Source organism: Mobula birostris, chromosome 14 (assembly GCF_030028105.1).
Source record: "Mobula birostris isolate sMobBir1 chromosome 14, sMobBir1.hap1, whole genome shotgun sequence".
Taxonomy (NCBI): domain Eukaryota; kingdom Metazoa; phylum Chordata; class Chondrichthyes; order Myliobatiformes; family Myliobatidae; genus Mobula; species Mobula birostris.
The window spans coordinates 46,419,840-46,649,522 of NC_092383.1; the positions used below are offsets into that span (position 1 = coordinate 46,419,840).

General features: G+C 42.0%; 2 protein-coding genes across 14 annotated transcripts; one reads left to right on the forward strand and one right to left on the reverse strand.

The window, feature by feature from the left end:
- The first annotated feature begins 2,047 nt into the window (after positions 1 to 2,047).
- Positions 2,048 to 197,680, forward strand: secisbp2l (SECIS binding protein 2-like). Of its 7 annotated transcripts, none has more exons than XR_011889084.1 (19): positions 2,048 to 2,274; positions 95,170 to 95,345; positions 109,385 to 109,700; positions 137,523 to 137,667; positions 144,274 to 144,503; positions 148,670 to 148,694; positions 149,554 to 149,666; positions 157,592 to 157,750; positions 158,255 to 158,377; positions 161,116 to 161,283; positions 161,661 to 161,802; positions 162,631 to 162,797; positions 164,356 to 164,494; positions 172,605 to 172,767; positions 179,070 to 179,290; positions 180,031 to 180,185; positions 193,044 to 193,260; positions 193,945 to 194,626; positions 196,379 to 197,680. XR_011889084.1 is itself a non-coding variant. In XM_072278485.1 (19 exons), exons 3-19 carry the CDS (start codon positions 95,239 to 95,241, stop codon positions 194,574 to 194,576), a joined length of 3,222 nt encoding a protein of 1,073 aa, XP_072134586.1. In that variant the 5' UTR covers positions 2,049 to 2,274; positions 73,730 to 73,821; positions 95,170 to 95,238; the 3' UTR covers positions 194,577 to 195,577. The 7 variants fall into 7 exon arrangements, 6 of the variants coding, with proteins under 6 accessions (XP_072134583.1, XP_072134584.1, XP_072134588.1 ...); XM_072278485.1 differs by lacking the exon at positions 196,379 to 197,680 and adding an exon at positions 73,730 to 73,821 and having other exon boundaries at positions 2,049 to 2,274; positions 193,945 to 195,577; XM_072278486.1 differs by lacking the exons at positions 2,048 to 2,274; positions 196,379 to 197,680 and adding exons at positions 72,499 to 72,606; positions 73,730 to 73,821 and having other exon boundaries at positions 193,945 to 195,577.
- On the reverse strand, positions 191,551 to 207,444 carry LOC140209878 (uncharacterized). 7 transcript variants are annotated; one of them, XR_011889086.1, is made up of 4 exons: positions 206,967 to 207,444; positions 206,503 to 206,649; positions 193,095 to 193,236; positions 191,551 to 192,251 (listed from the first exon to the last, which is right to left on the reverse strand). XR_011889086.1 is itself a non-coding variant. In XM_072278501.1 (3 exons), exons 1-3 carry the CDS (start codon positions 207,074 to 207,076, stop codon positions 204,436 to 204,438), a joined length of 396 nt encoding a protein of 131 aa, XP_072134602.1. In that variant the 5' UTR covers positions 207,077 to 207,444; the 3' UTR covers positions 203,644 to 204,435. The 7 variants fall into 7 exon arrangements, 4 of the variants coding, with proteins under 4 accessions (XP_072134602.1, XP_072134601.1, XP_072134604.1 ...); XR_011889085.1 differs by having other exon boundaries at positions 206,891 to 207,444; XM_072278501.1 differs by lacking the exons at positions 191,551 to 192,251; positions 193,095 to 193,236 and adding an exon at positions 203,644 to 204,498 and having other exon boundaries at positions 206,891 to 207,444.
- Between the last annotated feature and the right edge of the window lie 22,239 nt (positions 207,445 to 229,683).

Genomic DNA, 229,683 nt, shown 5'->3' on the forward strand with positions numbered 1-229,683 from the left:
GTCTTGTTCATAGTGAAGCAGGTTACAGTGAAATGCAAAAAAAATCTTGATCTCTTTTGGAGATGGGCAAATGGATTTCAACTTAGATAAGTAAGAGTTGATGCATTTTGGACAGACACAGTGAGTGGCAGGGCACTGCTGAGTGTTGTGGCATCGCACAAGTGCACAATTCACTGAAAACAGTTGCACAAGGAGACAGCACGCAAACACAAGGAATTCTGCAGATGCTGGAAATTCAAGCAACACACATCAGAGTTGCTGGTGAACGCAGCAGGCCAGGCAGCATCTCTAGGAAGAGCTACAGTCGACGTTTCAGGCTGAGACCCTTCATCAGGACTCCTGAGTTCTGAGTCCTGACGAAGGGTCTCGGCCTGAAACGTCGACTGTACCTCTTCCTAGAGATGCTGCCTGGCCTGCTGCATTCACCAGCAACTTTGATGTATGTTGCACAAGGAGACAGGATGGGAAGCAGGTGGGTAGCACGTTGCCCTTCACCAGTCAGGGCATCAGATCAGATCAGGGCTATGATGTTGAAGTTATACAAGTCATTGGTGAGGCTGCATTATTGAGTGACTTTGCTTACAGTTTTGGTCACCCTGTCACTGTCAAGCTGGAGAGATGCAGAAAAGGATGTTACCTGGATTTGAATGCCTGATTTAACTGGGAAGAAGTCAGCCACATTAGATCATTATTTCCTGGAGCACAGCAGAATGAGGGGCTACTTAATAAAAGTTCATAAAATCACAAACGGTATGGATAAGGTGGATGGTCAGAGTCTTTTCAACAGGTTTGGGAGTCCAAAACTTGAGGGCACAGATAAAAGAAGGAAGAGATTCAACAGAGTCCTGAAAGGTAACATAGAAGGTATTGAATGGACACTACCTCACATTTTATGTGTATTATTTCAGTTTTGCACAAGTTATCAGAGGAAGTGGTCAAAGCTTGTTCAAATGCAATATTAAAGTGGCAGTTGGTACATGGAGAATCAGAATTAGAATTGGTTTGGTACTGTACACGGAGAATCACAATTAGAATCAGGTTTATTATCACCTGCATGTATGTGTCGTAAAATTTGTTAAACTCAGCAGCAGCAGATCAATGCAATGCATGATAATCTAGAAAGAAAAAAAAAAGCCAATTTTAGTAAGTATATACAGTATGTATATTAGATAGCTAGATTAAAATAATGCAAAACTGAAATAATACACATAAAAAAGTGAGGTAGTGTCCATTTAGGAATCATATGGCAGAAGAGAATCACTGAGTGTGTGCACTCAGAGTTCAGTATCTTCTTCCTTACTGTAACAATGAGAAGAGGGCATGTTCTGGGTGATGGAGTGCGGGCGTCCTGAATAATGGACGCAGCCTTTCTGAGGCACCGCACCTTGAAGATGTCTTGGAAACTACGTTGGTTAGTATCGTTATAGACTAACTTTACAGCTTTCTGTAGCTTCTTTCAGTCCCGTGCAGTAGCACCCACCCCATACAGTGATGCAGCCTGAAATAATGCTCTCCACTGTACATCTATAGAAGTTTTCGAGTGCTTTAGGTGACAAACCAAATCTCTTCAAACTTGTAATAAAATATAGGAGAGGAGGAGTTTTCAGGGTTATGGGCTGAATGTAGGCAACTGCGATCGGTAAGGACTAGTTGGGCCAAAGGGCCCGTTTCCGTGACGTATTACTCTGTGACTCTGTTAACAACATTTAAAAGGTGTTTGGACAGTACATACAGTAGTTAGGATTGGTCTCGAGGGATTTAGGCTAAATAGGAGCAAACAGGACTAGATTTGGGAATCTTGCTCGACATCGACCAATGGGGCTGAAGGGACTTCCGTTTTCTGTGACTGTGCAAGAATCCAATTGATTAAATAATCTTCACACTGTTCAAACTGGGCCTCTCGCCATTTTAGCTGCTCAGGACTGTTTAATAATCATGGGTTTCGAATGACAAATGCAGGTTTCCTGCTCCCAGAAAGGTCCCCTGGAGGAATGTTTCCGGGTATTCGGGTGGGCTGTGGTTAGAAAGTTCCCAGGCCCCGGAGAAGTTCTCGGCTGCTGAGCGGCAGTGCTTGTTTCGAGGGAAGGAGTGAGCGGTCGCGTTTGGTGCGCGCAGCCGCCGTCCCAGGCGGGAGGGGTGGGGCGGACGCGACGTGTTTATGCGCCGTACATCGACTGAAGGCCCAGCGACGACATGGAGCGGGCGCTGGCGGTTGCTTGCAGCCCCTCGGTCTGAAGGTGCCTGGCAGTGGGCATGGAAAAGTGCGAGGCCAAGGTACTATTATTGCACAGTGGGGCGGTCCACTGCCCGCCGGGCTGGAGATCCGCTTGGAGAGTGGGGAGTGGCCGGTATTTGGGCACGGAGGTGGGGTGGATAGGTGGGTGGCGAGCCTCAAAGGTCTGTGTCTGCGAAGAAAAAGGCCTGGCCTCTTTGGCATAATTTCCCCCGGATTCTGCTTCCTCCAGATGCCCTACCGGCCTCCCTCTTCCGGACTGGCTGGCTGATGTGTCCTGTTCCTGCGCCGTCCCCACCCGTCTTGTCACTATTTACAAACGTTTGTACATCCGGATAGTACTTGGTCAATTTTTGCGCAGTAAGGTCTACTGAAAGCTCTTCCAGTTTTCCTTAATCGCTTAGCAGTAGCTTAGGATCAGGTTTATTATCACCGACTAATGTGAAATTTGTTGTTTTGCGGCAGCACTACAGTGCAAAGATATAAACTGATTTCCTATATATATTTGTACACGTTGAAGTGATTTTTCTTTTGAAAAGCTTTTCAAAAATACTACTCCACCACTTTAGGGCATCATTTTGGTTTGGTACATGTAAATAGTAATTTGTGTTACAATAACTCAATAATAGCACAAAAAAGAACGAGGCAGATAGTGTTCATGTGGTGTTCAGAAATCTGTTGGAGAGTAAGAAGCTGTCTATAAATCGTTGGATCTAAAAGATCAGGCGTTTCTTGCTTGATGGTAGTGACGCGATGAGTTACGGTTCTTGAGCCAGGGCTGGTTCCATTTGGATGGTAAATTAAAGAATGCTGTCAGCACTATTCGTCGTCAGGCATATTTTCATTTCCAATGCTAACGCAAGATTTGTAAGTTTCATTATCTCTCTGACTTGTTCAGTTGAGTTTTAATACTATTTTTGTACTTTTAATTATCTTAATGAGATTGTAGTTTTTGCCTTCGGAACTTTTGTTCATAGCACTCTTAAAGAATGTAGCATAACCTGTGCTACAAGAACTAGATCATGAGGAAATTGACCAAAGAATGAAAACTATGGAATGCTGTGGAACTAATTCAAAGTTAGGGGTGTAATGGAGCTAGTGTGTAATGAACCGGAGTGTTGGAGATGTTTTTAATTTCTAAATCATGGCTGCAAATACCAGAGTGATTTTCATTTCGTCAACCTGACAGCATTTCAAAAATACTCCTGAGATGCATTTGGAAAAACAATTTGCCCTGGTTCTGCTACTTAATCTTTGTTTGAATTGTTCTTATTGCATATTCATATCCTTACACAATTTGCTGTTCAATTTAATATTGCAACCCATTGTGCTGAATTTAAGTTAATTTATCAGGCATTATTAATTCCACTGAATATTGTAGTTTGAAACGCATTTCCTGATGTATTAGTTAGGCACTTTGATCTAAAACTGAATGTAGCTATTCATTTATTAACTCTATTAATTTTACAATGCTTTTCAATTTTTGTTATTTTTTTGCAGATTTAATCAAACTGTAATATATGGTGACCATAAACAGAAAATACTCTGCAGATGCTGGGGTCAAAGCAACACTCACAATACGCTGGAGGAACTCAGCAGGTCGGGCAGCATTCGTGGAAACGATCAGTCAATGTTTCGGGCCGGAACTCTTTGTCAGGACTAAAGAGGGAAAGGGTCAGAGGCCCTATAAAGAAGGTGGGGGAAGGGTGGGAAGAAGGCTGATAAGTTCCAGGTGAAAAAAACTTCTCCTTCCCACCCTCCCCCCCACCTTCTTTATAGGGCCTCTGACCCTTTCCTCTTCAGTCCTGACGAAGGGTTCCGGCCGAAACATTGACTGATCGTTTCCATGGATGCTGCCCGACCTACTGAGTTCTTCCAGCGTGTTGTGAATATATGGTGACCAGATGTATGTTTAGTAGAATATTAAAGTGTCTTTTCTTTTGAAAAGCTTTTTAAAGATATCTTAATTTTAATACACTTTGGTACATCCAAGCAATAGTTTGAGGAATATAATTGAAAGAAATCCATAATTGTAAATGTACAGTACGTTTCAAAATAAAGGGAGTGTGCATTGCAACTTGGTTAATTGTAATTGGATAGATTAACGTAGTAACCTTGTGGAAATTTTTACATGGTTCAGAATGTTTCCTGTACTTTCTGAATGAATTTTAAGTTGAGAACATGGATGTTGCTTAAGGAATCTGAGCACTGTAGATGAGCAATTTTATCTGCAACTTTTGGCATCATTGGCCAAATAACAATGGTTGTGCTTCTAGTTTGGTATCTCAAATTTGTATTGGAAATTTACTTTGGTTTTCTTGCAATACTCTACCCCAGACCATCCTGGTCAAAAGTTTGAATGAAATCCTCTATAAAATATTGCACATAACATTGCTGTATGCAATTTGGATGTGGACTTTGAAATAACTGTCAATGTAAATGATGCAACATAATCTCTTGCACCTGCTGATCCACATACAACCTGAGCATTTTCAGTAAAATTTTTTCCCATGCCATGAATTACTTTTTAGAATGTGAGAGACAATTAAGTCGTTTCTTGATCTTGCTCCCTGGCATGGTGTATTGATTATGTTTCAAATAGGTACAGGGTCAACTTCAAATTGTAATGTGAACATAATCTAGTTTTATCTCTCTCGTACCAAAAAAGATTCTTTTTATGATTTCTAAGCCAGAATTGTCTGTCTTGGGGACAATAAACCCCGTCTTTTCTTTACCACGGATCCAGCCTACTTGGCTATTATGCTGAACATAAGAGTTGTGTTTGAAATGTTACTTTGCAATAATTAACCTTTCAGTTATTAATCAAAGAATAAAGAAATGCAGACTTAACTAGTGATGTTAAACTCATCACTGGTTTTGTAAAGCAGTATAATTGGGATTCTAAATGATGATCACGCTCATTTTACAAGGATAAGAACAAGACTGGCGATAGCAACGCACATGAAAATTGCTGGTGAACGCAGCAGGCCAGGCAGCATCTATAGGAAGAGGTATAGTCGATGTTTCGGGCCGAGACCCTTCGTCAGGACTAACTGAAAGAAGAGGTAGTAAGAGATTTGAAAATGGGAGGTGGAGGGAGAGATCGGAAATGATAGGAGAAGACAGGAGGGGGAGGGATGGAGCTAAGAGCTGGAAAGTTGATTGGCAAAAGGGATATGAGAGGATCATGGGACGGGAGGACTAGGGAGAAGAAAGGAGGAGGGGGGAAGCCCAGAGGATGGGCAAGGAGTATAGTGAGAGGGGCAGAGGGAGAAAAAAAGAGAAAAAAAATTAATAATAATAAATAACGGATGGGGTACGAAGGGGAGGTGGGGCATTAACGGAAGCTAGAGAAATCAATATTCATGCCATCAGGTTGGAGGCTACCCAGATGGAATATAAGGTGTTGTTCCTCCAACCTGAGCGTGGCTTCATCTTGTCAGTAGAGGAGGCTGCGGATAGACATATCAGAATGGGAATGGGATGTGGAATTAAAATGTGTGGCCACTGGAAGATCCTTTCTGCTTTCTCTGGCGGACAGAGCGACTGGCGATATCTGGTTTACAAAATTAAGCTAGAAATGGGCATTGACATGCAATTAAAAGGAATTTAATTTAATGTAGGATTGTCAGCTCTTTTTTTTTAACCAGATACGCTAGTCCTATGTCACAAAAGATGAGAAACAGAAAAGCAAATGTAGAGACTATAGAGTAATATAAGGCTTATTATATATGGTGAAAGGATAAAATGTAAGAAGGGATTAAAATCTTAGACTGTCAGGATAGCAATATTGTTACAATAGAACAAAACATTAAGGATAATATGAATTCTGTAAAATAGCAAATCATAGTGGCAGATCATTGGCAGATTGTTGTGTCCATCTTCACTGCACTTCAAGGAGAAACTATTTCTGATGTGAAGGAGCGGATGAAGGACTGAACATACTACACGAAGGAAATGGAAAGAAGACCTAATTTCTTCCAGTAGATTGTTTTCGTTGCTGCAGATTCCAGAGTTTTCAGCCTCTTGCGTCCTTATTGAGCCACATAATTGATTAGTTAGGTATTAGGTGATAGAGAGCAGGGATAATTAGGACTGAGTTACGAGTGGTGTCCATTAGGAATCTCCATTAGATTTTCAGATGTTCATTACATTTCTTGTTATAGTTAATAGAAAGGCTAAATGTCGTTTTTAAATTATTGTCAAATATTTAAGAAGGGGGCAAGGAAGCAAAAAGGAAATTATAGACCTGTTAGCTTGACATCGGTGGTTGGGAAGTTGTTGGAGTCAATTGTCAAGGATGAGTTTACAGAGTACCTGGAGACATGTGACAAGATAGGCAGAACTCAGCATGGAAGGAAAATCCTGCCTGACAAACCTATTACAATTTTTTGAGGAAATTACCAGTAGGCTAGACAAGGGAGATGCAGTGGATGTTGTATATTTGGATTTTCAGAAGGCCTTTGACAAGGTGCCACACATGAGGTTACTTAACAAGATAAGAGCCCATGGAATTACAGGAAAGTTACATACGTGGATAGAGCATTGGCTGATTGGCAGGAAACAGAGAGTGGGAATAAAGGGATTCTATTCTGGTTGGCTGCCGGTTACCAGTGGTGTTCCACAGGGGTCCGTGTTGGGGCCGCTTCTTTTTACATTGTACATCAATGATTTGGATTATGGAATAGATGGCTTTGTGGCGATACGAAGATAGGTGGAGGGGCCGGTAGTGCTGAGAAAATGGAGCGTCTGCAGAGAGACTTGGATAGATTGGAGGAATGGGCAAAGAAGTGGCAAATAAAGTACAATGTTGGAAAGTGTATGGTTATGCACTTTGGAAGAAGAAATAAACGGGCAGACTATTATTTAAATGGGGAAAGAATTCAAAGTTCTGAGATGCAACAGTACTTGGAGTCCTTGTACAGGATACCCTTAAGGTTAACCTCCAGGTTGAGTCAGTAGTGAAGAAGGCGAATGCAATGTTGGCATTCATTTCTGGAGGAATAGAGTATAGGAGCAGGGATGTGATGTTGAGGCTCTATAAGGCGCTGGTGAGACCTCACTTGGAGTACTGTGGGCAGTTTTGGCCTCCTTATTTAAGAAAGGATGTGCTGACGTTGGAGAAGGTACAGAGAAGATTCACTAGAATGATTCCGGGAATGAGAGGGTTAACATATGAGGAACGTTTGTCCGCTCTTGGACTGTATTCCTTGGAGTTTCGAAGAATGAGAGGAGACCTCATAGAAACATTTTGAATGTTGAAAGGCATGGACAGAGTGGATGTGGCAAAGTTGTTTCCCTTGATGTGGGAGTCTATTATGAGAGGGCATGACTTCAGGATTGAAGGGCGCCCATTCAGAACAGAAATGCAAAGGAATTTTTTTTAGTCAAAGGGTGGTGAATCCATGGAATTTGTTGCCATGTGCAGCTGTGGAGGCCAAGTCATTGGGTATATTTAAGGCAGAGATTGATAGGTATCTGAGTAGCCAGGGCATCAGAGGTTATGGTGAGAAGGCAGGGGAGTGGGACTAAATGCGAGAATGGATCAGCTCATGATAAAATGGCGGAGCAGACTCGATGGGTCGAATGGCTGACTTCTGCTCCTTTGTCTTATGGTCTTATGGCCTAATATTGCGAGGGAATTAAAATGATTAGATTAGATGCAACTTTTTGTCATTGTGCCGAGTACAGATACAAAACCAATGAAATGCAGTTAGTATCTAACCAGAAATGCAAAGAATAGTGTTATTTACAAAATAACTACGAATAAAAAGTAAGTGCTACAGCACACAAATATAAAAGTACTGAGTGCAATACTGCTTAGCGCTGTGATGTGAGGTTCAGCAGGGTCACAGCCTCAGGGAAGAAGCTCTTCCTGTGCCTGCTGGTGCAGGAACAGAGGCTCCTGTAGCACCTACCGGATGGGAGGAGAGTAAAAAGTCCATGGTTAGGGTGAGATACATCCTTGATGATGCTTTTCGCCCTGCCCAGGAAGCGTTTATGTTAGATGTTCTCCATGGTGCCAATAATCTGCTGGGCAGTTTTCACCACACACTGGAGTGCTTTGTGGTCCGATACGGGACAGTTGCCATACCACACTGAGATGCAGTTGGTGAGTATGCTCTGAATGGTACAGTGGTAAAAGCCCGTCAGTATCCTGGGTTGATTGGTTGATTGATAAAGATAATTGAGGAACTATATGGGCACTAGATTTCAATGTAGGTTTAAATGTGAGGTTATTTATTTTAAACCTGTAAGGAGAATGCTTGCATTTTTCAAATATTGCAAAGTTCGCTGGAATGTAGCAGTTTGGCACAGAACAGATGGAAATTTAAAGAGGTGAGTGATACAGGTGATCAGACCACAAGCTACCCAATTTCCCTTGGGATCAATAATGTATGACTATGACTAGATTAGATTTGGAATCTCAGATACAGCAGTATCCTGAATATTGTGTTGACTGGCAGTACAGTAGCAGAATCTTACCAGAATTTTGATGTCTGTTATAAGGAAATGTTAAATTAACCAGGCTGCCTTTTCCTGCAAGATTGAGAGTTGAGTGGTGGTTTGCTAAAGTTTAAGAATTTTTAAATCAATTTAGTAATGTATATGAATGAAAATCTTTCACCGGAGCAGACTCTATAGACTGAATAACCTAATTCTGCTCCTATGTAAATTTGAAGGTATTCTTAAGGTTCGCAGTATGTATGTGTTAGTATGGATAGGGGCGGATTATGTAAAATTAATTATGGCTTTGTGTATGCCAGGTCATGTCAAACCAATCTTAGTTTTTTTTCATGGAAGTTACCAGGAAAGCTGGTGAAGAAAAGACAGTGGATATTGTCAACGTTGAATTTTGTAAAACAAGCTTCTGCATGGGAGGCTGATCCAGAAGGCTCAGTTGCTTTGAATTCAGGATTCAGAATTCAGCAAATTGGATTCAATGTTGGCTTCACAGGAGAAGCGAGAGAGTGGTGGTAGATGGATGTTTCTCTGACTGGAGGCCTGTGAGTGGCAGTGTGCTGCAGGGTTCAGTGGTGCATCCATTTTTATTTCATGGTATCAATGATCATTGTTAAACTGGATCAGCAAATTTGTGGATGGTGTCAAGATTGGGAATAGTGTGAAGGCTATCCCAGACGGAATAGTGCATAGTAGGCTGGTAAAGAAGGTTAAAGGGCCTGTAATTTGTGTGTTTGTAAATTGGATCCAAACCTGGCTTGTTGATTTGAGGTGGAGGGCAGTGGTGAAAGGTTGGTGAAAGGATGTCTGTAACTACTGTGATACTGCTGGGACCTTAATTGTTTGTCAGAATGGAAAATGATAGAGCTGGAGATGATAAGTCCCCAGGGCCTGATGTGATATACCACAGGTTATTGAGAGAAGCGAGAGTTGAGCTTGCTGGGGCCTTGACCAGTATCTTAGTCTCCTCTCTAGCCAAAGGTGAGATTCCAAAGGGCTAATGTTAAAGAGGCGAAATGGGGATAATCATGGTATCGATCATCCAGTAAGTCTCACATCAGTTGTAGGTAATTCTGAGGAATAGGATTTAGGAGCATTTGAAAAAAAAAACTAGTCAAACAATTGGCCGAATTTGGTATCATGAGAATGGCTTTGTACTTTTGATAAATTGAGAAATTTGTCATTCTTATGAATTTGATTCATTTTTTAAGAAGGTAGGTCCATGGATGTTGTCTGAATGGATTTTGGGAAGATGTTGACAAGGTCCCTCATAGAAGATTAAGATGCAAGGGGTCCACAGTGACATAGCATTTTGGATCCAGAATTGGCTTGCCCATATAAGACAGGGTAGAGGTCAATGGGGCTTACTCTTGAACTCTGATTGGAGTTGCTCTGCAGGGAACTTTACTGAACCTTAGCAGTTTGTGAGTTGCATAACAATGTGGACAGGTGGGTTAATAAGTTTGCAAACAATACAAACACTGGTGGCATTGTGGATAGGTAGTAGATTGCTGAAGGATACCACGGATAATAGATCTATTCCAGATATGGCAGAGAAATGGCCAGTGTCATGTGTTGCACTTGCAAAGGAATAGTACAAGTTAATGTCAAGATTCCTAGAGTTCATGTACAGTGGGATCTTGAGGTCCAAGTCTATTGCTCCCTGAAAGTGGCTGCATAAGTTGATAAGGTGGCAAAGGAGACTGTTATATATTTACCTGTATTAGTCATGGTGTTGAGTTCAAGAGTTTGGGAAGTTGTGCTGCAGCTTCATAAATTTCTCGGCTGTACCTGGAGTGTTGTATCCAATTAAATGAAGGATGTGGAGGCTTTAGAGAGGGTGCAGAAGAGGTTTACCAGCATGCTGCCTGGATTGAAGGGCCTACGCTGTCAAGAGAGGTCACACAAACTGGGACTCTTTTCTCTGGAGCAGTGAAGGTTGAGGGGAAATCCAAAAGAAGCATGTAAGTTATGACAGGCATAAATAAGCTCGGCAGCCAGTGTCTGTTTTCCATGGTTAGATGATAAGACATAGGAGCAGAATTAGTCCATTTAGCCCATCAAGTCTGCTTTGCCATTCCATCATGGCTGATCCTGGATCCCACTCAACCCCATATGTCTAATACCAGAGGACTTGTTTTTGAGGTGAGTGTGGGTAAAATGAGAGGAAGTGTGCATGGCAATTTTTTTCCACACAATGGGTGAATGCCTAGAATAGGCTTCAGATCAAGGCATATGCAACACAGGTCTTCAAGAAACTCTCAGATTCAACATGATGGTGCAGAGAATGGAGGGATATGAACATTGTGCAGGTAGAAGAGATTAGTTTAATCAATTTGGCACAGCTTCATAGTCTGAATGGCCTGTTCCTGAATGGAATGGGCTGCCATAGTTGAGATCGATACAACAATGACATTTCAGAGATATTCGGATATATTAGTAGTAGGCACAAGGTTGTGATTGTAGGATATTTTAATTTTCCACACATAGACTGGGAAGCCCATACTGTAAAAGGGCTGGATGGTTTGGTGTTTGTAAAATGTGTGCAAGATAGTTTTTTGCAGCAATACATAGAGGTACCAACGAGAGAAGGGGCGGTGTTGGATCTCCTGTTAGAGAATGATATAGGTCAGATGACGGAGGTTTGTGTTGGGGAGCACTTTGGGTCCAGTGATCACAATGCTATTAGTTTCAATATAATTATGGAGAAGGATAGATCTGGACCCAGAGTTGAGATATTTCATTGGATAAAGGCTAACTTTGAAGAGATGCCAAAGGATTTAGAAGGACTGGATTGGGACAATTTGTTTTATGGGAAGGATGTAATAGAGAAATGGAGGTAATTTAAAGGTGAAATTTTGAAGGTACAGAATCTTTATGTTCCTGTTTGGTTAAAAGGAAAGGTTAAAAGTTTGAGAGAGCCATGGTTTTCAAGGGATATTGGAAACTTGGTTCGGAAAAGGAGAGATATCTACAATAAATATAGGCAGCATAGAGTAAATGAGGTGCTCGAGGAATATAAAGAATGTAAAAAGAATCTTAAAGAAATTAGAAAAGCTAAAAGAAGATGTGAGGTTGCTTTGGCAAGTAAGGTGAAAATAAATCCAAAGGGTTTCTGCAGTTACCTTAATAGCAAAAGGATAGTGAGGGATAAAATTGGTCCATTAGAGAATCAGAGTGGACAACTATGTGTGGAGCCAAAAGAGATGGGGAGATTCTGAACAATTTCTTTTCTTCGGTATTCACTAAGGAAAAGGATATTGATTTGTGTAAGATAAGGGAAAGGGGTAGGGAAGTTATGGAAACTATGATGATGAAAGAAGTAGTAGTACTGGAGCTTTTAAGGAATGTAAAACCATAGAAAAACTACAGCACAGAAACAGGCTTTTTGGCCCTTGGCTGTGCCGAACTATTTTCTGCCTATTCTCACTGACCTGCGCATGGACCATATCCCTCCATACACCTTCCATCCATGTATCTGTCCAATTTATTCTTAAATGTTAAAAAAGAACCCGCATTTACCACCTCGTCTGGCAGCTCATTCCATACTCCCACCACTCTCTGTGTGAAGAAGCCCCTCCTAATGTTCCCTTTAAACTTTTTCCCCCTCACCCTTAACCCATGTCCTCTGGTTTTTTTCTCCCCTTGCCTCAGTGGAAAAAGCCTGCTTGCATTCACTCTATCATAATTTTATATACCTCTATCAAATCTCCCCTCATTCTTCTATGCTCCAGGGAATAAAGACCTAACCTATTCAACCTTTCTCTGTTTCTGAGTTTCTCAGGTCCCGGCAACATCCTTGTAAACCTTCTCTGCACTCTTTCAACCTTATTAATATCCTTCCTGTAATTTGGTGACCAAAACTGAACACGATCCTCCAGATTCGGCCTTATACAACCTCATCATAACATTCCAGCTCCTATACTCAATACTTCGATTAATAAAGGCCAATGTGCCAAAAGCTCTCTTTATGACCCTATCTACCTGCGATGCCACTTTTAGGGAATTTTGTATCTGTATTCCCAGATCCCTCTGTTCTACTGCACTCCTCAGTGCCTTACCATTTACCCTGTATGTTCTACCTTGGTTTGTCCTTCCAAAGTGCAATACCTCACACTTGTCTGTAGTAAACTCCATCTGCCATTTTTCAGCCCATTTTTCCAGCTGGTCCAAGTCCCTCTGCAGGCTCTGAAAACCTTCCTCACTGTCCACTACACCTCCAATCTTCGTAACATCAGCAAATTTGCTGATCCAATTTACCACATTATTATCCAGATCATTGATATAGATGACAGATAACAATGGATGCAGCACTGATCCCTGTGGTACACCACTAGTCACAGGCCTCCACTCTGAGAAGCAATTCTGTACTGCCACTCCTTGGCTTCTTCCATTGAGCCAATGTCTAATCCAATTTACCACCTCTCCATGTATACCTAGCGACTGAATTTTCTTAACTAACCTCCCATGTGGGACCTTGTCAAAGGCCTTACTGAAGTCCATGTAGACAATATCCACTGCCTTCCCTTCATCCACTTTCCTGGTAACATCCTCAAAAAAACTCCAATGGATTGGTCAAACATGACCTACCACGCACGAAGCCATGTTGACTCTCCCTAATAAGTCCCTGTCTATCCAAATGCTTGTAGATTCTGTCTCTTAGTACTCCCTCCAATAACTTACCTACTACTGACGTTAAACTTACTGGCCTATAATTTCCCGGATTACTTTTCGATCCTTTTTTAAACAACAGAACAACATGAGCCACTCTCCAATCCTCTGGCACCTCACCCGTAGACACTGACATTTAAAATATATCTGCCAGGGCCCCTGCAATTTCAACACTAGTCTCCTTCAAGGTCCGAGGGAATACCCTGTGAGCTCCTGGGGATTTATCCACTTTAATTTGCCTCAAGATAGCAAGCACCTCCTCCTTTTCAATCTGTGCAGTTTCCATGATCTCACTACTTGTTTCCCTTAGTTCCATAGACTTCATGCCAATTTCCTTCGTAAATACAGATACAAAAAACCCATTTAAGATCTCCTCCATTTCTTTTGGTTCCGGGTCCTGACAGGATATTCTTAGGACATTGAGGGAAGTTAGTGTGGAAATAGCAGGGGCTCTGACAGAAATATTTCAAATGTCATTAGAAACTGGGATGGTGCCGGAGGATTGGCGTGTTGTTCATGTTGTTCCATTGTTTAAAAAGGGTTCTAAGAGTTTAGAATTATTGGACTGTGAGTTTGACGTCAGTGGTGGGAGAATTGATGGAAAGTATTCTTAGAGATGGTATATATAATTATCCGGATATACAGGGTCTGATTAGGAATAGTCAACATGGATTTGGGCGTGGAAGGTCATGTTTGACAAATCTTATTGAGTTTTTTGAAGAGGTTACTAGGAATGTTGACGTGGGTAAAGCGCTGGATATTGTCTATATGGACTTCAGTAAGGCCTTTGACAAGGTCCCACACGGAAGGTTAGTTAGGAAGGTTCAATCGTTAGGTATTAATATTGAAGTGGTAAAATGGATTCAGTAGTGGCTGGATGGGAGACGCCAGAGAGTGGTGGTGGATAACTGTTTGTCAGATTGGAGGCCGGTGACTAGTGGTGTACCACAGGGATCTGTACTGGGTCCAATGTTATTTGTCATATGCATTAATGATCTGGATGATGGGGTGGTAAATTGGATTAGTAAGTATGCAGATGATACTAAGATAGGTGGAGTTGTGGATAATGAAGTAGGTTTTCAAAGCTTGCAGAGAGATTTAGGCCAGTTAGAAGAGTGGGCTGAAAGATGGCAGATGGAGTTTAATGCTGATAAATGTGAGGTGCTACATTTTGGTAGGACTAATCAAAATAGGACATACATGGTAAATGGTATGGCATGGCATTGAAGAATGCCAGTAGAACAGAGGGATCTAGGAATAATGGTGCATAGTTCCCTGAAGGTGGAATCTCATGTGGATAGGGTGGTGAAGAAAGCTTTTGGTATGCTGGCCTTTATAAATCAGAGCATTGAGTATAGGAGTTGGGATGTAATGTTGAAATTGTACAAGGCATTGGTGAGGCCAAATTTGGAGTATTGTGTATAGTTTTGGTCACCAAATTATAGGAAAGATGTCAACAAAATAGAGAGAGTACAGAGAAGGTTAGATAGATAGATAGATGGATATACGTTATTGATCCCGAGGGAAATGGGGTTTCATTACAGCCACACCAACCAAGAATAGAGCATAAATATAGCAATACAAAAACTACAAACAATCAAACAACAATATGCAAACTGCACCAGATGGAAATAAGTCCAGGACCAGCCTATTGGCTCAGGGTGTCTGACCCTCTACGGGAGGAGCTGCAAAGTTCGATGGCCACAGGCCGGAACAACCTCCCATGAGGCCCAGTGTTGTATCTCGGTGGAATATGGCTGGAGTCCAATAGCAAAGAGTTCAATATCCAGTCTACAAACATGTTCCTTGATCGTAGTATGACCAGGATTGCACCATCCGTTGTTAACCAGAATAGCAAGCCCCCAACTTCTTTAAGCTTACCGCTCTCAGTGCACTTCCGGTCAGCCCGAGCAGTCTGGAAGCCATCCACGGAAAAGTTTTGGTTTACTAGAATGTTACCTGGGTTTCATCACCCAAGTTACAGAGAAAGGTTGAACAAGTTGGGTCTTTATTCTTTGGAACGTAGAAGGTTGAGGGGGGACTTGATAGATTTAAAATTATGAGAGGGATAGATAGAGTTGATGTGGATAGGCTTTTTCCATTGAGAGTGGGGGAGATTCAAACAAGCGGAGATGAGTTGAGAGTAGGGGGCAAAAGTTTAGGGGTAACATGAGGGGGAACTTCTTTACTCAGAGAGTGGTGGCTGTGTGGAACGAGCTTCCAGCAGAAGTGGTTGAGGCAGATTCGATGTTGTCGTTTAAAGTTAAATTGGATAGCTATATGGACAGGAAAGGAATGGAGGGTTATGGACTGAGTGCAGGTCGGTGGGACTAGGTGAGAGTAAGAGTTTGGCACGGACTAGAAGGGCTGAGATGGCCTGTTTCTGTGCTGTAATTGTTATATGGTTAGGAAAGGTAATAGACAATAGATGCAGGAGTAGGCCATTCGGCCCTTCGAGCCAGCACCGCCATTCACTGTGATCATGGCTGATCATCCACAATCAGTATCCAGTTCCTGCCTTATCCTCATAACCTTTGATTCCGCTATCTTTAAGAGCTCTATCCATCTCTTTCTTGAAAGCATCCAGAGACTTGGCCTCCACAGCCTTCTGGGGCATAGCATTCCATATATCCACCACTCTCTGGGTGAAAAAGTTTTTCCTAAGATGTGGGCTAACTGAGGTGAATACTGTTGTCAGTTTACGTGGGTTTGGCTGAGCTGCCTGTGTGTCTTTATGATGACACTATAGATTGTTCCCAACTAATCTTTTATATATGGTGGAGAGCAAAGTTAAGGTGGGTTCAAAGGTTATTTGATCTAGCTTTGGGTTAAAAAGTGGAAAAACAGACCTCAGAAATTGGAGCTAACTATTCATTGTTCTTGCTCCTCTTCTAAGTTTGTTTCCTTCTGGACCTACAAGCCCACCTTCCAAGGCAATTTTAACGAACAATCTCAGCCCAGCTTGTCTGTTGCTTGGGTAGCATGGAAACACACAAAATTGAAGAAAAATCTGAAACCGAATCCCTAGTTTTAATCTTCAACATGGGTTATGGGCATCTCTGAAATGTTAATTGAATTGGAGTCAATGGAAAACTAAAATAGGCCCCTCAGCCCACAAAGTCTGCTCAGGCCATTAACCACCCATTCAGATGTTAACCCATTCTTGTGTTAACCCCTGTTTTGTTTTCCCCAAAGTCTAATCCTCTTCCCTTCCTCCACCATTATTCACCATCAGATTCTGCCACTCACTCACACATGGGGTAATTTACAGTGGGGAATTGAACCCGGACTTCTTTGTGACATATAAGGAAATTGGAGCACCCAATTCACAGGGAGAATGCACACAGACAGCACCCAAAACTGGGATTGTACCCAAGTCTCTGGTACTTTTATGAGTTTAGTGGGCTTTTATGAGCATCTCCGTTCTACAACACAGTTGTGGTCATGAGAAACAGACTCCTTTCTCTGTCCACTGTACGTGAAAGTGACCCGATGATATTCAAAAGTTGTGCTTCCAAAACTACCAGAGAAGTTACTGCTCGTCTTAGAATTTCTTCAGGTGTCAAAATATCAATTGAACATTTTGTTTACATTTTTTAAAAAATAGTGCAGTTCAATCCTGTTGGCTCAGCGCGCCCCCCCCCCCACAAAATCTGGAGTTGTTGTCCCTCATCTTCCACCACACCAAGCTACTGTCTAGAATATAGAATATAATCAGAAGTAGGTTTCTTATTACTAATGTGTGTCCTGAAATTTGTTGTTTTCTAAAGACAGTACAGTGCAAAACAAAAATTACTATCATTTATAAAAAATAAATTGTATCAGTAGGTGTGAAGCAGCAGTTTAAAATAGGGGGTCATAATCTCAGATTGAGGTGTAAACGTAACTTTGCTGGATCAAATAATGACAGCACAAAAAGATCGTTACTCATCTTTTCACCCGTTTATTTCTTTGAGCTCTTGGACCCGACATCAGGTAGAGACTCTTTCTCATCTCCCCGACGGTTCTATAAGTTCACTGCCCGATGTCAGAATTGTCAGAAGTTATAAGGCCACCGATACAAAAGAACAATCAGTTTGATAACTATTCCGGTCAAGTCAATGGACTATTGATACAGAGAACAATCAGTTTGATAACTATTCCGGCCAAGTCAATGGATTATTGATACAAAAGTACAATCAATTTGTTAGATACTCCGGCCACCTTTATTAAAGAAAAGAGTGTCATACCTGGTTTACTGGAGCCACAACTTAATTACAAAAGTAAGAACATTTGTGAAATTTGTGCTTTAATTAAGAAAGGAATGTTCTGTCTGATTTCCATCAGGTACTGCTTTTTGTCAAAATCAAAAGATGTGAAAAGCCCAGGGACATCTGATGTGGATCTGGGCAAACTTTAATTATCTTGCTGCAAAGAAGGCAGCTGTGAGACATTATTCAAGCACAATGCAGTCACAGACATAGTCAGTACTGAATCCATTGTTTATAGGAATCTTGAGAATTCCCCTATTCCCTTAAACTTTATCAGAGGATTGACAGTGAACTTAAATAAATCCATCCTTTTCGAAGCATTTGAAGACAATTTAAAAAGTTTGATATATTAAGCCTTAATTCATTTCAATTTAAGTATCTTAATCTTGGGGAGTAGTAATAAACAGCTTTTCTTGCTGTTTCTTAATTGATCCACAGAATACCCTTGAACAATATGACAAAGAACCCTCTTTCAGATTGTGGCCATGCTGCACAAACTCTCCAAGGAATGAAATGTGTGCTTGTCCGTTGTTCATTTTTATGCAGATCTATATTCCTCAATTTAAACTTTTTGTGTGACTACTAAACTACCATGTCCCAAAGATTACTTGTTTAAAAGTCTTTGCAGTTGTTACTGAAATGTTAAAGTAGGTTTTAATATCCAAATTTTAGAGTATGTCTTTGCAAATTCAGGTTTCATTTTTGTTTGGTTTGGCATGGACTAGATGGGCCAAAGGGCCTGTTTCTGTGCTGCACAGCTCTTTGAATACTTTGTCTTTTGTGAACACTCAGATCAAATGTGAGTTTTTTAGATTATGAAGACACGTAGTCCCCTTTTATTGTCATTTAGTAATGCATGCATTAAGAAATGATACATTATTTCCTCCGGTGTGATATCACAAAACACAGGACAAACCAAGACTGAAAAAAAACTGACAAATCCACATAATTATACATATAGTTACTACAGTGCACAATATCATAACTTGATAAAGAAAGTCCGTGAGCACAGTAAAGTTCGAAGTTTCTCAAATGTCCCACATCTCAGGCAGTCGGTAGAGGGAAGAAAAACTCTCCCTGCCATGCCGGCCACAATCCGACTGTGTGTCATCCGAAAATTTCGAGCTCTGATCAGCTCTCTGACACCGAGTACTGAGTGCCATCTCTGTCCGAGCGATTGGACCTCTTTCTCGGTCGCCAAAAGCAGGCAAAGCCGGGGATTTTGAGGCCTACCCTCTGAAAGATTCCCGACCACACAGTAACGACAGCAGTGAACGGGCGTTTCAGAAATTTCTCCAGATGTTCCTCTGTGATTTCACGTCCATTCTCCATCAAATCAGAATTGTCCACGGCCTCTATTTAACAGATACAACATTATTTTTCACTGGAGAGCTGTGCGCGCGCAGGTGCGCTGCCATCTTCTCCTCCTGCCTTTTCTCACATTTAGAATGTAAAATCTACAGCACGTTACAAGCCCTTTGGCACTCAATGTTGTGCCGGCTGTTAACGTACTCTAGAAGTTGCCTAGAATTTCCCTAGCACATAGCCCTCTATTTTTCTAAGCTCCACGTACTTACCTAAGAGTCTCCGCCTCCATTTGTATCCACCTGTGCTGCCTTTGCTGGCAGTGCATTCCACGCACCCATTACTCTGTGGAAAAACTTGCCTATGATATACCCCTTGTACCTACTTCCAAGCACCTTAAAGCTATGCTCCCTCGTGTAGCTATTTCAGCCCTGGGATAAAGCCTGTGGCTATCGACACGATCAATACTTCTCATCATTTTATACACCTCTATCAGGTCACCTCTTCTCTATCGCTCCAAGGAGAAAAGGCCAAGTTCACTCAACCTATTCTCCTAAGGCATGCTGTCCCAATCCAGGCAACATCCTTGTAAATATCCTCTGCACTCTCTCGATAGTATCCACATCCTTCCAGTGGTGAGGTGACCAGAACTGAACACAATACTCCCAAGTGGGGTCTAACAATAGACAATAGGTGCAGGAGTAGGCCATTCGGCCCTTTGAGCCAGCACCGCCATTCACTGTGATCATGGCTGATCATCCACAATCAGTACCCTGTTCCTGCCTTCTCCCCATATCCCTTGACTCCACTATCTTTAAGAGCTCTATCTAACTCTTTCTTGAAAGCATTCAGAGAATTGGTCTCCACTGCCTTCTGAGGCAGAGTATTCCACAGATCCACAACTCTCTGGGTGAAAAAGTTTTTCTTCAACTCCGTTCTAAATGGCCTACCCCTTATTCTTAAACTGTGGCCTCTGGTTCTGGACTCCCCCCAACATCAGGAACATGTTTCCTGCCTCCAGCATGTCCAATCCCTTAATAATCTGATATATTTCAATCAGATCCCCTCTCATCCTTCTAAATTCCAGTGTATACAAGCCCAGTCACTCCAATCTTTCAACATATGACAGTCCCGCCATCCCGGGAATTAACCTTGTGAACCTACGCTGCACTCCCTCAGTAGCAAGAATGTCCTTCCTCAAACTTGGAGACCAAAACTGCACCCAAGGTCTTGTGTAGCTGTAACACTACCTCAACTGTTGAACTCAATCCCATGGTTGATGAGGGCCAACTCATCACATGCCACCTCAATAACACCGTCAACCTGTGCAGCAGCTTTGAGTGTCCTATGGACACGGACCCCGAGATCTCGCTGATCCTCCACACTGCCAAGAGTCTTACCATTAATAATGTATTCTGCCATCCTATTTGACCTACCAAAGTGAACCATCTCACACTTATCTGGGTTGAACTGCACCTACCACTTCTCAGCCCAGTTCTGCATCCTATCGATGTCCCCCTGTAACCTCTGACAAACCTCCAGACTATCCACAACATGACCAACGTTTGTATCATCAGCAAACTTACTAGCCCACCCTTCTATTCCTCATCCAGGTTATTTATAAAAGCTCTCAAAGATCCCTGTGGAACATCACTGATCACCGACCTCCATGCAGAATACGAACCATCTCCAACCACTCTTTGCCTCCTGTGGGCAACCCAATTCTGGATCCATAAAGCAAGGTCTCCTTGGATGCCTTGCCTCATTACTTTCTGAATGAACCTCGCATTGGAAACCTTATCAAATGCCTTACTGAAATCCATATACACTACATCCACTGCTCTACCTTCAATGTGTTTCGTTGTATCCTTAAAGAATTCCAATCAGGCACAACCTGCCCTGTACAAAGCTATGCTGACGATCCCTAATCCAGTTACGCCTCTCCAAATGCTCATAAATCCTGCCTCTCCGGATCTTTTCCAACAACTTTCCTGCCACTGAAGTAAGACTCGCTGGTCTATCATTTCCTGGGTTATCATTGCTCCCTTTCTTGAACAAGGGAACAATGTTTGTAACCTTCCAATCATCTGGTACTTCTCCCATCCCTGCTGATGATGCAAAAATCATTTTAAGAAAACATCTACCTTTTTTCTACCAAAGTATTGCCTGCATTCCATCTGCAATACCTTTACCCATTCATTTTGCTGATCATCTCCTCTGCATCCTTCTTGTAGCTCACACTGACACCTTGGAACTTTTGACATTCTTCTAGAAGTAGTGTGTTCAAATCATATCTTCCACTAAGGATAGTGGTGATCATATCTTCTACTAAACAACAGTACTTGTGCATAAGAATTAGAATGGTGGGTAGCCAAAGCACTAGAGGATGAGCCAGCCTTCCAGTTTAATAGATTGTCAGTGGATTTGGTTAGGTTAATAGAAGTGAAGGATGGTTGAATCGGAGATAAACAGTTGTTAGGTTGTAGCAGGAACATGGTGTAGAGTTCTGGTTGTCGCACTATGGGACAGGATTGCACTGGAGGAGGTGTGGAGGGCATTGGGATGAAGTGCTTCATTTATGAAGAGAGGTTGGATGGCTAGTTTGTTTTCCTTGGTGTGGAAAGGATTGAGAGGTTAGATGGAAAGTTGTATCTAAGACCAGAGAGAGTAGGTTTGTGTGGCGGGAGGGTGTTTGAGGGTGGGGGCTGATGTTCTATTATGTTCTGTTAGTTTTTTGTGGGGGAAGGGGTTTTTTGGGGGTCTATGTTCCTGTTCCGTTTTGTGCCGGGGGGGGCGGAGGGAAGTTTTGGAGGATTGCTGATTGGATGCTGTTCTTTTTGGTATGGGGGGAGTGGGTTTGCTGTTTCTCTTTGAACGACTTTTGTATTCTTTGTTTTGTGGCTCTCTTAAAGTATACAAACTAAAGATTTGTATATGGATACATGCTCTGATAATAAATGAACCTTTGAGCTGGTGGTAAGTTGTGTCTTAAGACCAGTGAGCATAGGTTAATGGATAGACAATCAGTCTGAGGTTCAGCATTCGGGGTTAATCTGAGGGCAGATTGTTTCATCCAGAGGGTGATTGCAGTCTAAATTGCACTGCCTGATGGAAGCTGGTATTCTCAACATTTTAAGAAGCATTTAGGCGAGCAGTGGAAGTGCCAAGGCATTGACATTATCCACATTTAAAAGGTGCTTGGATAACTACGTGGACAGGAAAAGTGTCAAGGTACAGTCTAGTAACACCTCAGCATTACATCCTTGCTTTTATATTATATTCCTCTGAAAATGAATGCCAACATTGCATTCATTTCATAGTCTGGACTTTTATTTCTTTTCATCAAAGTGCATGACCATGCACTTCCTGACTGTATTCCATCTGCCACATTGCCCATTCCTGAAATTCAAATCCTCCTGAAGCCTCTTGCTTCTTCAACACTACCTGCTGTATCTTCGTAGAGTCCACAAAGCCATCAATCCAGTCATCAAAATCATTGACGTACAATGTAAAAAGAAGTGGTCCCAGTGCCAACCCCTGTGGTTGACCACTACTTAGCAAGAGCCAATCAGAAAAGGCTCCCTTTATTCTCAGTCTTTGTCTCCTGTTTATCAGCCGATGTTTTGATCCATGCCAGTATGTTTCCTGTCATACCATGGGCTCTTGTTAAGTACCCTCATGTGCAGCACCTTGTCAAATGTCTTTTGAAAATCCAAGTACACAACATCCACTGATTCTCCTTTGTCTATCGTGCTTGTTATTTCCTCAGAGTTCCAACAGATTTCAGGCAAGATTAGCCTTAAGGAAGTCATGCTGACTTTGGCCCGTTGTATCATGGGCTCTGAAACCACATCTTTAACAATTGATTCCAGCATTTTCCCAACTACTGAGGCCACACTAACTGGCCTATAATTTCCTTTCTTTTGCCTGCCTTCCTTAAAGAATGGAATGATGTTGCAACTTTCCAGTCCGCTGGAACCATACCAGAATCTATTGATCAGAATCAGGTTTATTTACACTGACATGTGACGTGAAATTTGTTAACTTAGCAGCAACATTCAATGCAATACATAGTACAGGTTTCCCCCGCCATCCGAAGGTAGAGCGTTCCTATGAAACGGTTCGTAAGCCGAAATATCATAAAGCGAAGAAGCAATTATCATTTATTTATATGGGAAAATGTTGTGAGCGTTTGCAGACCCAAAAGTAACCTACCAAATCATGCCAAATAACACAAAACCTAAAATAGCAGTAACATATAGTAAAAGCAGGAATGATATGATAAATACACAGCCTATATAAAGTAGAAATACTTTTCTACAATGCCTGCACAGATCTCCGTAGCGAAAGTCTCATGCAAGCACTCTCGGCAGAAAATCTCATGCAAGCGCTGTTGGCATAAACACGCTCTCCAGTAACTATGAAGCTACCAAATCTACCAAATAACACGTAAAAATCTGAAATAAACATGCTATTTAATTAGGTGCTGCCCGGCACGTAAATGTTGGTGCAGATCAGTGCCGATTGCATCGCCTCTGATCTGGGCCGACAATTACGTGTCGGTGGCCCCTAATTAATTAGCATGTTTATTTCGTCTTTTTTCTTAAAGATGTGCTGTGTGCCTCCCGGCTACCGCTGCATTCTCTGCGAATCGGTACAGTATCTGTCTGGGGCCCAGGGGTTGGGGTGGTGGGACACGGGGGTGTCATCTCATCCATTGCTTCACTTTCGCTACTGCATTCGGTTTTGATTGTTATCCCTTCCTCTTCCAATTGCATCAGCTCTTCATCTATCAGTTCTTGGTCATGAGATGCCAAAACCTCTTCAACATCATCTTCGTCAGCTTTTGTTATGGAGTAACAAAACACAAATTGGGTGACTGCTTTATAGAACACTTCTCTACAATCCACAAGAGTGAACCTAGCTCCCTACCTCTTTAATTTTCCTTTACTCTCCTACTCTATCTTTTGCATCTTATACAAAGCAGCCCAAATGTGAGCTGAATGAACAACTAATCTTCTATTTCACTTGTGTGTAGTAATGACAGTAATAGTGTTTCAAGCAACACACACAAAATGCTGGAGGAACTCAGCAGGCCAGACAGCAGCTATGGAGAAAAGTACAGTTGACATTTTAGGCCGAGACCCTTCAGCAGGACTGGAGAAAAAAATTGGTAAATTTAAAATGTAGGGGAAGGCGAGAGAAACACAAGGTGATAGGTGAAACCGGGAGGGGGAGGGGTGAAGTAAAGAGTTGGGAAGTCGGTTGATGAAAGAGAAACAAGGAGAGTCTGATGGGAGAGGTCAGAAGGCCATGGCAGAAAGAAAAGGAGGAAGGAGCACCAAAAATGGGTAATGGTCAGGCAAGGGGATAAGATGAAAGAGGGAAAAGGGGGATCAGGGGCATTACCGGAAGTTCGAGAAATCAATGTTCATGTCATCAGGGTGGAGGCTACCCAGACAGAATATAAGGTGTTGTTCCTCCAACCTGAGTGTGGCTGCATTGGGTCAGTAATGGAGGTCATGGATTGACATATCAGAATGGGAAGTGGAAGTAAAATGGATAGCCACTGGGAGATCCAGCTCATTTTTTACTCTTTGGAACGTAGAATGTTGAGGAGGGACTTGATAGAGGTATTTAAAATTATGAGAGGGATAGATAGAGTTGACGTGGATAGGCTTTTTTCATTGAGAGTTGGGGAGATTCAGACAAGAGGACACGAGTTGAGAGTTAAAGGGCAAAAGTTTAGGGGTAACATGAGGGGGAACTTTACTCAGAGAGTGGTGGCTGTGCGGAACAAGCTTCCAGCAGAAGTGGTTGAGGCACGTTCGATATTGTCATTTAAAGTTAAACTGGGCAGCTATATGGACAGGAAGGGAATGGAGGGTTATGGGCTGTGTGCAGATCGGTGGGACTAGGTGAGAGTAAGAGTTCGGCATGGACTAGAAGGGCCGAGATGGCTTGTTTCCGTGCTGTAATTGTTATATGGTTATATGGTTCTAGTGGACGGAGCGTAGATGCTCGGTGAAGAGGTCTCATAATCTACGTTGGGTTTCACCGATGTATAGGATGCCAAACTGAGATCAACAGACACAGTAAATGACCCCAACAGACTCCCAGGTGAAGTGTTGCCTCACCTGGAAGGACTGCTTGGAGCCTTGAACAGTAGTGAGGGAGGAGGTACAGCACTTGTTCCGCTTGCAAGGATAAATGCCAGGAGAGCGATCAATGGGGAGGGAGGAATGGACAAGGGTGCGGTCCCGGTAGAAAGTTGGGGGGCGGGGGAGAGAAAGATGTGCTTGGCGGTGGGATCCTGTTGGAGATGGCGGAAGCTCCAGAGAATTATATGCTGGCCCCAGAGGCCAGTGGGCTGGTGGATGAGGACAAGGGGAAACCCTGTCCCTAATAGGATGGCAGGAGGATGGAGTAGATGTGTGTGAAATGGAAGAGAAGCGTTGAGGGCAATGTTGATGGTGGAGGAAGGGAAGACCCTTCCTTTGAAAAAGGAGGACATCATCTTCATTCCCGAATGAAAAGCCTCATCCTGAGATGCAGCAGAGATGGAGGAATTGAGAGAAGGGGATGGCGTTTTTACAAGTAACAGGGTGGGAAGAGGTATAGTCTAGGTAGCTGTGAGAGTCTGTGGGTAGATAAGCTGTCTCCAGAGTTGGAGACAGTGAGTGAGAGAGAGGAGAGAGGTGTCGGAAATGGACCAGGTAAATTTGAGGGCAGGGTGGAAGTTGGAGGGAAAGTTGATGAAGTCAGCAAGCTCCACATGGGTGCAGGAAGCAACACTAATGCAGTTGTCGATGCAGCATAGGAAAAGTGGGGGACAGACACCAGTGCAGGCTTGGAACATAGACTGTTCCATGTAGCTGACAATAAAGCAGGTACAGCTGGGACCCATGTGAGTGCCCATGGCTGCACCTTTTGGAGCCAAAGGAGAAATTCTTGAGAGTGAGGCCAAGTTCCACTGGACTGAGGAGAGTGGTGGTGGAGGGGAGCTGGTTGGGTCTGGTGTCCAGAAAGAAATGGAGAGCTTTGTGGCCTTCCTGGTGGGGAATGGAGATCTATTAGGGACTGGACATCCATAGTGAAAATGAGCTGATGGGGGGGGTCAGGAAACTTGAAATCATTGAAAAGATCCAGAGTGTGTGATGTAGGTAGGAAGGGACTGAACTAGGAGGGGATGAAACAGAGTCGAGGTATGCAAATATGAATTCAGTGGAACAGGAAGAAGCTGAAACAATGGGTCTAGCTGGACAAGTAGGTTTGTGGATCTTGGGTAGTAGAAACGGGAGGTGTGGGGCTCCAAGAACTGAGTTTGGCAGTGGAATGAGATCCCCAGAGCTAATAAGGTCAATGATGGTGTGGAAGACAACGGCCTGGTGTTCTTTAGTGGGGTCCTGTTCAAGGGGTAAGTAATAGAAGGTGTGTAAGAGTTGTCGCTGGGCCTCAGCAAGGTAGAGGTCAGTATTGCGAGTACTACAGTGCTCCTCTTATCTCTGGGTTTAGTGGTGAGATCCGGGTTAGTCGGGAAGGAGTAGAGAGCGGTTCAGAAGGAGTGAGGTTGGAATTGGAGAGAAGAGTGGTGAAGTCGAGACAGTTAATGTCTTGTCGGCAGTTGGTAATGAAAAGGTCCAAAGCAGGCAGAAGACCAGGGTGGGGTGTCCAGGTAGAGGAGTAAGGTTGAAGATGAATCGTGTTTCAATGTGCAAGTATTCAAAATTGTGTTTTCTTTCAAATTTAAGGTAAACATCGCCTTCCAGCTAATCTATAATATATACAGTGGCACACAAAAGTTTGGGCACCCCATTCAAAATTTCTGTTACTGTGAATATCTAAGCGAGTAAAAGATGAACTGATTTCCAAAAGGCATAAAGTTAAGGATGACACATTTCCTTAATATTTTAAGCAAGGAAAATTTCATTTCCATCTTTTACAGTTTCAAAATAACAAAAAAGGAAAAGGGCCTGAAGCAAAAGTTTGGGCACCCTGCATGGCAGTACTTAGTAACACCCCCTTTGGCAAGTATCACAGCTTGTCAACGCTTTTTGTAGCCAGCTAAGAGTCTTTCAATTCTTTGGGGGACTTTCATCCATTCTTCCTTGCAAAAGGCTTCTAGTTCTGTGAGATTCTTGGGCTGTCTTTCATGCACTGCTCTTTTGAGGTCTGTCAACAGATTCTCGATGATGTTTAGGTCAGGGAACTGTGAGAGCCATGGCAAAACCTTCAGCTTGCACCTCTTGAGGTAGTCCATTGTGGGTTTTGAGGTGTGTTTAGGTTCATTATCCTTTTGTAGAAGCCATCCTCTTTTCATCTTCGGCTTTTTTTTTACAGATGGTGTGATGTTTGCTTCCAGAATTTGCTGGTACAGGTGTCCCCCGCTTTTCGAACGTTCGCTTTACGAAACCTCACTGTTACGAAAGACCTACATTATTTCCCTGTTTTCGCTTTCGGAAGGTGTTTCCACTGTTAAAAAATCAGCGTGCGATAAAAGGCAGTGCGCTCCCCGAGCAGCCGCTCTCCCCCGGATTCGAAACGGCATTGCTTTAACACGTGCCTGTGAGCAGCCATTTGCAAGATGAGTTCTATGGTGTCAGAAAAGCCTAAAAGGGCTCGTAAGGGTGTTACACTTAGCGTAAAACTAGACATAATTAAGCGTTTCGATCATGGTGAACGAAGTAAGGACTAAGTGAGTTTGGCTTGTGGAAACTGACGAAGATGATGTTGAAGAGGTTTTGGCATCCCATGACCAAGAACTGATAGATGAAGAAATACACGTTAGTAGGGAAGTGGTGTTAGGTAAATTGAAGGGATTGAAGGCAGATAAATCCCCAGGGCCGGATGGTCTGCATCCCAGGGTGCTTAAGGAAGTAGCCCAAGAAATAGTGGATGCATTAGTGATAATTTTTCAAAACTCGTTAGATTCTGGACTAGTTCCTGAGGATTGGAGGGTGGCTAATGTAACTCCACTTTTTAAAAAAGGAGGGAGAGAGAAACCGGGGAATTATAGACCGGTTAGCCTAACGTCGGTGGTGGGGAAACTGCTGGAGTCAGTTATCAAGGATGTGATAACAGCATATTTGGAAAGCGGTGAAATGATCGGACAAAGTCAGCATGGATTTGTGAAAGGAAAATCATGTCTGACAAATCTCATAGAATTTTTTGAGGATGTAACTAGTAGAGTGGATAGGGGAGAACCAGTGGATGTGGTATATTTGGATTTTCAGACGGCTTGTGACAGGGTCCCACACAGGAGATTAGTGTGCAAACTTAAAGCACACGGTATTGGGGGTATGGTATTGATGTGGATAGAGAATTGGTTGGCAGACAGGAAGCAAAGAGTGGGAATAAACGGGACCTTTACAGAATGGCAGGCGGTGAATAGTGGGGTACCGCAAGGCTCAGTGCTGGGACCCCAGTTGTTTACAATATATATTAATGACTTGGATGAGGGAATTAAATGCAGCATCTCCAAGTTTGCGGATGACACGAAGCTGGGTGGCAGTGTTAGCTGTGAGGAGGATGCTAAGAGGATGCAGGGTGACTTGGATAGGTTGGGTGAGTGGGCAAATTCATGACAGATGCAATTTAATGTGGATAAATGTGAAGTTATCCACTTTGGTGGCAAAAATAGGAAAACAGATTATTATCTGAATGGTGGCCGATTAGGAAAAGGGGAGGTGCAACGTGACCTGGGTGTCATTATACACCAGTCATTGAAAGTGGGCATGCAGGTACAGCAGGCGGTGAAAAAGGCGAATGGTATGCTGGCATTTTTAGCGAGAGGATTTGAGTACAGGAGCAGGGAGGTACTACTGCAGTTGTACAAGGCCTTGGTGAGACCACACCTGGAGTATTGTGTGCAGTCTTGGTCCCCTAATCTGAGGAAAGACATCGTTGCCATAGAGGGAGTACAGAGAAGGTTCACCAGATTGATTCCTGGGATGGCAGGACTTTCATATGAAGAAAGACTGGATGAACTGGGCTTGTACTCGTTGGAATTTAGAAGATTGAGGGGGAATCTGATTGAAACGTATAAGATCCTAAAGGGATTGGACAGGCTAGATGCAGGAAGATTGTTCCCGATGTTAGGGAAGTCCAGAACGAGGGGTCATAGTTTGAGGATAGAGGGGAAGCCTTTTAGGACCGAGATTAGGAAAAACTTCTTCACACAGAGAGTGGTGAATCTGTGGAATTCTCTGCCACAGGAAACAGTTGAGGCCAGTTCATTGGCTATATTTAAGAGGGAGTTAGATATGGCCCTTGTGGCTACGGGGGTCAGGGGGTATGGAGAGAAGGATGGGGCGGTGTTCTGAGTTGGATGATCAGCCATGATCATAATAAATGGCGGTGCAGGCTCGAAGGGCCGAATGGCCTACTCCTGCACCTATTTTCTATGTTTCTATGTTTCTAAGAGCTGATGCAATTGGAAGAGGAAAGGATAACAATCGAAACCGAATGCAGTAGCGAACTGAACGTGAAGCAACTGCGTGAGATTTTCGCTGCAATGATAAAGTACAACTTTAATTTTGAAAGGGTATGTAGGTTTAGGGGATATTTGCAAGATGGTTTGAGTCCTTACAAAGAACTGTATGATAGAAAAATGCACGAGGCTCAGCAGTCAAGCAAGCCTTCCACATCAGCCATAGAAGACGACGAACCTCGACCTTCGACATCGAGGCAGGCTGTCATAGGAGAAGATGAGCTGCCTGCTCTAATGGAAACAGACGACGAGATGACACCCCAGTGTCCCACCACCCCAACACCCAGGCTGTGGACAGATACTGTACCGATTCGTGGAGAATGCAGCAGTAGCCGGGAGGCACACAGCACATCTTTAAGAAAAAAGCCGAAATAAACATGCTAATTAATTAGATGCCACCCCACATGTAAATGTCGGCCCAGATCAGAGGCAATGCTGTTGGCACTGATCTGGGCCAACAATTACGTGGCCGGGCGGCATGTAATTAATTAGCTTGTTTATTTCGGCTTTTTTCTTAAAGATGTGCTGTGTGCCTTCCAGCTACCGCTGGACGCCTGCATGCCTCGTGGCAATGTATCTATCGGTCGGCGGCCTGGAGGGTGGGGGCCACTGCACTACCCAACCTGCGACGACTCAGTCTAACACACCATCATCAGTGTGCTCGGCGCTGTCCCGATTCTCGTAAGTGATACTACACTGTACATATTATTTCTACTTTATGTCGGCTGTGTATTTTTACGTGTTAGATTTGGTATGATTTGGCAGCTTCATAGCTTAAAGGTTACTGCAGAGAGTGTTTTTGCCAACAGCGCTTGCGTGAGATTTTCTGCCGACGGCGCTTGCGGTGAGATTTTCGCTACGGAGAACAGTTTAGTAATGATTTTGGAAAAGTATTTCTACTTTGTATAGGCTGTGTATTTATCATATCATTCCTGCTTTTACTATGTGTTACTGTTATTTTAGGTTTTATGTGTTATTTGGCATGATTTGGTAGCTTATTTTTGGGTCTGCGAATGCTCACAAAATTTAACCATATAAATAAATGCTAATTGCTTCTTTGCTTTACGACATTTCGGCTTACGAACCGTTTCACAGGAATGCTCTGCCTTCGGATGGCGGGGGAAACCTGTATTTAATTGAATTCATTCTTTCCCCCCCCCCCCCCAGTAAATGTTCCCCATGCCACTGGCTGCAACACAAGCCCAAAGCATGAAGGATCCAGACCTCTGCTTTACAGTTGGAGAGGTGTTCTTTTCATGAAATTCTGCACCCCTTTTTCTCCAAACACACCTTTGTTCATTGCGGCCAAAAAGTTCTATTCAGAAGGTTCAAAGGAACATCTAAACAAGCCTAATGCATTTTGGAAACAAGTCCTGTGGACTGATGAAGTTAAAATAGCACTTTTTGGCCGAAGAGGCAAGTAAAGGAGTCGCTGTTAGATTAACAGCCAATCAGAGAATTTCGAAAGAATAAAGAATGGCAAGCAATAAAGATGTTTGATCAGCAGATCTATGATACTAGTTTGGGCTTGCTTGCAGTTTTAGTCTGAAATTCAATTAACAGTCATGTTATTTAAATATTACTATTCATTCAAGTTGTTTGGTGAGGCTTGAAAATTTGGTAATTTGCCTCCCCAGCAAACAAACTGCTGCAGGAGCTCAACTGGTCAGGCAGCATCTGCGGAGGCAAGGGGAGCTTAGTTGAAATTTTGGGTCAAGACCCTGCATTATTTATTTAAGTTAAGTAAAGTTTACCACTGTTTTGCCCTCACTTTTTGATTGCAGTGTTTCTTCCTGCTTTTGTTTCATCTTGCATGAACGCGAAAATAAACACATTGTTGTTTCATGATGGTACTTGGTTCGTCATTGCACTCACTGGCTGCAATTTCTGATTCGCCCTAGCTTTCCTCACTAGTCCTACAATAAGTTCACTGTGGCACAAGTGTGCCTTTCTTGAACAGTATGGCCATTAATTAACATAGCAGATTTCATGAAATGAAGAGGCTTATCTTCCCCCATTGTTCTTCTTTTGTTTTTGTCCGTTCATCTGCCAATGTCTTCTGTGCAAAATATCTTCCAGTACAATTGTGCATTTTCAATTTTGATTTTACATGAAATGGTTGCTATAAAGTAAGTGCTTGAGAATTTTCTGTAAATTTCAGTAACAACAGGTAATATAATAGGATATAACTGGCTTCAATCATAACACTTCAGTTAACATTTGGACACACTGGAAATGTAGAGGTTATTTTCTATTTTCGTTTCTAGATGCAGTGTGGCCCTTTGAGCCATACCACCAGCAACCCCTGACAGCCCTAATTTAACCCAAATCTAATCATGGGACCATTTACAATGACCATTAACCTGCACGGTATGCCTTTGCACTGGGGAACCCAGAGAAAACCCAAGCATTCCATGGGGAGGCCATTCAGAGACTTGTGACAGAGGATGCTGGGATTGAACTCTGAACTCTTGTGTCATGATGCAATGATGCTGTAAGGAAAGTTCAGTGAGCACTTGCATGGGTTTTTAGATAGGTTTGTCCCGTTGAGGCAGTGAAGGACAGTAGGGTGAAGGAATCAAGGTTAACGAGATGTGGAACATGTAAAATGCTGCAGGAACTCAGCAGGCCAGGCAGCATTTATGGAAACGAGTACAGTCGACATTTTAGACCGAAACCCTTCAGCAGGACCAGAGAAATAAGGATGAGTAGATTTAAAAGGTGGAAGGAGGGGAGGGAGAAACACAAAGTAATAGGTGAAACTGGAAGGGGTGAAATAAAGAGCTGGGACATTGATTAGTGAAAGAGATACAGGGCTGGAGAAGGGGAAATCTAATGGGAGAGGACAGAAGGCCATGGAAGAAAGAAAAAGGGGGAGGAGCACCAGAGGGAAGCAGGAAAAAAGATAAGGTGGGGAGGGGGAAAGGAGATGGGGAATGGTGAAGTCAGGGGCATTGTGGAAGTTTGAGAAATGGGAAACCTCTGGGAGAACCTGCTTCTTCTGACGGACGGAGCATAGATGCTCAGTGAATCTGCAGCAGGCCACACCAAGAGCACAGTATATGACCCCAACAGACTCACAGGTGAAGTGTTGCCTCACTTGGAAGGACTGTTTGGGGCCCTGAATGGTTGCGAGGGAGGAGGTGTAGGAACAGGTGTAGCATTTGTTCTGCTTGCAAGTATAAGTGCCAGGAGGGTGATCAGTGGGGAGGGACGAATAGGCAAGGGAGTCACTTGGGGAGGGATCCCTGCGGAAAGCAGAAAGTGCTTGGTGCTGGGATTCGGTTGGAGATGTCAGAAGTTCTGGAGAATTATGTGTTGGATGTGGAGTTTCCTGGGGTGGTGGGAGGATGGTGTGAGGGCAGTGTTGATGGTGGAGGAAGGGAATTTCCTTTCTTTGAACCAGGAGGACATCTTCGTTCTGGAATGAAAAGCCTCATCTTGAGAGCAGTTGTGGCAGAGAAGCTTGAATTGAGAGAAGGCGATGGCGTTTTTACAGTTAACAGGGTAGGAAGAGGTATAGTCCAGGTAACTGTGAGAGTATGTGGGTTTATAATAGACACAGTAGATAAGCTGTCTCCAGAGATAGAGACGCTAAGATTGAGAAAAGGGAGAAAGGTTGGATCAGGTAAATTTGAGGGCAGCATGGAAGTTGAAGGCAAAGTTGATGAAATCGAGCGCCACGTGGGTGCAAGAAGAAGCACCAATGCAGTGGTTGATGTAGCTTAGGAAAAGTGGGGGATGGACAGTAGCATAGGCTTGGAACATAGACTGTTCCACGTAGCTGACAAAAAGGCAGGCATAGCTGGGACCCATGCAAGTGCCTGTGGCTACACCTTTTGTTTGAAGGAAGTGGGAGGAGCTAAAGAAGAAATTACTGAGAGTTTATTGAAGATCCCTCTCTTTTTCCGAACCAAGTTTCCAATATCCCTTGAAAACCATGGTTGTCTCAAACTTGTAACCTTTCCTTTCAAACTAACAGGAACATTAAGATGCTGTACCCTCAAAATTTCACCTTTAAATGACCTCCATTTCTGTATTACATCCTTCCCATAAAACAAATTGTCCCAATCCACTCCTTCTAAATCCTTTTGCATCTCCTCAAAGTTAGCCTTTCTCCAATCAAAAATCTCAATCCTAGGTCTAGTCCTATCCTTCTCCATAATTACACTGAAACTAATGGTATTGTGATCACTGGACCCGAAGTGCTCCCCAACACATACCTCCGTCAGCTGCCCTATCTCATTCCCTAACAGGAGATCCAACACTGCCCCTTCTCTAGTTGGTGCCTCTATGTATTGCTCCAAAAAACTATCTTGCACACATTTGACAAACTCCAAACCATCCAGCCCTTTTACAGAATGGGCTTCCCAGTCTGTGTGTGGAAAATTAAAATCTCCCACAATCACAACCTTGTGCTTACTACAAATATCTGTTATCTCCTTACAAATTTGCTTCTCCAGTTCTTGGTTCCCATTAGGTGGTCTATAATGCACCCCTATAAGCATCACAACACCTTTCCTATTCCTCAATTCCACCCAAGTAGCCTCCCTAGACGAGTCCACTAATCTATCCTGCCAGAGCACCGCTGTTATATATTCTCTGACAATTAATGAATACTTTTTGTCAGTATTCTGCAGTTAAAAAGACTTGTTAATGTTTGTGAAACAGGCTGCTATGTTAGAACATCTTGACATTCAGAAAGGATGTGCTGGGACTCTGGCTGAATGAGATGACTCCAAGCCAGACTAAAATGATTGTGTGTAAAACTTGTTTGATCCAGTATCTTGTCAGCATATCAGAATCAGGTTTATTATCACCGGCATGTGTTGTGAAATGTGTTAACTTAGCAGCAATAGTTCAATGCAAAACATAATGTAGAAAAATAAATGAATAAATCAATTACAGTATATGTATATTGAAAAGATTAAAAATTGTGCAAAAATAGAAATAGTATATATTGAAAAAGTGAGGTAGTGTGCAAGGGTTTAGGAATCGGATGGCAGAGGGGAAGAAGCTGTTCCTGAATTGCTGTGTATGCCTTCAGACTTCTGTACCTCCTGTCTGATGGTAACAATGAGAAAAGGGCATGTGTACCGTCACCAGAAAACAAGATAGAGGAACTAAGGGCAATATTACTGAATTGGAGGGAAATGAGGGATTGGTGTATTCTGTTTCATGGAGACATAGCTCAGACACACTCGATACGACTATCACACCAAAAGGACCAAAATGCTGGATCAAAGAGGGCAAGAGATGAGGGTCTGTGTTTCATGATAAGTTCTTTCTGGTACTTGGGTGCAGTGGTCTGTTACACTTTTGTTTTCCAAATCTGGAACATACTGTATAATGATTTAAGTCCCCTTACTGATAGTTCTCTTTTGAAACCCTGTCTGCAGTTTGCATACTGTCCAAAGGCAGATGTTGAACAAGCAAACACGAGGAAATCTGCAGATGCTGGAATTTCAAGCAACACACATAAAAGTTGCTGGTGAATGCAGCAGGCCAGGCAGCATCTATAGGAAGAGGTACAGTGGACGTTTTGGGCCGAGACATCGACTGTACCTCTTCCTATAGATGCTGCCTGGCCTGCTGCATTCACCAGCAACTTTTATGTGTGTTGTTGAACAAACACTCGATGTATTGAGTGCCATGATTCGCAGACCAGAAATTGCCTACCCTGACATCTTTCAGATCATTGCTGGGGGGGGTTAAATCAGGCTTGCTTGAAGAAATCTCTGCCCAGTTATCATCAACATATCACCTGCAGCACCAGGAGTCCCAACACACTTGACCACAACTTTACTAACGTAAGGAGTGCCTACCATTTGATCCCGAGACTGTCAAGAAATATGACTATCGACTGTTCTCCTGAGGCAGAAGCTAAAGAACAAATCTCCAGAGATTAGGACAACAATGAGATGGTTGTGGGAGGCAGAGGTGCAGCAACAGGACTGCTTCTTAGTGGATATGGCTATGTTCAAGATTACATCAAAGGATCTGGAAGATACAATGGCATCCAGGTCAAGCTCTTGTACATGTAAAGTAAAGAGATCCAGATATGGCCTCTTGAAAGCCTTCTTTCCCACATGAGAAGGGGCAGTTCTAGACCAAACTAGAATTATTGAAGGATGTGTGACAGCTGTGGCAGGGCTTGAAATACAGGTATCCCCCGCTTTTCGAACGTTCACTTTACGAAACCTCACTGTTACGAAAGACCTACATTAGTTCCCTGTTTTCGCTTGCAGAAGGTGTTTTCACTGTTACGAAGAAAGGCAGTGCGTGGGGAAAAAAAAATCAGCGCGCGATAAAAGGCAGCGCGCGCCCCGAGCAGCCGCTTGACCCCGGATTCAGAACGGCATTCTCACCGGCATTGCTTAATCACGTGTCTGTGAGCAGCCGTTTGCAAGATGAGTTCTAAGGTGTCGGAAAAGCTTGAAAGAGCTCGTAAGGGTGTTACGCTTAGCATAAAACTAGACATAATTAAGCGTTTCGAGCATGGTGAACGAAGTAAGGACAAAGTGAGTTTAGCTTGTGGAAGCTGACGAAGATGATGTTGAAGGGGTTTTGGCATCCCATGACCAAGAACTGATAGATGAAGAGCTGATACAATTGGAAGAGGAAAGGATAACAATCGAAACCGAATGCAGTAGCAAACTGAATGTGAAGCAACTGCGTGAGATTTTCGCTGCAATGATAAAGTACGACTTTAATTTTGAAAGGGTACGTTGGTTCAGGGGATATTTGCAGGATGGTCTGACTGCTTACAAAGAACTGTATGATAGAAAAATGCGCGAGGCTCAGCAGTCAAGCAAGCCTTCCACAGCAGACGATGAACCTCGACCTTCGACATCGAGGTGGGCATTCATTGGAGAAGATGAGCTGCCTGCTCTAATGGAAACAGACGATGAGATGACACCCCAGTGTCCCACCACCCCAACCCCCAGGCCGCGGACAGATACCGATTCGCGGAGAATGCAGCGGTAGCCTGGAGGCACACAGCACATCTTTAAGAAAAAAGCCGAAATGAACAAGCTAATTAATTAGGTGCTGCCCGACACGTAATTGTCGGCCCAGATCAGAGACGACGCAATGGGCACTGATCTGGGCCAACAATTATGTGCCGAGTGGCACCTAATTAATTAGCATCTTTATTTCGGCTTTTTTCTTAAAGATGTGCTGTGTGCCTCCCGGCTACCGCTGCACCCCTGCATGCTTCGCGGCCATGTGTCGCTCGGTGGCTTGGAGGGTGGGGGCCACTGCACCACTCAACCTGCGACAACTCAGTCTAATGCACCATCATCAGTGTGCTCAGCACTGAACCAATTCCGGTAAGTGATACTACACTGTGCATTATTTCTACTTTATATCGGCTGTGTATTTTTACATGTTATTTGTTATGATTTGGCAGCTTCATAGCTGAAAGGTTAATGGAGAGCGCTTGTGCCATGTTTTTGCCAACAGCGCTTGCGTGAGATTTTCTGCCGACGGCACTTGCGTGAGATTTTCGCTATGGAGAACAGTGTAGTAATGATTGTGGAAAAGTATTTCTACTTTATATAGGCTGTATATTTATCATATCATTCCTGCTTTTACTATATGTTACTGTTATTTTAGGTTTTATGTGTTATTTGGCATGATTTGGTAGGTTATTTTTGGGTCTGCGAACGCTCACAAAATTTTCCCATATAAATATGGTAATTGCTTCTTCACTTTATGACATTTTGGCTTACGAACCGTTTCATAGGAATGCTCTACCTTCAGATGGCGGGGGAAACCTCCAACAACGTAAAACCAAGCAACATATGTGACAACAAGGTTTTGCTCCCAAATGAACTCAATGCCATTTATGCTCACTTTTACCAATGAAATATGGAGGCACATTCACGAATTCCCACAGCTCCCAATTACCTCGTGACTTCAGTCTCTGAGACTGACGTGAGAGCATCTTTCAGGATGGTGAACCCACGGAAAGCATCTGGCCCAGACAAAGTACCTGGCTGAGTATTGAAAGCCTGTGCTGATCAACCGTTCACTAAGGCTATGTCCACACTACGCTGGATGATTTTGAAAACGAAACTTTTTCTTTTCGTTTTGACCCTCTGTCCACACTAAAGTGGCATTTTCATCCCCCGAAAACGGAGATTTTCAGAAACGGTCTCCAGAGTGAATAAATCTGAAAATGCCTAATATCTGTTGCAGTGTGTACGGGGTAACAGGAGCTTTTTAAAACTGCTGTCACGACGTTCCGAAACAGATGGCGGCAGCGCGGCATTTCGTCTTCTTCGTCTTCGTCTTCCTTTATTGTCGCCAAACAATTGATACTAGAGCGTATAATCATCTCAGCGATATTTGATTCTGCGCTTGGCAAAACCTAACAAATTCAGAACACGGCAACGAGACTGAAGCCAGAAGAGTTAGAATTGTACTCACCAAATACTTTGACCCTTAGCTTACTGAATAAATAAGTATACTCACTTTGCCCTGTTTTCTGTCCTTGCTTGTATGAAGGTGGTTTACCTATTTCTGCAAGTACTTCTCAGACAATAGATGTGTAACATTGTATGGAAATATAAGATAACACTGATGCATACATGTTTTATACATTTAACAAGGTGCTTTGTTAATGCAACAGAGTTAGTCAGTCTTTCAATGTTCGTCGTCAGCTGGGTCATACTGTCCATGAACTCCCTTTCGGTTGCCTCCATACGCTCCAGTATTTGTTTTTTTTAGTTTTAAGTCCTCCTGCACGAGATCCAAGAGCAATTCCTTTTAAGTTTTTCTACTCTGTAACTGGACAAACGCGCACCAAGTACATCGTTTCCTCTTCACTTGTTCTCTGTGTGTCCTGCGCATGCCTGGTAGAGGAGATTCGCCCAAATATCCATGTTAGTGTGGACAGAAATATTTTGAAAAACGCTTAGTGTGTACGCCTGTCGTTTTTACTCGAAACTGGCGTTTTCAAAATTATTTGGTGTAGTGTGGACGTAGCCTAAGGTCTTCAACCTTTCACTTTGCCAGTCTGAGATATCCACCTGTTTGAAGCAAGCTTCAATTATACCAGTGTCCAAGAAGAACATGGCTCAGTGACTATCGTTCAGTAGCAGTTGCATCCACTATGACGAAGTGCTTTGAGAGCTTGGTGATGAAGCTTATCAACTGCCTGAGGTATCTCTTGGATCTACTCCAGTTTCCCTAATGTCACAACAGGTCAGCAACAACATGCCATTTCTTTGGCTCCTCTCTCAACCCTGGAACATCTGGACAGTGAAGGTGCATATATCAGGATGCTCTTCAATGACTACAGCTCTGCATTCAACACTATCATCTCTTCAAAATGAATCAATAAGCTCTAAGACCTAAGCCTCAATACCAGCTTGTGAAACTGGATTCTCGATGTTCTCATTCTCAGAAACTAATCAGTTTTGATTGGCAACAGCATTTCTCCATAAACGCTATCAGCACTGGTGCACCGCTAGGCTGTGTGCTTAGCCTACTCTCTTTATACATACTGAATTTCAGTCTGCTGATGACACCACTGTTGGTCAAATCAGTATATAGGAGGGTGATTGAAAATCTCTCTGAATGGTGCCACAACATCTTCCTCAATGTCAGCAAAACCAATGAGCTGATTATTAATTACGGGGTTGGGAAGGGTGGCGAGTCAGCAACTTCAAATTCCTGTTATTTCAGAGGCTGTGTTCTGGATCCGTCGCATTAGTGCCAGTACAATGAAGGCACGGCAGTGTGTTTACTGACTTAGATGTTTGCGCAGAGTCAGCATGTCATTTAGAACTTGGGCAAACTTCAGTGGATGTGCAGTGGAGAGTATCCAGTCTGGTTGCATCATAGCCTGCTGTGGGAATAGTAATACCCTTAAAAGGAAAAGCCTACAAAAAGTAGTGGATACAGCCCAGTCCATCATCACTAAAGCCCTCCCCACTATAGGGCATTTACAAGGAACACTGTTGCAGGAAAGCAACATCCATCATCAAGGACCTTTTCCATCTGGCCATGCTCTCTTCTTGCTGCTGCCATCAGGAAGGAGGTACAGGAGCCTCAGGACCCACATCACCAAGTTCAGGAACAGTTATTACCCCTCAACCATCAGGCTCTTGAACCAGAGGGTAAAACTTCACACATCCCAGCGTGAACTGATTCCACAACCTATGGGCTCACTCTTAAGGATTCTGCAACTCATGTTCTTGATATTTATTGTTTATTATTGTTATTACTTTTTTCTTCTATTTGTAGTTTACTATCATTTGCATTCAAGTTGTTTGTTAGTCCTTGTCTGTACTTTTTCATTGTTTCTACTGTGTTTCTTTGTATTTACTGTGAATGCCTGCAAGAAAACGAATCTCGGTAGTATATGGTGGCATGTATGTACTTCAAATTTTGATATACAAGGGAGATTTAAGAAAGTCTTAGATTGGCACATGGCTGATAGAAAAATAGAGGGCTATGAAGCAGTTATTTATTTAGCATAGGTTAAAAAGCTGCACAGCACTGGGCTGATGGGCATGTATTGTGCTGTAATCTGTGTTACATTATTTTATTTTGTATAAAATTTATATGTCCTGAAAATTAAATCAATGTTTTTAATCAAAATGATGCATCTGTGCAGTTTTAGCTATGTTCTGCTTTTAAAAGTAGATCTTCAAAACAGTAATTAAAATCTATCCATCTCACATTTATCACATGCCCCTGCCCCCCCCAAGTCTAGTTCCATCTACCTATCATCCTCCATCTCACCTGGCTCCACCTATCACTTACAAGCTTTTTTCACCCGTCCATCTCAACTCCTTTGTACTGTCCTGATGAAGGATCTTGGCCCAAAATGTCAACTGTTTATTCTTTTCCACAGATGCTGCTTGGCCTGCCGAGTTCCTCCAGCATTTTGTGTTTGTGTTGCTTTGGCTTTCTACCATCTGTAGATTTGCCCGCATTCCTTACACTGGCTTTTTTGCCACTGCACTCTTTGTACAGGTTCTTGACCTGAAATGTTGACTGTCCCATCAGTTACTGAGGTCCTCCTGCAAGTTGTTCATTGTTCCAGCTCCCAGCATCTGATCATTCTATATCAGATGAAAGACTAGTTCTTTTAAGGGTGATAACTTTGAATGCCTCCTATCAGTCTTGTTCTGTTCGTACACTAGTTTTGATTTTGATTTCAGTACTTATTTCAAAGAATGCTGAAATTGTCTGCATTTGAAACGAGTGGGAGGCAAATTGTACATTAGATGTGGAATTTATTCCATTGGGGGGGAGAAAAGAAATAATAGAATATCACTATCTGTAGCCCCCACTGGTGAGTGGGCTAATACTGCATTCATTCTAAAGTTCAAAATATTTTAAACTTAATGAATTTTAAGTTTTGAGCAGAAAATAAGCTACAATGAAATCGTTTGATTTGTAATGATGGCATCATTCTTCGTCTGCTATTGTACATTTCCTGATTGACTGGGCTGGAAACCTAGGGTTTTCTGATTAAGAGAGATTTGTTAGCTTGCATTAACTTTCCAGTACCAGACCATGAACTTCACTAAGATATGCACGGTGAGCATGCATAAAAGTGAGGTGTGGTATGGGGAGGGGGGGTAGAACTGGCTGTCTAATTTTCCAGGGATTCAATATTTTAGAAGAGAAGGGGAGGAAAGTAAAAAGGGGAGGAGGTGCGCAACTAATCGGGAACAATCTTACAGCTGCATTCAAGGCACGAGAAGGTTCTTATCCACTGAGTCTATGGTAGAATTCAAAAATAAAACGTGTAGTCACTGTGATGATACAGCTCTCTTCTCTCCCCCCCCCCCCCCCAATAACCACTGAGATATTGAGGAACATTTACAGGCAGATTAGGGAAAGGTGCAAAATCAGCGGGATGATTGTGCGTGACATCAATTTCTCTATTACAGACTGGAATCTCCTTAGTACAAGTGTGTTACATTAGCTAGAGTTTGTTACGTACATCCAGGAGTGTTTCTTCAAACAGAACGTGGAAAGTTTGAATAGGAGAGAGGGCATACTGAACTTGGTGTTCGGAAATGAGCCTTGCCTTTCAGTGGAAGAACATTTGGGGAACAGTGATCACAAATCCAGATGATTTAAGACACTTATGAATAAGTGGAGACCTTGTAAGAAAGTATTAAATTAGAGTCTGGCAAATTACAAGGGTATGACAAGCTAGGGAGAGTTAATTGGGAACACCTGTTTTTGGGCAAGTCCACATGTGGATGGTGTTTCAAGATCAATTGCACGTAGTACAGAACAGGTACGCAGGAAGAAACCGGAGCACTTGGAGGAAATCATGCAGTCACAGGAAGAATGTTTAAACTCCTTTACAGGCAGCGGTGAGTATTGAACCCTGATTGATGATCTCCGCCACTGTAAAACAATGCACTAACTGCTTACACTATTGTGTTGCCTCATTAATTGGAGCCATGACCAAGATATTTGTGGCCTCTCTAGCATTAGACAAGGTTGTGGAGGACTGATGTATAGCTAATGTCCTTTGATCAAGAAGGGAAATTGAGAATAATCCTGTAAACTGTAGACCAGTGAGTCTTGGGTTAGTGGTGGGCCGGTGATTGGAGAGGATGCTTAGGGATAGGATATCTGAGCATTTGGAAAAATGTGTTGTTTAATTAGAGACTAGCTTTCAGTGGGGCAAGTCATGACTTGATTTCATGACTTCATAACTTGATTTTATTTGGAGGTGACTATGGTGATGAAGTTAGATCAATGGATTTTGCCCACATGGATTTTAGTAAGGCTTTTGACTAGCTCTCACATGGTAGGCTCATTCAGAAGGTTAAGATGCACAGGATACATGATTGCTCAGCTGTTCGGATTCTAAATTGGCTTGCTTGTAGAAGATGGGGTGGTAGCCAGTGGGACTTGGAGGTCTGTGACTGGTGGTATTTAAGCAGTAATTTATACTCTGATTTCTGCTGTTTTGTGATTATATGTAACATGTAATCACAATGTCTAATGTGTCTCCTTGAAGACAGTGTTAGGGACCTGGAGAAGCAACTGGATGACCTTTGGCTTGTACAGGACAGCGAGCTTATTATTGATGAAAGTTATAAGGAAGTAGTCACCCGAAGTTGCGGGAGGCAAGTAGCTGGGTAACTGTCAGGAGAAATGGAAATAGGCAGTTAGAGCAGAGCACTCCTGTGGCCATTCCCCTCAAAAACAAGTATACTGCTTTGGATGCTTCTGTGGAGGTTGATCTCCCGGGAAGATGCCACGGGGACTGGGTTACAGGCACTGAGCATGGGTCCGTGGTCCAGAAGGGAAAGAGAGAAGGGAACAGTAGTGATGGGGGACTCGATAGTGAAGGGAACAGACTTGAGATTCTGTGGATGTGAATGGGACACCTGGATGGTATATTGCCTCCCAGATGCCAGGATCGGGGATGTCTCAAATCACGTCCATAACATTTTGGAGAGGGAGGGGAGCAGCCAGAAATCTTGGTACATATTGATACCAATGACATAGGAAGGAAAAGCAATGAGATCCTGAAAAAATAATTTAGAGAGCTAGGAAGAATACTGAGAAGCGGGACCTTCCAGGTAGTAATTTCGAGATTGCTGCCTATGCCATGCGCCAGTAAAGTTAGAAACAGGATGATTTGGCAGATAAATGCGTGGCTGAGAAGCTGGTGCAGGGGGCAGGGCTTCAGGTTCTGGATAATTGGGATCTCTTTTGGGGGAGCTTTGACCTGTTCAAAAATGACTGGTTGGACCTGAACCCGAGGGGGACCAATATTCTTGCAGGCAAGTTTGTTGGAGCTGTTGGGGAGGGTTTAAACTAACTTGGCAAGGGGGTGGGAACTGGAATGAAGGGACTCGGGATAGGACGGATGGTTTAAAAAAAAGTAAAGATAGCATGTAGTCAGATTGTCAGGAAGGGCCGGAAGGTGATGGGATATAGTTGCAGTCAGTAGGCTGAGTGTCAAATCATTAGGGATGCATAATCAGAAAGGATAGCAAATATGGTTCTCGAGGTGTTGTATCTAAATGCACATGGTATAAGAAATAAAGTGGATAATCCTGTTGCAGTATTACAGATTGCCAGGTATGATGTGGCCATCAGTGAATCGTGGCTGAAGGATGGTTGTAGTTGGGAGCTGAATATCCAAGGTTACATATTATATTGGAGGGATAGGAAGGTATGCAGAGGGGTTGGTGTGGCTCTACTGGTAAAGAATGGCATCTAATAAGTAGAAAGATGTGACATAAGATTGGAAGATGTTGAATCCTTGTGAGTAGAGTTAAGAAACTGTAAGGGTAAAAGGACGTTGATGGCTGGGAGGTGGACCACGGGTTACAAGAGGAAATAGAAAAGGCGTGTCAAAAGGACAATGTTATGGTGGTCATGGGAGATTTTAACATGCAGGTTGATTGGGAAAATCAGTTTGGTAATTGATCTCAAGAGAGTGAGTTTGTTGAATGCCGAAGAGATAACTTTTTAGAGCAGTTTCTCATTGAGCCTACCAGGGGATCAGCTATACTGGATTGGGTGTTATGTAATGAACCGGATGCGATTAGGGAGTTTAAGGTAAAAGAACCCTTTAGGAACCAGTGATCACAATATGATTGAGTTCAACTTGAAATTTGATAGGGAGAAAGTAAAGTATTTCAGTGGAGTAAGGGAAATTACAGTGGTATGAGAGAGGAGTTGGCCAAAGTAAATTGGAAGGACCTGCTGGCTAGAATGTCAGCAGAGCAGCAATGGTGTACATTTCTGGGAAAAATGAGGAAGGTGCAGGACATGTATTCCAACAATGAAGAAATACTCATGGTAAAATAGCACAACCATGGCTGACACGGGAAGTCAAAGCAATTGTAAAAGCAAAAGAAAGGGCATACAACAAAGCAAAAATTAGTGGGAAGATAGAGGATTGGGAAGCTTTTAAACACCTGCAGAGAGCAACTAAAAAACTCATTGGAAGGGAAAGGATGAAATATGAAGGCAAGCTAGCAAATAATATCAAAGTGGACAGTAGAAATTTTTCAAGTATGTTTAGAAATAGAAGAGAAATGAGAGTGGATATAGGACTGCTAGAAAATGAGGCAGGAGAAATAATAATGGGGGAACAAGGAGATGGCTGAGGAACTAAATGAGTATTTTGCATCAGTGTTCACTGGAAGACACTAGCAGTATGCCTGATGTTGTAGTGTGTGAAGGAAGAGAATTGGGTGCAGTTACTGTTACAAGGGAGAAGGTGTTCAAAAAGTTGAAAAGACCTGAAGTATAAGTCACTTGGACCAGAGGAACTGCAACCTAGGGTTCTGAAAGAGGTAGCAGTAGAGATTGTGGTGGCATTAGAAATGATCTTTCAAAAATCATTGGACTCTGGCAAGGTGCCAGAGGACTGGAAAATTGCAAATGTTAATCCACTCTTTAAGAAAGGAGGAAAGCAGCAGAAAGGAAATTATAGACCAGTTAGCCTGACCTCTGTGGTTGGGAAGATGTTGGAGTCAATTGTTAAGGATGGGGTTATAGGACAAGATAGGTCAAAGTCAGTGTGGTTTCCTTAAGTGAAAATATTGCCTGATGAGCCTGTTGGAATTCTTTGAGGAGATTACAAGTAGGATCGGGAAAGGGGATGCAGTGGATGTTGTGTGTTTGGACTTTCAGAAGGCCTTTGCCAAGGTGCCACACATGAGGCTGCTTACCAAGTTAAGAGCCCATGGTACTACAGGAAAGTTACTAACATGGTTAGAGCGTTGGCTGGTAGGAGGCAGTGAGTGGGAATAAAAGGATCCATTTCTGGTTGGCTGCCGGTGACAAGTGGTGCTCCGCAGGGTTCGGTGTTGGGACCACTTTTTATGCTGTATATAAATGATTTAGATGATGGAATAGATGGCTTTGTTGCCAACTTTGCAGATGATACGAAGATTGATGGAGGTAGTGTAGGAAACAGGTAGGATGCAGAAGGACTTAGGTTAGGAGAATGGGCAAGAAAATAGCAAATAAATTTTAATGTTGGAAATTGCATGGTCATGCACTTTGGTAGTAGAAATAAATGTGCAGGCTATTTTCTAAACGTGGAGAAAATCCAGGAATCTGGGATGCAGAGGGACTTGGGAGTCATTATGTAGAACACTCTAAAGGTTAACTTGCAGGTTGATTCAGTGGTAAGGAACGCAAATGCCATGTTAGCATTCATTTCAAGAGGTCTGGAATTCAAGAGCAAGGATGTGATGCTGAGGCTTTATAAGGCACTGGTGAGACCTCACCTTGAGGATTGTGAACAGTTTTGAGCCCCTCATTTTGGAAAAGATGTGCTGGCATAGGAGAGGGTCCAGAGGAGGTTCACAGGATGATTCCAGGAATGAAAGGGTTATCATACGAGGTTTGATGGCTCTGGGTCTGTACTCACTGGAATTCAGAAGGATGGCGGGGAGTCTTATTGAAACCTTTCAAATGTTGAAAGGCCTAGATAGAGTAGATGTGGAAAGGAGGTTTCCCATGGTAGGAGAGTCTAGGACTGGAGAGCACAGCCTCAGGATAGAGGGGCGCCCTTTTAAAATAGATTCGGAGAAATTTCTTTAGCCAAAGGATGGTGAATTTGTGGAATTTATTACCACGTGCAAGTGTGGAAGCCAGGTTGTTGGGTGTATTTATAGGTTGATAGGCAGAGATTGATAGGTTCTTGATTGGACATGCCATCAAAGGTTACAGGGAGAAGTCCAGTCACTGGGGTTGAGGAGGAGATTTTTTTAAAAAAGGATCAGCCATGATTGAATGGTGGAGCAGACTCAATGGGCCAGTAGCCTAATTCTGCTCCTATGTCTTATGGTCTTATGTAGATAGGTGGCTTGTTAATTTCACAAGATATAGTGATATTGTAGATAGTTCACAAGGTTGTGAAATGGTAGAACAGGATATAGTGGACTTTCAGATATGGGTTGAGAAATGGCAAATTGAGTTTAATCTGGCCAAGTGTGAGGTGTTACACTTGGTGAGAACAAATATAAAGAGGCAGTATAGAGTTAATAAGTGTTCACTTACAGAGGGATCTTGGACTCTATCTTTAGTCCAAGAGGCATTGAGTTGGAGAGGCAGGAAATTTGGTTGTAGCATTGTAACACTGACTTGGCTGATTGCATTCAGTTTTGGTCATCCCATTATGGGATGTTAGTGTTTTGGAGAGGGTGTGATGAGTTTTATCATGCTCTCTGAATTAGTGGTTATGTGTTATGGGGAGAGGATGGACTGGCTTGGGTTGTTTTCTCAGTGATTGAGGGAACACCTGACAGACCTGTGGAACAATATACAATCGAGGTTTAAGAGGCTCTTGGATCGGCACATGAATATGGAGAGAATGGAGGGATATGGGTGTTGTATAGGTAGAATGGATTAGTTTAGGGAGGCATTTATTTATTCGATTAAATAGTTTGGCTCAACATTAGGAAGGGCTTGTTCCTATGCTGTACTATGCTATACTATCTTGTTTGACTGTTGCCAGCATCTTCCATTGCTTTGATTTTTGGGAGGAGACTGGTTGGTAATTTGTTGGAATGAATTTATTCTGCTTTTTGCCAACTGGAAATAACCTGGGCAGTTTTCCACTTTACTGGGTAGATGTCAGTATTGGAACTGTGCTGATGTTAATAGTTATTAATTGTTTTGAATTTGGACAGCATTGCTTTGGAATTGATTTCAGAGGGCATTTTAAGTGTCAAACTACGAGAACCAGATTTGGACAGCAGATTTCCTTTTCCTGAATGGTGTTAGTGAACCTTGTGGATTTTGACAACCATCTGCTGGAGTTTTGCGGTCAGTGTTTTAAAATCTGGTTTTTGGTCATGCTTGGCTAGAGGCATGGCTATTTCTGCTATCGCTAGACACATTGCATTTGTAAACAGTTTCTCTTCACAAAACTGATAAACTAATCATAGTTTTTCTCAGTGCCCTGATGCTGAATTATTAATGAAAGACCTCAGAACTGGCTGGTCTACTGGTCTATGATGTTCTGCAGGGATCAGTGTTTGGACTTCTGCTGTTTGTGAATATATATGAATGATATGGATGAAAATGTAGGTGGGCTGATTTGTAGATAATAGAAAAAACTAGCGGATTTGTTGATATTGAGGAAAGTTGTCAAAGGTTGCGGCACAATATAGATCATTCTGTAAAGTCAGGTGGAGAAGTAATTGTTGAGAATTTAATCTAGATGAGTGTCAAGTGTTGCACTTTGGGGGGGTCAAATGCAAGAAAATGTATAGTAAATGATGTGACTGGTGTCTTGGTTTCAAGTATTTATCTCCCTGAAAGTAGGAACACAAATAAATAGGATGATGAAGAAGACACATGGCCACCACCTCACAGGAAGGATGTGAGGACATTGGAGAGGACGCAGAAAAGATTCTCTGAGTTGTTGCCTGGATTAGCATGACCTAGCTGTAAAGAGAGATTGAACAAGCTTGGACTGTTTTCTTGGGAGTCTGAAAAGAAACCTGAGAAAATATAAAATGATGAGAGGTGTAGATGGGATTGGTAATCAGGGTCTTTTTTTTCTCTGGAACTGTGGGATGTGATAACAATAGATTGACTTGTGGAAGAGATTCATCAGGATGTTGTCTGGAATGGAGGTCTGTAGTTATTAGGAGAGATTGGATAGGAAAGTTTATTGTCACTGGAAAGTTGGAGACTGAGGGAGTCAACATAGAGGGTTATAACTTTAGGTTAAGAGGCATAGACCTTATTCCCAGGGCAAGGTAGTAAAAACAAGAGGGGATATGTTTGTGAGAGAGGAGGGATTTATAGTACATATGTGGGGTAAGTTTTTTTTTGTAAGGTGGTGAATAACTGAAATGAACTGTTGGAGGAGGTTGTGGAGGCAGATTCTACCGCAAAGAGAATCAGACTTGTCACTGACTTTTATAGTGGGTAAATTTGTTTTGTGGCAGCAGTACAGTTCCAAAAAAACCCTACAAATTGCAAAAGTATTGGTACTACCGAATGTGTGCTACAGCTTTCTGATAGTTAAGCTAAGAAGTCTGACTAAAAACAACATTAAAAATATGTTTCTGAGATAAACTGTTAAATTATTGCAGCAAACAGTGAAGGGGCCAGCGATGGCGAGGCAAGTTCAAGGGATGAGCTGAGATGGCGTTGCAGATGGAGTTCCGATGCCCCAACAGTTGGCCCAGGAGTGAGGTTGGATCACCCTGGTTTCAAACTGATTTGAAGAGCTTTAGGTTGGGTGATGAAATTTGGGCCCGGATGGTGTAGGCTCAGTGTCTTTCGCAGCTGCGGTGTCCAGGTCCAGGTGCGAAACACGATGCGCTGTTTCAGCAATATAATCGCTGGCTCAGATTGGAGCCGAGAACTGATTTCACGCGCTCTTCCTGATCTTCACCCCACGCTCCAGGGCGCTGGAGTCTTTCGCTGTTCTTTTGTTTGGGCGATTTAAATGCTGGCCCAGATAGACTGAAAAGACAGTGTGTGAGTCTGGATGAGAGCAGATTTCATTCGTTCTCTGTGATGGGCCCTCTCCATGGCACTGAGGCTCTGAAGACTGCCCTGACTGCTGTGCTCCGTGCTCACTAATATGATGAACAGATAAGCGAGGCTTTGGGCCTGCTCCAGGCCGCTCAGGAGTTTGGGTCTGAGGACTCAATTTTGGTTCTGAATTCTGTTGTTTGCTTCAATTGTTTGCATGGTTTGTAGTTATTTTTTCTTTCTCTTACTCAACAAGTGTTGGTCCTTTATTTTGCTTTTCTTTTTCTATTTAATTGGGTTCTTTCGGGTTTCTTGCGTTTGAGGCTACCTGTGAGCAAGCAAATCGAAAGGTTGTGTCACGTGACCGGCAACAATGAATATAGAATTGAATTGAGTCGGGTTTTATAAAAACATCAAACATTTACTAAACTCTCCTCAATATTAAAAAAAAAATGAAAATCGTAATCGGAAATAAACTGCTATGCAGCCATTTAACAAACCGCCACTCAGTACTAGTTCTTAAAGCGATAAATACGACAACAGTTCTTAAAGTGGTAAATTCAAACACAATTCTTAGAATGGTAAATTCAAAAGTCCAAGAGTCAATTAGGAGAGACTTTCCTGAAGTAAAGAATTCCTCGAAGGCACGACGTCATGCCAGTCCCAGCCGGATCCTGCCTTGTCCGCAGGATTCATGACGACAGAAATAAAACGGTTTAAAGGCACTGACCTTTCCTTCCAGGTAATAGATCCTGCACAGCCTTTTCTGCCACTTTTAGCAGAGGCTATCTCATGCAGATCACTTCCTTTTTTTTTAATATAATTTTTATTGAGTTTTCAAAGTGAATACATGAAAAGATAATGTCTACCCTCCCCCCTCCCCTTAACCTTTCCCCCCGATATATACTCCTACCTAAAAAGAAAAGGAAGAAAGAAAGAAGAAAAAAAAGAACTGCCTGGATGTTGGAAGGTTTCCACATGCTCCATGGAATTCAAAATAAATTTAGTATATTTATTTATTACTTTCCCCAAGAGACCAAGATCTTTATCATCAGAGCAACTAAATATGCCATCCTATCTTTTGTAAATAAGGGTGCCAAATATTCAAAAATATTTCATATTTATCTCTTAAATTATAAGTAATTTTTTCGAGTGGAATGGATCTAGCCATTTCATTGTTCCAACGCTTCATACTTAAATACGAATCAGATTTCCAAGTAACTGCTATAGCCTTCTTAGCTACTACCAATGCAATTTTTATGAATTCTTTCTGATATTTATTCAATTTAAGTTTCGGATTTATCCCTTCAATATCACCTAACTGAAATAATACAGGGTTATGTGGAAATTGAGTTCCAGTAATTTGTTCCAATAAGACTCTTAAATTTATCCAAAAAGGTTGAATTTTGGAACAAGACCAAGTAGAATGTAAGAAAGTACCAATTTCTTGATTACACTGAAAGCATTGATCCAGATAAATTTGAACTTAATCTATTTATTTTTTGTAGTATATATAATTGGTGTGAAAAAATTATATTGTACTAATCGAAGTCGAACGTTTATTGTATTTGTCATACTGTCAAGACACAGTCTTGACCAATTTGTTTCATCAATATTAATATTCAGATCCGTTTCCCATTTTTGTTTTGACTTGTGGATTCCTTGTTTAATTGTCTGTTTTTGAATCAAATTATACATACAAGAAATAATTTTTAAAATTTTTCCTTTTTGAATTAAAATTTCAATTTCATTGGGTTTTGGCAAAAACATTGTTTGACCCAGTTTGCCTTTTAAGTAAGCCCTTAATTGAAGGTAACAAAAGAAAGTGTTATTTGATATTTTATATTTATTCTTTAGTTGTTCAAATGACATCAATATACCTCGTTCATAACAGTCTCCAATAATCTAATCCCATTTTGGTACCAATTATATAAAAGTTGATTATCCATTGTAAAAGGAATAAGTCTGTTTTGGAACAAAGGTCTCCTTGCTAATAAAGATTTCTTTATTTCATTATCAACATTTATCTTATTCCATAGATCAATCAAATGTTTTAATATAGGAGATTCTTTCTTTTCCCATATCCATTTAGATTCCCATTTATATATAAAATCTTCAAGTATATTTTCTCCTATCTTATCTAATTCTATTCTAATCCATGCTGGTTTTCGATCATCAAAGTAAGATGCAATAAATCTAAGTTGATTTGCTTTATAATAATTCTTAAAGTTTGGAAGTTGTAACCCTCCTAACTCAAATTTACATGTCAATTTTTCCAATGATATTCTTGACATCTTATCTTTCCAAAGAAATTTTCTCACACATTTATTTAACTCTTGAAAAAATTTCTGTGGCAATTGTATTGGTAATGTTTGAAACAAATACTGTAATCTGGGAAATATATTCATTTTTCCAACATTGACTCTACCCACTAATGTTATTGGTAGTATCATCCATTTGTCAAGATCTTCTTGAATGTTTTTCAATAGTGGTAAATAATTAAATTTATATAAATTCTTCACATCATTATCAAGTCTTATACCTAAATACTTTATGCCATTTACCGGCCATCTAAATTGGGTTGCTAATCGACGTTGGCTATAGTCTCCTTTAGTAAGAGGTAAAATTCCACTTTTATCCTAATTTATTTTATACCCTGATACTTTCCCATATTCATCCAATCTAGAAGATAATTTATGTAACAAATGCTGTGGGTTTGTTAAGTAAATCAAAACATCATCAGCAAGAAGATTAATTTTATATTCCTCCTGATTAACTCTAAAACCCATAATATCTGGATCAGTTCTAATTAGTTCTGCTAATGGCCCTATCGCCAGTACAAATAAAGCATGTGATAGTGGACAACCTTGTCTAGTTGACCTTTTTAACTGGAATAGTGTTGAAATTTGAGTATTTGTCACTACTTTAGCATTAGAGTTAGTATTTAAAGTTTTAATCCAGTTTATAAAAGATGTTCCTAACCCATATTTTTCTAATACTTCAAATAAAAAATCCCATTCCAATCTGTCAAATGCTTTTTCTGCATCCAAGGCTACTACTATACTCATCTCCTCCCTTTTTTGTGCCAAATGAATTATACTGAGTAGCCGAGTTACATTATCTGCCAATTGTCTATTTTTAATAAATCCTGTTTGATCCATATGTATTAATTTTGGTAAATATTTAGATAATCTATTCGATAAAATATTTGCTATTATTTTATAATCCGTGTTAAACAAAGAAATAGGCCTGTATGACGCTGATTTTAAAGGATCTCTTGTCTTTTTTTGGCAATACTATTACAATTGCTGTTGAAAAAGATTTTGGGAGTTTATGTATTTTTTCTGCTTGATGTATTAACTCCATAAAGGGAGGAAATAATAAATCTTTAAACTTTTTATAAAATTCGGGTGGAAAACCATCTTCTCCTGGATATTTATTACTTTGGAGTGATCCTAAAGCTTCTTCAACCTCTTTTAATGTAAAAGGCATATCTAATCCCTTCTGTTCTCCGAATTCAATTTTGGAAGAGTTACTTGTGATAAAAACCTTTCTATCTCATTAATATTATTTTGTGATTCTGATTGATGTAATTCAGAATAGAAACTTTTGAAGGTTTCATTAATTTCTAAAGGTTTATAAGTAATTTTATTTGCACTTGTTCTAATTGCATTTATCGTTTTGGAAGCTTGTTCTGTTTTCAACTGCCAAGCAAGAATTTTATTTGCTGTCTCACCTAACTCATAATACCTTTGCTTAGTTCTTATGATTGCTTTTTTCATTCTGTATGTCTGAAGTGTATTATATTGTAACTTATTGACAAGTTGCCTTCGATTTTCTTCTGTCATATGTCTTTGAGATTCTTTTTCTAATTTTGTAATCTCTTTTTCCAATTGATCCAGTTCTGCCATATATTCTTTCTTAATCTTAGACGTACAACTTATTATCTGACCCCTCAAATATGCTTTCATCGCATCCCATAGTATAAATTTATCATCCACTGAATGAGTTTGTATCCAAAAAAATTGGATCTGCTTTTTCATAAAATCACAAAAATCTTGACGTTTTAATAATGTTGAATTAAATCTCCATCTATAAGCCACTTCTTCCTTATCAGTCATTATTATTGTCATTAATCGAGGAGAATGATCTTGCTGTATATTCCATATCTTTCACTGTGTTGAATATGCATTGATAATAGGAAAAGATCTATCTTTGAATAAGTTTTGTGTCTTATTAGAATAGGAGGAATAGTCTCTTTCTTTAGGATTGATTCTTCTCCATATATCAATCAAATTTAAATCTTTCATCAATGATACAGTTAGTTTTACTACCTTCGATTTTGTGACGGCCTTAGTTGACCTATCTAAGACTGGGTCTAGGCAAAAATTAAAATCTCCTCCTTTTAATATTTTTTCATGTGCATCAGCCAAATTCAAAAAAACTTCTTGTATGAATTTTGCATCATTTTCATTTGGTGCATAAATATTCATGAAGGTCCATAATTCAGAAAAAAGTTGACAGTGTATAATCACATATCTCCCCGCAGAATCGGTTATTACATTTTGTATTCTAATTGGTAACATTTTATTAATCAAAATTGCTCCTCCCCTAGCTTTTGAATTAAATGAAGCTGCAACAACACTACCCACCCAATCGCTCTTTAATTTCTGATGTTCTGTTTCTGTTAAATGCGTTTCCTGTAAGAAGGCTAAATCTACCTTCATTTTCTCAATATGTGTTAAGATTCTTTTTCTTTTCACCGGTCCATTAAGCCCATTAACATTAAAACTCAAAAAATTCAATAAATTAGTCATTATTCTTAACAAAGTTACTCCAATCTAAAACATTACTCAGCTTCTCAACTCTCATAGTTCCTTGGGGAATCTCTTTGAAGTTCACCATGTTGCTATGTGTTTCCCTCCCAATCATCCAGGCAAAAAGAAAGAAATAAAAGGTAAATATGATACAGAAAGAGAAATAACAAAATACCCCCCTACTAATGTTGTGAATGAAAAGATACACAACACTACCCCCCTCCATTTTGCGGGTCGTGGCTATTGCCACACTTGCACACATGAATAGCGTAGCAATTGGTCAGTATTTCTTCCAGCTGCCCTGTAACAAAAAAATTGTATGTATATATTTAAAAAAATTAATGTCACTATTCCCAGCTAATATTCCTCAAATTTTAACCTTTCTTCCTCCCCCTTATATAATTAATAATATATTTATCTATTCATCCGCCTTTAAAAATCCAACAGGTCTATTCCTTGACCCAGTCTTCATCTTCAATCCATCTCACTCCCCTGGGTTTGTTCTGGTGAATATTCAAAGAATCTCGCACAAACTCCTCCGCTTTCCAGTAATCGTCAAAAAATCTTTTTTCTCCACCAGCCAAAAAAATCTTCAAGGTTGCAGGATAATGCAATATAAATTGATAACCGTGATCCCATAGGACTTTTTCACTGGATTAAATTTCTTCCTTCTCTTCAAAAGCTCATAACTTATGTCAGGGTAGAAAAAAATTTTCTTTCCTTCTATCATCAATGGCCCTTTTCTATTCTTGGCAGCTTGGGTAGCCACCTGTAGAATCCTTTCTTTGTCTTGAAATCTTAAGAATTTGATTAAAATTGATCGTGGATATTGGTCATCTTGTGGTTTTGGTCTTAGAGCTCTATGTGCCTGCTCAATTTCAATTGATCGGTCTTCCTCTTTCATTTGCAAAGTTTCCAGAATCCAGCTTTGAAAAAATTCTATTGGATTATCTCCCTCTGTACCTTCTTTAAGACCAACAATTTTAATATTATTTCGTCTACTAAAATTTTCCAACACGTCCACTTTCTCCAAGAGTCAATTTTATTCTGTGTTCCAGACAAGCATATCATTTTCTGTTTTTTCCACTCTATCGTTAATATGCTCCATTGTTCTTTCCATCTTCTGAAGTTTCTTATCCATTTTGTCCTGTCTTTTCATAGCTTTATCATAGCACATCTTCATGTCTTTAATCTCTGTTCTTAATTTTCTTAATTCAATCGTTTCTTGCAATAAAGCCTCTCTTATGTCTCTGTCGCCTCCTTTACTTCCAGTCTCTTCCAGTTCTTCCTCCTCCTCTTCATTTGTATTCTCTGCGGAATCCAATTCTGACTCTCAGTCACTTTCACTTGCAGTGGTCATCAGTTCTTGTAGCTTGAATTGTGTCGATTTGCTCATGCGCACTTCTTTGCGCATGCACATTTCCGGCATCTTCTTCCTAGAGACCGCTACTGCCGCCATTGCTCCCTGTTCTCCTACACCAGAGATAAAATGCGTCTCCTCCGAAGGAGATCCTGAATCCGAGGCTCCATCGCTGCAGTAGGCCCTTTTTTCTTCCCATCTCGCAGCGACTTCGCAACAACAGACTTCTTCTGTTGCAGTTTACGAGGCATATCGTAAAGTAGTCTTGCGAAGTTTATAAGTAGTTTTTGGAAAGTATTTATCAACTTTGCTTTGTTTAAACGGTACTTTGCTAATTTTTTACGGGAGAGCTGGATTTACACGTCTCAATCCCACGTCATCACGTGACATCCCCCAGATCACTCTTTCTTGAACAAATTCAATAATGGTCGATCCTTTCAACTGTCGAATGACTCCTTTGGGTTTCTGTCTTCGCTCTCTAATATTACTGAAAAGATAGATCAACAAACGTGGCAGAAATTGGTTAAACTGCCGGTCCAGCACTTTTGTACCTTACAATAGAACGTAAAACTCTGTTTTAAGTTGAAACTGCATCATAAAGCAAGTACGCATCGGAATGGAGTATCTGGCTAACGTTCTAACTGGAAAACGAACTGCGTCACCCCAGGGGTCTCCTTTTATACCCATGGTGAGCATGTCATCACATGACCTCACATCGGGGGGGGGGGTGGAAGAATCACATCATGTGACCTCCAAAAGACCATTACATCATCCTCATAAGATAGTCACAAGATATTCATAAGGTATGTAACAGTTGTATAATTTTCTGGTAAAGCACTCCAGCGTGTGGTGAAAACTGCCCAGCGGATTATCGGCACCCAGTTGCCCACCATTGTGAACATCTACCATAAATGCTGCCTGGGCAGGGCGAAAAGCATTATCAGGGATGCATCTCACCCTAACCATGGACTTTTTACTCGCCTCCCATCTGGTAGGCGCTACAGGAGCCTCCGCTCCTGCACCAGCAGGCACAGGAAGAGTTTCTTCCCTGAGGCTGTGACACTGCTGAACCTCACATCACAGCGCTAAGCAGCATTGCACCCATATTATACTGTCTCAGTACTTTTACATTTGTGTGCTGTAGCACTTTTTATTCGCAGTTATTTTGTAAATAACACTATTCTTTGCATTTCTGGTCAGATGCTAAATGCATTTCATTGGCTTTGTATCTGCACTCGGCATAATGACAAAGTTGAATCTAATCTAATCTAATTTACACATTCTTTGATAATTAATATACTGGAATCTTGAAAACATAGGAATGACAAGGTAGTGTTCTTGGACCATTCAGAAATCTGGAATAGGGGAAAAAAGCTGTTTCTGAATATCTCCTCACCAGTAGTAGTGAGAAGGGAGCATTCCCCTGATGGGGAGGATTCTGCCTGTGGAGTTTTGAGGAATGCAGGCCCAATTCTGGCAAATGGCATTGGCGTAGATGTACATCACAATCTGCATGAATAAAGCAGGCTGAAAGAACCGGTTTCTGTGCTGTATTTTTTTATGATTCTATGATGTCCATTGTCTGTTAAATCTCCTTGTATCACACTACACACATCAAAGTTGCTGGTGAACGCAGCAGGCCAGGCAGCATCTCTAGGAAGAGGTGCAGTCGACGTTTCAGGCCGAGACCCTTCGTCAGGATTAACTGAAGGAATCACTCTTCCTTCAGTTAGTCCTGACGAAGGGTCTCGGCCTGAAACGTCGACTGCACCTCTTCCTAGAGATGCTGCCTGGCCTGCTGCGTTCACCAGCAACTTTGATGTGTGTTGCTTGAATTTCCAGCATCTGCAGAATTCCTGTTGTTTGTATCACACTGCCATGTTTATTGCTGCACTCCATATTGGAATTGGTGTCTTTGAAGACTGCTACAATCACTGCCTCTGTTGAAGAATGCTTCCACAGTTATATGTTTTGATGTTGCAATGCTTGTGGTCCTCGTTACTGAGGCTGTAACAGTTATGTATTTTAGTTTTGTCGTGACATTTGAATGTCGCTTTCATATCATGCTAGTCTATTTACTTTGAGCAGAATTGTCAAATGATCTAATTTTACCTTTAACCACACCAGTTAGCTACAAATGTGAAATTTTATATAGTATATCTCATTGAATATATTGAATTCTTGAAATATTTGAGATTGTTCATCTATTGGCTGATGTTATAGTCCATTTTTTCCCAATCTACTGTAGCCAATTCAGCTCATATGCCCCTACTTTATTTATTGGTGTTCAAGTGCCCAGCACCAACCCCTGTGATACACTGCGCACCACTGATTGCCAACCAGAGTAACACCCATGTATCCTAACTCTCTGCTTTCTATTATTTCACCATAACTCTATCCATACTAATACATCACCCCGAACTCTACGCTTCCTTATTTTATGGATAATTCTTTTATGCAGCACCTTAACGAACGCCTTCTGGAAATCCAAGTAAATAACGTTCATCTGTTCCCCTCTATCCACTGCACTTGTTATATCCTCAAAGAACTCCAGTAAGTTAGTCAAACAGGACCTGCCTTTGCTGAATCCATGCTGTGTCTGCCTGATATCTTCCAGATGCCTCGCTATTTCAATTTCCAACTGCAGATGTTAAACTAACTGGCCTATAGTTACCTGCCTTTTGCATGCATGCTTTTATGAGCAGTAGTGTGACATTTGTCATCTTCCAATCTTCCAGAACCTGCCCAGAGTCAAGAGAATTTTGGTAAATTATCACCAAAGCCTCTACTATAACTATACTATACCTAGAACCACTGTGAAGATAGACATAAAATAGTCATTCAAAGCCACTGCCATTTCCTCATTACCCAGTATCAATTCCTCCTTCTCGTACTCCAAGGGACCTAAGTTCACTTTAGCCACCCTTTTCCACTTTATGTAATTGTAAAAGCATTACTACCCATTTTTAAATTTTATGCGAGTTTATTTTCATAATCTAGCTTCACTTTCTTTATTGCTCACTTAATGGTTCTTTATTGCTTTTTAAAAAATTTTCCTAGCCTTCCAGATTCCCGCTGCTCTTGGCGTTTAGTTTGATGCCGCCTTTTATTTCCTTAGTTATCCAAGGCTGGCTGTGCCCACCCTTACTGTCCTTGCTTTTAACTGGAATAGGCTTTTGTTGAGGATCTGGAAAAATTTCTTTGAAAGTCTTCCACTGTACCTCAACCGTCCCACCTTGCAGCCTGTGTTCCCAGTCTACCCTATCCAAATCCTCCCTCATCCCATTGTAGACTCCACTGTTCAGGCATAGTACACTGGTTTTCGATCAAACTATTGCACCCTCCACTTGTATGAGAAACTCCTTCCATGAGGATCCCTAACTACAAGATCACTAATTTTATCTGTCTCATTGCACAGAAACATAGCATATTCCCTTTATGTAACATGCTGTTCTAGAAAGCCATCATGGATGCAATCTCTGAAGTCCTCCTCAAGACTTCCTCGAACAACTTAATTCACCCAAGACTTCTGCTGCAGAGAGGGATCTTGGGGTGCAAAGCCATCACTCCCTGAAAGAAAATAATGTAGGTAGAGTGGTGAAGAGGGCATTTGGCTTGCTTACTTTCATCAGTCTGGCTATTGAGTCACCAGGATACTTTGCAGCTATGCTAAAACTTTGGCTTGGTTATGTTTGGAGCATTGTGTTCAATTTTTCCTTGTTACTGGAAAGATATGGAAGCTTTGGAGATGGTGCACAGGAGGTTTGCCAGGATGTTGCCTGGCTCAAGAGTTATGAAGTTAGTAAAACTTGAATTGTTTACTCGAAATCCTCAAAGGCTGAGTAGAGATATATAAAGCTACAAGAGGGCTGTGGACAGCATTTTTCCTGAGGTAAAAATGTCAAACATGGGGGGGAATGCAGTTTTACATGAGAGGGGAAACAGTTCAAAGGGGATGTGCAGTTAGATTTTTTTACATACATATCTGAAATGTTAATTATGATAGTGATTTTTAAGATCCATTAAGTAGGCACATGAATAGAGGGATGTGGACAGATGAGATTAGCTTAATTTAACACCTGTTCCTCTGCTGTACATGTAGATTTTTTTTGACAAAAATCTTAAATTCTCTAAATGTTGCTTTGTTTGTGGTCTATGATTTGTACAAGAATCAGAATCAGGTTTATTAGCACCGGCATGTGACGTGAAATTTGTTAACTTAGCAGCAGCAGTTCAATGCAGTACATAAAACAGAAGAAAAAAATAATAATAAGTAAGTAAATCTTATTCGGTATATATATATTGAATAGATTAAAATTGTGCAAAAAACAGAAATACTATATTATTTTTAAATTGAGGTAGTGTCCGAGGATTCAATGTCCGTTGTGTAAAATGTATAGTTAGTAGAGTAGCATCTTACTTTGACTTGGAAATACTGTTGTAAATTGCTATTTCAAAAGCATGATTTAAAAAAATATCCTGTGTGTGACATAGAAATGTAGGAAATAGGAGCAAGAGTAGAACTCACCATTGTTCAATGTGATTCTGGCTGATCATCAACTTCAGTAGCAACCTTGGTGTCACTGCTGATCCTTCAAGTATGAACAAATACAGTGGATTCTGGTTTATTGAGGCAGCTGCTTATTTGGGACAAGTCTTAAAGAATAAAATCTAATTGAGAAAATAACCAGATTCCCTTGGATTATTTGGGGCACTGTGCTACTTAATTGGGACAGGAGACTGTTGCTGAACACTTTGTGATGAGTCGTGTGAAATTGTTTGGCTGTTTTGACATGACATTGTGCTCAGAGTGAGCAGTTTTTAAATAGTGTCAGTTGCATATGTTTGTATTCAAAAAGCAATGGCTTTTGTAATGATAGTTGGCAAGTAATGAGCAGTTAGGCAATTCCAAATTACAAAAAAATGGTCTAACCCCTACCAAGACGGAAGCTGTTTATTAAGGAGAGAAAAAGGCAAAATACCTTCTTATATAATAAAAATTAATAATAGCCAGCATCTAAATTTAAACAACAAATTGAGGGTTTTGAAAGTTTTGAAAATAATTCAGAAAGGGTCCCCGCAATGTTTGAAAGTCTTGATGAGATTCAGAAATTGAGGCATCTTCTCCAAATCGTAGTATGACATAACGTCGCATAACCGTTGAGCACGAGTAGGAGGAGAAACACCTTTCCATTTAAACCAAAGTGCCCTCCTAGCTATAAGAGTGCTAAAGGCCAAAATATGTAAATCAAATGTCTTCAGCTTGATACCTTGTCCTGCAACAATACCGAATAGGGCCGTCAGAGGATTAGGCTTAAAGTTGACTTTGAAAAATAAAGGAAAAGTTGAAAAACTTCCTTCCAATATTTTTCAAGACATGGACAAGTCCAAAACATATGAATTAATGAAGCTTTTCCATTATTACATCTGTCGCAGTAGGGAGATATATCCGAGTAAAAACAAGATAGCTTATCTTTAGTCATATGGGCTCTATGTACCACCCTAAATTGTATGAGGGAATGGCGAGCACATAGCGATGAAATAGTAACCAACTTAAAAATTTCATTCCAAGTTTCCTGAGATATTGATGTCTGTAAATCTTGTTCCCAAAGGTTCTTAATTTTGTTTAAAGGTACATTCCTCGTCTCCAGTAAAATACCATAAATGTTAGATATTGAACCATTGTGACAAGGTATCAAATTAAAAATTACATCTAGTAAGTTCTTTCCTGAGCTTATCGGAAATGTGCATAATTGAGATCTTAGAAAGTCTCTGATCTGTAGATACCTTTTTTTTTAAAATAAAAAAGTGAGTTTTGGGTAAGCTAGATTTAGCTGACAATTGCTCAAATGAGAAAAGATTTCCTCCAACAAACAGATCCCAAAAACGTTTAGTACCCAACCTGTCCCATTCTTTAAAAACTAAATCAGTCATGGAGGGTTTAAAAAAGAATAAATAGGACTAGAAAGGGAAAATCTCAATAAACCAAAATGTTTTCTAAATTGTATCCAGACCCTCTCCGCCATGCGGAGGTACTTGGTGTCCCTACACCAGACCCTTCCACACCTCAGGGACACTTTCTTCACCATTTGTAATGGACCTGCCCATTATTTCATCCTCCGTCGGATCCATGCCTACAATTGCGCTTTCTTTGACTTTGTCATGTTAGGCAAGGATTGTAAGATCTTACATCTGCAGACCCCAAAGCCTGCTCTCCCCGACGCTAGCAGGCATGAACTTCAGATCGCAGCCCCCGCCATTGGTCTCGGCGGCTCCAGCAACCCAGGGCATATTCAAAACCCGGACTCCAGCACCATCAATGCGGGCTCCAACGACCATGGACACTTTCAAAGCGATTGCGCGACCACCAACTGCGATTCCAGCCTTGAACTCCAGGCCGGGCCTTCATGTGCTGCTATTGTGACTCTCGTCTCCCTTTCCCCCACCACCACTCTGCAACCTTGTCTCCCTCAGATCCCACGGTCAACTCCTGGGCCCTCAGAGGCTCCATCTTCCTCTCACCCCAACCCTCCCTTCTCCACTGACACCACCAGCCTCCCTCCCCCTCCCCCCTCTGATCCCACTTCTCATCCGTGCCGGGTCTTTACCATCCCCTCTGACCTTTAACTCTGAGGCAGAGCGCTCTGTCCTCAGTAAGGGCCTCACCTTTGTCCCCCTTCACCCACACCTCAGCAAATTCTGCGTTTGCCATGACGCTGAACTCTTCTTCCGCTGGCTCCGTCTTCGAGCCTATTTCTTCAGCAAGGAATCTCCAACTCCCACCGATGGACCCCTTCTCCTGTCTTCAACCCTCCTCCTCTTAATGGATGCCCCGCTCTGGTCTTCTGCCTGCTCTGCATCTCTTTATTGCTAACTGCAGACGGGACATCAACCGTCTCGACTTCACCACACCTTGCTCCCATTCCAACCTCACTCCTTCCGAACGTACTGCTCTCCACTCCCTCCGCACTAATCCTAATCTTATTATAAAACCCGCTGATAAAGGGGGTGCTGTTGTAGTCTGGTGTACTGACCTCTACCTTGCCGAGGCACAGCGCCAGCTCGCGGATACTTCCTCTTATTTACCGCTCGATCATGACCCCACTAAGGAGCACCATTGTCTCCCACACCATCACCAACTTTATCAGCTCAGGGGATCTCCCATCCACTGCCACCGACCTTGTAGTTCCCACACCTCGCACTTCCCGTTTGTACCTCCTACCCAAGATCCACAAACCTGCCTGTCCTGGTTAGAACGATTGTCTCAGCTTGCTCCTGCCCCACCGAACTCATTTCTGCATACCGTGACACTGTTTTATCCCCCCTTGTTCAATCCCTTCCCACCTATGTTCGTGACACTTCTCACGCTCTGAATTATTTGAATGGTTTTAAGTTCCCTGGCCCCCACTGCTTTACTTTCACCATGGATGTCCAGTCCCTATATACCTCCGTCCCCCATCAGGAAGGTCTCAAAGCTCTCCGCTTCTTTTTGGATTCCAGACCTAACCAGTTCCCCTCTACCACCACTCTGTTCCGTCTAGCGGAATTACTCCTTACTCTTAATAATTTCTCCTTTGGCTCCTCCCACTTCCTCCAAACTAAAGGTCCTAGCTATGCCTGCCTTTCTTTTGGCTTTACGGAACAATCCATGTTCCAAGCCTATATTGGTATCTGTCCCCCACTTTTTCTTCGCTACATCGAGGTCTGCATTGGCGCTGCTTCCTGCACGCATGTTGAGTTCGTTGACTTCATTAACTTTGCCTCCAACTTTCACCCTGCCCTCAAGATTACCTGGTCCATTTCTGACACCTCCCTCCCCTTTCTTGATCCTTCTGTCTCTATCTCTGGGGACAGCTTACCTGATGTCTATTATAAGCTTACGGACTCTCACAGCTACCTGGACTATTCCTCTTTGCACCCTGTCTCTTGCAGAAATGCCATCCTCTTCTCACAATTCTTCCGCCTCCGCCCCATCTGCTCTCAGGATGAGGCTTTTCATTCCAGGACGAAGGAGATGTCCTTTTTTTTTAAAGAAAGGGGCTTCCCTTCCTCCACCATCAACTCTGCTCTCAAATGCATATCTCCCATTTCACGCATGTCTGTGCTCACCCCATCCTCCTGCCACCCCACTAGGAATAGGGTTCCCCTTGTCCTCACCTACCACCCCACCAGCCTTCGGGTCCAACATAAATACTCCGTAACTTCTGCCACCTCCAACGGGATCCCACCACTAAGCACATCTTTCCTCCCTCTCCCCCCCCCCCATTTCTGCTTTCTGCAGGAATTGCTCCCTACGCGACTTCCTTGTCCATTCGTTTCCCCCCCCCCCATCCCTTCCCACCAATCTCCCTCCTGGCACTTATCCTTGTAAGCGAAACAAGTGCTACACATGCCCTTGCATTTCCTCCCTCACCACCATTCAGGGCCCCAGACGGTCCTTTCAGGTGAGGCCACACTTGACCTGTGAGTTGGCTGGGGTGATATACTGCATCTGCTGCTCCCAATGCAGCCTTCTATGTATTGGCGAGATCCGACGCAGGCTGGGAGACCATTTTGCTGAACACCTATGCTCTGTCCGCCAGAGAAAGCAGGATCTCCCGGTGGCCAGTCATTTTAATTCCAAGTCCTATTCCCATTCTGATATGTCTATCCACGGTCTCCTCTACTGTCAAGATGAAGCCACACTCAGGTTAGAGGAACAACACCTTATATTCCATCTGGGTAGCCTCCAACCTCATGGCATGAACATTGACTTCTCTAACATCCGTTAATGCCCCACCTCCCCTTTGTACTCCATCCCTTATTTATTTATTTTTCTCTCCTCCCCTCTCCTTTTTTTCTCTCCTCCCCTCTCCTTTTTTTCTCCCTCTGTCCCTCTGACTATAACTCCTTGCCCATCCTCTGGGATCCCCTCCCCATTCTTTCTCCCTAGGCCTCCCGTCCCATGATCTTCTCCCTTCTCCAGCCTCGTATCCCTTTTGCGAATCAACTTTCCAGCTCTTAGCTCCACCCCTCCCCGTCCTGTCTTCTCCTGTCATTTCCGATCTCCCCCTCCCCCTCCCACTTTCAGATCTCTTTCTATCTCTTCTTTCAGTTAGTCCTGACGAAGGGTCTCAGCCCGAAACGTCAACTGTACCTCTTCCTATAGATGCTGCCTGGCCTGCTGCGTTCACCAGCATTTTTTGTGTGTGTTGTTAGATTATCAGTTAGTTTACTTTCAAATAAAGGAAGTGAGGATCCAAGAAGAGAAATATTAGAAAATTTATTAACAGAGTTAGCTTCTAAAGAAACCCATACCAGACAGTCTACACGATTAATATAATATAGCCAAATATTAATATTATTAATAAGAGCAAAAATTAATATAATATAGCCAAAACGTAAGATACCGTATATTAACTGCCCAGTAATTAAAACCTAAAATTAGGTAAGGCTAAACCTCCAGACTTCTAAGGTTTTTGAAAATGAACAAGGACGTTTTTAAACAAGGACGTTTATTTTTCCATATATAGGTTTCCCCCGCCATCCGAAGGTAGAGCGTTCCTATGAAACGGTTCGTAAGCGGAAATGGCGTAAAGCGAAGAAGCAATTACCATTTATCTATATGGGAAAATTTTGTGAGCGTTCGCAGTCCCAAAAATAACCTACCAAATCATGCCAAATAACACACAAAACCTAAAATAACAGTAACATATAGTAAAAGCAGGAATGATAAGATTAATACACAGCCTATATGAAGTAGAAATATTTTTCCACAATCATTGCCGGCACTGTTCGCCGAAGCGAAAATCTCACGCAAGCGCTGTCCGCAGAAACACGGCGCAAGTGCTCTCCAGTAACCTTTAAGCTATGAAGCTGCCAAATCATTACCAAATAACACGTAAAAATACACAGCCGATATAAAGTAGAAATAATGTATGTACAGTGTAGTATCACTTACCGGAATCGGGACAGCTTGCCGAGCACACTGATGATGGTGTGTTAGACTGAGTCATCGCAGGTTGGGTGGTGCAGTGATCCCCACCCTCCAGGCCGCCGAGTGATACATTGCCACGAGGCACGCAGGAGTCCAGCAGTAGCCAGGAGGCACACAGCACATATTTAAGAAAAAAGTCGAAATAAACATGCTAATTAATTAGGTGCCGCCGGACACATAGTTGTCGGTTCAGATCAGTGCCGATTGCATCCCCTCTGATCTGGGCCGACATTTACGTGTGGGGTGGCACCTAATTAATTAGAATTCGCGCATTCTCCGCGAATCGGTACTGTATCTGTCCGCGGCCTGGGTGTTGGGGTGGTGGGACACTGGGGTGTCATCTCGTCGTTTGTTTCCATTAGAGCAGGTGGCTCATCTTCTCCTATGACTGCCCGCCTCGATGTCGGAAGGTCAAGGTTTGTCGTCTGCTGTGGCTGATGTGGAAGGCTTGCTTGACTGCTGAGCCTCGCGCATTTTTCTATCATACAGTTCTTTGTAAGGACTGAAACCATCTTGCAAATATCCCCTAAACCGACGTACCCTTTCAAAATTAAAGTCGTACTTTATCATTACTCATTCGGTTTTGATTATTGTCCTTTCCTCTTCCAATTGCATCAGCTTTTCATCTATCAATTCTTGGCCATGGGATGCCAAAACCTCTTCAACATCATCTTCATCAATTTCCACAAGTCAAACTCACCTTGTCCTTACTTCGTTCATCATGATCAAAATGCTTAATTATGTCTAGTTTTACGCTAAATGTAACACCCTTACGAGCACTTTCAGGCTTTTCCAATACCTTAGAACTCATCTTGCAAACGGCTGCTCAATGCAACGTGTTAAAGCAATGCCGTTCCGAATCCGGGGGAGAGCGGCTGCTCCGGGTGCGTGCAGCTTTTTCTCGCGCGCTTATTTTTTTATCGCGCACTGATTTTTTTCATAACGGTGAAAACACCTTCTGAAAGCGAAAACAGGGTACTAATGTAGGTCTTTCGTAACAGTGAGGTTTTGTAAAGTGAATGTTCGAAAAGCGGGGGACACCTGTATAGGAGGATAAAATAGATTCAAGAGAGTCAAAAAAAAGATTTAGGAATAAAAAGCCTGAAAAAGATATATAAATTTAGGTAGAATATTAATTTTAATAGAATTAATTTGTCCAATCAATGATATTGAAAGACGTGACCAATTTAATGATATTTAATGGTTCAATTAAGTAAGAAAGTTTTCTTTAAACAGGTGTTTGTAATTCTCAGTGACTGTTACACTCAAATAAGTAAATTGATTCCTTACAATCTTAAAAGGCAGATTAGTATTAACTGATACCAAATTACTTAAAGGAAATAATTCACCCTTATATAGGTTCAGTTTATATCCTGAAAATTGGCTAAAACGGGAGAGTAAACAAAGTACGCAAGGTAACACTGTCTCAACATTAGAGATAAAAAGCAATATATCATCAGCATAAAGTGAGATTTTGTGGGTGATACCTCTCCTTAAAATACCACAGATATCATTAGATTCTCGAAAAGCAATGACAAGGTGTTCTAAAGCTAGATCAAAAAGCAAAGGACTCAGTGGACAGCCTTGTCTAGTTCCGCGGTGAAGTTTAAATGGTTTGGAATTTTGAAAATTAGTAGAACCCAAGCAGGAGATAATTCCATTCAACCCGATTGAAGGCCTTCTCAGCATCTAAGGATATCACACGTTCTGATATCTCCTGAGAAGGAGAGTAAATAACATATACTACACGGCGTATTTTAAAATGGGAATGTTGGTTTTTAATAAATCTAGTCTGATCATCAGAAGTAATAGAAGGTAAAATATTATCAATCCTACGAGCCAGAACTTCAGAAAGAATTTTAGTAACCGCATTGATTAATGAAATTGGCCTATATGAAGAACATTCAGCTGGGTCCTTGTTCTTTTTTAGGTTAAGCGAAATAGAAGCTTTGTAAAAAGATTGAGGCAAACTACCCAATTTGAAAGGCTAAGTGTAACTGCGGTATAATTAATGAAGAAAAAGCCTTATAAAATTCTCCAGAAAATCCATCTCGACCCGGAGCCTTCCCCGAGTGTAATGACCATATAGCCTCGGCGATTTCCTCATAAGAAATGGGTTGATCCATCTGTTTGCAATTATCTGTAGGAAGTCCAGGGATATCTAATTGAGCTAGAAAATTATTCATTACAGTATTATCTTTCGGGGAATCAGAACTATAAAGTTTAGAACAGAATTCTCTAAAGGTCTTGTGCCCCCTTCCAGCTCTGCTTCCCTCCCTGATGAGCTCAATTACTTCTACGTTCTCTTTGACCGAGAGAACAAGGGGGTCACCCTCAAAGCGGATCTCCCACCTGGTGAACTGTCTCTCTCACTTTCCACTTTCGATGTTTGCGCCACCCTGAGCAGGGTGAATGTGTGGAAGGTAGCCAGTCAAGATGGAATACCTGGCCATGTGCTCAAAGTCTGTGCAGGGCAGTTGGCCGGGGTCTTCACGGACATTTTTAATCTGTCTCTGTCCCTGGCCCAGGCAGTTGTCCCCACAAGCTTCAAGATCGCCACCATCGTGCCAGTGCTGAAGCATTCCACTGCCAAGGGCCTGAATGACTTCCGTCCATTTGCACTCACCCCCATCATTGCAAAGTGCTTTGAGTGACTGGTTCTATCACATCTGAAATCCTGTCTGCTCACTACCCTCGACTCCCATCAGTTTGCCTATCGCACCAACAGGTCAACAGAGGACACCATCTCCACGGCAGTTCACTCTGCCCTGACCCACCTGGACAGCCCCAACTCTTGCGTCAGAATTCTGTTCATTGACTTTAGTTCGACATTCAGTACTGTGATCCCCGCCAAGCGGATCGCTAAACTTTGCCAGCTTGGTATCAGCTCATCCCTCTGCAATTGGACCTTGGACTTTCTGACTAACAGACCCCAATCAGTTAAGTTGGACAACCTCTCCTCCTCCACTCTCACCCTAAACACGCATGCCTCAAGGCTGTGTGCTGAGTCCTTTTCTGTACTTCCTTTTCATCTGTGACTGTGTTCCTGTACATGGTTCTAACTCCATAATCAAGTTCGCAGACGACACCACGGTAGTTGGCCTGATCAGAGGGGATGACGAGACAGCCTACAAGGACGAGGTCTAGCACCTGGCCGTGTGATGTACCGACAACAACCTGGCCCTTAACACCCAGAAGACCAAGGAGATCATTGTGGACTTCAGGCTCCATCTACATCAACAAAGCTGTAGCGGAGCGTGTATCAAGCTTCAAATTCCTTGATGTCCACGTTTCTGAGGATCTCACCTGGTCCCTGAACTCCTCCATCCTAATCAAAAAGGTGCAACAGCACCTTTCTTTCCTGCAGAGCATCAAGAAAGCTCATCTCTGTCCCAGGATACTGATGGACTTTTACCAGTGTACCATTGAGAGCATACTCACTAACTGCATCTCAGTGTGATATGGCAATTGTCCCATATCGGATCGGATAGCAGTAACAGGATTGGTCCGAGTCAGCATGGATTTACGAAGGGGAAATCGTGCTTGACTAATCTTCTGGAATTTTTTGAGGATATGACTATGAAAATGGACAAGGGAGAGCCAGTGGATGTAGTGTACCTGGACTTTCAGAAAGCCTTTGATAAAGTCCCACATAGGAGATTAGTGGGCAAAATTAGGGCACATGGTATTGGGGGCAGAGTACCGACGTGGATTGAAAATTGGCTGGCTGACAGAAAACAAAGAGTAGCGATTAACTGGTCCCTTTCAGAATGGCTGGCAGTGACCAGTGGGGTACCGCAGGGTTCAGTGCTGGGACCGCAGCTGTTTACAATATATATTAATGATTTAGATGAGGGAATTAAAAGAAATATCAGCAAATTTGCCGATGACACAAAGCTGGGTGGCAGTGTGAAATGTGAGGAGGATGTTATGAGAATGCAGGGTGACTTGGACAGGTTGGGTGAGTGGGCAGATGCATGGTAGATGCAGTTTAATGTGGATAAATGTGAGGTTATCCACTTTGGTGGTAAGAACGGGAAGGCAGATTATTATCTAAATGGAGTCAAGTTAGGAAAAGGGGAAGCACAACGAGATCTAGGTGTTCTTGTACATCAGTCACTGAAAGCAAGCATGCAAGTACAGCAGGCAGTGAAGAAAGCTAATGGCATGCTGGCCTTCATAACAAGGGGAATTGAGTATAAGAGCAAAGAGGTCCTTCTGCAGCTGTCCAGGGCCCTGGTGAGACCACACCTGGAGTATTGTGTGCAGTTTTGATCTCCAAATTTGAGGAAGGACATTCTTGCTATTGAGGGAGTGCAGCGTAGGTTCACAAGATTAATTCCCGGGATGGCGGGACTGTCATATGTCAAAAGATTGGAGCGACTGGGCTTGTATACTCTGGAATTTAGAAGGATGAGAGGGGATCTTATTGAAGCATATAAGATTATTAAGGGATTGGACATGCTGGAGGCAGGAAGCATGTTCCTGCTGATGGGTGAGTCCAGAACCAGAGGCCACAGTTTAAGAATAAGGGGTAGGCCATTTAGAACAGAGTTATGGAAAAACTTTTTCACCCAGAGAGTGGTGGATTTATGGAATGCTGTGCCCCAGAAGGCAGTGGAGGCCAAGTCTCTGGATGCTTTCAAGAAAGAGATGGATAGAGCTCTTAAAGATAGTGGAATGAAAGGTTATGGGGATAAGGCAGGAACTGGATACTGATTGTGGATGATCAGCCATGATCACAGTAAATGGCGGTCTATTGTCAAAACACTCCAGCGTGTGGTGAAAACTTCCCAGCGGATTATTGGCACCCAATTGCCCACTATTGAGAAGATCTACCATAAATGTTGCCTAGGCAGGGCGAAAAGCATTATCAAGGATGCATCTCATCCTAACCATGGACTTTTTACTCCTCCCATCTGGTAGGTGCTATAGGAGCCTCCGCTCCCGCACCAGCAGGGCACAGGAAGAGCTTCTTCCCGGAGGCTGTGACCCTCACATCACAGTGCTATGAAGCCGTATTGTACTGTCTCATTACTTTTATATTTGTGAGCTGTGGCACTTTTTATTCGTAGTTATTTTGTAAATAACATTATTCTTTGCATTTCTAGTCAAATGTTAACTGCATTTCATTGGCTTTGTACTTGGCACAATGACAGAGTTGAAGCTAATCTAATCTAATCCAAATCATTTATTTCAGAGTAATCAGTTGTCCTATCACCATTAGTTTTGCAAATTTCTTTAATTTGTCGATTAACTACAGAAGTTTTTAATTGGTTGGCCAATACTTTACCTGATTTATCTCCATGAATGTAAAATTGAGTTTTATCTTTAAGAAGTTGAGTTTCAATTGAATATGTTAACAGAAGATCATACTTAGTTTTAACTTCAACACGTCTTTTATATAAAACAGGATCTGGAGCTATAGGATATTTTTGATCTAATTGTTTCAATTGATTGGCTAATTGAAATCTGTCTTTATTAGCTTTATTCTTAACACTCGCAGTATTAGGAATAATTTGTCCTCTAATATAGGCCTTGAAAGTGGCCCATACAATAAGATTAGAAGTCTGTTCCTTTTTATTCCCTTCAAAAAACAAACTAATATGCTTCTCTAGAAATTTTATCGGATAACATAGTTGGATTAAAATGCCAAAATCTGTTGCTTTGAGGAAGAACAGAGTTTTAAAGATAGAAATATAGGAGCATGATCTGAAACAGCAATCTGTTTATCTTCACAGGAACGAACTGATGAAATCATTTGACTGTTGATTTTAAAAAAAAATCAATCCTGGAATATGTATGATGAGCATGGGGAGAAAAATGAATACTCCCTATCTAAAGGGTGTAAAAAAAACACCAAACATCAACTATACCACACTTAAATAAAAAGGATTGAATAAGCAAAGCTGATTTATTAAGAGATGCTGATCTAGAAGATGATCGGTCTAAAACTGGGTCTAGCCAACGGTTAAAATCTCTCATCACCAAAGAATAAAGATTCAGATCTGGTAAAAACAAAAAAAAAATGCTCAAAGAATCTTGGATCATCTACATTTGGGGCATATACATTGGCAAATACTATTAATTTATTATCTAGTTTTCCTGAAACTATAACAAAACGTCCATTAGTATCAGACACTACTTTATGTTGGACAAAGGAAAGTGTATTATCTCTAAGAATCGGAACTCCTCTAGATTTGGCCTGAAAAGAAGAGTGAGAACAAAGTCCATTCCAACGGCTAAAAAAACATAGATTATCATATTTGCATATGTGAGTTTCTTGTAAAAAAAAAAGGACCTTAAATATCTTAATATAAGCAAAAATCTTATTACGTTTAACAGGGTGATTTAACCCTTTCATGTTAAAACTAAGTAAATTAATACTTTGGTCCATTTTTAGTGTTATTTAAAAGAAGGGTTAAAATGTAAGTTTAAAAATCAAGCCATGAACCTTGAGAAATAGTAACCAAGCAACAAATTGGCTAAAAATTCGAAAACAGCTTCTAGGGAAAAAAACCATACCCCCGCCCACCTCCCAAAGAAAAAAAAGACCAATAGAATCTATAACTACTGACAACCCCCCCAAAAAACCTGGTGATCGCTCCAATTAGTTTCAACCTAGACTAAACAATATCCAAACAAGAGATTCAATTCTCGTATATCAAAAATACAGTATTAAAAATACGAAAGGAAATTAATTACAAAGGTTTACCAAAGTAAAAGATACAATTAGTCATACAGAAAGACATTAAGCATTAATCTTATATCTTCATGGAAAAACAGATTAAGCAGTTAGCCTTCAAATTTAAAAGATCGCTATGCTTCAGCATTAAAACGAAACCGTTCAAAGGATCCATCTTAATGAGTTTCTCAGTCAAACTGGGTAGCCAAGAGATGGATTAAAACCCCTATTAAAAAAATTCCAACAGAGCTTGTTTGAACTTAACATGTTCCTGCATAACCTCAAGCGAATAATATTCGAGAATCTTAATATTCCACCCAGTAACCAATCATGCCCCTTCGACGGGATATGCGAATTAAAAGTTTAATCTTGTGTCTTCATGTAAGGAGAAACTAAACAGCTAGCATTCAGTTTTAGCCTTTGGATTTTTAAAAACTTCTGTGCTTCAACAGCTGAGCGGAACCATTTGAAAGAACCGTTTTTAAGTGTGATTCTGAGTCGGGCTGGGTAATTAAGGGAAGGCTTGAAACCCTTATTAAAAAGCTCGGACATAACTTCTGTGAATTTAACACGTTCTTGCATAACCTCAGGCAAATAATCTTCAACAATTCTAATCTTGCGACCATTATAGTCAATCACGCCTCTTCGACGAGATTCACGAATTAAGAGTTCCTTTGTTTTAAATTCCTGAAAACAGATTATTACTGATCTTGGTCTCCGATCGTTAGGAGGTCTGAACGCAGGAGATCTATGAACTCGAGCGATCATTGGCACAGACGTCAAAGTCTCTGGAAATAATTCGTGCAAAAAGTTTGCAAAAATTTCCATAGGATGATTACCTTCGGTTAATTCTTCGAGCCCTGGAACCCGTAGGTTGTTCATTCTACTTCTATCTTCTAGGTCGGTAATCTTCTGTCTTAACTTTTTGTTAGACTTCGATTGCTTTTCACAAAGCTTCTGCAATTCATCCACTTCCGTTTCCAGAGGCGACAAAATTTCCTCATTATTTTTAATACGTTTATCGTGTTCATCAAGAGTTTGTTGAACAGAAACCAATTTACCGTCTATTTGTTTAAATTCAGTGCTGAATTGTTGAAACTTCTCAGAGGCTTCTCATGTATGAGTTTGCAGCAAATCCATAATAGAATCCAAAGAAGCAGGAAGATCATCCTTTTTAGTACTTCTGGCACTCCTTCCAGCCATAATGAAAGAATATCACACTTAAAAAAAGTTTCAAGGCGGGTTGGAAATGGTAAGATAATTAGAGTTGGAGCAATGGCAGATTGCTGTTACTCCATCAGCCACCACCAAGAAATCTCAGAAGTTAAAATGAAATGATTTCACCACTTCAGGTTAGGAACTACAAAGAATTTGAAGGTATCAACCATCATTTTGAATGTTATAATGAAAATGAAGATCTGGAGAATGCAATCAACAAAGGCAGTTGTTAGTGGCTGTATTGGTTTTGTTCATTTACAATTGAAAGAACATGGCAGCGTTCACTAGATGAATTCCTCTAACAGTAACTGTTTTATAGCATTGGTAGTGTTCTAATTTTTTTCAGTATTTCATTTAAATACACAATTTGTTAGTCAGTTAAGTCTTTTTTTTATACCTTTTTAACTATGAAACTTTGGCTAATTAGGGCAGCTGCCTTGGTTCCCCATGTGTACCAATTAACCAGAATCCATTGTACTTCAATATATCTTACGATACTGGCCGCCAGCCTTTTGTGGACGAGAGCTCCACAGGTTCACTCTCTGGGCGAAGAAATTCCTCCAAGAATCAATATTTTAAATTATAAGACTAAGAGGAGCAGAATTAGGACATCTGGCCCATCAAGTTATCTAAATTGGCTCAAATAGTCATTAATAATTGCCAGAGATTACTGTGCAGAAAGTATTTTTTTCTTCTGGAAACTGAAATTTTGAAGAGATTTTAAATTACAAGTTATTTTGTATAAGTGCCAAACTATCATCTCAGAAAGCACTAATGTTTTCTTTTTGTTTTGTTTCATTTACAGAAACTAGTATTCCAGTGTGCCAGCATGTGCTAGAATATAGTGAATTAGCCAACTGTAATAGGAAACTGGAAGGATTGTTTTGTAAATAGCAGGTAAAAGAATATTTAGTTTCCCCTAGACAATGTCACCTGTTTGTTCATAATTTGCTCCTAAGAAATCAACAGTTTATGCAAAAGTATTGAATTGTTCCATTTATAATGGTTAATGAGAGGTCTCATTGAATTTCATTTTAACTGAAAGTATATAAAATTGTTGACATGCTGCCTTTTTAGTAACCTTGGTGTGCTTGATTGGTTTTGTTATTGTATTTTTACTTTACAACACAAAGTAGATTTTACTGCAGGAATTAAGTTATTTGCAACTTAGATCAATGCACACAATTTAGAATCAGAATCGGGTTAATATCACTGGCGTATGTCGTGAAATTTGTTACCTTACTGGCAACAGTACAATGCAATACATGATAATATAGGAAAAAAGTTAAATTTTAAAAAGTTAAATAATGTGTGTGTGTATATATATATATATATATATGTGTGTATATATATATATATATATATATATATATATATATATATATATATATATACACACACACACATATATATTTATATATATATATATATCTTTTATATCTATATATATTTATATATATCAAAGTGAACCCATGAACAGTAGTTCAATGTCCATTTAGAAATTGGATGGCAGTGGGGCAGCAGCTGTTCCTGAATCATTGAGTATGTGCCTTCAGGCTTCTGTACCTCCTTCCTGGGTGATGAGGGTACTTGATAATGGGCGCTGCCTTTCAGAGGCACTGATTCTTGATGTTTTGGATACTACAGAGGCTAGGACCCACGATGGAAGTGACTTAATTTTACAACTTCCTTTAGCTTCTATTGATCCTGTGCAGCAGCCTCTGCCTCCCTTCCCCCGCCCCCGCCCCCCCCACACCAGAGAGTGATTCAGCCAGTCAGAATGTTCTCCATGGTACATCTGTAGAAGTTTTTGAGTGATTTAGGTGACAAACCAAATCTCCTCAAACTCTGAATAAAATACAAGCACCATCTTACTGGTGCATTGATACATTGGGACCAGGTTAGATCCTCAGAGATCTTGATGCCTTAGATCTTGAAGTTGCCCACTCTAATTTTGATCCTCTGAGGATTGGTTTGTGTTCCCTTTCTGAACTCCACAATCAACTCTTTGGTCCTACTGATGTTGAGTGCAGGGTTGTTGCTGCGACGCCACTTGTATATCTTACTCCTGTGCGCCCTCTCGTCTCCATCTGAGATTCTGAATTTAAATATTTTTGCACTAAACTCTTGCATTTAATGGCCGATGGCTAAAATTTACCGTCAGAATTGAAACGATAACATCATAGGTTCTCAGATTCTTAAAATTAGAATGATCTAAAATGTCTGAAGTTGATTTGGAGAACGATTTTTGAGATCATTGTCAATTTCTGTTCAATAAACATATCTTCATTCAACACTGAATGACTGAAACAGTGAATGGATCCAACCAAGTGCAGCAACTCCATTATTCTGAAGAAATGTTCTTACTCATTATGTTGTTGGTTGTGATAGTTCTCTTACAAATGCCTTAAAATGCCACTGCTACTTGATTTTAGCTTTCTTGATTGATATGGTTTTTAACTATTTTCGTCAAAGATCTTTAATAAAAGTCCACTATTTCAGGTTAAAAAAAAACTGAACTCTAATGAATACTCTTGTGAAAATTTAATATTTATTAGAAACACGAATGCACGGGCTTTCACTGAGAAAACAAGATTTTTTTCAATGTACTTGTTGATTAGTGTTGTGAATGTTAGCCTGAAATAATTTCAGAAGAAAATGTGGATCAGTTCTTGTTCCACAGGAGATATGGGGAAAAACAGATCGGATGGATTGCTGAATGAAATTTGTGTGAAGGCTGCTGTTGAACAGCTGATGACTTAAAATGCTAATTTTGTCTGGGTATGGGACATGCATGAACTACATAGAGACTGTAATTTTCAAAAATAATTTTCGTTATTTATTCACTACACTTGTTTTTGTTTTGTCTATGATCAAACTTTGTAAAGATGTTTGAAAATGTGCTCACTTTGTAATTTATGAGCAAGTCATTGTTTTTTGGCAGCTGCAGCTCACCCTAATGTTTCCTTTGAGTATTCTTTTGTTGAATATAATGCCACAAGAACAAATTATAGTTGTTAAAATAGAACAGATAAACTTTGTTTTTCCCACTCGTTGTTGGGAAGTGGGTTGCACTTAAAAATCAGCTATACAGCACATTGCAGATCATTCAGCCCACTCTGTACATGCTATTCATGAAGCCGCCTACACCAATACCATTTACCAGCACTTGGTCTATAGCAGCATTTCTCACTGGGGTTCTGCAAAACCCTCTGGTTCCGTCAGAGATCACTAGGGGTTCTGTGAGGGATCATAATTTGGAAAAAAGTAGTTTTTTGAACTTCGCACAATGCTAGTGCTTGCAATGGTGGACAGTGACCGAGTAGCCCATTCGCAATCTCGTTGGGGGGGGGGTCTCTCAGCCCAGTATGGGAGTGTGCGGTAGGACTGTATTTATTTGGTTGAGCCCACTCTCAATTATTTGATGTGAGTTAGCGGAGGCCATTGATAATTGGTGAGAACTGTATTGTACAGAGTGGAGGATGGTAGGCTGATGGGGAGAATGAACTGCGTTTTCCAAGCATTGAACAGACTTGCCCAAGATGGGTTACGGCATCAGACTCTCCCTCCCAAATTACCTCCCCAACTTCCCCTTGCGTGCTGCCGACCGACTGATGGGAGCAAACAAACTACCAATGTAGTAGGAAATTGGAAGAAAATTTTCATTCTACATGCCATGACTTTTTTCACACATGCTGGCCTGCTGCTTTGCTGTTGTAAATGTTACACAAGATGGATTGTGTTATTTGGAAGTGAATTGTATTGTAGTTTACATATTTTTCATAAATTTTTACTGTTTAACAAGCATCAAGAGCGAGGATGGAAATAACCTTATTTCAGTTGAAGTTGGAATCCATGTGTGCTTATCTCAAGAGAAAGACTGGTCTACAGCCTTCAATGTCTTCACATCCAGATGTTTCTTAAATGTTGAGGACTTCTGCCTCAGCCACCCTCTCAAACAGTGTATTTCAGATTCTAATTACTTCTGGCATGGCAAGATTGCGTGAGCTAGGTCTTTTCTCTTTGGAGCAAATGAGGATGAGAGGTGACTTGATAGAGGTCAATAAAATTGTGGGAGTCATAGATACAATGGACAGCTAGTGCCTTTTCCTTAGGGCACCAATGCATTTGGCTAATATCAAAGGGCATCCTTTGATGTTCAGAGCAGTAGCATCATTTCTATGTAGTGGTGAATAAAACTGCCTTGCTAATATTGTACAAATGTACCACATCTTTCCTGTTTCATACACCATGCAATGAAAGCTGGCATCCCAAGTGCGATACTTACTAGCCAATCTACCTGTCTTGCTGTCTTCAGGGATCTGTGGATGCGAATCTACAAAGTTTGTAGTCCTTTCTGTTGTTTAGTATTCCCTGGGGGAATATATGATTTCCCAAAATATAACACGACATTTAACAGAACTTGGTTCAGTTCACCATTGTTTTGTGCAATTTTTCAGCTGATGACTATATTTCTGAAGCCTGAGACTATCCTCCACATAATGCAGAATGTTACCAATTTTTATGACATCTGTAAACTCAAGTTGTACCTATACATTAACATCTAGTTAAGGCATACAGCAAACAGTAAAGAAAGCACTACCAATCCCTATGGCCATGTGGTACAGTGCTGAATGTAGGAGGAAACCCATGCAGTGATGGGGAGAATGTGCAAACTGCTTGCAGACAATGATGGGAACTGATGTCCGATATTCTGGTTGCTGGCACTGTAGAGAGTTGTGTTAACAGCAGTGCTACAATGCCACTCTATGAGATTAGATTGAATGGGGCATTTTGGTCAGCATGGACAAGTTGAGCTGAATGGCCTGCTTTGAACTCTATAATTTGCAATTTTGGCAGATTTTCTGGCTTGAATAAAACTAGAATCTCTCATGTTCGAACTTGTGTTCAACGCATTTTCTGTTTCTTTAGTATGCAAACTAAAAAAGTATGTGAACCGTGGGTATTGCCTTTCTAAAAAAGCTGTTGGAAGTCAGTTGTTCCAATCAATGAGATGAGATCAGAAGAGTGGGTTGTAGAGGTGCAGTGCCCAATTTTTAAAAAATGACACACTAAGTCAGGTTTCTGATAGAGCCTGCTGTTTTCGAGAAATATCTGTTTATGTACACCATGCCTTGATCAAAACGACCTCACAGGACCTTTGAAGAAGAATTGCAGAGATGCACGAAGCTGGAAAAGGCTACAAAAACATTTCTAAAGAACAGAGTTTTCATCAGTCCATAGTAAGAGAAATTGTCTACAAATGGAGGAAATTTAGTAGTGTTGCTACTCTCCCTAGGAGTAGTATCCTGCAGAGATCACAAGAATACAATGTGCAATGCTGAAGGAGGTGAAAAAAGAACCCAAGGGTAACAGCAAAAGACCTACAGAAATCTCTAGAAGTGGCTAAAGTCTCTGTTTAGGTTGACTTGGTGAGTGGGCGGATGCATGGCAGATGCAGTTTAATGTGGATAAATGGGAGGTTATCCACTTTGGTGGTAAGAACAGGAAGGCAGATTATTATCTAAATGGAGTCAAGTTAGGAAAAGGGGAAGTACAACGAGAGATCTAGGTGTTCTTGTACAGCAGTCACTGAAAGCAAGCATGCAAGTACAGCAGGCAGTGAAGAAAGCTAATGGCATGCTGGCCTTCATAACAAGGGGAATCGAGTATAGGAGCAAAGAGGTCCTTCTGCAGCTGTACAGGGCCCTGGTGAGACCACACCTGGAGTATTGTGTGCAGTTTTGGTCTCCAAATTTGAGGAAGGACATTCTTGCTATTGAGGGAGTGCAGCGTAGGTTCACAAGATTAATTCCTGGGATGGCGGGACTGTCATATGTCGAAAGATTGGAGCGACTGGGCTTGTATACAATGGAATTTAGAAGGATGAGAGGGGATCTGATTGAAACATATAAGATTATTAAGGGATTGGACACGCTGGAGGCAGGAAGCATGTTCCTGCTGATGGGTGAGTCCAGAACCAGAGGCCACAGTTTAAGAATAAGGGGTAGGCCATTTAGAACGGAGTTGAGGAAAAACTTTTTCACCCAGAGAGTGGTGGATATATGGAATGCTCTGCCCCAGAAGGCAGTGGAGGCCAAGTCTCTGAATGCTTTCAAGAAAGAGATGGATAGAGCTCTTAAAGATAGCGGAATCAAAGGTAATGGGGATAAGGCAGGAACTGGATACTGATTGTGGATAATCAGCCACGATCACAGTGAATGGTGGTGCTGGCTCAAGGGGCCGAGTGGCCTGCTCCTGCACCTGTTGTCTGTTGTCATGTGTCCACCATAAGACAAACACTGAACAAGAATGGTGTTCGTGGAAGCACACCACAGAGGAAACCACTGGTCTCCCAAAAAAACATTTGCTGCATGTCTCAAGTTTGCAAATGACTACCTGGATGTTGCACAGCACTTCAATAAAGCTACATGAAAAGTACAGTTGTTTGTGTGTTATTAGTTTAGGCAGATTGTGTTTGTCTATTATTATACCTTGGATGAAGATCAGTCCATATTTTATGAGTAATTAATGCAGAAAACCAGGTAATAGCAAAGGGTTCACAGATGACTTCTTGGAACTGTATGTTTACAGATAATGGAGCATGTCTTCCATTGATTTGAAATCACTGATCATCTGGTCCTGAACCACTTTTTCCTGTTCTGCATTGGCTACAGTCTTGAGAGCTGGTTTATCAGCACTATGGTATGATTGAATGCAGAGTAGTGGTGGGAGTGAGTAAGTGGATTCTCAACAAGCAGTCTGTTGTTCTCATAGAACCTTGACAAAGCTGTCGCTGTTAATGTTTGAACACAAGAACCATTTCTAACAAAACATAATGCATAAATATATTTTGCACAATAAATACTGTCTTTATATCTTAAAATCAAATTTAAAACAGAATTAAGAACAATCAACAGGAATTCTGCAGATGCTGGAAATTCAAGCAACACACATCAAAGTTACTGGTGAATGCAGCAGGTCAGGCAGCATCTCTAGGAAGAGGTACAGTCGACGTTTCAGGCCGAGACCCTTCGTCAGAACTAACTGAAGGAAGAGTTAGTAAGAGATTTGAAAGTGGGAGGGGGAGATCCAAAATGATAGGAGAAGACAGGAGGGAGAGGGTTGGAGCCAAGAGCTGGACAGGTGATTGGCAAAGGGGATATGAGAGGATCATGGGACAGGAGGTCCAGGGAGAAAGACAAAGGGGGAAACCCAGAGGATGGGCAAGGGGTATAGTGAGAGGGACAGAGGGAGAAAAAGGAGAGTGAGAGAAAGGATGTGTGTATAAAAATAAATAACGGATGGGGTACGAGGGGGAGGTGGGGCATTATCCCCCCTTGTTCAATCCCTTCCTACCTATGTTCATGACATTTCTCATGCTCTTAAACTTCTCGATGATTTTAAGTTCCCTGGCCCCCACCGCTTTATTTTCACCATGGATGTCCAGTCCCTATATACTTCCATCCCCCATCAGGAAGGTCTCAAAGCTCTCTGCTTCTTTTTGGATTCCAGATCTAATCAGTTCCCCTCTACCACCACTCTGCTCCGTCTAGCGGAATTAGTCCTTACTCTCAATAGTCTCTCCTTTGGCTCCTCCCACTTCCTCCAAATTAAAGGTGTAGCCATGGGCACCCGTATGGGTAATAGCTATGCATGCCTTTTTGTTGGCTTTGTGGAACAATCGATGTTCCAAACCTATGCTGGTACCTATCCCCCACTTTTCCTTCACTACATCAATGACTGCATTGGCGCTGTTTCCTGCACGCATGCTGAGCTCGTTGACTTTATTAACTTTGCCTCCAACTTTCACCCTACCCTCAAGTTTACCTGGTCCATTTCTGACACCACCCTCCCCTTTCTAGATCTTTCTGTCTCTATCTCTGGAGACAGCTTATCCACTGATGTCTACTATAAGCCTACTGACTCTCACAGCTATCTGGACTATTCGTCTTCTCACCCTGTTTCTGGCAAAAATGCCATCCCTTCTCGCAATTCCTCCGTCTCCGCTGCATCTGCTCTCAGGATGAGGTTTTTCATTCCAGGACGAGGGAGATGTCTTCCTCTTTTAAAGAAAGGGGCTTCCCTTCCTCCACCATCAACTCTGCTCTCAAACGCATCTCCCCCATTTCACGCACATCTGCTGTCACTCCATCCTCCCGCCACCCCACTAGGAATAGGGTTCCCCTGGTCCTCACCTACCACCCCACCAGCCTCCGGGTCCAACATATTATTCTCCGTAACTTCCGCCACCTCCAACGGGATCCCTCCACTAAGCACATCTTTCCCTCCCCCCGGCTTTCCGCAGGGATCGCTCCCTACGCGACTCCCTTGTCCACTCGTCCCCCCCATCCCTCCCCACTGATCTACCTCCTGGCACTTATCCTTGTAAGCGGAACAAGTGCTACACATGTCCTTACACTTCCTGCTTTACCACCATTCAGGGCCCCCAGACAGTCCTTCCAGGTGAGGCGACACTTCACCTGTGAGTCGTCTGGGGTGATATACTGCGTCCGGTGCTCCCGATGTGGCCTTCTATACATTGGCGAGACCCGACGCAGACTGGGAGACCGCTTTGCTGAACACCTACGCTCTGCCCGCCAGAGAAAGCAGGATCTCCCAGTGGCCACACATCTTAATTCCACATCCCATTCCCATTCTGACATGTCTATCCACAGCCTCCTCTACTGTAAAGATGAAGCCACACTCAGGTTGGGGGAACAACACTTTATATTCCGTCTGGGTGGCCTCCAACCTGATGGCATGAACATTGACTTCTCTAACTTCCGCTAATGCCCCACCTCCCCCTCGTACCCCGTCTGTTATTTTATACACACATTCTTTCTCTCACTCTTCTTTTTCTCCCTCTGTCCCTCTGACTATACCCCTTGCCCATCCTCTGGGTTTCTCTCTTCTCCCCCCCCCCCCCCCCCCCCGTCTTTCTCCCCGGACCTCCTGTCCCATGATCCTCTTATATCCCCTTTGCCAATCACCTGTCCAGCTCTTGGCTCCATCCCTCCCCCTCCTGTCTTCTCCTATCATTTTGGATCTCCCCCTCCCACTTTCAAATCTCTTACTAACTCTTCCTTCAGTTAGTCCTGACGAAGGGTCCCGGCCTGAAATGTCGACTGTACCTCTTCCTAGAGATGCTGCCTGGCCTGCTGCGTTCACCAGCAACTTTGATGTGTGTTGTTAAGAACAATCACTTGCCTTTTCCCCAGAACCTGATTTCACAGAATTAAAGGTTGCAACATGGAAGGAGGATTGTTTCACTGAGTCGAAACAATCCCCCACCTCTCCCCATTGCCCAGCAGAATTTTTCAGTTCAGGTAATTATCCAATTCCCTTTTGAATTCCAGTTTAATCTGCCTCACTTTTCAGATCTTCACTACTTGCTGTGCTTTCTTTAAAAAAAATGCAACTCACTTATTTTGATTCTTTCACAAATCACTTCCATTTTGTCCTCTTGTTCTTGACCTCACTGCCATGGGAATACTTTTCTCCACCTATTGTTAGTCTCTTCATTGTTTTAATATCTTGATATATCTTCTGAACTATTTCTGTTCAAAGTCTAATAGAACATAGAATAGTACAGCACAGTACAGGCCCTTCAGCCCACAATGTTGTGCCGACCCTTAAACCCTGCCTCCCATATAATTCCCCACCTTAAATTCCTCCATATACCTGTCTAGTAGTCTCTTAAACTTCACTAGTGTATCTGCCTCCACCACTGACTCAGGCAGTGCATTCCACGCACCAACCACTCTCTGAGTAAAAAACCTTCCTCTAATATCCCCCTTGAACTTACCACCCCTTACCTTAAAGCCATGTCCCCTTGTATTGAGCAGTGGTGCCCTGGGGAAGAGGCGCTGGCTATCCACTCTATCTATTCCTCTTAATATCTTGCTTACCTCTATCACGTCTCCTCTCATCCTCCTCCTCTCCAAAGAATAAAGCCCTAGCTCCCTTAATCTCTGATCATAATGCATACTCTTTAGATCAGGCAGCATCCTGGTAAATCTCCTCTGTACCCTTTCCAGTGGTTCCACGTCCTTCCTATAGTGAGGCGACCAGAACTGGACACAGTACTCCAAGTGCGGCCTAACCAGAGTTTTATAGAGCTGCATCATTACCTCGTGACTCTTAAACTCTGGCCCTCGACTTATGAAGGCTAACACCCCATAAGCTTTTTTAACTACCCGATCTACCTGTGAGGCAACTTTCAGCGTTCTGTGGACATATACCCCCAGATCCCTCTGCTCCTCCACACTACCAAGTATCCTACCATTTACTTTGTACTCTGCCTTGGAGTTTGTCCTTCCAAAGTGTACCACCTCACACTTATCTGGGTTGAACTCCATCTGCCACTTCTCAGCCCACTTCTGCATCCTATCAAAGTCTCTCTGCGATCTTCGACAATCCTCTCCACTATCCACAACACCACCAACCTTTGTGTCGTCTGCAAACTTGCCAACCCACCCTTCTAGCCCCACATCCAAGTCATTAATAAAAATCACCTGCAGCTTTTTATGTGTGTGTATTATTGAAGTCACACATCCTTGAATATATCATAGTAAATGTCTACTGTGCCATCTGGACTAGAGCCATGTACATCTTTTCCAATATGTTATTTCCAGAGCTGGTTATACAAATGCAGTTGTGAGTGAATCAGTGTTTTATCAGGCTTCCTTGCCTGTGTATCTCTATCTCTGTTAATAAAATGCAGTGTATTGTATTTGGTTTTCTATCTGCCATGCAGCTCTCAGCAAACAATGTATGTACCATGGTCTTTCTGTTCTGCACTAATTTTGGAATTGTTTCCTCAATTATTATCGTATTTTATTCTTCATACCAAAATGTAATACTTTACATTTCTCAGCCTTATACTTTTCTGCTTTTCGACAGCCTGGTTATATCTTGGAGTGTCTTATTATCTTCTCATTATGCTTCCATGTTTGGTGTTTTCTGCAGATTTGGAATTTGTGTCCTGTACATCAGGTCATTAATATGTCCCATTTCTGAGCTCTTCATTGTACAATAGTTTCCAGTTTGATCAACAGCAGTTTGTTATCACTGTTTGCTGTTTATACTGCTGCAACCCATTTAATTCCTTGTCCTTCAATTGTGATAACATTATTACATTCTACCTCATCAAGCTCTTGATGTATATACCCTCTTCAACTTTATTTGTTACATTTATTTGAATGGGCATATCTGTGTACCATGTTTAGTCTGGCATTGGTGCAGTCGAGGAGCATATAGGGAGCCAGATTCTGTAAAGGTGTAATAGGGTTGTTGTGGGAGATTTTAATTTCCCTCATATTGATTGGCATCTCCCTCGAGTGAGGGGTTTAGATGAGGTGGAGTTTGTTAGGTGTGTTCAGGAAGGTTTCTTGACACAATATGTAGATAAGCCTACAAGAGAGGCTGTACTTGATCTGGTATTAGGAAATATACCTGGTCAGGTGTCAGGTCTCTCAGTGGGAGAGCATTTTGAAGATAGAATTGTGATCACTATCTCCTTTACCATAGCATTGGAGGGGGATGGGAACAGACAAGTTACAGAAACATTTAATTGGAGTAAGGGGAAATATGAGGCTATCAGGCAGGAACTTGGAAGCTTAAATTGGGAACAGATGTTCTTGGGGAAATGTACGGAAGAAATGTGGTAGTGTTCAGGGGATATTTGCGTGAGGTTCTGCATAGATACAGAAAGCATGGTAGGGTACAGGAACTGTGGTGTACAAAGGCTGTTGTAAATCTAGTCAAGAGGAAGAGAAGAGCTTATGAAAGGTTCAAAAAACTAGGTAGTGATAGAGATCTAAAAGATAAGGCTAGCAGGAATGAGCTTAAGAATGAAATTAGGAGAGCCAGAAGGGACCATGAGAAGGCCCTGGTGGACAGGATTGAGGAAAACCCCAGGGCATTCTACAAGTATGTGAAGAGCAAGAGGATAAGACGTGAGAGAATGGGACCAATCAAGTGTGACAGTGGAAAAGTGTGTATGGAACCAGAGGAGATAGCAGAGGTACTTAGTGAATACTTTGTTTCAGTATTCACTATGGACAAGGATCTTGGTGATTGTAGGGATGACTTGCAGCAGACTAAAAAGCTTGAGCATGTAGATATTAAGGAAGAGGATGTGCTGGAGCTTTTGGAAAGCATCAAGTTGGATAAGTCACCGGGACCAGACGGGATGTACCCCAGGCTACTGTGGGAAGCGAGGGAAGAGATTGCTGAGCCTCTGGCAATGATCTTGGCATTATCAGAGGATGGGAAAGGTTCCGGAGGATAGGAGGGTTGCGGACCTTGTACCTTTATTCAAGAAAGGGATTCGGGATAGCCAGAAAATTATAGGCCAGTGAGTCTTACTTCAGTGGTTGGTAAGTTGATGAAGAAGATCCTGAAAAGCAGGATTCCTGAACATTTGGAGAGACATAATATGATTAGGAATAGTCAGCATGGCTTTGGCAAAGGCAGGTCATGTCTTACGAGCCTGATTGAATTTTCTGAGGATGTGACTAAACAGGAGGTAGTGCAGTAGATGTAGTGTATATGGATTTCAGCAAGGCATTTGCTAAGGAACCCCATGCAAGGCTTATTGAGAAAGTAAGGAGGCATGGGATCCAAGGGGACATTGCCTTGTGGATCCAGAACTGGCTTGCCCACAGAAGGCAAAGAGTGGTTGTAGACAGGTCATATTCTGCATGGAGGTCGGTGACCAGTGGTGTGCCTCAGGGATCTGTTCTGGGACCCCTACTCTTTATGGTTTTTATAATGACCTGGATGAGGAAGTGGAGGGATGGGTTAATAAATTTGTTGATGACACAAAGGTTGTGTGTGTTGTGGATAGTGCAGAAGGCTGTCAGAGGTTACAATGGGACATTGATAGGATGCAAAACTGGGCTAAGAAGTGGCAGATGAAGTTCAACCCAGATAAATGTGAGGTGGTTCATTTTGGTAGGTCAAATAAAATGGCAGAATATAGCATTAATGGTAAGACTCTTGGCAGTGTGGAGGATCAGAGGGACCTTGGGGTCAGAGTCCATAGGGCACTCAAAGCTGCTGCGCCGGTTGACTCTTTGGTTAAGAGGGCATACGGTGCATTGGCCTTCATCAATCGTGGGTTTGAGTTTAAGAGCCAAGTGGTAATGTTGCAGCTATATAGGACCCTGGTCTGACTCCACTTGGAGTACTGTGCTGTATTCTGATTTCATTACTACAGGAAGGACGTGGAAACCATAGGGTGCAGAGGAGATTTACAAGGATGTTGCCTGGATTGGGGAGCATGCCTTATGAGAATAGGTGGAATGAATCGACCTTTTCTCCTTGAAGTGACGGAGGATGAGTGGTGACCTGATGGAGGTGTATAAGATGATGCGAGGCACCAATCATGTGGTTAGTCAGAGGCTTTTTCCCAGGGCTGAAATGGCTAGCATGAGAGAGTTTTAATGTGCTTCGAAGTAGGTACAGAGGAGATGTCAGGGGTAAGTTTTTTTATGCAGAGAGTGGTGAGTGCGTGAAATGGGCTGCCGGCGGCGGCAGCAGAGGCAGAAATGATAATGTTTTTTTAAGAGACTCCTGGATAGGTACAAGGAACTTAGAAAAATAGAAGGCTGTGGGTAAGCCTAGGTAGTTCTAGGATAAGGACATGTTCAGCATAGCTTTGTGGGCCGAAGGGCCTTATTGTGCTGTAGGTTTTCTATATTTCTATAAAATACAAAAAACTGAGGTGCAAAGGTTAATTTACAGGTTCAGTCTCTGGTGAGGAAGGCAAATGCATTAATTTCAGGAGGACTAGAATTTAAAAGTAAGGATTTATTGTTGAGACAGAGAAACATAGAAAACCTACAGCACAATGCAGGCCCTTCAGCCCACAAAGTTGTGCCAAACGTGTCCCTACCTTTGAAATTACTAGGCTTACCCATAGCCCTCTATTTTTCTAAGCTCCATGTACGTCTCCAAAAGTCTCTTAAAAGACCCTGTTGTATCCGCCTCCACCACTGTTGCCAGCAGCCCATACCACGGACTCACCACTCTCTGAGTAAAAAACCTACCCCTGACATCTCCTTTGTACCTACCCCCAGCACCTTTAACCTGTGTCCTCTTGTGGCAACCATTTCAGCCCTGGGAGAAAGCCTCTGACTATCCACACGATCAATGTCTCTCATCATCTTATACACCTCTGTCAGGTCACCTCTCATTCTCCGTTGCTCCAAGGAGAAAGGGCTGAGTTCACTGAACCTATTCTCATAAGGCATGCTTCCCAATCCAGGCAACATCCTTGTAAATCTCCTCTGCACTTCATAAAACACTGGTGAGATCTCTCTTGGAATATTGTGAGCAGTTGAAAAGAGTGAAGATTGGAGTACTGGCGGTGCTGTATTTAAAAGCTCGTAGCATTCGGGATAAGATGGATGAACTCGTGGTATAGTTAGGGATTAGTCGATATGATGTTGTGGGCATCACTGAGGTTATGGTCATAGTTGGGAGCTTAATAATCAAAGGATATATTTTGTATCGAAAGTATAGGCAGGAAGACTTGGACAGTGGTCTGGCTCTGGTAAGAAATGGAATTACATCTTTTGAAAGAGATGACATAGGGTTGGAGAATGTTGAACCTTTCTGGGTGGAACTCAGAAACTGCAAGGGTTTAAAAAAAAACTATTATGGGATTAATATAGGCTTCCAAATAGTAGCCAAGATGTGGAGATGAGGTTACAAAGGGAGCTGGAAAAGGCATATAATATGGGTAGTGACACAATTGTAACGAGGATCTTCAATAAGCAAGGTGATTGGGAAAATCAAGTTGGAAGAGAGAGAATTTGTGGACTGCCTATGAGGTGGCTTATTAGAGCAGCTTGTGTTTGAGCCTACTCAGAGAAAGGCTATTTAGATAGGGTGTTGTGTAATAACCCAGATCTTATTAGGGAGCTTAACTTAAAGGAACCCTTGGAAGGCAGTGATCATAATATGATTGACTTCATACTGCAATTTGAGAGGGAGAAGCTAAAGTCACATGTAGGGAATTACAGAGGTGTGAGAGAGCAGCCTACCCAGATGTATAGGAGGTTGGAGAAGGATACCAGCAGATGATGGCAGAGCAGAGATGACTGATCTTCCTGGGAATAGTTCATGCAGCACAGAATAGATATGTCACATAGAAGTCGTCTTTCTCAAATGGCAGGTGTAGGCAACCATGGCTGACAAGGGAAGTTGAGGGCTGTATAAAGGCCAAGGAAAGGCCATGTAAGCTAGCAAAAGTGAGTGGGATGTTGGATGATTGGGAAGCTTTTAAAATCCAACTAAAGACAACTTAAAAAAAAACTATAAGAAGGGAAAAGATGAAATGTGTGGTCAAACTAGCCAGTCATATGATGCTGGCATTTATAGCGAGAGGATTTGAGTACAGGAGCAGGGAGGTACTACTGCAGTTGTACAAGGCCTTGGTGAGACCACACCTGGAGTATTGTGTGCAGTATTGGTCCCCTAATCTGAGGAAAGACATCCTTGCCATAGAGGGAGTACAAAGAAGGTTCACCAGATTGATTCCTGGGATGGCAGGACTTTCATATGAAGAAAGACTGGATGAACTGGGCTTGTACTCATTGGAATTTAGAAGATTGAGTGGGGATCTGATTGAAACGTATAAAATCCTAAAGGGATTGGACAGGCTAGATGCAGGAAGATTGTTCCCGATGTTGGGGAAGTCCAGAACGAGGGGTCACAGTTTGAGGATAAAGGGGAAGCCTTTTAGGACTGAGATTAGGAAAAACTTCTTCACACAGAGAGTGGTGAATCTGTGGAATTCTCTGCCACAGGAAACAGTTGAGGCCAGTTCATTGGCTATATTTAAGAGGGAGTTAGATATGGCCCTTGTGGCTACAGGGATCAGGGTGTATGGAAGGAAGGCTGGTGCAGGGTTCTGAGTTGGATGATCAGCCATGATCATAATAAATGGCGGTGCAGGCTCAAAGGGCCGAATGGCCTACTCCTGCACCTATTTTCTATGTTTCTATGATATGAGAAGTTTTTTTTCAGTTATATAAAGAGTAAAAGGGAGGTGAGAGTTGACATTGGACCACTGGAAAATGATGCTGGTGAGATAGGTAATGGGGGGCAAAGAAATGGTAGTTGAACCAGCAGTGTACCAGAGGTCTGTGAGTTCCAGGGAGCTGGAGTGAGTGCCATTGCTATTACAAAGGAAAAAGTGCTGGGCAAACTGGAGGGTCTTAAGGTGGATCAGTCACCTGAACCAAATGAACTACATCGCAGAGTCCTGAAAGAGGTTGCTGAAGAGATAATGGGTGCATTTGTCAAGATCTTTCAAGAATCACTTGATTCTGGCATGGTCCCAGAGGACTGGAAAATTGCAAATGTCACTCCACTCTTTAAGAAGGGAGAACGACAAAAGAAAGGAATTTATAGACCAGTTAGCATAACTTCAGTGGTTGTGAAAGTGTTGGAGTCTATTATTAAGGATGAGGTTTTGGGATACTTGGAGACTAATGATAAAAATAAGTCAAAAGTTAGCGTGGTTTGTAAAGGGAAATATTGCCTGACAAATCTGTTAAAGTTCTTTGAAGAAGTAACAGGCATTGTGGGCAAAGGAGAGGTTGTGGATGTCACTTACTTTGATTTTCGGAAAGCATTTGATAAAGTGCCACGTGTGAGATTGATTAACAAGATAAAATCCCATGGCATTACAGGAAAGAGGAATGGCTGACAGGCAGGAGGCACTGAGTGGGAATAAAGGGGGCCTTTTCTGGTAGGCTGCCAGTGAATAGTGGTGTTCCGCAAGGGTCAGCATTGGAACCGCTTCTTTTCACAACTTTGTCAAATGATTTGGATAATGGAATTGATGGCTTTGTGGCAAAGTTTGTGGGTTGGTACTAAGATAGGTGAAGGGGTAGTTACGCTGAGGAAGCAATGCAATTGCAGGACTTAGACAAATTGGAAGAATGGGGAAAGAAGTGGCATATGGAATACAGAGTTGGGAAATGTATGGTAATGCATTTTAGTTAAAGGAATAATAGTGCAGACTATTGTCTAAATGGGGAGAAAATACAAACATCTGACAGCAAAGGGACTTGGGAGTCCTTGTGCAAGACTCCCAGAAGGTTAATTCACAGGTTGAGTCTGTGGTAAAGAAGGCAAATGCAATATTGGCATTTATTTCAAGGGAATAGAATACAAAAGCAAAGAGATAATGCTGAGCGTTTGTAATGACACTAGTCAAGCCGCACTTGGGGTACTGTCAACAGTTTTGGGTACTGTATCTCAGAGAGGATATGTTATCATTGGAGAGGGTCCAGAGGAGGTTCACGAGGATGATTCTGGGAATGAAGGGATTAAGATATGAGGAGTGTTTGGCAGCTTTGGGCCTGTACTCACTGGAATTTGGAAGAATGCATGGGGATCTCATTGAAACCTGCCGAATGTTGAAAGAACTAGGTGGGCTGGATGTAGAGAGGATGTTTCCTATGGTGGGGGTATCCAGAACTAGAAGGGACAGCTTCAAAATTGAGGGAGGACCTTTTAGAACAGAGATAAGGAGGGTTTTTTTTAATTAGCTAGAGAGTAGTGAATCTGGAATGCTCTGTCGTGGAGGCAAAGTCTGTGGGTATATTTAAGGCCGAAGTTGATAGTTTCCTAATCAGCAGAGCATCAAAGGATATGGCGAGAAGACAGTGTATGGGGTTAAATGGGATCGGAGATCAGCCATGATGGAATGGCAAAGTAGACTTGATGGGCTGAATGGCCTCATTCTGCTTCTATGTCTTTTGGTCTATGGTCAGTTTTGGGCCCCTTATCCTAGAAAGATGTGCTGATACTGGAGAGGACTCAGATGAGGTTCACGAAAATGATTCCAAGATTGAATGGTTCGTCACGTGAAGAGCAGTTGATGGCTATGTGCCTTTATTCACTAGAATTCAGAAGAATGAATGTTGACTTCATTGAAACCTATCAAATGGTGAAATGTCTTGATAGCAACTATGGAGATGATGTTTCCAGTGATGGGAGAGTGTAAGACCAGAGGGCAGTCTCAGATTAAGGGCATCCCTTTAGAATGGATATGAAGAGGAATCTCTTTAGCCAGAGAGTGGTGAATCTGTGGAATTCTTTGCTACAGGCAGCCATGGAGGCCAAGTCTTTATGTATTTTTAAGGCAGAGCTTGATAGATTCTTAATTGGTCAGCTCATGAAGGGATATGGGAGAAGTCAGGTGATTGGGGCCAGGAAGAAAATTGGATCAGCCATGATGGAATGGCGGAGCAGAATCGATGGGCCAAGTGTCTTACTTCTGCTACTGTCGTGTGGTTATCACCTGGCTAACTTGCAGAGAACAACAATCTGAGTTGGTGGCATAGTAGTGCATGGTCAGGAGGAAATTCTCAATGTAGACTTTATACCTTGAAGTCCCTAATTCTGATGTAGAACATGTCATTATCTCTGATAATTATTGTTGAACAGGGCTTCATATTGGGGTAAAAATAATAGGATATCAATTGCATGCCCTGGATTGGTGTCTTTTGTGCCATTCTAGATGGAAATTGTAGAAATGTTTGAATTTTCAAGGATGCAATTAGACCTTAATTGACATTAGTTGTTAAGATCATCAAGGTGAGATTGAGCTGAGTTCTGTAAATACTGTGTTGGAGGTGCATCTGCTTGTGCATACATGAGTATTTCTGGCATTGAGAGTTGGCTTACTGGGCTGAGAACTTGGGAATGTTCTCTCATTTGAAGAAGTAGGAGGGAGTGTATAGATATCTTGGTGTTTCAGGTTTTTTTAACTTAGTGATGGGTTCTAATAATTTTATGCAAACTTTAATTATTTAAAAACAAATTTGTGATATTTTAGTATATTTGTGGTATTTGAACTCCTTAGACAGGAGTTGATTCACTCATAACCAACCTCTCAAAGCATCCACGTCTATGGTGATGAAGTGCTTTGAGAGGTTGGTCACCCTAGAATCCATTCCTGCCTAAGCAGGGACCTGGACCCACTGCAATTTGCCTGTCAGGTCCATAGCAGATGCAATCTCATTGGCTTTGGATCAGCTGGACAATACTAATACTTGTGTCAAGCTGCTGTTTATTGACTACAGCTTAGCATTTAACACAATCATTTTCATGGTTCTGGTCAAAAAGCTCCAAAACCTGGGCCTCTGTACCCCTCTCTGTAATTAGGTCCTCTACTTCCTCGCTGTAAGATCAGTCTGTGCAGATTGGAAGTAACGTGACCATGTTGCTGATAATCAACACTCGCACACCTCAAGGATGTGTCCTTCACCCACTGCTCTTCTCTGCTCTACTCTACACCCATGGCTGTGTGGCTAGGAACAACTTAGATGCCATCCATAAATTTGTTGATGACATAATTGCTGTTGGCAGAATTTCAGGTGGTGACTAGAAGGTGTACAGGAGCAAGATAGATCAGCTAGTTGGGTGGTGATGCAGCAACAACTTTGCACTTAATGTCACTAAGACCAAAGAATTGATTGGGACTTCTGAAAGAGTAAGATGAAGGAACACTCACCAGCCCTCATCAAGGGATCAGAAGTGGAATTGGTGAGGAATTTCAATTTCCTGGGTGCCAGCATCTCTGAGTATCTATCCTGGGCTCAACACATTGATGCAGTTACAAAGAAGGAATGACAGCAGTTATATTTCATTTGGAGTTTGAGGAGATTTGGTATGTCACTAAAGGCCCTTACAGGGACAAGATCCAGATACAACTCTCCTCCACCAACACATGCAGCTTATTGCAAGTTCTGCACACCATCGTAGACTTCAAAGCTAAGTGCAATGACACTGCTAACATCGCTGCCTCTCTCCCAGATGAGCTAGATCTTTTTTTACACTCAATGTCACCAATACTGAGCCCCTGAGAAGAGCCGCTGAAGCGACCTGCAGCTCGGTTATCTGAGGCTGAAGTATGCAGCTGTTTCCAATGAGTGGACAGTCGCAAGGCTGCAGGGCCGGACAGCATCCCAGGGCTAGTACTCAGGATGTGCGCAGCTCAACTGGCAGGTATATTTACAGACATTTTTAATTTCTCCCTCTCCCAGTGTAGAGTGCCCTCCTGCTTCAAAACATGCACCATCGTCCCTGTACCTAAAAAGACCAAGGGAACATCTGAATGACTGGCATCCTGTTGCACTCACCTCAATAATAAGCAAATGTTTTGAGAGGCTGGTGAAGGAGTACATCTTCAGCATGCTGCCACCCACACTGGACCCCCGACAACTCACCTACTGAAACAAATGATTGACATATGACTGAATAGCCACAGCTCTACACACTGTCCTTACACATCTGGAGAAGAGGGATGTTTATGTGTGAATGCTTTTCTTGGACTACAGTATTCAACACCATAATTCCCTCCAGGCTTTACAAGAAGCTCAGAGACCTCTGCCTTCACCCTGCCTTGTGCAGCTGTATCCTGGACTGACTTTAGATCACCGGCAGGTGGTAAGAATGGGCTCCCTCACCTCTGCCCCTCAGACCCTCAACATGGGTACCCTTCAGGGCTGTGTCCTGAGCCCCCTCCTTTACTCTGTAAACCCATTACTGTCGCCACCCACAGCTCCAATCTGCTAATGAAATTTGCTGAAGACACTACACTGATTGGCCTAATCTCAAATAATAACGAGGCAGCCTACAGAGAAGAAGTCATCACTGTGATACAGTGGTGTCAAGAGAACAACCTCTTCCTCATTGTCGCAAAAATAAAGGAGCCAATTGTGCACTACAGGAGGAATGGAGACAGGCTAACCCCTATTGACATCTGGGGTTGAGAGGGTGAACAGCACATCACCATGGACTTCATATGGTCCATATATACCGGCTGTGTGGTGAAGAAAGCACAACAGCGCCCCTTTCACCTCAGATGGTTGAAGAAGTTTGGCATGAATCCCCAAATCCTAAGGACTTTCTACAGGGGCACAATTGAGAGCATCCTGACTGGCTGCAACACTGCCTGGTATGGGAACTGTACCTCCCTCAATTGCAGGACTCTGCAGAGAGTGGTGCGGACAGCCCAGCGCATCTGTAGATGTGAACTCCCCACTATTCAGGACATTTACAGAGACAGGTGCATAAAAAGGACCCGAAGAATCATTGGGGAGCCGAGTCACCCCAAACACAATTTATTCTAGCTGCTTCCATCTGAGAAACAGTACCACAGCATAAAAGCCAGGACCAATGTGCTCCGGGACATCATCTTCCACCAGGTCGTCAGACTGATACAATTATATTTCTATGCTACATTGACTGTCCTGTTATATATACTGTTTATTAAAAATTACTCTAAATTGCACTTTTAGACAGAAACGTAACGTAAAGATTTACTCATGTATGTGAAGGTTGTAAGAAATAAAGTCAATTCAATTCATTTCAATTTTCTACAGATGTACCATGGAGAGCATTCTAACTGGCTGCATCACCATCTGGTATGAGGGCGTCACTGCACAGGATTGAAATAAGCTATAGAAAGTTGTGAACTCATTCTACTCAATGGGCACTAGCCTCTCCAGCATCCAGCACATTTTCAAGGAATGATACTTCAAAAAGGTGGCTTCCAACATTAAAGATGTACATCACTCAGAACGTGTCCTTTTCTCATTGTTATCAGGGAAGAGGTTCAGGAGCCTTAAGACACACACTCAATGATTTTAGGAGTGGCTTCTTCCCCTCTGTCTTCAGATTTCTGAATAGGCATTGAACCCATGAACACTACCTCACTACTTTTTTATATTAAACCTAATTCTGATTCTGAATTTATGGCTTGTCTTATGAGCATGTCTGATTTTCATCTAACTGGAAGGAATGAAGATCAAATTACAGATATTTGTGACTTCACTTGAGTCAATTGAATGGTTTCTCTTTTGCAAGTCTGTTTTTCTAAATGTTTTACTGCATTTTCTTGGACAAATATTATGTGCAACCTTCAATTAAATTAACCTATGATGGATGCAAAACTTATTTTTTTAGATACCTTAATCTTGCAGGTTAATGTGCCTGCAGAGAATATTCATAAGAGTTGAATACCACTTTGTTTACTGTCTGCTGATTTTTATATGAAAGGTGTAATATATTTGATTGTTTTTTATAAAATACTATTATAAATTTTATTTGAAAAGTAAGATGCATTATATGAAATTAGCTTCTATAATATGTGTGCATGTCTTTAATATTGTATTTGTAAAAATAATGGCTTTTTTTTACCATTTCATTTAGGATATCCAGCTGTCAGCAGAGGTAGAGCCATTCATACCCCAAAAGAAGGGTATTGAGGCGACTGTTTCTATGGCACTCCAAAATGATGGAAGTGGTTGTGGTGTTGAAGGTCCGCCTATTCCAAGCTACTTGATAACCTGCTATCCTTTTGTTCAAGAAAACCAAGTTAATAATAGGTGAGTTGGGGTTCAAGAACTAGTTCAATACACTTTCATTAAGAATTGCTGATCAAAAGTTGAAAAATCAGTTTCTTTTCGGCTATATATGCCTTGATTGTGATGCATCATTTAGAGAAACATAGATAGCCAAAATCCAAACATTGAAAGATTCATACGGACCCATTCGAATAAATGTAACTTCATTCTCCACACTGGCCAACATTAAAAAAAAATCAGAAAATGCCACTGTTATGCCATTGTAAAAGGGAGTTGAGGAGGGATATCAGTCTGTGAAGCTAAGACAGGTTGCTGAGGTTTGAGAAAATGTATATCATGCAACCCCAGGGCTGGGGACCCAATGAAAAGAGGATTTTTATGATTGTGGCAGTTCTTTTGGTGTATATTAGTGGCATATAATTATCTAAAATAATAGCTTTTGAGATGACCATAGTAATTTGTTTTTTTTTCTGTGCTTCAGCTGAATTGAGGATTTCCTAGCAAATTCAATCTGACATAAACAATCCCATGCATATTATCTTTAATGACCGAGTTTCTCAAAGGGTCCATGATGTTTCTCAGCAAAGATTTGACAAAATGGCCATTCACCTTATTGTCTACCTGTACTATACATTCTCTTATTGTAACATCTTACTCTGAATTTTTATTGTTTTATCTTGGATTACTGCAATGCATTATAAGGAGATGCACAGTATGAATCACATGGAATTTAAGTTTTTCACTTTACCTCAGTACATTTGAGGATAATAAACCAATTTACATTTCCCATCTGCCAGTTTTAAATGTCAGTTTCACTGACCAAGCCCAAGATTATTTGCATTCAGTTATCAATGTGTTTTGGCTTTATCAATAGCAAGTTCTGTTTCTTAATGGAAAGAAAATCAGGCAGATAGACCTTTGCAAGACTTTATGGGAAAAGGTGGGAGCTCGACATTTAAGGATGCCCATAGTATTGATTGTATAGGCAGTTGGGCAGAAGGAGTGGGGTGGCTCTTGTTTTTTTTTTTGAGGAAGACGGAATGATGCTGAGATATATCCCAGTTTACTGAGAGTATTTTGCAAAATACAAGACTGTAATGGCTGATGTGAAGATGCTCTTGATGATGGCTGAGTAGAATTACACTAGTATGTTCTGGAGAAGATGGAATTTTAGCAACTGCTGCAAGAAGTACATCCTCCACCAAACCTTTTTATTAATAGAGGCGATATGGTTCTCCCACGTGAGGTCCTGTGAAATAATGATGCCCGGGACCCTGAATGCTGAAAGGGTGCTCACTATAGAGTTCTTGATAATGGGTGGATTGCACGGAGATACGTTTCTCCTGAAATCAATATGTATCACTACGGTTTTGAGGGCATTCAGCTCCAAGTTGTTGTGATTGCACCAGGACACCTGTTTATTTACTTCCTGGTGGTTCTTTTATTCATCACCCCTAGTGATTAGTCCCTTGACGGTGGTGTCATCTACAAACTTTTTCAGTTTAACTGGTGGATCAGTGGAGACGCAGTCATTGTTGTATAGCAAAAATAGGAGAGGGGAGAGAACATGCCCCTTTAACACTCCAGTGCTAAGTGAGTGGGATGTGCTTGCCAAGACTTTCAAACTACCTCATGTCAGAGGGGGAGCAGGGTTGGGAGGGGATTGATCAGATTAACTGTCTGTATTCTATACTGTAGCAAGAAGTCCGGACCAATGGCCGCACTTCATCGATGGACCTGTTGGATTTGTAGGTGAACTATAGCAGATCTAGAAAATTTTGAGCTATGGATTTGAGAAATGACATGACCAGCTTTCAAAAGTCTTTGACTGATGTGACTGCAACTGACCTGAAGTCATGGAGGCCAGTGACCTTTGATTTTCTTCGGTCATTTTTAACGTCTCCCTTTTTCCAGCTGTGATTCCCTCTTGCTTTAAGAAGACGCTAATCATCCCAGTACACAGAAGAAACAAAATAAGTTGCCTAATGTCTATCGCCCAGTGGTTCTGACATTTGCCATCACGAATTGCTTGGTGAGGCTGGTCATGACATGCCTCAACTCCAGCTTTTCATACAACCTCAACCCAGTGTAATTTGCCTATTGCTAGAACAGGTCTACCACAGACACCATCCCTCTGGCCCCACACTCATCTCCGAGGCAGCTGGATAGTAAAAATACCTATGTCAGACTATTGTTTATTGACTACAGTTCTGCCTTCTGAAATAAGCTCAGTGAATCTAATGCAGACAAGTGCGAAGAGTTGCACTTAGGTAGGACCAACCAGGGTAGGTCTTGGACAGTGAATAATGGGGACAGAGGAGTGCTGTTAAACCAAGGAATCTCGAAATATTGGTCCATAATTCATTGAAAGCAACAGCACAGGTGGGTAGTGTGGTAAAGAAAGCTTTTGGCCTTCATAAATCAATGTATTGAGTATAGAACACATATAAAAGTTGCTGGTGAACGCAGCAGGCCAGGCAGCATCTCTAGGAAGAGGTACAGTCGATGTTTCAGGCCAAGACCCTTTGTCAGGACTAACTGAAAGAAAAGCTAGTAAGAGATTTGAAAGGGGGAGGGGGAGATCTGAAATGATAGGAGAAGACAGGAGGGGGAGGGATGGAGCCAAGAGCTGGACAGATGATTGGCAAAAGGAATGAGGCTTTTCATTCCAGAACGAAGGAGATGTCCTTCTTTTTTAAAGAAAGGGACTTCCCTTCCTCCACCATCAACTCTGCTCTCAAACACATCTCCCCCATTTCATGCACATCTGCTCTCACTCCATCCTCCTGCCACCCCACTAGGAATAGGGTTCCCCTTGTCCTCACCTACCACCCCACCAGCTTCTGGGTCCAACATATAATTCTCTGTAACTTCCGCCACCTCCAATGGGATCCCACCACTAAGCACATCTTCCCCTCCCCCCCCCCCCCCACTTTCCGCAGGGATCGCTCCCTACGCGACTCCCTTGTCCATTCATCCCCCCCAGTCCCTCCCCACCAATCTCCCTCCTGGCACTTATCCTTGTAAGTGGAACAAGTGCTGCACCTGTTCTTACACTTCCTCCCTTACCACCATTCAGGGCCACAGGCAGTCCTTCCAGGTGAGGTGACACTTCACCGGTGAGGCGACACTTCACCTGTGAGTCGGCTGGGGTGATATACTGCGTCCAGTGCTCCCGATGCAGCCTTCTATATATTGGCGAGACCCAACGCAGACTAGGAGATCGTTTCGTTGAACAACTGTGGCCACACATTTTAATTCCACATCCCATTCCCATTCTGGTATGTCTATCCACAGCCTTCTGTACTGTCAAGATGAAGCCACACTCAGGTTGGAGGAGCAACACCTTATATTCCGTCTGGGTAGCCTCCAACCTGATGGCATGAACATTGACCTCTCAAACTTCCGCTAATGCCCCACCTTCCCCTCGTACCCCATCCATTATTTATTTATTTACTTATATACACACATTCTTTTTCTCTGTCTCCTTTTTCTCCCTCTGTCCCTCTCACTATACCCCTTGCCCATCTTCTGGTCTTCCCCCCCTCTCCCTTTCTTTCTCCCTAGGCCTCCTGTCCCATGATCCTGTCATATCCCTTTTGCCAATCACCTGTCCAGCTCTTGGCTCCATCCCTCCCCCTCCTGTCTTCTCCTATCATTTCGGATCTCCCCCTCCCCCTCCCACTTTCAAATCTCTTACTAGCTTTTCTTGCAGTTAGTCCTGACAAAGGGTCTTGGCCCAAAACGTTGACTGTACCTCTTCCTAGAGATGCTGCCTGGCCTGCTGTGTTCACCAGCAACTTTTATGTGTGTTGCTTGAAATTCCAGCATCTGCAGATTTCCTCATGTTTTTGTGTTGAGCATAGAATATTGTGTTTTGACCCCCTCCATCCAGGGGGACAGTGTGGACATGGTGAAGGATTACAAATACCTGGGGATATGAATTGACAATAAACTGAACTGGTCAAAGAACACTGAGGCTGTCTACAAGAAGGGTCAGAGCTGTCTCTATTTCCTGAGGAGACTGAGGTCCTTTAACATCTGACGGATGATGCTGAGGATGTTCTACGAGTCTGTGGTGGCCAATGCTATCATGTTTGCTGTTGTGTGCTGGGGCAGCAGGCTGAGGGTAACAGACACCAACAGAATCAACAAACTCATCCGTTAAGGCCAGTGATGTTGTGGGGATGGAACTGGACTCTCTTACGATGGTGTCTGAAAAGAGGATGCTGTCTAAGTTGCATGCCATCTTGGTCAATGTTTCCCATCCACTACATAATGTACTGGGTGGGCACAGGAGTACATTCAGCCAGAGACTCATTCCACCGAGATGCAGCACAGAGCGTCATAGGAAGTCATTCCTCCCTGTGGCCATCAAACTTTACAACTCCTCCCTTGGAGGGTCAGACACCCTGAGCCAATAGGCTGGTCCTGGACTTATTTCATAATTTACATATTACTATTTAACTATTTATGGTTCTATTACTATTTATTATTTATGGTGCAACTGAAACGAAAACTAATTTCCCCCGGGATCAATAAAGTATGACTATGAGAAGATAGGATGTTATGGTGAAGCGTTATTAGACATTGGTGAGGCCCAATTTGGAGTTTTGTGTGCAGTTTTCTTCACCTATCTACAGGAAAGATTCAAGGTATATTTATTATCAATGTATTTATCAATTATAAACCTTAAGAATTGTCTTCTTACATGCACCCACAAAACAAGAGACTTGGAAGAACCCAATTTTTAAAAAAAAGTAAAGTCCAACACCCAAATGCACAGGGAAAGAAACAAGCACAAATTGTGCAAACAATGGAAGTGAGCAACAGCATTCCGAAGCAAATTGAGTCCTTTGATCCAAATCCCCTGGGTAGGCCCAAAGCATCATATTTGCAGGGTAAATTGCCGTGACCAAATTGCAGCCACCAAGCACAGCAGCCGGGACAGTCAGAGCCAGTGCACGGAATTGGCCTGACTGTCGCCTCTGGTCTCATCACCCTGCATTTCTAGTCTATCTGGGCTGGTGTTTAAGTTCTCCAACCAGCGGCTCATCCCTCGCATTAGGACCCGGGCCCCGCTGCAGTGAAACAGTCTGGCCCTAGGCATTGCCGCCCAGCTGGAAGCCATTCTCAACCTCGCCAAATTGGCTTGGCACTCAGAATGATCAACTTCGCATCGGGGTTAGTTGGATGGGAGTCGAAATACCTCTGCCTTGACTACACCTCTCCAAATTACACTCTCTAACTCCATCTGTGAGCATGTTGAGGTTTGCAACGTGCCAGCATGGCTCACCACTCCAATCAGCTTCACCTTTGCTCACCTCTTCATTGTTTGTGGTGATGGTTTACTACAGTTTTTCAGAAAAGATGTTATTAATAATATTTTTTGTTAAATTTGGTGCCTTTTGGCCTACCAGTAAGCTGTCACTCACCTTCAGTAGTGCCATCTTAAACTGAATGATGAAAATAAGGTTGAATGAGTACAGAGAAAATTTACAAGGATGTTGCCAGGACAGAGGGACTAAGTTGTAAGGAAAGATTGAATAGGTTAGGACTTTATTCCTTGGAATGTAGTAGAAGATTGAGGGAAGATTTGTTGGAGATATGTAAAATACCGTATAGATATAGATAAGTGGTATAGATCGGGTAAATGCAATCATACATTTTCCACTGGGGAACTATAACTTGAGGTCATAGGTTTACATTGAAAGTGAAAAGTTTATGGGGAACATGAGGGGAAACTACTTTCAGGATTGTAAGTGTGGAATGAGCTGTCAGCACAAGTGATGCAGGCAAGTTCGATTTCAACATTTAAGAAATGTTTGAATAGGTACGATAGATGGCAGAGGTATGGAGGTATGGTCTTGGTGCAGGTCGACAGGGGTAGACAGTTGAAATGTTTTGGCACAGTCTGGGTGGGTCAAAGGGCCTGTTTCTGTGCTGTATTTTTCTCTGATTATGATTGTATAAAAGCAAGGATATATAAGCTTGGGCTTTGTAAAACATTGATCTGACCACATCTGGAGTATTTTTAGCAGTTTGGCCCCTTGTCTAATAACGAATATGCTGGCATTTGAGAGGATTCAGGGGAGGTTCACAAGAATGATCCGGGGAATGAAAATGTTGATGTTTGAGGAGTGATTTATGGCTGTCCTATCCTTCCCCCGCGTCAATGTGAGAAACCTTTTCAGAAGCGCATGCTCTTTAAACAATGTTCTACATTTACATTGTGCATATACCTGAGTATATCCATTTCTAATTAATGTTCCCAAGTTCCTGCCTAAAAACATAATTCCCCTCTTTAATTAAAATGTTTCCATACTGTCTGCTCCTATCCTTTTCCAATGCTATGCAAAAGATCAGGTAGTTGTATTCACTGTCTCCAAAACACTTCCCCAAGAGACATGACACCTGATCAGGTTTATTGCCTCGCACCAGATCCAGTAGGGCTTCTCCTCCAGTCAGCCTGTCTACATATTGAGCCAGAGGTCTTTCCTGGATATGCCCAACAAATTCTGCCCCATCTAGACCTTCTGCATGAAGGAGTTGCCAATCAGAATTAAGTAAGATGAAATTCCCCATGGGAACAACTTTTTTAGTTTTGCACTTTTCTAAATTGTGCCTCTTGATCTGTTCTTCAATGTCTCTTTTGCTATGGGGTTGATGTGTTGTCAGTAGAGCACTCCCAATAGAGAGATTGCTTCCTGTTTCTGACCTCCATGCACATTGTGCAATTCCATCCCCCCTTTTTGCAATTGTGATATAATCCGTGATTTGCAATTCCATTTCCCCCACTTTGTCTACCTCCCTCCCAAACCCTTTTGAAACATCTTCAACTTAGCTCCCTATAGTTTCTCTTCAGGACCTTATTCCTTTTCCTACCTTATGTCATTGGTACCAATATATACCATAACTTCTGGCTGTTTACCCTGCCCCGTTAGAATGCTTGGATCTGAGCCTGCATTCATGAAAGGAGCCTTCAGACGTAAAATCGTTTGTACATGTATTGTTGCCCACACCTGAATTCAGTTTCTTGAAATTGACTAGGTTGTACCATTTCCATTTGCCACAGAGAGCTGAAGTAGCTGCATCTTAAAATCCTATTTAAGCAGTATCCCATCCCAGCAAATTCTAATTCCCAATATTGGATTGATTCAGCTCATTTTCTGTGGAGCAAAGGAGACTGGGGGGGGGGGGGGGGGCGGGCGGCGACGTAACCAGATTGAGTTATCAGATTATGAGGCAGAAATTTCCTTTTCCCATAGTAGGAATATCAAAAACAAAAGGACCTAAGTTTAAGGTGAGTGGAAAAAGATTTAAGGGGGACCTGGAGGAGGAGAGGGTCAAATCTGGAATTCACAGTCAGGCGCTGGTGGAATTGGATACAGTTGTTATGTTTCGGAAGCATTCAGACTTGCACTGAAATAGATAATCATAGAAAGATACAAACCTAATGTATAGTAGGCAAATGGGGTAATTAGGCAGGCAAAAAGACAATGAGCTGAAGGGCCCATTGCTCTTGTTTCTGTGATTCAGTAATGTTGCTGCTCCTTTATTTAGAGTAACTTCATTATACTCTGTAGTATCCACCCCAAATAGGGGATTGAAGGTGATGTGTTGGCTTCTGAAGGCAAGGATGGGAACATTTAGATATCTTGAGTCACTTATGGTGTTTGCAGCATAGAAACAGACCATTCAGCCCACCATGTCCCACTAATCAGTAGGCTGTAGGCTCTTTATAAATTTATTCTTCCAGAACTTTGCCCACAGTTTCTGAAATAAGTGTTCTCATATATTTAAATACTTTGCTACCACTACTCATGCAGTGTATTCAAGGTATATTTAGACCTCTTGGTAAAAAGGACCCTCTTCTCTCCCCCCTCCCCCCCCCCCCCCCGATCCCCTCTTTACTGTGTAACTCCTAAATCTATGTACTCCAGTTTTGTCTAACTGATGTTCAAAAAAATTCCTACTTTCTACACTAGCCCTCGTAGGTTTATACAGTGGCATGCAAAAGTTTGGGCACCCCGGTCAAAATTTCTGTTACTGTTGTTACGTACCCCGTAACTGGGTTGCTAAACCAGCAGAAATGGATCACTCAGTTGGAGTCTGGATTACTAGAACTAAGAAAGTTTTATTAAAGAAACAAGCAACACAGTAATCGAAAGGATAATAAATGCAACAGTTCAGCAATGATAAACACACATGTGCACAGAATTACGATAACAGCACCAATCAAGCTCTATCGTTGTCTAGGGGTAAATGACCAATTTCAAAGTGACACAAAGTTCAGTCCAATTTAGTAGTTCAGTTCGCAGTAATCGTTGCCATGGCAATGGACAACGTGGGGGGAGGGGGAGAGAGAGAGAGAGAACGGGAACGACTGATCATTCAGAAATGGCTTCCACTCACCGGCGATATTGCTCACAAGCAGCTTTCTGGGCGGGTCTTTTGTGATGTCACCTGAGGTCACTGACTGTGATCCCTCCTCCAGATGCGGTCGATCCTCTGCAGTGAACCTGGCACCCAAGCGAGGGTGGACACACACCGGGTTCCCGCTGATTGTACCTTTCCACCCTGTGCGTTTAAGGTCTGGTACCTCCCACCGACTCGTGAGAGGCGCACCGCTTCCAGGGTCTCGTTACCTCGGGTGTCGTGTGTGTCCTGCCTTAGCGAACCTGTCCCTTTTTATCCCCCTGTTGGGGTATCGCCTGTCCATCACTTCAAACAGTTCGGGGTTCAAAGGGGGAGCCGCTCCAGACAGCTCTCTCTCCCATCCCTTCATTACACATCTCCAGATGCTGCTTCATTGTTCTTTATTTCTCCTTCCCCTGAGGACAGGTGGCAGCCCAACTGCTGATGCCAGCCAGGCCAGCAAACATCTTAATTTTATGTGTATTCTCGTCACACTGTGAATAGCTAAGCAAGTAAAAGATGATCTGATTTCCGAAAGGCATGAAGTTAAAGATGACACATTTCTTTAATATTTTAAGCAATATTACTTTTTTATTTATATCTTTTACAGTTTCAAAATAACGAAAAAGGAAAAGGGCCTGAAGCAAATGTTTGGGCACCCTGCATGGTCAGTACTTAGTAACATCCCCTTTGGCAAGTATCACAGCTTGTAAACGCTTTCTGTAGCCAGCTAAAAGTCTTTCAATTCTTGTTTAGGGGATTTTTGCCCATTCTTCTTTGCAAAAGGCTTCTAGTTCTGTGAGATTCTTGGGCTGTCTTGCATGCACTGCTGTTTTGAGGTCTATCCACAGATTTTCGATGATGTTTAGTCGGGGGACTGTGAGGGCCATGGCAAAAGCTTCAGCTTGCGCCTCTTGAGGTAGTCCATTGTGGATTTTAAGGTGTGTTTAGGATCATTATCCTGTTGTAGAATCCATTCTCTTTTCATCTTCAGCTTTTTTACAGATGGTGTGATGTTTGCTTCCAGAATTTGCTGGTATTTAATTGAAATCATTCTTCCCTCTACCAGTGAAATGTTCCCTGTGCCACTGGCTGCAACACGAGCCCAAAGCATGATCGATCCACCCCTGTGCTTAACAGTTGGAGAGGTGCTCTTTTCATGAGATTCTGCACCCTTTTTTCTCCAAATGTACCTTTGCTCATTGCGGCCAGAAAGTTCTATTTTAACTTCATCAGTTTCCAAGATACATCAGGCTTGTTTAGATGTTCCTTTGGAAACTTCTGACGCTGATTTTGATGTGAGGTCGCAGGAAAGGCTTTCTTCTGGTGACTCTTCCATGAAGGTCATATTTGTGCAGGTGTCGCTGCACAGTAGAACAGTGCACCACCACTCCAGAATCTGCTAAGTCTTCTTGAAGGTCTTTTGCAGTCAAACGGGGGTTTTGATTTGCCTTTCTAGCAATCCTATGAGCAGTTCTCTTGGAAAGTTTTCTTGGTCTTCCAGACCTCAACTTGACCTCCACTTTTCCTGTTATCTGCCATTTCTTAATTACATTACAAACTGAGGAAACAGCTACCTGAAAATGCTTTGCTATTTTCTTATAGCCTTCTCCTGCTTTGTGGGCATCATTTATTTTATTTTCAGAGTGCTAGGCAGCTGCTTAGAGGAGCCCATGGCTGCTGATTGTTGGGGCAAGGTTTGAGGAGTCAGGGTATTTATAAAGATTTGAAATTTGCATCACCTGGCCTTTCCTAATGATGATTGTGAACAAGCCATACCCTAACAAGCTAATTAAGGTCTGAGACCTTGGTAAAAGTTATCTGAGAACTCAAATCTCTTGGGGTGCCCAAACTTTTGCATGCCACTGTGTGTGTGTGTGTGTATATGTATGTATATATGTATGTTATATATACGTATGTTGTGTGCGAGCACATATGTGTATAATTAGATTAGATTGAACTTTGTCATTTTGCCAAGTACAGATACAAAGCCAATGAAATGCAGTTAGCATCTAACCAGAAATGCAAAGAATAGTGTTATTTACAAAATACCTGCGAATAAAAAGTAAGTGCTACAGCACACAAATATAAAAGTACTGAGTGAATACAATATGGGTGCAATACTGCTCTTCCTGTGCCTGCTGGTGCGGAGGCTGCTGTTGTGTCTACCGGATGGGAGGAGAGTAAAAAGTCCATGGTTAGGGTGAGATGCATCCTTGATCATGCTTTTCGCCCTGCCCAGGCAGCGTTTATGGTAGATGTTCTCAATGGTGGGCAGTTGGGTGCTGATAATCCGCTGGACAGTTTTCACCACACGCTGGAGTGCTTTGCAGTCGGATACAGGACGGTTGCCATACCACAGTGAAATGCAGTTGGTGAGTATGCTCTGAATGGTACAACGGTAAAAGTCTGTCAGTATCCTGGGACAGAGGTGAGCTTTCTTGATGCTCCGCTGTTGCCCCTTTTTGATCAGGGTGGAGGAGTTCAGGGACCAGGTGAGATCCTCGGAAATGTGGACATCAAGGAATTTGAAGCTTGATACACATTCCACTACAGTGCTATTGATGTAGATGGGGACGTGAGTGTGACTCCTAGCATGCCTGAAGTCCACAATGATCTCCTTGGTCTTCTGGGTGTTAAGGGCCAGGTTGTCGTCGGGATACCATGCAGCCAGGTGCTGGACCTCGTCCCTGTCGGCCGTCTCGTCATCCCCTCTGATCAGGCCAACCACCGTGGTGTCGTCTGCGAACTTGATTATGGAGTTAGAACCATGTACAGGAGCGCAGTCATAGGTAAAAAGGGAGTACAGAAGATGGCTCAGCACGCAGCCTTGAGGCATGCCGGTGTTCAGGTTGAGAGTGGAGGAGGAGAGGTTGTCTAACTTAACTGATTGGGGTCTGTTAGTCAGAAAGTCCAAGGTCCAATTGCAGAGGAATGAGCTGATACCAAGCTGGTGAAGTTTGGCGATCAGCTTGGCAGGGATCACAGTATTGAATGCCGAACTAAAGTCAGTGAAGAGCATTCTGACGTGTGTATGTGTGTATGTATAAATATAAAAATAAAAACTGGGCTGAAGAGGTGGCAGATGGAGTTCAACCCAGATAAGTGTGAAGAGGTTCATTTTGGTAGGTCAGATTTAAAGATAGAATATAATATAAGGCTCTTGGCTGTGTGGAGGATCAGCAATATCTTGAGGTCCATGTCCATAGGACACTCAAAGCTGCTGTACAGGTTGACAGTGTTCTTCAGAAGGTATATGATGTGTTGGCATTCATCATCCATAGGATTGAGTTGAAGAGCTGTGAGGTAGTATCACAGCTATACAAGACCTTAGTTAGACCCCACTTGGAGTACTTTGTCCAGTTCTAGTCACCTCAGTACAGGAAGGATGTGGATACTGTAGGGAGCATGCAGAGGAGTTTTACAAAGGTGTTGCCTGGACTGGAGAGCATGCCTCGTGAGAATAGGTTGAGTGAACTTGGCCTTTTCTCCTTGGAGCGACGTAAGATGAGAGGTGACTTGATAGAGGTGTATGAGATGATGAAAGGCATTGATCGTGTGGATAGCCACAGGCTTTTTCCCAGGCTGAAATGGCTAACATGAGGGGGATAGTTTTAAGGCGCTTGGAAGTAGATACGGGGGGGGGGGGGGCGGTGTCAGAGGTAAGATTTTTCACTCAGAGTGGTGAGTGTGTGGAATACACTTTCAGTGACAGTGGTAGAGGTGGAAACAACAGGGTCTTTTAAGAGAAATGGAGCTTTGAAAAATCGGGGGCTATGCGGTAGGGAAATTCTAGGTAGTTTCTGGTGTAGATTATGTGGCTGGCACAACATTGTGGGCCGAAGGGCCTGTAATGTGCCCTAGATTTCCATGTTCTATGAGCACAAGCCCAAAGCTGCCAAACGCTCCTCATGTGTTGACCTCTTCATTCCCAGAATCATCCTCGTGAACCTCCTCTGGGCTTCCCAATGACAACAAATGCTTTGTGAAATATGGAGCCCAAAATGTTGATAATACTCCAAATGTGACCTGACTAGTGTTTTATTAAAGCACAGCATTATCTCCTTGTTTTTGTGTTCTATTCCTCTTGAAATTAATGCTAACATTGCATTTGCAGTGTTTTAATGCAGAAGTGTGGTGTGGACTCAATGAGCTGAGGGGTCCTGTTTCTGTGTTGCATTTTTCTATAACCTCAGAATCTAATACTTAATACTTCCAGTTCCCATAGACTGCAGGATATCACCCACCTGTATTTTCCGTGAAGAAGGTGGCATTAGTGTGTTCCAATTGTTCCTTATTGAATTGAAGTGGACTGTAGGTTAGTGGTAGGCTCGTGAATTTTGTTAAAACTCCAAAGCTGGTCTGTATAACAACCTCCTTCAAGAGTAGCAATTAAGGGAGCAATTGGAATGAAGAATAGGTGACTTAGAGCATAATTGGAGTTACTTAAAAGTTGAAGCATCATTATGTGGTAGTGACATGTTTGAGCTGTGCAACATCTGGATCTGACCGATGAAATGCAACAAGTCATTGATTACCTTACGTAGGCAAGCTAAAAGCGAAGGTGCTCTGATTTTAGGTACCCCCCCCCCACCCCACTTTTAGTTTGGATAAGAGAATAAGAAAGAATAGAGAAATCATCCTCATTACCACAAGGAAATAGGCCCTAATACCCAGTGAGTTCATGGCAACCACAATCACCATTTTGTTTTTTTTTACTAATCTTGCCTTGGTTAGATCTCAGCTGGAGTACTGACCACATTTCTGGTTTTCACACTTGAGGAAGGATATGTAGAGAAGAAATTCACCAGGATGTTGCCTGGGTTGGGGCAATTCAGTTATGGTGAGAGACTGGGGAGTATGTCTGTTCTCCCTAGAGCGATTGTGGTAAAGAGGGGATGTGTTTATCGTGTGAAGTTCAAAAGCATAGAGTGCAGCAAAGATTTCCCCTTATTAAAGGCAAATAAAACTAGAGCAGTGGTCCCCAACCTCCGGTCCGCAGACTGATACAGTGCCGCGAAGAATGCAGTGGTAGTCTGAACGCACCCAGCACATCTTTAAGAAAAACAGCCGAAATAAACAAGCTAATTAATTACGTGCCAGGCGGCGCGTAATTTGAACTCGGGATTTTCCGCCCCAAAGTCCAGCGCTGATGCCACTACGCCACCAGCCGGCCGTCAATATTAGGATGGGATTAATAGTGATAGGCCTCCAGTGGTTGGTGTGATGGACTTGTTTCTGTACTGTGACATTCGGAAGTGCTATTCTCATAGTCCTACTCACCACCTGTTATCATTGATTTACACACGGGGCAATTTACTGTGGCCACTTAACTTTCCAGTTTGTTTGTTCTTCATGTGAATGGAAACTGGAGCAGTAGGAAATGAACATAACAGGAATCCATACAGTCACAGGGAGGTTGGTGCTTAACCCAAATTACTAGAGCTTTTGAGGCAGCAACTGTACTGGTCTTGCACTTGGGGATGAACTGATAGCTGTTTAGAAAATTGTAGTTTCATGAAGTTATTGTAAAACTATATACCTTGCTGAAACAATTCACTGGACATTAGGCAGAAGTGGGGTGGGCTGATTGGAGAAGTCTTCTCACATACTTATAAACTTTTAATGTTTTTTTTTGACAGGCAATTGCCTGTGTATAACGGTGATATTCGATGGCCTCAAGCAAATCCAAGCTCAACGGGATCATACTTTGCTTATCCAATATTGCCAACTCCACAACCTCCTGTTTCTACGGATTATGCTTACTATCAGTTCATGCCTGCACCATGTACACCAATGATGGGGTTTTATCCTTTTCCAACTCCGTATGCGGCATCATTCCAGCCAACCAGTATGGTGAATTCAGTATCTGAATGTAGTGAAAGATCTGTTCCTGCTGGACCTGTCTGTCCAACTACAACTCAAAGAAACAGAGTCAACAGAGGGTCTTTGCCAAAGGTAGGGATGTGCAACATGAAGCTTTTAATATTTACTGAGTCTTAATCATATTAATTGATCCATTTGAAAATAATGTGGGTTTATTCTAAAAGATTTGATTTCTTTGTTGAAAGACATGTTGTGACAAAATGTTTTGAGGATCTTGTTATTGTTGACTTGTATAACCAAGCACTGTATCTGGAGTAATGCACCTCTCTGGAGGAGGGAAATATCCCAGGTGCTAGAAATCTCCAAAAATTCAGTAAGTGCTGGAAACACTGCAGATAAGGCACTAACTATGGAGAGATGAACAGAAATGACATTCGTACATGGTGGACTGAAAAACAAAGAAACTAAATTGCAGGGAGGGAGAGGGCTGGAGAGAATGGAGGGATCATGTTGAAATGAGTTGTCTAGGTAACTGGCAAAGTTTTAAACAATTGTTATGGGGGAAAATGGGAAAAAAAAGAAATTAACACAAAGGTACAGGCGTATTTGTGGAGACCTTTGTTCATCTCAGTACCACTGTCTTCTGTCAATACTAGTTCATTCCATCTCTGAAGCTGCCCTGATGATTTCAGCTTTTGCTTTATTCAGTGCTTCAATAAAAACGTTTCCTCTCTGGGTTCAAAGCAACAGTGGTGCGAGAAAGTTTGTGAACCCTGAAGAATTTTCTCTTATTTCTGCATAAATATGATGTAAAATGTGATCAGATCTTAACACGTCCTAAAACTAGAAAAAGAGAACTCAATTAAATAACAAAACCATTACACTTGTCCATTTATTTATTGAGGAAGGATTATCCAATGTCACATATATTTGTTGGAAAAAATAAGTGAACTTTTGGTTTCAGTTACTGGTGTGACCCCCTTGCATAGCAATAACTTCAACCAAACGTTTCCGGTAGCTGTTGATCAGTCCTGCACATCAGCTTGGAGGGATTTTAGGTCATTTCTCCTTACAAAACTGGTTCAACTCTGTCTGGGGTGTAGGTGGGCTTCCTTGCATGAACTGCTTGCTTCAGGTCCTTCCACAACATTTCTATAGGATTGAGGTCAAAACTTTGACTGGGCCATTCCAAAACATGAATTTTCTTCTTTTTAAACCATTCTGTTGTTGATTTACTCTTGTCTTTCAGATCATTGGTTGTTGCATTATCTGACTTCTATTAAGCTTCAGGTGATGGACTGCTAGCCTGACATTCTCCTGTAAAATGTCTTGATACAATTTTGAATTCATTATTCCCTCAACAATTGCAAGCTGTCCAGGTCTTAAGGTAGCAAAGCGACTCAAAGCCATATTTCACGATTGGGATGAGATTTTGATGTTGGTGTGCAGTAACCATTTTCCTCCAAACATAGCAGTGTGCATTTCTGCCAAAAATTTCAACTTTTGTCTCATCTGTCCACTGACCATTGTCCCAGAAGCATTGCGAATATGCAGATGGTCTTTACAAACTTGAGACGTGCATCAATGTTTTTTTTTGGAGACCAGTAATATCCTGTGTAGTGTCCTTCCATGAGCTCCATTATTGTTCAGTATTTTTCTTACACATGAGCAAAGACTTCAGATATTCAAGAGATTTGTCTTTTGCACCTCCTTCAGCATTGCATGTTGTGCTCTTGGTGTGATCTTTGCAGAATGTCCACTCCTAGGGAGAATAGCAACAGTACTGAATATTTCTTATTTGTTGACGATTTCTGTTATTGTGGACGGATGAAAACTCAGGTCTTTAGAAATGCTTCTGTAGCTTCCAGCTTCATGCATCTCTACAATTCTTCTTAGGCCGTCTGAAAGTTGTTTTGATCAAGGCACGGTGCATATAAACAGATTTTTCTTGAGAAGAGCAGGCTCTGTCAATAATATAGAAACATAGAAAACCTACAGCATAATACAGGCCCTTCGGCCCACAAAGTTGTGCCGAACATGTCCCTACCGTAGGAATTACTAGGTTTACCTATAGCCCTCTATTTTACTAAGCTCCATGTCTCTTAAAAGACCCTATCGTATCCGCCTCCACCACCGTTGCCGGCAGCCTATTCCATGCACTAACCACTCACTGAGTAAAAAACCTACCCCTGACATCTCTTCCGTACCTATTCCCCAGCACCTTAAACCTGTGTCCTCTTGTGGGAACCGTTTCAGCCCTGGGAAAAAGCCTCTGACTATCCACATGATCAATGCCTCTCATCATCTTATACACCGCTATCAGGTCACCTGTCATCCTCCGTCGCTCCAAGGAGAAAAGGCCAAGTTCGCGCAATCTATTCTCCTAAGGCATGCTCCCCAATCCAGGCAACATCCTTGTAAATCTCCTCTGCACCCTTTCTATGGCTTCTACATCCTTCCTGTAGTGAGGCGACCAGAACTGAGCACAGTACTCCAAGTGGGGTCTGGCCAGGGTCCTATATAGCTGCAACATTACCTTTCGGCTTCTAAATTCAATTCCAGGACCGATGAAGACCAATACACGGTACACCTTCTTAACCACAGAATCAACCTGCGCAGCTGCTTTGAGTGTCCTATGGACTCGGACCCCAAGATCCCTCTGATCCTCCACACTGCCAAGAGTCTTACCATTAATACTATATTCTGCCATCATATTTGACCTCCCAAAATGAACCACCTCACACTTATCTGGGTTGAGCTCCATCTGCCACTTCTCAGCCCAGTTTTGCATCCTATCAGTGTCCCACTGTAACCTCTGACAGCCCTCCACACTATCCACAACACCTCCAACCTTTGTGTCATCAGCAAACTTACTAACCCATCCCTCCACTTCCTCATCCAGGTCATTTATAAAAATCACGAAGAGTAAGGGTCCCAGAACAGATCTATGATGCACTCCATTGGTGACCGACCTCCATGCAGAATATGACCTGTCTACAACCACTCTTTGCCTTCTGTGGGCAAGCCAGTTCTGGATCCACAAAGCAATGTTCCCTTGGATCCCATGCCTCCTTACCTTCTCACTAAGCCTTGCATGGAGTACCTTATCAAATGCCTTGCTGAAATCCATATACACTACATCTACTGCTCTTTCTTCATCAATGTGTTTAGTCCTGTCCTCAGAAAATTCATTCAGGCTCGTAAGGCACGACCTGCCCTTGACAAAGCTATGCTGACTATTCCTAATCATATTATACCTCTCTAAGTGTTCATAAATCCTGACTCTCAGGATCTTCTCCATCAACTTACTGAGGTAAGATTTACTGGTCTATAATTTCTTGGGCTATCTCTACTCCCTTTCTGGAATAATGGAACAATATCTGCAACCCTCCAATCCTCCGGAACCTCTCCCGTCCCCATTGATCATTGCCAGAGGCTCAGCAATCTCCTCCCTTGCCTCCCACATTAGCCTGGGGTACATCTCATCCGGTCCCGGCGACTTATCCAACTTGATGCTTTCCAAAAGCTCCAGCACATCCTCTTTCTTAAAGCTCAAGCTTTTCAGTCTGCTGCAAGTCATCACTACAATCACCAAGGTCCTTTTCCATAGTGAATACTGAAGTAAAGTATTAAGTATCTCTGCTATTTCCTCTGGTTCTATACATACTTTCCCACTGTCACAATAGATAACCTGACCTTGTGTGTGTTTTTTATAGGGCAGGGTATATGTACAACCCTCACCTCCAATCTCATCTCATTGATTGGAACACCTGACTCCAAACTGCTTTTGTAGAAGGCATTACTCCAAAGGTTCACATACCTTTTCCAACAAATACATGTAATATTGGATCATTTATCTCAAATAAATGAACAAATATAATGTTTTTTATGTTATTTATTTAATTAGGTTCTCTTTATGTAGTTTTAGTACATGAGGATCTGATTATATTTTACTTCATATTTATGTGGAAATAGAGAATATTCTTCAGGGTTCACAAATTTTCTAGCACCATTGTATGACTTGTTTGTTCCTCTCTTGACTTATACCTCCTTTCCTCCAGTACCTTTGCACTGAGAACCATGATATCGCTGATGTCTTCTGCTTCTGACAGTTTCCAGTCTCGCCCCAACCACACACCCTCACCTTGGACGTCCAGTCCCTTTATACGGCCATCCTACACTATGACCTTCATTACTTCACTGGCTTGTTCTCCTCCACTGCCACTCTGGCTAAAAACATTCATATATTGAATAACTTCAACACTCAATTTTTCCAAGCCACTGGTGTAGTTGTGATAAATTTTATAGACCAAGCTATGGCTGCTCTTTATTGGACACAATACATAACCATTTCAGGAACCCTTCATTTTCTCCTACGTTAGTGACTATGCAGGGGATTGATGTGGACTTCAGGAAGGGGAAGTAGAGGGATCTGCAGTGGAAAGGGTGAACAGTTTTAAGTTCCTGGGTGTCAGCATCTCTGAAGATCTATCCTGGGCCCAACATATTGATGCAGTTACAAAGAAGGCGCAATGGCAGCTATATTTCATTTGGAGTTTATGGAAATTTGCTAGTATTTTTGGAAACATACCAATTGTTCTTAAGAGTACAGTGGAGAGCATTTTAACTGGTATGGGGGGGGGGGGGGAGTGCCCTGCACAGGAATGGGAAAATCTGCAGCAGGTTGTAAACTTAGTAAGCTGCATCAGGGGCACTAGCCTCCCCAGCATCAAGGACATCTTCAAAAGGCAATGCCTCAAAATGACATTATCCATAATTAAGGACATCCATCAGCTAGGACATGACCTTTTCTCATTGCTACCATGAAAGAGGAGATACAGGAGCCTGAAGACGCACACTCAACATTCCAGAAACTGCTCCTTCCCCTCCACCATCAGATTTCTGAATGGACAATGAACTGAATAACACTATTTCAGTATTTTCCTTCTCTTTTTGGACTGTTTATTTAATTTGATTTTTCTGTATTTATAAAGACAGTTGCGAGAAAGCTTATAATAATCTAATTTTTTTCCTGCATTAGTTACTCATAAAATGTGGTCTGATCTTCATCGAAGATACTATATAGACACAATCTGCCGAACTTATAACACACAAACAATTGTACTTTTCATTTCTTTATTAAACACATTGTTTAGTCATTTACTGCCCAGGCAGGAAAAAGTATGTGAACCCTTATATTTAATAACTGGTAGAACCTCCACAGCAATAACTTCCACCAAACATTTCCTATAGCTGCTGATCAGACTTGCACAATGGTGAGGAGGAATTTTAGAACATTCACCATACAAAACAGTTTCAGTTCATTAATATTTCTGGGATACCTTGCATGAGCAGCCCTCTTCAGGTCATGCCACAGTACCTCAATTGAGTTAAGGTCTGGACTCTGACTTGGCCATTCCAAAACACAAATTTTCTTATTTTTTTAAACCACGATGCTCCCACCATGCTTCGCGTTTAGGATGAGGTTTTGGTGTTGGTGGGCAGTGTCATTTTTCCTCCAAGCAAGCGTGCATTTCTGCTAAAAAAGTTCAAATTTTGTCTTGTCTGGCCACAGAACATTGTCCCTGAAGCATTGTGCCACATCCAGGTGGTCTTTTGTGAACTTGATCTGCAGCAATGTATTTTTTTCCTGAAGAGTGGTGGTTTCCTCCGTGGCAGTCTTCCATGAAAACCATTCTTATTCAGATTTTCTTATAATGGACACATGAGCAGAGACTTCAGCAAGTTCCAGAGATTTCTGCAGGTCTTTGGCTGTTAGCCTTGGGTTCTTTTTTCACCTCCTTCAACATTGCGCATTGTGCTCTTGCGATCTTTGCACCATGCCCACTCCTAGGGAGAGTAGCAACAGTACTGAACAGTACAGGCCAATGGACTGTATTCCTTCTTAACCATAGAGTCAACCTGCACAGCACCTTAGAGTGTCCTATGGACTCAGACCCCAAGATCCCTTTGATCCTCCACACTGCCAAGAGTCTTACCATTAATACTATATCTGCCATCATATTTGACCTACCAAACTGAACCACTCACACTTGGCTGGGTTGAATGCCATCTGCCACTTCTTAGCCCAGTTTTGCATCTGCTTGATGTCCTGCTGCCCTCCACACTATCCACAACACCCCCAACCTTTGTGTCATCAGCAAACTTACTAACCCATTCCTCCACTTTCTCATCCAGGTCAATAATAAAAATCACAAAGAGAAGGGGTCCCAGAACAGATCGCTGAGGCACACCGTTGGTTACCGACCTCCATGTTAATATAACCTGTCCGCAACCACTCTTTGCCTTCTGAGGGCAAGCCAATTCTGAATCCACAAAGCAAGGTCCCCTGGGATCCCATGCCTCCTTACTTTCTCAATAAGCCTTGCATAGGGTGTCTTGCTGAAATCCATATACACTACATCTACTGCTGTACTTTCATCAATGTTGCATGAATGAAATCATCAGAGAGTTATTGGTAGATACAAAGCAGCTTCTTTATTCGACAAAACAAGGTACAACAGGCATCATACTGAGCCGCTTTTGGTGGGAAGGTCTGCTGGCCCAATGTCTGCTGGTTCGATATTTATTTGCTAAACACAAAGGGCGAGTAACGTCTGGACTGGGATCCACAGCTTTTAGGAAAAGCATTGTTCCAATTATATCCACAATACATTATCAAGGAACAGAAGACTGGTAGCCAAAGCCATTTACTAAATGTAAATGACCTAAACCCAAAAATCACTCTAAGGCTACATCCTCATGAGACGAGGTAAGTCCATAACCCAAGCTTTTTCTCTTCATTTTGACCCTCCATCCACACTGAAACGGGGTTTTCCTCCCCCGAAAATGGAGCTTTTCTAAAAAGCTCTCTAGAGTGTTTAAATCTGAAAACGCCGCTTGGCTGTTGTAGTGTGTACGGGGTAAATGGAGGTAAACGCTGTCATGATGTGCCAGAACAAATGGTGGCGGCACCGCGGCATTTCTTTGTTTTCTTGAATGCAACCTCCAACACCACAACAACAATATCTGACAATAGATGTGAAACAGCCTAATGTAACATTGTATGGAAATACAAGATAACACTGATGCAGACATGTTTTATACATTTAACAAGGTGCTTTATCAATGTATTGCTTGTGCAAACATTCAATAGATGCAATTGTCACTTTTGCCCAGTAATTCATTTTATTGCACATGTTAAATACAGCAAAATACTACAGAAAGACATGGCAAAAGTAAAGGCAAACAAATGAGGTAACATCAAATTTCACTTTTGCCCAGTAACAAGCCTTATTGCATTTAGTTGTAGCTGTCGTCCCTTTCATCGGTGAAGAGACTATGGCTGTAGGAAATGTTTCTGGACAAACATGCACAAAGTCTTTCATTTGGCAATTTCCTTTTAAGTTTTTCTAGTCTGTAATTGGACAAATATGCACTAAGTATACCGTTTCCTCTTCGCTTGTTTTCTGTGTGTCCTGCGCATGCCCAGTAGGAGGAGATTCACCCAAATATCTCTTCTAATGTGGACAGAGGTATTTTCAAAAAAGCCTAGTGTGGACGCCTGTCGTTTTTACGCGAAACCGGCGTTTTCAAAATTATCCAGTCGAGTGTAGACGTAGCCTAACAGTCACATCCTCAAATACTCAATCGGGCTCGTAAGGCATGACCTGCCTTTGACAAAGCCACGCTGACTATTCCTAATCATATTACACCTCTCCAAGTGTTCATAAATCCTATCTCTCAGTATCTTACTTAAGTAAGATTTTTGAGATTTATAGTTTTCATTATTATGTATTACAATGTGCTGCTGCAAAACAATAAATTTCACTATATATGGCAGTGATATTCATCTTGATTCTGAATCTGAACTTCCATTTCATGACCTTTTACTAATTTCCACCCTGCTGTTCCACATTGTCCCTCTCAGAGCTTCCTTTTTCTTGTGCTCTTGGTCTTGAATATGGTAATAACCTGAGCGCAACAACTTCCAAAGCTATCACAACCATAACTTCATTCTTCTTCAGATTCCGTACTCGCAGTTTCTCTATTGCATCTGCTCTGATGATTTCCATACCAGAATGTGTAAGATTTATTCCTGTTTCCTTTATTGTTAATGGGGTTCTCACTATCACTCTGTATGATTCCTGCATTTTTACCTTCATCCTCTCTCCAAACCAAAACAAAGATAGAAGTTTCTCTTGTTTTTGAGCCATTTGTTCATTATGTGTCGTGTCGTATAACGTGCGTCTTTTCCATGACTGTTCTTGGAAAATTTTTCTTGGATGTGGCTTGCCATTGCCTTCTGGACAGTGTCTTTACAAGATGAGTGATCCCAGCCATTATCAATACTCAAACAACAGGAATTCTGCAGATGCTGGAAATTCAAGCAACACACATCAAAGTTGCCTATCACCTGTCCAGCTCTTGGCTCTATCCCTCCCCCTCCTGTCTTCTCCTATCATTTTGGATCTCCCCCTCCCCCTCCAACTTTCAAATCCCTTACTCACTCTTCCTTCAGTTAGTCCTGACGAAGGGTCTCGGCCTGAAACGTCGACTGCACCTCTTCCTACAGATGCTGCCTGGCCTGCTGCGTTCACCAGCAACTTTGATGTGTGTTGCATTATCAATACTCTTCAGAGATTGTCTGGCTGGTATCAGTGGCTGCATAACCAGGTCTTGTAATATGCACTCACTGCTCATATGACCACCTACCACTTGCTCCCATAGCTTCACGTGACCCTGATCGAGGTTGGGCTGGGAGGAGGTGGGGATAAGCAGGTGTTCCACCTTGCACAAGGGTGACCTGCAGGCCAACAGAGGGAAGGAATGCATTACACCACCTTTTGTAGGGATGTATCACCACTCCACCACCCAAACAGACTATTCACCATAAATTCTGCTGCAGTGAATGAGATTCCGCAACGAAGCATGCATGTTGTGCATTCCAAAAGGACTGATCTGTTTCTAACACCCCAGTCTATCTTCCATCTCCGCCTTTCTCACAGAACTTTGTTGTGGAGCTGAACGATTTGCAATACCTGTCCACTTACCTCATTCCTAACCACCTTCTCGACAAAGCAACAGAATAACTGGCTCAGTATTTAAATTCATAATATGGTCATCTATGTTTTAAAATTCATTGACATGGATGGCTGTGGAGGCCTAGACATTAAGTATATTTAAAGCAGGAGTTGATGAGTTCTTGATTAGTCAGGTCATCAGAGGTTATGGGAGAAGACCAAAGAATGGGGTTGAGCGGAATGATAAATCAACCATGAAGGAATGACAGAGCTGACTCATTAGCACTAGTGGCCTGATCTTGTGGTCACTCTTTGGTTGGGAAAAAAAAGTAATCCTTAGATTCCCTTTCAATATTTTGCCCTTTCCCTAAATTTGTGTTCTCCAGTTTTATCTACCTTGAAGGGGGAAGTTACATTCTAGTCTATACTCATTATTTTGAATACTTCAACCATGATCTCCACCTCCTCTACCCCAGTCTCTCCTTGTAACTGAAATACTCCATTCCAGGCAACATACTCTGAATCTTCTCTGCACCTGCTCCACCCTGTCCTATAGTGTAGTAACCAATACTGGTTTAGTGTTGAATTTTTTAAAAAATCAGTTAATTTTCCTTTTTGTTTTCGTGTCAAATGTATTTGCACTTACTCTGTTTCAATTTGTTTAACTTCCCTGTTCAGACTGTGAATGTTAACTTTTGAATTAATAATTTTTTGGTCTGTCCCCTCTCACAGACATAACCTCGCACTTTTTTTTTGCTCCATTCTAATTGAGTTGATGTCCTTGACCTGACACATTGACTCTTCCATTTCCCACAACTACAACTTGATCTGCTGTGTGCTTTTAGCATTGTGTGGAATCAAGACAATTTGTGCTTTATGTGGGGAATGAACATTAAAAATCCTTGTATATAAATCTTTTCCCTTTTCCATCCCAGCAATGGAATTTGTGTAAATGTTGATTAAAAACGACAAGGACACTGTTCCATTAGAAACTTGTGTTTCTAATAAAATAATTTGATATACATATTACATTTGTGATGACTGTGCTTGTTAACATCACTTGAAATTTGCAGCCAGCCATGATAAAGATATTGAATTGATGTTTCTATTGGATTGAGAATGAGTAATCCATAATTTAATAATTTTAACAAATTTTCTCAAAATTGCATCATTTTACTAAATAGTGAAATTTACCGCCTTCCCCACCTCCTTGCTCTAAACTTCTTTTTTTCCCAGTCCTGATGAAGGGTTGGCCTGAAACATTGACTCTTTACACTTTTCCATACATACTGCCTGGCCTGCTGAGCTCCTCCAGCATTTTGTGTGTTGCTTGGATTTCCAGCATCCGTAGATTTTCTCATCACTTTACTAAAATATGATTTTCTTAAATATATAAACAAATCGCAAACAAGAGAAAATCTACAGATGCTGGATCTCCAAGCAGTTAGCACAAAATGCTGGAGGAACTCAGCAGGCTAAGCAGCAACCATGGAAAAACCAGTTGACGTTTTGGGCTAAGACCCTTTGGCAGGACTGGAGAAAGGAGGATGAGTAGATTTAAAAGTAGGGGGGAAGGGAGAGAGAAACACAGGGTGTTAGGTGAATCCAGGAGGGGGAGGGATGGAGTAAAGAGCTGGTGAAAGATGCAGGGCTGGAGAATTGCTAGAAGGGGGTGGCATTTTCACAAGTAACAGGGTTGGAGGAGGTATACTCCAGGTAGCTGTGAGAGCCCGTGTGTTTATAATGGACATCAGTATATAAGCTGTCTCCAGAGATGGAGACAAGTGAGATCGAGAACGGGGAGAGAGGTATTGGAAATGGACCAGATAAGTTTGAGGGCAGGCTGGAAGTTGCAGGCAGAGTTGATGAAGTCAACGAGCTCCATGTGGGTACAGGAAGCAGCAGCAATGCTGTCGTCAATGTAGCGTAGGAAAAGTGGGGGACAGACACCAGTGTAGACTTAGAACATAGACTGTTCCATGTAGCTAACAGAAAAGCAGGTACAGCTGGGTCTCATGTGAATGCCCATGGCTACACCTTTTGTTTGAAGGAAATGGGAGGAGCCAAAGGAGAAATTGAGAGTGAGGCCAAGTTCTACTCGACGGAGGAGAGTGGTGGTGGAGGGGAACTAGTTGGGTCTGGTGTCCAGAAAGAAACGGAGAGCTTTGAGGCTTTCCTGGTGGGGGATGAAGGTCTTTTGGGACTGGACATGCATAGTGAAAATAAAATGATGGGGGTCAGGGAACCTGACATTATTGAAAGATCAGGAGCGTGTGGGGTGTCACGGATGTCCGTGGGAAGGGACACTGAACTAGGGGGGATAAAACAGAGTTGAGGTATGCAGGTATGAGTTCAGTGGGACAGGAAGAAGCTGAAACAATGGGTCTACCTGGACAAGCAGCTTTCTGGATCTTAGGTAGGAGGTTGAAATGGGAGGTGAAGGGTGTGGGAACTATTAAGTTGGTGGCAGTGGATGGAGATGGCCAGAGCTAATAAGGTCAGTGATGGTGTGGAAGACAATGGCCTGGTGTTCTTTAGTGGGATCCTGTTTGAGGGGTAAGAGCAGGTGTGTGAGTGTTGTCTCTGGGCCTCAGCAAGGCAGCGGTCAGTCTACCAGTCTACTTTAGCACCCCCTTTATCCGCAGGTTTGATAGTGGTGTTACAGTTCGTGTGGAGGGAATGGAGAGCACAGCGTTCAGAAGGATTGAGGTTGGAATTGGAGAGGGGAGTGCTGAAGTCAAGACAATTGATGTCTCATCGGCAGTTGAGACTGAAAAGGTCCAGAGCAGACGGAAGACCAGGGTGGGGTGTTCAGGAAGAGGGTTGAAGATGGGAGAAGGGGTCATTGCTGTGGGGTGGAGACTCCTTGCCAAAGAAGTAGACTGTGAGACAGAAACAGTGGAAGCAAGGTTCAGCATCATGGCGGGCAACAAGTCATTATGTTTATGTCCGGCTTGTAGCATTTATTTGTCGTCAATCTGGGAAATGTTAACTATTTTTCTTAGATTTTGAGAAGAAAAAATAGCTCGAATGCTTCTATTGCATGTTCTTGAGTGAGATAGAAAAATGAGAAAAATTACATGGCTTCTGTAAGTACATAAATGAGTGGACATCTCAAATTATCAGCAAACACCTACCTTCCATTTGCAACAGGCCAAAATGACAGTGCTTCCATTTATGTTATGCATACATTGTTCAATAGCTACTTCACCTTTTTGTCCCTAGTTGTTCACTTGCTGCTGTATGGTTTGTAAGTACTCAAATATCTTTATTTGTCTATGAACTTTTGACAAAGTTATGTGATCAAGGAACAAAACACCGTGCCAATTCTAAGCCTTTCTTGCCAGATGGAACATAGAACATTACAGGCCTTTTTGCTCATAATCTTATACTGACTTTTTAATATACTCTAAGATCATTCTTGTACTTCTCTCCTACATAGCCCTCCGTTTTTCTATCATTCATTTCTCTACCAGCACTCACAGCAGGGCATTTCACTACCAAGTGCTCTGTTTTTAAAAAAAACACATCTTTGACATTTCTTGACCCCCCTCCCCATACTGTCCTCCAATGTGACCTTTGGGTGGAGGGGGGTCTCTGGCTCTCCACTCAACCTATGCCTCTTGTACACCTTTATCAAGTCATCTCTTATCCTTTGCTCAACCTCTCCTCATCTCAAATAATAAAGAGGCAGCCTATAGAGAAGAAGTCTTCACCTTGACAGTGTTGTCAAGAAAACACCCTTTCCCTCAATGTCGCAAAAACAAAGGAGCTGGTTTTGGACTACAGGAGGAATGGAGACAGGCTAGCCCCTTTTGACATCAATGGATTTGGGGTTGAGAGGGTGAACAGCTTTAAGTTCGTCGGCATTCACATCACCGAGGACCTCACGTGATCTGTACATACCGGCTGTGTGGTGAAGAAAGCACAACAGTACCTCTTTTACCTCAGATGGTTGAGGAAATTTGGTATGGTCCCCCAAATCCTAACTCTACAGGGGCACAATTGAGAGCATCCTGACTGGCTGCATCACTGCCTAGTTTGGGAATTGTACCTCCCTTAATCGCAGGATTCTGCAGAGAGTGGTGCGGACAGCCCAGCACATAGTCATAGTAGTGATAGTCATACTTTATTGATCCCGGGAGAAATTGGTTCTGTAGTTGTAGTTGTTGACTTCCCATGATTCAGGACATTGACAGAGACAGGTGTGAAAAAAGGGCCCAAAGTATCCTTGGGGACCCAAGTCAACCAAACCACAATCTACTCCAGCTGCTACCATCCAGGAAACGGTACCGCAGCATAAAAGCCAGGACCAACAGGCTCTGGGACAGCTTCCACCAGGCCATCAGACTGATTAACTCGCGCTGATTTGAGTGTATTTCTATGTTACATTGACTGTTGTATTTATGATAAATTATTATGATTGCATATTGCACATTTAGATGGAGATGTAATGTAAAGATTTTTACTCCTGGTGTATGTGAAGGATGTAAGAAATAAAGTCAATTCAATTAATTCATCTGTCGCTTCTCAGCTCAGCTCTGCATCCTGTCAATGGTATCCAATGATAACTTTCTACAGTATCCATAACACCGCTAACCTTCATGTTCTGGTGCTTAAATCCAATGGTCTTTTAGAGGTCAGGAGCGAGGCATGAAACTTGTTACTTTATGATCATTTTATTAGAAATTGATAGAACAAACAGAATATTACAGTGATGGGGGTCTTTCTACTTGAAGAGAGGAACTAAAGATAGCGCCTAGAGTAAAACAACTACTTTTGTAACCAGAGATAATATTATTCCGTTCAAATCCATAGATAAGAGGCAACCAATTAGAATATACTTTTTTAGTATTGCAGTAAAATTAACCAATGAGCAAACACTTATTCTCTTACTGAAGTACAGAGAAGCTTTTTAAAATTACACTTTGTATAGGAGGTAGAGGCATGTTAAATTGCCATACATATATAGGCTACTTAAAATACAAACAGTTAATTGGTAAACTGCAGAAAAATGACAATTAAAATTAAACAGTAGAATCAACAGTGTCATCGACAAACTTGCCCTTCCACTTTCTCATCCAAGTCATTTATAAACATCCCAAAGTGAGTGGTTGCAGAATACATACCTGCAGAACACCACGGGTCATTGACCGCCAAGCAGTATATGCTACACCAGTAACCATCCTGTGCCTTCTATGGGAAAGCCAATTCTGAATCCACACAACACACGTCAAAGTTGCTGGTGAACGCAGCAGGCCAGGCAGCATCTCTAGGAAAAGGTACAGTCGACGTTTCGGGCCAAGACCCTTCGTCAGGATTAACTGCAGGAAAAGCTAGTAAGAGATTTGAAAGTGGGAGTGGGAGGGGGAGATCCAAAATGATAGGAGAAGACAGGAGGGGGAGGGATGGAGCCAAGAGCTGGACAGGTGATTGGCAAAAGGGATATGAGAGGATCATAGGACAGGAGGCCCATGGAGAAGGAAAAGAGGCGGGGGAGGGGGGAAACCCAGAGGATGGGCAAGGGGTATAGTCAAAGGGACAGAGGGAGAAAAAGGAGAGAGAGAGAAAGAATGTGTGTGTGTGTATATAAATAAATAACGGATGGGGTACGAGGGGGAGGTGGGGCATTAGCGGAAGTTAGAGAAGTCAATGTTCATGCCATCAGGTTGGAGGCTACCCAGACGGAATATAAGGTGTTGTTCCTCCAACCTGAGTGTGGCTTCATCTTTACAGTAGAGGAGGCCATGGATAGACATATCAGAATGGGAATGGGATGTGGAATTAAAATGTGTGGCCACTGGGAGATCCTACTTTCTCTGGCGGACAGATTGTAGATGTGCAGCAAAACGATCTCCCGGTCTGCGTCGGGTGTCGCCAATATATAGACAGCCACATCAGGAGCACTGGACGCAGTATATCACCCCGGCCGACTCACAGGTGAAGTATCGCCTCACCTGGAAGGACTGTCTGGGGCCCTGAATGGTGGTAAGGGAGGAGGTGTAAGGGCATGTGTAGCACTTGTTCCGCTTACAAGGATAAGTGCCAGGAGGGAGATCAGTGGGGAGGGATGTGGGGGACGAATGGACAAGGGAGTCATGTAGGGAACGATCCCTGCGGAAAGCGGGGGGGGGGGGGGGGGAAGATGTGTTTAGTTGGAGGTGGCGGAAGTTACGGAGAACAATATGTTGGACCCGGAGGCTGGTGGGGTGGTAGGTGAGGACCACCCTATTCCTAGTGGGGTGACGGGAGGATAGAGTGAGAGCAAATGCACGTGAAATGGGGGAGATGTGTTTGAGAGCAGAGTTGGTGGTGGAGGAAGGGAAGCCCCTTTCTTTAAAAAGGAGGATATCTCCCTCGTCCTCAAATGAAAAGCCTCATCCTGAGAGCAGATGCGGCGGAGACGGAGGAATTGCGAGATGGGGATGGCATTTTTGCAAGAGACGGTGAGAAGAGGAATAGTCCCAGATAGCTGTGAGAGTCAGTGGGCTTATAGTAGACATCAGTAGATAAGCTGTCTCCAGAGATAGAGACAGAAAGATCTAGAAAGGGGAGGGAGGTGTCGGAAATGGACCAGGTAAACTGGAGGGCAGGGTGAAAGTTGGAGGCAAAGTTAACGAAGTCAACGAGCTCAGCATGCGTGCAGGAAGCAGTGCCAATGCAGTTGTCAAAGTAGCAAAGGAAAAGTGGGGGACGGATACCAGAATAGGTTTGGAACATAGATTGTTCTACAAAGCCAACCAAAAGACAGGCATAGCTAGGACCCATACGGGTCCCATAGCTACACCTTTAGTTTGGAGGAAGTTTCATTCCAGGACGAGGGAGATGTCCTTTTTTAAAAAAAGGGGCTTCCCTTCCTCCACCATCAACTCTGCTCTCAAATGCATCTCCACCATTTCACGCACATCTGCTCTCACTCCATCCTCCTGTCACCCCACTAGGAATAGGGTTCCCCTGGTCCTCACCTACCACCCCACCAGCCTCCGGGTCCAACATATTATTCTCCGTAACTTCCGCCACCTCCAACGGGATCCCATCACTAAGCACATCTTCCCCCCCCCCCCCCCCCCCGCTTTCCGCAGGGATCGCTCCCTACGCAACTCCCTTGTCCATTCGTTCCCCCACCCCCATCCCTCCCCACTGATCTCCCTCCTGGCACTTATCCTTGTAAGCGGAACAAGTGCTGCACATACCCTTACACTTCCTCCCTTACCACCATTCAGGGCCCCAGACAGTCCTTCCAGGTGAGGCAACACTTCACCTGTGAGTCGGTTGGGGTGATATACTGCATCCGGTGCTCCCGATGTGGCCTTCTATATATTGGCGCGACCCGACGCAGACTGGGAGATCGTTTTGCTGAACACCTACGCTCTGTCCGCCAGAGAAAGCAGGATCTCCCAGTGGCCACACATTTTAATTCCACATCCCATTCCCATTCTGATATGTCTATCCACGGCCTCCTCTACTGTAAAGATGAAGCCACACTCAGGTTGGTGGAACAACACCTTATAGTCCGTCTGGGTAGCCTCCAACCTGATGGCATGAATATTGACTTCTCTAACTTCCACTAATACCCCACCTCCCCCTTGTACCCCATTTGTTATTTATTTATATACACATATTCTTTCTCTCTCTCTCCTTTTTCTCCCTCTGTCCCTCTGACTATACCCCTTGACCATCCTCTGGGTTTTTCCCCTCTCCCCCTTTTCCTTCTCCCTGGGCCTCCTGTCCCATGATCCTCTCATATCCCTTTTGCCAATCACCTGTCCAGCTCTTGGCTCCATCCCTCCCCCTCCTGTCTTCTCCTATCATTTTGGATCTCCCCCTCCCACTCCCACTTTCAAATCTCTTACTAGCTCTTCCTTCAGGTAGTCCTAATGAAGGGTCTTGGCCCGAAATGTCAACTGTACCTTTTCCTCGAGATGCTGCCTGGCCTGCTGCGTTCACCAGCAACTTTGATGTGTGTTGCTTGAATTTCCAGCATCTGCAGAATTCCTCGTGTTTCTGAATCCACACAGCCTAGTTTCCCTGAATTTCATGCTTTCTGAATGAACCTACAATGGGGAACATGTTCAGGTGTCTTGCTAAAATTAATGTACACCAAATCTACACTGTTCTGCCTTCATCAATGTGCATTGTCACATCCTCAATCAGGCTTGTGATGCATAATCTACCTCTCCCAAAGTCATGTTGGCTATCCCTAATCAGGTTTTGCTTCTCCAAATGCTCATAAATCCTGTTTGTAAGAATCTTCAATAATTTGGCCACCACTGAAATAAGATTCATTGGTTTATAAATCCTCAGGGTTATCCATACTCCTTTTGTGAACAAAAGAATAACATCTGTCATCCTCTGATCATCTGGTGCTACTCATGTAGTCTGTGAGGACACATTGATCATTGCCTGAAGTGCAGCATTCACTTACTTAGTAACCTGGGGTATTTCCCATCTGGCCTCGGACTTGCCTATCCTAATGTTTTTCAAAAGCTCTAGCGCATCCTCTTTCTCAATGTCAACATGTTCTAACATATCAGGCTGTTTTACACATCCTCACAATCGTCACGGGACCTCTCACTGGTGAATACTGAAGCAAAGTTTACCTAAGGACTTCTCTTACTATCTGACTCGACATCCATGTTTCCTCTATTATCCCTGATCAGTTCTACCCTCACTCTCATCGTCCTCCTGTACTTTAAATATAGAACAGCTTGGTTTTCCTTGATTTTACTTGCCAAAACCCTTCTTGTGCCGTCTTCAAGCTCTCCTAATGCTGCTTCCTGGTTACCTTGTAACTCTCCATAGAGCTGTCTGAACTGTGCTTCCTCAAGCTGAAGTACACTTCGCTTCTTCTGGTTGCTGAGATGTTCCATATCTCTCATCAATAATGGTTCCTTTACAATGCCATCCTTTCCCTGCCTTCATGAGACAGACCTACCCAGAACTCATGCAAGTGCTCCCAAAACAACCTCCACATTCCTATTGTGCATCCATTCCCAATTTAAGCTTCCAGGTTCCTGCTTAATTGTGTTGTAATTCCCCCTTCCTCAATTAAATACTTTCCCATACCATCTACTCCTATCTCTCTAAGGCCATCTATGGTAAAGGTCAAGGATTTGTGTTTGCTGTCTCTGAAATGCTCACTCATCTGACCTTGCACTAGATCCAATATGGCCTCTCCTCCAGTTGGCCTGTCAACATATTGAGTCAGCAATTCTCCCCGAACATACCTAACAAATTCACCTTATCTAAGGCCACATCCACATGAGACAGGATAATTTTGAAATCGCCGGTTTCGCATAAAAACGATAGGCGCCCACACCAGGAATTTTTGAAAATACCTCCGTCCATATTAGAATGGATATTTGGGTGAATCTCCTCCCACAGGGCATGCGCAGGACACACAGAAAACAAGCAAAGTGGAAACGGTATACTTGGTGCGTGTTTGTCCAGTTACAGACTAGAAAATCTTAAAAGAAAGTTGCCAAACGAAAGACTTGGTGCGCGTTTGTCCAGAAGCATTCCCTACAGCCATAGTCTCTTCATTGATGAAAGGGACGACAGCTACAACTAAATACAATAAGGCTTGTTACTGGGCAAAAGTGAAATTTGATGTTACCTCATTTGTTTGCCTTTACTTTTGCCATGTCTTTCTGTAGTATTTTGCTGTATTTAACATGTGCAATAAAACGAGTTACTGGGCAAAAGTGACAATTGCATCTATTGAATGTTTGCACAAGCAATACATTAATAAAGCACCTTGGTAAATGTATAAAACATGTCTGCATCAGTGTTATCTTGTATTTCCATACAATGTTACATTAGGCTGTTTCACATCTATTGTCAGATATTGTTGTTGTGGTGTTGGAGGTTGCATTCAAGAAAACAAAGAAGTGCCACGGTGCTGCCACCATTTGTTCTGGCACATCATGACAGCATTTTTAAAATTAGCCGGTTACCCCGTACACACTACAACCGCCAACCGGCGTTTTCAGATTTAAACACTCTGGAGAGTGTTCTAGAAAAGCTCCGTTTCCGGGAGAGGAAAATGCCGTTTCAGTGTGGACGGAGGGTGAAAACGAAGAGAAAGGGCTTGGGTTACGGATTTATCCGGTCTAGTGTGGACATAGCCTAAAGCCTTTGTGCTGAGGATGTGCTAATCAATGCTAGGGGAAGTTGAAGTCGCCCATTCAGCAACCCTGTTATCTTTGACAAAATACCTCTTTATCTGTTCCTTAGAGTCTGTGTTGTTCTTGGGGTGCCTATAGAATACTCCTGATAGTGATAGCTCCCTTCTTGTTTCAAACTTCCATCCGCACTGACTAAGTAGACAGTCCCTCAGGATGTCTTCACTTTTTGCAGCTGTGATACTATCCCTGATTAGCAATGACACCTCTCCACATTTTTTTTTAACCTCCTCCTGTCCCCTTTGAAACCAGAAGACCATAAGCTATTGGAGTAGAATTATGCCATTTGGCCCATCATTCAGCAATTTCATCAGGATCCAACTTTTCTCTCAGCCCCAATCTTATGCCTTGTCCCTTCATGCCCTGACCAATAAAGAATCTATCAACCTCTCCCTTAAATATAAACACTTGGTCTCCCCAGCTACCTGTGGCAAAGAATTCCACAGATTCATCACTCTGGCTAAAGAAATTTCTCCTCCTCCATTCTGAAAGGATGTTTCCTCTATTCTGAGGCTGTGTCCTGTGGTCTTAGATTCTCTCAGCACAGGAAACATCCTGACCACATCCACTCGATCAAGTTCCTTCACCTTTCGACAGGTTTCAATGAGGTCATCCCTCATTGTTCTGAATTCCAGCGAATATAGGCCTATAACCATCAAACACTCTTCATATAACAAATCATTCAATTTTGGAATCATTTTTGTGAACCTCAGTTGAACATTCTCCAATTTCAGCACATCCTTTCTAAGGTTAGGGGCCCATAATGGCTCTCAGTGCTCCAAGTGAAGCCTCACCAGTACTTTATAAAGTCTCAACATTACGTCCTTGCTTTTATATTCTAATCCTCTTGAAATGAGTGCTGACATTGCACTTGCCTTCCTCACCAGACTCAAACTTCACAAGGACTTTCAAGTCTCTTTCCGCCTCAAATTTTAGTATTCTCTCTCCTTATAGAAAATAGTCAACACTTTCATTTCTTCCACCAAAGTACATGACCATACACTTCCCGACCCTGTATTCCATCTGCCATTTCTTTGTCCATTCTCCTAATCTAAGTCCTTCTGTAGCCTCTCCACTTATTCAAAACTACCTGCCCCTCCACCTATCTTCATTTCATCAGCAAACTTTGCAACAAAGCCATTAATTCCATCAACCAAATAATTGACGTACAACGTGAAAAGAATTGGTCCCAACACAGACCCCTGTGAAACCCCGCTACTCACTGGTAGCCAACGAGAAAAGGCTCCCTTTATTCCCACTCTTTGCCTCCTGTCAATCAACCACTGCTTTATCCACTCTAGAATCTTTTTTGTAATGCCATGAGCTTGTAGCTTGTTAAGTAGCTTCATGTGTGGCACCTTATCAAAGGTCTTCTGAAAATCCAAGGACACAGCATAAACCAATTTCTCTTTTGTCTATCCTGTTTGTTATTTCTTCAAAGAATTCCAACAGATTTATCAGGCAAGATTTTTCCCTTGAGGAAACCATGCTGACTTTGGCCTATTTTATCATGTGCCTCCAAGTACCCTGAGACCTTATCCTTAATAATAAACATCTTCACAGTGTTGGCGCGTGGCCAAGTGGTTAATGCGTCGGTCTAGTGATCTGAAGGTCGCTAGTTCGAGCCTCAGCTGAGGCAGCAAGTTGTGCCCTTGAGCAAGGCACTTAACCACACATTGCTCTGCGACGACACCGGTGCCAAGCTGTATTGGCCCTAATCCCCTTCCCTTGGACAACATCGGTGGCAGGGAGCCTTGCAGCATGGGCAACTGCCAGTCTTCCAGGATGAGGCTTTTCATTCGAGGACGAGGGAGATTTCCTCCTTTTTTAAAGAAAGGGGCTTCCCTTCCTCCACCATCAACTCTGCTCTCAAATGCATCTCCCCCATTTCACACGCATCTGCTCTCACTCCATCCTCCCATCACCCCACTAGGAATAGGGTTCCCCTGGTCCTCACCTACCACCCCACCAGCGTCCGGATCCAACATATTATTCTTTGTAACTTCCGCCACCTCCAACGGGATCCCACCACTAAGCACATCTCCCCCCCCCCCCCCCGCTTTCTGCAGTGATCGCCCCCTATGCGATTCCCTTGTCCACTCATCCCCCCCATCCCTCCCAACTGATCTCCTTCCTGGCACTTATCCTTGTAAGTGGAACAAGTGCTACACATGCCCTTACACTTCCTCCCTTACCACCATTCAGGGCCCCAGACAGTCCTTCCAGGTGAGGCGACACTTCACCTGTGAGTCGGCTGGGGTGATATACTGCGTCCAGTGCTCCCTATGTGGCCTTCTATATATCGGTGAGACCCGACGCAGACTGGGAGATCGTTTTGCTGAACACCTACGCTCTGTCCGCCAGAGAAAGCAGGATCTCCCAGTGGCCACACGTTTTAATTCCACATCCCATTCCCATTCTGATATGTCTATCCACGGCCTCCTCTACTGTAAAGATGAAGCCACACTCAGGTTGGAGGAACAACACCTTATGATCTGTCTGGGTGGCCTCCAACCTGATGGTATGAACATTGACTTCTCTAACTTCTGCTAATGCCCCACCTCCCCCTCGTACCCCATCCGTTATTTATTTATATACACACATTCTTTCTCTCTCTTCCTCCTTTTTCTCCCTCTGTCCCTCTGACTATACCCCTTGCCCATCCTCTGGGTTCCCCCCCTTCCCTTTTCCCTGCGCCTTCTGTCCCATGATTCTCTCATATCCCTTTTGCCAATCACCTGTCCAGCTCTTGGCTCCATCCCTCCCCCTCCTGTCTTCTCCTATCATTTTGGATCTCCCCCTCCCCCTCCCCCTCCCCCTCCCCCTCCCACTCCCGCTTTCAAATCTCTTACTAGCTCTTCAGTTAGTCCTGACGAAGGGTCTCGGCCCAAAACGTTATATATACCTCTTCCTAGAGATGCTGCCTGGCCTGCTGCGTTCACCAGCAACTTTGATGTGTGTTGCCGGTCTTCCATACAACCTTGCCCAGGCCTGCACCCTGGAAACCCTCCAAGGCACAAATCCATGGTCTTATGAGACTAATGCATGCCTATAACATCTTCCCAACCACTGAGGTCAGACTAACTGGCCTATTGTTTCCTTTCTTCTGCCTCTCTTGCCCCTCTCTCTTCTTGAAGAGTGGTGTGACATTTGCAATTTTCTAGTCTTCTGGAACCACTCCACAATCTTGTAATTCTTGAAAGATTATTAATCATGCCTCCACAATCTCTTCAGGCACCTCTTTCAGAACTCTGGGGTGTACACCATCTGGTCCAGGTAACTTATCTATCTTCAGATTCAGTTTCCCAGGAACCTTTTCTCTAGCAATGGTAACTTCACACACTTCATGACCCCGGCACCTGGAACTTCCACCACACTGCTAATGTCTTCCACAGGGAAGACTGATGCAAAATACTAATTCAGTTTATCCACCATCTCGATGTCCCCCATGACTTCCTGTCCAGCATTCTTTTCCAGTGGTTTGGTGTCCATTATGTATCTGAGCAAACTTCTGGTATCCACTTTAATATTATTGGCTGGCTTACTTTAGTTTATCATCTTTACCTTAATGACTTTTAGTTGCTCACTGGTTTTTAAAAGCTTCCCATTCCTCTAACTTCCCACTAATTTTTCCCCCCTCTTTGGCTTTTATGTTGGCTTTGATTTCTTTTATTAGCCAGAGTGGTGTCATCTTCCCATCAGAATTCATCTGTGGGATGTATATATCCTGTGCCTTTTGAATTGCTTCTGGAAATTTCAGCCATTGCTGCTCTGCCATCAATCCTGCCAGTGTTTGTTTCTAATCAATTCTGGCTAACTTCTGAGATTCCCTTTACCCCTTATAATACTTAACATTATAATTCTTTTTTTTAATTTTTTATTTTTATTTGGATAAGGAATTCACAAGTATCATGAACTTTTTTCACATGTATAACCTTTTCCATTTTTATATATGTATCAAACTATATTTATACATTCCTAAGTACACATTAAGATGATATAAAAAGAAATTAGACACTTAAATAGATAATTATGTGCAGTTGAAATTCTAATCTATTAGGCTAAGTAATGATATTAGTTGTTAAAAATAGTAATAATAGTGGATTAATAATAATTTCCATATATCTCTTCTGGACCATTTCTTTCTGGTCCAAAATGTTGTATGTCAGCCTATGTAACAACCATTGTAGGTGTTCATATCCTAACTTGTTCATGTTTGCTCCTACCCCCAAACGTAATTATCCAATTCCTATGTACTTATTTACTTAATTTTAACTTTTTTTTATCCCTTTCCCAAATCTTTTCCTTTACTTGTGTTAATTCTCTATTTTCCAAAAAAAAAAACAAAAACAGTAAACAGTTAGACCAGGGGTGCTTACGTTAGCAATATTACTGTGTTGATGAGAAGAGTAGTATAAATCATCAGGAGAATTATCTAAAGTATGCTCGCTTTGGGGTTATATATTCAATCCATTTATTCCAAATTTGATAAAATTTTTCTTTTTGAATTCTCAGGGAGTAAGTCATCTTTTCCATTTTAAATATTTCCAAGATAATTTCGTGCCAATCTTCTAATGTAGGTGGTATTGGATTTAGCCACTTTCTAGTGATTGATTTCTTACTTGCCACTAAAAAGGCCTGCAGCAACTTTATATCTTCCTTCTGTTCAAGAAACAATACATGCCCCAAATAGAGCATCTCAAAGTTCAGAGGTATCTGGGTCTTAAGTACCGTAACTAATGTTCTATGAATACCTTACCAATATAAACTTAATTTAGGGCAGTCCCAGAAAATATGGAAATGATTTGCCTCCTTGGAGCCACACCTTCTCCAACACGTCACATTTGTGTCCTTATATTTTTCCTGATATGGGGTCTTGAAGTATCTTATAATATTCTTCCAACAATGTTCTCTCCAAGTCAAAGAATTAGTCGAAGATCACTGAAAGCTGCATATTTTCCCCCAAGCCTCCTCTGAAAGTACCAACCCCACTTCTTTCTCCCACTTCTCTTTAATATACAATGTGTTTACATTTTTAGCATGAGAGAGTGCATTATATAATCGAGAAACTGAATTACTTGGTATTGAACTGCAGGCCGAATTCAGAATCTTGAAAAATTCTAATTCTACTGTTGATAGGTCTGTATATTTACAACTCTGGTTAACCTAGTGTCGTACTTGAAGGTACCTAAAAAAAAGTCATTGTGTTCTCGGCCATGTTTGTCCTGCAGGAATTGGAAACTTTGTAATACTCTTTTATGTATAAATGAGAGATAGGTTGTAAGACCTTTCTTTATCCATAGTTCAAATCTTTTATCTCCTCTGTTGGGAAGGAATTCGGTATCATGTGCACACCATCTGAAAAGTTTTAACATGTTATTAATTCCACATGAATTAACCACCTTCTGCCATACTTTTAATGTAAGATTTATCCAGTTGTTTTTAAACTTTTCCAATTGGGCTATCAATCCTTTGTCTGCTATTGAGGCCTGTAGAGGAAAACTGTCAACCAATCCAAATTCTATTTCCTTCCATCTAGCCTTATATTCCCTATTACACCAATATAACAGAGGGGTTATCTGTGAAGCATAAACATAATTTCTCAAGCAAGGAAGTACCATACCTCCTCCTTCCTTCCCTAACTGTAAGGTGTTATATCGAATTCTAGGTTTCTTTCCTTGCCAGATAAAGCGGGAAATCCATTTGTCCCATTCCCTGAATTGATTATCATCCACCTCCACAGGTAAAGTCCGGAAAAGATACAGTAACCGAGGGAGAATATTCATTTTTATGGTATTTATCCTTAAATTTAAACTTAAAAAGGGGATAAGATTCCCTCTATGCATATCAGCTTTTATCTCTGAAACTAATGGCCCATAATTTACCTGTGACAGCGTTGAAAGATCCTTCGGCAGGGTTATTCCTAAATATTTTAATGATTTAGCTTCCCACTTAAGATCATATGTATCCTGCAGTTTTTTGGATGGTGTATAATTTAGGGACATAACCTGCATTTTCTTGGTACATTTATTTTATAACCTGATATTTTCCCAAAGTCATCCAACAGTGTAAACAATCTTATAAATGATTTTTCTGGTTCACTCAGATAGACTAAAACATCATCTGCGAATAACGCCACTTTCTGTTCAATCCCTGCCACCTTGATACCTTTTATGATTTCACTCTGTCTTATTAGTTGGGAACATTATAATCCTTAACATTATAATTCAAACAGAGTGGTGAGTGCATGGAATATATTGCCAGCAAAGATGCTATAGGCAGATACAATAGGGCCTTTTAAGAGTCTCTGATAGGTACATGGAGCTCAGAAAAATAGAGGGCTATGTGGTAGGGAAATTCTAGTTAGCTTCTAGAGTAGGTTACATGGTCGGTACAACATTGTGGACCATTGTGGATCTAATGCGCTGTAGATTTTCTATGTTCTAAACTGATACATCTGACTTTAGCTTCTGCTCAAATTTCAAGGTGAATTCGATCATATTATAATCACTTTCCCACAAGGGTTCTTTAATGTTAAGCTCCTTAATCAATTCTGGTTCATTGCATAACACCCAATCTAGAATAGCTGATCTTCTAGTGGGCTCAACCATGAGCTGCTCTTTAAAAAAAACCCATCTTGTAGGCACTCCAGAAATTCCCCCTCCTGGAATCCACCACCAACCTGATATTTGTAATCTATCTGACTATTATAACATTGCCCTTTTGGCATCCATTTTCTATCTCTTGTTATAATTTGTTGGCCACGTACTAACTACCGTTTGGGGGTCTGTATACAACTCCCATAAGGGGCTTTTTACTTTTGCAGTTTCTTAGCTCTATCCACAATGATTCAACACCTTCTGACCCTATGTTACCTCTTTCTAATGATTTCATTTCATTTTTTACCAACAGAGCAATGCCTTCCTGCTTGTCCTTTTAATACATTGTGTATCCTTGGACATTAAGCTCCCAACTATAATCTTCTTTCAGCCATGATGCAGTGATGCCTCTAACATCATATCTGCCAATCTGCAACTGTTCTGCAAATTCATCTATCTTATTCCATATACAGCGTGCATTCAAGCCCAACACCTTTAGTCCTGTATTCACCCTTTTTGATTTTGTCTACCTTTTACATTGCAACTCGTCCTGTTGACTGCAATTTTGCCTTATCAACAGCCTGTCCTCACTACACATTTTCTCTGTTTGTGAACCAGCTACTGCATCTTCAGCACTATTATCCGCCTTTCCAACAATACCTTGCATTGAAATATAAGTAGCTCGGGACTCTAGTTGCACCATGCTTGATCTTTTGATTCTTAACTTTAAGGTCTTCCTAAATCTGCCTCCACAACTCCTTCACTAACTGTTCTGGCACTCTGGTTCCCATCACCCTGCAACTCTAGTTTAAACCCCACTGTGCAACATTAACCGACCTTCCTATTAGAATAACCAGACTCCCTTCAACTCCCTTTTGTACAGGTCCCACCTTCCCTGGAAGTGAGCCCAGTGATCCAAATATCTTATGCCCTCCATCCTACACGAACTCCTTAGCCACATCTAATCCCCGAAACACGAAAAACAGCCATTTCTGCCCCTGTGACGGCCAAGTCTCTATAATGGCCACAATGTCATATTTTCATTCCTGTTCTCTAAATTCACCACCCTTGTTCCTGATACTTGCCTGAAAATGGACACATTTCAGTCAACCTTCCTAAAGACTGCAATTTTTCCTTGCTGTCCTGTCTCTCAATCTCTTTTCATACTATATTTACCTGCATGCTAACAGCCTCATCCTCTGATCTATCAGTCTGATTCCCATTGCCCTGCCAAACTAACTTAAACCTGCCCGCAAGGACATTGGTTCCTCTCAAGTTCAGATGTAACCTGTCCTTTATGTACAGTTAGTACCTTTCCAGGAAGAGATTCCAGCGATCTAGAAATCTGAATTACTGCCCTCCACATCAATTCCTCAGCCACACATACATCTGCCAAATCATACTATACTGTACTAGCCCTGACACATGGCACGGGCAGCAATGCAGAAAAAACCACCCTTGAGGTTCTGCTTTTTGCTTCCTACCTAACCCCTAATAACTCCGTAGAACTCCATTGCATTTCCTACCTATATCATTACTGCCAAGATGTACCACAAATTCTGGCTGCTCTCTTTCTCCCTTTAAAATGCTGTAGACTTGATCTGAGATGTTCCTGACCCTGGCAACTTCAGAGGCAACATACCATCTGGGTGACTCAGGTGCACAGAATTTCACATCTGTGCCTTTGTTATTGAATCCCTTATTACCACTGCTCTCTTCTCTCTTTCTCCTCCCCCCCCCCCCCAACTCCACTTCCAAGCCACAGGGCCTGGCTCAATACCCACCCCTGCCCAGCCTGCTCCATTCGAATCTTACTCACTTCCAAATGTCTAATGAACTGTGATATCTCAAGCCTGCTGCAGAGTTTTGAAAGGCTCTGCTTTTTTTAGTTGTATGTGCAGTTTTACACTTGAGGCCAAAATGGTGTATATTACGGTTTGATCTTATAGTTGTTTGTGTCCCTCCCTTACTTAATTTTGGATATTACCATTTGTAGAATTCTACTTCAAATCCATCTGAGGTTATTTCATCTTTGATAGATTTCAGATTCTAACTAGCATTGTCCTAATCTGTGTAATTTAGACACTTGAATAATAAAATTATTGTTGGGTAGCTAAATGATCGTCTTTCTACTTACAAAGATACCAGTACTTCCCATTTCTTGTATTTGTACAGATTTTGAGAATCAGCAAACCTCTGGTTAGAAGTGTGGCTGTTCAGAAGGAAAGCAGCGCCTCCGGTCCTGAAAATAGATCAAAAATTGTTTTGCTGGTTGATGCCAGCCAGCAGACAGGTACTGTCTAGTTATTATCATTTCAAACAAAAACTTATTATTTCCAGAATACCAGGCGCTAAACAAATTTAACCAAATTGAAATTTCCTTCAAGTGCTCTTGCTTTGAATTGCAGTAATGAAAACAGAATTTAGGCTTTAGTTAGAAGTAGAAGTTACTTTGTTTTTGATTTATTTGGATTGCATCAAAATGCCTTTATCCCTAGATACCGTTGTAAATCTATTTATGGAGGACAGCTTTTTCCAATTTCTGGCCAATTTTGAATGAAACTTTAAATTTTGGTAGTATGTTTAACAGAACATTGAAGACAGGGGAAACACATACTTGTGATTTTTTTTGGTCTTGAGTGTGAATACTACTAATACAGTTTTAATATTATTAATACAATGAAATGGTCTTAGCCTGAATTGGACTTTTTCCTAGAATCCCCATGCGATGAAGTTGGTTGGAGTCGGAGTAGCGATCAGCACCACCCTTCACCACTGCTTCCAACCATTTACTAAGATATCATGGCAAATGAATTTGTACATCAAACTATGTTTTTATTTAAACAATGTTATTTAGCTGTTAGTACAGTTTTTCAAGTTACATTTTGTTTGCCAGGTATTATAAATGACATTACCAAATCAAACAGTAGAACATACTGGTGTTTTCATTAGTGTATTTCTGATATAGTCTTGCAGTAATATACATCTGTTGAATTATTAGTCATGATTTTCAGTTACAATTCCATAAATTCATTTGTCAAATTGTTTCTCTTTTTGCTAATAAATGCATGTTCTGTGCAGTTTTGCACATAAGACCATAAGACACAGGAGCAGAATTAGGCCATTCAACCCATCGAATATGCTTCACCATTCCATCATGACTGATCGTAGATCCCACAGAACCCCATACACCTGCCTTTTCACCATATCCTTTGATGCCCTGACTGATCAGGAAACGATCAACTTCGGCCTTAAATATTCACACAGACTTGGTCTCCACTGCAGTTTATGACAAAGCATTCCAGATTCACTACTCTCTGGCAAAAAAATAATTCTTCCTTACCTCTGTTCTAAAAGGTCACCCCTCAATTTTGAGGCTGTGCCTTCTAGTTCCCTACCATAGGAAACATCATCCCTACATCCACTTTATCTTGTCCTTTCAACATTTGGTAGGTTTCAATGAGATCCCCCCCCCCCCCCCCAACATTCTTCTAAATTCCAAAGCTGCCAAGCGCTCCTCCTACGTTAAACTACTCATTCTCAGACTTATCCTCGTGAGCCTCTTCTGGACTCTCTCCAATGACAAAGGTTTAAAGGTGCAATTTAATGTATACAATATACATCCTGAAATGCTTTTTCGTTGCAACCATCCACAAAAACAGAAGAGTGCCCCAAAGAATGAATGACAGTTAAATGTTAGAACCCCAAAGTCCCCCCCAGCTTCTTCCTCCAGCGAGCAGCTATCCTCCCCTCCCCTACCGGCAAAAAAATGCTTCAGCACTGCCACCGAGCGCTTAAGCATGAGCAAAGCAATAGCAAAGACACAGACTTGCAGTTACCCCAAAGACTTGGTGCTTCGCCCAGTATTCGACATACCCCAGGTTCTCCTTTTTGAGACAATGCATCCTTTCTGAGATATGGGGCCCAAAACTGTTGACAATATTCCAAGTGTGGCCTGAATAGTGTCTTATAAAGGCTCAGCATCATGCTCCTTGCTTTTATATTCTATTTCCCTTGATATAAATGCCAACATTGCATTTGTTGTCTTTACCACAGGCTCAACCTGTAAATTTATCTTCTGGGAGTGTTGCACGAGGACTCCTAAGTCCCTCTTCACCTGATGTTTGAAGCTTCTCCACATTTAGATAATAGTCTGCATTATTGTTCCTTTTACCAAAACTGCATTATCATACATTTCCCAATACTGTCTGCCACTGTTTTGCCCATTCTTCTAATTTGCCTAAACCCTGCTGCAATCGCACTGCTTCCTCAGCACTATCTACCCCTCCACCTATCTTTGTATCATCTGCAAACTTTGCCTCAAAGCCATCAATTCCATTATCTAAATTATTGACAAACAATGTGAAAAGCAGCGATCCCAATACTGAGGAACATCACTAGTCACTGGCTGCTAACCAGAAAACGCCCCCTTTATTCTCACTTGCTGCCTCCTGCCTGTCAGCCATTCCGCCTATCCATGCAAGTATCTTAACTGTAAAGCCATAGGATTTTACCTCGTTAAGCAGCCTCGTATGTGGAACCTTATCAAATGCCTTCTGAAGATCCAAATAATTGACATCCACTGCTTCTCCTTGATCCACTCTGCCTGTTACTTCCTCAAAGAACTCTAAACAGATCTGTCAGGCAAAAGCCAAGCTGACTTTGACGTATTTTGTCATTCGTTTCCAAGTACCTTGAAACCTCATCCTTAATATAGACTCTTAACACTTTCCCAGCCACTGAGGTTAGGCTAACTGGCTTATAATTTCCTTTCTTTTGCCTTCCTCCCTCTTTGACTGGAGTGACAGTTGCAATCTTCCAGTCCTTACAGGCCATGCCAGAATCAAATGCTTCTTGAAAGATCATGACCAATGCATCTGTAATCTCTTCAGCATCCTCTCTCAGGACTCTGGGATGTAGTCCATCTGCTCCAGGTGACTTATCCACCTTCAGACCTTTCAGTTTGCCAAGCACTTTTTTCCTTTGTAAGAGCAGTGGCACTCACTCCTGCTCCCTGACACTCACGGACCTCTGGCACACTGGTAGTGTCTTCCGCAGTGAAGACAGATGCAAAGTACTTATTAAGTTCATCTGCCAGTTCTTTGTCCCCCATTGCTACCTGACCAGCATCATTTTCCAATGGTCCAATATCAACTCTCACCTTCCTGTTACTCTTTATATAACTGGGAAAAAAAAACGTTTGGTATCCTGCTTTGTATTATTGGCTAGTCTGCCCTATATTTCATCTTTTCCCTTATAGCTTCTTTAGTTTCCTTTTGGTGGATCTTAAAAGCTTCCCACTCACTTCTGCTACCCTATACGCCCTTTCCTTGGCTTTTGTGCAGTCCTTCACTTCCTTTGTCAGCTATTTTTATTTGTGGATGCTTAATTAAACTCATTGAATATTTGGAGATTTATTGTGTAAGTCTTAGTGGAAGAACAAACCTTATTGTCAGTGCTGAATTAAGTGTATTCATCCTTCCCAAGTATAGTTTTAGGACCATAAGACTTGTGAGCAGAATTAGACCATTCACCCATTGAGTTTGCATCACCACTCCATCATGGCTGACTTATTATCCCTCTCAACTGCATTTTCCTGCCTTCTCTCCATAACCTTTAGCATCCTGACCTTCAGTCTCCACTTTAAATATATCCTGCCCAATCCAGGACTAAAGGTGTTATATTTGACTAGGCACAGTATACAGAATAAGATAGATGATCTTGTGGCACAGTTACAGATTGGTAGGTATGATCTTGAGGGTATCACTGAATCGTGGCTAAAAGAAGATTGTGACTGGGAGCTTAACATCCAAGGATACATATTCTATCAAAAGGATAGAGAGGTCAGCAGCGGGGGTGGCATGGCTCTGTTGGTTTAAAAAAAATAAAGTCATTAGAAAGTCATGACTTAGGGTCGGAAGGTGTTGAATCATTATGGGTAGACCTAAGGAACTTGAAGGATAAAAAAAATCCTGATAGGAGTTACATAAGGACCCCTCAAACAGTGGTCAGGATATGGTGTACAAATTATAACAGGAGACTGAAAATTCATGTCAAAAGGGCAATGTTACAATAGTTATGGGGGATTTCAATATGCAGGTAGATTGGGAAAATCAGGTTGCTGCTGGATTCCAAGAGGGGTTATTTCTAGAGTGCCTGCAAGATGGCTTTTTAGACCAGCTCATGATTGAGCCTGCTAGGGGATCAGCTATTCTGGATTCGGTGTTGTGTAATGAACCAGATTGATTAGAGAGCTTAAGGTAAAAGCCTCTTGGGGGAAAGTGATCATAATATGATTGAATTCACCCTGAAGTCTGAGAAGAAGCTAAAGTCAGATGTATTGGTATTAGAGTGGAGTAAAGGGAATTACAGAAGCATGAGAGAGGAGTTGAGCAGAATTGATTGGAAAAGAACACTGGCAGGGATGACGACAGAGCAGCAATGGCTGGGGTTTATGGAAGAAATTCGGAAGGCACAGGATATATATTTCCCAAAGAGGAAGAGGTATTCTAATGGGAAGATGCACAACAGTGGCTAATAAGAGAAGTCAAAGCCAACATGAAAACCAAAGAGGGCAAAAACTGTAGGATGTTAGCAGATTGGGAAGCTTTTAAAAACTAGCAGAAGGCAACTAAAAAAAGTCATTAAGGAATGATGAAATACAAAGGTGAGCTCACCAATAATATTAGACGATACCAAAAGTTTCTTCAAATACATATAGTGTAAAAGAGAGAAGACAGTGGATATTGGACAGATGGAAAATAATACTGGAGAGGTAGTAATGAGGGACAAGGAAATGGCTTCTAAAAATAAACATCAAACTGCCAGCAAGAAAAGAAAATATACTAAAAGAATTTACAATTAGATCGTGGAAAAATTATATCAATTAACTCAAATGATAATAACGAGCAAATGAGCCCCATCTTTTCTCAAAATCAAATGAAGGTTCAAAGGTTCGACTTCTAATTTTCTCCAAACTAAGACATAGCATCACTTGAGAGAACCGCTGTGACAAAGTGGGAGCTGATGTATCCTTCCACTTCAACAAAATGGCCCTCCTAGCTATCAATGTAACAAATGCAATAACATGTTGGTCAGACACAGAAATACCATGAGTATTTTGAGGAACTATTCCAAAAAGCACAGTTAATTTATTAGGTTGTAAATTAATTTTAAGTGCTTTAGAAATTGTCGAGAAAACCAACTTCCAGAACTTTTCCAATATAGAACAAGACCAAAACATATGTGTCAGTGTAGCTATCTCAGTTTTACATCTATCACAACGACTATCAACGTTAGGAAAGATTTTAGAAAGTCTCTCCTTTGTCAAATGATAACGATGTACAATTTTAAATTGAATCAATGAGTGGTTAGCACAAATTGAAGAAGAGTTAACCAACTTCAATATCCGCATCCAATCCTCTGTCATAAAAGTCAAATTAAGTTCCTTTTCCCAATCCTGCTTAATCTTGGACAAAGGACGCTTATCCCATTGTAATAATAAATTATAAATTCTTCCAATAGAACCCTTAATCAAAGGATTCATACTCATAATAGTATCTAACAGGTCAGCCTCCAATATGTAAGGGAAATTACTTAAATTACTATTTTCTAAATGGAGAGAAAATTTAAAAAAAATCTGAGGTGTCCCTGAAGGTTAATTTGTTGTTGAGTTGGTGGTGAGGAAGGCAAATGTGATGTTAGCATTCATTTCAAGAGGACTAGAATATAAAAGCAAGGATGTAATGTTGAGGCTTTATAAAGCCCTGGTGAGGATTAACTTGGAGTGTTGTGGGCAGTTTTGGCCCCATATCTAAGAAAGGATGTGGTGACATTGGACAGGTTTCAAAGGAAGTTCATGAAAATAAAGAGCATTTGATGGCTCTTGCCCTGTACTCACTGGAATTTAGAAGGAGGAGGGTGACTTCATTGAAACCCATCAAATATTGAAGTGCCTTCATAGTGGATGTAGAGAAGACCTTTCCTATGGTGGGGGAGTCTAGGATAAGAGGACACAGCCTCCCTTTTAGAATGGAGATGAGGAATTTCTTTAGCCAGAAAGTGGTAAATCTGTGGAATTCGTTGCCACAGGCAGCTGTGGAGGCCAAGTCTTTGGGGATATTTCTGGCAGAGGTTGGTCAGAGCATATAGAGATACGGGGACAAGGCAGGAGATTGGGTCTGAGAGGCAAAATGGATCAGCCATGATAAAATGACGACAGGGTGGACTTGATGGGCCAAATTGCCTCCACAGCCTTCTGTGGCAACGAAATTCACAGATTCACTACCTTCCAACTAAATAAATTCCTCCTTGTTTCTGTTGTAAATGGACGTCCCTCTATTCTGAGGCTGGGTCCTCTGGTCCTGGACTCCTCCGATGTAGGAAACATCCTCTCCACATGCACTCTATCTCGATCTTTCAACATTTGATAAGTTTCAGTACGATTCCCCCACCACCGTTCTTCAAAACTCCAGCGAGTAGAGGCCCAGAGGCATCAAATCCTCCTTGTATGTTAACAATTTCATTCCCAGTATCATTCTCATGAACCTCCTCTAGACCCTCTTCAATGCCAGCACATCTTTTCTTAGATAAGGGGCACAAGGCTGCTCGCAATTCTCCAGTTGTGGTCTGACGAATGCTTTATAAAGCCTCAGCATTACATCCTTGCTTTTATATTCTAGTCCTCTCGATCTGAATGTTGACATTGCATTTGCCTTCATTACCACCAACTCAACCTGGAAGTTAATCTTTTAAGGAATCTTACATGAGGACTCACAAATCCCTTTGTGTATGTAATAAATGCTGTTGGAATTTGTAGCATTTGATAGTTATAATAATTTATATCTTAATTGTTTACAGTTAAATATCTGTTATTTTTATTTAATTCTGTCGTCCAAAGACTTCCCTGGAGATGTAGCTAATAAATCTCTCTCTGAGAGGGCCAGCCCCTTGCTCTGGAAATCGAAAGTCAGGAGAAGAAGAGCATCTCACCCTGCTGCTGAGTCTTCAAGTGAGCAAGGAGCTAGTGAAGCTGATATTGACAGTGATAGTGGCTATTGCAGTCCCAAGCACAGTCACAGTCAGACTACAACAGCTACAACTCGGAATATAGAAGGCAGCAACGTTAAAGTACGTAAATCTATATTGTTAATCAAAATGAATTTGCATTGAAATGTGTTAGAGTAGAAAGTGCTAATAAGTTTCTTATCACATGCTTGATGGATCAAAAAGGAGATGAAAAATTGTTTGAGGAATTCCCATTTTGATTTTCCTAATACTGTTTTGGTATGACTGGTTACATTTCTTGATATGGCTTTACAAAAAAATAGCAATGTAATATAATTACAGTATTATAATATTAATTATAATATATAATTACATGAAATGTAAAATAGCAACTTAAGGGAGGAGTAGGTGGTGCTAAAGCTTTAGTGTTCAATAAGACATCAAAAGTTTGCTGGCGAAAAGACTAAAGGTTGAATGGGGGAAAATAATAAATTCCATTTATACTTGTTCCATTGATGTGATAATTGTGCTATATTCCATATCTATGTCATCTTTGTATTGTAAAGTGACCAAGTACTCCATGGAAGTTTGTGAAAAAGAATTTGACATGGATCCATTTAGTTCTGATCTTTGATCAAAGTGGGGTGTTTAAAAGTATTTAGAGAGAACATTTTCAGAGCTTGGTCTACAGCAAAATGGTCAAGAAACCTAGTCAGTGTCGGGGGATACAAGGGGATAACGGGTGGGGTGGGCAAGTTCAGACACAGATACAGGAGGTTCAATAACTTGCATTTTACAAAAGTAGAAAAAATGAAAAGAGGTTCTGGTATATAAAGGATGGAACTTTTTTCCCAAGAGAATTGGAAGGAACTTCTACTTGTCCAGCAGTGGAACAGTACGATACTCGAGGAAGGTTGAGGTGGAGTTGGTTGTTTTCACTCTATATGTGGAAACTGATGCACTACTTTTGGATAACGTATGGGCTTTACTTTGAAAAGAGATGGGGGGGGGGCTGGCAATATACTCTTGAGATACCAAAGGTAAGGATGCAAGAAAGGTCAGAGTAAAATTTGGGTTTGGGAACAAAACAAAAAACTATGATACAGTATATTAAAAATACTAAAGATAATTAAGTGAGGCAAAATGATGAAAAGGCCCAGATCGATTGTGGTCAAGACTCACCAGATAAAATTGTAATTGAATAATTAGGAGGCTTTCTGGAACTTAGAACAGTACACCATTGGACAGGCCACTTGGCCCATATATTGTGTCTATCTTGAAGTGATTTATACGCCGGGTCCTAATGTCCATCACACTGAGCCAGGTTAAATAAGATCTCGGGTTCTGCTGGGTCCTAAGGGCCACCGCATTGAGACAGGTTGAATAAGGGACTTGAGCATCCGCGTTTTTTAGTATCCACGAGGGGTCCGGGAACCAATCCCTTGCAGATAAGAAGGGCCGACTGTACTCCCGATGGAAGGATTACTCTCTTCCTGTTTCTGTCTTCTTTCCACACTGACTCAGAAGACAATCCATCCACAGCATCCTTAGTGCAGCTATGATGCTTCCACTAATTAGCAATACCACTCCCCCACCTCTTTTACCCTTTTGAAACATTTAAACCCTGAAACTTCCAGCAACTATTCTGGCCTTTGTGGCAGCCATTGCTCCGTCATAGCCACAAAATCATAGTTCTATGCTCCAAGTTTCCACTCTTGTTCATGATACTTCTTTCATTAAAATAGACATAATTCATCCCATCTGCAATTTTGCCTTATCAACTGCCTATCCTTCATCACAATCTGTTTACAAGCTGCATCTACCTGGACACCTACTGCGCCATTCTCTGAATTATCAGTCTGGTGCCCATTCCCTACCAAACTAGTTGAAACCCTCCCCAACAGCTATAGAAACGTAGAAAATAGGTGCAGGAGTAGGCCATTCGGCCCTTCGAGCCTGCACCGCCATTCAGTATGATCATGGCTGATCATCCAACTCAGAACCTTGTACCAGCCTTCCCTCCATATCCCCTGATCCCTTTAGCCACAAGGGCCATATCTAACTCCCTCTTAAATATAGCCAATGAACTGGCCTCAACTGTTTCCTGTGGCAGAGAATTCCACAGATTCACCACTCTCTGTATGAAGAAGTTTTTCCTAATCTCGGTCCTAAAAGGCTTCCCCTTTATCCTCAAACTGTGACCCCTCATTCTGGACTTCCCCAACACTGGGAACAATCTTCCTGCATCTAGCCTGTCCAATCCCTTTAGGATTTTATACATTTCTATAAGATCCCCCCTCAATCTTCTAAATTCCAACGAGTATAAGCCTAGTCGATCCAGTCTTTCATCATATGAAAGTCCTGCCATCCCAGGAATCAATCTGGTGAACCTTCTTTGTACTCCCCCTATGGCAAGAATGTCTTTCCTCAGATTAGGGGACCAAAACTGCACACAATACTCCAGGTGTGGTCTCACCAAGGCCTTGTACAACTTCAGTAGTACCTCCCTGCTGCTGTACTCGAATCCTCTTGCTATGAATGCCAGCATACTATTCGCCTTTTTCACCGCCTGCTGTACCTGCATGCCCACTTTCAATGACTGGTGTATAATGACACCCAAGTCTCGTTGCACCTCCCCTTTTCCTAAGCGGCCACCATTCAGATAATAATCTGTTTTCCTGTTTTTGCCACCAAAGTGGATAACCTCACATTTATCCACATTAAATTGCATCTGCCATGAATTTGCCCACTCACCTAACCTATCCAAGTCACCCTGCATCCTCTTAGCATCCTCCTCACAGCTAACACTGCCGCCCAGCTTCGTGTCATCCGCAAACTTGGAGATGCTGCATTTAATTCCCTCATCTAAGTCATTAATATATATATTGTAAACAACTGGGGTCCCAGCACTGAGCCTTGCGGTACCCCACTAGTCACTGCCTGCCATTCTGAAAAGGTCCTGTTTATTCCCACTCTTTGCTTCCTGTCTGCCAACCAATAGCAGATCTACTCTACAAGGATATTGGTCCCCATCAAGTTCAGGTGTTACCTGTCCTTTTTTATACAGGTCATACCAGAAGAGGTGCCAATGATCTGGAAATTTGAAACCCTGAGCTCTGTCCTCTACACCAGTTCCTCAATTATACATGCATTTGTCAAATCCTCTTACTGGTGCGTGTCGCAGGCAGTAATTCAGAGATGAGGTCCTGTTTTTCTCGCTTCCAACCTCACTCCTTTTCAGGACCTCGTCTCTTTTCTTAGCTTATGCTTGCCGCACTCTGCCACTTCTCAGTCCATATGTGAAACTGATCCTACTTTGATCACCCTTTATACCCTCCATAACTTCACCAATCTTGGTGCCATCTGCAAACTTGCTAATCTACACATCTTCTGTTCCATTCAAATCATTGCTATATATTGGAGGTCCCAGCGCTGATCCTCGCTGAACTCCAATCATCAGGGTAAATATCGAGATGATTAAGATTGGAGACCTGTTTTCATGAGGGACTGTGAGATGGACAAAGAATGTACTGCGTGGATGGTTTAAAATGTTGGGATAAATCATACTGATGAAAGCCCACTGCCTGTAGTCCCCTGCTGTGCCCGAGCCATTTAGGGACGGCTGGCCTTAATAACTCTTCACATTCTGTAGTTGAATGGCCATGTGTCCCAAGGCTTTGGTGTGTATTCTTGAGATATTACCCCAGAATATCTTAACAGCCTTTGACTAAAGGCAAAGTTGGGTCAGAATTTTATTTTGTGTCAATGTCTATAAGCCTGCCAGTTTTAGATATCACATGCCTCTGATGTAAAAGCATTAAATATTTTTGATTTTATTAGTTTTAAAATAATTTTAAGACATTTGTCTTCCCACTTTCCATGCTGAAAATTAAATTGAAAAGAATCATTGGCAAGTATAATTTGTCTGATGAGATAATTGAGATGCTTTTCTACCCGGAGAGGATGTACATTTTTCAAGGTGAAAACAGTTAAATACAGTTCATCTGAGATCACTGTTCATTTGACTTGTAAAGCCAAAGCTTCTATCTCCACTAATTATAGGAAAATCTGTCATGTGAATGAAGCCAAAGATCAGTTTGCAAAAGTTCAAAGGCATATAAAATCAAATAATGAAACTCAGCAGGTCAGGCAGCAAATTTAGGAGAGTAGCTGTTAACATTTCGGGTTGAACACTTCTCATCTGAACCAAGAATATAAATTATGTTCTGCCAGAAGATTATAAATCTAGATATGCAGAGTTTTGTTAAATTATTTTTTTCTAATTTCAGGCAGAGGATTCAACAGGGATCACAGGTAATTACTTTTGATTGCAATAGATTTTTATCATAAGCATAGGCTGCCCCTAACAAATTTTTGACACAAGTGATGCATTTCACTATGTTTTTATGTACGTCTTACAAATAAAGCTCATTTAATGCTACCATTCTGTCACTAATGTAAAAACAATAGGAGTAGGCCTTGCAGATTCTCTTGCTGTATCTTTCAATAAGTCCAAAGGTGATCGTCTCCTGCCGTGCATCCCTTGATCCTTCATTGTCAAACAATTTGTACTGACTGAGATCAACAAGAAGAAAGGACTGACACTAACAGAAGCAGTGGTTTAACTTAGCTTTGTAAACCTTACTGATAATCAGAATTTGGGATCAGAACTAGAAACATGATGTTGTTTGGGCAGAGCATGACATAAGTTTTTCAAACTTTGTTCTTGGGTAATTGATACTGGCAGGGCTGCATTTATTGCTCTGATACATTTGATTTGACAAGGTGATTGGACCCATTTTTCCTTGAACAAATTGTGTTAAATGACTCAGCTTTTGATTATTGCTTTATTTGGGCCAGTTGAATACCAAAACAAATCTTCCTTTGTTTCAGCAATATGAATGGAACGTTTTTTTTCTTTCTTCGGTAAAGGAATATTTGGAAAGATGTCACAATCTTGCCTACTTAGGTTTGTGTTCAGGCTTTGCCAGTTGCACTTATGATTGAAATCAACTTTTCTACTTTCTATTTGTGTGAAGCTAAGTTTGAACTTAGTTACTTCCTCTGAGAGTTCCTATACATGTCAGTTAATATGTGTTTATGTTCATGTGTTCACCATTTAAGTGAAGTACTATGGCAGTTGTTAATAGAAATGGAATGGTCTTTTCTTCAGGAAGCCCCAGCTGGGCAAGTATAGCTTCCCAAGCACCACAGCGGTTTGGAATGGAGAGATTCCAGACCATTTCTTGCAGAAGTGGAAGACCAGCAGATCCTCGAAACACACAGGTATATATATATATAAATTCAGAATCAGCACAGTTAAAGCCCTCCTAACAATTGAAATGCTGTCGTGAGAAAGCAGCATCCATCATCAGAGATCCCCCACCATTCAGGACATGCTTTCTTCTTGCTGCTGTCTTCAGGTAGAAGGTACAAGAATCTCAGGACTCGCACCATCAGGCTTAACAATAGTTTAGTACCCCTCAACCATTAGGCGCTTGAATAGAAGGGATAACTATACTTGCATCATCATTGAAATCTTTCACACAACCAATGATCTCACTTTTAAGAATTCTTTATCTCCTTATCTCATGTTCTTGTATTTTATTGCTATTTATTTATATTTGCCTTTGCATAGTTTGTTGTCTTCTACACTTTGGTTGATGTTTCATTGATCCTGTTATAGTTACTATTTTATAGACTTGTGTATGCCCACAAAAAGACGAATCTCAGGGTTATGTGGACATATATATACTTTAATAATACAATTTACTTTAAACTTTGAACTTTTTAACAATTGTTCTGAATTTGATTCATCCAAGTTTAAAATGTTACACTATTTGGAAAATGGTACACTTCATTTAATATACAAACTCTGTACTGACATGAGTTTCAGTGCTGCATTAAACTTAAGATCTCCAGTGCCTTCGGAACAAAAGTTCTTTCAGATATTTATTCTTCTTATGTAAATTGAGATTGGATTTTGTTTGGTCAAACAGTATTTGGAAAGGGAGAAAAAGGTTAACACTTCATTTCTTAGTAATCTATTTAAACAGTCATTTACAGTGGTATGCAAAAGTTTGGGCACCCCTGGTCAAAATTTCTGTTACTGTGAATAGCTAAGCGAGTAAAAGATGACCTGATTTCCAAAAGGCATGAAGTTAAAGATGACACATTTCTTTAATATTTTAAGCAGGATTACTTTTTTATTTCTATCTTTTACAGTTTCAAAATAATAAAAAAGGAAAAGGGCCTGAAGCAAAAGTTTGGGCACCCTGTATGGTCAGTACTTAGTAACACCCCCTTTGGCAAGTATCACAGCTTGTAAATGCTTTCTGTAGCCAGCTAAGAGTCTTTCAATTCTTGTTTGGGGGATTTTCGCCCATTCTTCCTTGCAAAAGTTCTGTGAGATTCTTGGGCCGTCTTGCATGCACTGCTGTTTTGAGGTCTATCCACAGATTTTCGATGATGTTTAGTCGGAGGACTGTGAGGGCCATGGCAAAACCTTCAGCTTGCGTCACTTGAGGTGGTCCATTGTGGATTTTGAGGTGTGTTTAGGATCATTATCGTGTTGTAGACAGGACATCATCTTCGGCTTTTTTACAGACGGTGTGATGTTTGCTTCCAGATTTTGCTGGTATTTAATTGAATTCATTATTCCCTCTACCAGTGAAATGTGCCCTGTGCCACTGGCTGCAACACAAGCCCAAAGCATGATCGATCCACCCCTGTGCTTAACAGTTGGAGAGGTGTTCTTTTCATGAAATTCTGCACCCTTTTTTCTCCAAACATACCTTTGCTTATTGTGGCCAAAAAGTTCTATTTTAACTTCACTCCACAGGACCTGTTTCCAAAATGCATCTGGCTTATTTAGATGCTCCTTTGCAAAACTTCTGATGCTGAATTTTGTGGTGAGGATGCAGGAAAGGTTTTCTTCTGATGACTCTTCCATGAAGGTCATATTTGTGCAGGTGTCGCTGCACAATAGAACAGTGCACCAGCACTCCAGAGTCTGCTAAATCTTCCTGAGTCAAAGAGGGCTTTTGATTTGCCTTTCTGGCAATCCTACGAGCAGTTCTCTCAGAAAGTTTTCTTGGTGTTCCGGACTTCAACTTGACCTCCACCGTTCCTGTTAACTGCCATTTCTTAATTACATTACAAACTGAGGAAACGGCTACCTGAAAATGCTTTGCTATCTTCTTATAGCCTTCTGCTTTGTGGGCATCATTTATTTCAATTTCCAGAGTGCTAGGCAGCTGCTTAGAGGAGCCCATGGCTACTGATTATTGGGGCAAGGTTTGAGGAGTCAGGGTATTTATCAAGCTTTGAAATTTGCATCACCTGGCCTTTCCTAATGATGATTGTGAACAAGCCATAGCCCTAACAAGCTAATTAAGGTCTGAGACCTTGGTAAAAGTTATCTGAGAGCTCAAATTTCTTGGGGTGCCCAAACGTTTGCATAGTGCTCCTTTCCTTTTTTTCACTCTAAACGTGCAAAAAAATAATACACTAACCTTGCTTAAAATGTTGAAAAGAATGTTTCATCTTTATGCCTTTTGGAGATCAATTCATCTTCTACTCGCTTAACTATTCACAGTAACAGAAATTTTGACCAGGGTGCCCAAACTTTTGCATGCCACTGTACCTATTCAAATACTTCGCTACATTCATCTTCAATTTTCCCTTTGCAAAGTGAAATTTTTTTTAAGTAAGGCGTGCTTAGCGCTTGCATATGTCGCGCAGTATAAGAGATGGAGGCTGCAGCATTTTTCCTTGCCCTTTCTTTTTCATCTTTTCCATCCCTTCCAATAAATTTTCTCAGTTATGGAGCTTGCATGTTAGGCTTAGCTGAGGAAAGACTGGACAGGTTATATTGGTTTTCCTTGGAGGATACCGAGAAGAAAACTGATTACAGATGTGGAAAATTTTCAAGGGTATAAGTAATTTTTTTTTCTCCCACAGCAGAAGTGTGGGGAGCTATTTCAGGGAAACCTGAGATGGTACAGCACATCAACAGGCCCTTTACCCCATAATGTTGTATTGAACTAATTAAGTCTACAATGCCTATCCTATCTCATTTGCATTTGGTCCATATCCATTATGGAAGAGTGAAACAGATTAAATGAGATCTGAGGAACTTTTAACCTAGTGTGTGGGCATTTTGGTTTTATAGTGGTTAGTGCAATGCTTTACAGCAACAGCGATCAGATGAAACAGGGATTGTTCATGCCACCGTCTGTAAGGTGTTTGTACTTTCTCCTCATGACAATGTGGGTTTCCTCCCACATTCCAAAAGGACGTATGGGTTAGGGTTAGTAGTTTCGCAGCATGCTGTGTTGGCACCAGAGGTATGGCGACACTTGGGGGCTACCTCCAGCTCATGTGATGCAAACAACACATTTTAATACAGGTTTAAATGTACACATGACAAATTAAGTTAATCTTTAAGGAATGTGAAATTCCTTAGATGTTGGACTATTACTGGCAGATATTCTTAAAACATTCAAAAAGCATGTAGCTAAGCTCCTGAATCACCAAGGTGCAGAAGGTCATAAATCAAGTGCTGATAAATGACATTAGTATAGGCACTTACAGTGTGGAGCATGTTACTGTACTTTGGCACCAAGGCTCTTGTATATAGAAAATATTGAATGGTTCCTAATTTTGTATGCTGAACCTTGGAAATCAGATAGCTTCCTTATTTTCAGGTTTTAGTGAAGGCAGGGAGTTGCCAGATGTTGTTGTCAACACTATTGAGAAATGGTGCTCTGTGAAGGTAAATTTTATTATGAGTGGTCACAGCAGAGCAATAGACAATAGGTGCAGGAGTAGGCCATTCGGCCCTTTGAGTCAGCACTGCCATTCACTGTCATCGTGGATGATCATCCACAATCAGTATCCAGTTCCTGCCTTATCCCCATAACCTTTGATTCTGCTATCTTTAAGAGCTCTATCCATCTCTTTCTTGAAAGCATCCAGAGACTTGGCCTCCACAGCCTTCTGGGGCAGAGCATTCCATATATCCACCACTCTCTGGGTGAAAGTTTATACTCAACTCAGTTCTGAATGGCCTACTCCTTATTCTTAAACTGTGGCCTTTGGTTCTGGACTCACCCATCAGCGGGAACATGCTTCCTGCCTCCAGCATATCCAATCCTAATAATCTTATATTCTTCAATAAGATCCCCTCTCAGCCTTCTAAATTCCAGAGTATACAAGCCCAGTTGCTCCAATCTTTCGACATATGACAGTCCCGCCATCCCGGGAATTAACCTTGTGAACCTACGCTGCACTCCCCCAATAGCTGAATGTCCTTCCTCAAATTTGGAGATCAAAACTGCACACAATACTCCAGGTGTGGTCTCACCAGGACCCTGTACAGCTGCAGAAGGACCTCTTTGCTCTTATACTCAATTCCTCTTGTTATGAAGGCCAGCATGCCATTAACTTTCTTCACTGCCTGCTGTACTTGCATGCTTGTACAAGTGACTGATGTACAAGAACACCTAGATCTCATTGTACTTACCCTTTTCCTAACTTGACTCCACTTAGATAATAATCTGCCTTCCTGTTCTTACCACCAAAGTGGATAACCTCACCTTTATCCACATTAAACTGCATCTGCCCACTCACCCAGCCTGTCCAAGTCACCCTGCATTCTCATAACATCCTCCTCACATTTCACACTGCCACCCAGCTTTGTGTCATTGGCAAATTTGCTAATGTTACTTTTAATTCCCTCATCTAAATCATTAATATATATTGTAAACAGCTGCGGTCCCAGCACTAAACCCTGCGGTACCCCACTGGTCACTGCCTGCCATTCCAAAAGGGACCCGTTAATCGCTACTCTTTGTTTTTTGTCAGCCAGCCAATTTTCAATCCGTGTCAGTACTCTGCCCCAATACCATGTGCCCTAATTTTGCCCACTAATCTCCTATGTTGGACTCTATCAAAGGTTTTCTGAAAGTCCAGGTACACTACATCCACTGGCTCTCCCTTGTCCATTTTCATAGTTACATACTCAAAAAATTCCAGAAGATTAGTTAAGTACGATTTCCCCTTCGTAAATCCATGCTGACTCGGACCGATCCTGTTACTGCTATCCAGATGTGTCGTAATTTCATCTTTTATAATTGACTCCAGCATCCTTCCCTCCACCGATGTCAGGCTAACTGGTCTATAATTCCCTGTTTTCTCTCTTCCTCCCTTCTTGAAGAGAGGGACAACATTAGCCACCCTCCAATCCACAGGAACTGATCCTGAATCTATAGAACATTGGAAAATGATTACCAATGCGTCCACGATTTCTAAAGCCACCTCCTTAAGTACCCTGGGATGCAGACCATCAGGTCCCGGGGACTTATCAGCCTTCAGACCCAACAGTCTGTCCAACACCATTTCCTGCCTAATATAGATTTCCTTCAGTTCATCCATTACCCTAGGTCCTTTGGCCACTATTATATCTGGGAGATTGTTTGTGTCTTCCCTAGTGAAGACAGATCCAAAGTACCTGTTCAACTCTTCTGCCATTTCCTTGTTCCCCATGATAAATTCACCCGCTTCTGTCTTCAAGGGCCCAATTTTGGTCCTAACTATTTTTTTTCCTTTTCACATACCTAAAGAAGCTTTTACTATCCTCCTTTCTATTCTTGGCTAGTTTACCTTCATACCTCATTTTTTCACTACGTATTGCCTTTTTAGTTACCTTCTGTTGCTCTTTATAAGTTTCCCAATCCTCTGGCTTCCCACTCATCTCTGCTATGTTATACTTATTCTCTTTTATTTTTATACTGTCTATTACTTGTCAGCCACAGCCTCCCCTTACTCCCCTTAGGATCTTTCTTCCTCTTTGGAATGAACTGATCCTGCACCTTCCGCATTATTCCCAGAAACGCTTGCCATTGCTGTTCCACTGTCATCCCTGCTAGGGTATTGTTCCATTGAACTTTGGCCAGCTCCTCCCTCATAGCACCATAGTTCCCTTTGTTCAACTGTAAAACTGACACTTCCGAGTTTCCCTTCTCCCTCTCAAATTGTAGATTAAAACTTATCATATTATGGTCACTACCTCCTAATGGCTCCTTTACCTCGAGGTCCCTGATCAAATCCGGTTCATTGCACAACACTAAATCGAGAATTGCGTTCTCTCTGGTAGGCTCCAGTACAAGCTGTTCTAAGAATGTATCTCGGAGGGACTTCACAAACACCGTTTCTTGGGGTCCAGTACCAACCTGATTCCTCCAGTCTACTTGCATGTTGAAATCCCCCATAACAACTGTAGCATTACCTTTGCGACATGCCAATTTTAACTCTTGATTCAACTTACACCCTACATCCAGACTACTGTTTGGGGGCCTGTAGATAACTCCCATTAGGGTCTTTCTACCCTTAGAATTTCTCATTTCTATCCATACTGACTCTACATCTCCTGATTCTATGTCTCCACTCGCAAGGGACTGAATATCATTCCTCACCGACAGAGCCACCCCACCCCCTCTGCCCATCAGTCTGTCTTTTCGATATTCATTTCCCAGGCCCTGTCCACTTGAAGCCATGTCTCTGTTATTCCCACAACATCATACTTACCAATTCCCAACTGTGCCTCAAGCTCATCTACTTTATTTCTTATACTCCGTGCATTCATATATAATACTTTTAATTCATTACTTCCCTCACCTCCCATATCAATTCCTATTTCACTTGGCCATACTGTACAATCCCTTCTTGAGCTTTCTGCTCTGTTGATTCTGCTATCTTTCTTAACTTTTCTTATTCTCACTTTCCCTTTATCTCCATCCTTATATTTCCAGTTCGTCCCCTCCCCCCCACTACTTAGTTTAAACACACCTGTGTTGCGGAGGCAAACCTGCCTGCCAGAATGCTGGTGCCCCGCTTATTAATGTGCAACCCGTCCCTTTTGTACAATTCATCCTTACCCCAAAACATACCCCAGTGGTCCAAGAATGTAAATCCTTGCTTCCTGCACCAGTTCCTCAGCCACACATTCAGATCCATTATCTCCCTGTTCTTGCCCACTCCAGCACGAGGAACTGGAAGCAAACCGGAGATAACCACCCTGGAAGTCCTGCTTTTCAGCCGCCTTCCGAGTTCTCTGAAGTCACGCTGTAGAATGTCTTTCCTTTTCTTCCCCATGTCATTTGTGCCGAGATGCACCACCACTTCCGGATGTTCACCTTCACTCTTGAGGATTCCCTGGAATCGGTCCATGACATCCTGGATCCCGGCACCAGGGAGGCGACACACCATCCTTAAATCTCGCCTGTTGCCACAGAAACCCCTTTCTGTACCTCTCACTGTGGAGTCCCCTACTACCACGGCTCTGCCTGAAGTCTGTCTCCTCGGCTTTGCTTCAGCGCCAATTGTTGACTCGCAGACCTGACTGCCTCTCAGGCTGGCATCATCTTCTGTCCCAACAGCTTCCAAGAGGGTGAACCTGTTTACCAGAGGCACATCCCCCGGGGTCTCCTGTACTTCAAGCATCCTTTCCTTGCTCATTGTCACCCCCCCCCCCCCCTTCCGGTATCCTCGGTGTAACGACCTCACTGTAGGTCCTGTCCAGAAAACTCTCGTTTTCCCGGATTAACCTAAGGTCATCCAGTTGCCTCTCCAGTGCTGTAACACAATCCTTCAGAAGCTGAATCTGGACACATTTTCCACAGGTGTAGGAGCCAGAGGCACTATCAGTGTCCCTGACCTCCCACATCATGCACGCAGCACACTGAATCAGCCTAGCGGTCATCTCTTCACCACTTCTCACCCTCTCCAACTATGGCGTAGCCTCCTCGCCGAAGACTCTCGAGCCAAAGACTCGCACTTTTCTCACAAGACACTTCCCTCGACAAGGCCGCTCCCTTACAGCAAACCTTGCTTATATTAGCTGATAATTTGAGTAATTAGCTTCACCTGCCGCACCTCCTCCGACCTGGAAGGTCTGTTTTCCTCGCTGCTCACGACCAGCTTTTTAAATCAGCCGCTCCTTCTCAGCCAATCCCTGCACTTACTCCTTCATCTGTCGCGCCTCCTCCGACCTGGAATGTACAATTTCTCAGGAAATGTTGAAATGGCCCAAATGTAGCACAATCAGCGGCAACAGATTTTCTGGAACTGCTTGAATTTGTATAATTCTGCAAATTGTGAACCTTTGGGAAATGTGAGCTGTTTACAAGTTGATAAGTTTTGGTGTGTAGGATTGCTTCAGAGGAAGGGTGCAGGATTTGTCATCAGAGAGAACACCAACCCATCAGAAGAATCGCGATTGGACTGCCAGACAGTCTCCTGAAACACTGCAGTTTGCCAGTGGGCAAAAGACCGGAGCTGATCAAAATCCTGACTCAATATATTTTAAGGTATTCTAAGTTTTGTACATAATTGCATTAATGCAGCTAAAAATGTTTGATTATTTTTGTTAGAATGGTTGTTACAATTTTGGCAGCATATTAAACGTAATGCTTTGTGGTGTGGCTATTTGCTATGTAAAGCAAGTTTCAGTTCCTGGCCTGGTACAAGGATTGATGTCTTCAGTACTGATTAGTCCTGGTGAATTGATGTGGAGAGAGGAACTACCTATTGATTCCTAATACCTTGAAGTAGCCTGTTTTCATATGTAATTGAATCCAAAAGAAGCTTGTTTCAGTGTTCAAAAAATCTTCTATATGTGGTGGAGTCTGATATTGTCATTTGGCTTGCTCTGAAGGGTTTCTATTAAATAATATAATGTCAGACCAATGTGCTGTTGTAAAAAACAACGTATAACAATGCTTGGAGAAATATCAAATGATTATTGTTCATCTGTTCATTAACTGCCTCTAGTACCATGATTTACATTCATGGTCTTTAACTTTTCTCAATAGGATGACAGTGAGTTTCCAGAGTTGATTAGTGGAGCTGGGGTTTCTAAAGGCAAAACTGTTGGCCTTGATAATGCTCAGAATAAAAGCTCTTCCGTTTGTCAACTCACAAAAAAGCCATTGGGGGTGAGTTTATGGTTTAGATCTGTTTCCCATTGTATTCAGCAAAATATTAAATTGGAATATTTGTACGTCTTCACTAAAATTTGAATGTCTTCAAAAAGGCAACTATGCCTAAAAAGAGTAGTGTGAGCTGCCTTAATGATGATCACCCAGCAGCACTGGTGATGAAATGCTTTGAGAGGTTGGTCATGGCTAGAATGAATTCCTGCCTCAGCCAGGACCCACTGCAATTTGCCTATCGTCACAGTAGGTCTATGGCAGGTACAATCTCAATGGCTCTTCACGCAGCCTTGGATCACCTGGACAATGCATACGCCTACGTATATCAGAATGCTGTTCATTGACTATAGCTCAGCGTTTAACAGCATTTCCAGAGTCCCGTTTGTTGAGCCACAGAACCTGGGCCTCTATCTCCCTCTTCAGTTGGATCCTCAACTTCCTAACCAGAAGACCACAATTTATACTGATTGGTGATAATATCTCCTCCTCGCTGACAATCAATACTGACACATCTCAGGGGTGTGTGCTTAGCCCACTGCTCTACTCCCTCTATACCCATGACTGTGTGGCTATACATAGCTCAAATACCATCTATCAATTTGCTGATGGTACAACCATTGTTGGTAGAACCTCAGATGGGGATGAGAGGGCGTACTGGAGCGAGTTATGCCAACTAATGGAGTGGTTTTGCAGCAGCAAAATCATAAGACAAAAAAGTTGATTGTGGGTTTCAGGAAGGGTAAGGTGAGGGAGCACACCAATCCTAATAGAGGGATCAGAAGTGGAGAGAGTGATCAGTTTCAAGTTCCTGGGTGTCAAGATCTCTGAGGATCTAACCTGGTCCTAACATATTGATGCAGCTATAAAGAAGGCAAGGTAGTGGTTATATTTCATTAGGAGTTTGAAGGGATTAGTTTGTCACCTAAGACACTCAAAAGCTTCTATAGATGACGAGGGTAAAGCGGTGGATGTTGTCTATATGGACTTCAGTAAGGCCTGTGACAAGGTCCCACATGGAAGGTTGGTTAGGAAGGTTCAATCATTAGGTATTAATATTGAAGTAGTAAAATGGATTCAGCAGTGGCTGGATGGGAGGCGCCAGAGAGTGGTGGTGTTTGTCGGATTGGAGGCCTGTGCCTAGTGATATGCCTCAGGGATCTGTACTGGATCCAATGCTATTTGTCATATACATCAATGATCTGGATGATGGGGTGGTAAATTGGATGAGTAAGTATGCAGATGATACTAAGGTAGGTGGTGGAGTGGATAATGAAGTAGGTTTTCAAAGCTTGCAGAGAGATTTAGGCCACTTAGAGTGGGCTGAAAGATGGCAGATGGAGTTTAATGCTGATAAATGTGAGGTGCTACATTTTGGTAGGACTAATCAAAATAGGGCATAAATGGTAAATGTTAGGGCATTGAAGAATGCATTAGAACAGAGGGATCTAGGAATGATGGTGCATAGTTCCCTGAAGGTGGAATCTCATGTGGATAGGGTGGTGAAGAAAGCTTTTGGTATGCTGGCCTTTATAAATCAGAGCATTGAGTATAGGAGTTGGGATGTAATATTGAAATTGTACAAGGCATTGGTGAGGCCAAATTTGGAGTATTGTGTGCAGTTTTGGTCACCGAATTATAGGAAAGATGTCAACAAATTAGAGAGAGTACAGAGAAGATTTACGAGAATGTTACCTGGGTTTCATCACCCAAGTTACAGAGTAAGGTTGAACAAGTTGGGTCTTTATTCTTTGGAACGTAGAAGGTTGAGGGGGGATTTGATAGCAGTATTTAAAATTATGAGGGGGATAGATAGAGTTGACGTGGATAGGCTTTTTCCATTGAGAGTGGGGGAGATTCAAATAAGAGGACATGAGTTGAGAGTTAAAGGGCAAAAGTTTAGGGGTTACATGAGGGGGAACTTCTTTACTCAGAGAGTGGTAGCTGTGTGGAACGAGCTTCCAGCAGAAGTGATTGAGGCAGGTTCGATGTTGTCATTTAAAGTTAAATTGGATAGATATATGGACAGGAAAGGAATGGAGTGTTATGGGCTGAGTACAGGTCGGTGGGACTAGGTGAGAGTAAGAGTTCGGCACGGACTAGAAGGGCCAAGATGGCCTGTTTCCATGCTGTAATTGTTATATGGTTATATAGATGTACTGTGGAGGGCATTCTGACAGGATGCATCACTGTCTGGTATGGGGGCAATACTGCACAGGACCGAAAGAAGCTACAGAAAGTTGTAAAATTCATCAGCTCCACCCTGGGTACCCAGGGCATGCCGTCTTCTCATTGTCACTCTCAGGAAGGAGCTACAGAAGCCTGAAGGTGCATACTCAGTGAATCAGTAACAGCTTCTTCCCCTCTGCCATATGATTCCTTAGTAGACATTAAGCCCATGAGCACGACCTCACTTTTTTTAATGTACTGTATATTATTTCTGTATTTGCACTTTTTAAATCTATTCAGTATGCATATTTATTGTAACTCGCTGTGTATATGTGTCCTGTAGTTGATTTACTTTTTTCTTTCTATGTTATACATTGCATGGTACTACTGCTGCTAAGCTAACAAATTTCACGACACATGCCAGTAATAATAAATCTGATTCTGGAATCGAAGTGGGGCAGAAATGTCTACCATTTTGTAGGAGATTGGTGATGGTATTTTACTGCTTTCTGATCCATGAAGTAAATGAGGAATTTTGATGTTTATTATTGTTTGTTAATTTTGCATTTCCCTAGTTGGGTGATCTCCCAGAAACTTCTCCAATCAATATAGTGCAGACACCAATTCCAATAACTACAGCTATTCCAAAACGTGCTAAAAGTCAAAGGAAAAAAGCATTGGCTGCAGCACTTGCCACTGCTCGGGAGTATTCAGAGATTAGCATGGAGCAAAAAAAACTCCAGGTCAGTAACATTTTAGAAGTTTCTTTAGAGTTTGAAGATATACTTACCCAGATGTTTTAAATGATACAACAGCCAAAGCTTAAGTTAGAAAACATTGAAATGCAGCTCATGATTTAATTAGGTAAATTTTGGCACCCATAACTTAATCTTATTTGATTAAGTTACTTGAATCAGGTAACTCAAGTCACTCTGTTGGATTAACTTTGTGGTTATAAATGTCTTGCACTGTGATGGAGCTCATATGAAGGTTGTGTATTTTTTTTAATTACCTGATTAACTTCATGAAAGAAATAATACATTTGTGTATCCCAAAGCATTCATTTAATGTCAGAGGTATTTTATGCTGTGGTCTTTTTCATGTTTTGCATTTTCTCAAGGAGGCTCTGAATAAGGCAGCAGGGAGGAAGAGTAAAGCTCCTGTGCAACTGGATCTTGGTGACATGTTAGCTGCACTAGAGAAACAGCAACAAGCCATGAAAGCAAGGCAAATGACTAATACAAAACCACTGACATACTCCGGTAAACTTCATTGTTATACTATTTGTGTGCCTAATTTTGCCCGTAAACTGGATATATTATTGATGTTACTGCTAATGACAGTCAAATGCCTTTATAGGGACTGAACACTTTCACTACCTTTGACGTAAATTGAACCTAGAATAAACCCTAACCATGTTCCTCAGCCACTATTACAAAAATTGAGGAGTTCTACTGAGCCAGTATCAGAATCCGATATCAATTTGCGTGAATGATGTGTCCCCTTGGGTGGTAGGGTAAGAAAAAAAAGGACCAGATTGAAAGCCATAAGGTCCAGGAGATTATACACTGACAGATCACATAGAACATTACAGCACAATACAGACCCTTCAGCCTGTGACATTGTGCTGACATTTAACTGAATCGCATTCCCAGGTAGCTTAACTTCCATCTTTTAAAGATCTTGTTTTCCTAAGTATTTGATAAAATCATTTCACAGACATTGGTCTTCCAGTCCTGAGATCTCACTCCTAACTCTTAGCATTGATACATTTATTTATTTAGAGATACAGCACAGAAGAGGTGCTTCCAGCCCAATGAGCTGACCCTAACCCTAAATCACAGGACAATTTACAATGACCAATTAACCTACTAGTTGGTACGTCTTTGGAATGTGGGAGGAAACTAGAGCACCTGGAACAATCTCATGCAGTCGCAGGGAGAATGTACAAACTCCTTATAGCCAGTACCAGAATTAAACTGCCAATTCTAATGGCCCAATAGCATTGCTGTAACTGCTACACTACCAGCACTACCATGGTGCCCTGCTAATATTCTGCTAATAAAATGTTTTATTCTCCATTCTTGCAGTTGGTACAACAGCACTTCTTTCTGTCAAAGATTGTGGAAGCATGAAAAACTTACCTAATCAGCAATTTATCGGATTTCATAATCCATTGGATTCTGGTGCCCCAAGGATAAAAAGAGGAAAGGAAAGGGAGATTCCAAAAACAAAACGTCCAACTGCTCTTAAAAAGGTAACTATTTGATCAGATAGCACAAGACAACAAAGGTTTTGCTTCCTGAATACTTTTGCATGTATCTAATGGATCTTGGGCTGCTAATCATGAAAATCACCATGCAATTTTCTAATCATGCACCATTTTGTTGTAATTGCCTCTTTTTCTTATTTCAAAATTCAGGTCAGTTGAAATGTTGTCCACAATATAAGCTGAAGGGTTTTCTATCTTGTCCAGGCATGCTTAGGCAGGGTGGATGCTACATGGCAGGACAGGCTTTAGAAAGGCCTGTGAAGCATCATGCACACACCGTTCTATGCAGACATTTACATGTATATTGGTTTTCAATCACATTAATGCACATGCTTCATGTGCAAAGCATATTATGTGTACTGATTATAATAAAATAGTTGTGTTTTTAGGAGTATTTGTGATAGCAAAATGTCTTGCCAATGTTGCAACAGCCGTGATACTTTCTGTTATATTTGTGGTGAGTGTACGCTTAAATCTCAAAAACAGAACATGACTCCTCTTATTAAGAAAGCCTATGAGCTCCACTTTGTGTGTAAAATTGGTGACTAAGACAAAGCCTGGGCTCCTCACATTTGTTGCATTCCCATTTAGACTTTTCCTGCAAATCGTGATGCTCTCATTGACAAGCATGATGAAAAGTTTCACCAGGACATTGCAGTCATGGTGAAACAGTATCAAGGCAACTGGAATCCATCGATGCTGGCTGATTATTAGGTGAAAAGCCTCAGACACTGAGTACAAATGAAAATCATCAACAAAACATTTTTAGCTTAGTTGAACTGTTGCAAAGTGTCATCACAATTATGCAATTAAATGCATTATATTTGTGTTCAGCTTCAAGTGGTCTATCATAACCACAACAAAATTTTGAGGAAGCTACCCTTTAGAAAAGAATTGTTGTCCTGTATAATTAATGCATGGTGAAAGAATTAAGTCTCAGTCTTGACTGTGGAAATTTTAGTTTTGGTGAAGCGTAACCACAATCTAGAATAGATTTCGTAAAATTGAGGATGAAAAATTAACTCAAGCACCATCACCAGCAGCATCAATTCCATCTAAGTTTTTAATGTAATTTGGCTTTGATAAAGAAAGACAAGGACTGTTACGAATGAGAGTTATATTGGCTGACTCTTAAATATTATATATTTACTAAGTAAATCATTACTAATTATATATTTTCCTTAAATAATGTTTGAATATGGATATGCAGATTAATGTATTTTTGGGATGGCTTGTGAAAACTGAGTGGCCCATCTTTCTGAGGGAGGTAAAGTCCAAGATAAACCGGTACAAATTCCATTTTTGACTAAGCTGTAGCTTTCAGTGAAGGCTTGGCCATCCTTTGTTTCAACAAACAAGTACAAAGGTTTAAACAGAAAAAATGCAAAACCATTTCTTTAAATGGATTTAAAAGGCACATATATGTTTAAAATAGTGATATATATATGTTTTAGTTTCCTATTTAATGCAGCAATTTTAAATTGCAGTTCTGCTTCATTTTCCAATCAACATGTTAAAATTCTTTTTATTTCACTGCACACAGATTATATTGAAGGAAAGAGAGGAGAAGAAAAACAGATTTTCGATAGAGCCAACAATTGTGGGGTCAGAGGAACAAGGTGATGTGCAGCTAGGTTTTCAGGAGGAACCAAAATTAACACAAGAAGTGGTTTCTCAAGAAGGCAAGTCCTTACAAATGGAGTGAATTAATATTTTCTTTTGATCATCTTCTGCTTTTTTGTGGTTAGCTATCTCTTCGGGTACATTTCCATGCACCATTGACATTCTTACTGGTATTTAAATGCCTTCCACAATATGTAGCTGCTTTTTGAGTGTTAGAGATTGTCCAATGTTCACATCTTGACCAGAAGCTTGAGTCAAAGGACATCAGGAGTTCAGGTTTCCACTCTGTGCTTGAAAGCCAATGATATGGACGGCTGATGAAAGACAGTCTGGAGCCTAGGCCTCCACTCCACATTCAAAGGCCAGCAATGTGTAGGTGGGATAGAAACATAGAAAACCTACAGCACAATGTGTTCGTCCATCGTCAACGTTGATAAGGACCTCGACACCATTATGATGGTGTCGAGACTAGCGCGTGATTTCCATTTAAGTGAGGGAGAGTTGCGCAGTGTCAACCTCACTCTCTCTTCCCAATTCCCATCTGGATCCAGTGGCAAGACAGAGTCAAGACGACTGGAGATGGGACTAGACGCAGTGGATGACCGGGACGTATTCTGTGTCTAGTTCTGCTGTACACATTCCACAACGCTTGCAGAGACCGCCTTCTTGACCGTTGGACCTTCCATTGGTCTCGTCCACTCAATCTGCCGGAGTCTGTCTTCACATGCTGGGATAGACAACTCCCTATCTCACTGAAGGTTTGAGACCTGTCGGCTATCCGCACCTGGTTCAGCCGGCTTGTCGAAGCCGTTGCCCGGGGTGTGGCCGCTGTCGCATGCAAACAGCTATGGGGACCACAGGTGAGAGCTGAGTGCCAGGTGCAAGACCAAAGGTGGACTAACCGCTTTGAAAAGGACGCGACGTGTTCTGCCACCAGAGGTGTTATCCCTCCCTGACACTCCATACACCCCTACAGCACAATACAGGCCCTTCGGCCCACAAAGCTGTTCCAAACATGTCCTTACCTTAGAACTACCTAGGCTTACCCATAGCCCTCTGGTTTTCTAAGCTCCAAGTACCTATCCAGGAGTCTCTCAAAGACCCTATCATTTCTGCCTCCTCCAGCAGCAGCCGTTCCACACACTCACCGCTCTGCATAAAAAAACTTACCCCTGACATCTGTACCTACTTCCAAGCACCTTAAAGCTATGCCCTCTTGTGCTAGCCATTTCAGCCCTGGGGAAAAACCTCTGACTATCCACATGATCAATGCCTCTCATCATCTTACACACCTCTAGCAGGTCACCTCTCATGCTCCGTCGATCCAAGGAGAAAAGGCTGAGTTCACTCAACCTATTCTTATAAGGCATGCTCCCCAATCCAGGCAACATCCTTGTAAATCTCCTCTGCACCCTTTCTATGGTTAGAACGCAGGACATCTGGAGTCTATGCATCTGCTCTGCCCTCAAGGGACAATGGTGTGGGTGGGTGACAAAGGACATCCAGAGTTTAGGCCTCGGCTCTGCACTTGAAGCCCAGCGACATGGACATGGGACAAAGCACATAAGCCTCCACACTGCACCCAGGCCAGCAATGTGAATGGGTGACAAAGGACATCCTTGGATGTTGTTCTGTCACAGTTCAGAGGGTCCCCCTGAAAGCAGGAGGCAAGAGGGTCAATGAGTCAGTGCGCCTGGAGTTCAAGCCTGGACTTCAGGGTGCAGTTAATCCAAACAACACTTTTTACTCTGTTTTCATGTTCATGCGATAAATAAATCTGAATCAGAAAAAAATCTGAATCTGACTCATCTCTTTGCAAATGTAAGGGCAGGCAAACTGAATTGAGAGCTGTTCAATCATTGAGTACCCATGTTTAGGCAACTGGAAATTTTATAATGGAGTTACATTATTTTTTCTTAAGCTGTCCTCAAATAAGCACTTTGACCAACAGCAATTATTATTGAATGATGTAGCATTTGTCTGATTGGTTCACATATATATGTCTGATGAGTTGATGTGAAGGAGGTTTTTATTAGCAGTTGCTACACCATTGAATCTTTGAAAGTTACTTTGTTTGGTTTAAAAAAATAACTAAACCAAATTTTAACTTTTTCTATAAAGAAACTTTTATCCATCTGGTAGCTTATTAAAACTTACTATTTTCTGATGAAGTATTTCTTCAGTCAGTCATTGAAATTAAAAGGAAAATCACTTCATTCTCTAAACCTGGTAATTGGTTGGAATTTGAACCATATTTTGCAAAGTGATCTTTCTCTGCAGTAATGCATAAATACAAGACTTAATTTTGGATTTCAGTTCTAATTTTTATTTTACTTCAAAATTACTATTAATTATTAAATAAGAACAGTTGGTCTCCATACAGGCATTGACTCCAACATAGAAAAGAGGGGGAAAATCCTTTTGATCTGGTAATAAATTTGAGAGCTGGGTCACAGAATTGTAAAGATAACTTCCAAAATAAAGAAAATGATCTTTTGTCTCCAAAAATGATGGTAAGCCAGTAGGGTGGCAGCCTTAAGAACCACTTCTACTGCCCAAAATATATAAAACCATAAAAACATTACAGCACAGAAACAGGCCTTTTGGCCCTTCTTGGCTGTGCCGAACCATTTTACTGCCTAGTTCCACCGACCTGCACCTGGACCATATCCCTCCATACACCTCTTATCTGTGTACCTGTCTAAGTTTTTCTTAAATGTTAAAAGTGGGTTAGAAACATCTTTTATAAATTGGATTAAAGCTTTAAATTCTAACCCTAAAGCTAAAGTAGTGACAAACTCTCAAATTTCAACACCATTCCAGTTAAAAAGGTCAACTAGACAAGGTTGTCCACTATCACCTGCTTTATTTGTATTGGCGATAGAGCCATTAGCAGAACTAATTAGAATTGATCCAGATATTATGGGTTTTAGAGTTAATCAGGAGGAATATAAAATTAATCTTTTTGCTGATGATGTTTTGATCTATTTAACAAACCCACAACATTCGTTACATAAATTATCTTCTAGATTGGATGAATATGGGAAGGTATCAGGTTACAAAATAAATTGGGATAAAAGTGAAATTTTACCTCTTACTAAAGGAGACTATAGTCAATGTCGATTAGTAACCCAATTTAGATGGCTGGTAAATGGTATAAAGTATTTAGGTATAAGACTTGATAATGATGTAAAGAATTTATATAAATTTAATTATTTACCACTATTGAAAAAAATTCAAGAAAATCTTGACAAATGGATGATATTACCAATAACATTAGTAGGTAGAGTCAATGTTGTAAAAATGAATATATTTCCTAGATTACAGTATTTGTTTCAAACATTACCAATACAATTGCCACAGAAATTTTTTCAAGAGTTAAATAAATGTGTGAGAAAATTTCTTTGGAAAGGTAAAATGTCAAGAATATCATTGGAAAAATTGACAGGTAAATTTGGGTTAGGAGGGTTACAACTTCCAAACTTTAAAAACTATTATAAAGCAAATCAACTTAGATTTATTGCATCTTTCTTCGATGATCAAAAACCAGCATGGATTAAAATAGAACTAGACAAGATAGGAGAAAATAGACCTGAAGATTTTATATATAAATGGGAATCTAAATTGATACGGGAAAAGAAAGAATCTCCTATATTAACACATTTGATTGATCTATGGAATAAGATAAATGTTGATAATGAAACACAGAAATCTCTATTAGCAAGGAGGCCTTTGTTCCAAAACAGACTTATTCCTTTTACAATGGACAATCAACTTTTATATAATTGGTACCAAAAAGGGATTAAATTTATAGGAGATTGTTTTGAACGAGGTATATTGATGTCATTTGAACAATTAAAGGATAGATATAAAATATCTAATAATACTTTCTTTTGTTAAGGGCTTACTTAAAAGGTAAGCTGGGTCAAACAATGTTTTTGCCAAAACCTAATGAAATTGAAATTTTAATACAAAAAGGGAAAATTAAAAAATTTATTTCTTGTATGTATAATTTGATTCAAGAACAGACAATTAAACAAGGAACCCATAAGTCAAAGCAAAAATGGGAAACAAATCTGAATATTAATATTGATGAAACAAATTGGTCAAGACTTTGTCTTGACAGTATGACAAATACAATAAATGTTCGACTTAGATTAGTACAATATAATTTTTTACACCAATTATATATTACACCACAAAAAATAAATAGATTAAATTCAAATCTATCTGATAAATGTTTTCGGTGTAATCAAGAAATTGGTACTTTTTTACATTCTACTTGGTCTTGTTTTAAAGTTCAACCCTTTTGGATAAATTTAAGAATCTTATTGGAACAAATTACTGGAACTCAACTTCCACATAACCCTGTATTCTTTCTATTAGGTGATATTGAAGGGATAAAACCGAAACTTAAATTGAATAAATATCAGAAAGAATTTATAAAAATTGCATTGGCAGTAGCTAGGAAGACTATAGCAGTTACTTGGAAATCTGATTCGTATTTAAGTATGGATCGTTGGAATAATGAAATGGCTAGTTCTATTCCACTCGAAAAAATTACTTATAATTTAAGAAACAAATATGTAACATTTTTGAATATTTGGCGCCCTTATTTACAAAAGATAGGATGGCATATTTAAGTGCTCCGATAAAGACTTTGGTCACTTGGGGAAAGTAACGATTAATCATACCAAATTTATTTTGAATCCCATGGAGCATGTGGAAACCTTCCAATACCCAGGCGGTTCTTTTCTTCTTTTCTTTCTTTTTTCTTTCTTTCTTTTTAGGTAGGACTATATATGGGGTGGGGGGGAGGGTTAAGGGGAGAGGGGAGGGTAGATTCTATTTTTTCATGTATTCCTTTGAAAATTCAATAAAAATTATATTACAAAAAAAAATGTTAAAAGTGAGTCCGCATTTACCACTTTATCCGGCAGCTCATTCCACACTCCCACCACTCTCTGTGTGAAGAACCCCCCCCCCCCCGATGTTCCCTTCAAACTTTTCCCCCTTCACCCTTAACCCATGTCCTCTGGTTTTTTTCTCCCCTTGCCTCAGTGGAAAAAGCCTGCTTGCATTCACTCTGTCTATACTCATCATAATTTTATATACCTCTATCAAATCTCCCCTCATTCTTCTACGCTCCAGGGAATAAAGTCCTAACCTATTCAACCTTTCCCTGTAACTGAGTTTCTCAAGTCCCGGCAACATCCTTGTAAACCTTCTCTGCACTCTTTCAACCTAATTAATATCCTTCCTGTAATTAGGTGACCAAAACTGCACACAGTACTCCAAATTTGGCCTCACCAATGTCTTATACAACCTCACCTAACACTCCAACTCCTATACTCAATACTTTGATTTATAAAGGCCAATGTACCAAAAACTTTCTTTACAACCCTGTCTACCTGTGACGCCACTTTTAGGGAATTTTATATCTGTATTCCCAGATCCCTCTGTTCTACTGTGCTCCTCAGTGCCTTACCATTTACCCTGTATGTTCTACCTTGGTTTGTCCTTCCACAGTACAATACCTCACACTTGTCTGTATTAAACTCCATCTGCCATTTTTCCGCCCATTTTTCCAGTTGGTCCAAATCCCTCTGCAAGCTTTGAGAACCTTCCTCTCTGTCCACTACTCCTCCAATCTTTGTATCCTCAGCAAATTTCCTGATCCAATTTACCACATTATTATCCAGATCATTGCTATAGATGACAAATAACAATGGACCCAGCACTGATCCCTGTGGCACACCACTAGTCACAGGCCTCCACTCAGAAGTAATCCTCCACTACCATTCTTTGGCTTCTCCTATTGTGCCAATGTCTAATCCAATTTACTACCTCACCATATATACCTAGCGACTGAATCTTCCTAACTAACCTCCCATGTGGGACCTTGTCAAAGGCCTTACTGAAGTCCATATGGGCAACATCCACTGCCTTCCCTACATCCACTTTCCTGGTAACCTCCTTGAAAAACTCTTAATAGATTTGTTAAACTTGACCTACCACAAACAAAGCCATGTCCCTGTCTATCCAAATACTTGTAGATCCTATCTCTTAATACTCCTTCCAATAATTTACCTACTACCAATGTCAAATTTACCGGCCTATAATTTCCCGGATTACTTTTTGAGCCTTTTTTAAACAAGGCTATCCTCCAATCCTCCGGCACTTCACCCATGGATACCGATATTTTAAATATATCTGCCAGGGCCCCTACAATTTCCACACTAGTCCCCTTCAAGATCCGAGGGAATACCCTGTCAGGTCCTGGGGATTTATCTACTCTGATTTGCCTCAAGACAGCAAGCACCTCCTCCTCTTCAATTTGTATAGGTTCCATGACCTCACTACTTGTTTGCCTTATTTCTATTGACTCCATGCCAATTTCCTTAGTAAATACAGATGCAAAAAACCTATTTAAGACACAAAATAATCTGCTGATGATGGGGTCAAAGCAACACTCACAACACGCTGGAGGAACTCAGCAGGTCGGGCAGCATCCGTGGGAAAGATCGGTCGACGTTTCGGGCCGGAACCCTTCTTCAGGAAGATCTCCCCCATTTCTTTTGGTTGCATACATAGCCGACCACTCTGATCTTCAAGAGGGCCAGTTTTATCCCTTGCTATCCTTTTGCTCTTAATATACCTGTAGAAGCTCTTTGGATTATCCTACACATTGATTGCTAAAGCAACCTCATGTCTTTTAGCCCTCCTGATTTCTTTCCTAAGTTTTTTTGCACTTTTTATATTCCTCAAGCACCTTATTTGCTCCTTGTTTCCTATACATGTTATACATCTCTCTGTTTTTCTTTATCGGAGTTCCAATATCCCTCGAGAACCAAGGTTCCTTATTCTTACTCACTTTGCCTTTAATCCTGACAGAAACATACGAACTCTGCACTCTCAAAATTTCTCCTTTGAAGGCCTCCCACTTACCAATCACATCCTTGCCACATCCTGTCCCAATCCACGCTTTTTAGATCCTTTCTCATTTCTTCAGATTTGGCCTTTTTCCAGTTTAGAACCTCAACCCGAGGACCAGATCTATCTTTATCCATGATCAAGTTGAAACTAATGGTGTTGTGATCACTGGAACCGAAGTGTTCCCCTACACACACTTCTGTCACCTGTCCTAACTCGTTTCCTAATAGGAGATCTAATATTGCATCCTCTCTAGTTGGTACCTCTATATATTGATTTAGAAAACTTTCCTGAACACATTTTACAAACTCTAACCCGTCTAGACCTTAAAAAGTATGGGAGTCCCAATCAATATGTGGAAAATTAAAATCCACTACTATCACAACTTATGTTTCCTGCAGTTGTCTGCTATCTCTCTGCAGATTTGCTCCTCCAATTCTCGCTAACTATTGGCTGGTCTATAATACAACCCCATTAATGTGGTCATACCTTTCCTGTTTCTCAGCTCCACCCATATGGCCTCGGTAGACAAGCCTTGAGCATCTGTCCTGCCTGAGCACTGCTGTAACATTTTCCCTGACTAGCAATGCTACCCCCCCCCCCCCCACCCTTCATTCCTCTGCCTCTATCACGTCTGAAACATCGGAACCCTGGAACATTAAGCTGCCAGTCCTGCCCCTCTTGTAGCCAAGTTTCACTAATGGATATAATGTCGTAATTCCATGTGTCAATCCATGCCCTCAGTTCATCAGCCTTCCCCACAATACTCTTCGCATTGAAATAGACACACTTCAGAAGATTATTACCACCACACACAACCCTTCTGTTTGTGACTTTGCATGAACTAATTGTACAATAATATTGTACAATTGTTCATTTAATAACTTGTACTTCTAAGTGAAGGTCGAGGGCATAACTGATTGTATGTTGTAGCGTGAGGTTCAATAGCTTAAATAGTCTTGGCCATTAATAAATTCACAAGGTATTGGTAAGTAATCCTTTTAGTTGAAAAGCCTAAAGGAAAGATCAGTTCAGTAATACACTTCTTTGAAATTAATACCAAAATAACCTCCTAGCTATAGGCAAAAACTTGACATTCACATTTATTTTCAAAACTGGATGTGGATGTCTATGTACCCAGGTACTAAGCTGTGAGCAAGAAGCATAATAGGCCTTATTGCTAAAATGAACTTTGTGGTGAATTTAAATGTTGTGTTTAAATGTTCTTATTTCTAGATATTGGATTGAGTGTTACCAGTGATACATCTCTGTCTCCTGCAAGCCAGAATTCTCCGTACAGTATGACACCAGTTTCACAAGGCTCCCCAGTCAGTTCTGGAGTTGGCAGTCCAATGGCGTCTTCAACAATCACAAAAATTCATAGTAGGCGCTTTAGAGAGTAAGCATTTCAGAGGAATTTATAAAAGTTGTTTCTCATTTGAAATGTTATGAAAACTTGGATTTATCTTAAAATAAGGAGGAGGCTGAGTGGAAAAAACTCTCGAACTCAGCAGGTGAGGCAGCATCTGTGGGAGGAAGTAGACAGTCAATGTTTCTGGTTAAGGCCCTCCATCTTGTTTTTCCTTGGGAACAGTACTGAATGTTGATCAGACAGAAGTATGTAAAGACTATGAGAGGCATGGATGGGAGAGATAGACAGAACCATATAGAAAAGTGAAAGTTCATTGGATATATTGATTGTTTATATTCTTTTTGGGTTCACCTCAAGTGATTGGAGTTGTAATTCAGAAGTCTTGGAATGGAAATGTAGCTATGTTTTGTGTTACGTGCTTAAATCGTAGGGTCGGTATCAGTGATACTGGAAAGAGTTGTATTTTAGAATCATAACTGCTTGCAGAGATGGTATGTTAAAGATATCACTTCTGCTGCTTCTAAGCTTATCACGGAGCATTGTCATAAATGGAATTACTGGACTGAAAAATGATTAGTTTGTAGTATAATGAAATTGGTCTTTTGTTTCACCATGTCCATGCTGACATTTATGCCTCAATTAGGACCATATCCTTCTATGACTTGTCTATTAAGTGTCTGTCGAAATGCCTTTAAAATCTGGTGAATTTACCCTACTCCACCAACACCCGAGATAGAACCCTTCCATCTGTCAGCAATTCTGTGTTTAAAAAAGAACTTTGGCCCTAAAATTTCACCTTAAATCCATACTTCTAGTTTCGATAACTCCACAGTGAGCAAAAGGTTCTGACTATCTTTCCTATCCATGCCTCTCATAATATTTGTAAACTTCTGTCAGATCACCCTTGAATCCCCTTCACTCCAGGAAAAACAAGCCCAACTGATCCAACCTCTTCCCCATGACGAAAGTCCTCCAGTCCATACAACGTCCTGATGAATTTCCCTTGCACACTCCATCACAATCACATTATTTCAATAGTGTGGTGACCAGAACTGTGCACAATCCTCCATGTGTCCTAACCAGTGATAATAGGATATCCCAAAGCTTATATCTTCAGCCCTGACCTATGCAACCTTATCTTCCTGTTGCCACTTTTAACAATATATGGACTTGGACCTGCAGATTTTTGTTCAAAAATAATGTCTTAACTTGATTTGACTTCCATAAGACCAGAAGACAAAGGAGCAGAAGTAGGCCATTCAGCCCATCGAGTCTGCTCTGCCATTTTATCATGAGCTGATCCATTTTCTCCTATTTAGTCCCACTCCCCTGCCTTCTCACCATAACCTTTGATGCCCTGGCTACTCAGATACCTATCAATCTCTGCCTTAAATACACCCAATGACTTCGCCTCCACTGCTGCCTGTGGCAACAAATTCCATAGATTCGCCACCCTCTGACTAAAAAATTTCTTCGCATTTCTGTTTTGAATGGGCGCCCTTCAATCCTGAAGTCATGCCCTCTCGTACTAGACTCACCCATCATGGGAAACAACTTTGCCACATCCACTCTGTCCATGCCTTTCAACATTCAAAATGTTTCTATGAGGTCTCCCCCCCATTCTTCTAAACTCCAAGGAATACAGTCCAAGAGCGGACAAACGTTCCTCATATGTTAACTCTCTCATTCCCGGGTTCATTCTAGTGAATCTTCTCTGTACCCTCTCCAATGTCAGCACATCCTTTCTCAAATAAGGAGACCAAAACTGCCCACAGTACTCCAAGTAAGGTCTCACCAATGCCTTATAGAGCCTCAACATCACATCCCTGCTCCTATACTCTATTCCTCTAGAAATGAATGCCAACATTGCATTCTCCTTCTTCACCACCGACTCAACCTGGAGGTTAACCTTAAGGGTATCCTGTACGAGGACTCCCAAGTCCCGTTGCATCTCAGAACTTAGAATTCTTTCCCCATTTAAATAATAGTCTGCCCGTTTATTTCTTCTGCCAAAGTGCATAACCATACACTTTCCAACATTGTATTTCATTTGCCACTTCTTTGCCCATTCTTCCAATCTATCCAAGTCTTTCTGCAGACTCTCAGTTTCCTCAGCACTACCGGCCCCTCCACCTAGCTTCGTATCGTCAGCAAACTTAGCCACAAAGCCATCTATTCCATAATCTAAATCGTCGATGTACAACATAAAAAGAAGCGACCCCTGTGGAACACCACTGGTAACTGGCAGCCAACCCAGAATAGGATCCCTTTATTCCCACTCTCTGTTTCCTGCCAATCAGCCAACGCTCTATCCACATGTGTAACATCCCTGTAATTCCATGGGCTCTAATCTTAAGTAGCCTCATGTGTGGCACCTTGTCAAAGGCCTTCTGAAAATCCAAATATACAACATCCACTGCATCTCCCTTGTCCAGCCTACTTGTAATTTCCTCAAAAAATTGTAATAGGTTTGTCAGGCAGGACTTTCCTTTAAGGAATCCATGCTGAGTTCTGCCTATCTTGTCAAATGCCTCCAGGTACTCTGTAACCTCATCCTTGACAATCGACTCCCAACAACTTCCCAACCACTTCCCAACCACCGATGTCAAGCTAACAGGTCTATAATTTCCGTTTTGCTTCCTTGCCCCCTTCTTAAATAGCTGAGTGACATTTGTAAACTTCCAGTCCTCCGGAACCATGCCAGAATCTATCAACTTTTGAAAGATCACCGCTAATGCCTCCGCAATCTCCACAGCTACTTCCTTCAGAACATGAGGGTGCATTCCATCTGGTCTGGGAGATTTATCGACCTTTAGACTATTCAGCTTCCTAAGTACTTTCTCTGTCGTAATTGTGACTGCACACACTTCTCTTCCCTGCCACCCTTGAGTGCCGGTATACTGCTATGTCTTCCTCATGCAAAATACTGGTTCAGTTCTTCCGCCATCTCCTTATCTCCCATTACAATTTCTCCAGCATCATTTTCTATCGGTCCTATATCTACTCTCACCTGTCTTTTACTCTTTATATACTTGAAAAAGCTTTTAGTATCCTCTTTGATATTATTTGCTAGCTTCCTTTCATAGTTCATCTTTTCCCTCTTAATGACCTTCTTAGTTTCCTTCTGTAAGCTTTTAAAAACCTCCGAATCCTCTGTCTTCCCACTAATTTTTGCTTCCTTGTATGCCCTCTACTTTAACCTTGGGTTTGACTTCTCTTGTCAACCACAGTTGTATCCTTTTTCCATTCGAAAATTTCTTCTTTTTTGGAATATACCTGTCTTGCACCTTCCTCACTTCTCGCATAAACTCCAGCCACTGCTGCTCTGCCGTTCTTCCCGCCAGTGTCCCTTTCCAGTCAACTTTGGCCAGTTCCTCTCTCATGCCACTGTAATTTCCTTTACTCCACTGAAATACCAACACATCAGATTTCAGCTTCTCTTTTTCAAATTTCACAGTGAACTCAATCATGTTATGATCACTGTCTCCTCAGGGTTCCTTCACCTCAATCCCTCTAATCACCTCTAACCACCCAATCCAATACAGCCAATTCCCTAGTGGGCTCAACAACAAGCTGTTCTAAAAAGCCATCTCACAGACATTCTACAAATTCTCTCTCTTGAGATCCAGTGCCGACCTGATTTTCCCAATCCACTCGCATGTCAAAATCCCCCACAATTATCATAACAATGCCCTTCTGACAAGCCTTTTCTATTTCCTGTTGCAATTTGTAGTCCACATCACTGCAGCTGTTTGGAGGCCTGTATATAACTGCCATCAGGGTCCTTTTACCCCTGCGATTTCTTAGCTCAACCCATAAAGATTCTGCACCTTCCGATCCTATGTCACCTCTATCTAATTTGATATAATATCTTTTCTTACTAATAAAGCCACGCCACCCCCTCTGCCTACCTTCCTATCCTTCCGATACACTGTGTATCCTTGGACATTCAGCTCCCAGAGACATGCATCCTTTAGCCACGTCTCAGTGATGGCCACAATATCATAACTGCCAATCTGTAGCAGTACGACAAGATAATCCACTTTATTCCTTACGCTGCGTGCATTTAAGTATAACACCTTAAGACCAGTATTTGGTACTTTTTGCTTTGACTTCACTGCAACTTTATTACACTGCAACTCATCCCAATGGCTACAAATTTGCCCCATCACCTGCCTATCTTTCCTGACATCTTTACTGCTCACTATCTTAGATTTATTTCTGTTTTCCCCTTCCTCCGCTCTGTCATTCCGGTTCCCACCCCCCTGCCAAATTAGTTTAAACCCTCCCTAACAGCTCTATTAAACTTTCCCGCCAGGATATTGGTCCCCTTCCCAAATATATCAACTCGCTTTTGGGAAAGTCCTCCCAAATTTCCAACTGATCTTTATCCTATGAAGCTTTAGACAGCCCTCCTCACTATGCATAACACCAGTTTTTGTGTAATCTGCAAACTTAATAATTATATGTACCTTAAAGGATCCAGTACTGTTCCGGCATATATGACGAATAAACTCTTCTTGGGCTTCCAGCTGGGTGCTGTAATGAAATTTAACTGACATTTCGATGGCAAAATCTGCCATCTTCATCGGGGATAATGCCTGGGTGTGTGTAGTCTGGTGTTGTATTTAGTTGAATATTTGTTTCACAAGAAAGCTGATTGAAAATAAGTATGGGCAAAGGTAGTTTCCTTATAGAACATAGAATAGTACAGCACAGTACAGGCCCTTCGGCCCACAATGTTGTGTCGACCCTCAAACCCTACCTCCCATATAAGCCCCCACCTTAAATTCCTCCATATACCTGTCTAGTAGTCTCTTAAACTTCACTAGTGTATCTGCCTCCACCACTGACTCAGGCAGTGCATTCCACGCACCAACCACTCTCTGAGTAAAAAACCTTCCTCTAATATCCCCCTTGAACTTCCCACCCCTTACCTTAAAGCCATGTCCTCTTGTATTGAGCAATGGTGCCCTGGGGAAGAGGTGCTGGCTATCCACTCTAACTATTCCTCTTATTATCTTGTACACCTCTATCACGTCTCCTCTCATCCTCCTTCTCTCCAAAGAGTAAAGCCCTAGCTCCCTTAATCTCTGATAATAATGCATACTTTCTAAACCAGGCAGCATCCTGGTAATCTCCTCTGTACCCTTTCCAATGCTTCCACATCCTTCCTATAGTGAGGTGACCAGAACTGGACACCGTACTCCAAGTGTGGCCTAACCAGAGTTTTATAGAGCTGCATCATTACATCGTGACTCTTAAACTCGACTTATGAAAGCTAACACCCCATAAGCTTTCATAACTACCCTATCCACCTGTGAGGCAACTTTCAGGGATCTGTGGACATGTACCCCAAGATCCCCCTGCTCCTCCACACTACCAAGTATCCTGCCATTTACTTCGTACTCTGCCTTGGAGTTTGTCCTTCCACAGTGTACCACCTCACACTTCTCCAGGTTGAACTCCATCTGCCACTTCTCAGCCCACTTCTGCATCCTATCGATGTCTCTCTGCAATCTTTGACAATCCTCTACACTATCTACAACACCACCAACCTTTGTGTTATCTGCAAACTTGCCAACCCACCCTTCTACCCCCACATCCAGGTCGTTAATAAAAATCACGAAAAGTAGCGGTCCCAGAACAGATCCTTGTGGGACACCACTAGTCACAATCCTCCAATCTGAATTTACTCACTCCACCACCACCCTCTGCCTTCTGCAGGCAAGCCAATTCTGAATCCACCTGGCCAAACTTTCCTGGATCCCATGCCTTCTAACTTTCTGAATAAGCCTACCGTGTGGAACTTTGTCTTATGAAATAATTTGTAGTGTATTGGGTTACTTTTTGATGACCAATGGGACCAAATGAAGATGTGTATGTTTGATGATCTTTTTCCAACTATAACAGTCATTTTTATTACTAACTTTTGATGAGAATGAATAATTGGTCAAATATAGATATTGATGGCCTACAAAGAATCAGAAGGCTCATTGGATAAGTACATGGATGGGAGGGGTATGGAAGTCTGTAGTTCAGGTGCAGGTCAATGTGACCAGGAAGAATGGAGTAAGTGGCTGAAGGACCTGTTGCCTTGCTGCGGTGTTTTATGATTCTGTTCTATTAGACTACCAACTGAATCCAAAGGCGCAGACACTGGATGATTCAGGACATTAAATACATATTACTTTCAGTATTACAGGGTAAACTATTGTAACCCAAAGTTACTTGGTTATGTTTTCTAAGTAGCCATGTTATCAGCTTTCTTAAAATTGTGGCAAAAAATACCTTTCTTTTACTCTGTTTAAATTTTTTCCCTGGACCAGATATTGTAATCAAGTGCTCAGTAAAGATATCGACGAATGTGTGACTTTGCTACTGCAAGAACTTGTTCGCTTTCAAGAACGTGTTTACCAGAAAGATCCAATCAAAGCTAAAATGAAGAGAAGACTTGTCATGGGTCTACGAGAAGTAACCAAGCACATGAAACTAAAAAAGATTAAGTGTGTAATCATCTCTCCAAATTGTGAGAAAATTCAGTCCAAAGGTATATGAGACATCATTAAATCATGTTGCAGACAAAACTACAAGTCCTGGGCTTGAAACATTCAATGCTTCTCTTTCCGGAGATGCTGCCTGACCTGACTTTTACCAGCATTTTCTTTCTTGGTGTTGTAGTTATCTAATGCTGAAATAAAGACCGGGAATTTTCAGTTAGCAACATGAAGATCTGCCCATAAAGATTAAGTGGATTCTGTGGTATCTGATTTTCAGTCTGGATATCCAAGTATAGAGCATAGGTTTTGCTATCAAACTGGCTTTGCAACAAATGTGATTCTTGGACAGCAAGTAAGGAAGTAAATAGTTTGTAGTAATATCTTAAGTGTACACACTGGTGGAAAGTAAACAACCAAATATAAAAAAAAGTATATTACTGGAACTTGCAGATGTTCAAAGTAAATTGACACAAGTTAAAATTTTCTGGACCACGGGGATAATGAAGAAACAATTGTCTTAAGTAAGCTGTTTAAAAAGTTTCATCTCATTTAGTAAGGCTAAATATTTTCTGTGGTTTTAAGTTCTGGTCAAGTCAGTGTGTTGAATAATGAAGTCTGTGGAGGAACAGAATATTACTGACAGCAATTAGTGAATTTCTGTGCTTCATTGCATGCATTCAGATGTCAGAAATTATTGCAGATTTTACAGAATAATATTGGCATTTGCTCTCAGTTTCACTGTCATTACAGTTGCTAACTGGCTTAATTCATTGTCCCATTCTTCTTTCAGGTGGACTGGATGAAGCTTTATACAATGTGATTGCTATGGCACGGGAGCAGGAAATTCCTTTTGTCTTTGCTCTTGGACGTAAAGCTCTTGGTCGTTGCGTGAATAAACTTGTTCCTGTTAGTGTTGTGGGGATTTTCAACTACAGTGGTGCTGAGGTATGTTATTGGACTTGGTCCCATAGATTTCCATTTCAATATGGACATATGCAATGCACCTCAGTTCTAATGGATGGCAACCTAGTGCTTGATAATTGCCATTTATGTATCAGTGTTACAGTACGCTTCTGCTAATTGCACAATTAAATGGAATAAATTGTATTTACTATGAAACAGCAGTAGATTCCTACTGTAAGTAATTAGCAGACTATACATTAAGTTAAAATAACATTGTTTTCATGTATTTCTTATCTATATTTGTAACTAGGTTTGCATTAATCAGTAAGTTATTAATTTTTTTTGAATTGTATATCAGGTTAAAATACAGTATGATATATTTATTGCAAAACCAGCTTCTTTAGCCCATCTCATACATGCCATCTGTGATGCCTATCTAATCCCATTTGCCTGTCTCTCGAGGTCATTCTGCGTATTTATCACATGCCTTTAAAACATCATAATTTTTTCTCTTCTGCATCTTGTTCCAGATAATCACTACTCTCTGTAGAAAACTTGCATCTCATATATCCTTACTCTCATTAAGTCATATAGTGTGGAGACGGGGCTTTTGGCCCAACTAGTCCATGCCAACCAAGATGCCCATCAAGTTAGTCACATTTGTCTGTGTTTGGTCAAAAGAATTGGGCCATTCAGCCCATTGAGTCTGCTCCATTATTCTATCATGGCTAATCCCAGATCCCACCCAACCCCATACACCTGCCTTCTTGCCATATCCTTTGGTGCCCTGACCGATCAAGAAACTATCAACTTCCGCCTTAAGTATATGCAAGGACTTGGCCTCCACCACAGTCTATGACAGAGCATTCCACAGATTCACTACTCTCTGGCAAAAAAAAAATCTGCCTCTGTTCTAAAAGGTCACCCCTCAATTTTGAGGCTATGCCCTCTAGTTCTGGATACCCCTTAACACTTGGTAGATTTCAATGAGATCCCCACATGTTCTTCTAAATTCCAGTGAGTACAAGCTCAAAGCTACAAAACACTCCTCATATGTTAAACCCCGCTGGTTTCCTTGGCTGCGTAAGTCTCGGGAAGACCCACTCCAGTCCCACCAAACCCTTGAGATTGAGACGGCTCTCCCACTCAAGCCCTGGTTTGTGTGGATGCTGTGTAATTTACAACTCTATTACAACTCAATGCCAAGAAACAACAGATAGCACACTGCATACGATTAAAGGAATCTTATTTATGAATCTTAACTAAAGGGTTAGTAAAGAAAAGAAAGAAAAAAACAAAAAGAGCCCATTATAATTAAGCAGTCAAATATGCACCAGCTGGTGCACAATTCACCGATCATCAGTCGATCTCGCCAACCAGTTCTCTCCAGCGTCTTCTCGTCATCTCCCCCAAACAAAAGACCCAGTTCACATTCCAAAGCATCTATTATCTCTAACCATAACCCAAACACTGCTTCTACAGAAAGGCCATTATGTTAGTACTGAAACCTTTCCCAGGGTGTTACAAATGTTAACCCCTTCATTCCTCGAATCATTCTTGTGAACCTCCTCTGGACTCTCTCCAATGACAACACATCTTTTCTGAGATATGGGGCCCAAAACTGTTGACAATTGTTGTCAAGTCCAGCCTGACTAGTGTCTTATAAAGCCTCAGCATTATATCCTTGCTTTTATATTTTATTCCTCTTGAAATAAATGCCATAGTCATGGTCATAGTCATACTTTATTGATCCTGGGGGAAATTGGTTTTCGTAACAGTTGCACCATAAATAATAAATAGTAATAAAACCATAAATAGTTAAATAGTAATATGTAAATTATGCCAGTAAATTATGAAATAAGTCCAGGACCAGCCTATTGGCTCAGGGTGTCTGACCCTCCAAGGGAGGAGTTGTAAAGTTTGATGGCCACAGGCAGGAATGACTTCCTATGACGCTCAGTGTTGCATCTCGGTGGAATGAGTCTCTGGCTGAATGTACTCCTGTGCCCACCCAGTACGTTATGTGGTGGATGGGAGACGTTTTTCAAGATGGTATGCAACTTAGACAGCATCCTCTTTTCAGACACCACCGTCAGAGAGTCCAGTTCCATCCCCACAACATCACTGGCCTTACGAATGAGTTTGTTGATTCTGTTGGTGTCTGCTACCCTCAGCCTGCTGCCCCAGCACACAACAGCAAACATGATAGCACTGGCCACCACAGGCTCGTAGAACATCCTCAGCATCGTCCGGCAGATGTTAAAGGACCTCAGTCTCCTCGGGAAATAGAGACGGCTCTGACTCTCGGCGGCTCTGCCACCATTGCATTTGCCTTCTTTACCACAAACTCAACCTGTAAATCAACCTTCTGGGAGTCTTGCAGGAGGATTCCTAAGTCCCTCTGCAGCACTGAAGTTTGAACCTTCTCCGCATTTAAATAATAGTCCACACTATTGTTCCTTTTACCAAAAGGAACAATCCCATGCACTATAACTTTCCATAGCAGCCTACCATCTGTAACCTTATCAAAGGCCTTACTGAAGTCCATGTGGACGATATCTACTGCCCTATCATCAATGACCTTGATTACTTCAGCAAAAAGCTTCCTTATTCATGAGTCATGATATCCCACACACAGCCATAATCAGCCCCATCTTTTAACTTATGTGCTACAGATGTCAGGCTTGCTGATTTGTATTTACCAGATTTTTCTTTGTTGCTCTTTAATAAAGACACTTGACATTCTCCAGGTTTGTGGTACCTGTCCTGTGACTGAAGATGATGCTTATATTTCAGCTGGGCTCCCACAATTTCTTCTGTAGCTTCCCATAGTCCCTGCTATGGGACTGTGATATACCTGCTTGGGTCCTGAAGATTTATCTATCATCTTACATCCAGCACCACCTAAGCTCACTGTTAACTATCCCCAAGACCTCACCAATCAATCATGTCACATTCCAAAGTCGGCTTGTCTTTCTCTTCCATAAGAATAGAGGAGAAATATTCATTGAGGACCTTGCCTACTTCCTGTAACTCCACATGCATATTACCACTTTGGTCTCTGAGGGGTCTTATTCTCTCTCCAGTTGTTCTTTTCCCTTAACGTACAACAACCTCTTCTTAAGATTCTTCGTGGTCTTCTCTGCCAGAGTTATCTCATGTCTACTTTTTGCACTTCTGATTTCCTCCTTGAATATACTCGTACATCCTTTGTTCTCGCGTGTCCCAGTACTCCTGGGACTCACTTGAACCAAGCTGCTTGTACCTGACCCATGCCCCATGCCTCTTCCCACCCCCCCACCCCCCGGACAGGAACATCCAAGGTTTTGCATTCCTTCCAGCCTTGCCCTTCCCTTTAACAGGAACATGGCGATCTTGCTTTTGGAAAAGTTCCTACTTGCCAGACATGCCTTTACCTGTAAACCACCTACTCCAATTTACTCTCAAAGTTTACCTACCTAGTTACGACATCATGCAGCAATTAATGAACCCACCAGCCCACATCTTTGGGATGTGAGAGGAAGCCAGAGCATCTCGACAAAACCCACACGGTTAACATCGACAGCATCTTATATCAGGATTGTTCCTGGATCTCTGGTGCTGTGAGGCAGCAGCTCCACTAGCTGCACCACTGTGCTACCCTTGATGTCTCCTGATGTAAGCAGTGCCCATTTAAGTGGCTGAAAGTAAAACAACCTAGTGCTATGTCGTTTTTCAAGACCATATGATGCAGGAGCAGAATTAGGCCATTTGGCCTAGAGAATCTGCTCTGCCATTCCATCATGGCTGATCCATTTTTCCTCTCAGCCCCAATGTCCTATCATCCCCCCCCCCCATCCCTTCATGCCTTGAGCAGTCAAGAACCTATCAACCTCTGCTTTAAATATACATAAAGACTGGGCCTCCACAGCTGCCTATGGCAATGAATTCCACAGATTCGCCATTATTTGGCTAAAGAAATTCCTCCTCATCTCCATTCTAAAAGGACGCCCCTCTAAGCGGAAGCTGTGTCCTCTGGTCCTGGACTGTCCCACTACAGGAAATATCCTCTCCACATCCACTCTGATCAAGGCCTTTCACCATTTGATAGGTTTCAATTAGGTCAGCCCCTATTCTTCTGAATTCTAGTGAATTCTAGAGCTATCAAATGCTCTTCATATTACAATCCTGGAATCAGGTGAGTCAATTCCATGACACTTGGTGTGGAGCAATGGGATTGTTGGGTTTCCATGATTTTATCTTTTCTCATAATTCCGGTAGTTGATTACTAATAGAGAAACTCAGTTGTGCCAGGTACATTCAGCAATCACAAGTAAGGTCACAAGTAAGTAAGATCATAATTAAAAGGGATGAAAATAGGAACGAGGCCATGAGTCCATTTTACCAAGGTAGGCTATCACAGTTCCCCTTACCAGTCTTACAGATTGCTTTCCTTTATCTTCAGTAACACTGTACTGTGTGTAACAAATTCTTCTGTTTGTAAAACATCAAAAATGATTTCTTCTGTTAATAATGCTGTGAAACACTTCACAGTAAATTACTGAAGCATGCAAGGGAGGTAGAAAAAAGACTGCTCCAGTAGGGGAGAGAAAAAGTCATTGAAGTTTTTTTTAGTGTAACTAAATGAATATGCAGAATATTAAAACATGAATATTTAACTATATTGAAATGCACATTCATTGTTTAAAACATCTGCTTGAACATTTCTCTAATCTGAAGTTTTCTTGTTGTTGACAATTCACTTTCATTAAGAATAGTTCCAGAGGTTGTCTACAATTGGAGAATTGGCTTTTGACCTGCCATTCTCATTGGACTCCCAGTAAAGGCTGATTTATACTTGTGCGTACTAGTTTGCGCTGTAGCCTACGCAAGTGGGCTATGCCGTTGTGAGCATTTATACTTGTGCGTTGGTGTGTCTGCGCCGCTCTGCAATTAGAGCACGTACACGCATGTGCACGTCACTTATTCACACGTCATGCATGCGCACACACCTGCCTGTGCATGTCATGGTAGTCTTTCTCGGGGTAAACAATTTTAAAGCGAACTTTAAAGCGAAATGTGTCCTCCATAATTTCGGAAGTCTGTAAAGCTTTATGGAAAGCATTGCAGCCAGAGTTCCTTCCCTGCCCTTCATTCGCCCAATGGGAAGCTATTGCAGCGTAGGAGGAAATGCGATGCTGCCAAGTGGACCAATCACAGTTGTTGCGGTCTGTGTTGCCGCGACGCGTAGTTACATTTTGGGAGAGGTGCGCGTCAAGCTTGGTGTAGGGATCCACGTAGGCACTGCATAGGGTTCGCGGCTACAGCGTCGATTTGACGCACAAGTATAAAGCAGCCTTAATAAGGCTTTGACGTTCCACCAAGGTTTTTTCAAGCCATGAAGTGGACCAAGGGTGATAGAAATACGTTTACAGTGCTAGTGTTTGAACATAGAATGAAACATAGAAGTGGTTAACAGTGTAGATCATAGAAGGTACTTAACATTTTTTTTCAGGCCACTTAAGCACAGAAATTGGCCCTCAGCCACTGATTGTATACTGGCCATCAACCAGCCACTTCCTCTTTTGTCTCCCATCAACTCTCAACACTTATCGATGTACAGTTTCTTCTTTAGCCAGTTGCTCATTCCTTTTATTATCTGGAGGACTTTAACTCTAGTTTCCAAATTAAAAAATTCATCATTAAAATGGTCATCGACTGTGATACCAGCGCCATTCCAAATTTGTAACTTGGTTCTCATTAGACTGGAATACCTGTCAAAACTTGAAAATACTTGAATCTTTTTCAATGTATTGCTGTTTTCCAAGGGCTAATAAACTAATCCTCAGGATAATGTTCCTGTATTATACAATCCAACCCTCTCTACTTTGGAGCAAAACTATTTCATCCAGTAAAGAAAGAAACAAATGACAAAGCTATTTTCATAATCTCTCTAGCCTCCACTTGTAACTTCGTCGAAATTTTTATCATCCGTGATTTTGAGAGTTCTGGATGAGGGGAAAAAATTGCTGTGATCTTTACGTCCTCACTGACCACAGTTATAGAACCAGATGATTGTTCAAGAAATCAAGAAATCCATTGTACGTGGTCTATCAGTGGTGTCAACACGTTGAGCTTTACCAAGAGGGATTTCTCGCAGGTCAGCGGTGGTTATTTAAAAAAGGAGCTTTGAGAGCATTAGTCCATTGTATGCGGCCTATCAGCGGCTATAACCAGAGCATCAATCAGATTAAATAGCAGGGAAGGTTCAGGAATAAAAGGGAGACACTGCCTAGTGGAGCGGTCATCGACGGAGTGCTCTGAGGCAGAGTGGTAGGGCTTTGGCGATAACAGGTTGAGATGAGGTAAGTTACCAATGAATAGAAACAGGAAGTATGTCTGAGAGGCTGGTGGTCTGTACTGGGTGTCAGATATGGGAAGTCTGGGAGACTCCCAGCCTCCCGAACGGTCACGTCTGCACCAGGTGCGTCAAGCTGCAGCTCCTTGGGGAACAGGTTAGGGAACTGGAGATGCAGCTCGATGACCTTTGTCTGGTCAGGGAAAATGAGGAGGTGCTAGAGAGGAGCTATGGGCAATTAATTTTCAAGGAGACTTGGAAGACAGTTAAGTGGGTAACAGTCAGGAGAGGGAAGGGAAAGAGTCAGATACTAGAGAATACCCCTGTGCCTGTCCCCCTTAACAATATGTACTCTTGTTTGAGTACTGTTGGGGGGTGGGAAATGGCCTACCTGGGGGAAGCAATATTGGCTGTGCCTCTGGTACAGAGTCTGGCCCTGTGGCTCAGGGTAGGGAAAAGAAGTCAGCAGTGATAGGGGACTTTATAGTTAGGGGATCAGACAGGCGATTCTGTGGACGCAGGAAAGAGACACAGATAGCAGTTGCCTTCCAGGTGCTAGGGTTCAGGATGTTTCTGATCATGTCCATGATATCCTGAAGTGGGAAGGTGAACAGCCAGAGGTTGTGGTACATATTGGTACCAAGGACATGGGTAAGAAAAGGGAGGAGGTTCTGAAAACAGAATACAGGGAGTTACGAAGGAAGTTGAGAAGCAGGACATCAAAAGTAGATCTCAGGATTACTGCCTGTGCCACGTGACAGTGAGAGTAGGAATAGAGTGAGGTGGAGGATAAATATGTGGCTGAGAGATTGGAGCAGTGGGCAGGGATTCAGATTTCTGGATCATTGGGACCTCTTTTGGGGCAGGCGTGACCTGTACAAAAAGGATGGGTTGCACTTGAATCTAAGGAAAACCAATATCCTGGCAGGGAGGTTTGCTAAGGCTATTGGGGAGAGTTTAAACTAGAATTGCTGTGGGGTGGGAAACGAACTGGAGAGACAGAGGAAGGAGCGGTTGGCTCACAAATACAGAAAGCTTGGAGACAGTGCGAAAGGGAAGATAGGCAGGTGATAAAGAAGGGACAAGCGCAGACCGATGGTCTGAGATGTGTCTTTTAACACAAGAAGCATCATAAACAAAGCGGATGAGTTTAGAGCGTGGATCAGTACTTTGAGCTATGATTAGACTTAGATGGCTCAGGGGCAGGAATGGTTACTTTGAGTGCCAGGCTTTGGATGTTTCAGAAAGGACAGGGAGGGAGGCAAACAAGGAGGGGGTGTGGCACTGCTGATCAGAGATGATGTCACGGCTGCAGAAAAGGAGGGCGTCATGGAGGGATTGTCTACTGAGTCTCTGTGGGTGGAAGTTAGAAACAGAAAGGGGTCAATAACTCTACTGGGTGATTTTTATAGATCACCCAATAGTAACAGGGACATCGAGGAGCAGATAGGGAGACAGATTCTGGAAAGGTGTAATAATAACAGGGTTGTTGTGGGAGATTTTAGTTTCCTAAATATTGATTGTCACCTCCCTAGGTTTAGAGGAGGTGGAGCTTGTTAGGTGTGTTCACGAAAGTTTCCTGAAACAATACATAGATAAGCCTGCAAGAGGAGAGGCTGTACTTGATCTGGTATCAGGAAATGAACCTGGGCAGGTGTGAGGTCTCTCAGTGGGAGAGCATTTTGGAGATAGTAATCACAATTCTGTCTCCTTTACCATAGCATTGAAGGGGGGTAGGAACAGACAAGTTAGGAAAGCGTTTAATTGGAGTAAGGGGAAATATGAAGCTATCAGGCAGGAACTTGGAAACATAAATTGGGAAAATAAGTTCTGAGGGAAATGTACGGCAGAAATGTGGCAAAAGTTCAGGGGATGTTTGCCTAAGTACATTCTATTGAGACGGAAAGGCTGGTAGGGTACAGGAACCGTGGTGAACAAAGGCTGTTGAAAATCTAGTCAAAAAGAAAAGCTTATGAAAGGTTCAAAAAACTAGGTAATGATAGTTATCGAGAAGATTATGAGGCTAGCAGGATTGAGAGTAAGAATGAAATTAGGAGAGCCAGAAGGGACCATGAAAAGGCCTTGGGGAGCAGGATTAAAGAAAACCCCAAGGTATTCTTCAAGTATGTGAAGAGCAAGAGGATAAGATGTTAGAGAATAGGACCAATCAAGTGTGACAGTGGAAAAGTGTGTATGGAACTGGAGGAGATAGCAGAGGTACTTAATGAACACTTTGCTTCAGTATTCACTATGGAAAAGGATCTTGGCAATTGTAGAGATGACTTACAGTGGATTGAAAAGCTTGAGCATATAGTCATTAAGAAAGAAGAAAGAAGATGGAAAGCATTAAGAAAGAAGAAAGAAGATGGAAAGCATCAAGTTGGATAAGTCATCGGGACCAGACGGTATGTACCCAGGCTACTGTGGGAAGTGAGGGAGGAGATTGCTGAGCCTCTGACAATGATCTTTGCATCATCGGTGGGGACATGAGAGGTTCCGGAGGATTGGAGGGTTGCAGATGTTGTTCCCTTATTCAAGAAAGGGAGTTGAGATAGCCCAGGAAATTATAGACCAGTGAGTTTTACTTCAGTGGTTGGTAGTTGATGGAGAAGATCATGAGAGACAGGATTTCTGAACATTTGGGGGGGCATAATATGATTAGGAATAGTCAGCATGGCTTTGTCAAAGGCAGGTCGTGCCTTATGAAGCCTGATTGAATTTTTTGAGGATTTGACTGAACACATTGATGAAAGTACAGCAGTAGATTTCAGCAAGACACCCTATGCAAGGCTTATTGAGAAAGTAAAGAGGCATGGGATCCAAGGGGACCTTGCTTTGTGGATCCAGAACTGGCTTGCCCATAGAAGGCAAAGAGTGGTTATAGACAGGTGATATTCTACATGGAGGTTGGTCACCAGTGGAATGCCTCAGGGATCTGTTCTGGGACCCCTCCTCTTTGTGATTTTTATGAATGACCTGGATGAGAAAGTGGAGGGATGGGTTAGTAAATTTGCTGATGACACAAAGGTTGGGGGTGTTGTGGATAGTGTGGAGGGCTGTCAGAGTCTACAGCGGGACTTTGATAGGATGCAAAAGTGGGCTGAGAAGTGGCAGATGGAGTTCAATCCACATCAGGTCAAATATGATGGCAGAATATAGTATTAATGGTAAGACTCTTGGCAGTGTGGAGGATCAGAGGGATCTTCGGGTCCACGTCCATAGGACGCTCAAAGCAGCTGCGCAAGTTAACTCTGTGGTTAAGAAGGTGTATGGTGCATTGGGATTGAGTTTAAGAGCCGTGAGGTAATGTTACAGCTACATAGCACTCTGTTCAGACCCCACTTGGAGAACTGTGATCAGTTCTGGTTACCTCACTATAGGAAGGATGTGGAAACTATGGAAAGGGTGCAGAGGAGATTTACAAGGATGTTGCCTGGATTGGGGAGCATGCCTTATGAGAATAGGTTGAGTGAACTCGGCCTTTTCTCCTTGGAGCGACAGAGAATGAGAGGTGACCTGATAGAGGTATTCAAGATGATGAGAGGCATTGATCATGTGGATAGTACAGAGGGTTTTTCCTCGGACTGAGATGGCTAGCATGAGAGGGCGCAGTTTTAAGGTGCTTGGAAGTAGGTACAGAGGAGATGTCGGGGTAAGTTTTTCATGTAGAGTGGTGAGTGCGTGGAATGGGGTGGTGGAGACGGATAGAAAAGGGTCTTTTAAGAGACTCCTGGATAGGTACATGGAGCTTAGAAAAATAGAGGGCTATGGGTAACCCTTGGTAATTTCTAAAGTAAGTACATATTCAGCACAGCATTGTGGGCCGAAGGGCCTGTAGTGTGCTGTAGGTTTTCTATGTTTATATGTTAGAAAGGGAGTAGGGATAACCCTGGGAATTATAAACCATTGTGTCTTCAGTGGTGGACAATTGGAAGAGAATCTTAGAGACAGGATTTTTCGGTATTTGGTGAAGCGTAGTCTGATGAGGAATCAGAATCAAGTTAATGTCACTGAAATTACACTATTACACCTCGGGGCGTCAGAATTTCTGGCACCCTCTGTAAGAAGTTTCTGTACGTCCTTTCCAAGGAATGTGTGGGTTTTTTACAGGTCCTCCAATTTCCTCCCATGGTCCAAAGACATACCGGGTAGGTAAATTATCCCATGATGAAGTTGGGATTAATCGGGGTTGTTGGGCGGTCAGCGTGAAGGGCCAGGAGGGCCTAGTTGGCTCTGTACCTCTAAATTAAAAATATAATAAATGTCATGAAATTTGTTTCGTACCAACAGTGCAGTGCAAAACATAAAAATCCATACAATAAAAATGCGTATTAAATTAAATAGTACACAAAGAGAGCAAAAAATAATAGTGAGGTAGTGTACATGGATTCATTGTCCATTCTGAAATCTGGTGGTGGTGGGAAATAAGTTGTTCTTAAGCATTGAGTGTGTAGGGATAGATAGCATGGCTTTGTGAGGGACAGGTCATGTCTCCTGAGTCTGACTGAAACTTTTGAGGATGTGACAAAGCACATTGATGAAGGTGGAGCAGTGGATGTGGTGTATGTTAATTTTTGTAAGTCATTAATAAGGTTCCCCATGGTAGACTCATTCAGAAAGTCAGGAGTCATGGGATCCAGGAAGCTTGATTGTGTGGATTCCCCAGTATTGGCTTGCCCAGAGAAGTTTGCAGATGACACAAAGGTTGGTGGAGTTGTGAATAGCATGGAGAGTTGTCGTAGGTTACAACGGGACATTGACAGGATTCAGAGCTGGGCTGAGAAGTGGCAGATGGTGTTCAACCCAGGAAAGTGTGAAGTAATTCATTTTAGAAGGTCAAGTTTTATGGCAGAATACAGAGCTAAAGGCAGGGTGTGGAAGAACAGAGGGATCCTGGGTTCAATGTCTATAGATCCCTCAAAGTTACCCGGCAAGTTGATAGGGTTGTTGAGAAAAGCATATGATGTGTTGGCCTTCATTAGTCAGGGACTTGAGTTCAAGTACTATGAGATAATGTTGCAGGTCTATATGGGTTAAACCATACTTGGAACATTATGTTCAGTCCTGATAGATAGATAGATATACTTTATTAATCCCGAGGGAAATTGGGTTTCGTTACAGCCGCACCACCAAGAATAGAGAGTAAATATAGCAATACAAAAACCCCCAACAATCAAACAACAAAATGCAAACTATGCCAGATGGAAAATAAGTCCAGGACCAGTCTATTGGCTCAGGGTGTCTGACCCTCCACGGGAGGAGCTGCAAGTTCGATGGCCACAGGCAGGAACGACCTCCCGTGCCGCCCAGTGTTGTATCTCGGTGGAATATGGCCGAAGTCCAACAGTAAAAAGTTCAATATTTGGTCTACAAACATGTTCCTCGATCGTAATATGACCCGGATTGCACCATCCATTGTTAACCAGAACAGTAAGCCCCCAACTCCTTTACGCTTACTGCTCTCAGTGCACTTCCGGTCAGCCGGATTGGTATTACCCACCAAACTCCTCTTCTCCAAAAGACTCTGTTGTCTCGACCTGGTCCTCTTTCCTCGGCTTTGTGATCCCCCTCTGTGTGTTTTCCTCCGGATTTCAGCAGGGTGTCCACCGCTCTGTTCGCTAAGCCGGCCGGTCTTTGCTGGTCCGTGGAATACACAATGCGACCTTGCTTCTGTCCCGCGTGTCGGGATGTAACCATTTCCAGCGCTAAAGAAAACCCAAATAAAACTCTCTCTACCAGCATGTTCTGGTAGCATGTACCATAATGATCTCCTAGGAAGAATGTGGAAGCTTTTAGAGAGGGTGTAGAGAAGATTTAACCAGAATACTACCTGGATTAGAGGGCATGTCATATGAGGATAGGTTACATGAGCTAAGACTTTTCTCTCTGCATTGAAGGTGGATGAAAGGAGACTTGATAGAGGTGTAAAATATGATAGGGCTCATAGATCGAGACTTTTTCCCTGGAAAGAACTGGCTAATACAAGGTTGCATAATTTTAAGATGGGGGATGTCAGACCCAAGTCCTTTACACTTGTGGGTACATGGAACATCCTGCCACAGGTGGTGGTGGAGGCAGATATGTAAGGGACATTTAAGAGACTCTAAGATAGGCACATGGGTAATAGAAAAATGAAAGGGCATGTAAGATTATAGAGTTAGATTGCTCTTAGTAGGTTAAAAGGTTGGCGCAACATCATGGACAGAAGGGCTTATACTGTGCTGTAATGTTGTATGTTAGACTTTTACTACAATTTCCCCCTTGTATCTTCATCCTTAAGTTTGGATGTATATTGTCCTTCAATAACTCCACACACCTGTTAATTGCTGTCTTTGCTGACCTGTATTAACTTCTGAGCCTCCAGTACTTATGATATAAAGCTTCCATAAATACCATCTTCAGCCATCAAAGCACATTTTGTACACATAGACAGTACAACAGCTGAAGATGTTGGTATGATATATCCTACTTATTAAAGTATTATGATTTTCCTGTGTTCACTTTTATCAGTAAAAAATGTTAATGCAACTTCAAATGAACAATCGTGTGATTTCTTTGCTTAGAATTTGTTTAATAAACTGGTGGCATTAACGGAGGAGGCCCGTAAAGCTTACCGTGATATGGTAACAGCCTTGGAGCAGGAACAAGCTGAGGAGGCACTGAAACACACCAGGAAAGTTCCACACATGGGCCATTCTCGCAACCCTTCTGCAGCGAGTGCCATTTCATTTTGTAGTGTGATATCTGAGCCTATTTCTGAAGTAAACGAGAAGGAATATGGTGAGTGACTACTCTTCAGATCATTTTGCCAACTTGGAAGTATTAGCAAAACTCTTGTGCAATGAGATAGCCAATGTAATGGTCCCTATTCTAGTACAACACATGCACTCTAATCCAGGCAGCATCTTGGTAACCCTCTTCTGCACCATCTCCAAGGCCTTGAGAACCTTCCTATACTAGGTGACCAGAACTGTATACAGTACACTAGATGTAGCCTAACTAGAGTTTTATGAAGCTGCAAAATAACTTAGTGACTTTGAACTCAATGCCTCAACTAATAAAGATAAGCATGCCATATGCCTTCTTAACCACCCTATCAACCTGTGTATCTACTTTCATGGAGCTATAAACTTGTTTCCCAGTGTCCCTCTGCTCATCAATGTTGTACCCTGAACAGTGTACTGTTTCTTTACATTTGATTGACCAAAGTGCAACACTTCACATTTGACTGGTTAAATTCCATCTGCCATTTTTTCACCCATGTCTACAACTGATCTATATCCCACTGTCCACAACATCCGTAAGAGCAACTGTTTGTCCCCCTGATGGACTGTACTTTAAAGCTACATAATCTGGAGATTGATCTAATTCTAAAATTATTTATTTCTCTACATTTGGGACTTGTATTTTTCATTTTGTTATCCAATATTAATCTTTAATCATAAAATATATTTTGCTTTTAAGAAACAAACTGGCGGAACATGGTGGAAGCTACTGATGCAGCTGATGGTTCTGAGATAGAGAAAACCATACCCAGTGCGACTATCGTCCTGCAGAAGTCTACAGGTTTTCCAGCAGTCTCACACAATTTTAACAAAATTGTCTTGGGAACAACAAGCACTTCCTCTATGGGTCAGACATCTCATCCAACAAAGCCCACTGGTTCAGACAAGGAAGATGGAAAAGCTGATGATATGTTAGAGTGGGCCTCTCAGCAAAGTACTGAGACTGGATCACTTGATGGCAGCTGCAGGGATGTTCTTAATTCCTCCATGATTAGCACTACTAGTACTCTTGTACCAGACATGCTTGAGGAGGAGGGAGATGATGATGAAGAGGAGGAAGAGGAGGAGGAGGAAGATGATGATATCCCTGAACCTGTTGCTATGGTGGTAACACTTAGCAGTAGAATTGATGATTGGGTATCAGAAGCACAGAAAACACTGGAAACTTTGCAGCTTAGCAAAAATATTGATGGTACAGAGGAAGATCACAGTGGGCAATGTGATGCAGAAGAACACGAAATGGTGGAGCAAGCAGATGCGATTGCAGAGAGTGAGGGCTCTCAACCTAGAGAAACAGAGAGAGACACCTAATAATTGCAGCCCCAGACCAGCAGATTGGTGTGGAACACGATTATTTTCTGGTAAACTCATGAGATTACAAAAATACACAAGCAAATGTAACTGTTAAAAGTACTTTAATCCCATTAATGGTAATGCTTTGTTTAAAAAGGGTTCAAATGTAGTGGAAAGTACAAATTTATTTCTAACAGTAAGAATATGAAGTGCAAATTTAGAAACCAAAGGCATTAGCCATAAAGTACTTAAAATTATTCTTCAATATTTGGCATGTTCTGTTGGATTTGTTTCTCCTTTGGACTTGGCAAATATATATTTATCCCACCTACCAACTTACCATTATTGGCACTTAATTGGATAAAATTATAAAGATTAATGCCTAACTGTAATTTTTTTGAGCAATCATTGAGTCGATCTGAGTTACTGTAAACAAAATGTCACTGATCTCAGGAACATGTATAGGAACAACTAGTAAAAGTCTGCTGTTTATAACTTAACTCAATTTCACTTCTTGTACAGATAGATCATAAAGTCACATATTGAAAAATTCTGTCTTTTCAAAATCTGTCCACAATTGACCCTAACCTCAGTGTCTTTATCAAACATAAAATGTTTTTCTAGATGGTTTGTGAAAGTTTTTTTCTGAATCTTTGGAGAAAATGTAAAATATGTTGATGGGAGGAAAAAGCCAGCAGTTTTGTTTACAAGAAATCCAGTCTCTTGAGTGACAGTAGTTTTATATCAGAAGATAATTTGACTGATATTTTTTAATTCTACACAACTTGAACAGCAAAATGGTGATGTTTCTAAGATATACTCATTGCGCAACTGTGACTTGTGATCTTTAGTGTGCAATATGTGGCACCTAATTGATGGATGCATGTAACCATAGCTCTCCATAATGAAATTAATGTTACTCGTGTTTTTTAAAGCATTTCTTGGACCTAATATGAATTTGCTTATATCAGCATTGTGTAATTGAATTCAGGGAAAGTTGATAAAATGGATGTTATACAGCTCTTTATTAGCCTTTTCTATATGGATATTACTACTTTGCTGCCATCCAAAACGTTTTGGGCTGGAATCTGGAAAATAATATGACAGCTGGCCTTGTGTGTGCATGGGATATACTAGAAAATAGTTCATTTTAATTGACATGAACAGGTGAAATTTTGTTACCTTGTACAACACACTTACACAACATCAAGTGTGCAGTAGCTGTACTGTCTTAATTATGGTTCCTTTATGTAGCATCAGGCTTGCAATTCTGGATTGCTTGATAGATATTTTTAAAATATCAGTTTTGACTATTTGCATAGTTATAAACTTGCACTGTTGCTTACAGCAGTAAATTATACCTTCAATGCAGCTTTTTCATGGTAATAAAGGCAATGGGATTCTTTTATATATCTTTAACAGTTGTAAATTGGTCCAATGTTCAAAGGTAACATAGACAGATCCACCTAAACGTAAATGTGTTCATCAGCTGCACTTGATAATGCAAATTAGACCTGTAACCTTTTAATTGCATCGTGATTGTGATGGAAAATCTGTTTTGTGCTATATTGGTTGCAGGAGTTGCAGGTTTACGTCATAAAATACACACAAATATATAGGGGCAAAGTTGTTTAAATATGTCATAAAAAATATTTAAAGATCAGACCTTCAGCTCTACCTGTACACTGACAAAGTAAACCTTTTAGTTGTAAGTCTAAGTGTAAAGAAATTAAATTATGTTCACATTTATTGCTCTTAAATTGAAGCTTCAGGATTTATGCCATGCACATCAACTAAATGCAAGTTTTCTTTAATGACAGGTGGTGTCTAAAAGTGTTTTCCTTTGACAGAATGTGCATTTAAACTAAAACTTGCACATTTGAACAAACTTTTATAGTGGCTTATAGAAACCAAATTAAGTGGAAGAATGCATCTCATTCAAAATGGTACAGGACTTTGACAGGAGGATTTTTCACCTACTCTCATATGCAAAAACTTAAAATACTTTCACAATTAAAACTTCGTTGCTTCATGGAAATGATGGAAGAACACTGCTGGTGTATGGTGATGTTATACAATATTTAATATTCCACAGTAATGCATTATTTTGATGTTCAGAAGTTGGTACTTCCTTGTGGCACCAGTAGGTTGTGCACAACTTGATCTATATGGCAACAGCTGGTGCTAAAAAAAACCTTTCAGAAAATATTTTTTAATCTTTATATAGTTCACATACTTATCTTTTTTGTTTCATAATTAATTCCATTTGTAAATTTTTACCCAAAATAGAACTATTCATATACAGAACAATGGCAACTTTCAAATAATCTTTAGTATTTAATTCATGATAAAAAAATAATATATTATGCAAAATGACTTTCAAAAATTGTTATCTTAGTTTATAATTTAACACTTTTCTATTGTAAGCAGGTGTCCTGAGCGGGTTTAGGTTCAACTTTGTATTAATACATAAACAAAGATGGTCCATCAAGTTGGTGGTAAAAAGCTAACATAATATTCATTGTATTTCAGGCTGTATTGTACTAATAGTGTGGATAGCTTTGTGATTGTTGCTGTTATCACTTAATAGGAACCAGTTTCTTTTTCATGTACATTGATCTTGTTTTGAATAGCAGAGGATTGAGACATGTATGTTTCTGTTTGGTCAAATTCCTGGGACAGTTTGTGTCGGGTGAGTATAGGATTTATTAGACTTCTAAGCACTCCGTACTACATGAAATCCAAATGTGTCCAACTGTGCAAAGTGACCTGATCCTTGATTTATACAGAATGAAAATCGTAACGTTTGTCTGATCTATGCTATAGGCTAAATTGTACATTTGTATTTTCTCCAAGAGGCTCTCAAAACGGACTGTTAATATTCTTTAATGTGCCTCTTGCTATAGGTTAGTTTGATTTATATTTTATTGTTTTCATTTGGAATCGAATTCAAAATTGGCAGATGCAGAAGTTTGATAATTGGTGATATGAAGGATGATATGCATTTTTGCTTGTGTGACCAGCATTTGTCATTTCATTTAATGTACATAATTCCATAATTAACAAGTTATACTTGCACTATGTAAATATCAGAATTTTTCCTTCTGTATCTAATAAATTTACTGATTATAAAATTTTCCTTGCTTTGTGTAATTCGTTACTAGTTTTATTTGAACTTTCAGCTTTGAAAAATGGACTCTGATGTCTAAGATTTGTTCTGAACTTTGGTTACAGAACATTTATTTTTGTGTGCCTGGGTAAATATGAATTAATCCTTAAGTACAATTAGTCTATCCGATCAGCTTGCTTTTATAGTTTTACTTAATATGTTATAAAATTTCGCCTTCGTTATTTTGTTTTCCAATCTATTAACAAAAATAGTAGTATCTCCTTGTGCTTTATAATGTTCAAAGATTCTGCTTCCACCAGATTGAGGAAGATAATTCCAAAAAGGAAGTAGTAACAACTCAGAATGCAATAATGTAGGCACTTAATGTTTGATAGGGGAGGATGTAAAAGAGATATGAGACTGCAGGTGCTGGAATCTTGAGCAACCAACAAACCGTTGGAGGAACTCAGTGGGTCAGGCATTTTTTATGGGGGGGTGGGGAATGGAAAGTCGACATTTTAGGCCAAGACTGATGAAGGGTCCAGCTCAAATGAATCTGAACCTGAAGCATCGACTGCATTTTCCTCCACAGATGCTGCCTGACCTGTTGAGTTCCTCTGGTACTTTGTGTCTTGCTGAGGAAGTGGGGATGTGGTAATATTGATTTTTGGAGACCATCAGTAATGAGGGAAGATGTCCTTGATGACTCTTCAATGAGCACAGATGTGGGGAAATATTAGATGGTCACTGCTGGGATATAAAGAATAAATTGGACAGATACATGGATGGGAGGTGTATGGAGGGATATGGTCCATGTGCAGGTCAGTGGAACTAGGCAGAAAATGGTTTGGCACAGCCAAGAAGGGCCAAAAGGCCTGTTTCTGTGCTGTAGTTTCTATGGTTCTATATGTTCTACAGACATTTATATATACTGCTAGTGCCTCAAGATTCATCACGAGATAAGAGGGGCAAATCAGAAGTGTAAGAATTATAGGGATTATATCCATAATACCACCAACCTTATGTTTATGAATTTGCTAACCCAGACATCCACATTTTCTTCCAAACCATTTTGGGATCCTGATAAAACAGCACGATTCACAGGCCTCTAGCCAGAATAAGTCCCATTAACACTCTGTTTTCTATAGGCAAGTACTTGTTGGAGCATTTGGATATTCTAGACCATGTATACAAAGATATTAGATGACATGGGTTTTGTGGGATGCATCTCCAAGCTGCTGTGAAAGATGAGGAAGGAGATGCTGGGACTCAGCATCATATAGTGCCGTTAGAGATTGGCGGAAATGTTGTGGACATCACTGAGTTGTGGCTCATAGTTGGGAGCTTAACATCCAAAAATGCACAATGTATCGAAAGGACAAGCAGAGGGTGGCTCTGTTGGTAAAAAATGAAATCAATTCCTTCGAAAGAGGTAACTGAATCAGAAGCTATAGAATCCTTGTTGGTAGAGTAAAGAAACCACAGTGCTTTTTTTAAAAAAAACCTGATGGGAGTTGTATATGGGCTTCAAAAGAGTAGGCAGGAAATGAGGTACAAATTACCATGGGAGATGGAAAAGGCATGTCAAAAGGGCAGTATTATGATAGTCATGGGATTTCAATATGCAGGCAGATTTGGAAAATCATGTTGGTGCTGGATTCCAAGAGAGGGAATTTGTAGAATGCCTACAAGATAGCTTTTTGGAGTAGCTTGTGGTTGAAGCCACTAGGGAAAAGGCAATTCTGGATTGGGTGTTATGTACTGAACCTGATTTGATTAGAGAACTTAAGATCAAGGAACCCCTGGGAGGCAGTGATCATAATATGATAGAATTCTCCCTGCGGTTTGAGAGAAAGAATCTAGAACAGATGTATCAGCTTTACAGTGGAGTAAAGGGAATTACAGAGGCATGAGAGAATTGCTGGCCAAAGTTGACTGGAAGTGGACACTAGCAGGGATGTTCGCAAAACAGCAACCGCTGCCATTTCTGAGAGCAATTTGGAAGGTGTAGGACAGATAGATCTTGAAGGAGTAGTATTCTAATGGGAGAACAAAGGAACCATGGCTGAGAAGGAAAGTCAAAGACAGCGTAAAAGGAAAAGAGTGTACATAATGCAGCAAAAAATAGTGGGTGGTTAGAGGATTGAGAAGCTATGTAAAAACCAACAGAGGGAAACAAGCAACAGGAGACTAAAGATGAAATGTGGCAGTGCTAGCCAATAATATCAAAAAGGATACCAAGGTTTTTTTTAGATACATAAACTGTAAAGGAGAGATGAGAGGGGAATATTGGACCACTGGAGAGTGATGCTGAAGAGGGAGTAATGGGGGACAACAAAATGGTGTATGAACTTGAGTATTTTGTGTCAGCAATATGACAGTGATTTAAGAGTGTTGGGCAGAAGTGTGCGTATTGCTATTACTAAGGAAAAGGTGCTTGGGAACTTAAAAGGTCTGAAGTTAAGTCAACTGGACCAGAAGGACTACACTCCAGGGTTCTGAAAGAGATAGCTCAAAAGATTGTGAAGTCATTAGCAGAGATCTTTCAAAACTCTGGATTTGCTGGAGAACTGAAATTTTTCAAACTTGGAAGTGACAGTGTTACAATTGAACAAAGGGAACTATGGTGCAATGAGGGAGGAACTGGCCAAAGTTCAATGGAACAATACCCTAGCAGGGATGACAGTGGAACAGCAATGGCAAGTGTTTCTGGGAATAATGCGGAAGGTGCAGGATCAGTTCATTCCAAAGAACAAGAAAGATCCTAAGGGGAGGCCATGGCTGATAAGGGAAGTAATGGACAGTATAAAAATAAAAGAGAAGAAGTATAACATAGCAAAGACGAGTGGGAAGCTGGAGGATTGGGAAACTTTTAAAGAGCAACAGAAGGGAACTAAAAAGGCAATACACGGAGAAAAAATGAGGTACCAAGGTAAACTAGCCAAGAATATAAAGGAGGATAGTAAAAGCTTCTTTAGGTATGTGAAAAGGAAAAAAATAGTTAAGGCCAAAATTGGGCCCTTGAAGACAGAAGCGGGTGAATTTATTATGGGGAACAAGGAAATGGCAGACGAGTTGAACAGGTACTTTGGATCTGTCTTCACTAGGGAAGACACAAACAATCTCCCAGATATAATAGTTGCTGGTGTACGCAGCAGGCCAGGCAGCATCTCTAGGAAGAGGTGCAGTCAACGTTTCAGGCCGAGACCCTTCGTCAGGACTAACTGAAGGAAGAGTGAGTAAGGGATTTGAAAGTTGGAGGGAGAGGGGGAGATCCAAAATGATAGGAGAAGACAGGAGGGGGAGGGATGGAGCCAAGAGCTGGACAGGTGATAGGCAAAAGGGATACGAGAGGATCATGGGACAGGAGGTCCGGGAAGAAAGACAAGGGGGGGGGGGACCCAGAGGATGGGCAGGGGTATAGTCAGAGGGACAGAGGCAGAAAAAGGAAAGTGAGAGAAAGAATGTGTGTATATAAATAAATGACAGATGGGGTACGAGGGGGAGGTGGGGCATTAGCGAAAGTTAGAGAAGTCGATGTTCATGCCATCAGGTTGGAGGCTACCCAGACGGAATATAAGGTGTTGTTCCTCCAACCTGAGTGTGGCTTCATCTTTACAGTAGAGAAGGCCGTGGATGGACATGTCAGAATGGGAATGGGATGTGGAATTAAAATGTGTGGCCACTGGGAGATCCTGTTTTCTCTGGCGGACAGAGCGTAGGTGTTCAGCAAAGCAGTCTCCCAGTCTGCGTCGGGTCTCGCCAATATATAAAAGGCCACATTGGGAGCACCGGACGCAGTATATCACCCCAGCCGACTCACAGGTGAAGTGTTGCCTCACCTGGAAGGACTGTTTGGGGCCCTGAATGGTGGTAAGGGAGGAAGTGTAAGGGCATGTGTAGCACTTGTTCCGCTTACACGGTTAAGTGCCAGGAGGGAGATCAGTGGGGAGGGATGGGGGACGAATGGACAAGGGAGTTGCGTAGGGAGCGATCCCTGTGGAATGCGGGGGGGGGGGGAGGGAAAGATGTGCTTAGCGGTGGGATCCCGTTGGAGGTGGCGGAAGTTACGGAGAATAATATGTTGGACCTGGAGGCTATATATTTCCATCCCCCATCAGGAAGGTCTCAAAACTCTACGCTTATTTTTGGATTCCAGACCTAATCAGTTCCCCTCTACCACCACTCTGCTCCGACTAGCGGAATTAGTCCTTACTCTTAATAATTTCTCCTTTGGCTCCTCCCACTTCCTCCAAACTAAAGGTGTAGCTATGGGCACCCGTATGGGTCCTAGCTATGCCTGCCTTTTTGTTGGCTTTGTGGAACAATCTATGTTCTGTGCCTATTCTGGTATCAGGAGGGATGAGGGCATAAGAGGGGTGACGCTGCCAGGCAGTGGAGGGACCCAAGTGAAAACCTCCCTGTACATGGACGACGTCACCGTCTTCTGCTCTGATCCGAGGTCAGTTCGCAGGTTGATTGGCACCTGCGAACAGTTCGAGCTAGCGTCGGGGGCCAGGGTCAACCGCTATGCTCTTCGGCAACTGGCCCGACCGATCCAGCGTCCCCTTCACCATCAGGTCTGACCACGTGAAGGTGTTGGGGATCTGGTTCGGAGGGGCTGAGGCGTGCAACAACTGGCAGGAGCGGACTGCCAAGGTGAAACAGAAACTGGGACTGTGGGGAGGGCGCTCCCTGTCGATAACGGGCAAGAACCTGGTCATCAGGTGTGAGGTGCTCTCAGGGCTGCTGTACTTGGCGCAGGTCTGGCCCGTCCCCTGCTCCTACAGCTCGGAAATCACCCGGGCTGCCTTCAGATTCGTCTGGGGATCCAAGATGGAGCGGGTGAGACGGACCGTCATGCACAAGTCCCTGGACAACGGGAGCAAGAACGTCCCCAATGTCACCCTCACCCTGATGGTCAGCTTCGTATGTGGCTGCATCAGGTTGTGTGTAGAGCCCAGGTATGTGGGCACCAAGTACCACTATGTGCCCAGGTTCTACTTGTCGCCCTGGCTACGAAGGATGGGTCTGGCCCCACTCCCGCGCAACGCCCCAGTCAGCTGGTCGTTGCCGGCATACCTGTCCTACGTAGCAAAGTTCTTCCAGGAGAACGCCTTTGACCACAGGGCCATCAGGCAGTGGTCGGCACGAAGTGTCCTGCAGGCACTGCAGGAGAAGGACGTGATGGACACAGTGGGGTGGTTCCCTGAGCAGACTGTCCAGTTCATCTGGCAAAATGCCTCATCGCCAGATCTCACCAACAGGCACCAAGACCTCGCCTGGCTGGCGGTGAGAGGGGCCCTCCCAGTCAGAGCCCTCCTGTACACCCGGAATGTCGTCTCCACACCCCACTGCCCACGGGAGGACTGCAGTGAGGAGGAGTCTGTGACCCACCTCTTTGCACACTGCCAGTTCGCAAAGAGGGTGTGGAGGAGGATGGACGGGCTAGTGTCACGTTTTATCCCCAGCAGCTGCATAACAGAGGACTCCCTGATCTACGGTCTGTTCCTGGGGACGCACACGGAGACCAACATCCGGTGCTGCTGGCAGATCATCAACTCGGTGAAAGACGCTCTTTGGTCAGCCCGAAACTTGATGATCTACCAGCACATGGAGATGTCTGTGGGAGAATGCTGCTGACTGGCACACTCTCAGCTGCAGGAGTACGTGCTGAGGGACGCACTGAAACTTGGTGCAGCCACCGCAAGGGCCCGGTGGGGAAGGACCACGGTATAGGTTTCTCCACCCGCGGGAGTGGGAGGGGTCGGTGGGCGGGGAGTATACCCCTCAACAATGATATGCTAAGCTGAACTACTGGAGTGCCACGTGGGTGGCCATTAATACGGATATTTTACTGAGTATAATGGAAACGTATGTAAAGGAGGAAGTTATTGAATGGTTTATTGTATATATTGATTTTTGAATAAAGTATATTTTGAAATAAAAAAAAAATTCTGGTATCTGTCCCCCACTTTTCCTTCGCTACATCGACGACTGCATTGGCGCTGCTTCCTGCACCCATGCAGAGCTCGTTGACTTTATTAACTTTGCCTCCAACTTTCACCCTGCCCTCAAGTTTACCTGGTCCATTTCCGACATTAGTGGTATTTCAATTGTACAGTTTTATTTTTAAGCTATAGATTTTGAAGATAGTATTGGAAAATGCAAATACATGCATTGTATTTTCTATGTATTACAGTATTTACTCAAATGCACACATTGTATTTTCTATATTTACTATGTAACCACTGCTAGCTCAATAGAAGGTATTCACTATGTAGCCATGACTTTTGACCTGTTCACTATTAATTCATGAAGAGAACTAGAATGAAACCAAGTAGAAAGATAACGGTGGCGAGTAAGATGATGAAATATGTGGCAGTATGTCAACGCAAGACTAATTAAGAAATAACTGTGGTTAGGGATGAGAGGATATATGGTCTAAAATGTAAACTAGGACATAATTAAGTTGGGGAGTAAAACAATAGTGGAAAGTCGAGAGTGGACATATTGGTGATATGTAATCACAGGCCAACTGGATATGATAATGTAGCTAAGATAGGAAAATTGCTATAAAAGATGCTGTATACAAGCCTCGAAGGGCAGTCAGCTACTAGCTTTCTGATTGTCTCAGCTTTGATTTGCAAATTAAAGTTTAAAACTTCTTGGAGTTTTCCGCGTTTCCTTGTTGTTTGTGAGAAACGAGAAACCATGACAATAGTTAATAGCTCTCTGAGATATAGTTATTTATAGGAGTGTCATATTTCATTTGCTTTGCCTTTTCTTTAACAACTCTTTACACTTCCCTGAAATTTTGATGTCACATTTCTGAAACAAGAAAAAAAGAGTAAGGAAAAGGCTTGTAAGGAAAAATGGATACACATGTCAAATTGCATCATTATGTGATGGACAAAATTTACACTGAACGTTACATAACTTTTCAACCTTCATTTCAGAATTATTTCAGTCAAATGATGTGAAATATTCTTCAGTTCCAAGTTCCTTTTTTTTAATTACCATCTTTGCTTTGTTCATTGTTATCTGTTTGATATACAGCTTTGACAAGTGATGCAATTAGAATACAATCTTGCATTAGTCATGAACTAGCTGATGACCTGTTAATTTACTGAACATCCACAACAATGGATACCTTGATAATTATTTCAAGGTCACCAGTACACCCAGTCAAACAAACATCAGGTCAATCAGAGTCTCATTGTTTGATGCACAAGCAGCGTCTGAATCACCAAGATAATCTTCTTTTATACACAATAACCACGAGAAGCCTCTGGCCCTGCCTAAATTTTGTTTCACAAATTTTCTGATCACTGCATTAGGGTTAAGAATTGCATGAAATTAGCAGAGTAACTAACTGCAGAAAAGAAGCCGCCAAGTGGAATGTGCACAGAAGTGTGAGAAGCACATCTTGGTTTCAATAAATGTCAAAACAATGTTGCCCTCACAACAAGGGCAAGGTGTCCTTTAAACCCAATGTTAACAATGGTTTTATTACTTTAGTTGTAAACTCTGATTAAACAAATCAGTAAATATTACCTGAAACAACAGCTCTTAATTAAAAATAAGATCTTGAGACTTACAGTACTGTGCAAAAGTCACAGGCACCCTTGATTTTGATTTTTTTTAAATATATGGTTTCAGATGGTATGACCTCCTCAGAGCAATGATCTCAACATCAGCAAGGCTCGCTGGGATTACCTGGAGAGACAGAAAGCATGCAAAGACCGCCAAAGTCTGCACAAGAACTGTGGAAAGTTCTCCAAGATGCTTGGAAAAACATCTTATAAAACTGCACGTCAGTGTAACCCAAGAGAACTGATGCAGTTTTAAAGGCAAAGGGTGGTCCCGACAGATACTGATTTGAATCAGTTTTTTTTATTTACTATTCTTTATAGTATTTTTTTGGTATTTATAAGCTTTTTATTCCTTTATTTTTTGAAAACACCTTCACTTTACAGAATATTTTTTACGTGCCCAAGTCCTTTGCACAGTACTGCATGCGACTGGTTAGCCTAATGCTATTACAAGCCAGCGACCCAGGATCAACAGCCACCACTGCCCTGTTCTTTCCGTGACTGCGTGGACTTCCTCACGGTGCTCATTCCAAAGACATGTGGGTCAGAGGGATAATTGGATACGTGGTCGTAATCGGGCCCGTTGAGCCGCAAAGGCCTGCTATCTTGCTGTATCTCTAAGTAAAAATAAGACTTAATTGTATATATAGAAATCTCTTTCACAAAATAATCTGCAGATGCTGGGGTCAAAGCAACACTCACAACACGCTGGAGGAACTCAGCAGGTCGGGCAGCGTCCGTGGAAAAGATCAGTCGACGTTTCGGGCCAGAACCCTTCGTCAGGACTGTAGAGGGAAGGGGCAGAGTCCCTATAAAAAAATGTGGGGGGGGGGGGAGTGGGAAGGAGAAGGCTGGTAGGTTCCAGGTGAAAATCTCTTTCATTTCATGTTACAAAATTACAAACTATAGTATCTTCATTGGGAACACTCAACTGCCATCATCTGAGCTCCAGACCAGAAATGAAGCCCTTCAGCTCACTATCCAAGGCAATTAAATCGTTATTAGAGCTTGGAATATTCTTGCAAGATTTTTGATTCAAGGTGAAAATGTATGCAATACACAGCGTGATTGTTTACTGCTGGTTGGCATCATGGTCAGCACAGACATATGGGACGAAGGACCTGCAGCTATGCTGTCGGTCTTCAGGGTTGTTTTAAACGATGAATCATTTGCACGGCCAGTTGTTCTTCTCCCCGAATCGCAGCAAGAGTTAATGTAAAAGTTTAAAGAAGTGACTTACTCTCACGGTGTAAAGTATGCCGGAGTCGAGATCGTCCTCCCGATGTTGCTGTGAGCCTTTGGCCGAATCCGCACTGCAGACCCACTGCCCTCTGTCCAGCCGTTCCTTCTCGGGCTGCATTGTGCTCACCTTGTGGTCGTTCTTGGCCTGAGGAGGGACACAATGGTAGTTCGTTAGACCCAGAGCCGAGAAAGGAGAGAGGCTGGGAGAGCCGACGGTGCTGCTCACTTTGATTCTCAACACCTTATTTGGGGCCCGCGGAAAGCAGTTGAGAACAAGTAAACCAGCTGGACCGGACAGTTTCGAATGAGCCATTGTGCGCACATAGGTAGGCAGTGCGGCGGCAGCTTTTCAGCCGGAGAAGCGGGTATCAGCGAAAAGGAGCTACCGGGTTCTTGGCCCTCGGTGACGCATTGCTTGTTTCCTGTAGGAATGATAAGGCATTGTTTTTGAAGTGACTATACTTGGCTCTGTGAAGCATTCCCGGCTGTTTAAAGAGTGACGCGAATGCTGCAAGATCCCGGCGAACGCGTTCTCTCATCGCCGAATCTGCTCCTGAACGGTGTGTATTCATAGGAAGTTCCCAAATGCGGGATCTAATGAGGTTTTAGTGGCAAATTAATGATACCCGTTTCCAGTATCAACGCACGCATTGGAAAGTGACACACAACCGGGGCTGGGGTTTTCCATAAACAATCGGTAGCGACGTGAGTCCGTGTCCCATCACCGTCAGCGAGCGGGGTTGCGGGAAGAAGGGCTGACCGTCTCTGCCCTCGCCCCAGGGCTGTGATCCGGGAAGAAGGGCTGACCGTCTCTGCCCTCGCCCCAAGGCTGTGATCAGACGCCTGAGGTGCGGAAGTCCGCAAAAGTCTTCTCAAATGTTCCTCTTCGACTCGGCGAAAACAGTCAATAATCAACTGTCTTGGGGCGAATAACGGAAAAACGCACCATGCCCAGGGACAACTCACAACGGCCGCTGTTTTCCCTCTCAGGGCACATACTAATACTACTATATCAAGGAAAGAGGCGCAGGTTGTTGTAATTGACTGCCAATCCCTGTGGGATGTTCTCATCAACCAATCAGTAAAAGAGTTGCTGACCTAGGCGCAATAAAAATACTGAACCCCTAACACTTTGCATTTGACCCCAAAGTGGGTGTTTGAAAAAGCTGATTGGGGTAAGTTCCAGAAATTGAGTGAAGAAGGGTTGACAAAGATTGATATTTCTGGAAATGTAGATGAATTAAACAGTCAGGTGACTTCAGCAATTATCATGGTAGCAGAAGGATCTATACCTAGGAGTAAAAATAGGATGAATAGAAAACTGGTACCATGGTGGACAGAGGAATGTTGTCAGGCTGTAAAAAACAGAAATAGAGCATTCAGGCTAGTTAAAAGAACCCATAATATGCAGCATTTGGTTTAATATAAGAAAGCACAGGCAGTGGTGAGAAGAACTATACGTCAAGCTAAAAGGGCAAGTTGGAGGAGTTTTTGCGACAAGGTAGGAAGAACAACACCTGTAGGAGAGATATGAGGAATGATTAAGAGGATGGGAGGAGATAGAAGGGAATGGGAATATCCAATAATGATATCTGAGGAGGAAACTGCAGTCTCCAGTAGGGATAAGGCTGAGGTCATAGCCAAGTCATTTGTACTGATACACAGTTCAGAAAATTTGTCTGAAGAAGGGAGAAGAAGAAGGGAAAGAATAATGAGCCAACACCCAGGTGTGTTAAGCAGGGGGGAAGGAACAGATGATATAATTGATGATCCATTTACATTAGCAGAAATGGTGAGAGCAATAAAGAGATTGAGACCAACCTCCCCAGGGAAAGATCTGATATGCTCTGTGATGCTAAAAAATCTAGGAGAAGGAGCGCTCTTGAAGTTGCTGCATTTTTATAACAGAGTGTGGGAGGAGGGAAGATTACCAAGTGCATGGAAAGAAGCAGTAGTAATTCCAATAAGGAAGCCTGGCAAGGATCTGTCAAAACCCACTAGCTACAGACCAATTGCATTAACATCAAGTATATGTAAAATAATGGAAAGGATGATAACAGAAAGGTTATCATATGAGCTTGAGAAAAGGGGAATGCTGGCAAGTTATCAGAGTGGATTTAGAAAGGGAAGGAATTCCATGGACTCAGTGATTATGTTAGAGACTGAAATAAGGAAGGCCCAGGCAAATAGAGAGTCAGTAGTGGCAGTGTTCTTTGACATTGAAAAAGCCTATGATATGATGTGGAAGGAAGGATTATTAATTAAACTGCACAAGATGGGGGTTGGTGGGAGAGTTTATAATTGGATTAAAGATTTTTTGTTTGGTAGAAAAATTCAAGTTCGGATTGGATCAGAATTATCAAAACAGTACATAGTGGAAAATGGCACACCTCAAGGTAGTGTGATTAGCCCGTTACTTTTCATCATTATGATCAATGATGTCTTCACAAAGGTACCAGTGGATATAGGTAGGTCACTGTTTGCAGATGATGGGGCCTTGTGGAAAAGAGGCAGGAACATGGACCATATAATCAGGAAACTACAAGAAGCAATTGATGAAGTGGTGGAGTGGGGTTATGATTGGGGATGTAGATTTTCAGTAGATAAAACTCAAACTGTATTTTTTACCAGGAAAAGGGTTGAGGTAGGGAAGAAGTTAAGGATGTATGGGGTTGAATTAGAAAGGGTTGCATCATTTAAATTTCTGGGAGTTATATTTGATTCACGATTAACATGGGCAGACCATATCTGGAAAGTTGAGGAGAAATGTAAAATAGTAATAAATGTGATGAGATGTTTGACTGGTAGGGAATGGGGAGCAAGTTGTTCAGCTTTGAAGAGAATGTATGTGGCTTTAGTGAGATCTGTATTGGATTATGGAAATATAGTATATGGATCAGCAGCTAGGTCTCTTATAAGGAAACTGGATGTGATTCAGGCTCAGTCCTTGAGAGTGTGCAGTGGGGCTTTTAAAATGTCACCAGTGTCAGCCCTACAGGTAGAAATGGGAATAATGCCTTTGGAACTAAGAAGGATGCAACTGATGGCAAACTACTGGGCTAACTTGCAGGGGCACAATGATTCTCACCCTACTAAAGGAGTGTTGCAGGAGTGCTGGGAAAATGGGAGGTTTCAGAGGGATACCTTTAGTCGGGTAGGGAATGATATCGCCAAAGATTGTGGAGTATTTGATCTGAGGATAAGTCCTTCAGTAGTTTATCCGGTTGTAGCTCCATGGAAGCTTGTATGGCCTGACATAGACTGGCATTTGTTAGAGGTAAAAAGGAAAGAAAGATATAAAACAGATTTGGTAAATGCATTTAACTGTCATGTGATGGAAAAGTATAGTGATTATACCCACATTTATAGGGATGGTGCGAAGGAACCTGAAACAGGAGTGACAGGGTTTGGGGTGGTAATACCAGCAAAAGAAATTGGAATCAGCAGAAGAACATCTAATAAGTTAGGGGTGTTTACAGTGGAGATGCTGGCAGTGTTGGTTGCGTTGCAATGGGTGCAGAAAGCCAGACAAGCCAAAGCATTGATATGTTCAGATTCATCCTCAGTTCTAGCAAGTTTAAGGTCTTTTCACACAAACAGTCGGCAAGATGTACTTTATGAAGTCCTTCAGTTAGTTACAAGAATTGCAAATCAGGGAGGTCAGGTAAAATTTCTATGGGTTCCAGCACATGTAAGGGTGAAGGGGAATGAGAGGGTGGATGAGTTGGCAAAGAGGGCGTTAAAGAAAGAAAATGTGGAAATGCACATTAGTATCAGTAAAGCAGAGGTTAAGTGTGTAATCTGGGAAAAAGTCAACCGAATGTGGCAAGAAAGATGGGACAGGGAGGGGAAAGGGAGGCATTTATATCAAATACAAAAGAGTGTTGCAGTTACTAGGGTAGGTAATGGAAACAGAAGAGAGGAAATTGTGTGGACTAGGTTAAGACTGGGGCATTGTGCACTAAACAAAACATTGAAAATGATAGGGAAACACCAGACAGGATTGTGTGAGGAATGTCAGGAAGAGGAGTCAGTAGAACATGTAGTTTTGTGTTGCAGGAAGTATGGGATACAGAGAGAGATGATGAGAAATAAATTAAGGGAGTTGGGGATGCAGGAATTCACATTAAAAGGGTTGCTGGGCATGGGTGAGAGAGCACAAGTCCGGGTATTTTTAGCGTTTTTAAGGGGTACGGGGGTTTTTTATAGAATATGACGAATAAACAGGAATAGGATACTAGGATGGTCAAAGATGGGAGGGTGAAGTGTAGGTTTGTATATATGTGTGTGTGCGATTGGGTGAAGGGATTTAGAATGTATGTCTAGTGCACATTCTGGTGCAGAGGGTGGCGGTAATGCACCATTAAGCTGGATGCCAACCGCCGTAAAACAAGATACAGACAGACAACGAGCAGCGGAGTGAGCCGACAGCAGAGTGAAGGCTTAAGGGATTTGGCGGAAACGGGCGAGGCAAAGTAGGTTTGGTTTTCAATTTTTCCTGTTACTTGAGGAAAGGGGTAAGTATGAGTGTGAGGGCAGCTTGTTGTTCTCGGTGTCGGATGTGGGAGGTCCTGGAGTCTCCCAGCCTCCCGGACGTCCACATCTGCGCCAGGTGCGCCGAGCTGCAGCTCCTAGGGGACCGTGTTAGCTCGATGACCTTCGTCTGGTCAGGAAAAGTGAGGAGTTGATAGAGAGGAGTTGCAGGCAGGTGGTCACACTGGGGCCACAGGAGGCAGACAAGTGGGTCACGGTTAGGAGGGGGAAGGGGAAGTGTCAGGTACTAGAGAGTACCCCAGTGGCTGTGCCCCTTTACAATAAGTACTCCTGTTTGAGCACTGTTGGCGGGGGGAAACAGCTTAACTGAGAGAAGCAATAGTGGCCGTGCCTCCGACAAAGAGTCCGGCCCTCCGAAGGGTAGGGAAAGGAAGAGGAGGGCAGTAGTAATAGGGGACTCGATAGTTAGGGGGTCAGATAGGTGGTTCTGTGGGTGCAGTCAGAAGACCCGGATGGTAGTTTGCCTCCCTGGTGCCAGGGTCCGGGATGTTTCTGATCGTGTCCAAGATATCCTGAAGTGGGAGGGTGAGGAGCCAGAGGTCGTGGTACATATAGGTAACAATGACATAGGTAGGAAGAGGGAAGAGGTTCTGAAGGGAGAATATAGGGAGTTGAGAAGAAGGACTGCAAAGGTAGTAATCTCGAGATTACTGCCTGTGCCACGTGACAGTGAGAGTAGGAATGGAATGAGGTGGAGGATAAATGCGTGGCTGAGGGATTGGAGCAGGGGGCAGGGATTCAAGTTTCTGGATCATTAGGACCTCTTTTGGCGCAGGTGTGACCTGTACAAAAAGGACAGGTTGCACTTGAATCCTAGGGGGACCAATATCCTGGTGGGAAGATTTGCGAAGGCTGCTGGGGAGACTTTAAACTAGAATGGTTGGGGTGTGGGAATCAAATGGAAGAGACTTGGAGAGAGGAGGTTAGTTCACAAATAGAGAAAGCTGGTATGAGGGAGGGAGGATAGGCAGGGGACAGGGAACGAGAGCGCTCAGACCAAAGATGTAGGGGAGAAGGAAGAAAAAGATAAAGTTGTTTGCACCATTAGGGATAAACAGAGAGTAAGAGGTGGAGAGTTTCTTAAATGCATCTATTTTAATGCTAGGAGCATTGTAAGAAAGGTGGATGAGCTTAGAGCATGGATTGATACCTGGAAATATGATGTTGTAGCTATTCGTGAAACATAGTTGCAGGAGGGGTGTGATTGGCAACTAAATATTTCTGGATTTTGTTGCTTCAGGTGTGATAGAATTGGAGGGGCAAGAAGGGAAGGTGTTGCATTGCTTGTCAGAGAAAATATTACAGTGGTGCTTTGGCAGGATAGATTAGAGGACTCATCTAGGGAGGCTGTTTGGGTGGAATTGAGGAATAGGAAAGGTGTAGTAACGTTTATAGGGGTGTATTATAGACCACCTAATGGGGAGTGAGAATTGGAGGAGCAAATTTGTAAGGAGATAGCAGATATTTGTAGTGAGCACAAGGCTGTGATTGTGGGAGATTTTAATTTTCCACACACAGACTGGGAAACCCATTCTGTAAATAGGCTGGATGGATTGGAGTTTGTAAAATGTGTGCAAGATAGTTTTTTGCAGCAATACATAGAGGTACTAACTAGAGAAGGGGCAGTGTTGGATCTCCTGTTAGGGAATGAGATAGGTCAGGTGACAGAGTTATGTGTTGGAGAGCACTTCGGGTCCAGTGATCACAATGCCATTAGTTTCAATGTAATTATGGAGAAGGATAGGACTGGACACAGGGTTGAGATTTTTGATTGGAGAAAGGCTAACTTTGAGGAGATGCAAAAGGATTTAGAAGGACTGGATTGGGACAATTTGTTTTATGGGAAGGATGTAATAGAGAAATGAATGTCATTTAAAAGTGAAATTTTGAGGGTACAGAATCATTATGTTCCTGTTCCTGGCTATTCTAGACTGGGTATTGAGCAATGAGGAAGGGTTAATTAGCAATCTTGTCGTGAGAGGCCCCTTGGGTAAGAGTGACCATAATATGGTGGAATTCTTCATTAAGATGGAGAGTGACATGGTTAATTCAGAAACAAAGGTTCTGAACTTAAAGAAGGGTAACTTTGAAGGTATGAGACATGAATTAGCTAAGATAGACTGGCAAATGACACTTAAAGGGTTGATGATGGATATGTAATGGCAAGCATTTAAAGATCACATGGATGAACTACAACAATTGTTCATCCCAGTTTGGCAAAAGAATAAATCAAGGAAGGTAGTGCACCCGTGACTGACAAGGGAAATTAGGGATAGTATCAATTCCAAAGAAGAAGCATCCAAATTAGCCAGAAAAAGTGGCTCACCTGGGGACTGGGAGAAATTCAGAGTCCAGCAGAGGAGGACAAAGGGCTTAATTAGGAAGGGGAGAAAAGATTGTGAGAGAAAACTGGCAGGGAACATAAAAACTGACTGTAAAAGCTTTTATAGATATGTGAAAAGGAAAAGATTGGTTAAGACAAATGTAGGTCCCCTACAGACAGAAACAGGTGAATTGATTATGGGGAGCAAGGACATGGCAGACCAATTGAATAACTACTTTGGTTCTGTCTCCACTAAGGAGGAGATAAATAATCCTCCGGAAGTAGTAGGGGACAGAGGGTCCAGTGAGATGGAGGAACTGAGGGAAATACATGTTAGTAGGGAAGTGGTCTTAGGTAAATTGAAGGGATTAAAGGCAGATAAATCCCCAGGACCAGATGGTCTGCATCCCAGAGTGCTTAAGGAAGTAGCCCAAGAAATAGTGGATGCATTAGTGATAATTTTTCAAAACTCTTTAGATTCTGGCCTAGTTCCTGAGGATTGGAGGGTGGCTAATGTAACCCCACTTTTTAAAAAAGGAGGGAGAGAGAAACCAGGGAATTATAGACCGGTTAGCCTAACGTCGGTGGTGGGGAAAATGCTAGAGTCAGTTATCAAAGATGTGATAACAGCACATTTGGAAAGCAGTGAAATCATTAGACAAAGTCAGCATGGACTTGTGAAAGGAAAATCATGTCTGACGAATCTCATAGAATTTTTTGAGGATGTAACTACTAGAGTGGATAGGGGAGAACCAGTGGATGTGGTATATTTGGATTTTCAAAAGGCTTTTGACAAGGTCTCACACAGGAGATTAGTGTGCAAACTTAAAGCACACGGTATTGGGGGTAAGGTATTGATGTGGATAGAGAATTGGTTGGCAGACAGGAAGCAAAGAGTGGGAATAAACGGGACCTTTTCAGAATGGCAGGCAGTGACTAGTGGGGTACCGCAAAGCTCAGTGCTGGGACCCCAGTTATTTACAATATATGTTAATGACTTAGATGAGGGAATGAAATGCAGCATCTCCAAGTTTGCGGATGACACGAAGCTGGGCGGCAGTGTTAGCTGTGAGGAGGATGCTAAGAGGATGCAGGGTGACTTGGATAGGTTTGGTGAGTGGGCAAATTCATGGCAGATGCAATTTAATGTGGATAAATGTGAGGTTATCCACTTTGGTGGCAAAAACAGGAAAACAGATTATTATCTGAATGGTGGCCGATTAGGAAAAGGGGAGGTGCAATGAGACCTGGGTGTCATTATACACCAGTCATTGAAAGTGGGCATGCAGGTACAGCAGGTGGTGAAAAAGGCAAATGGTATGCTGGCATTCATAGCAAGAGGATTCGCGTACAGGAGCAGGGAGGTACTACTGCAGTTGTACAAGGCCTTGGTGAGACCACACCTGGAGCATTGTGTGCAGTTTTGGTCCCTTAATCTGAGGAAAGACATCCTTGCCATAGAGGGAGTACAAAGAAGGTTCACCAGATTGATTCCTGGGATGGCAGGACTTTCATATGATGCAAGACTGGATCAACTAGGCTTATACTCGTTGGAATTTAGAAGATTGAGGGGGGATCTTATTGAAACGTATAAAATCCTAAAGGGATTGGACAGGCTAGATGCGGAAGATTGTTCCCGATGTTGGGGAAGTCCAGAACAAGGGGTCACAGTTTGAGGATAAAAGGGAAGCCTTTTAGGACCGAGATTAGGAAAAACTCCTTCACACACAGAGTGGTGAATCTGTGGAATTCTCTGCCACAGGAAACAGTTGAGGCCAGTTCATTGGCTATATTTAAGAGGGAGTTAGATATGGCCCTTGTGGCTAAAGGGATCAGGGTGTAAGGAGGGAAGGCTGGTACAGGGTTCTGAGTTGGATGATCAGCCATGATCATACTGAATGGCGGTGCAGGCTCAAAGGGCCGAATGGCCTACTCCACCTATTTCTCTGTTTCTATGTTTCTAATAGCAAAAGGATAATGAGGGATAAAATTGGTCCCTTGGAGAATCAGAGTGGACGGCTAAGTGCGGAGCCAAAAGAGATGGGGGAGATTTTGAACAATTTCTTTTCTTCGCTATTCACTAAGGAGAAGGATTTTGAATTGTGTAAGGTAAGCGAAACAAGTAGGGTAGTTATGGAACCTCTGATGATTAAAGAAGAGGAAGTACTGGTGCCTTTAAGGAATATAAAAGTGGATAAGTCTCTGGATCCTGACAGAATATTCCCTAGGACCTTGAGGGAAGTTAGTGTGGAAATAGCAGAGGCTCTGACAGAAGTATTTCAAATGTCATTAGAAACGGGGAGGATTGGCGTATTGCTCATGTTGTTCCATTGTTTAAAAAGGGTTCTAAGGATAAACCTAGCAATTATCGGCCTGTGAGCTTGATGTCAGTGGTGGGTAAATTGATAGAAATTATTCTTAGATATGATATATATAATTATCTGGATAGGCAGAGTCTGATTAGGAACAGTCAACATGGATTTGTGCGTGGAAAGTCATATTTGACAAATCTCTTTTGAATTTTTTGAAGAGGTTGCTAGGAAAGTTGACGAGGGTAAAGTGGTGGATGTTGTCTATATGGACTTCAGTAAGGCCTTTGACAAGGTCCCACATGGAAGGTTGGTTAGGAAGGTTCAATCGTTAGATATTAATATTGAAGTAGTAAAATAGATTCAGCAGTGGCTGGATGGGAGATGCCAGAGAGTAGTGGTGGATAACTGTTTGTCAGATTGGAGGCCGGTGACTCGTAGTATGCCTCAGGGATCTGTACTGGGTCCAATGTTGTTTGTCATGTACATTAATGATCTGGATGATGGGGTGGTAAATTGGATTAGTAAGTATGCAGATGATACTAAGATAGGTGGAGTTGTGGATAATGAAGTAGGTTTTCAAAGCTTGCAGAGAGATTTAGGCCAGTTAGAAGAGTGGGCTGAAAGATGGCAGATGGAGTTTAATGCTGAAAAATGTGAGGTGCTACATTTTGGTAGGACTAATCAAAATAGGACATACATGGTAAATGGTAGGGCATTGAAGAATGTAGTAGCAGAAAGGGATCTAGGAATAATGGTCCCTGAAGGTGGAATCTCATGTTGATAGGGTGGTGAAGAAAGCTTTTGGTATGCTGGCCTTTATTAATCAGAGCATTGAGTATAGGAGTTGGGATGTAATGTTGAAATTGTACAAGGCATTGGTAAGGCCAAATTTGGAGTATTGTGTACAATTCTGGTCACCGAATTATAGGAAAGATGTCAACAAAATAGAGAGACTACAGAGAAGATTTACTAGATTTACTAGATTTACTGGGTTTCATCTCCTAAGTTACCGAGAAAGGTTGAACAAGTTGGGTCTTTATTCTTTGGAATGTAGAAGGTTGAGGGGGGACGTGATAGAGGTATTTAAATTTATGAGGGGGTAGAAAGAGTTGACGTAGATAGGCTTTTTTCATTGAGAGTGGGGGAGATTCAAACAAGAGGACATCAGTTGAGAGTTAAAGGGCAAAAGTTTAGGGGTAACATGAGGGGGAGCTTCTTTACTCAGAGAGTGGTAGCTGTGTGGAACGAGCTTCTAGCAGAAGTAGTTGAGATAGATTTGATGTTGACATTTAAAGTTCAATTGGATAGATATATGGACAGGAAAGGAATGGAGTGTTATGGGCTGAGTGCAGGTCGGTGGGACAAGGTGAGAGTAAGAGTTCTGCATGGACTAGAAGGGCCGAGATGGCCTGTTTCCATGCTGTAATTGTTACATGGTTTATATGGCCCAATGAGCAATGCTGCCCAGCAACTTACCAATGATCCCTAATCACACGCCACGTTATAATGACCAATTTGGTACATCTTTGGACTGTGGGAGGAAACCAGAGCACCTGGTAGAAACCATACACAGGGAGAACGGACAAACTCCTTACAAAATGGCACCGGAATTGAACTCCAAAACCCCAAGCTGCAATACCATCATGCTAACCTCTACACTACCATGGCACCATGAGGGTTAGGGGTACTTGGAGACAGATGATAAAATAGGCTAAAGTCAGCATGGTTTCTTGAAGAGAAATATTTCCTGACAAATCTGTTAAAATTCATTGAGAAAGTAACGGGCAGGATAGACAAAGGAAAGACAGTGGATATTGTTTACTTACATTTTCAGAAGATCTTTGATAAAGTGCTGCACATGAGACTGCTAAATAACATAAGATCCCAAGCTCTTACAGGAAAGACAGAATATTGACTGACTGGCAGGAGGCAGAGTGGGGAATGGAAGGGGCCTTTTCTGATTGGCTGCTGGTGACTGGTGATTTTCCATGGGGGTCAACGTTGGGATTTATTTTTTCAGGTGATATGCCAATAATTTGGATGATGAAATTGCTGACTTGGCCATTCTGGATGGCGGGATGGCAGTGTTGAAGAAGCAGAGGCTGCAGATGGACTTAAACAAATTAGAAGAATAGGCAAGGAAGTGGCAGATGATATACAGTGTAAGGTAGTGTAAAGTCAGGCTCATTGGTAGCAGAATAAAGGTGCAGACATTTTCAAAATAGTCATGTAAAAGTTCAGCACAAGACAGGCCATTCAACTCATCTAGTCTGCGCCGAACCATTTAAACTACCTACTCACATTGACCTGCACCGAGACCACAGCTCTCCATACTCCTATCATCCATGTACCAATCTAAACTTCTCTTGAATGTTGAAATTCAGCTCGCATGCACCACTTGCACTGGCAGTTTGTTCTCCACACTCGTATACCCTCTGAGTGAAGAAGTTTCCCCTCATGTTCCCCTTAAACCTTTCACCTTTTACACTTAACCAATGACCTCTAGTAGTAGTCCCACCCAACCTCAGTGGGAAAAGCCTGCTTGTGTTTACTCCATCTACACCTCACATAATTTTGTATACCTCCCTCAAATCTCCTCTCAATCTTCTACGTAACAAGTTAAAAAGTCCAAACCTATTCAAACCTTCCTTACAAGCCAGTTCCTTCAGTCCCAGCAACATGCTTGTAAATTTTCTCTGTACTCTTTCAACATTTTTACGTCTTTTCTATAGATAGCTGACCAAAGTTGCACATAATACTCCACATTAGGCCTGCCTTGGACAACTTCAAAACAACATTTACTTCCTTTGTTCAGTACTTTAATTTATGAAGACCAATGTGCCAAAAGCTTTCTTTACGACCCTATCTACCTATGATGCCATTTTCAATGAATTGTGGACTTGTATTCCCCCATCCCTTTGTTTTCCAGCACACTTCAGTGACCTACCATTCACTGTGTCAGACCTACCCTGGTTGGTCCTACTGACGTGCAACACCCCACACATTAAATTCCATCTGCCATTTTCAGACCATTTTTCCAGCGGATTCAGATCTCGCTCCAATGTTAGTCTTCCTCGATATCCACTACACCCCCAAACTTGGTGTCATCCACAGAATTGCTGATCTGATTAACCACATTACCACATTAGATAAATGTGTTGCTGAGAAGCTGGTGCAGGGGACAGGGCTTCAGGTTCTTGGATCATTGGGATCTCATCTCTTCTGGGGGAGGTATGACCTGTACAAAAGGGACAAATTGCACCCAAGGGGATTAAAAGAGCAATGTTATGATAGTCATGGCAGATTTTAATATGCAAGTAGATATGGAAAATCAGGTAGGTAATGGATCTCAGCATGAATTTGTTGAATGCTTACAAGGTGGCTTTTTAGAGCAGTTTGTCATTAAGCCTACTAGGGGATCAGCTATACTGGATCCCGTGTTATGTAATGAACCGGAGGCAAATAGGGAGCTTAAGGTAAAAGAACCATTTGGAGGCAGTGATCACAATATGATTGAGTTCAACTTGAAGTTTGATAGGGAGAAAGTAAAGTGTGATGTAGCATTATTTCAGTAGAGTAAAGGAAATTACAGTGGTATGAAAGAGGAGTTGACCAAAATAAATTGGAAGGAAATGCCGGCAGTGATGACAGCAAAGCAGTGAGGAACATGCAGGATAGATGTATTCCAAAAACTGAGAAATACTAAAATGGAAAAATAGTACAACCGTGCCTGACAAGGAAAGTCAAAGCTAATGTAAAAGCAAAAGAGGGCATACAACAAAGCAAAAATGAGTGGGAAGAGAGAGGATTGGGAAGCTTTTAAAATCTGCAGAAAGCAACTAAAAGAATGATTAGAAGGGAAAAGATAAAACGTGAAAGCAAGCTAGTACACAATATCATAGTTGATAGAAAAAACTTTTACAAGTATATATATAAAAAAATAAGAGTTGAGAGTGGATATAAGGCCGCTAGAAAAAGAAGCTGAAGAAATAATGGGGACCAAGGAGATTACAAGTAAACTGAATGAGTATTCTGCGTCAGTCTTCACTGTGGAAGACATTAGCAGTGTGCCAGATATTGAAGGATGTGAGGGAAGAGAAGTGAGTGCAGTTACTATTACAAGGCAGAAGTTGCTCAAAAAGCTGACAGACCATAAGTCACCCAGACCAGAGGAACTGCATCCCAGGGTTCTGAAAGAGGTAGCGGTAGAGATTGTGGAGGCATTAGTAAAGATTATTGGGCTCTGGCATGGTGCCAGAGGTCTGGAAAATTGCAAATATCACCCCACCCTTTAAGAAAGGAGGAAAACAGCAGAAAGGAAATTATAGACCAGTTAGCCTGATCTCAGTGGTTGGGAAAATGTTGGAGTTAATAGTTAAGGATGAGGTTATGGAATATTTGGTGATACAGGACAAAGTCAGCATGGGTTCCTTAATGGAAAATCTTGCCTGACGTACCTGTTGGAATTCTTTGAGGAGGTTACAATAGGATAGATAAGGGGAATGCAGTGGATATTGTATATTTGGACTTTCAGAAGGCCTTTGACAAGATGCCACACGAGGCTACTTATCAAGGTAAGAGCCCGTGGTATTACAGGAAAATTACTAGCATGGTTAGTGCACTGGCTGATTAGTAGGAAGCAGCAAGTGGGACTAAAAAAATCTTTTTCTAGTTGGCTACCAGTGTCTGGTGGTGTTCCACAGGAGTCGGTGTTGGGACCGCTTCTTTTTATTGTCACATGACCGGCAACAATGAATATATCAATTGACACACATAAAAAAGGGAATGCAGCAGGCCAGGCAGCATCTATAGGAAGAGGTACAGTCGAAGTTTTGGGCCAAGACCCTTCGTCAGGACTAACTGAAAGAAGAGATAGTAAGAGATTTTCAAGTGGGAGGGGGAGGGGGAGATCCAAAATGATAGGAGAGGACAGGAGGGGGATGGATGGTGCTAAGAGCTGGAAAGTTGATTGGCAAAAGGGATATGAGAGGATCATGGGACGGGAGGCCTAGGGAGAAAGAAAGGGGGAGGGGGGTAAAGCCCAGAGGATGTCAGGGAGTATAGTGAGGGGACAGAGGGAGAAAGAGGAGAGAGAAAAAAAGTTTAAAAATAAAATTATATATATATAAAATAAATGAATAACGGATGGGGTACGAAGGGGAGGCGGGGCATTAACAGAAGTTAGAGAAGTCAATGTTCATGCCATCAGGTTGGAGGCTACCCAGACGGAATACAAGGTGTTCTTCCTCCAACCTGAGTGTGGCTTCATCTTTACAGTAGAGGAGGCCGTGGATAGACATATCAGAATGGGAATGGGATGTGGAATTAAAATGTGTGGCCACTGGGAGATCCTGCTTTCTCTGGCGGACAGAGCATAGGTGTTCAGCGAAACGATCTCCCAGTCTGCGTCGGGTCTCGCCAATATATAGAAGGCCACATTGGGAGCACCGGACGCAGTATATCATCGCAGCCGACTCACAGGTGAAGTGTCGCCTCATGTGTCCACAACCCATTCCCATTCTGATATGTCTATCCACGGCCTCCTCTACCTGTCAAGATGAAGCCACACTCAGATTGGAGGAACAACACCTTATATTCCATCTGGGTAGCCTCCATCCTGATGGCATGAACATTGACTTCTCAAACTTCTGCTAATGCCCCACCTCCCCCTTGAACCCTATCCATTATTTATTTATATACACACATTCTTTTTCTCTCTCTCTCCTCTTTCTCCCTCTGTCCCTCCTCTGGGCTTGCCCCCTCCCCCTTTCTTTCTCCCTAGGTCTCCCGTCCCATGATCCTCTCATATTCCTTTTGCCAATCAACTTTCCAGCTCTTAACTCCATCCCTTCCCCCTCCTGTCTTCTCCTATCATTTCAGATCTCCCCCTCCCCCTCCCACTTTCAAATCTCTTACTATCTCTTCTTTCAGTTAGTCCTGACGAACAGTCTTGGCCCAAAACGTTGACTGTACCTCTTCCTATAGATGCTGCATAGCCTGCTGTGTTCCCCAGCAATTTTTAAGTGTGTCGCTTGAAATTCCAGCATCTGCAGATTTCCTTGTGTTTGCGTTTTTAAATATATCAATTGAGTCGTTTTATAACAAACATTTATCAAACTCTGATCAACAATAGTGAAAAATATTCAAATGACTAACAGTTCTTAAAGTAGTAAATTCGAAAGTCCAAGTGATTTGTACAGTCAATTAGGAAAGACTTTCCTGAAGTAAAGAATTCCTCGAAGACATGACTTTACAGCTGATCCCAGCCTGAACCTGCTTTGTCCGCAGGATTCATGACGACGGAAATAAAATAGTTTAAAGGAACTGAACTTTTCCTCTGGAGAATCTCACTACACTAACTTCCCTGCTTCTTGCAGGAGTTATCTCAGATACAGGTCACCATATTCTGAATGAATCCTCAATAAGGTTGATCCTTCATTAAACCGCTGAACGACTCCAACTTTATTCCGAACCTTCAGGTTCCCGTACTTTTGTAAGGTCTTCACTCTCCAATACTACCGAAAAGGTACACCAACAAAGCTGGCAGCTATTGGTAAATCTGCCAGCCCAACACTTCTGTACCTTACAATAGAAAGTAAAACTCCGTTTTAAAACTAAACTGCATCATAGGATGAATACGTAGCATAGCAGAGTATCTGACTGACAATCCAAACTGAAACTAACTGCGTCTCCCCAGAGGTCTCCCTTTTATACCTGTGGTGAACATGTCATCCGCGGGAAAATTACATCATGTGACCTCCACAAGACCATTACCTCTTGCTCATCAGATACTCAAATTACATCATGGTCATAAGACAGTCACAAGATATCCATGAGGTATGTAACACCTCCCTCCAAAAAAATTTGTCTTTTTATGAGCAAAATTTTAACAACTATTTACAAAAAAAATACAAATGTATAAAATTTACAACATACATAACATACACAGTATTATCTTTCAGCACCTTACAAACTAATATACAGTAGGAGTGTTACAAATGTTAAAATACCACTCCATTAAAAAAATTTTATATTGTACATTTAACATCTAGATAGACAGTCAGCAATCACATTATCTTTACTTTTAATATGAGTTATCAAAATATTATACTCCTGTAACATCAAACTCCAATTTAGTAATCTTCTATTTTTGTTTCTCATCTTACTCAATAACACTAACGGATTATGATCGGTATAAACTTTGAGTTGTTTCTGAGTAGTATCAACATACACTTTAAAATATTGTAAAGCCAAAACAAGAGATGATAATTCCTTTTCTATGGTTGAATAATTTCTCGGATGTGAATTAAATTTCTTAGAAAAGTAAGCTACCGGACGATCAACTTCATCACTCTCATCCCTTTGAAGTAACACTGCTCCTGCAGCTTCATCGCTAGCATCTACAGCTAATGAAAATGGTTTTTCAAAGTCAGGGAATTTGAGCACGGGTTGACTACATAGTATAGTTTTCAATTTATCAAAGGCCTCTTGACAAGGCTCGGTCGAAACAAACTTTTCGTTTTTCTTCGAGAGGTTAGTTAATGGAAGAGCAATGTTTGCAAAATTCTGGTTAAATTTTCGGTAATATCCTATCATACCCAAGAATCTTCTGGGAGTTTTCTTACCAGTTGGAGTGGGTACTTCTAAAATTGCCTGAACAGAAGCTAATTTTCCTTTACCCACAACATAACAGTAGGTCACTGTGGCATGGCCAAATTCACTTTTAGCAAAGTTAACAGTTAAGTAAGCTTTTGAAAGTCTCTCAAATAGTTTCTCCACTGCAGTAATATGTGCTTTCCAAGTATTATTTCCTGTAACTAAATCATCAATATAGACATCTGTATCTTTTAACCCATGAATCACCCTATTAATCATTCGCTGGAAAGTACCTGGTGCATTCTTCATCCCAAATGGAAGAACATTATATTCATATAAATCAGAGAGGCGGGGCTGCGCAGGCGTGTGATGTCGGGAGTGAAGCGCGGAAGATTTAAAAGGAACATAGCCTTATACAGCGGGCAGCGTTGTTTGCGGGCTGCAGAGTGAGCCAGGAGCAGAGTGAAGGCTTAAGGGCTTTAGTTCAATGGGCTTAGGCAGAAATGGGCGAGGCAAAGAAGGTTTGGTATTCATTTTTTCCTGTTATTTGAGGAGAGGGGGAAGTATGAGTGTGAGGGCAGCTTGTTCTCAGTGCCGGATGTGGGAGGTCGTGGAGTCTTCCAGCCTTCCGGATGTCCACATCTGCGCCAGGTGCATTGAGATGCAGCTCCTAAGAGACTGCGTTAGGAACTGGAGCTGCAGCTCGATGACCTTCGTCTTGTCAGGGAGAGTGAGGAGTTGATAGAGAGGAGTTACAGGCAGGTGGTCACACCGGGGCCACGGGAGGTAGACAAGTAAGTCATGGTTAGGAGGGCGAAGGGGAAGAATCAGGTAATAGAGAGTACCCCTGTGGCTGTGCCCCATGACAATAAGTACTCCTGTTTGAGTACTGTTGGGGGGACAGCATACCTAGGGGAAGTAACAATGGCCATGCCTCTGGCACAAGGAGTTTCTTCTTTTAAGTTACTGCGTAGGCTAATTAAAATGGCTTCTTTGTTATGTTAACTACTGAGAAAGTTCTCTCGCTAGCAGCTTGTTTAGGTTATATTATTGATAAGAGAAGGAACAAGCAAATTGGGATAGATGTTATCCTTTCTTGTGTGTCTGTAAGCTACTGCAATGTGTGGGTTTTTGGCAGAAGGCACGATGGAGAGAGAGAGAGAGAAAACAAGAGAGAACGCGATGCTGTGAGCTGGCCGATGGGGCGGATGCCAAGCCAGAGTCCGAGGTCCAGGGCCTTGGGCAAGGAGAGGAGACGAAGACAGACTCGTTTGGAGCGTCTGGTAGACCACCATAGTTGGTCCCAGGCAGCGGGTCGAGGTGGTCAGAGGGGACTGAATGGTGGAAAGCCGACCCTGTTACTAGAGCTCCAAATGTGCACGAGGAGGTTGAACTTTGATAAGTTTGGTGCCTTTTACTTTCCTTTTATATTTTATCTCTATTAATTATATAGTTCCAGTAATATCTATAAATTGTAATCATTTAATCATATATGGTGTATTGTCTGTTATTTGGCAGGGTGGGGCACATCACACGGCATCCACACAAACTTAATTACCTAGTTTGGCGGGGCCAAAGGCTGCTTCCCCCAGACGAAAGCAAGTTGAGTGAGCCTGAGGCTACACTAGCGAACCTGCCTGCAAGGATGTTGTCCCCTTGGGTTCAGTTCACACCTTCCACAGAAGTGATCCCAAATGATGCAGGAATCTGAAGCCCTGTGCTAGTTCCTTAGGCACACATTAATCTGCCAAATCATCATATTCTTATCCTCACTTGAGGCACAGGCAGCACTCCACAGATTACTACCCTGGAGGTCTTGCTTTATAGCTTTCTACCTAGCTCTCTAAATTCTTTCATCAGAACCTCCTCAGCTTCCCTACTAGTTATTGGTGCTGTTGTAGATCTTTGCAAATTAAAAAAGTCAGATGTTTTATGTTTAATGAAACTCGTAACACATTTTATTAAATTCCAAAACCTAAACACAAAAGTGCACTAAAAAGATTTTACATAATTAAATCAGACCAGTCCCTCAAAGTGAAAACCCAACTCAATGTCAGTGCTTGTGAACATAGAATAGTACAGCACAGTACAGGCCCTTCGGCCCACAATTTTGTGCCGACCCTTAAACCCTGCCTCCCATATTACCCCCCACCTTAAATTCCTCCATATACCTGTCTAGTAGTCTCTTAAATTTCACTAGTGCATCTCCCTCCACCACTGACTCAGGCGGTACATTCCATGCACCAACCACTCTGAGTAAAAAAAACCTTCCCCTAATATCCCCCTTGAACTTCCCACCCTTTACCTTAAAGCCATATCCTCTTGTATTGAGCAGTGGTGCCCTGGGGAAGAGGCGCTGGCTATCCACTCTATCTATTCCTCTTAATATCTTGTACACTTCTATCACATCTTTTCTCATCCTCCTTCTCCCCAAAGAGTAAGGCCCTAGCTTCCTTAATCTCTGATCATAATGCATACGCTATAAACCAGGCAGCATCCTGGTAAATCTCCTCTGTACCCTTTCCATTGCTTCCACATCCGTCCTATAGTGAGGCAACCACAACGGGACATAGTACGCCAAATGTGGCCTAAGCAGAGTTTTATACAGCTGCATCATTACCTCGCGACTCAAACTCTATTCTTCGACCTATGAAAGCTAACACCCCATCAGCTTCCAACCCTCCCCTCTCCACTGACACCCCCAGCCTCCCCCTCCCCCCTCAGATCCCAGCTGTCAGAGTGTAAGAGTTGACAGTGTGGCTGGGGTGAAAATAAATGATGTTAAAAGTTCAAGAAAATCCGCTAATAGAAAGGTTGTGAATGGTGGTAAAAATCTTCTGAGGTGTATATATTTCAATGCTAGGAGTATTGCGGGGAAGGCGGATGAATTGAGGGCGTTGACTGACACGTGGAATTATGATGTTATAGCAATTAGTGAAACTTGGCTACAGGAGGGGCAGGACTGGCAGCTTAATATTCCAGGGTTCCGATGTTTCAGATGTGATCGAGGCAGAGGAATGAAAGGTGGGGGAGTAGCATTGCTTGTTAGGGAAAATATTACAGCAGTGCTCAGGCAGGACAGATTAGAAGGCTTGTCTATTGAGTCCTTATGGGTGGAGCTGAGAAACAGGAAAGGTATGGCCACATTAGTGGGATTGTATTACAGACCACCCAATAGTCAACAAGAATTGGAAGAGCAAATCTGCAGAGAGATCGCAGGCAACTGCAGGAAACATAAAGTTGTGGTGGTAGGGTATTTTAATTTTCCATATATTGATTGGGACTCCCATACTGTTAGGGGTCTAGATGGTTTAGAGTTTGTAAAATGTGTTCAGGAAAGTTTTCTAAATCAATATATAGCGGGACCAACTAGAGGGGATGCAATATTGGATCTCCTGTTAGGAAACAAGTTAGGACAAGTGACGGAAGTGTGTGTAGGAGAGCACTTTGGTTCCAGTGATCATAACACCATTAGTTTCAACTTGATCATGGACAAGGGTAGATCTGGTCTTAGGGTTGAGGTTCTGAACTGGAAAAAGGCCAAATTTGAAGAAATAAGAAAAGATCTAAAAAGCATGGATTGGGACAGCTTGTTCTCTGGCAAAGATATGATCAGTAGGTGGGAAGCCTTCAAAGGAGAAATTTTGAGAGTGCAGAGTTTGCATGTTCCTGTCAGGATTAAAGGCAAAGTGAATAGGAATAAGGAACCTTGGTTCTCAAGGGATATTGCAACTCTGATAAAGAAGAAGAGGGATTTGTATGACATGTATAGGAAACAGGGAGTAAATAAGGTGCTTGAGGAGTATAAGAAGTGCAAGAAAATACTTAAGAAAGAAATCAGGAGGGCTAAAAGAAGACATGAGGTTGCCTTGGCAGTCAAAGTGAAGGATAATCCATAGAGCTTTTACAGGTATATTAAGAGCAAAAGGATTGTAAGGGATAAAATTGGTCCTCTTGAAGATCAGAGTGGTCGGCTTTGTGCGGAACCAAAGGAAATGGGGGAGATCTTAAATAGGTTTTTTTGCGTCTATATTTACTAAGGAAACTGGCATGAAGTCTGGAATTAAGGGAAACAAGTAGTGTGATCATGGAAACTGTACAGATTGAAAAGGAGGAGGTGCTTGCTGTCTTGAGGAAAATTAAAGTGGATAAATCCCCGGGACCTGACAGGGTGTTCCCTCGGACCTTGAAGGAGACGAGTGTTGAAATTGCAGGGGCCCTGGCAGAAATATTTAAAATGTCGCTGTCTACAGGTGAGGTGCCGGAGGATTGGAGAGTGGCTCATGTTGTTCCGTTGTTTAAAAAAGGATCGAAAAGTAATCCGGGAAATTATAGGCCGGTAAATTTAACATCGGTAGTAGGTAAGTTATTGGAGGGAGTACTAAGAGACAGAATCTACAAGCATTTGCTTAGACAGGGAGCTATTAGGGAGAGTCAACATGGCTTCGTGCATGGTAGGTCATGTTTGACCAATCTATTGGAGTTTTTCAAGGAGGTTACCAGGAAAGTGGATGAAGGGAAGGCAGTGGATATTGTCTATATGGAAATTCAGTAAGGCCTTTGACAAGGTCCCGCATGGGAGGTTAGTTAGGAAAATTCAGTTGCTAGGTATACATGGAGAGGTGGTAAATTGGATTAGACATTGGCTCAATGGAAGAAGCCAAAGAGTGGTAGTGAAGGATTGCTTCTCTGAGTGGAGGCCTGTGACTAGTGGTGTGCCACAGGGATCAGTGCTGGGTCCATTGTTATTTGTCATCTATATCAATGATCTGGATGATAATGTGGTAAATTGGATCAGCAAGTTTGCTGATGATACAAAGATTGGAGGTGTAGTAGACAGTGAGGAAGGTTTTCAGAGCCTGCAGAGGGACTTGGACCAGCTGGAAAAATGGGCTGAAAAATGGCAGAAGGAGTTTAATACAGACAAGTGTGAGGTATTGCACGTTGGAATGACAAACCAAGGTAGAACATACAGGGTTAATGGTAAGGCACTGAGGACTGCAGTAGAACAGAGGGATCTGGGAACACAGATACAAAATTCCCTAAAAGTGGCGTCACAGGTAGATAGGGTCGTAAAGAGAGCTTTTGGTACATTGGCCTTTACTAATCAAAGTATTGAGTATAAGAGCTGGAATGTTATGATGAGGTTGTATAAGGCATTGGTGAGGCGGAATCTGGAATATTGTGTTCAGTTTTGGTCACCAAATTACAGGAAGGATATAAATAAGGTTGAAAGAGTGCAGAGAAGGTTTACAAGGATGTTGCCGGGACTTGAGAAACTCAGTTACAGAGAAAGGTTGAATAGGATAGGACTTTATTCTCTGGAGCGTAGAAGAATGAGGGGAGATTTGATAGAGGTATATAAAATTATGATGGGTATAGATAGAGTGAATGCAAGCAGGCTTTTCCCACTGAGGCAAGGGGAGAAAAAAATCAGAAGACATGGGTTAAGGGTGAGGGGGGAAAAGTTTAAAGGGAACATGAGGAGGGGCTTCTTCACACAGAGAGTGGTGGGAGTATGGAATGAGCTGCCAGATGAGGTGGTAAATGCGGGTTCTTTTTTAACATTTAAGAATAAATTGGACAGATACATGGATGGGAGGTGTTTGGAGGGATATGGTCCGTGTGCAGGTCAGTGGGACTAGGCAGAAAATGGTTCGGCACAGTCAAGAAGGGCCAAAAGGCCTGTTTCTGTGCTGTAGTTTTTTCTATGGTTTCTGTTCCAGCCTTGAACTCTAGGCCAGGTCTTCACATGCTGCTATTGTGACTCCTGTCTCCCCTTCCCCCACCACCACTCTGCAACCTTGCCTCCCTCAGATCCCACTGTCAACTCCTGGGCCCTCAGAGGCTCCATCTTCCTCTCACCCCAACCTTCCCCTCTCCATTGACACCACCAGCCTCCCTCCCCCTCCCCCTTCTGATCCCACTTCTCATCCGTGCCGGGTCTTTACCATCCCCTCCGACCTTCAACTCTGAGGCAGAGCACTCTGTCCTCAGTAAGGGCCTCACCTTTGTCCCCTTTTTGCCCACACCTCAGTGAGTTCTGCATTCACCATGACACTGAATTCTTCTTCCGCCGGCTCCGTCTTCGAGCCTTCGTCTTCAGCAAGGACTCTCCCACCACCACCGATGACCCCTTCTCTCGTCTTCAACCCTCCTCTTCATGGACACCCCGCCCTGGTCTTCTGCCTGCTCTGGATCTCTTTATTGCTAACTGCCGACGGGACATCGACCATCTCGACTTCACGACACCTTGTTCCCATTCCAACCTCACTCCTTCCGAACGCTCTGCTCTCCACTCCCTCCGCACTGATCCTAACCTTACTATAAAACCCGCCGATAAGGGGGGTGCTGTAGTCTGGCGTACTGACCTCTACCTTGCCGAGGCACAGCG

What these genes read in the sequence shown, in the direction of transcription:
- secisbp2l (XM_072278482.1), top strand. Translation starts at nt 2,254, where the DNA reads ATGGAAAAGTGCGAGGCCAAG. An exon ending in GAAAACCAAGTTAATAATAG is followed by an intron (nt 95,346 to 109,384) that starts GTGAGTTGGGGT and finishes TTTTTTTGACAG; the next exon opens with GCAATTGCCTGTGTATAACG. An exon ending in TGAGAAAATTCAGTCCAAAG is followed by an intron (nt 179,291 to 180,030) that starts GTATATGAGACA and finishes TTCTTCTTTCAG; the next exon opens with GTGGACTGGATGAAGCTTTA.
- LOC140209878 (XM_072278500.1), bottom strand. Translation starts at nt 207,076, where the DNA reads ATGAATACACACCGTTCAGGAGCAGATTCGGCGATGAGAGAACGCGTT. An exon ending in CACCGAGGGCCAAGAACCCG is followed by an intron (nt 206,650 to 206,890) that starts GTAGCTCCTTTT and finishes GTCCCTCCTCAG; the next exon opens with GCCAAGAACGACCACAAGGT. An exon ending in GCATACTTTACACCGTGAGA is followed by an intron (nt 205,880 to 206,502) that starts GTAAGTCACTTC and finishes ATTTTTACTTAG; the next exon opens with AGATACAGCAAGATAGCAGG.